The 264443-nt window shown below is 42.1% G+C and overlaps 13 protein-coding genes across 38 annotated transcripts; 7 read left to right on the top strand and 6 right to left on the bottom strand.

Annotated features, from left to right (window-relative positions):
* Positions 1 to 2138: 2138 nt before the first annotated feature.
* On the top strand, positions 2139 to 9647 carry LOC130905757 (lipocalin-like). Its single transcript, XM_057819406.1, has 7 exons — positions 2139 to 2306; positions 6687 to 6826; positions 6916 to 6992; positions 7065 to 7175; positions 7247 to 7348; positions 9428 to 9456; positions 9519 to 9647. The coding sequence occupies exons 1-6, from the start codon at positions 2211 to 2213 to the stop codon at positions 9454 to 9456; spliced, it is 555 nt and encodes a 184-aa protein (XP_057675389.1). The 5' UTR covers positions 2139 to 2210; the 3' UTR covers positions 9519 to 9647.
* Positions 9648 to 9792: 145 nt separating this feature from the next.
* LOC130905758 (protein AMBP-like) lies at positions 9793 to 13472 on the top strand. The gene is made up of 5 exons (XM_057819407.1): positions 9793 to 11273; positions 11344 to 11486; positions 12320 to 12396; positions 12462 to 12581; positions 12830 to 13472. The coding sequence occupies exons 1-5, from the start codon at positions 11181 to 11183 to the stop codon at positions 12949 to 12951; spliced, it is 555 nt and encodes a 184-aa protein (XP_057675390.1). The 5' UTR covers positions 9793 to 11180; the 3' UTR covers positions 12952 to 13472.
* A 398-nt stretch (positions 13473 to 13870) lies between these two features.
* LOC130905756 (protein AMBP-like) lies at positions 13871 to 18632 on the top strand. Its single transcript, XM_057819405.1, has 10 exons — positions 13871 to 14037; positions 15164 to 15306; positions 15480 to 15550; positions 17282 to 17398; positions 17466 to 17567; positions 17740 to 17789; positions 17851 to 17941; positions 18001 to 18168; positions 18249 to 18416; positions 18494 to 18632. The coding sequence occupies exons 1-10, from the start codon at positions 13933 to 13935 to the stop codon at positions 18517 to 18519; spliced, it is 1041 nt and encodes a 346-aa protein (XP_057675388.1). The 5' UTR covers positions 13871 to 13932; the 3' UTR covers positions 18520 to 18632.
* A 28272-nt stretch (positions 18633 to 46904) lies between these two features.
* Positions 46905 to 51809, bottom strand: nrarpa (NOTCH regulated ankyrin repeat protein a). 3 transcript variants are annotated; one of them, XM_057819070.1, is made up of 3 exons: positions 50143 to 51809; positions 49799 to 49976; positions 46905 to 49713 (listed from the first exon to the last, which is right to left on the bottom strand). In XM_057819070.1, exon 3 carries the CDS (start codon positions 49653 to 49655, stop codon positions 49317 to 49319), a length of 339 nt encoding a protein of 112 aa, XP_057675053.1. In that variant the 5' UTR covers positions 49656 to 49713; positions 49799 to 49976; positions 50143 to 51809; the 3' UTR covers positions 46905 to 49316. The 3 variants fall into 3 exon arrangements, with proteins under 3 accessions (XP_057675053.1, XP_057675051.1, XP_057675052.1); XM_057819068.1 differs by having other exon boundaries at positions 46905 to 49976; XM_057819069.1 differs by having other exon boundaries at positions 46905 to 49972.
* A 6010-nt stretch (positions 51810 to 57819) lies between these two features.
* Positions 57820 to 104468, bottom strand: exd3 (exonuclease 3'-5' domain containing 3). 5 transcript variants are annotated; one of them, XM_057818961.1, is made up of 22 exons: positions 104340 to 104468; positions 104082 to 104227; positions 100583 to 100642; positions 97302 to 97366; positions 96141 to 96302; positions 95777 to 95962; positions 95103 to 95156; positions 94501 to 94643; positions 94320 to 94426; positions 94156 to 94229; positions 91072 to 91110; positions 90816 to 90982; positions 90314 to 90461; positions 90036 to 90237; positions 89837 to 89946; positions 89154 to 89337; positions 88923 to 89080; positions 88076 to 88282; positions 87160 to 87213; positions 86946 to 87077; positions 58588 to 58654; positions 57820 to 58484 (listed from the first exon to the last, which is right to left on the bottom strand). In XM_057818961.1, the coding sequence occupies exons 3-22, from the start codon at positions 100608 to 100610 to the stop codon at positions 58183 to 58185; spliced, it is 2589 nt and encodes an 862-aa protein (XP_057674944.1). In that variant the 5' UTR covers positions 100611 to 100642; positions 104082 to 104227; positions 104340 to 104468; the 3' UTR covers positions 57820 to 58182. The 5 variants fall into 5 exon arrangements, 4 of the variants coding, with proteins under 4 accessions (XP_057674944.1, XP_057674945.1, XP_057674946.1 ...); XM_057818962.1 differs by having other exon boundaries at positions 104082 to 104123; positions 104340 to 104393; XR_009061101.1 differs by lacking the exon at positions 104340 to 104468 and adding an exon at positions 84249 to 84331 and having other exon boundaries at positions 58424 to 58484; positions 104082 to 104333.
* A 696-nt stretch (positions 104469 to 105164) lies between these two features.
* cdc37l1 (cell division cycle 37-like 1) lies at positions 105165 to 123932 on the top strand. 2 transcript variants are annotated; one of them, XR_009061049.1, is made up of 8 exons: positions 105165 to 105489; positions 109096 to 109398; positions 110349 to 110436; positions 110899 to 111014; positions 111423 to 111545; positions 111802 to 111936; positions 118186 to 122161; positions 123275 to 123926. XR_009061049.1 is itself a non-coding variant. In XM_057818219.1 (7 exons), the coding sequence occupies exons 1-7, from the start codon at positions 105412 to 105414 to the stop codon at positions 118300 to 118302; spliced, it is 960 nt and encodes a 319-aa protein (XP_057674202.1). In that variant the 5' UTR covers positions 105165 to 105411; the 3' UTR covers positions 118303 to 123932. The 2 variants fall into 2 exon arrangements, 1 of the variants encoding a protein (XP_057674202.1); XM_057818219.1 differs by having other exon boundaries at positions 118186 to 123932.
* ak3 (adenylate kinase 3) lies at positions 120819 to 127818 on the bottom strand. Its single transcript, XM_057818220.1, has 5 exons — positions 127539 to 127818; positions 125715 to 125834; positions 124287 to 124459; positions 124012 to 124130; positions 120819 to 121763 (listed from the first exon to the last, which is right to left on the bottom strand). Exons 1-5 carry the CDS (start codon positions 127684 to 127686, stop codon positions 121652 to 121654), a joined length of 672 nt encoding a protein of 223 aa, XP_057674203.1. The 5' UTR covers positions 127687 to 127818; the 3' UTR covers positions 120819 to 121651.
* A 269-nt stretch (positions 127819 to 128087) lies between these two features.
* On the top strand, positions 128088 to 169404 carry LOC130905135 (RNA 3'-terminal phosphate cyclase-like protein). Of its 10 annotated transcripts, none has more exons than XM_057818208.1 (19): positions 149456 to 149862; positions 154353 to 154470; positions 154615 to 155340; positions 158949 to 158990; positions 159135 to 159206; positions 159346 to 159382; positions 159959 to 160010; positions 160403 to 160571; positions 161318 to 162022; positions 162192 to 162286; positions 162368 to 162572; positions 165738 to 165802; positions 165881 to 165944; positions 166458 to 166594; positions 166766 to 166837; positions 167100 to 167193; positions 167268 to 167302; positions 167365 to 167549; positions 167851 to 169404. In XM_057818208.1, exons 1-19 carry the CDS (start codon positions 149846 to 149848, stop codon positions 167970 to 167972), a joined length of 3012 nt encoding a protein of 1003 aa, XP_057674191.1. In that variant the 5' UTR covers positions 149456 to 149845; the 3' UTR covers positions 167973 to 169404. The 10 variants fall into 10 exon arrangements, 6 of the variants coding, with proteins under 6 accessions (XP_057674196.1, XP_057674194.1, XP_057674193.1 ...); XM_057818209.1 differs by having other exon boundaries at positions 149457 to 149862; positions 160433 to 160571; XR_009061044.1 differs by lacking the exons at positions 166458 to 166594; positions 166766 to 166837; positions 167100 to 167193; ... (1 more) ...; positions 167365 to 167549; positions 167851 to 169404 and adding an exon at positions 162679 to 162707 and having other exon boundaries at positions 149453 to 149862; positions 165881 to 165923.
* Positions 141936 to 147860, bottom strand: anxa3b (annexin A3b). 5 transcript variants are annotated; one of them, XM_057818217.1, is made up of 14 exons: positions 147694 to 147859; positions 147510 to 147553; positions 147384 to 147431; positions 146045 to 146132; positions 145889 to 145983; positions 145712 to 145825; positions 145367 to 145457; positions 145203 to 145309; positions 145073 to 145129; positions 143369 to 143462; positions 142749 to 142844; positions 142572 to 142630; positions 142249 to 142371; positions 141936 to 142180 (listed from the first exon to the last, which is right to left on the bottom strand). In XM_057818217.1, the coding sequence occupies exons 2-14, from the start codon at positions 147519 to 147521 to the stop codon at positions 142124 to 142126; spliced, it is 1041 nt and encodes a 346-aa protein (XP_057674200.1). In that variant the 5' UTR covers positions 147522 to 147553; positions 147694 to 147859; the 3' UTR covers positions 141936 to 142123. The 5 variants fall into 5 exon arrangements, 4 of the variants coding, with proteins under 4 accessions (XP_057674200.1, XP_057674201.1, XP_057674198.1 ...); XM_057818218.1 differs by having other exon boundaries at positions 145203 to 145282; positions 147694 to 147858; XR_009061048.1 differs by having other exon boundaries at positions 142249 to 142364; positions 145712 to 145983; positions 147694 to 147860.
* A 66-nt stretch (positions 169405 to 169470) lies between the features above and the next one.
* On the bottom strand, positions 169471 to 182126 carry LOC130905353 (macrophage mannose receptor 1; the record flags this gene model as incomplete). Its single annotated transcript, XM_057818666.1, is given in 41 exon segments — positions 169471 to 169714; positions 169790 to 169935; positions 170046 to 170105; positions 170181 to 170363; positions 170830 to 171078; positions 171148 to 171218; positions 171220 to 171329; positions 171424 to 171659; positions 171764 to 171863; positions 171932 to 172086; positions 172165 to 172302; positions 172408 to 172527; positions 172597 to 172697; positions 172781 to 172851; positions 172932 to 173101; positions 173190 to 173414; positions 173493 to 173670; positions 173776 to 173981; positions 174064 to 174181; positions 174183 to 174219; positions 174693 to 174808; positions 174900 to 175013; positions 175113 to 175267; positions 175354 to 175527; positions 175624 to 175667; positions 175729 to 175862; positions 175931 to 175997; positions 176074 to 176122; positions 176202 to 176346; positions 176420 to 176577; positions 176667 to 176801; positions 177043 to 177189; positions 177267 to 177512; positions 177577 to 177687; positions 177749 to 177868; positions 180492 to 180659; positions 180743 to 180787; positions 180871 to 181015; positions 181635 to 181717; positions 181827 to 181985; positions 182069 to 182126. Coding segments are annotated over 41 exon segments (5292 nt in total), but the record flags the coding sequence as incomplete, so codon positions are not given.
* Positions 182127 to 186291: 4165 nt separating this feature from the next.
* On the top strand, positions 186292 to 196038 carry sdad1 (SDA1 domain containing 1). Its single transcript, XM_057819796.1, has 22 exons — positions 186292 to 186507; positions 186600 to 186704; positions 186768 to 186866; positions 187703 to 187813; positions 187892 to 187963; positions 188042 to 188142; positions 188341 to 188398; positions 188478 to 188552; positions 188666 to 188767; positions 188832 to 188901; positions 188960 to 189063; positions 189135 to 189192; positions 192217 to 192275; positions 192988 to 193064; positions 193136 to 193233; positions 193302 to 193378; positions 194001 to 194118; positions 194509 to 194600; positions 195030 to 195214; positions 195365 to 195449; positions 195532 to 195693; positions 195784 to 196038. The coding sequence occupies exons 1-22, from the start codon at positions 186418 to 186420 to the stop codon at positions 195829 to 195831; spliced, it is 2046 nt and encodes a 681-aa protein (XP_057675779.1). The 5' UTR covers positions 186292 to 186417; the 3' UTR covers positions 195832 to 196038.
* Positions 196039 to 205401: 9363 nt separating this feature from the next.
* Positions 205402 to 218716, top strand: klhl8 (kelch-like family member 8). 6 transcript variants are annotated; one of them, XM_057818768.1, is made up of 13 exons: positions 205448 to 205532; positions 205639 to 205770; positions 208526 to 208764; positions 208899 to 208960; positions 209034 to 209199; positions 214028 to 214348; positions 214450 to 214636; positions 214691 to 214834; positions 214939 to 215050; positions 215224 to 215392; positions 215470 to 215629; positions 216155 to 216356; positions 216416 to 218707. In XM_057818768.1, exons 2-13 carry the CDS (start codon positions 205695 to 205697, stop codon positions 216537 to 216539), a joined length of 1962 nt encoding a protein of 653 aa, XP_057674751.1. In that variant the 5' UTR covers positions 205448 to 205532; positions 205639 to 205694; the 3' UTR covers positions 216540 to 218707. The 6 variants fall into 6 exon arrangements, with proteins under 6 accessions (XP_057674752.1, XP_057674751.1, XP_057674750.1 ...); XM_057818767.1 differs by having other exon boundaries at positions 214450 to 214834; positions 216416 to 218715; XM_057818769.1 differs by lacking the exon at positions 205639 to 205770 and having other exon boundaries at positions 205402 to 205532; positions 214450 to 214834; positions 216416 to 218712.
* A 15467-nt stretch (positions 218717 to 234183) lies between these two features.
* LOC130905405 (leucine-rich repeat-containing protein 43-like) lies at positions 234184 to 254985 on the bottom strand. The gene is made up of 12 exons (XM_057818773.1): positions 254674 to 254985; positions 249602 to 249817; positions 249373 to 249483; positions 247978 to 248117; positions 244414 to 244652; positions 242116 to 242279; positions 241919 to 242054; positions 241320 to 241459; positions 240951 to 241022; positions 240368 to 240559; positions 240171 to 240270; positions 234184 to 236653 (listed from the first exon to the last, which is right to left on the bottom strand). The coding sequence occupies exons 1-12, from the start codon at positions 254758 to 254760 to the stop codon at positions 236511 to 236513; spliced, it is 1740 nt and encodes a 579-aa protein (XP_057674756.1). The 5' UTR covers positions 254761 to 254985; the 3' UTR covers positions 234184 to 236510.
* Positions 254986 to 264443: the final 9458 nt, after the last annotated feature.

Here is a 264443-nt window from a genome sequence, read left to right as displayed (position 1 = left end):
CGTTAAAGTCCATCGGCAAATGCACACCAGTCGCAGTGCGGCCGCATGTTAAACGCGTCCCAGAAGCGGCTCAACACGACGCACGCGAAAAGAACGGCAGAGTTTATTATTTGACGCGAGACGCCACCTTCCTGCGTCAATACTACTACCGTTAGCTAGAATGAGGCAGACCGGAAGTCACTCGTGTAAAAATACAGTGGCTCCGGTCGATTTTCAAACTAATATGCAATCGTAACCCACTTTTTGAGTCCATCAGATCTCTTGAGTGGTAGATTTAATTGGTTGACTTGTCTTTGTTGATTTACTGCTGTCTTCTCTGCTATAATAATAACCAACACAGTCACGTGTTCAATACAAAATGCTCATACCACAACAAAACAAGTAGGAAGTAATATTCACATAGGAACTAAAGTTATAACATAAAATATACAATATAAATGAATACTACATCACATTTGTAAAATATGAACACATAATATAATAAATAATAGCCTGCTTACACAATTAAATTTATTAATTTCTGTGTGGCGCTTTAACTTGAGAGAAAATCCGCCAATAAAGCTTTTGAAAACCGTTCATAAGACGAAGAAAAAAAAATTCATTGAGGCATTTCATTTGTAAAATACATGTTCAAATCTTTGTCACTGGGATTGCTTTTCTCTTTAGCACAGGACTTCTTTTTTCTTCTTTCTTTCAGAAAGAAAGCTGACCAATACTGAAAGGCAAATTGTTGTTGCTACTTTTTGAGCAGAATTCTACCTTTGTATAGGCTAATGTTCCTGTAGTTGAAAGCACAAAGGTGTGTAATAAACAACTAGCACATTTATATTTTGCATTTTGTTTTCTTACTGTACCGAAAATGAACCGAACCGTGACTTCAAAACCGAGATTTTTGTGTACCGTTGCACTCCTATGTATACTATATTTTGAGTGAATTTGTTTTTTCACAAAATAACATTTGAATTGGGAGCTTCCGCGGTGCCTCCTTGAGAAATGCTAGCCAACACTTGGCTTCCTGTTCCTAGAGACTAATAACAAACATTAGTCAGTGTGAAAGTGTTCTTTACTACAACATAACTTTCCACCTCAAATGATCAATGCTCATTCATAGCAAAGTAAACATGCATTCACCCCCCACCCCAACAAAGAAAGACAAAATCCACAGTGACTTGTGTCCCACAGACTTGTATTTTCACTCTGTCCTTATGTGGTGTCAGATACGTTCAATAAGTAAATCCCAATTTATTATTATGACTTTAAATGACTTAAATATACAGTATATATATATTTGTTTCTCTATTTTTATTGTCCAACTATTGGCTGCATGGAAACTTCTGAGTTCCGGCTTGAAACTCAGAACTGAGGTGAATGTGACAACCACCTGATTTCATTGGTAAATGTATTTTTATACTTTCATGAAAATCAGCAATCTGTACACTTTTGTACACAGTATTATGTTTACAGTTTGACAAACTATTGTAGTCTACTAACCTCTGTGGTAGAGAAGTGGTCCTACAATCTTACATTCACAGAAAAAAAAACCCTAGCCGTCATGAAAACGTGCCCAGATGCCAAAAGATGGTGGCAATTGAACAACAAAACATCAAGTACTGTTTTTGTTGCTTTTGTTTTCTTCTTAATAGTGAATTTGAGATCAAACGATGCACTAGATAAATGAATTTGTGAATAAACGAACCGATTATTTATTCATAGATATGAAAACTTCTTTCAATAACTAAATGTATGATTAAATACAAACTAGTTCATTGATACGACACCTTTTACAGGACTCTAGATCATGTCGTGTCAATGTTTGATTGCTGGGAAGTGTTTGGCCCCTTGGGTTGTACTTTTTGTCTATTCCTGTCGTAAACTTTTGAACCCCGAGAAGGAGGAGTTAATAGCACGACCCGGAGTCTGGTGAAGAAACCAAGACGCTTGTGAGGTCCCCACATGAACCTCAGCTGATTCTCCAAACCACAAAGCCACGATTTATTGATTCAGCACTCAATTTATCAAAGCCAGACGCTAGTGTTGGCTCCTCCAACACTTGGCCTCTGTTCCCGGCTCTTTGCTGCTGCTCGGTCCCGATTGGCTGACCGGACGGTGGGCGGAGCGCACAAAATAAAGCAAATATTGCTGCGACCGGGGATCGCACTCACTTGCTTAACTCTCTCTCCAGCCTTATTTTCAGCCCCCTCCACGCCACTATGAGGAACGCCGTGGTGGCTGTTGCCATGGTGATGTTGTGCACATCTGTGGCGCACACTGACGTGAGGCCGCAGAGGGATTTCAACTTGCAGAGGGTATGTTCTGTTTTCTTCCAATCGATGGCCCGTTTACATGGTCCCTTTTTTTAATATACTGTACTTGTATTCAATTTGTTGCAAAGTTTCTTGAAACCAAACTGTTTTGAATTATTGCTAGAACAAAAAATACACTTACAGTACAATGACTGCTAAATCAAGAGACTGGATAGAATGGACAAAAGCTCAAGAGAGCATGTTTGTTTGTTTTTTTAATCCGATTTAAAGTACAAAGAATAATTCTTTTTTTTTTTTTTTTCGATATGAGTCCAGTGATACCGTAAGTACCATTCTCTTTAGACAAATATTGAAGAAAACTATTTTTGGTTGCCTTAATTTGAACCTCTTTTCTTCAATGAAAGTTTCAAATTTGTATTTTTTTTATAGACTGCTTGCTAAACAAGAATGGGATACCGTATAATAATATGACAACTCCAAATAATTATAGAAATCCAAGAGCCTGCAAAGTAATGGAGAGCTATCGAGTGATTGTAGTTGTGTTGTTAGGGTGTGTGATTAATAGTTAAGAACTCAAACAGGTTGAAAATCATTTCCCAGGTCTGACCTACGCTGTCTTTGAGGTCATGAAATTTCACGGGGTGCTGGTGTCTTTCCCAGCCAACTACGAGTAGTAGTTAGCTTAGTAGAATAGGAGTTTGTAGTAGCACTAGTAGTATTGGTTTACACGTAGAAAAGATGTAGTGGTGAACTACATGTGAAGGTTCACCCTAAACTGGTTGCCAGGCAATCGCAGGTCACAGTGAGACAAACAAACTCATTTTCACACTCGCCATCACATTTACGGAGAATTTGGAGTGCCCAATCTGACTACCACGCGTGCTGTGGAACGCGGAAGACACCCTGGAACGGCACCTGGAGAAAACGCACCCAGGCAGGCACAGGGAGAACATACAAAGTCCACGCCTGGGGGGCACCGGGTATGTCGTCCTGGGCCTCAGGGTCCCCAGAATGACCTTTCATTTATTTTACTTTACTTTACATTCACATATTTCTTTTTTATTTAAATCATTTTCTGATTAATATTATGTTATGTACTAAATATTTTAAATATATTGTTTTTCATTTTTTGCACAACGCCTCCACGCCCTCTGTCTTTGCAAAGAAGGGTTTGACCCCGCTCTGGCGCACTCAAGGCTACACGACGTACGTGCCCTGAAGCGAAGCGGGAAATTAAATCTGTCATTGTTATAATCTCTAAACATGGCGAGTCGTCATAAATCGGGTGCGCATAAAAGAAAAAGAGATGAAGAGAAAAAAAAATGAAGTTTTGAAAAGGTGGACAAGAAGCCAGAGAATTAGGGCTAGAAGCGGCCGTGGACGGAGATGTCGGTAAGTGAAGAACAGCCGCTAACACTGAACGTTTACATTCGATCAAGCCCAATTGGAGTCTGTCACCGGCCGCTTGTAGCCTATTGAGATGCGGTACGACAAGACATGCTGCTCGCGTTGAGCCGAGGAGAGACAAGGTGATGGGGGATCAGGGATATATGTTAGTCTGTGGGGAGCAGGTGCGCGAGGCCGAACAGACACGGGTCCGGCGGCCGAAAATCTAGGCCAATCACTGTTTGAGGGCTTGATAACACCAGGGATGTGGAGGGGGCAGGCGCAGGGTGTTTAGTTATACTCGGGCCCCTGCAAGTCTATTGACAGCCCTGGTACCGCTACACCATCAGTGTATACGTAATGATATATTTTTCTTCGATACAGCTTATTTAGCATGTGGATAATGTAGTTTGGAGATGTTTGTCGAGCGTGCGGCTAATTTTAGGTGGTTTGCTGATGTTGACTAAAATCCTACTAATACCTTCATAGCAACTTTTGAGAACACACAAATAGTAAAAATCCAGTGATTCTTCAAAGTTATCCACATATAACCAGAGGTGGGTTGTAACGGTTACATTTTCTTGAGTAACGTTTTGAAAAAAATGACCTCTCATAAGAGTAGTTTTACTAAGCTGTACTTTTTACTTTTACTTGAGTTGATTTATAAAGAACCAATACTACTCTTACTATGCTACTTTGGGCTACACTAGTCATGACATTTTTTCTCAATACGTAATAGATTTTTTGCCAACACTGGCTCTACCAGTTTCACCAATGAGATGTCACAACTACAATCACATGACTCCATTATACCAATCAGACTCATCCTTGCCCTTCTATGATCACGCCGGCCCGTTCAATCATGTGGCATCTTTAAAGCACCGTAAAAATGAAGTATTTGACACAGGGCGCCGCTGTCAACGGGACTCGAGAGCACGGAGTTTAATATCACTTTTTATTTAGAACCAATTGACCGTGGAAAACCAGAGATATGATCCTTAATAGAAAATATATTTTTTCCAGCAGTCATGATGCTTTATTTCAGTAGATTTTTTTCTCTCGCCAGAATTCCATGATTTTTGTATTTCTTCGCCTTAATGTGGTTATGTAATATGTTATAGTACAGTGTTATAATACCAGTTCACATAGATAACTTTGTGCCGAGCAAAAGCAAATACTGTTGTTTGAAAAATAAAACATCCGCAGTTACTCACAATGTTATTCATTACTTGAGGATTATTTTCACCAATAACTTTTTTACTTGTACTCAAGTACATTTTTTGGATGACTACTTTTATTTAGTAATATTATTTTGAAGGAACACTACTCTTACTTGAATGATATTTTTGGCTACTCTACCCACCTTTGCAAATAACCTTTCTTTCAGGGGTATGAAAAAGTATCTGAACCTTTTGGAATTTCTCACATTTCGGCACAAAATCACCATTAAATATGATCTGATCTTTGTCAAAATCACACAGATGAAAAACAGTGCTTTGACTAAAACCACCCAAAGATTTATAGGTTTTCATATTTTAATGAGGATAGCATGCAAACAACTGACAGAAGGGGGAAGAATAAGTAAGTGCACCCTCTGCCTAAGGAGACTTAATGAGCAATTGAGACTAATTTTTACCAAACTTTTTAAGTCAGGTTTATGCCCAATTACTGATGAGTGGTTTAAAGCTGCCCTGCCCGCTGTAAAGCGCACACCTGGTAAGAACTGTCTTGAGAAGCATTGTCTCATTTGCATCAGGGCTCGGTCAAAAGAGCTGTCTGAAGACCTGCGATCAAGGATCGCTGATTTGCATAAAGCTGGGAAAGGATACAAAACCATCTCTAAAACTCTGGATGTTCATCAATTGACAGTCAGAGAATTTGCCTAGAAATGGAGAGAGTTTGGCACTGATGCTTCTCTCCCAAGAAGTGGCCGTCCACCAAAGATGACGCCAAGAGTTCAGCGCAGAATACTCAGAGAGATTTAAAAAAAAAAAAAAAAAAAAGAACCTTAGAGTGTCTGCTAAGGACTTACATAAATCACTGGCACAGTCCAATATTTCTGTGCACATATCAACTATTTGGCCAAGAATGGTGTTCATGGGTGGGCTCCACGGAGGAAGCCACAGCTTTCTAAAAAAAAAAAAATATTGTTGCTCGTTTAATGTTTGCAAAAGGGCACTTGGACACTACCACAGAAGTGTTGGCAAAATATTTTGTGGACTGATGAAAACATAGTTGAATTGTTTGGGAGTAACACACAACGTGATTTGTGGAGGAAAAATGGAACAGCTCACCAACATCAACACCTAATCCCCCTGGTGAAGCATGGTGGAGAGAGCATCATGATTTGGGGTTGTTTTGCTGCCTCGGGGCCTGGACAACTTGCAATCATTAATGGAAGAATGAATTCAAAAGTTTTGCAAGAAAACCTGAGGCTTTGTCAGACAGCTGAAGCTAAAAAGAGCATGGATTCTGCAACAAGACAATGATCCAAAATATAGAAGTAAATCAATTTCAGAATGGTTTAGGAAGAACAAAATACACGTTCTGGAGTGGCCAACTTCCAGACTTGAACCCCATTGAGATGCTATGGCATGACCTAAAGACAGCGATTCATCCCAGGAATCTGACTGAACTACAGCAGTTTTGTTGAGAAGAATGGGCCAAGATTAGTCCCGATCGATGTGCCAGACTGATCTGCAGCTACAGGAAGCATCTGGTGGAAGTTATTGCTGCCAAAGGGGAGTCCACAAAATATTAAATGTGATGGTTCACTTATTTTTTCCCCCTTCTGTCATTGTTTGCATACTATCCTCATTCATTAAAATATAAAAACCTATAAATGTTTGGGTAGTTTTAGTTCATGTTTTTTCATCTGTGTGATTTTGACAAAGATCCAATCACATTTGATGGTGATTTTTTGCCGAAATGTGAGAAATTCCAAAAGGTTCAGATACTTTTTCATACCACTGTATACACTTTAGCCACTTATCTGCGCACTTTTCCAAGTAGCAAAATGACTCAATGTTTGCTTAGTTTGCAGGTAGGTGGTACCGTGTGGGTCTGGCATATGACTCGGCGAGCTTTGTCCCATACAGAGACAAATTGAAGGCCTCCCTGGGTGTTGTCACCGCGCAGGCAAATGGCAACGTTAACCTTACGATGTGGGATGCCACGTGAGTGTGTCAAATGTACCGTCCGTCTCTGTAATTCAAACTTAAAGACGGCCAACGATGGACGTGTGATGTTGTGACATGTTTATTAGGCCCGCAGGATGTCGCAGTAAAACATACTATTACGAAAAGACAAATATTCCGGGACAGTTCACCTACTTCAGCACACGTAAGTCACCCGATGCGTTATTTCTATTGCAAGACATTTGTCATGTAATATTGCTCTTTTGATGACTCTTAGGTCACAACATGGTGAAGGACATCACCGTTGTGGATACAAACTACAGTGAATATGCCCTTGTGCTCAAACACAAAATCTTTCATAGAGAGTACACCCAGGTGGCCCTTTATGGTGAAACAAACCCTCACATGGTCAACATATTTTGTCGCCACGCATTGGAGTAACATTGCATCTTCTGTTAGGTCGCACTCAGAGGCTGAGAGCGGATATCATTCAGAAGTTTAAAGCCTTTGCTTCAATGAGAGGATTTCCAAGAGAAGCCATTCTCACCCCACCGCCAGCAGGTACCAAATACCAGGCTAAGCTCCTTTAAAGCCTTTGTCAATATTAGGAGTGTTTATATAGCACCATGATTCACAGGTCACCGTTCCCGATACTATTGCGATTATTGCGTTATTTGTATATCACTTTAGAAAAAAAAAACACATCAAAATGGACATAAAAGTACATTTGTATCCATTTATTCCTGAAAAGTAAACACGCTTTTGTTTGATGTTTGAGAAACATATGGCTTTCATGAAAACATTGTCCTTTTTTTTTTTGTGCAAACCAGCTTTAGTCCAAACCTGTTTAACGCAGCATTCGAAATACTCCATGCCTCCGATTTTACAGTAAAAGCCAAAATGAGTTCAGATGTCAGACTTATCAAGCTGCTTCGGGGCATCGCCGCCATGTTGAAACTTTTGCTCCGTGGCCCTAAAGCCCACGAGACTACAGTGTAAAGAAGCCACCTTGCGAGATGTTGTTGTTACTTTAGCACAGCTGTCCCCAAACTACGGCCCGCCTCCACAATTGGTCCGGCCCCCTGAACAATACCAGACAGCATTTTGAATTTTTTTTATTTTTTCCTCAATAGTGTTCGTTATTTCCTGGCCTTTTTCTGTGAACTCAGAGAGGGTTATTTGGTTATTATCTATTTACTTAATGGTGTTATTATTATTTATTGTTATTATATTATTATCTTTATTTTATTTACTTTTGTTCCGTGAAGAATCCAGAAAGGGTTATTTGATTGTGGCTTTCTGGAAAAACAATATTTTTTTTACATTTAGACACTCCTGCAATCGTCACACTTTTTCTGTTACAAACTGACCCCGGCCCCTCATCAGAGAAGGGAAAAGTTATGTGGCCCTCTCAGGAAAAAGTTTGGGGACCCCTGCTTTAGCAGATTGCGAGGCAAGGCTGCTGCGCCCTGTCTCCTAGTGGACGAGAGTAGAAGTGTGGCCACTGTCTGGTTTATTTCCACCAAAAACACACGTTTAAGGATCAATACAGACGGATTTTGAATCGATACGGGATTTGTGTGACGTAATATTGCCTTTTTTTTTTTTTTTTTTAAAACCCCCCAGTCAATATATAAGCAATAGTAACTTCTTCATTATGTACACGTAATGTTACTTTTGCCCTTTCTATGGCTTTTTACAAAACAACAGGGTGCTTCACATGGCTGAAGAAAACAAATTTACCGGACAATTAAAAATATTTGCATGAGACTGAGGGATACATTTAAAACTATATATTTCTTAACATGAATTCAAATATCCTATTCTAATGTGAATTCTCATTAGTTCACATTCTTTTCGTGATTATTATTTCATGTGGTGGATGAGTGGTTAGCACATCCGCCTCACAGTTCTGAGATCAAGGGGTTAATTTGCCTGCTCTAGTTTCCTGTGAAGATTTGTGTATGTTCTGTTTATGCGTGCGTGGGTGGGTTTTGTACTTTGATTGCCTACCACATCCCAAAAACATGCACGGTCGCCTGATCCAACGCTCCAAAATTGTCACGGGGGGGGTAAGAGCTAATGATTGCTTGCCTCATTGCGATTGGCTGGCAACCACATCAGGACGTATTCCACCCCCTGCCCGTGGTTAGCCGCGATAGGTTCCAGTAACCCTTGTGAGGATAGGCAGTACAAAAGATGAACGATTTCGTGCTGAAATGCGTATACCCGAAAGAGGCGGGGGGAAAAAAAGTAAAATCCGGAAATAGTCAAAAGGTTACCCTAAAAATGTTTTGTTCCCACCAGAACGGAGCGTTTGTTTTCATTTTGTTGCTCACGCTTCTGAATTTTGCCATGCATTTCGGAGGAAGAGACAAAGTATTGGAGAAAAAAAATCTAACTAGTAATATTTGGAGGAAAAATAAACACATCACATTATTGTGACAATCCTATTTTTGTTTTGTCTTTTAAGGAAGAGACTTAATGGTTAAGAAAAAAAACTATTCGCTGGTGGGACATACTCTCGACAACGGAAATACCAAAATCAATATTTATACTACCATAACGTACTAATAGACATTAAAGATGGATCAAGTAAACATTCATCATTGCATTTTTTCCTCCCTCTCTGACCTACAGAAAACTGCCCTCCATCATCATCTGGATAGGTAAGTTGAATAACTAACTAACTAACTAAATACATTACTGGTATATCTAACATGTCTTGCAGGTCCCTTGTCACTTCGCCAATGCATTCAGTCCTTGCTGCCATCAGTTATTGTAAATGTCTGTCTCCAACTACAATGATGAGAAAATAACAAATTCAAAAAATAATAAAACATTTAGCACAATGCTCTAAGTTGTTTATCTCGGTTGTTTTTCCTTTCTCTATATTGCAGCATTATTCCTCTTACATTGTCATTTTTTCAGTCATCAGTGCAATAACATTACCTTATTACTTGCGACTTTATTTTCATACATTTTCTTTTTTTTTTTAGCTATGCTCCAATGTCTTGGTATACTCTGACTATTTTGTGGTGAAATGGATGTACGTGTCATTATTTATATCTCCTTTTTTGCATTTAATTGCAAAATCCCCCAAAAATTGAAATAACAACAGTAACCTCCAAACTTATAATTGACTTTCCAGTAGCTGTTGGTCTTGGACTGATGAAGATCTCAAGATCCACTTACAAAACAGCTCTGTAAATAAAAATGTGTTGATTGATACTTTTGTTTTTTCATTGAAGAGACTGTATATCCTCTGGCTTGTTATGATGTTATCTTCTGTATCTCTGCTGGACAAGTGGCGTGCTGTCAAATTTGAAACCAAACGTCTCGACAAATACCCTGCCTGTACCGTATTTTGAACAACAACGAATGTAAATTGTAATATTTCAATTATTTCAGGAAAACTGCGGTAGAATTTTACTTACAGTATAATAGTGTTACTTTAAACCCTTGATGCCTGAATTTACATTTAACAAAGATAGCCAAAGCATTGGAAGAATGCATAAGTACAATACAAAATACTAATTATGAATGAGAAATTACTTTAAATATTTTGTTTTCTTTTTTTAAAAATCATAAAAATATTGAAAATAATAAATATTAATCTAATTAATCTATCATCAATAATAATAATTTGATGTACATATGTATTCCCCAATGCTTTTAAAAAATATTTTTGTACCATTTGATGCAGCTACTTTTTATTAAACTGTTTAAACAAAAAAACGATTTTCTTGTTGTTGTTTTATTCAACTTTTATATGCAGTGTATTTTAGATTTTTATGTGTTTTTTTTCCTCCTCCATTGAAATGGAGTGTTAATGTTCAGTGTATGATGTTGTGGCTACAACCAATATTCTTTCGTTTATTTTCTGAGGCGCTTATCCTCGCGATTGTCACGGGGTTGCCGGAGCCTATCCCGGCTAACTATGGGCAGTAGGCGGGGTACACCCTGAATCGGTCGCAAGCCATTTGCGGGGCACCAGGAGACACACTCGTACCTCGGGACAATTTTTGCGATGTGGGAGGAAAGTGGAGAAAAAACCCATGCAGGCACACAAACTCCACACAGGAAGGCCGGAGCCTGGGATTGAAACCCTTGAACAACAAATATACCTTTTAGAAATAAAACATTGCCTTGTGCTATTGGTGAACATTCCAATCAACTAGTGTTAAGACTTGAGGGTCATGTAAAAGGTTAATGATGCACAGGACTATTATTGTTTTTTGTAGTTGAGAAGTCCAGTTCCTTCACTGATCAATAATTTTACCCAGCACTGCGCAAGACACGCATGCACACAGAACTTTGCACTACGACCTACAAAATAAGTTCAGCTGGGTTATGAGAGTTGATTTACATTAACACCCAAACACAGAGTAAGATGCCACAAATGAGGAGTTTGGCGTTTTTGCTGCTCTTTGACTGGATCGGAGCAAGTGTAATCATCCCGCAAGAGAACTTTGATTTGGACCGGGTGAGCGTATCTCAACTTCCATTTCTATTGCATTCAAAAAAACACTTCATGATCATGCGCTTCCTTGCAGTTCATGGGTAGGTGGTATGAGGTGGCGGTTGTTTCCGATTGTCCCCATTATATGCAAAACAAGAGGCAAAACCCCGTCATTGTTACTCTGGATCTGAAACTCCGTGAGCAGGGTAACATCAACGTGCTAGTCGCAGCTCCCAGGTGGGATCCCAAAACCACACACACACTAGAGCGGCAAATGCACTCACTCGCCATACTAGCAAGTAAAAAATATCTGTGTTTTAAAAAAGTGGGGGGGGGATGAGTTTTGCTACTACAATAGTACTGATGCAACGTCTTTGCTGAAGAGCAAGCTAAAACGTATTTAGAATAATCACCATTAAAAGTTATTTTTAAATGGACATATTGTACATGTTCTTTGATTGTATAGATATTTTTTAAACACAAAATCATATTTCAGGATGAGCAAATTGCTTATTTTGACCAAATAAGGAGAAAGTACATACTGTATTGTTTGTCTGCTCTCCAAATGTAGGGGGAAAAAATTGTAAAAAGTTGCCCTCCCCGAAAAAAAATCTTTTATCGTGAAAGAACAAGTATACAATATATTGATAACACTGGGGACAATTTGAAATAATAAAAACATGTCGATTTTGATTTTTATGACGATTTTTAAAAAGCTGCAGTTTTTTTGTTTCAAATTTTTTCACACAATATTAGTTAGACTATACTCACATTATTTGTATCCAAAGAACAAACAAAACATAATCAAATGATTAGAAATTAAGATTGGAGTTTATCATAATTCATTGTCAATTTTTGGAGGGGAAAAAAAAACAAACTGTTTGAGTACAGTATTTTTCTTAAAGTTAAAAAACCTGACATGATAGATAAACACCTACTTCACTTTTAGATTGTGCACCCAAAAATGAGTTATAAACAACTGTCGGACATCAAAAATTGTGTCACGCCTTGTAAACGTTGTTTGTACTCCTAATAGTTTTGCTGCTTCTCATGGATTCTTTTGCATCTAGGAATGGCTCATGTAAACACACGGCCACTCACTTTACTTTAACAGATGTCGGGGGACAATTTTTTTGCCATGTTGCAAGTAAGTGCCATCATTTCAACGGCACCCGCTACATGCAGTAAACCAACTGTGTTACCTCCCCCAAGGACACAATGTGGATGTGGATGCCTATGTTGTCCATACCAATTATGACCACTATGCAATGATGGGGCTACTGAGTATGGAGGTGTCGTCACAGAATAAAAGCACCATCTTCAAACTTTTCAGTGAGTTACAACAGGAAAATATCATTTTATCAGGAACTATTCAATTTGAAAAATGACTATTAATGATTGGATTGACTTTTGAATGCCTTATAAATATGAAAGAACACATTGCTTTTGCTTCCTAATTATTAGTGTGCATATATATATATATATATATTTACTTTTGTTTATGTAATTTATATACTCCAGAAAACCTAGTACTGTAGTCTATTATTGCTGAATAATGATTGTTTTTGTGTCCTTGTTAGATCGCTCTTCGGATGGGAGACACGCTGCACTGGATGACTTCAAGAGGCTGGTCAGAAAACATGAAATGAGGGATGATAACATTATTTTTAATGGCAAGAGAGATTCTAATACATGTTCATGAAACTTGAAGCAAAAGCCAATTCTGTTGTGTGTGAGGAGCCTGTGAAGCTCACTAAAATGTCTTTTTTTTTTTTTTTTTTTTTTTATGTTTTGACTATGAGACAAAATTAAGATGGGGAGCGGATATACATTGTCCAGGTTATTCCTAAATTGTTGTTTGAATAATCAGTTAAAAAAGACTTAGCTTTTTGAGTGAATCTTAATCTAATCTAAAAATGGGATAAAAAGCTATTATTTACCACATAACTGCCCATGTACCCTCTTTAAAATGTTTTTGTTTAAACCTTCGGGATGATTTCATTTGATGTTATGTATCATGTAATTTGTGATTTTGTGACCTTACCTTGTGTTGAATTGTCCTATACAAAAAACAGTTTTGCCTTGCCCAATTTCCAGCATTGCGGCATGTGATTGTCAGGTGTTTGTTTGCTTAATAGTGTCCATTTACATTGTTTATTCAACATTAAAAATAATCATGTTCAATGTTGCATCTTCAGATTCCAATATGGGTGCTGCGATTGCAAACTACATCCACAGTAGCCTATACTAGTTGTAGTCGAGCTGTCCTTTGGTGGAATATAATATCAAGCAAATATTGTGTAAACAGTAGATACATTTACCAAAAAACAAAAAAAAGCAAGCATACAGAGACAAGCCCAATAAAAGTGCATCGTATTAAAAGGCCCACCTTCAAATATAGCCAATTTCTAGAGAGACACAAAAAGAAAAAAGGTCACAGCGACACATTTGGCTAATTCCAAAAATACAAGTTATTCATTAATCCCTAAAATAATCACGTATTGATTTGTCACGAAATTTGGAAGTCCATAGGTCGATGAGTAGCAGAACTTTGCTCTTTCACTTGTTTGTCTTCCCGTCTAGTCCAAGGCTCATCTAGAACACGGGTCAATGACCCGGTGGTCTATATGTTGCCATTTCCGAGCATCGGCCGTCATAGAGACGAGCTCTTCAAAAGGGTGAGATGATGCGGAAAGCTGTGTTTCTAACTCCTCTGCTAGTCCTGGCATGGGCGCTCGCACTCCCCGAACCTCTTTACCCTACGCAGGAGAACTTTGACCTGACAAGGGTGAGTGCATGGTAAATCGTTCTTAAGGATAATTCCTATTGATTCCAGGTGACCTATTCAATCCACTTCTTGGTTTTACGATTGTCGATTCTCTTTCAGTTGCACCTATCCTCATTACGGTAGGTTAGCTAGAGCCTAAAGAGGTGGAATCCATCCTGGACTGGTCTACAGACTCGACAGAGCAAATGGAGACACGCTCACGTTCCCGCCCATGGCCGAATCCTTTTTAGCGTCATTCCAAAAGGACCGAGGGCCAATTATGGCCTACACTGTGAATATACAGTATTTTGTCCACGAGAAATAAGTAATAGCGTGCGTTTTCTGTTGTAGTCTTTAGCCACCACTCTCCTCCGACTTTTATACTTCCCTTTAACAAAATTTGCCGAACGCAAGATGTAAAATAGGATCTTGACTAGTAGGAGGAAGCGGATCGGTTCACTAATGCAAATGACAAACTTTTGTCTTGTGTGGTAAGCCAACATGACGATAATGAATTACAAGTTATCTAACATGCGTCATGGTAAATATGTAGAAAACTGAGCTAGAATTAACATCCTTTTTTGTCGTGGTTGGCCTGATGGCAGCATATAGACATATTGTTCTATCCAAAACAACAGTTCTTTTGGCTTAAAATAGAGCGGTTTATTTTAAAGACGGGTGCAAAAGCAGAAACTGCTTTTTCAGCCTTGTCTGTGTTTTCCGCCATATAATGAATACATACAGAATTTTATTTCTAATCTGATTTGAATATGGAAGTTTGCTTGTTGAGAGTTGTTTTATACGATTTTTATTTTCATGAATTACTATACTGATAAAATATTTGAATTTCACTGTCTTTCTAGAATTTTTCCCGATGATTTTTTTTTTTTTTTTTATGAATGCAAATGCATTTGTAAACACTTTGAGATTTGAGGCGCTGCTAATAGTCAAAATGGACACCTAACGATTGCATGAACGTTGTCTTGAAATAGCGCCAATCACAGAGCCCGACACGCACGCAGGCAAATGATTTGATACTTGTCTTATCCATGAAAATGAAACACATGGCTGCCGATTGATGAATAAATCCAAATCTGATTTTGAAAACAATATCTGTCAGTAAATGTCAAATGTATTTTCATGGCAGTTTTTGGGGACTTGGCATGACATCGCCGTGGCGAAGACATGTCAGCATTTGGAACACCACAAAAAAGACTCGGCAATCGGCAAACTGGTGCTGCAGAGAGGAGCTAGTGCGGATAAACTGGAGATGACCAGAACTGTACTCAAGTCAGTGCTATGTGGATATATCACACACATGAACACAGACGGACAGACATCGTTCTTCCCGGGAAATAGAGCAAATATTCTGACAAATGCCACCCCCTTCTGAATACATTGTGTATGTCATGCCATATGCGTCTTTGCTGTATTGAGTATATTTTTTGCATGTGTGTTTACAGAAATGGAACCTGCAAAGAGAAAAGTGGAGACTATAGTCTGACAAAAACACCGGGAAATTTCCGTCTTGCAAGTACTGTATGTTTCTTTTGTCAATGAGCACCTCAGAACTTGACTGGGGTAACTCCATTTTACATGAGCGTAAACATGCCCTTCGTAACAATTAGCCGAATAGAATTATATTCAATATTACTTGGACATTTACCCCCAAGCAATGGCTGTCCTATCATAAATCATTTCCTGTGCAAGACCATTCTTAGGCGAACGAATATAATATTGTCATACCCGTGATGTGACGTGTTTATTGCACAACGAGGGTACTGTCGAACGTTTAACAGTTCAACGCTTCTGTCTTCATGACACACATGTTCTACGAACGATCATGATTTTTTTGACAAATTGACATTTTTAAAAAATCCAGCATAAGGTCAGTGTTGTTAATAACGGCGTTAGAATATAACGGCGTTACTAACGGCGTTATTTTTTTCAGTAATGAGTAATCTAATTAATTACTTTTCTTATCTTGGCAACGCCGTTACCGTTACTGAGGCGGGAAAGGCGTGCGTTACTATGCGTTACTAAGTTGGTTGAATAAAAAAAAGTCTGAGAGAAACGGACTCACGGAGACGAGAGAGCAGAGCAGGAGTGGGGAAGACGCCGCGATGCTAGGTGGCTCCAATAATACCTGACTGTAGCCATTGCCGACAAACTACGCCCACATGACATGGTAGATGTCATATTATAGAACTAGATGCAATTGACAGACACAGCTGCATTGGCAACATGTTTTAAGGACAACATGCGTTAGTAAACAGCCACCATCTTAAAGCAGTAGAACTCTCAGGAAGGTTCTGATGTTGAGATCCTTCATAGCGAATCTAAGTAACTTTTTTTTTTTTTTTTAATCTAAAATGCTCCTAAATCGGCAAAATCTGAACTTAAATCTATCTTTAAATGATGAAACAGTTTTAAAACTTACACATGTTTAAAGTAGACAGAAGGGAACTAACGAAATAACGGGAGCAATTTTAACAACTTTAACGGTTGATTCACAACTTGAAATGACTTCCACACATAGCAAAGGTTACTATCTAGTTATCGCAATACCCTTGTGTCTAGTTAAGTGGAGGGTAAAGAATTGAGCTAGGGCCAATTGTCCCCCAAACCCTTTAAACTTCACATTGCGTGACCTGTTTTTTTTTTTTTGTTTTTTTTTTGAGAAAAAAAAATTACCACTAGTTACTTTTCCAAGTAACTAATTACTCTTACATTCAGGTAACTGAGTTACTAACGCAATTACTTTTTGGGAGAAGTCATTTGTAACTGTAATTAATTACTTTTTTGAAAGTAAAATTAACAACACTGCATAACGTTTACATTTGCTGTGGTGCGACTGCATCATATACCAAATCTGCCCATTGCCTACAATGGCATAAACTGGATCCCGGTCAGGATCCAGAAAATGAATAAACTACAATTAAAGGTTGCTGTTAAAAGTATAACGATGATAACGCGTACTGTACTCGTTCGTACTAACTTGCAAATGAATTGACAGTCGACCGAAAACACCACTTCGTTTTTCAGTCAGTGTCTGAAGCTCGTTAGGAAGCCCGTTTTCAAGAGCGAGCAAAAGCGTGAGCGATTGCAAAGACGAACCACAAAAAGGAAAGGGCCGAGTGGCCCCGTTCCACCAAAACTGGAACTAAACCTAGAATTAGAACGCTTCGCAAATAATTCAGTTATCGGTATGACCTTAACAGCACGGCTTGTGACATTGGTGTGAATGGATTTATTTTCCATGCAGAGTGGGGGACTGAAGTGGACGCCTACGTGGTGCATACAAACTACGATGAATATGCTCTCATGATAATGATCAAGCATCTATCGCCGGACCAGAGCTCCATCTCAGTAAAGCTCTACAGTGGGTGGACACATTGCATTGTTTGACTGATCATCAGTCAGGCTCTTAAAATATCCCCCTCGCACAGGTCGAACCATGGACGTGAGGGACACGGTGCTGGATGATTTCAAAAGACTGGTCGGAGAGCAAGGGATGAGCGATGACAACATCATCATTAAACAGAACAAAGGTCTTTACCGTGACGAATTGAAGCTTCACAATCAGATGTATTCATCTTCTTCAATATTTTCAATAGCCACTACAGGACAGTCAAGTAGTGTTTATTTACAGTATATCTGCCTCTCTTCCTAAAATCATGCTAGGTACTAATTTGTTTTTTTTGCTCTTACATATTGTTACAGGGGATTGTGTTCCTGGAGAACTGGTGGACGAGATGACAACAGAGCCTGAGGTACTTGACATCAACTGACCCATGGTGATCTTACTAAGGGCTATGTGCTTCTGTGACACAGAGGATGAAGAGGGATGTAGTACCAGTTATGCCACTGGAAGAATTGGAAATGGACGGTTCTGGCGATGACGCGCTCATGTTTAACGGATCAGGTATGTGCTGGGGCGGGGGGCATTCAAAAGGGCATTTGTGTCATTTTCTGTCTTCTCAGAGGCTTGCAGTTTAGGAGCAGAGCCGGGGCCATGTTTTGGCATATTCCCACGCTTCTTCTACAACTCCAGCGCCATGAGCTGTCAGAGATTCAATTACGGAGGCTGCATGGGCAACAAGAACAACTTCAAGACTGAGAGGGAGTGCCTGCAGAGGTGTCGCACAGAGGGTGCGTGCCAGTCTTCTTATGAAATGCAGTGCGATCATCATTCAACGGTCTAACACCAAACATTTCCTCCCTCCGTGCAGCGGTGTGTCGTCTCCCCTTGACGGCCCTGCCGTGCACCGGGGAGCCCGTCAACTGGTCCTTTGACTCTACCCTGGGCGAGTGCGTCGCCTACAAAGCAGACTTCTGCCAGACCAACGGCAACAAGTTCTACAGCAAGTCCGAATGCGACGAGTACTGCGGCGTCAAAGGTGCGTCGGGCCCAGTGTAAAAGTCAACGCGCAACACAAAAACATTGAATGCACTTTTGTTTTTTGCTTTTCAACAGCTGTAGAAATCCTAAAAGAAGACTGAGGAAACATTCCGAGCTCACCAGGCATAATTCCAATATCTAACTGGATATCCTTTCACAAAAACATTTGTTATAGATCCAAAAATTTAAATCAATAAACCGTAACATTAAATCAGTAGTGTTTCCTTTTATTGGAAGGAGGGAATTTTTTCCTATGATTTGCCACACAATAATGTGCCGTGTCAAATAAATGCCATTAAATAACAGTACAATTGTATGGTACAGTATTTAAATACGTCATAGTCTTTACATTAATTAAAGCCCGTCCCGGCAGTATGTCAACACTTCTTGGACTACTTTTGCTGTTGTCAGAGTTGGACAAACAGCTAAATTAGAAGGAGCTATTTTGCCTTTTTTTGACATTGTGTGTTTTCCGAAGGTTTTGTATTACAATTTAAATTACCATGATTTTTGACGTTGCGTTTGAATTTTATTTGTGACAACTGTATTTTTTTTATTTTGGGGGGGGGGGGGGGGGGTGAGTCAAAGCAGTTGTGTTTTTCTGTTTGGAAATCATTTTTCACAGTAGGCCTACTCAGAATTTGAAAAAAGAGTGACCAAAAGGGGGCAGCATTTAGCTGCTCACAGATTAGGGTTTGATGTCGTATACATCAGTGTTTTCCAGCCTAACCAAGCTATTTCTTTACCCGGTGGCTACATTAGTTGTCTTGGCGAAATCGAAATTGAACACGCTCAAAAATGAGCGAGCGAGAGAAATGATTGCTAATTGAAGAATGGGTAAGAGACCACAATAAGTCAATTTCCCCAATAATATTTTGGTCATTCCTGTCTTTCTCAAAAGATATATTTGCTTTTCTCAATGATGTTAAAACTCTTTGCTGCTGTTGTCTCTGGCCTTAAATGTATTGGTGAGGGTAACAAATAAATGCATATTCTTACATTTTGTAAGAGATAAAACTTGAAGCCTTCTTGGCCCATTATTTGAACCTTGTGACCCGAAGTGTTACATCTAGGTCAGAATTACACTTACTGATGCTTCCACAAGACCACCGCAAATGTAAATATTATATTTTGGGAGAGATGGGGTTAGGAAAGATTCTACGTATGGTCCCTTAACAAAGGTTCAATGCTATTCTTAGCTCATTTGACTTGTTATGGCCATTTGTTTTTGAGTGTTTTTCTAAAAATGAGCCCAAAGCTGGAAAAAAATCTCTCTGAAGGAGCCAGGCTTCCTGCTCTTAGTTCCCAGAGTTCCCGGCTTGTGCTAGTAGAATGCTGGGAATATCCGGAGAGGAAGGGGAAGTGACATCACAAGGCTGACCTTCCGCACCGGCCCGTATCACCTGCCCCTGCGGCTTTGGCACATACAGAGGAGCAGAGAGAGTGACGGCTTATTGTGTGCGAGTTCCCACGGAGAGTGACGGGAAGTGATAGCTCAGATTGGTCGCACGGAAACTTTCCAATAGCTTGGAGTTGGCTAACCACAACACACTGGGCTTGACATTATATTACATTGCCTTTCTGCTGTGTTTTGTCCATTGAATACACCCGTCGCTATATGTTTTCTGAGAAATTTATTGTGCAGAGGACTTTGTCATGGATCACTTTAATGCCAGTTAGATACACGTAACATGCTCGAGGGGTTAAAAAATTGCCAATCTTTTCAGACGGAAGTCATCATTTATAACAGGAAATTAATATTCTTAAAGAGAAAAAAATGTGCTGGAAAGGAAATCAAGACCAAAGGTCTTGGTCCGGTGTCGTACATCTGCATGGAGGTGGATTATTTGGATGGGATGCGCCATTATAGTAGTTTTTGTAGTCCATTTCAAAGGCTAATCAATGTGGCTTCTATCATTCCCTTTCAATGTACATTTGTGTTCTGTCTTAATGCACTTTCTGTCATCATGTTCATCTTAGCCTCTAGTGATTTGTGATAATGACGCCGGACGTATGTGGTGAATGTCTGATTTGTGAAGTAATTTACAAAACACAGATGTCCTCTGAGAATCCTCTGTAGTGTCATACAAATCTTCATTTTAGCGTTTGTAATTGCACCACTTTTTGAGTTACTTTTCCTGTCCCTATTAGTGCAGCTCCTTATAGCTGTCATCGATAAGGGAGGCTACAGTGCTAATGTTTATTTGTCAGTCGTAGTAGTTTTTCAGCGGAAAATACTTCGCCCCATATCGGACCGTATGGAAATTGAACATGAAAGCGTCCCGCATCCAATGTCTGTTTTTGTTTTGACATTTTTTGTGCTTTACACATAATCGTAACACCAGACCACCATGCAGAACGAGTGGAATGCTCATATAGCGCAGGGAGAAAAGCAATCATTCTAAGGCTTATCCTCAACCCATTTTGATTTTTTTAGGACTGTTGTCAAGCCCGGCCCTTCCCCAAAAGCCGTGTTCAATGCAAGCTAGGCGCTAATAACGCACAGCTGCACCACTACCGTAGAGTCTCTCTCGCTCTTTGATGACGTGACTGCTGCGTGAATTCCGATTTGGGAGACTTGACTGTACAGACCGCCGCGACATTGTGGAAAAATGTGGCCTTGATCGGATTTGAACCACATACGAAAGTGACCCAGATCGGATTTGAAATGGTCCAGTTCTATGCGACTCGTCACGTTCAGACCGTCAAGTTAACGCCTCACTCGAGTCGCAAAAACACGAAAAGTTAATGCCTCACTCGAGTCGGAAAAACACGAAAAAATGGGATTCGTGCATTAAGACCTGTAGTATGAATGTAGCCAAATTGTCATGGCCTCAGTCCCTGCTGCAGCATTGCCTTCAATTATCCCCACCTACTCACAGCCCAGCCAATAGCACTGCTTCACTCAGCAATCGACCGATGTATTTAAAGCCTTGTTTCTCAGTTCCACTCTGTCAGACTGTCTGCAAAGCCTGCCTTTTAGCTTCCCAAATCTGACTCTCGATCCTGAACCTGCCTGACTTCGCCCTGCTCTCCTACCCCGGTAACTCGTGTGCCTCCCCAACCCTTCAATAAAAGGAAAGAACGCATTTGTGGTCCTCCTATGTCTGGCCCGTGACACAAATTCCTTGTGTTTTGAATACACTTGTAAAATTGAAGAAGACAGATGCCTTACTAAAGATTGCTTTGGCATCACAAGGTACTGTGATGACTTACTACACCGAGTGTTAAACACGGGCCCACCCTTTGGCACGTCAGAATTGCAGTCATGACTACGCATAGTGGATAGAGATTTGCAAAATACACAAATACAAATAAATACATAAATGAAGACGATTCGATTCATCGATTTTCAACCGAGACCGACTTTTCTGGTTAAAATGATGTTTAAAACGTACGTGCAGTTGCAAACCTGCCTTATTTTGCTTCATCTAAGGCACTGTAATTTCCCCTGCATTTCCGCTCCCCCCATGAGGGCGCGCCGCTACTTTTGCCCGGCCAACTTTGGACACAAATTGCATAACGCCATGAGTAAGTGTATTATCTCATGATGTACTTAAAGTATTGTTGAAGGATTTCAGTGAATTGTCAAAAAAAAACCAAAAAAAACATGCAGCCTTGAAACATTCAACACTTCCTCATCTACTTCGTCTGCACACTTTCATGGACGACGCAACGACAGACATTAATATACCACCACGTCTGGCGGCAGTGTATATTGCACTATACCACCAGTATGAAAGTATAGACTAATCTGAGCAAAACGACTGGCGCCACTGCTGAGGTGCGCTATCCACGGTACACTTCCAACAGCAGCTCATGTTACTGTTAATATTGTCTGACGCTGGGCTGCTATGGGTATGCAAACACCCCAGTAATGGCGGTCAACCACTAGAGGACGACGTCCACAAAGCTTTACTTGCTTTAGTATATGCTTGTGTGTGTGTCTGTCTGTCCGTCCCTCTGTCTCGTTTTCCTGTCAGGATTGCTACTACTAGATTACAGTAACTGAAAGCACAGCTTATTGTTTGTTTGTTTGTTTGTTTGTTGTAACACAATAACATATTTGGCAAAATGCATAGGTCTACATTTGAAAATTGAATGTATATGCCAATTAATGTCTTTTGTAAAGATGAGGTGCTCATAAATCTAAGGGATGTTTGTTGCCTTCACTGGGGTGCATATTTGTGTATGTTTAGACAACGACCTTGCATATTGTTATTATCAAGTGACAGTTTATTCATTTATGTATATAAGACCAGAGAGAAATGTGACAGCACATTACCCTGAGCCTGGCTGTCTACCTACTTCACCTGACTGACTGCCTAGCTAGCTGGTTGGCAAACTGACTAGTATCTTTTCTCTGATTTTTTTTTCCAGATGGTACGTACACATTGTTCTTGCATCGTCGCTTTACCTAAGAACAAAGCTGCAGTCAGTTGTATCAATAAAACGCTCTTAATCTCAAGGGATCGTATTAACCAGTGTTGTTATTAATGACGTTACTAATGGTGTTTTTTTTCATTAGTGAGTAATCTAATTAATTACTTTTCTCATCTTTGTAACGCTGTTATCGTTAGAGGATGTCAAGGCGTGCGTTACTACGTTGGTTGAATGACGCGAGAAAAGTGAGAGACACAGACTTGTGGAGAAAGAAGAGCGGCAGTGGGGAGGAGAGAGGGGAGTTGTGGCACTGTTGCAAACACGATGCCAGGAGGCTGAAATCATACCTGACTGTAGCTGAGAGCCTACAAACTACGCCCACATGATGCTACGATAGATATCACATGTATAGAGAACTAGATGCGAAATGATATACTCGCCGGCGTTAGTAAACAGCCGCCATCTGACAGCAGTAGACTTCTCAGGAAGGCTCTGTTGTAGAGAACCTTCCTAGCGAACCTGTCACACTTGATCGGAATGGAGTGGAATCACGTGCAGAATTCAGTCTTTATTGAACACAAATAATTAAGAAGCAGTAACAAACTGAGGGCGCTCCAGAAGGAGGAAATAACGAGCTATGAAATCAAATGGTCCAAACCGGAAACAAGAGAGCCAGGCAAAATGCTCTGGAGTAGGACTTGGCACTAGGCATAAAAGAACAAACTGTGGAATACTATGAATAACCTAACGTAGAATATCTTGGACTATGAATACGGGCTGTAGCGACGACGAAGGACGAAGACACTTTGGCACCAGACTAGGGAGTGACAAACAATTTAAGCACATGAGGAATGGGGCACAGGTGGGAACAATAGGTAATCATAATCAGAGACAGGTGAGACAACAGGAAGGGTGAGTGGTGGAAACAGGAGGGTGAGGCTTCAAAATAAAGCAGGAAGAGACAATATACCGAGACATGACAACCCTCACCCAGGGGTGGTGACAGAACCTTAGTAACTTTTTATCCAAAGTACTCCTAAATCTGCAAAATCTTGGCTTGAGTCTATCTTTAAATGATGAAACACTTTTAAAACTTTCACATGTAGACAGAATGGAACTAATGCAATAAGAGGAGCAATTTTAACAACTGTAACGGTAGATTCACAAGAGTTAATGACTTCCAAACATAGCAAAGGTTACTGTCTAGTTATCGCAATATCCGCAATACCCCTGTGTCTAGTTAAGTTTAGGGTAAAGAATTGGAATAGGGCCAATTGTCCCAAAAACCCTCACATAGTGTGCCCTTTTTTTGGGGGGGTGGCGGGGAATACAAAATTAGTACCAGTTACTTGGCCAAGTAACTAATTACTCTTACATTCAGGTAACTGAGTTACTAACTCAATTACTTTTTGGGAAAAATAATTTCTAACTGTAATTAATTACTTTTTTAAAGTAAGATTAACAACCGAGTTAAATTCACTGGCACTTTCAGTTCTAATCAAGAAAAAAAAAAGTTGAAATAGATGACATTCAGAATACTTTATTTGTCATTATTTTTACTTTACCAAGAAATCGTAATCGATGTGGGAAAATTAGGTTTGAGAGAAAATAATCGGGATTTTCCTCTTAGGCAACATCGAATGTGTATCTATGTTTGCAATTGGTAGCGCGTATGATCTATCGCAGCTGACTTTAGGCATTAACCCGGACTTGACGCCAGCTCATTGACACTCACATTCACACCTATGGAAAGTTGTCAATGAACCCAACATGAACAATTTTGTTAACAGAGTAATAACCACACTAACTGTAAGCACTGTATGTTGAATAAGTAAGCCATTTATTAAGCCTCAGGGTAGGTAGCCTTTTGTAAAGTGGTCTTGTTCCGCATCAATTCAAACACAGATGGGCACCAACACATGTCCGGGGGGGTCGCCGAGTCAGGGGAGGTCGGTCGCGGAGCGTATTTAAAGCGGCACAAGGGAAGAGGAAGGCCATGCTGCCGGGCTGGAGCGGTTGCATGATGACGATGTTAATGATGATGATAGCAAAGGGCTAAAGGAGGAAGGCTTGTGTTTGTTGGGCATGTCATTATACAGGATAACAAAGGAGGAAGAAATCCACTGCTCAGCTGCTGCTTTCTATTCTTATGTCCCTCAGCATACGCACAATACGCTCACCCGCATAACTTCAAGTTTGTTCCACACACGCATATACATGCATGTGCACAACCACACCGCTAACAGTAACGATAACAAGTTTTTCATATTTGGCTAAAAACCTAAGCATTAAAAGTATTGTACTGGAATTGAATCTAAAACCACAATTTTGTCGCAATTACGAAAATTTAACTTATACCCCTTACCTTCCATAATAAAACAAAATTACTCAGTTAAACCTGCAATCAACTTAATACAAGGATTTTATTTCCCTATGTGAATTTATTTTAGAGCTTGACCAAATAGTGAAATCAAATTTCTGTGATAAGTAAGCGTGAAACCGTATCACAGAACATAAAATCTAAATGCTCAAACTTGTTATCTCAATATGAAACAGAGTCTGCCGTGATGAAAGCCTTTTCTTGATTTTATAGTGTGTAATTTAATGATGTCTCAGCCAACAAGTGTCCATGAAAGCAGGGAGTGCTTTTAATTAGTGCTTTTCTTGCAAAGTTGCACCGCTTGTGCTGCTTTGAGGAGAGGAGCTGACAAATAGAAGCAGCTAATGAATGAAGCTCCTTTCTTCCCTTTGTGGCCGCATCGTGTACGTATGCGCCTCACGTTCTTGCCAAACATGCTGAGCTCTGCGCTTCCCTGCCCGTTTACAAGCATCTGCAACCTGTGTAACGTGTTAAGTTAAAATATGCTTCTCTAAGGGTATGTACAATATTACGCATAGTCTTGTTTGTTTTGGGCCACAACCTGCAGGTTGCTCAGACTACTGCAATATCTAAAATAACAGTAGGGTTTAACTTATCAGGCGCAGGCACGGGACGGGGATGCACTCACAGGGTGTATAAGCACGAAAAGATACAAGAGGCAGACACAATGGTGGTGCCAGCACATTCCTTTCCCCAGGTAGCAGAGAGGATCAATGGCCTAACAGGCCTCACGCCGACGTCCAACTATCACTGACCACCCTTCCACCTCGCCCAACAAGCCTGAGGGAAGTGTTGCTAGACTGACATCTTGTGTCACGTGGAGCTGGTGAACTGCTGGAGCCCAGGACTAAACCAGGCTCAGGCACACTGAAAAGATGACGTGTATTGATTTGTTGTTGTATTGATTTGGGCACTAGGACGACTCAAGTGTGCAAGAATGAACTGTCTTTGCACACTGACTTAAACACGGTTTCGTCACTCAGATGAATGTTTGCTATTGCGTCGGACATCGACATTGGCTACTTTAGTCTGTTTAACAATATGCAACGCCAATTCAGGAATAAAACTTTACAATTAAAGATTATATTTGTTCAGTAGGAATAAAAGGTAACAGACACAAACACACATTTCAACTCATCTGCTCCCACTGACAGCGCTAGACTTCCATGGCATTTAAATTTGGGGGAGTGGCAGGGAATGATCATGTTTCAGTGTCATTGGCGTCCGACTCATTGTAACTGGGATTGCTCCCAGTCTAGGGTACCATTCCAATACGTTGGGTTCAATTGTGGTTACCCTACATTAGTTTGATAGGGAAAGGACTCATGATCAGTCATAAACCTTCACAACTACGTATGTATTCGGCAACTTTTTGTTGGATGTACAGTAACTAGAGAAGAAATCTTTTGGACTGACTGTCTACCAGCATATTGTGATTCCGATGGGCATATCCTCAAAGACAAAACCTTGCTACATAAGGTTCTGCCAAATTAAGAAAGAAAAAAAAAAGGCAGAGTGAAGGTTGTGCCTGAACGAAAGTAAGTGTAATTGCCCTTTTGGGTTTTGAGATCCTCAAAATAAATCTATTTCTATATCTCTAGTAGGGCTGTCAAACGATGAACATTTTTAATCGAGTTACTCACAGCTTAAAAATTAATTCATCGCAATTCAAAATATGTATAAAATATGCCATATTTTTCTGTAAATTATTGTTGGAATGGAAAGATAAGACACAAGACGGATATATACATACAACATACCGTACATAAGTACTGTATTTGTTTATTATAACAATAAATCCACAAATGGCATTATTAACATTCTTTCTGTTAAAGTGATCAGGGATAGAAAGACTTGTAGTTCTTAAATGTTATAGTTACAAGTTATAGTAATTTTATATTAAACCCCCTCTTCAGTGTTAATATAATAATAAGAAGAATAAAAATAACAATAATAAGAATAGAGTGACCAGTCTGAGTAAGTTGCCAGTTCATGCCAGTTCACTTTGCATTGTTGTTTAACTGTGTGAGAATAGGGCCTCATTACTACAGACTGAAGTGCTTTTCTTTTTGTGAACTTTTTTTTTTTTTTTTTTTTTTGAGAGAGATAGAAATATTATTTTTATTGTGCTTTTACTAAATGATACTTATGTTTGTTGTGAAGGAGTTGCCGAAGCTTATGCCAATAAACGGCGCGGTCCAAAGAACGCCTGTGTCCACTTGCCTTTATAACATATCTATCTCTGTACATATCTTACCCAAAATACAACAAGAGACACATAATTGCCACTAAAAGAAAGAAAACTTACAGAAATATGCTTGGAGTACAAATAGCACAAATGTCTCACAACTACTAATTCTCTCACTAGTTGTAGGAATAATATTATTATGGAATGGCGCTGCCCCAAGCGGCCGGTGGCATTCTCTTCACTCTTAATGTCCATAAACGGTGTCATTGTAATCTGTTTGAGGCAATGCGTGAGCTGGTCATTCAGTGCATGCGTTAATTGCATCAAATATTTTAACGTGATTAATTCAAATTAATTAACGCCCGTTAACGCGATCATTTTGACAGCCCTAATCTCTAGTATATCTTTGTATTTGTTATTATCCATTTTACTTATGCAGCTTTGCTAAAATTACAATCCATTCACATATGACATTGAGAATGAAGTGGTATAGCTTCGTGCACAAATTACTAATCATGCAGTACAAAAAAGGTTGAGGACAACCGCTGTAAAAAAAACGGTACGCTATCAGCGGATCACTTGGTCTTGAGCGGTAAATCTTAAAAGTCACTTTCATTAGTCATTTCTAAATACATGAAATATGTTTGAAGATTATGACTAGCCACATGTTCACCATCACCACATGTTTCAGCACTTAACTCTTTTTCACTTCCTCAGCCAGCAGGATTTTTAAGAGGGCCATAAAAAGGGTGTCCACTAACGTCAAGAAAAACCTGCATTTCTGGCATGTCACTCTCACTATTGCAGAACTAAGCAGTGTCATTGGGTCTTTGGCGCAAATTGCAACTTCTTCATTTATAATACCTTTATCATGGAGCTATGCCTGAAAGTTACAACCACTTTTCCCCTAATGTGTTACTTTTATGATATTATTATTCTATGTCACATTATTTGAGTTGTGTGTAATAACGCGCAGCAAAACAGACCTTTGGCCACACCACCTCACATTGCAGCGTAAGAGAAGGGGGGGTTGCAGTGAGCACCGCCGGGAGGCAAAGGGTCCAGTGGTTGCATCAGGGTTGGCTACAAATCTGGCAATAGCCCGCTGAATTTCATAGCGACCAAACAGACTGCCTCTACCAGCCAGCGAAGCTCTGTTTTGCATCTTTTTTTTTCAATATTTGGTGATATTTTTATCCATTTAAATTTGGTATTTCTTGTTAACAACACTATTGTCTGTGGTCACATGTTTTTCAACAATTTACTGGATCTTTTCAGTCCAATCAGTGAGGTACACTGTAAAAAAAATTCAGTGTAAAATAACTGTAAAGAACTGGCAGCGGGGTTACCATTTCTAGATTTATTGTACAGTCTTTATCATGTAAAATTGCTTTACAGTAGTAGTCTGTAATCCAGAAAAACTTTCTAGAATTCACAGTAAAGAGCTGGCAACTGAAGAGCTGCAGTATCCTGTTTTTTAAACAATATCCATTAGGCAAATGATTTTACGGCAGTAGTCTATGAATGCAAATAATTCCATCTAGTCCAGGGGGAAAAAAATGCTGATGTCAGGTGTGAGACAGGAGAACCAAATGCACATCGTGAACACAGGGTTTTAGTTGTGTTAGCAAGCAGTGAAAAGTGACAGGAACTGAAGAGATGGCATAGTCAGGTCGAGCAGGTGTAGTCGGGTCCAGCACGAAAGACTGAGGAGGCGGAACGGGCCGGAGAGCTGGCGTAGTGGTGTCAAGCGGGACACATTGAGCTGACCGGAGCAGAAGCGGTGATCGCCGGTCAAAGACGGCCGACGAGAAGGAGTGCGCTGAATTGTTGACAAACTGAAAGTGACTGTTCGGAGGCCGTGCCTTAAATGCACCGCTGGTAAAAAGTTGCAGGTGGCGGTAATTAAGAGCGATTGGCAGCAGGCTGCTGAGTGTGATGGAATACTCCTACAATTAGTGGAGAAGGGCCAGTTTAGATCAGAGTGGGGATACATAACACATAGAGTATGAGTAGAACAGAGGCTACGTCAATCAAGGTAATAATACACACAGCCCATAGGCCAACGAAACATTCTGTTTGTGTCAAACAGTGTTGGGAGTAACGCCGTTATAAATAACGCCGTTAAGTAATGGCGTTATTTTTTCAGTAACGGGGTAATCTAACTAACTACTTTTTCCGCCGTTACCGTTACTGACGGTCAAAAGCGGTGCGTTACTTACTCTGAATAAATTGAAGAAACAACCAGCCGTGTCGAGTCAAGACTCTGCTCTGTTGATTTGTCATCCAAGACTTGGGGTGCGTTCAGGTTCCAGAATAGCGCACGTACTTCTGACTCCAAGCTGTTTGTCCCTGCTCATTCAATTAGACAATGCTTTCCAAAGTTTGGTAACGTTTCTGTGTTTGCTACACCTGATGCTAGCCATGAAGTCTGATTTTTAAAATTTTTTTTAACAATGTCATCAGACAGACAAAAACATAAAATTATGTGCAAATGCCTGCATCTTCAAATCATGAAAATAATAACAGCCTATATCTTACCAATGTTGTAATCTTGATGGGTCTTGTATCCATTCCATGTCAGGTAGTCAGGCACATTTTTTGCATCCTGATTAGCGTCTGGCTAATACATGTTAGGTCCAACATAAAATTCCAAGCTCCTCTTCTTCCTCCAACTCTTCAAAAACTTGGATCTCCTCCCTTACGCTCGATCTATCGCTTATATTAGGGTGACCACATTTTGATTTCCAAAAAAGAGGACACTCGGCCCAGCCTCGAGATACTTGAATTTTACTCGCAGTTGACTCAAAGATGCCTATATCACTTTAATACTGTATATTTAATGTGTGCCTCCTCAGTCTGGACAGAAAAATTGAGTTTTATTTTAAAAAATATGTCATATAGTATATATTATATACTATATGGAAATAGTTTTTTTACTTAACCGGCTTTATTCTTATTAAAAAAAAAAAGACAAAAAATATATATATATTATGCAGACCCATAGAAATATAGTACAGTCAATACAGACACACAGTAGGCTTGTGCCACATAATTTTTTTTAATAAATTACTATCAGGACAATTGTTGTTGAGAAATTGTTATTCCCACTCAATTTTTATTCCCATTCAATGTTCTAGATTACACGCAAACAATAACCAAAATAAACCGACAAACTATTCAACCAGCATGTTTCCAAACGCAGCAGTTCAAAACTACGTTTCCCATAATGCCTAGCGCGGCTTAGCTCACTGATAGCTACCCTATTAGCGAGGAAAAATCAAACTTTGCTATCCAAGTTTACAATCATCGGTAGCACAACGATTTGACATCAAACGGGATTTTACAGATCACGCCAGTACAAAGCTCCGGCAGAAGTCAACAGTTGCCATTACATACGTATTTATCGTAAAAGAACTCTTAACAACTGGGCAGGCTACTGGGCTACTGGGCAACTGGGCTACTTAAAATATAATGCTGACATTAAACCAAATACACGAACGCAGAACAATTAATACAAGACTAATGCAACATACTGCATCTCTTTGTACCCATATATTGTATAATATATAACAGAAGACACATGAGCCACATTTACAGAAGATAAACTTACAGAAAGGTGTACGGAGCACGATAAACGTCTCTTAAAACTACTTCTTATTGTAGTCTGTAACTGCCTCTTCTCTGCCAAGCCGTTAACCCAGTAGATGGCGGTAATGCCCCATAATACAAGGGGTAAACTGCACTCCTTCTCCCGCCCCTACTAGTAGGAGCCACGACAACGCAGTCAAGCGCTGTCCCCCAGCGGCCGGAGATATTCTCTTCAAATTGGTCCCGTGAAAAATCATAAAAACCGGACATTTTCATGAATTTATAAAACCCACCCGGCCGGATGACGAGGACACGACGTGAAAGGTGGACATGTCCGGGCAAAAGAGGACGTTTGGTCACCCTAGTTTATATCGCTGTTTGAAAGGCTTTGTATCGCGTTCCCGGTGTGATGTATCACTTCCGGGTTCGTCCCCTTTCAGGCTCGAACTTCGGAAACGTGATTATTTTGTCAAATATACAATATATAAATTATTTTGACATGCTTTATTTGTTGGACAATGTTTAATTACTTTACTTGTGACCCTATTTGGCATGTGAAGAAACTACTTCACATTACTGCTTTAAGAGGTGGAGATATAGACACTATTTCAAGTTTGTCGAAATTAAAGGAAAGAACCTGCATGTAATGTGTAATTTATGTCCCGGGGCAAAGCTTTTGTCGACATCTGTGGTAAGCAATTCAAATCTGCTGAAGCACCTAACAAGTTCTAAGTTTCATTTTAGGGGTAATAAAATGGTCATTTTAGACTTACAGCGCTACAATAACACTCCATCTTGTCTGTGCTCCTATTCTGTTATCTCTTATTCAGCGGTGTGGTCAAGTTTTATGCGGTGGGCTCACCCAGTGTCAGGATTGGTTAGGTTAGGTTAGGGTTAACTAACCCTAACCTAATGCAGAGTTTACCAACGGTATTTCTTTCACAACAACAAAAAAATCACTCCACTGGGGAAGGCCAAAACATTATAATAAACACAAAGTAGCAACCAAACTCAAAAATGCTTACAAATGATTCAGGATCAGATTCCCTTCTATGGCTGTGGACAAAAAGCTGGCTCGGGTGATGACACTCTGGGCCAAAACAAAGGGGAGACTGACTATATACAGTACGTATGCACACAGAAGCTAAAGGGAAACAGGCGAGAGATCAATTGGGGATTAAGGAGGACACGAGGAAGGGCAAGCGCGGATAACTGTCAAAATCAAGCAGGAAATGACGCCATGAGCCAACAAACCTCACCACCAGGCCTGTGATGATAATTACATTATCTTGCGATAATAAAAACTCATATTATACATTTTATACATCGACCTTTTGCCAGATATATACAGTATTAAATAGTCAACTTTGACGTTTCAAAGGGTGGGACCAATTTAGCGTTCATTGGCACTGGCACTTTTTTTGATTGTAACCATTGACAACGCTATCATCGTTAGTCCTCTAATTCGTGTGCTGGAGATGTCCGGCATCTAGCGTTGTGTATTTTTTAGGCACAGCACAAAGTTATCAAAGACATCCTCGTAGACAGAAGAGTGGCTGTCATCACCGCCCTGGGTCTGTCTCCCTTGCATACGTTCTGTCCTTCAGAAGGAACTAAACCAGAAATCACTGACATTTTCCATTTGGTAGACTTGGGTATCACTTTGCTGACAACACTGCTCTTATTTCATCTGGCTTGTGAATGGAATCGTGTTGCTAATCCGACATTATTTCAAGTGTGAAATGTTGCATGTTTATTTTCCCTCCATCAGAATTGCACAGTCTAATTTTCCTTTCACCACAACACATCAACGCTTTACGCCATCACATTCAGCAGGAGCGCCTTCATCCCCCCCAAACGCCGCATCCTTCGTGTGTGTGTGTGTGTGTGGGATGGGAGGGGGCTGCTGGTGCCGGGACAATGGGCTGTAAGGGGGCTGACTGAATAGCACCATTGAGTGTGCTCAGCCAAACAGAAAAGCATCTTCCATCTCACTTCAAACCCCACAGTTTCACTCTGAATAAGTAGACCTTTATTCTCCGTAATTACGCCCTGACACACATGCTCGTGCACTCACCCACGTACACACACACACATGCACATATTTACAGTATTTTTACATGAGCCCAGATATGATGTACAGTTCCGATTTTGTGGGAACAGCCCATTTCCAGGCTGCGGGCGGCCAAGCCTCCTCCATGCTTCAGACATCTCTATATCTGTAATGAAAAAAACATTCAAAAGCCAATTTTGACCGCTTTTATAAACATGCTGTCAAAATGAGAAATTTCTCATCAGTTTGCAACATTGTTAACAAGTTTATGTAACAACATGGGTGAATTTTCAACATGAATATTTTTGTTTGTGTTTGATCTTTTATGAATTTGAAGGATTATTCATTTGTTTTTGTCTATTGTGGATATATTATCATGGGTTGTGTATATACACATACTGTATATATTTTAGAGTTTAATGACAAACCAGTATCATATATATGTATGTTATTTCTTGAGACATCTTTTTATAAAATTGCCTTTTATTTTATTCTTTGTTTTACTTATTAGTGCCCATATACTGCCGTCTATAATTTGTCGCATAGTTCTTGCATGTCAAGTATGCCGTCAATTGTATCTTTGGCTCCGCCTGTCTGGGGTCGCCTTAACGAGTCCATTGAATGAGCTGCTTAGCACTCCTTTTCATTTTTATCCCAACTCGGGGCAGGAAGTACACACACCGGAAACCTCTGTATGAAAGACGATGAGCCACTCAACTACCAGTGCATACGATTCCGTCAAATAGCAGTACAAAATGATCTATGTCATCAAAACACACTCTTGTTAGGCTTTTGACTTTCTTTGTAATATAGCGCTAACAAAACGATTTTCAAATAAACCCAAAAACAAATTCATTTTCTTTTTTTATTTGAAAACCTAAAAATTCTACCCATCTTTCATTGATTTATAATAGGGTGACCAAACGTCCTATTTTGCCCGGACAAGTCCTCTTATTAGGTGCCCTTTGGAGCGTCCGGTCGGGTTTCATAAATTCAAGAAAATGTCCGATTTTTATGATTTCTCACGGGACCAATTCCTCAGGCCGCTAGGGGGCAGCGCCTGCCTGCGTTGACATGGCACCTACTAATAGGGCCGGGAGAAGGAGTAGACCTTCTTCTTCTGTTTTTGTTGTCCGATTTTTATGATTTCTCACGGGACCAATTTGAAGAGAATTCCTATGGCCGCTAGGGGGCAGCACCTGCCTGCGTTGACGTGGCACCTACTAGTAGGGGCGGGAGAAGGAGTAGATCTTCTTCTTCTTTTTTTGTTGGCAGTTTAGCCTTTGTTTCATGGGGAATTACCACCATCTACTGACGGTTTGGCCAGAGATCACACTACAGTATTGAGTTCAATAAGGAGTTCTAAAAGACGTGGCTCCATACACCTTTCTGTAAGTTTATCTCCTGTTAATGTCAATCACTTGTCTTCTGTTGTATATAGGATTATATGTGTACACAGAGATGCAGTATATTCTGTGAGTCTTGTCATTTTTCGGCGTTAGTTTATTTGGTTGAATGCTCGTATTATATTCTAAATAGCTGTGTTTCTTATGAGTTTTTTAACGATAAATACGTATATAATGGCAACTGTCGGAGATTTGTACTGGTGTAATCTGTAAAATCCACATCTTTGCGCTGCCGATGATTGTAAACTTTTTTAGCAAAGTCTGATTTTGCCTTAGCTCCCGTACTCACTAATAGGGTAGCAATCAGTGAGCTCAGCCGCGCTAGGCATTATGGGCAATGTAGTTTCGAACTGCTGTGTTTGGAAACATGCTGGTCGAATAGCTTGTCAGTTTATTTCAGTTATTGTTTGTGTACAATCTAAAACATTGAATGAGAATAAAAATTGAGTGGGAACAACAATTTGTCAACGACAATTGTTGTGATAGTAATTTTAAAAAATGTTGAGTTGGCACATAGCCTACTGTGTGTGTGTGTGTGTGTGTATTGACTGGACTACTTCCATGGGTCTGCGTTATATTATTTTTTTTAATCATTATTCTTTTTTTTCTTTTTTTTTAGGAAGAATAAAGCCAGTTGAGTAAAAAAAAAAAGCGGGTGATATAGGCATCTTTGAGTGATCCTCGAGTAAAATTCAAGTATCTCGAGGCCGGGCCGAGTGTCCTCTTTTTTGGAAATCAAAATATGGCCACCCTAATTTATAATATTGAATAGTCCTTCTTTTAGTTTGATCATAATGAAGATTTACATGTGACTTATTATTAAATGTCCGGATGGAGGGAAGGTTTTATTATGGTGACAGTTTGCGGCAAACTTGAGGAGGCTGTAGTCATCTGATGAATGCGAACAATCAAATACAAAGCTGCGCCAATGTCAGCAACAGATGTGCCCCAATGTGTTAACAACCTAATTCACGGTAAGCCCCTTTGGACAAGGGGTATTATAGTAAGCGGGTTGCCAGACGACGGGGGAGAAGGATGCGGCACTGTCCACAAGTTTGTCAACATCACATTGAGCCATTTAAAGCCGTTAGCCTACATCCAGCTCCGTTGTGCGAACCGGCACGCAGAATCGACGTCGCTGTTAAATCCATACGTGTCATTGTTGCAGCGTACCTCCTGGCATTTTCCACTGGACGCGACTCTTTGACTTTGTGCTTGTTGTAAATGTTGACAACCACTGAAATACATGATTCAAAGAAGATACATGATGTAGTACAAAGCTCAGTCATAATGAACAAAACATCATGTTAAACATAATATGATCCTGATAGTTCATAGACAGTTTAAAAGTCATTCTCACACTTGCACACCATCTACCACCCCAAGTTCAACTTTGGAGAGCTTCGTTCTCAGATGAAGAAATAACCAGAATTATGACGACAACAAAAATGATGCTAAAAGGCCATTTTAATAGCACTTTGTACAAAAGGCACGCATACACATACACTGTCCAGCTGGGTGGGGTCACGACACAGAGCTCTCTATCCAGGCGTGTACTTGGAGGTCACACTAAAATGGCCTTTCACATGATACCCTATATTGTCTCCTGTGAGTGTGTCCATCTACCTGCGGTACCACTGTATGACTATCAATCTATACCGGAACCCCATCCCAGGCCTCCATGCCTGTTTGAGGCAGCCTATGTATGTGCTGGAATGGCATGACATGCAGAGACAAAGGGAACTAGCAGCAGGAGGTGTCCATGTATGTGTGCATGTCAGGGTCGGGGGCGAGGCGAGAGGGGTTGAAGTTCCATATGGGCAACCCCCACCCCACCCTAACAAACAGGCAGATGTCAAATAGGACATGGCTCCCCTGATGGGGCACAGGGTCACACTACACAGGCTAAATAACAGAAGAGGAGAGAGAGGGGATGTCTTCCTGCCAACAACCCCTGCTCTAACTGCCCCCCACCACCGTCCCTTAAAGCACAGTAAAAGAGATGTACAAACAGATGACACAACGCAGCATACCAATACACACCGAAACCATCCAAGTTAAGCTTCACTGATTTAGTTACATTTTAGTTCATGGAATCTGCTTACTGTCGAAATATAAACCGTTGCTTTTTCCTGTCCATTTGAACCCTGTGACTTTAATAAAGAAGTAGCTTTTTTTGTTTTTGTTTTGTAAAAAATGTTTTCATTTCACTTGGCGATCATAATGACATTGCCACTCAAGGCACTCAATTCCCCGTGTGTATCCGCACGCATTCGGTGGACATTCTCCAGCATGCCCTCGCAATACATTTTCTAATGCAAACCGCTCCCCTAGCTAGTGGTAGCGTTCCAAGCCGAGGTGGGTACGTGCCAACTTGTTGTCAAAAGATCGTCAGTGCTAAGACAGAGGAATAATTTAAAGTGAATCAATGGATGCTTTATCAAAACTCTGGGGATTTTATAGGGCTCCATTTGATGTTAGGATGTGCTGCTCCAGAAGAATGATGTTAGGAGTCTCGGGCCTCCTTCTCCCTGCTCCTTTTTTTGGCCCTACCTCTCGTGTCGTCTTTTTGGAGTCCTCACCTCGTTGGAGCACTCACCAACAACATTACAAGTAATAGTCCACATTTCACCAGATTGTCTATTAATCATACGTGGCACACACCTTGGCTAGGCTATACCCTTTGGCACTTTACTGACCCGTTCGTGCTGATTATCCTCCACCCAGCTCCATCCACCGAGTACTTCCTTTAGAACCCGCACCTTTATTTTCTTCCACATTTTTGTCATGAAATCCACTGACCAGTTTTTTTTCGTTTTGACTCCATTTGTTCAGCACGACAACAAATGACGCATAACCCCGGGAGGATGATAAAGGACGGATATCCACCGTTTGCTACGACGAAAGAACGCTACGCTGAGGCCGAATTGACTTTTTCAAGCAGAAGACCTTATTGCCGATGACGGCGCTGTCTGAAACTTGATGCCATTACACAAAAGTTAAAGGCTCCAGGTATAGCTAATAATAATAATTATTGAAGCGAATAATAGTGGTCGTAGCTAAAACTCAAACGCAAATTTATTTGTGTAGCATAACTTTTCTGAAGGCAATTCAAAGTGCTTTACATCACATGAAAAGCAGCATTCAAAACAAAAACAGCCAAATAAGAAAGAAAAGGATATATAAAAGTGGTGAGACACAAACAAAAACAATTCAAATAGAAAATAGAAATACAAATAAGTGGATAAAAAAGCACATGTAATATATATTGCGTATTTGAACAGTAAGGGCATTTAGGAATATTATGTAGTAAATAATGACGTTTTTAGCCCTTGTATAGTGGTTTGAAATACATACGTATTGCCGATATACAGTATAACTGTCAAATAGAAAGTATGTGAAACGCCACTTGCCAAAGCCAAGTGTGGAGACATCCATCCGTCACCACGCAGTACACACCACAACACTGTGGCCAGGTTCATACCGCAGGTCTCAATGCGCAAATCCGATCTTTTCGTGTTTTAACGACTCGAGTGAGGCATTAACTTGATGGTCTGACCGGGACAGGCCTAATAAAAATGGACCATTTCAAATCCGATCTAGGTCACTTTCACATGTGGTTAAAATCCCATCTGGGCCATTTTTTTCTCCAGAATGTGGCGGCGGTCTAAACAGTCAAGTCTCCCATATCTGAATTCATGCAGCAATTACGTCAGCAAAAAACGAGAGGCACTGAGGACGGCGGCGATGGAGCCGTACATTCGCGTTTGCGCCTAGCTTGAACTCGGCTCTTTGAGAAGAGGTGGGCTTGACAACAGTCATTAAAAAAAAATTGGGTAGGGTAGGGTGGGCGTGAGGGGGGGCGAGCCTGCTCGGTTTTCTTTCTGTGCGCCAAATGAGGAGTACTGTATTTAAATATTACTTACATGGCCAATAGTCAGGGCAAACCGACCGTACGTGTGTGCGTTCTCTCAATCCATACAAACTTTGAATATAAGACTAAATGGGGATTATTTATGTCTGTTATTTGGGTCCTCATTTTGGAAATCAAAATAGGTTCACCCTAGAAAGACTTAGAGCCAGCACGTGTAGTCATTTGTTTTGATGCACGCGCGGGTCTGTTTCAATATCTTCGGTTTGAATACCTGCACGTCTCCAAAATGTTGCTCTATACAGTGAGATGCAGGTGTGTGTAGGTATGGGGCGCAGTCGGAAACAAAGCGAGGGCATACTTGTGAATGGCTACGCCCGCGGGGCAGGAGTAGGGTTACTTTACATACTGCACTTACAGCTGCCTTTACCACCAGGGTATAAAACGGATTTGAATGAGAAAGAGGGGGAACAGAGGAGGCCAGGGAGGGGGGTGAATGTCGTGGGGGGGCTCCCTTTTGTGTAACAGGAGGTCTGCTGCTGTTCTGCCATGGCTGTGGAGATGGAGGGAGTGGGGTCACTCTCTCTACCCCCCAGCTCCCCCTTTTACTATAGGCTGGCTATTCTGTGTGTCCCCCCCCCGCACGCCTCCCCCTCACAACATTGCACTCCCTCCTCATCCTCCCTCCAGCCGGGGCCTTCTTCCCTATTAGCATAGCAGCTGCCTGATGCAAGCTTGCAGGGTGGGGACCGGCCAGGTTGGTGTGTGCATATGTGTGAGAGTGGGTGGGGGCTCGGGGAGGGGGGGATCCCAGTCAATGGCGCTCCGTCTGGCCGGTGAATAGCAGCTAAAGCAGGCCCCCGCGAGCGAGACAATGGCGCTTCCAGGGAGGGGAACGGGGTCGGGGTGCACCGGGAGAGGAGATGGGGTGCGGGGAGGTGTAAGAATGAGGCCGTGAATGGAGCGCCTTGTCACCAGCGCAGTGGAGAGGAGCGCAGAATGAAGTGCGAGAATGAAAGAGGAGTTCAAAAAGGAGCGAAGGGGCGAGGGAGAGACTGTCCTGACCACCTGTCTCTCTCTCTCTCTCTCTATGTCTTTTACTTCCCGTATTACACCCGAGCAGATTTTGGCTGGGCCACTGGTTGGGTGGTCAGGGGACCACAGACATGTTTTTATTTTGTGCACTATCAGCACTTTCGTAGTGATGCCGTGGGCACCATCGTTACTGTGCAAGCTATAACAACAGGATATAACTGTCACACTTAGACAAGATGTAGTGAATCAGATGCAGTGCTCCAGCAGGAGGAAATAACGGGCTATGAAACAAAAATAAGACAAATGAGAAACAAGAGAGCCAGGCAAAATGCACTGGAGTTTACGACTACAACAAAGGGCTATGAATGAGGCACAAAATAATAAAGAGCTATGGCAGAATACTATGAACAACTTAGAATATCTTTGGCTATGGACTGGCTACGAAGGGTGAAGACACGTTGGCACCAGCCTAGGGAGTGACAAACAATTTAAGCACATGAGGAATGGGGCACAGGTGGGAACAATAGCTAATCATAATCAGAGACAGGTGAGACAGCAGGAAGGGTGAGTGGGGGAAACAGGAGGGTGAGGCTTCAAAATAAAGCAGGAAGAGACAACAATATTCCAAGACACGACAACCCACACCCAGGCGTGACAATAACACGACAAAATAAAACGATCACATGACGTGAATCCAAATGTGTACAGGTGTATGAGATCAAATCACTCATCTGGGCAACTGACAGAAAAAAAAAATCGCAAGACTACACTAATTCATACATTCACATACTGCACTGTAACTATGTAACATATTCATTCATTAATGTTTTCACCTTTTTAGAGCACTCCTTTCACTCATTGGCTTCCATTGACAGTCCTAGATGAGCAACGAGTTAAATACTATTGGGTTGGGGGGGTCAACTTAAGACTGTTTTGGGGCTATAACCAGAGTGTGTTTTTGTTTCTATTCATTGTATTTTTTTTATCTAAATCTTATAAATCTATCATTATTATTTATTATTTTCATATGAAAATAACTAGGGATGTCCCGATCACATATTTTTGTACACGAGTCTGAGTCACCTGATTTTGAGAATCCGAGTCCCGATCCCAAGATCCCCAAAAATGTGTTGTTTGAAAAAAAAAAAGTTTTAAACTTGTTACTGTCCCACCGTGCCGCCTTCATCATGTAAATTATTTTTAAACCAGAAAAACATAGAAAAATGTTTGTCTTTATTAAATGCTTCATTGAGTGAGTTCACTCAAATCCACTCATGCTGCTCATAACAGCCTCTCACTTACACCTTGAGTTGCCACCGCACACTACGGCTAGTGTTTAACAAACTAAACGATGACTGACACATTCGGTGCCTTTAAAAGTAGCGCTCCTAAGCTTCTCTGGTAAGATCAATGCTTCAATGCTTGTCAATCATCGTTAACTTTAACAAGCAAACTCCAGCTGCCTGCTGACCAAGAAAAACAGTAGAAGGGAAAGTGAGAGGCTGTACAAGCATGAAGAAAAAAAACAGAAATACTTTTTTTTCTTTTTTTTTTAATTAAAAAACAGATTGCGCGATCGGGCCGATTTTCGATCACGTGATCGGATCGGGAAATCCCTACAAATTATACTTGAAAATACAATCATGATCAGTCACTAAAACAATATAGACTCCAATCACGTGATGTCACAACTCCGCCCCCCTGACTGGTGCCGCCATATTGTCCGTCAGCTCATCGTGTTTACATATTACCGCTACGTACATTCCTCCTATTACTGCGTGTTTTTCTGCTTGTCTAAGGAATCACCGCCTAGTAAATGAACCCAAAAACCTTCCTGACAATTGTTAACATTGATTAATCAAAATGGTGAAGGCATGTGTGGCGGTTGGTTGCAGTAACAGAGAAGATAAACGGTCATTTTAGTAGTTGCTGTGTGCCCATTGTTAAAAGGGCAAATCTCGAAAGCAGCACGGTTTGTTTTATCTCGGTACATGATGCGTTGGTGTCGACAGCCGTTAGACAGCGGCGAAAACATCAATATGATACCAACAGGATCGCAGACATCATCAGACGGAGACTACGAAGCTCGTCGCCACGGTCGCGCAGCAAGAAGATGAGCGCAACAACAGGTGTTGTGCCGAAAAATAGCCGCCCTGCATGAAATGTCCCCCCTGACGGGAGCGCCCACACGGAAACGACTTTCTTGCACTGTGAATATGTATTATTTTACTCTGCTTGAACTAATAAATGTCATACCTGTGTGATTGTCATCGGGATATGGTCGTGAAAACCTGTAGACTAATACGTTTCTGTTCAAAGATGGTTATGTGGCCCAGTCCACGATTTGTTACTAAAATACAATACTAACATTCTGTGTAATTTAATTATTTAAAACTGATCTTACAGTCGTAAATCCATTACTGTAATGCGTCCATGAAAACATTTGATGTTTTCACTTCAATAAAGCGTTACAAATAAGCGCTCCCGTCAGCGAGGACATTTCACGCGGGGCAGCTATTTTTCGGCACACACCGGTCAGTTGTCGATCAAGTTTCATTTTACAATCGTGACAACGGTGACGCTCAGCCGACCAAATGTCGGTTTATATTCGGGCCGGTGCCGATTTTGGGTACCCGACTCCTCATCGTGACTTAAACTGGAGTAGGATTGGAAATTTTGTGGTCTCAGGACGAGCTCTGACGCACGGGACGGGACCGGACGGGAGGAAACATCGGTTTGGGCATCAAATATGGATCTGGCGACTGGATCGACCGAAGCGTTTCCAAATAACGGCTTCTATGCAAGTCATCCGATGAGTTTACAGCGTCTGAAAGCACCGGGGCTTCCATAATTTGCGAGTGAATCCACTTTTAGAAACTACGATCAATGACAACAATAAGGACACACAATGACGGACAATATGGCGGCACAATACAGCGATCACGTGATTGTGTGACGTTAGCGATTGGGGTCTATACAGTAATTATGATCGAGACCTGGAGTCCATATACGTGGACATGACATTTTGGCGGCGTTCATACTGCAGGGGTATCTGATTCCAATCGAATTCGTCCTCAAATCAGATGGCTGACTGTTCACACGATTTTTAGCAAGTGTCCAAATTGCCACACACCTGACAGGTTGCTGTGGCAACAAAGGCGTCATCCCATATAGATTGACAACACGGACATTCAAAACCCATCTGAGCTGTTCAGACTGAGAAGCATTTTGTTCATATCTGGTATGAAACTACCTCCTGTATGTGCTCTTGCAAAAATCCGATTCTGATGCTTTTTGACTGTTCAGATTGCAAAAGAGCCATCCAGTAATCTGAATGGGCGAAAAATCCGATTTTGACTGCAAGTCCGAACAAGGCCTTTGGGTTATGTAGGCCACACTTGTTTGTTAAATGTTAATGTTTTGGACTAAAGTACACAATTTTTCTTTTTTTTTTTTTAGGAAAGGTCAAATGTGCTTGGATACACACAGAACTGAGGCGAGGTACTGCCATTACTCTTGATGGCTCTTCTATTATTATTATAATAATACATTTTGTTTATAGAGCGCTTTTACCCATGCTCGAAGACACTTCATTAGATTGCTTATTGAAGAAACACTACAGAGAAAACAATACGCCCTTCCCCGTACTGGTAGAGGCTTTTATGACACAATGTCACAAAATAATATTTATCACAATGTATATGTAATAAGGGATGCATTTACGTATAGTCCTTTTGCTATATTCTGCGGGCTATTCCAACTGCTGCTTGATCTCATGTTTATAAACAATCATTTCATGTGCAGTAAATTGTCACTCATCGCCACCTTTGCTAATGTACAGTTAACGATGTCAATGTTTCTCAAAAAACATATTGTCGAATTTTGGTTTTATTTGAATATCTTTTTCTGAAAATGTTACCGTGTGTGAACTTCCATCCCAACAGTTGTTTTGGGGGAGGGGGTTGATTGATGTATGTATGTCATGTATCTCAATACCATTTGAATACCACGCGGCGGTCGATTGGCCACCATGTTAACTGTCCGTGACATTGAGGAAGCGATGCGGACCGTCGTACGATTGAACTTTACGAGGGTTTCGACGTGTGCCGTTGGAAAATGAGGAATTGACCGATGTCATACTTATCACGTGAGGCGCTCTCAGCACGGCTTTGAATATTTTATGAGGGGCCCCGACAATGACACTGAAGATGATCAAACACTTGTTTGCAGCTGCCGTTCCGTGGCAGCATCCGTTTTCCTGTGGCAGACCGTTAGGGCTAGCATAAAAAAAACGCCATCCATCCATTTATTCCCGACGGTCCATTCTCTTCATGGGTGGCGCCACCGTTTTCAGTAATGAGGAGACTTTGTGAATTGAAGCAGTGCGTCATAAAATGATGTCAATTATATTATTGAGACTGTTTCTTTTATCATCAAAGTTCAAATATTCATCACAAGGCCAGCCAAATTCAACTACAAAATAGATAAACACGCCACGTGCAATCTAGACATTATAATACTTTTAATAACAAGCCCCTCATTATTATTATTTTTTTTTAAAAAACATTTATTACATCTTAAGTTTTGTAATAAATATTGCTTCTGAACTGCTGCAGGTGGTGCACATGGCATAGTTGTATGCCGTTGAGTATTTGTACAGTGCTGATGGCTCATTTCATTGTTTGATCGTACTAGAAGAGGATAAAGTTGGATTAGGCGCAGGTACCAAATGCTTGGTATTTTGAACTCCATTTATCTGACAGCCAAAGTACAAGAAACTGTTTATTTACTTTCAGCTGCTTCTACTCTTCTTCTGTCCGGCTGCTGCAGGAGAAGCAATGAGCGGCAGCCGTGGGAAGCCGGCCAAGTCGCTGTGAGAACAATAGGAGCCCTGCTCAACAAAAACATCCTGAGAAAGAGAGGAGGGCAGAAGTACCTGCAGCAGAGACATGCAGGAGTGATGCATTACTCATGTTTAAGGTTCAACTGCAGGTCAAGCAGCTTGAAAAAATGCAAAGGATGTCTTGTGCTGTCCCGAATACTTTTACAACCATTTAATGTACTGTGGGGGATTAAACACATGTAAGAAATAATTCTTTTTATACTCTGGGTTAAATGTTTTGGGTGGCACTACGTGCGCTGTTAAGTCATTAGCGGTGTTGGATCGATGACATGATCGGAAGAGACCCATTTCCACTTTTGTCCTTGTGAAACCCCTCCTCCATCTCCACCGACATGTCACACCCAGTGGAGTCACCTGAGACGGGCTCCGGCACCCCCGGCAGGATAAGCGGTATTGATAATGGAAGGATGGAAAGCAATCAGGGTTGAATGAACTGACCAATACAATGATTTAGAGGGCACCCTGTTCCTGTATTTATGAAAGAAACACATCAAACTACACCTCAAAATTCAGAGCTGGCTGCCGATGTCAGATGCGCGAGACTAGCACTCTACTTTGTGCTGAAAACTAGATCACCTCTTTGCCTCTATTCTATTCTAGCCTATCAAAACGGGGCCTCGAGGTCTGCTGGACCCTCAACGAGTAGTTTATGATTTCTAATTTTATGTCCCTTTTGTATGATCAAATCAAGGATTATTTGCCGTTCTTTTTCCAAGTGCAGCAAGCCAACAAAGAAGCGGAAGTGATATGGTACACATTTATCTTTACTGATTTCAAGCAGATTTCACTAGTATCCATATATGAGGGTTTTTTTCCCCCCGCATTTTTGACAACTCAAAAGCAGATACCTTTCATTTATACTCTTCATTTTGTTAAAAAAAAAAACGAATTGTCGCTATCAACCATCTTTGTTGTCTGCATTCGCTCGGAACTCTTTGAGGTCGCAACTGAGACCATCCGAGTGCGACTTACCACCAAATTCAGCAAAAGTGTTCGGGTTGCTTTTTCTATTGTGTCAATGATGGACGATTTATATGAATACAAATGTCATTATTTAAAGAACGGTACATACAAAATGAGTAATGATGTCAAAAGCAAGCATGCAAAACAAAAGAACAAACCATAAAACATCAAAAGAGTTGAGTATGACACAGGGTTAAAAGCCAGGGAACAAAACTGATTTAAAAAAAAAAACAACAACTAGTTTTAGAGATGGACAGTGATGGGCCCTGATATTTGATGTCTGAGTGCCAGGTGTGAGCACACATTTGCTGTTTTTTTTAACTTGGCTTTAATTGTTGATAATCATCTCTGTGTGTGATATCATCAATCGCTTTCTAGACGCATTTTTGAACTGGCACTTTTAAGCCACGCATTACTACGACTCTCGAGAACAACGGTCACACTTTTAAACAGGCATTTTACCGGCGTGCATTTCGACTCTTCTGCCAATTGTATTTCGAAAATAACCAAACGTCAGTGTCAAGCGCAGGCCCCCCGAGCAGATTGTGCACCCCTAGCAGACAGTGCGCCAACGCCGCCACTGATCTTGGGGACTTATAAAGTCAAATATGAAAAAAATGGGGGACAAAGAAAAATGAAGCAACAGATTTAGAGAAGCAAGATAGTTCCGACCCACTGTCTTACCTCAGAGAATTGTTTGATGTTGTCGGCCGAAAGAATGATTCTTGATGTCAAATGTGATATGTCTCGTGCCGGTGAAAAACCACAAGCTTGTGACATTTAAAGCTCACGGATCGGAAAGACAAATACAAGGAAGGAAAGGCAACAGACCTTCCATGCACATAGGGAACCATCTAATCTGTGAGTTCAAGTCATAGAAACGGGAATTTATACTGTACTTGAAGTGTCGTGTTGAAAATGTCAATAAGATAATACGTGAAAGCAATCATCTCATAATCACCAAAGATTGAAAGGCTCGGCTGAGTGACGGAGAGCACAAGGGGATGATGTATGTGTGCGGGTAACATAAAACCTGCTCTCCCAAAACGCACACGAGGGAGGGGAAGGGAAGCGGAGTCTACCCACAATGCAACAGGCCCTTTTATGCCAGTAGTGAAAGGATGAGGCCAGATGAATGACAAAGGGAGAGAATGGCAGTACAGGCTGGACCCCGGCTTGGTTGGGAAGAAGCGCCCAAGGAGTGCGTGTGTGTTTCTATGAAGGGTTCTTCAACTTTCTATGGGAAATGCAGACTGTCAATGTACTACAGATCCGCCCATACCGATTATTAGCAGTCGGAGGGGATGATAACCCATTTTTGGAGCTGACATTTATTTGCAGTAAAAATGGAATTGTGCAGAACTTGATTGAAATGCCTGAAGCGTGCATTTGGAATCACACAAAGGGAAATTAATAGCTCATAGGAGGTGGCGTACTTCAGTGGTAATCGTTCCCCAACCCAGAGGTTGCGGGTTCCATTCTCAGCCCTGATGATCTCGTCCTTGAGCAAGATACCGTAAACCCCACGTTGCTCCTGCATGGTGCTGCGTCACCAGTAGGTAGATGAGGATATAGTGTGAGGGGATTCAAAATTTGCATTACCATTCAACCAATCAGAGGACGTGTTGAATACGAGTGCAGGAGAGAGAGGTGCTGTTGCATCTGAGCCGAAATAAACCCGTTTTAAATGGATTTTTTCCTTGGATTAAAAAAAAGGCCAACATAAGTCAAATTTCCAAATAGAGGACCGGTAGACATCGGTCTATCCCCAGAATGTACTTTTGCACACGCAGGACAATAGAAAGATGCATACACTGAAAGTTGGGAGTTTAATGATGTCTTTACTGGCTTGTACACAAATGTACAAAAATAATAAAGCACTCATCTCCATATGACATCATGTCATCATCACAGTGTTACAAACATTCAAAATAAAATTCTGAAAGAGGAAAATCAGATCTTTCCTCCTGCATGAAATGAAGCCGAAAAAAAAAAAAAAATGGAAACGCATCTTGTTCCCCCAAAAAAAAGACAAAAATAAGCACTTTTTTTTCTTCACAAAAAAAGAACAACACTCATATCATTTACACCACTCTGGTGGTTGGCTCATGACGTCATAAATATTATGACTCTGGTAAGCCTAACAACCACACAAACGTGCAATTTTTAATCATGTTACAATGATCTTACCATTATTCCCCTTTCATTAAAAAACAGGAAGACAGCACTTCAGAAATGAAGTGCCCCAAGTTTTCTCATCATCAGGACAATACACATATATGTATAAATACATATATATCACACACTAACACGCACACACCAACATCTTTGTGAGAAAAACACATTTCCACAAAGTAATGCACACATTTATCACCTGGAGCATATATTTATACAATAGTATTTTTGCGGTGTTTGATTTTTTTTTTTTCTTTCCAGAAAAAAATTCTTAAATGTTGGCACATAAAAAGCCAACTTCAACAACAGTCATCAGTGCAATATTGAAAAAAAAAAAAAAAGAAACATCAAGTTTAAGACAAGCGATGCATATTTAATGTGTTTCCTGATACCAATCCAATCGCTTAAGTATACTGGTGTTTGTTTTTCTGCGTGTGCGTGAGTTTGGCCTCCTGAGAAGCTCACACTTGCAAAGAACACACACTCTTCCCGTGAATCTGCTGTGAAGCCTTTGAAAAGAAAACCTAACTATGACCAAAAAAGAAGCAGCTTTGATTCAAATGTTTGGGTGCCATGACTTTTTCATTCTTTTTTCAATGCAGCAGGCAACTTAAAAAAAAAAAAAAAAAAAAAAATCTTTGAGAGTCCCGCAACTGCCACATAGTGTGATGTTATGGGTACGTGGATTTTTTGTTCAAAAAGTCAGTAGTAGTAGTAACTATTCCATCCAAAGCCTCGAAGCTCTCAAGGCTCCGCATATTTGTGCAATTCAAACTCCCTGCATTTAGAAGCCATTCTACTTGTTGTCTTGACTGAAAATAGACACCCCCCCCCCTCCCCAAAAAATAGCAGAAAGGCACACTGATGCTTAGCTTGTCTGAACTGGTTTGGTTGCAGTAAGAAATAAAACAGTCCCAAATGAGGATGCGGGATCTTTTCGGGGGGAGCAGAAGGGCGCAAAAACACATGGCATAAGCACAACATGAGAATACTTTAATAGTCGAGGTAGCTGACAAAAGGAAACCAATCCTGATGGGAAGAATGGGAGCAGAGGTGGGAGGGGGTGGGGGTGCAGATACCTCCACATGGGACAGTTTGTTTTTAATTGAAGCAGCTTTTAATCACCCTCTTACATTAAAGATCCTCTTTTTTTTTCTTTTTGAATGAATATGTACCTTCATAAATACTACAAAAATAACAGCCCGCTTTCACAGTGAGGATGTTAACAAAATACTGAAATGAGTTCATAAAGTGATTCCAATTCTTTTTTTTTTTTAGACAAAGCAGCTGTTTTTTCTTTAAAGTAACAACACAATGACCATTGGTAAACTGGCTGGAAAAAGTCAGACGCCAGTGTGGATTATGGCGAGTTTTGTATCTCTTTTCAAACAATGACAGAAACAAAGTAAAGCTATGGTGTACAGTACTTCACAACCACGAGGAAACCATTTGTTGCTAAATCATGATGGTTAAATGAGAAAAATAATGTTGCCCGTCTTCTTTTCCCTTTCAAAATTTCCAGCATCAAGTGCCCTAATTCACTTTAAATAAGTTCAAATGCTTGTTTCCGAGGACTACGATGAGCATGATTGAAAACGGGGAGGGGTGAATCAACAATGAGTGGAACGCACCTTTTATAGTGGACACATTCAAGAGGAAAGCTTTTAAGAAAGGGGTGGGCAAGCTACGGCTTGCGGACCCCATTCGCGAAGATTTGAAGAACATCCACTAATGATCCTCCTGTCAGGAATTGAGTGTGTGGCTGGGAGGACTGAAGAAATTGTCCCCCACCCCTGCTTTATAGTACCAACAACCAAATGCGTGTTATTGAACGATTCTACTCATGTTTGGAGTGGCCATTTCGCGTTGCTCATTTTGACCTGACACGCACAGCAGAGTGAGAGAGCGAGAGAGAGGGAGAGAGGAGGGATGCCGGGAGAGAGCGAGCGATCACCGGGCCCCAGAGGAGTACTTGGCCTTGGTGATGAGGTATAGCACAATGTCCTGGTGCCCCCCGAAGGCGGCGATGTGCAAGGCGCTCCAACCCTCGCGGTTGGCGAGTCGGATATCCGCGCCGAACTTGACCAGCAGCTTGACGAGCTCCAGGTTGCCGTCGATGACGGACTGGTGTAAGGCCGTCTGGCCCTCGGGTCCGAACGAGTTGACGTTGAACTCGCAGTTCGTCATGTTCTGCAGCAGCGAGTGCAGCTCCTTGGTGTTGCCCTTCTTCACCGCTTCCTGGAACACCCTCTGCGGGGCCGAGCATGTGGACACGTCCGCCTGGCTCATGGCTGCGTCGCGTCGAAAGACGAGGGAGGGAGGGCAGGGGGCCGCCCGGTAATCCGCTCTTTAAAAAAAAAAAAAAAAAAAAGAGCTCTCGCGCTTGGCCACACTTCCTTATAGATCCCCAAAAAAAGGAGCCTAACACACACAGATCCTCAAGGTAGATGATCCCGTGTGCTGAATGGACTGGGCGGGGGCGGTCTGTACAGTTTCCTAGCAGCGGCAGATGATGCGATAGAGAGACACCTCGCTGGGCTGGGCTCGGCTCACGCTCCCTCTTTGCTTCTCCCACGTCCGCGTCCGCGTCCGCTGCTCACGCGAGTCTGCCTGGAAAAGCGGGACACCAACACACAAGCGCACAAAGTCCAAACGAGATCAGACACTGGCCCGCATTCCACAACATCCAAAGGCGTGCGTGCGTGCGTGCGTGCGTGCGTGCATGCCTGCGTGTTTTGACGCGCCGACGTTCCCTCGAGAGTTCTTTTGGGCTTACCTGTGTGACGAAAGCGTGTCCGGAACGCCGGGAAAAAAAAAAAAAAACAACAACACAAAAACAAACAAACAAACAAAACGGGGGGGACAGAATTCCGCCAGCGTACGGTCTTCTCTGCTGCGTCCTCCTTGAGCTCTGGCTGGCTGGTGGCTCCGCTCTGGGGGAATCTTTTACACGTCCTTTATTTGCATGACAATACGAGGGAGGGGCGTTGGGCAAATGTGGAGGAATGGGCGGAAACCCGGCGAGGTTATAGGCCGACACCGGCGAGAAGAAGGAGGAAGGCGTGGTTTGACTCTGTCCGAGGGGGGCCCCCTCCAATTCTTACTTGCAGTACTATGCGGCAACTAGATAGCCATCTGTCTGTGTCATGATTTCCCCCCCTCAAAAATTCATTAAACTACGTCATATTGGCTTCTTCCATTTTGATAACAATCTTCAAGGTGACTTTGATTCAATATTTAATAACTCCCATATCAATAAAGGTGAGAAAACGAACCGAATGAAAAAACCCAGGTCATTTGTTAAAAATATTCATCCGAAAACGTTCACTCGTTCCAGGCAGACAAGGAATTGATCAACTAAACCTTTTTTTTTTTACCATGAAGTTTCGAGTCATAAAAGGTACAAATGGGTCCAATCCAGCATGGTGTGATCGACATGATATGAGTGAGGCAAATGGCAACCCGCCGTCCTCTCATTTAGAACAAATGCCGCGCAGGAGGCTTCTTAAATCATAAAGTGCGGATATATTGCACTTGTTTTCAAATGACTAGACTGCGTGGGACTTGACATAACAAAAGGGCCCGCTCTACTTCCTCTCTCTCTCTCTCTCCTTTTTCTGTGAGTGAAAAGAGGTGACGCTGTGCTGTGCTGCGCGCGGATTGACACGCCGCTCTGCCACCCCCACCACCGTGGGAACCGGCTGTTTTGTGTTTGTCTGCCTGCCTGCCTGCCTGCCTAGTGTGAGAGGTGCATGGTGAGAGAATATTGCTGAAGTGTAACAAACGTATGGATGGAGGAAATGAGTGCAAACCGCACAAGGTGTATGTGGGTGGGGCGTGTACTCCGTTTGGCTTGTGTTTCCCACACTAACAATTGTACATTTGTGGCTGCAGGTTTGAACCCTCTTTTGCCTGTTTCGGGGAAGAAAAAAATATATCGTTTAACTCTATATAGAGCAAGTGCTTTTCTTTGGTCATTTCAAACTTTATAAAGGCCTTATAAAAACCTGGTGTCTACATCACATTTTGGATCATGTACGAGCATGCCACAATATCAAGATTTGGAATAACTTGAGTGCAAATGGCCCAAAATGTGATGTTTACTTTTGTGTACGCCAGCTCTCAATTACGGTATTATTTTTTTTAAATTACATTGGCAATGGAACATTTTTGAACCGATTCTATACACCCGCGGTTTTGAACTATTTTTGGTCACCGGTTTGAAATCTGACCTTTGTTTTTTGCCCCCATGTGTGCTTTAGTTTTCATGCAATCAGCATTTTCCCCATTCATATATGAGAGCTAGAAATATCTTTTCATGTCGCTAATCCTCACGAGGGTCACTGAGTGCCGGAGCCCATCCTAGCAAACGTTGGGCACACTGTGAATTGGTTGCCAGTCAATAACAACTGACAACACACTCCTACCTTTTGGAGTGTTCAATCAGCCTATAACATTTTTTCAGTTAACATACACATTTAAAATAAAGAGAATAATTGCAGTTTTATATTTTTTAAAATATAAAATAAACAAACTATTAAGAGAATAGTTAAGTTTTTTTATGTTTTGAAATATAACATGTAAAAAAATTAATTTAAAAAAAATCAATAAGAATTTTTTTTTTTTATTAACTCATTGCCTGCCACTCTCAACAATAGACATTCAAGTCATTTAAACTGGGAGGACTGATTGTGAATGCTCATGACGGCGCTAGATGCCCGGTCCGTTTAGACGGGGAAAGCTTGCAGCAATCTTTCACCGCGACCCTCTCCCAGTCAAAATGGATTGGACATCTAGCGCCATCGTTGGCTGTCAATAAAGAGTTAAACAACTCATGAGTCAATTCAAGTAGGCTGTTTGTTTACTATTGCAAGGCAGTCTTGAGGGCACCATGAAAATAAAAGACAAAAATCATCTAACAGGATTGAAGGAGTATGTTTTTCAAGATATGTAAGTGGTACCTTGCTAGCAATCACTTAAGTAGGATTTAGACTACAAAACAAAACCAAAACCTGCCCCTTCACTTTGGAACTCACTCCCATCCGCACCGGTTCTGATCTTCCTACATTACAAAAATGCTTAAAAACTCACCTTTTAAAACTGGCTATTAATTTATAATTCTTTTCTCTATTGATTTGTACTGCGCACGTTGTGTGAGCCTTTTCTGTTTAAGCGTCTTTGTGCATCGGTAAAGGTGCTCTACAAATAAAATATTACTCAAATGTATTAAAACAAAAATCCCACAAGAGAAATAAAGTACTCTACTGTCATGGCCATAGGCGTAAACAAAAAAAATCTGATTTTTTTGGGGGGGGGGGGGGCAGTATCAGTACCTGACTGCTTTACTGGTTGGAACCTCCTTAAATTGAGCTGTAGGTCTCTCTTCTTTGAGAAATTGGATTTGAAAAGACAGCTTTCATGTGGCTTGTTCTGACCATAATCAAAGATTATCACTCAAAAATGTGTAGTCAAGCTGCAGTCTCAGTTGATGGCTAGGTCTAGTACAACTAGGCTTGCAGTACTGTGAAAAGACGGTAAGTGAGCTCGCAAAACCAAGCTCATTTTGTGACGCTCAAAACAGCAAAATGTTGTAAACAGAGTATAGGAACAGAACGTTTTCCGTTTTCGAGACCAATACATAATGCGCAAAAATTGTTGCTGTAGTCTGACAACCAATTTGTGATGGATCTAAAAGTAAATAATAAGTAGATACTGTATATTTATTTGGGACTAAAAATTGTATACTGTTTGAAATCGTCATTATTTTAACAGAATTAATTCTATGACTTTTGATTGGAAAGGAGTCTTTCTTTATATCTGGCAATTCTTTGACATTCACGCAGTAGCTGGCATGGAATTTTGTTTTGCAATGTATAATGACAAATTCTATTCACTCTCCTGGGAAGAATCTCTACACGACGCCGGAAGTATGTCTGTGGCCAATTGATGGGGAAGAAGTCTGTCCATCATGACTAAGCCAAGCGTGTCTTTGAGGCGAGGCCAACGTGCTAAAATTAGCTTTCCGATCCGCTCGAGTGCCAAACCTAAATGTGATTCATCGATGCTTTTTTTTGAAGGCGCCGCCGCAGGTGTCGGTGAATTTCCTTGTTGTTTGCTCCCACAGCTGCCAATGTTCTAAAACAAAGCGATGTGGTGAGAATTGGACTCAGATCTTCTGATGTCGTGTTTAAAAACAGATGCGTATTGCTTTCTGCTGCCGTCGCTGACCTGCGAGAATGCGCGATGTACTTCAAAAGTGGATTTTTTTTTCAGTGGGATTTGGATCTAGATGTGTTCTGTGCGTGTTTTTCTCCTTCTCCCTTTGGCTCGGTGAACGGAGGAGAACTTGCGGAAAATCGGGAACATCTGTCCGCCATCACAACTTTGGCTTCAGTGTGCCCGGACACTTGGAATACATTTTGGAGACCGCGGCGGCCAAATGTTTCAGTTTCTCTTCCATTTAATTCTTAGAAACAATTCTCCGGGAAGCCGGCAAAACCAGATAAACAATACTTACTCTTGGAAGAAACAAGAGAATGACTGGATTCAAACAGTGATCATCACATTATTGGGAATACTAAACCGCACGTGATGGAATCCACTTTTAGAATGATAGCACAAGTCAGTTGAAGTTCTATGATTGGAGCACAAGCTTTATACTATCACATTGTGTCGATAAACAAGGCCCGCTTTTTCCAGCGTGCAAACAAAGAGCCCGGAGTCGAGGTGACGCGTCGTAAACGCAAAGGCCGGACGGAGCGGGGCGACTCGCTGCGCGAGGCCGATGCTAGGCGCCGCCGAGACACGCGGGGCAAGACTGGGAGTGGGGGGTTCCGGGAGTGGGGGTAGAGGGTGTGCGTACTGCCCAAAATGAGGAGACTTGTCGAGGAAAACGCATGTAAAAGTGTCATGTAAAAATGTCACTTTAATAAATAATTTTTTTTTTTTTTTTAAAAACAATGGCACCAGGGACATTCCTGCTGAAAAGCTTGTGTGTGTGTGTGTGTGTGTGCGTGCGTGCGTGTGTAGAGAGAGAGAGAGAGAGCGAGAGACAGAGAGAGAGCAAAGTGACGTGTTACCGCGGAGGGAGGGCCTTCTGTATCCAATTCATTCCGGACACCACGTGTCCTCAGAGCGTGGGAAAGAGGCGAGCTTTTCTTCCCAGCAAAGAAAGAGCAAGGATCAAATAACACTGCGCTGCAGTAGAGACGCTGCACTGCAGACAGGCAGGCAGGAGTTCACCATAAAGGCAGAGCTTCTGCCCAAAGAGAGCGGAGAGCTAGGAGGCTAAATGAGAAAGCTTCGTTTCATAGGCAGGAGGAGCTGAGCTGAGCTGAGCTGAACAGAGAGAAAAATGGAGCTGCAACCACATGAACAAGGCACCTACAGTACAGTACAGTACAGTACAGTGAGGTGTCATTTTCCAGACTGGTTGGAAGGTGTCGACTCATGCGTCTTCGTCATGACAGATTTGTTTGGTTATTTTGACACATTGTGAAGTGAAAGATTGCAGGTGTCATATTTATTTTGAAAAATGACTTTGGACACTAGCATTCAAAATGTGGAATTTCAACACCTGATCAAACGGATCTTTAGCACCGTTGGCACACACTTGGGAGTCACATCACGCTTCGCTGTAAATTGTGCTTGTAGATACACATGGAACATAGACGGAACGTAGATAAACATGGATACTAGTTCAGTGTCCAGATCTCTCTAATGAATATCAGAAGTGAGTTCAAAGATTTTGGGTTAAAATAAGTTTAAAGTCATGCAAAATACCCCAAATTCAAATGCGCCGAGTAAATAAAACTCCCATTTCATTGGTCCAACTCTCAATCAAGTCCAAAGTTCCCACATGAAATGGCCCAAATACAAGAACCACAACAATTGCCTCCGTTTAAATAAATGCATTAGACGCAATGAGAATTTCTATCTAGACCCTAGCAGGGTCTATATAAATAAGCACATGTTGTTTATTTAGTGTTCGACAAAACCAAACATACAACTAGAAAGCAATATCCCATGCGAGAGATCTATGTCTTATGTGCTGATTTATGTCAATGGCTACTTGATTTCTGAAGCTGCTTCCATTTTAACTACTTATTTACGTCTGCAAATAATGAGAATTTTTGAAAAAGCCTAATAAACGGGCATTTTTGTTGTTGTTTTTTCCCATGAAGTCATTATGACTGATACTGGTTACGTTCGTAACGTTGTTAAAAGGGCGGGATGTAGATCATTTTATTTCAATGTCTTCAGGTCAAAATGTCCCAGGGCAATTTTTTTCTCGCGTCCTGAAAGAAGTTCAACAACATTGGCTCAAGTTTTAAACAAATATCCCCCCACCACTCCAACATATACTTATTCAATTGGATCTCAATAAAGTATCAAGCACATTCCAAAATCATTGTCCCAAACGGCCCGAAGTCCTAAATCATCTTAACCTAATGTTCAGTATCAAGGACGAGGAAAGAAAAAAAAAATCAGTCTTTGAGTGTCATGTTACCCACAGCTAATAGATAAAGTCTTGAGGTTTGATGGTCCATGATCCTTCAAAAGATACACTGCTTTACAAAGTCCACTCCAGACGGAGAACCGTTTTGTGCATGGTATAACATTATTTTGACTGACAAAGCCTCAATTAGGTGACGTTCCTGAATTGTTACTCCCACACGCCAAATGAGGAAATTGGTTTTGGCTGAAACGGTCATGGGCCCTTGACCGCCTGCCGTTTTGAGAGCAAGAAGCACGGAATGTCTTGTACTATTATGCGAACACAGCCGCTACCAAACGCTTCTTTCTTATGAACAAAATGTTTGTCGGAATCGGATTGACCAAGTTATGCCAAGTCTTGCACAAAAATACAAAGTGACTGGTAGTGCAGTGACACACAGTTGAAGTAGGAAGTGTACATACTGTACAGAGGAAAAACACATTTCAACCTTTCATTTTTTGTCTCACTGTCCAAAGTCAAATCAGATTCAAACTTCTACGCTTTCAGGTCAGACAGGAATCCCGAAAGGATTTCATTTTGTGAAATGCTACAATCGTGAGAGAGATTAGAGAATTGTTTTCTTTGAGGTCAAACATATACATACACAAAGGCTAGCTTCATACCGCAGGTCTGAATGCACCGATCGGATTTTTTCCTGCTTTTCCACTCGAGCCGGGCATTAACATGACGAGTCGCATAGAAGTGGACCGTTTCGAATCCGATCCGGGTCACTTTCGTATGTGGTTTAAGTCTCTCAAATCGGAATTCACGCAGCAATTACGTCCGCAAAGAGTGAGAGAGAGTGGCAGCCGGGACGGCAGCCTCGTTGCCGTGCGTTAGCGCCTAGCTTGAACTACGCAGTAGGCAGGCTTGATCACAGTGATCAAAAAATAAAAATGAAGAAAAGGCTAAGCCTGATAACGCGCCGGGTTTTTTTTCTGTGTGCCAAATATTATAAGCAATATTTCAGGATTGCCAACGTGGCCGAGTCGGGGCAAACTGACGCACACACATAAGGCTTCTGTACTGTATGTGTGTGCGTTCTATCAGTCCATATAAACTTTGAATATAAGACAAAACGAGGATTATTAACGTCTGTGTTATTTGTGTCTGCTTTTTGGAAATCAAAATGGGATCACCTGGAACGACGTACAGCCAGAATGCGTTGTCATTTGTTTCGATGCTTCTGCGCGTGCGGGTCCGTTTGCTCGGCGCGTGTCGGACTGCGAGTTAATACGTATGCGTAATACTTGAACTGGCTCAATGGACGAAGGCAGTCCGAACGGGCGCGGCCAAAAAACATATAACACCAAAAAAAAATCGGAATTGTGCGGTGTGAACCTAGCCAAAAAGTAGGATATCTTGAAAGAACACGCTGAGCTCCAGATGTTGAGGATTTGGAAGCCACCGATGGGTTCACTGACAACAGGTGAGTTCGTTGACGGCACAACTAGGGATGTAGTATTTAAGGCCACACCTTTTTTTCCTTTTTTGAAAACATGGGAAAATAAAAGGAAATCTGCCATTTGTTGAGCTCCGCAAGCCTGGTTCATCCTTGGCAGCAATTTTCAGATATTTGAAGGTGGAACATTCATTTGTTCAAAGAATTATACCCAAGTATAAACATGGTTTTATATATAAAATATGGTTATACATCACTTTTTTTTTTTTTTTTTTTTTTTAAATTAAACCCATCAACAAAGTACAGTGGACATTTGCCAAACGTTACACGCTGTTGCGTTTTTATGAGCGTGAGAAATGCATGTGGAGCGCTTCAAACACAAAGTCCATTAAGGATTTGGGAAAAGAGGAAAACACTGTACAGAGGAAAGTGAAGGAATTCTCAACGCATGTGCTGGGTTACTCTTTCTTTCAAGCTTTTCATACATCAACTGTGCAGCTTTCCCATTTATAAAACACAACAACCGAGGACATATTCCAAACACTGCAGATTCGTTAGAAGAAAAACATTTTTATGAACAAATATTAAATGTACAGGTAAACGATTCTCAACATATACTTTAAGACCCCATATTAAAAGAAACTATGGCCAACTTCTTCTGAAATAATTTAAAAGACAAAAACAGACGGAATAAAAAGTTAAACCCAGATGTTATTTCCAATTCGATGCCGTTTTTACATTTAAATGATGTCACAGCAGATACGACGATGAACAAGTGAAATCATTCCGTCTTCAAGCTTGAACGAATAAAGTGTTTACTTTTCAGAAGTACGCTAAAAAAAAGTTGTTGTTTTTTAATAAGGTCCATCTTTTTTTCTTTTGTGGCTTTACACTATTTGAACAATCCGGGTCCTCCTTTAAGTTGATTCTGTGCCTTCTTCTGTAATACGAAAGATCTCTTGAAACATGGAAAGAACGCGGCCAAAGTGAGAGCCCTCCCAGAACACCTTTCCACATCGCGTACAGACAAAATAGTGCGCTACCCTGGGCACCAGGGTCAACGGTATGGTGTGAAGCTGTACGGGTGCCCCCCCGGGAAAGCTGAGAGTCACGGGGTCCAGATCGGCTAGAGAGGCCCAGTGACACTGAGGACCATACCTGGGAAGTTGGAGCGCCTCAAGTGGTTCCTCCTCAGTCGCTGTCGTCGCTTGCAGAAATCCTACAAAAGAGAAAAAAGAACCAATGGGGGGGGGAATGAGTTTACAGGACACCAATCAACATTAGGCTAGTGACGTATGTCACATTTTTGGCATTTGACTAACCTTTCTGTTTAAGCATCCTGATAATGTCATGCCTGGATAGTGCCAGATATTGATCACTGTTACATGCCTGCGACAAAACAAATGGAAATACTATGAATAAGCTTGAACTACCCATAAAGGGAATATGATGTAGAAAATTTCTTTGTACACACTTCATTTGGTTCTGTTGACTCATTTTGTCAACCTACTGGACTTCCATTAGAAAGAAAAATGTGACAAAATACACCAAAAGTAACTAAAAACCTTTGAGTTTTTTTATATACTAGTATATACAGAAGACAAACACATGCCAAAGCACGTTTGCACTTCCTTTAGAGCATTTTGGCTTCTTTCAAGACCCCTGTGACAACATAGGCATCGACCGCCTGCCCCCCAAAAAGGAGTTGACATTTCTTTCAAAAAAAAAAAAAAAAGAATTTTACAATTTCTTAAATAATCAAAAGTAGAAGAGACTTCTTTGGTTTCCAGTTTCTAACCAAAAAGCAAAAAAACCTTCTACCATACATAATGGCTACAGCTGCTGCGGCATTGTGCGGTATTCTATTGAAACCATTTCAGTCAATTAGCATTTTTAAAGGGCATTTGATACTAGCAATTGAACATCATTTTGGGATGCTGTTGTGTTGAAGCGTGCAAACAGTAAATCCTAGTGAGACTTTCTTCCTACAAAACACTGAATTCATGCCGCTCAATTTGCTTGGATTTCCCAAATGTGTGTTTCGACACAGTTTATTCATGATTTTACAAAGGTGCGACACCTTTTTCTCACCAGGTCAGTACCTGACTATAAGCCGCTTCCGCCAGCCACCAAATTTGACACCAAAACACCATTTGTTCATCAATAAGCCGCACCGGACTACAAACCGCAGCTGTCCTCACCGTATCATGGGATATTGACATCAAAAGATATTAACCTGTAACACTTCATTTGACAGCGGCGTCATAGGAACGCCTTTTGATGCTGCTGTCAAATAAAGTGTTACCGATGAACCCAAATAAATCAGCAAATAATCTGCACTGGACTATAAACCGCAGGATTCAAAACAAGGGGGAAAAAGTTGTGGCGTATAGTCCGAAAATTACGCTACATAAACTTTGCTTAGCAATACAAAAAAAAAAAAAAAAAAAAGAATTTGACCTGGCGCAACTTTACTTTTTATAAGTGAAATGGCAACCATCTTGTACCGGTAGCAGATGTTTTTCCCACTTTGCTTGGGTGAGAACACAGAATAGATCGATGGGTGCGTGTGCGTGTGTGTTCAGGACGGCATTTACGCCTCGGAAACATTCACACGTCCGTGCTGTCCCGTCCCCGATGGTGGAGGACACTCACCCTCCCCGGCAGAAGATTAGTGACCTCTTGTTTGTGGGGCCCAAGACATTGGAACAAAGCTACACGCACACACACAGACGGACGTGCATGTCTGTGAGGCATCCTGACTGCATGTGAGTGCTAAAAGCCTTGTAAACACACCTGAGCTCCACCCAGCAAACAACATTCCACTTAAGATCAGGGCTGTAAAGCAAAGCCCATTCAAGTAAAAGTATTATCCGTGGCTTTTAATGACTCAGGCCTGCTGCAAACCGATCGACGTGACGGGAATACACTGGAAAAACGGAGAGGGGGGGTGGGGGTGGGGGTGCTCACATCAACACACCCAGCAATCCACTTGCACGAATAACTAAATGGACGGGTTTTGGGAAATACTGTTTTGATACACAAGAAACACTGCACGGTCCCGTTTACAAGGGAAAAATTGATTGCCTTGACCACTGCAACTGTTAAGGGTGAAAAGCAGCACTTTCATGACGATACGATATCTATTCTTTGGTCTACAGTACGATAACTACCGATATTAGCATTATGATAACTACCGTGATTGGAATGGATCAGATTCAATGGCCTTTAATATGATATTATGTACAGTCATTCAACACAATCTGATACATTTGATCCAAACCACTAAGAAATACAATTATGATGTTTTTGACCATTTGTAGCCGAATCATTTCATACATTTGAATTTGAATCAAAGCACATTTCATTTATTTGTGCTTAAGTAATTGATATATCGATCCAGATATGTAATAGTGCAGTGTATCGTCACATCACTAGCAGTCGTAATAGTTCAGATTCAAATCTTCCATATCGGGAACAGAGAATCTCTGCTCGTTTCTGTCATAGGTGTAAATGAAACAGTAGTATACTGTATATGTTTACAGTATATCTATATGTGTGTGAATGTAAAAATACACATACGTGCTACGGCTTACTGGTGACTACCTAGATCTAGCTTGGTACCAACAAAGGTCATTTTGTCAGGAAGCTCTTTATGGTGCACGAAAGGTCCATGGATGAGGGCTTGAGTTGAGCTTGGATCATGATCCTCGCGGTGGCAGTCAACACCATAAACGGCATCGTCTTTGACTTTTATAATACAAATGTGCTGCAAAAATGCTACGAACAATAGAACAAACGTTTATTATGACCATTTGTGGGTTGCGGAACAGATGAAACGCTTTCACGGCTTCCCCGCTCCCGGGAGTTGTGTTTGTCTCTGTGGTGACTGAGGTCAAGAATGGCTAGACAGGGAAGGTGTCAGCTCCCATCTTGGCTGTGGGAATGAGGCTCATCCCTCCCTCCCGTTATTCCGTATTCACGTAAAAACACACACACCGGAAAAATTCCATAGGTACAGACAAAACATTGCCGGTGCACGCCGTTACGAACGGCCGTGCGCGTGGCTCACACGTACAAGTAAAGCAGCAGTCCGGAAAAACAGAGGGCTATTTGCTTAGCTCAAAAGTTTCCCAGACCAGAGCGGAGCAAGCCAGAACTTGCACTGAACTTTCAAGGCTAAGCCACGCACACACGCAACCTGCATGAAAATTGTTCTGTGATTCATCAAAACACAGCAACAAGTGCTGTCAAAGTGGAGGAGATGCACATACCGGGGTGATTAGTGATATGAACAGATTGGTGGAATGCTTTCAATGTATTCATGGTTCAGCTGTAAATATAAATGTAAAAGGAGTTTAGCCGAAGTGGGTGGTTTCTGTTTAAATGAATACAGATGGAAATACTTCCATCTCGCCGCCTGAGACCGGATTGGTTGCTGTTTTTTTTTTTTTTTTTTTGGCTCGCCAAAGCACATGAAGCCTGGACCTTCAAAAGCAATATATTGAACTACTTGACATTTTGTTATGCGTTTCATAAAAAGCAGGAGTAATGCCACAAGTGCACCGGCGACTTGGCTACACAAATACCGTTTAGCGTTTCCTCAGCATATGCTTTTCTTGGGCAAGCTGCCTAAGTATATTGACAGCTGCTACAAAATAAGGCTATATCGTATCAAGGAAGCCGCATGACTCAAAACCTCCGAATACACGGAACGGACATTAGGGCAGGCTACGTGCTCCCTGGAATACCGAGACAGAGAACAGAGGTTAAAATCTGGTGAGCGAAACGATAAAAAAACATGCTCGTTGCCAACATTGAACTCAAAAATAAGTACCCACTTTTATTATTAGTGTCACGGATGCCAGTGCATCCTGGGAGGGTTGAACAGTAAGCATTGCTAGCAGTATTAGCATATGTATTTATCATGATATATATTTTTTTCAATTTTGTCAAACAGTTTACCACGCGGCGACACGATCACACGCGGTTAGCGCGTCCGCCTCACGGTTCTGAAATCAAAGGTTCAATCCGGCCTTCCTGTGTGAAGTTGGGTGCGTTTTCTCTGGGTACTCCCTGCCACATCCCAAAAACACGCACGGTAGACTGCTTTGACCACTTCAAATTGTCTCTATACAGTAAGTATGAGTTTGTACGTGCTTGGTTGTTTGTCTCCTTTTACCCTGCGAATGGTGGGCAACTACCCAATTCAGAATGGCCTACTGCCCATTGATAGGCTCCGGCACCCCCGCGACCCAGCAGAGGATAAGTGGAATGAAATATAAATGAATGAATAAATAATTGTCCACCTCTTAGCCAATTTCTCAACCCAGTGAAAACATTGTATCATTATGTTTTTGTTGTACTGATACAAACCGGACGTAAACGGCACCCACAAATTTGCGGTCTGCTATTATTATTGTGATGTAGCCTGGTACACCAGACTCACCGCTGTTCCAGCAATAGAGTCTGGCGACCAATGAGCGGATCAAATTTCCAAACAGACAGTGGAGTGGACCAATCAGCGACGGGCTGACGTCACGTTGGTAAAACGACAACTCCCGCGGCGCGAGCGGAGAACGGAGAAGTTTATTTAACATGGCTAACGCGAGACAGACTGCTGTCAGTGGCTTGTGTCGATGTTTTTTCGGTAATTAAAAAACGATTTTACCGTGGATTGGAACATATTCGCGGCTCCCCGTTCGCCATCCGTGTTGTTGCGGAGACTACCGTACTTCCGCCACGGAAGAGTGACGTTGCTCGCTAAGAATACGTCACGCAAATAATGGAATCTGATTGGACGGATGATTTTGTACCGGCTCGAGAGGCCGTTAAGGAGGTGGGTCCCACACTATTTAACACTCACAGTGTTTGAAAAATACAGGGAGAACGGTTTGGCCGTGCCAGGCAACCGCCATGACTGAATGGAAGTTAAGCAGTACCAGTGACTATAGATAATGCTGCAAATATTGTTCATTCAGTACGTAACACAGATGGACTCAGACCACAAATAGGATGTGGTAAACATTCCTGCTAAGAGAGTAATAGCAATCAACAGTGTGCCCTGCCTCACTTTATACACAGTAAAGATTGTTCTCAGCAATTTCATACAAAATTTCTTCAGATCAGTAAGAAGTAAGCACATAAATATTATGCATTATAATACATGTTTATGTGATGGGATTGTTATTTTTGCTTGTTAGCAAAATAAAAAAAAAATAAATAAATAAAAAACCTTGTATGTATAGAGCATTAAATGTATTGAATCAAATTGAAAATCGTGTCCCTCGTGTTGAATATCGTAGCGAACCGTGACTTAACTGTATCGTTGCATCCCTAGTTGTGAGTAGGGATGGGAATTGATAGGATTTTTACGATTCCGATTCCATTACCGATATTGCTTAATGATTCGATTCTTTATCGATTCTAAATTTGGGGGGAAAGAAGAGCAAACATTTTGATTGGCATCGAGTTTGTTTAATCAGAAGTCACAACCTTACAAACTCACAACGAGGTCAAAAGAGGCCCAAAGCCTCAATGTTAACTGTGGCAATAAGTGGCAAATACACAAGAATGTATAACATTTTACTGAAACTTTTTTCTAATAGAAATAAAAAATATTGGTATATATTGGCATACAGGTTGTTGTTCTGCCTTTGGCAATATGTGTTAAACACAGGGGTCCCTGAACTTTTTCCTGTGAGGGCCACATCACTTTTCCCTTCTCTGATGAGGGGCCGGGGTCAGTTTGTAACAGAAAAAATGTGACGATTGCAGGAGTGCCTAAATGTAAAAAAAATATTGTTTTTCAGAAAGCCACAATCAAATAACCCTTTCTGGATTCTTCATGGAACAAAAGGAAATAAAATAAAGATAATCATATAATATAAACACTATTAATTCAATAGATAATAACCAAATAACCCTGTCTGAGTTCTTCACAGAAAAGGCCAGGAAATAAATAACACTATTGAGAAAAAAAAAATTCAAAATGCTCTCTGGTATTGACCCCACTCATATGACGTCACAACCACGCCTCCGCGCCATATTGTCCATCAGCTCGTCGTGTTTACGCATTACCGCTACGTAAATTCCTCCTATTATGGCGTGTTTTTCTGCTCGTTAACATTAATGATCAAAATGGTGAAGGCGTGTGTGGCGGTTGGACTTGAAGTTCTACCGTACTCCGAGAGACCCGAAGAGGAGAGCGAGATGGACTGCTGCAATTCGACGAGAAAACTGGGCACCAAACAATCACCACAGATTATGTAGTAGTCATTTTGTATCTGGTAAGATGCATTTAATATATATTTAGAGGGTTTTGGGCTGACAACCACAATTAAGATCATTGCGAGGCTAATCGCCGGCAACATACAGTTTCAAATTCAAGATGCTTATTTCTTCCACCATCGTTATTTTTTGAATAATATTTAGCTGGTAACAAGTGAAAGAAGCTGGCCTCGTCTACGGATCACCAGTTAAACAGGGGTGTCCAAACTTTTTGCAAAGGGGGCCAGATTTGGTGTGGTAAAAATGTGGAGGGCTACCTTGGCTGATTTACCTAGAACAATATATTTAAACACATTTTAGCAAGCCCTTCTGTGTGTCACATTTGCTTTATCATTATTTTTTTAAATTCATAATTTCAACAATCTCGCCTTTGTGGCATTCTCTTTCGACACTCGGGCTCTTGCGAAATACTGCTGCTGTGAAATGAAACTAGCTTCAAGTTGCTATAATTTCTCGCTGCGTATCTTCCCTGTAATGTTGTCGTACATGTCAGCATGTCTTGTTCGGTAATATCGCGTCACATCGAACTCATTGAAAACAGCGACTGTCTCTTTGCAAAGGAGGCAGACACAGTTGTTGCGTACTTTATTGAAGAAATAGTCCAATATCCACCTATCCTTGAAGCGTCGGCCATCGCAGTCAACTTTTTTTTGGATTGATTGTCGCCATTTTAGAAAATTGGAAGTAAAGGGTCACACGGGGTAATGTTGCTTAGAGTGCAGCTCTTAAAGTTTTGTGAGAATAGGCTGAGTTTCTGTGGACAAGATAGTTGTAGATATCAGGGTAGCAGATGTCAGGCAGAGACGGCGAAGACAGCGGGTCGAAAAATATGGATTTAGGCATCAAATATGGATCTGGCAAATGGATCGACCGAAGCTTTTCCACATAACGCCTTTTATGCAATACATCCAATGAGTTTACAGCGTCTGAAAGCACCGGGGCTTCCATGAATTGCACGATAAATTGAGACCATTGAGAATACGGACACACAATGACTGACAATATGGCGGCACAATACAGCGACACGTCATGGTGTGACGTTGGTGAGTGGGGTCTATTGTTCAGGGGGCCGGACCAGATGTGGAGGCGTGCCGTATTCGGCCCGCGGGCCGTAGTCTGGGTACCCCTGGGCTTAAGTGTATTATTTACCATTATTTTGAAGTGCATGCCTTTTAGTTTTTATGGCGCTTTCACGCTCAAGTGGGGGCGCCCTTGCGCTTCCTCACGCAAAGAAGAATGCGCACACGTGAAGAAGAGCGCGCTTACACGCGAAGAGGAATTGCCGCATCCAAGCGAGTGAGCGAGTTAGTGAGAGAGGGAAACACTGCTACGAGCCCACGTTCTTTGTTTTTGTTCATGTTTGTAAAATATCTACAGAGGCAACACCTGTATGTATCATGTTTTGTGTTGTTGCTGTGTGTTTCCACTTGCGATTGGACACTTAAATTCAGTTGTGTAGTGGTTTGAACGATGTGCTAATGCTAGCGAACGCATGCTAACCGTTTATTATTACTGTATTAGCAGCTAATCATTGCTGATTTACGTTGATGCAAACCTGTTTCTTATTGGAGACGAAATTGATTTGCTTCATTTCTGTTTTTAGCTTCACTCTTCAAATGATGGTTGAATAAAGTCAGCAAATTACACCAACGTCTTCTGCATCGTCATTTGGGAGTTTAGCTATGTAGCTGTACAGCCAGGACTGAGCCTTAGCCTCTCTGTAAGGACAGTGCAGTCGTATTCCCTCCCGATACAGGTATCTCGACCTTACAATGACTGCAAGTCGCTTTGTTGTAATTTTTCCTCGTGAAGTGAAGACACACTTTCGAGCGTTTGAACCTACGTGCTGTCATTGTTATGTTTATGGCTGCAATGCTCATGCTAAACCATCCTAACCTTTCATTTTCACCCTCTTTCCTGGTGAAGTGTAGCCAAACATTGGAGCGAGTGGTTCTTGGCGCCATGCTAGTTTGATGTGTCTGGACAACAAGACACGTCACGTCACGTCACGACGCAATACTTGCCTTTAGGAATCCTTAAAGGGATCGTTCAGGCTTTTTCATTGTGATGTCGAGGCCTCGAAACACTAGGAACCGGTTCGGAATTGGAATCGGATTTCGATTCCCATCCCGAGTTGTGAGCATTACTTTGAAGTTGAAACATTTCCATTCCATATTGACAATAGACAGAAAAATTCCTCTTTTTGGATGTTGGCAAAAGTGAGTTGCACAGGACCAAGTAGAAAATCAATGCCAGTCAGTTGACTAAATCGAACCCTTCTAAAACGACACAAGGTATGCTCAACTTTAGCTGCATCGATGCATGTTTCACTTTTTACCACAATGCTTAACGTCATTTCACTAAGCAAACATAAAAATGACAGACATGACAAGATCAAAAGGACAGCAGAACTCTAATTTAACTTTTCTAATTTTGGACAGTTGCGACACGTCGTATCCTTCTTTTGTCCCTTTAGTGTTTTCAAGAGAAGCTCACTACGTGTGGCCGTGCCAGAGAAAGAATGCTCCTTGCTGTGACAACAAAGGCCATCTAAAGTGTGATACTGTGTTTCAAAGGATGGGAGGTGGTGAAGGGAAAAAAAAAGGAGAGAAAGGGGGATTTGGGGGGGGGCAACGCGCTTCCACCCCCGGCCGGCCCCGACTCCGTAGGGTAGGCAGCTCCCATGGGAAAATAGCTACACCAATCTAAAAAGGCGGCACTTTTGTAGGTCACGTGGTCTGGGCAGCCAATTGCGAGCCTGTGATTTGATTCAAACTGTGGTGAGTCAGGTAAGGGGCAGCGTGGGAAACGGGATAGAAGACGCGCTAGCGGGGAACAAGACGTGCGCCGTCCTTTCCCTTTCAAAGTCTTGTTCTTATTGTGACAACGTTGGAGTCTGGGGAAAGGCTAGGAATACTGCACTATGCTTTCCAGCAGTGCTGCGGAATAAAACATGTATACAACATTCAAGAAAAGTACAGTCCTTCACAGAGAGAGAGAGAGAAAAAAAAAAAAATCACAGACACACATCGTTTCTATCATTGTCCCAAGTCAACTGAATTCATTCTTGATCTTTTTTCCCCCGTCGTTCTTTTCAGTAGTACATGGAAATGATGTGGAAAATGCTCATTTTTTGAATAAGCCATAGTGTTTCATTTTTGAAGCTATTCCTATGTCATGCATAGTGGGTTACAAAAGAGTTATTCAAGAGAGGCAGCAGTTTTTCCCATACATTGGAATTACTGGCACCAGAATATTTCACACCATCCTTGGGAATGTAAATATTGTGCGCTTCCTATATTTAGTATTTCAGAACCCTCAGCCCTGGAAAAAGCCGAGATCATTTTAGCATTTAACGTGAATAAATCATTCAGCACCTGCTTCATATAACGCGTTTACCAAGAGTTTTAAAATATCGTACGGGTTCCTTGGAGAGGGCCTCCACCCGGGGTGGCCAAATCGATCCTCGACGGCCGTACTGGGTCCTTGTCTTTGTTCCAAATAAACCGGCACAGACACTTTAACCAATGAGCTTTCTGCTGAAACAAGAAGCACCCGAGTGATTGCGCTCGCAAGACATTTCCTTTTGATGGGTTGAAACAGAAAGATCTCCTTTGTGGAATAGATTGCGGGCCGTGCCTGGACTACACGCTACTGTAAATGATGAACTTTGGAGGCCTTATTTCTATTTGCGTTCACGCCATCAGGATTCTTCACGTGACATTGGACTGCAGTTAGCATAAAAGAGGATATCCACTTTCCCACCAGGATAAGCCCTCCTGACTGGCTAAGGAAGAAATCAATAAATAGATAAAAGACGACGGCAAGGAAATGTCTTGAATAAAAGGCAACGGAACAAGCTTGTGAGCCAAAGCAGTCAATGGTAAATGGACACTGGCATGTGTTTGATCTACCTCTGTACTTACTTTTAAATCTGATCTAACACTTTTCTAAATCTAACACTTTTGTATCCAAAACAAATGAGCGGGGAAAAGAAAAAAAAATCCTTTAAATATAAACACAAGTAACCACATTAAAGAAGAACATATTTTTGTGTGTGGCACTTTAAGCGTGAGGAGAAATAACCAAAGACAACTGATCCCCAAACACAGAATAAGTAGTATCAATATTCAAATGAATATACTGACAAACGTCAACCTTCTTTATACGGTTAACATATAACCCTAACCATTATCACTATCAATCAATACGCGTACAGACAAGGTAACTGACAAATACGCATCATGTAAAAAAAAAAAAAAACTTGAACAGCACATTCTGGATCAAGTACCCTCAAAGGACTCCAACGCCTGTGACTCAGCCATGCGGATTTGTCTGCGTGCGCAATCAACAAAAACGGAACCCGACGAAAAAGCGGCAGGGCACCTACAGTACATGACAGGGATTCAAATCATTTTCCTTGCAATTTGGGAGCTTTTCTACTGGCCGTCTGCCAATGTTTGGCCTCCAAAATGTAGTGGCGGTATGAACGTGGATATCAAAACCAAAATACATAGTGAATGAAACATTTCTCAATTACTGTGCACCTGCCACGTAGCTGGCTGGCTAGCTAGCAGTTAGCAGCTAGCACCACTTTGTTTGCCTCGCATACACAAATTCTCATCTCAACTTGAGAAGTGCCACTACGGCCGGAGGAGCAGGGGGTGCAAATATTAGCGCAACGGCCCAGAGGATCTCGATGGAGTAGTACTTTCTCTGAAAACATTGGATGATCTTCCGATTTCAGGGATGCTCAATATGACTTTTTAATACCACTGGAAAATTGTAAGTGTTGTTAGGATTGCAAGCTGCCGACTTTGCTCATTATTATTAATACGCACATGGAACTAGATGAAATGATCATCATGACTGGAAGACCCTTTTTAAAGTCAGGTCACATCTTTTGACCACTCACAAGTTTCCTTTTAAGAGCAATTTCAAGACCACGTGTTGAAATGACCCACATCCGATCTGGACAAGATTAGGTTTTTGCTGTCGACATTGCCAAGAAAAGTCATAAACGAGAAGACAAAAAAATATTCAAAAAGCGACCTCGGACAGATTTTTACTGCAGTGGGAAGATAGAGCCAACAACGTGTTTCAGAAAAATGGTGGAGCTTCAAAGTTGTTTGAACTGGGGAAAAAAATGCTCTGTGGTTTGGAAATGGCCATAATCAACAGCAGACTTACACTGGAACCAAACATGTCTATAAAGTAGTCAACAGAAATATATTCTTTTTATTGGCTCCCACAGGGCAAAGGAAACTGACACATTGGCTTCATATTCATTTCTTGTATTTTGCTTCAAAACACTTTTTCCCCACCAAATAATGCTTTCTTTCATTTTAATGAACATTGTCCCCGTTCAGTCAATTTTACTCCTCTGATTCCTTTAAGATGGCCCTTTTTTTTTTTTCCCCCGAAAAGGGGAAACTTAGGGTTTTTAAAAACTAAGTATAATGCCATAATTCTAAAGGATTACCGTCTCCAAAAATTGTGGTGATCGACAATCTTGCACAGTTGTCTAAATTCTGAAAGTGGTAATAATGCACGACATTTGCTCAGTAACTTTGAAATACATAAGAAAAAAACCCTGGGCTAAATTGCTGTTGTCAGAAAAGGTTAACACAACACTTTTGACTTTTACTCCTCACATTAAAATCTACTTCTGATCCTTTACACCAACCTCTATTTTACTTGATAATTTTCTTCTTCTCAATTTATTACAGTTTGCAAGATCAATACTTGGTCAGCTGAACCGTAACCGGTTGCTCCACTTTCCCACACAGTGCTGATTGTAAAATCTTGGAAAATCAACTATTCTACTAAAACTGAGGGAAGTACTGCGGTCACAATTCCCAAAGGAGATCTGGCCAGTGTCTCAGAAGCCCAAGTCTGACGTAATTAGCAGCTCTGTTAACTAACCACTACCACCTGAAGGCACCCTGAACTTGGACGACAGCAGAGCTTGTCTGGACTTGACATCACACACACACACACACGCGCACGCACACCCTCCCACACACAAACACACACACACCCTTCCTCTGACTCGGTTCACTCAAACTGAGCTCATTGAATGCGCTGCGCAGATGTAAGAACAAATATAATGATCTTCACCAGCACCCAATGATTTCATAAAAGTCACTCAGCAATTACAGGGAGTTGGTACAAAAAGCCTGACTATAAACAGTATAACCTAATGACTTTAAAGTTGGTGTGTATTTCAGAGCCAATGTCATTGATTCATTTACATATCTCTAATACAGTATGTCATTTATGTGTATTCAAAACACATTCGGGAACACTATCAGTTGTTGGGCTTGCTCCGATACCAGGCTGTGTGGTACTTTGTAGTTGTTAAATATACAAAAACTACATTTTGATATATTCATTTCATTGTAAAATCATTTCTACCGTGGCTTGTTAAGACGCTCCTTTATGAAAGAGGGGAAAAAAAGACAAATACAAACTTGGTGAGTGCACAGTACACAGTACTATTATCCCACATTAGTATGTTAGCATAGCGCATGTGCTAATCACGTTGACTACCAGACTGCACATGTGACATGGCCTACTTTTTCCCCGTTTTATTTCTAACTTAGCTAACATCTTTACAGATGCTAATGTCAATGTCAGTGTTCATAAGAATGTTCAATTCCGACTGGTATTACAATTTGACATGTACTCTTCTCCACCATTCGTTGAAAATTGGATTGCTAAATGAGCAGATGTGTTCTCCATTTTCTTTTTCTTGTGGTAGGAGCGACAGGCGCTGCTTCTTTTACGGCAGTGTTGGTAACTGACTGCGGGCATCACGGGGAGCAACCGGTATTTGTAAACTTAAAAAATATTACCCGGCATCGATGCATTAGGTCTTAGAACTCAGCGATAACATTACCTGGATTTTAGTGCCGTATCGGGGAGCCCTTCCAATACTATTTGCTAGTGCAAATCGACATTGTAGATTGTCCTTTAGTTAGCATCCACTTGTTTAGCTCGAGTCATTTTCAACAGTTTTCTAATGAGACTTCCTTGTCGTCCTACTTCCTCCTTGGACCCTTTTATTTAAACTCAAGGCGGTATAGAAGATAACAATTCTGCCCATCACAGAAATAGCACTACTGCTTTCCCTCATCTTGGCATTGTCAGTTAATTCTGTTTTCTCCCCACTCAACCTTCAACCCCGACCTCTCCCTCTCTCTCTCTCAGTCCAACCTACGTTGTCTCTTTTGCTCAATGTCTTTCTTGGAGCTTCATCTACCCCCTTCTAGGGTTCCCCTCAATCTCCCTCACCACTTCTCTCTGGTCGTCTCTCACCTCTAACCTCCTTCTTTCTCTGAGCACTCTTTCTTCTCTCTTCAGATGCCAGATAGCCGAGGCGACTAGCAGCTCAGGGGAAAAACAACGCACTGAAAAGGCCCGTTGACAATGCCGCCCGTTCGCTCAGCAATGTGTTTTGAGGAGGGATGAAAATGTATAAAAAACGGATTACGCAAGCGAGCGCCTTCTACCGAGGGGTCGCTTTTGGCACAATAGGTAAAAATGAAAAACAACTTGATTAAACATAAGGGAGGCTGGCACGACAATGTGTTGCAGATGACACGCAACACTTGGCGCACTGGTGTTTTACAAGTGGGGTAAACTCATTCCCATGCCAACATAAGGTTGTTGACGGCGCTCTGCTCGCTGCTTTTTAGGGATCTTGTTAATGCCCTTTTCAATCTCACTCATTTAAAGATACACAATAGAAACACGAAAATCAGATTGTTTGTTGTTTAGCTCGCTATAGCAAAGGTTAAAAAGTTCCATTTAAACTGCGATTTGCCCAGGCATCCCACATTGCCAGTTTTACTGAAGAGAAAAGCTTTTCGTGTGTGTGTGTTTGGCAATAAAGAAAAATGCCAGCCTCCATTAAACTGTTCACTAACTTCTGCCCTTTGAGGAGAAACGGAATACACAAATTACAGCAATCGTACTGCGATAAAAATCCAACTACAATATGTAACGTGAGCCACCGCTCCCCCTGACATACGGCAACAGCTCTGAAACGGTCAAGTCACCTCACCCACGGTCACAGTAGTCAGCAACATGAAATCAATTGTGCAAATATACCCTAAACGCATAAACAAGCTTCATCTTGAGCAGATTCCTTTTACTCATGGTTTATCACTTTGGCCAGAGAGTTCGCCCTGTACTGCGCCTCACTTTTGACTTTTTCCTCATCTGTTCCTGATACAGAGGCACCCAGGGAATGTTATTGTAATGTAGCGTGACTCATCCGAGACTTTAAATATTGACAATAGCGGTGGCTACGAGGAGGGTCGCTCGTTCGCGAGGAGACGGAAGGTCACCGTTCCAGCGGTCCGGCTTTTGAAAGGACATTTTGGAGACACGTGACAGTTGCCCACTACTGGAACTATTTGGAATTCAGAAAGAATGCAAGGGCCAGTTTGGGACTGCGGCCTTAGCCCAAACTATGCAATGTTAGAAGCCATTTTATTTGGGTTAATTCAACATAACTTGAGAGACAAAACTGATAGGCAACGCTTTCAAGGTAGGCTACGATCCCTTCCCCCCACATAATATTTGTCTCAAATACGTTCAAATATGTTATCTAGCTGCAAGCAAAGGTGCAACGGTTTTGGAGAGGCGAGATAAAAGGGAAGGGAGCTCGGGGTTAAGTGGCAATAACGATGCAGGATAAAACATCAGCGGATTTGTGTGTGGTCACATTGAAGCGTTACGAAGTGCCATGTTCACATCAACAATGGACGCTAGGGTGGCGGGGGAGGGGATAATGATATTAAGCAAGAGGCAGAGATGAGGTTAAAAGACTGCATATGTCGGTAAAGAAGGGTGGCCTTTAGACTCTAGGGATGAGAGAACTGAGCTGGGGTAGCCAAAGGAGGGCTAAGGCCAACTACGTACGGCTTGAGAGGTTGTGGGCAAAATCAGAGCGAGTGGAGCAAATCACCTTGTTTGTGAATGCCGAGGTCAAAATGAAGAGAGTGGCTGATGGAGCGAGTACGTCTTTAATTCTTCTCTCTCCCAGTGAATTCCCTAGGGCCAGGGGCAGTCCCCTTTCAGTCTCCAGTGACACAGTAATTAGAAGTGTGGGAACTGAATCCAACCCATTTTTCTGAGGCCCACAACGCAGGCTTGCTCCCATCCTCTCACTCGTCCTCGGTGCGAAGCAGCCACCTTTCCTCTCAACTTCCTGTGCCACCACACCTTCATTCTTTGGCTACGTCTACACTAGGACAGATAATGGCCTTAAACGGTCAATTTTTTTATGCTATACGGCATGTCATCCACACTAATGTACCTCTTTTGTTAGAGAGGAAGCTCATTTCTTAAACGGCGGATACCCGGTCCGGTGTAGCCGCCGGCCACCCGTGTAAAAATCGAAGCCGACGGAACTGACGTTATGGAGCGCGGCATCACTTTTTTGTGTGTGTGTGGGTGTGGCGTTACGCCGTCATAAACAACGTAGCGGGATGGTACGGACGCGGCTTTCCTGCTCCTTTTTTACAACTAAAAGAGCTGGTCAATTTTACACTCGAATATTTCCAGAGAAACCTCGAAACAATGCCGAAAAACGATAAACTTCCAGTACAATGAAGTCACGCGCTGCTGCTTTTCGCGCAAGAGTAGTCTGCGCAAATGCAGGCGTCCCTTGCGGGAGCGGGGCGTTTATAAACGCACCTTAAACGTAGTGCGGGCCGGTAGAAAATATATTCCAAATTACAAGGCAAAAAAAAAAAAAAAAAAAAAAAAGATCCGTCCTAGTGTAGATGTTGCCTTAGGCTTAAAGAGATCCACGGACATAAAAACTTGTAGTCCTTAAAAGAAAAATGTCCCTATGAGTTTGAAGAAATTGATATTCAAACCCCTTTTGATGTTTTCGTTTTTACAAAATTTGTAAAACTAGTTGAACTTGTAGGTCGCCATTGTTGTTGACGTCGCGGGCGTTGACGTCAACGGCTTGCGCGGCCGGGCTTTCAGAGTACGACTGCAGCGACATAAACACGTCATCTGTTCGGCCCTTTCAATTTGAACCCAGAAGAACATTCATGACTGTCGATATTTCACAAAACGAGCGGCAAAAGCAAAATGAACAGGAAAGACGGGTCCAGACGAGAGTAGGACAAAACCGGTAGCGTTCATGTGGCGAGTTCGTCTCGTGACAATGACGGCAAACCCTCTCCCGCGACGTCACGAGAGTGCCAAGAACTCCGGTTTTTGTTTGCAGATCTTCACAGTAAACTATTGTGTGATGAAACTTTTCTCAGACATTTATCTTTGTAGCCTCTCATCACAAAAGAGGAGAAAAGGGCCTTCCAAGAATAATGTTAACACCTCCAGTTCTACAGCCTCATCTAGGCAAGGGTTGAAGAGAAAAAAAAATATTGAGAAAACAGAAGAAACGCTGAGAAGAGATTACAGATTGAAGGATCGTTCTAACAGGAAAGGCCACAATAGATGCTGAGCAGGTAAGAATTCAGTGGTCACAAAAATTCTTCAAAAACACACGCAAAAAATACCCCCCTCTTTTTCGCTTGCCACCTAGAGCTCTCTTGGTTGACAGTTCCCACATCTAGGCTCATTTGCCCTGCTTTATGCAGTCTGAATGCTGTCCTACTTGCAGCAATCTCTTTATTAATGATTGTGGATTGTTTGTCACAAAACTTCATTCCAATTTGGTGAAATGCATAAATGAACCCATATGGAGTATCAAAAATAGCTGGCTCTTTGAAAAATTTCTATCTGTACAAACTCCCAAAAAAAAAAAATTTAAAAATGATGTTGGATAGGTAAGGATTCTGCTTGACATAAATGTAGTTTTGTTCAACTGTAAGCATTATAGTATACTCAATACAAATACAGATGAAATGAGTTGCATTAATAAAGTTAACGCGTCTATTAATGTTTTACTTAAATGTTCTCAAATGTCATGAAGTTGAATATTTGATTGCCAATACATTATTTTTGTTTCTTACAGAGAATCGTCTTTCTTTCGGGCAAATTCCACACTCTGAAACTGTCAATGATTATGATGATGACAATGACAATAAATTCATTCATTCATTCAATTCACATGATAGAATTGAATATAAACAGTCAGTTAAACGCTACAGTTTAGTTCAGCCCCCCCTCAAAAAATCTTCAAAAATGAGACCAACAGTATGAATACGGTTAACATTTAAGGTCAAAATGAATTTTAACCTAGATGCTGTGTCGTCTATGTGTGATGTGATTGATGCCAATTTCATGGCATCAACCCAACCCAAAGCACCACACCAACTAGTCAATGCAGGAATCCTCATGGGCCACCTGTGATCTTCATGGGAGCTACAGATCACACACGCTCACACATACACAAACAGACTTACCCTCCTTTCACCCCCACTACAAACCCCCCTCCCCCACAGCCAGAGTCCCCGATCCCTTGGAACAGAACAACGCTGTCTCTACCGCTCTCCATCAAGCCCAGCGCCACCGCCCCAACCCCCCCTGTTCGCTATCTGCGCGGCGATAACCATGGGAACGGCGGCACTGTGGGAACGGGCCACCGGTTGACCAAAATAGTCCGCAGGAAAAGAGACAGAAAAGCTCGTCCGTGGGATCATTCGGCCAACAGGTACTCGGGCATTGAGCTCACCTCCGGTTTCCACTGAATGCTTGAGCCCTCGTTTTAGCGGCAGGAAGACAGGTTTGGCATCTCGTAGACACATGTTACTGTTATTAAGCATCTTGGTACGCTTGACCGCAAAGGCCCCGACCTGAAGAACACATGGGTGGAATTGGTGCACCCGCAAGCACGTTGACCCGAAAACCACACGCACACAAACACTTATGGCTAAGTCTGAAAGTTGACATAAGTTCAGAGTCGACACGACTGGAATAGTTGGCAGATGCAATGCGAAACTTCTTTTTGTGGAGATCAAGTCATATTGGTGTTTATTTGTGTTTGGTCCATAGGCAATGCTACCGGTCTCCTGAGAGCGTGCACAAAAATACTGACACACTTTGATGACGCAAGATAAGATGCCGGAATGAAGTTCCGATGAGAAACGGAGACGTTAGCTTTCCTTAGTCTGAAAAGGGAGGAGGAAATGGGAGAAGATGCAAATGCTTATCATCCTCATGTTTTTTTTTAACTGCAGCAGATCTTATTTTCCATTCCATTTACAGTCTATGCTTTTTTATTCCAAGAAATCTACTCTTGTAAAGGTCTGTAACTTATGTACGAGTAGAACCCAGATCACTCCGGTAATTCTCTATTACTTTTGGCATGAATGCATTTTGCTTAATCCAACCGAAGCATGTCACACCCTCCTAAATGTAATTTTGCATCACGTTCCATCTTTCCTAATGTGCTCTCATTGATTAATTTATATCGTGTTTTTTTTTTTTCTTTTTCTTAAACCAGCATACTTATCCCCTCCATCTATCTCACAAAGCCCCCCGCCCTTCTTCTGCTGGTCTAGGCCTTTCCCAGGCCAAGCGAGCCTGACCTCCCTGGACTTCTACCTCTTAGATCCCTGGGGGTGAGGGGTATCCGCCTGTGGCTATTCCCACCCTCCAAGCGCATTCACATTAATCTGACCATGTGTAACAGAGGAGGAAACGAGAAGGAAACTAAGAAACGGGTGCCCATGAGGGACATACAAACATCTCTGCAAACCTTTTAACCCTGGCCCAAATAATCAGACAAATAATGTTAAATGAGCTGCAAGAATGGAAACTTTTTTTTTTTTTAGAAAGACGCATGAAAAAAAGTCTATTTGCAATAGAAGGTATCATATGCTATGAACACATGATTGGTATCACAAGCATGTCAAACCCCATGAGAAGATTGCTTTTCATCCATAAAAAATATTTTGGGCACTCTGAGGAAGCCCAAGCTTGTTCTGATCTCTGCTACATGTGATTCTAAAAGGAAATGAAATAGAATACACGGCTGGCCAAAAGTATTGGCAACCCTGCAATTCTGTCAGATGATGCTCAGTTTCTCCCAGAAAATGATTGCACTTACAAATGCATTGGTAGTAATATCTTCATTGATTTTGCTTGCAATGAAAAAAGACAAAAGAGAATGGGAAACAAAAAAATCATTTGTTATTGTACTTCATAATGCCAGAGGCCAGTGCCAGAGGCAGCAAAGCAACCTTAAAACATCAGGGAACCTCCGCCACGTTTGACTGTGGTGACCGTGTTCTTTTCTTTGAAGGCCTTGGTTTTTTCCCCCCCTGTAAACTCTATGTTGATGCCTTTTGCCAAAAAGCTCTACTTTTGTCTCATCCGACCAGAGAACATTCTTCCAAAACCTTTTTGGCTTTCTCAGGTAAGTTTTGGCAAACCCCGGCCTGAATTTTGTATGTCTCTGGGTCAGAAGTGGGGTCTTCCTGGCTATAGAGTCCCTTTTCATTCAGACACTGACAGATAGTACGGGTTGACACTGTTGTACCCTCGGACAGCGGGACAGCATGAACTTTAGATGTTAGTCGAGGTTCTTTATCCACCATCTACATAGTTTTTGTCGGAATCTCTCGTCAAATTTTCTTTTCAGTCCACATCTAGGGAGGTTAGCCACAGTGCCGTGGGCTTATTGATGACACTGGAACATTCAGGTCTTTGGAGATGGACTTGTAGCCCTGAGATTGCCCATGTTTCCTTACAATTTTGCTTCTCACTTCCTCAGAGAGTTCTTTGGTCTTCTTTCTTTTCTCCATGCTCAATGTGGTGCACACAAGGACACGGGACAGAGGTTGAGTCAACTTTAATCCATTTTAACTGGCTGCACGTGTGATAGGTGCTGTTAATTACACAAATTAGAGAAGCATCACATGATTATTTTAAAGGGTGCCAGTACTTTTGTCCGGCCCATTTTTGGAGTTTTGTGTAAAACGATAATGATTTAATTTTTGTTTTCATTCTCTTTTGTGTTTTTCCATCGCGAGCAAAACAAATGAAGATATTCCGACCAAAGCATTTGTAATTGCAATCATTTTCTGAGAGAAATTGAGCATTATCTGACAGAATTGCAGGGGGGGGGGGGCAATACTTCTGGCCAGTAGTGTAGGTATGATAGCATTTTATGTAACCTCAGTGACAATAGACATTTTGAAAGCATATGAAAATGGACAAAAACTATATTAAAAGAAAAAGAAAAAAAAAGAAAAGCTGTGATTGAAGTACAAGAAAATAAGAGGCTTGGAATCCATCAATCTAGAGTACTGGCTCCAGGCCAGCCTGTAAAGTTGTTTGCGTCCACCAAAATTGATGTACCGTATCCCTCAAACTCTCAAACGTATAATCAGGGTATTCGCTCCTAGAAGTCACATCAACAAGAACACAACAAAAATGATTTTCATTTTGTCGAGTCAAAGCATGAGAACACAAGACATGAAACACAAAATTGCATGGAAAGGAGACACGCTAAGGTATGAAAGGAAGCCAGTATGCTCCAGAGTCAAGATAATAACAAGCAAGTTCCCTGCTGAGACGGGCAGGGCATCATGCTATGCTATGCTATGCTATGCAGCACAGACTGAAAGATCTGCCTGCAAAAGAGCTTTGCTATGCTGTGCTGTGCTGCGCTACCACTTGAGTGTGGGAGAATGCTCTATGCTTCACTGAGCTGCAAAGACTCAAGATCACATTTCACTATCGCAAGGGAAACCATTAAACCGTGACCACAGACACGGCAGCAGTAACTGAGGAGGGAAATACTCGGCCTCTTAAAAGTTTTTTCCAATTGCATTTCATTGAGAAAATTGGTTGACATTGCAACTTTTTTTTGTTTTTTTTTTAAACCGCAGATTTTTCAAAACGCCATGCTGAATACTGTAGTGCAAATGTGAAATAAGAATGGAATGTAGAGCCTTTTTATAGCCCATTTGAGGGAACCCCTTATCCTCAATGGGTTCCTGGGTGTGCTGAAGCCTATCCCAGCGGACTATCAGCTGGAGGCGGGGTACGCCTTAAACGGTGCCAGCTAATCGCAGGGCATATATACTGTAGATAGTAAGTATCCATGCATCCAATTTCTCCCACTTATCCAAGGTCGGATTATTCCCAATTTATAAATTAGAGTGTTCAACCAGACCATGCGTGTTTTACAAATATGGCAGGAAACCGGAGTACCCGGGGGAAAAAAAAAACCCTATGCTGGCTCAGAGCCCGGATTTGAAACCCACGACCTCTGAAATATGAAGCCGACGTCAGCCATCTTGAGGATGCTCCGTTCGTGTAAATTGGATCAGCGGTAACCGCTGTCAGTTGCAAAGGTAAGTGCGCCATTCATTTTTGCCAATTCAGGTGTTCATTACCAACTACTTGCAAATAGCTGCTAATTCTGATGATATGAGATTATACCGGTGTTCCTACAGCCTAAGCAAGTTCTATTCAAAACATTTGAAATGAAATTTAAGACCAACGTAAATTGAAAAGAAAGAACAGCACCGCGGGACCAGTGGTTGCTAAACATCCCACTTGATGAATGGCGTGACATACATTGAGGTGAGGCCACGTTAAAAATGCCTGAAAAAGCAGTGTTTTCATTTCATTTGATTAATTTTTCCCCCTCTCACCACCACAAAATAAAAATGTCTTACAAACACCTCCAAAGTGAAGATTTTTGCATAATTTCATTGTTTTGACTGCACCGTTGTTTTGTTACACAATGAGATCGGTGCCATATCACTTTCAAAAATCCCAGACGCTGGGTTGAATTTTAAAAGTAAGCGTATAGAACATGAGAAACCATGTTTGTGCTTCAAGCTGGCACCGTAGAGGAGTAATTGTTCATTTGTGGCGTGAAAAATCGGTGTATTTGTATGGCGTAAGGTCGCTGTCTAAAAGATATGCACAACTAGTATTTGTATTATGCTGTGAATACTTGAGTCTGAGAATTTTTCTCAAGTTATAATGTGAGTTTCATTTTTTTTAAAAATAGGACTCGAATCGAAGTTGTTCGTATTGGATTTGTATAAATGTGACAACCAATCTAAAAACTTGTCTTGTGAACACCACTGTCGGTGTGGCGACAAATTCGGGTCTGTTGATTTGCGTGCGTAAAAAGCGCGGTCAAAAACACATGCGCGTGACGAGCCACTCGTATTTGTATGGTATGGTAAAGTCTTGTGAAGACAACTATCATTTGTACGACGACGAATCCATTCCTGACGTCACGCAGGTCAAAGGAATACGGAGTCCCCAGCCAGCCAGCACCGGGCAAAGATGGCAATCAACGGCGGTCACAACCGTAGACAAAAAAACAATATACAACTCATTACTTATCGTACGATTTCCATTTTTAGTCATCGCCACTATCCTTTTTGGGGAGAGGCTCGCAGTTTGATGACTTTTCCTGTGACCCGACTCGCTATTTTTTTGGACTTTGGAAAGATGACAATTTTTGACGAGATGGCAAAATCTCTAAATCGGAAACCGGTGTTATATTGAGAAGAACAGTGCCGGCACGATCATTTCGACAATCTCATCAGCTGTCCACGAAACCCATTTTGACGAGATTGTCGCCGTGGGAAAATAGATACTGGATCCGCATCTTGTGCGCTATTGTTGCCATGACTTTATTATTATGCAGTAGAGAAATCTCCCTCCGGCAGCAGTCGGGCCTCGCGGCTACTGTGCTCTGCAAAAGATGAGAAACTTCCTCTTTACGTTCAAGCGTCAGTAAGTGGTTCCCTCTCTCCGAGCGGCGGGGAAAAGAAAGTAGACCCTCGCGAGAGCCTCTCGGCTTCCCCCGCGAACCGACGGCGCAGTTGCATGGACACACGAGCACGGTGCGGTTTCTCCTCAGGAGGGGAACATAAACAGGGCCGTCTGCCCGCCTGCGAGTGAGCGAGCACACAGCTAGTTCTCATGACATCACCGCCGGTCAGGAATGCATAGCTCTGCCCTGTTGAAACCACTCTAGCAGCCAGGAACTCACTCACACGTGGACAAAAGCACAAGTCAAATGATTATACGGCACCACCAATTTTTTTTCTTCTTCAGGGAAGTGTATTAAGTACACAATGCGCAAGTAAATGGCATTCGAGTCATTTTCTACCTACTTGAATTCCTTTTCCAACATTTTTTCCCTTATCAACTAGCCTCATCGTACGTAACCACTTCCATGCGTGTTGTCGCGAGACCACCCACCCGAACACACAATCTCATCAAGATTGCAAACCTGAGCTCAAATACCTTAAATGTGTTTGTGATTGTTACAGCTAGCTTTTATCATAATAAAAAGCACCATCTCACCCAGTTGGCTACATTTCTCATGGACATTATTGAACTATCTAATAATGTCGAAAAACATAAGTAAAAGCCAGTATTTCCAAAAAGTGGCAACCCTTTGTGCGGACAGACGGTAATGACCATTGTGCCGTGCGCCCGCCCGCCCGTCTGTCCGTCTTCAAGTCTATCAGTGTTTATGCGCATGGGTATAACTGACCTCACAAAATGGCTGGATTGGTGAGCTGTCATTTTTATAGAATTAAATCATTATTTTTCTTTTGTCAGAGGTCTAGGAAATTTGGGATGATCTTGAATGTTTTGGGCAACCGTCATTTCTACTAGGTGGTGCCTGTCCTTTTTTATCTGCCTACTCACCCAAGTTTTGACCGTGAGTTCATGTTTGCCAAGTAAAGTGTCATCAGGCTCGAGTCTCTGTGGTTGCGTAGGACTGATGGCAAGCAACGCGAAAACCAATACAACAAACCGCATCTGTCGGTAGAGATCATCTTATTTTGGTGAGAGGCACAATTAGCTGCTACGTTAAAGGTACTTTTTGTTTATCAGTCAGTGTGTGTGGAAAAACAAGGGAAATGATGCATGACTTCCTTGAATTGAGGGGAAAAGGCTTTTTTAGGCTCTCAACTCTCTACCTTGCTTTCCGACTCCCTTTAGCCTTCTTGCCTCATCACACCGGGATCCCATGATGCCCTAGGCCAGTGGTTATTTCCCCCTTCTTGCATCCATAGCTTCAGCTCACCTTCTTTTTCCACTCTCTCTCTCTCTCCTTCACTGCCTCCCTTTCTGATTCTCTCAGGCTCGGTGACGGGAAGCAGCTTGGCTCCCAGACAATGGAACACATCAAAACCCACCACCAGCCTCACCAACTCGACGCACGCACGCACGCACGCACGCACGCATACATACGTATACACAAACAGAGCAAGACAAACAGGACATTCCAGCCGCCGGCTGCACCGGATTCCTCGCCTCGGCTAAACTGAAACGGAGAGTGAGAATCTGAGTGTGGGAGCGGAGAAGCGAGGCAGGGGCCGGGAGACCGGGGTCGGATGGGGAGGAAGAAAGGTCATTTCGGGCAGCCTAAAGGAAGAGTATATTGAACGATCAAAAGATATGGTCTCATTTTGTAGCACGGACCACGAGAGGCTTCTACGTCAGTAGGCATCGACGAATCCAAACACAATACATCGGATCGTCTGAGAAAGCGTTCCTCGATGAATGAAGAACGATTACGAACAGCGTTGCACGTCATCAGACTGTGCAAAACTAAGTGCAGGATTTCAAAACAATAAAAAAATCACGATGAGGATCTTAACCACAAGTTTTTTCAAGAAAGTTTACATCATTTACTATGACGTACATTGCAATGACAAAGTATTTGCATCTTTCTCAAAAATTACTTTTTGCATAGTTAATATCTTTAACATGATCAAATAAATGTAATGTAATAGTCTTTATCAATAGTACAGCGCAAAGAATACAGCAACGATTTCATTACCAGTACAGTAACTATTTTTTTATTCAAAAAAAAAAAACACAAGAACAACAACAAAACTTTTAGTCCATAAATATGTAACAGTCAAATGGAAAAACAGATTGACAGAAAGGATAAAGGAGTAATTCAATAAGATGATTTACACTCATGAATTTCTATACACTGTATTTGTCAGACATTGAAAATTGCGGTTTGATTTTTACCAAAACTAATACTTCAATATGATGATGACAGAACATTGCTTTATTAATAAGAAAAGCTACTTATTCTATTCATGATCCTGTTTCGTGCACTGGATGAATTGTTACATGAAGTCAGTAGTGTCTGAGCAGGACGTGAACAATACATATTAGTGGGCCAATTATGTTGGCTCTAGTCAAACACAGATGTCATCTAACTAGGAAATTTCAGATGTAGAAAATCACCACTAGTCTAGTGCATGTGCGCACTTTCTCAAGCCCTAAGAGAGCATGTGTAACAGGAGACGCCAAGTGCTCACCACACACAGTGGGAAATATTTGGGATGGTTTCCTCGGAATGTTTTGGCGTGCCTATGGAATGCCCTCCCCTCCCCCCACCCTTTTTGAAGCGTCTTTTTTCTTTCTATCGCTCGCTGTTATCTCTTGAAGGCAAGGGCAGTGGGACACTGGTAAAATGTATGAATGTTCCCTCGCATAGTGCAAAGACCATCGAATACAAGTTGTTTTTTTGGGTCGTTTTTCAAATCGGAGTTCCGACATTAATGACGCCTTCATGGATATTCACATTTCCACGATGACTTGAGCACTAACCAACATTATGATGTCAGAGGAGGTCATGAAAAATGACATACCGTACTGTAAATGACGTGAAAAAAAAAAAAGAGTCATAGTCTTTCTGAACATTACATGTTACAACAATATGAATGGCTGAAGATGTCCTGACCTGAATCCTATTGAGATGCTGTGGAATGACCTTAATAGGTTGATTCATGCTCCAGAAGCCTCCAATGTGGCAGAATCAGCATTCTGAAAAGATTTAGCGGGACAAAATTCTTCCCCAGAGCTATAAGAGATGCTTTGTAAACACTTCACTGCAGTTGTTTCTGCTACGGGTGGCCCAACCAACCGGTTATGTTTAGGAGGCAATCGCTTTTCACAAAGGGCTACGTAGGCTTGGATTTTTCCCCCCGTCCGTTAACATCCTTGTGTTGTTTTTGACGAATACTGTATGTCAATTTGTTGGATAATGCATTTAAGCGCGAAACACATTTAAAACAAACAATTAAAAATCAGGAAGGGACAAATCAACCAAAATGTATCTATACAGCGTTTCTCAACGTTTTTGTAACACTCAAACCAGAATTCTTACAAGCACTAAGTAAGGTGTTTGAGAACTGATCTTCCACTCAAAGACATTGTTTGAAATTACAATTGCGTGAATAGATTTGTGATGGCTTGGTAAAAAAAAAAAAAAAGAACAGCCAATTCACATGTGTAGTCATACAACTAGACAATGTGAAGCATCTTAAAAGCCTTCACACGTTTTAATGGTTGTCAGCTCACAGCTTTTTGTAGATTAAAGGAAGGGCAACTCGCACTCGTCTGCCTCACTCTCATCCAGCATCCTCTTCCTTGAGAGGCATCTTCTTTATATACCCTAACATTGATTGGAGGCTATGATTACAGTAGTTAAGCTTCTATCTTCAAAATAAAAGAAATCCCTTTATTCTGATTGACTTTCACTGGTTCTGTGTTGCTTTTCCCGCCCCCCTCTCTGTCAACACCTCTGTTCTCACTTGTAACCCCTAGCTCCCCTTTTCCTCTCGCTAACCTCAGCATAGGTCTGACACCTCCCTCTCGTAGTGCGGCAGTTCCTGTTGCTCTTGTTTTCACTTCCCCAGCGGTCTGGCGCGTGGGAACCGACGTCGCCGCTGCAGTCTATGGCTGACTCAATTCCTGTGCGGGTGTGTAAAAGCTACTGAGGTGTTTGCATGTGTGTGTGTGTGTGCGCGCGCCAAAAAGCGTTGGTGTTTTTAGGTTTTTTGTGTGTTGTGCGTTAAGCATCTTACGCTACATACATTTGATGGGGAAGCGTCTATCTCACTGGCAATCTGTGCAGCATGGAACATCTGAAGGGGAAGTTTCTTTGTGTGTTGCAGGAAGGCATCGTGCACATGTGTCACGTTGGTATTAAGGATAGGATATAACTCAATAATGGGAGCGTCGTGAATTTTAAAGCCCTGCCAACTCCGCCGCCCTGGGCCCAAACACACTGTGAACATTTAAAAAGTAAGGACAACGTATTAAACTATGCCGTACGTAATCTGATGTTGAAGGAAATTATATGATGTATGACTGAAAATAATAACTCATGGTTACAAGTTGTCAAGCCATTGATAGTAAGAATTTTATTTCCGTAGACAATAATTTATTGTCAGCAGAAATATGCAAGTGACTTTTTTGGATCATTGAGCAGTATAATGAAGGTCATTATGACGGCAGTGTTTTACATTTCAGGACGATAACCTCCAGTTTGGTTGTTCAAAATGTTTCAAAAAATATAATACTTGATCTCTGATAATGAGAATTGAGTTGAAAACTGCACACTAATTGGTGAATTTCCTTCAATAGCACTAGACAAAAGCATATCGATTGCAATGCAATAGGAATCCAGTCCAGTATTTCATTGTGTCAATTTTTTGGGTGCCCTGTTATAACCCTTCATGAACACCGTTTTTTTGTCGTAAAATACTGTAGTGTGATGTTTTGATGGAGCCTCACGTTTTGTCATTCGTTGTTAGAATACAGTGATCCCTCCCTACTTTGCGCTTCAAGCTTTGCGCCCTTAGTCCATCGCGGATTATCCCCCCCCACACACACACAATTTAGAAAAAAAACCAAAACAAAAAAAAACAGATGAGCTGTCCCGAGCCGATCGCGCAGTCTCACCCTCCCTCCCTCTCCCTGTTCGTTGTTGGTCAGGCGGCGAGTGCACCGGAGTTCTCATTCAAGTTAACAATGATTGACAGTCATTGATGCTGCCAGAGAACCGAGCTTCAAAGCGCCGCATGCGTCAACCGTCGTTGAACTTGTTAAACAGTTGCTGTGGCCTTGATCGCAGGTCTTAAGACAGCTCTTTTGACCAAGCTGTGATGAGCATCAGGCAATGCTTCTCCTTCTTAGCAGGTGAGTGTTTTATAGTGGGCAGGGCAGCTTTAAATCAGTGATTGGGCACACACCAGACTTAAAAAGGGTTTTTTTCTTTAAGTCTCCTTAGGCAGAGGGTTCACTTCTTATTTTTCCCCCTTGTGTCATTGGTTGCATACTATCCTCATTAAAATATGAAAACCTATAAATGTTTGGGTGGTTTTAGTAAAGGCATTGTTTTTTCATTTGTGTGATTTTGACAAACCGAAGACTGTTTTCAAATCAGTTATCCACAAAAATATCATGTCATACATCACCTCCAAAGTCCCACTCCTTCAATCATTTATCGTAAGTTTGTGTTTCACTGTGCAGCATGCCATGATTGGCAAACATTCAGGCAAGAATGAGTTACAGTAAAAAAAAAAAAAATGAATCACCCCCTTAAACTCTGAAACAAGCTCAGGTTAAACATTAAAAGGAAGACTCTTCCTACCTGGCAGCGGCTAAATACATCACAAGTAGTTGGCCGGACATTGAAGTGTTTGAGCACTCGAATAGCTTGGTCTCGGGCTTTTTCCGAGCAGTCCAGGGACAGACAGCGGCCTTCGCCCACCTGAGACCTCAACTGTGGATGTACAAAGCGCCACCTCAATGAGTCCAAGTAAAAATAGTCAGCATTGAAATAGAAATTACAAATGGTTTCTTACAGTCTGGTACGGTTGTCCACATGTGAGTATAATACGATACTCATCTTGTGCTAACTGGACAAATGAACACAAAATTGAACAATTAGAAGCAGTTTTGTTTTTTTAAAACAAGTTGGTTGTGTTTCCTTAAGCAATGAAAAGTCCACCAGCTGCTATATCTATTATGCAGCAAAACAAGATCTTGGATGTGCTGCTGCTGCTGCAAAAAGCAGTTTGCGTCAAAGTAGACACATTGAACTTTAACTTCTTTGTCATCCCAAAATGTTATCTATCACTCTCAATGCACTCCACAGTTCAAATACAGGTGGAAAATGTTTTTAAGTGAGTTATGTTCACATCTGTTTTTTTTTTCTTTCTGGGAAACAAAAAGAATAACAAAAGTGTGTAAAGACTTTTTTTATTTCCATCAAACACAGATACTAGGGATGTCCAAACCCTAAACCCAAACAAATTTCTATCCTTTCCACCACTTTCAATCTCCCCGTTTGACGGTCAAATACTTCCACACAGCAGACTACTCATGCGTTCACCTTCTACCACTGGGGCGATTTACAGTACTTCCGGGAGTGTCGCAAAGTATTAGACATTGATTATTGTTGTTTCTTTTGTATTTCTAGATAATCTTGTTACTTTTTATCTTCATTGTCAAAGTGTTAAATAATGGCATGAGTAATACGTGGAGAACTTTTGGTAGACTCCGAGCATGTGGGTGTGGAATAAAGTGACCACAGCTTTTATCTGATGGTCATGCTATGTTCAAGTGCACAATAACCCACTTGGCAACACTGTTAGTCTATTCGACTTTTTGTGAGTACTCTGCCCCCCCCCCCATCCTTTCTAGTTCCAACTAAGCCTAATAATTGAGGAAATATTGAATATTTCACTGTAGAAATAGCTCCATTTTGGACACGCGTACCTTTGCGGCTATTCTGTGGTCGTCAGTATTCTCCAAAATCACCACATCGACTCCTAAACAGCGCAAGTACCTCCCGAGGCCTTGCAGCATGTTGTCACACACGACCCGCAACTGCTGGGGGGCCAGAGGGGGGTCTTCGGGGCTATCCTTGCCACCGCGCAGGAGGCCGGAGCGAGGGGGACCGACCCATTGAGCCCCCTGACATTCCTAAATGGACAGAGACAATAATGCCATACTTAAGTGATCCCCGCAGGGGGATTTTCTTTTCACTCGCAGAAGAAAGCTGGGAGGTCAAAGCACCGGGTGAGCTATACAACCGCCACCGCTAGAGTGTCTCGGTCAAACACGCATTGTTCTCACCCGCAGGTTTGATACGACAACGCCGATCTTTCCATTTTGTGTCACTCAGAGAGGTAACCATTTCTCAGGAGTGAGACTCAGGGGGGAAAAAAAACAAATTAACTACAGGCTTTTATTGAATTCATGCCATTATGATCGCATAACAAAAAACCCCCCGACTTTCTCCTTTGAAATGATTTTGGGGATGACTGAATCTAATAATAATAATGCACATCTTTCGTCTACTGGTAAAAAGACCACAAACATAAATGGTCATTTGAAAATACGAGTGTAATCTACACACAAAGAATTTGTGCACCGACAAAAAGTTCCAAATTGCACTTTTTTCCCCATCTCTTCATCATAATGAATGAAGTCATAATTATACAATTATTGACTTTTACTCTTTGTGTAACAAATTCCTAATTTGAGTGACAATAAAAACATGACTTGATTTAAAAACAAAAATGATGTGTGCAAGTTCAAAAAAAAAGATGAATAACCTAACCTCTTTCATTTTCTTGTTATTTTTTTCCTTCTGCTTCGAAACGCCATTCTTCTCATCTTGTCTTATCGAGATGGCGCGTAGATCACTCGGAAGGCCGAAGTCGGTCGGGTTAACAGAGAGGGCAGAATATACATCCAATAAACAGTAAGCATCGGTCGCTGAAATACAGCGAGCAGATACTCAGGGAACACGGCGGACAGTATGCCGCTGATCAAGTGTGACTCCACTCACCTGCATATCTGATTTGGCTAACGCGCAGAGGCCGCTTCTCCCAGTTGGACATTTGCTCCGTCTTGTCCAGGGCCTTTCCCAGGACCTGTTGCACTAACAGACTAAGGCCTTTCTCCGACGAGTCCTCTCCGACCAGCACCTCTCTCGGGCCGCGCCGGGAACTCTTCACCTTGCTACACTGGATCTAAACGAGGCATTGTTACAATACAATGTCTAACAGACAGGTACATTTTTTCTAGTAATCGTAGCTAATATAGCTGTTTGCTAAATAGACTCCATTTTAGAGTAGATGGCACTTTTTTTCCTTTTTTTTTTTAACATACCAATTTGCACCTCATAATCTGCTATATCTATGCAGCTCCAAGGTGAATATAAAAAAAATAAATCACATTTAAACTCCCGTAAAATACCTTACTATATTACTATTATTCTACAATTACACAGAGTGGATGTGGAGGTCAAGATGTAACAGTTTGGGTTTACGTGATGGCACTTGTAATAAACGGATGGCAGAAATTGCAGCAATCGCCCGTTGGACTTTTTGGAATTGCAGAAGGATTTGGCATTTTTAGCTATTCCACTCATAAAAAGGGCCTGATCCTATCATTTTAATTGCAGACGTGTAAACTCGCTTGCTTCACAAAATTTCATTTCAAATGTAGGATATCATGTTTGAACATTACCTTTCGGTGTACATTAAGAAGATCCAGCATCCCTTCTATTTTCAATGGCTCCTCCACTAATTGGGGCCAGGTGCACATGAGACACTTGAGATCTCCAGCCATGCCGTAACCTGAAAACAAAACCTAGTGTTAGAAATAGATGCTTGCAGAGAGCTGTTTCAAGCGAAACCTTTTCTAACGCGCCTAAGCCTGCCCTTACCCACTTTAAGGACATTTTGTCGAGAGAATAAACTTCGAATGAACGTAATTGTCTCTGGATGTTGACAAAATCCATTTGCGCACAGGTCTATTAGGAAAACGGCGTCAAAAGTAGCCAGCTGTATCAGGGCAAGTTTCTGCGCCGTGGAGACACAGCCAAATGTGGGTTGCCACTCCATATCAACTCCTACTACAACACCTTCCTAGAAGAGAAAAGTTGACGATTGGAATGATTGTACTGTACCGTGCGTTATTACAGTATATTCATTCTGTCTTCACCTTGAGGAGAATGTCACGACAACTTTGAAGTGCTTCCGGGGTGTCCACATGCTGAACATTCTCTTTGGCGAGAGGTACCTGGTAGAATTTCTCACCGTCAGGCCCGGATGGCATCCACTCCTCATTGCCTGTCAAATTGCTCGGGTATCTGAGGAGACGTGACAAAAGTGGCAGGCTCTTATGAGCGTGAGTGAGCTGCACATCAAAATGGCAGTTTCTTTCACCCAAATGAGTCACTTCATTGCTGTAACAAAGTTTGTCATCTCGACCCACCGTGTCATTCAGATCAAAGACATTTGATTGTGAGAAAATGCTCACGTGGCCGTGAGCCAAACTATTCCCCTTCCGTATGTGCTCGCCGCAATTTGCATAACAGACAAAGTGATACCTCCCCAAAAGAAGATTTCCCATTGAGATGAATCATATTTGTTCCAAACCTTAACTCCAGCATTGAGTCAGTTCCACCGGGTAAGAAGCCAGCGCAGCTTTCGTGGAGACTTACTGTAACTCGGGTGATAAACTCCGCTGGGCATTCCAGACTCCATAAGGCAGTCTGTGCCGGGGAAGGCTGTATCTCCGTGACCATTGAGCTGCTTTTTCAAGTCCGCCGTAGTTCAGCAACATCTCCACCAACAGAATTTGGAGCTCAAGGTCATCCGCCAGTACGGTCTGGTGGAAGTTATAGCAGACGCAAAAGCCTCGTTTGAAAAGAGTTCAGATAGACTTTCCTGATAAACTTCATTCAAAATAGCAATTACCTGAACGTGATCACTCCAATTCTCCTCTGTCATGCTTTTCTAAAAAGACAACAAGCTGTTTTGATTGCCTAGTTGCAGAAATCAAATGGGCTAGTCACATAGTCCAGGGTTTCCCCTACACATTGAATATTGCGCCACACCGCCACACCAAAATAAAAGCAGCCGCCACGCTGTGCAAAAGAGATGTTTAATTTAGTTTATTTTATTTATTTTTTTTAAGGCCGTTTCAAACTCGCGGCAGCCTAGTGTGAAGGTTCAGCGGCAACGTATTCATTGTGTATTCAGGTTCCCCCCAGGATTGATACATCTAAATTCAAGACTTTTAAGACCTTTTTTAATGCCATTTCAACTGAAAATGAATACTTTTCTCGCACCCATTTAGATAATATTGAATCATATTAAAAAAATAAAGCACTGAACATCAAATTTAACCTCAATTACTAAGTGTGTTTGACAAAAGAATGCACATTTATTGAAGATACAATTAAAACACATTTAAATATAAGGTCTTTCAGAATTTTTTTTTCTCCCCAGGATAAAATGGATTTTACACTATTATTGTAAAGCAACTTCAGAAATTACATTTGCAATACAACAGGTTTCCCTTTTAAGAGGACCTAGTCAAGGTGGTAGGTAGGTGATTGTCAAAATGGCCACCTTAACTGTAAAGTGCTTGCAATTGGCAGTGAAAGTTTAAAAAACAGCCACTAAATGGCAGTGGTTTACCATTAATTACCAGAAAATAAAGCTACACATGACCATTTCCATTGGTAATCGTTTTTTTCTAATCACATTACAAGAAGTATACAAAACACATGTTAATCCTTTGTTACCTATTGAAGACATTTCTTTTAATCAGATAGAGAAAATCCATACTCTTATTTCATCAAGAAAAACATTTAAATATACCAGGAGGTGTTTTACTATCACCTACATCATAATTTGCCTATCACCATGCCATGTTATTCAGATCAACGTTACCCCGCACTCGTTCCAATAATAGACAGTGTCAACCGTGTTGTGTATCTTCGAGTGATGGTGAATCTAGGACTCCGGTTTATCCATGCTAAGGCTAGTGCACCTGCCAATGCCCCATTGAACATGGCTAACTCTTGAGTTAAAACTGCGAAATTCACAATCATTCGAAAGGCAAACCGTGCAGAAATACATTATTGCATCTAACACATTTTCATTGGAGAAGTCGGCAACTTACTTTGAAATGTTAAGCAGGTCCACCGCCTTCGCATGACCCATAAACTGCGACCCAAAGTATCTGGATGCGACTTGGTCGCCGATCCAATACCTCACATGCTGGTCCAACTCTTTGGACTTGGTTGTCTTGTTGAGGCTTTCGTCGAACATAACAACTAAGGCATCTGAGCAGTTCCTTGCGTTAGCACACAGTACTGTGCGATTGCCTGCTGTTGTGATGTTGATGCTAACGATGCTGACGGCACGCACGCACGAGGTGTAGTGCGTCGTAAAAATTCTACGCGTCATCTTCGTTATGGATTAAAAAAAAAAAAAAAAAAACCTTCGTCACGGATATAATTTAGGTTGCACTGAGATGTTCTTGAAAATTAAAACCACGGTGGAAAAATTCCAGACTTACGACAGCTAATTTAATACTTTTAATACCTTTAATAATGGAAAACTAAATTCAATGCTTTTTTAATACTTTTAATAACCCGCAGGTACCTTGGTATTGTAATGTCCCTAACTATACAAGGCCCCCTTAAGAGACGATCGGACCAGGAGCTGTGACGTAGAGGGAAGCGAGGAGGAGATTGCGGTCGCATGTCACGGGAGCCCGCTGTTATTTTGTTGTTCAGGGCTACATTTCTCACCAATATGAACCTAATCAATTGATAGGCTAAAATGATCCATGCAAAAAAAATCTGTATTGACTTGTACCAACTTTCACATTGCAAATTTATAAAGTTTTAATCTGATGATTTTTCTTAAATCTATTCGAATAATTTTTTCCATCTTATTTTGAGTACTAATACATTAATGGGTCAGATTATTTAATTTACTTTAGGTAAATATTACCATTTGTTCTTATTAAACCCATGCATCTAAAGGTTGGCCATTTTTCACCAAAATCAAGGGGGAAAATGATTTCAAATGATGTTTTAAACAATATCACTTCTTGAATTATGAACATTCCCTAAGATTAAAATGAAATATACTCACTTTTTGCTTTAAATAAGAGCGTCAAGATTATTTTCAGAAAGCTATTATTCTTATTTCAAGAAATCGGAGTAAAATTTACTTGAAGCACTGGCTGATCATTTCACTTATTTCTATTAGATTTACACTGAAAACAAGGGAAATGAATTAGTCATCAGCCAATCAAACGTGCGTTTGAGGGGGGAAAAAGTGTCATTTTAAGTCTGAACATAATGAAAGTAATTCACTCAATAATGGTAGGGTCAATTCTATCCTTACAAAATATGTGAAGACAATCGAAATAACCTCTATAACTGAACTCATTATATAATGCAAATAAGGCTGGCTGAAAGTTGGTGGGGACAATTTGAGCATCCTGAAAAGTTCCTGGTGTTATGTTCCTAACGTCTCTATGCAAACCTACGCCATTGGCCCATTAACAGAAGGACTAGTATTGCTGTGTTAATGTAGTACATATTAAGGCCAAATAAAAGGAAAAAGAAGGACTACGAGCTGTAATCAGCTACGCATTTGACGTACATGTACCGGAGCTGAGAGCTATGACATTAGCCTGGCTCATGAAATATTTCAAATAGATCTTTGTTATGGTTCTTCTTGGGAAACAAAATGTAAAGAAAAAAAAAAACAAACATTTTTCATATGACATGACACAATTTTGCCGTGGCACGACTTGGTGAGGCGGTCCGACTCCGATGCAGCCCACCACCGCGGCTTCAAAAAATCCTAGGGGAAACCCTGTAGTCAAATGCGTTCTTTATTTTACCAGCTACATTGAACTAAAAAGGTCAATGAATCTCGTCTCAAAAAACTGAAAAGAAATAAAAATACTGTACTTCAGAAAAAAAGAGCTTTCAAATGTTTTGATGCAAAACAGATGTAACGATTTCTTACCTCTACAAATCTCTTGAACATGAGGAACCGAAGTGTATCCCGTCTCCTCTTGCGTAAGGCGTTGGGACACAACCCTGCGTGGGCGAGAGCAGTCAGCTTTGGTGAGTAGCGTGTGACCGGCTGCCCGCCTGAGTGAAAATTGCACACGCACGACGGCCACGCACGTTGGTCAACGTGGAATTTCTCCGCAAGCCGAAATACATGTTTGGTCAGCATTTTGGGCTGGATATGAGCGAGACTTTGTCTGGACATGGGAAGGTGAGGAAAGCGCCTAAGGAAATGAAAGGAAAGGAAATGATAGGGAACCTTTTGTCTGCCATTTGTCTTTTCAATTCCACACCGTACTTGCTCATCATGTCTTTCACCGAGAAGTCGGGGTGGCACCACGAGTCCAGTAGAGAGACCAGTTGCTGTTGTAGATGAACGTGTCCCTTGACAAAGCTCTCAGCTAGGGACAACTTATCCTGAAAGATGAGCGGCACGCATACCTGCAGATGAGATGATTTTTACAAAACTCTGTTTTTGAGGAGGCTACTTCGTAGACATTTGCCGATCAATGTGAGAAATGAGAAACCTTTCGTTACTTGCTTATTTTGAAAATATCGCTGGAACGGTTTTCAATCATTTTTACATGTTCACTACACCAACACAAGTTTCTCCCAAAATCTGGCTTGAATGTCAGAATGAAGAGCCTTAAAGCTAAAGGAGGCAACATTCGCAAAGCGGCAACAGTCTTCTTGTGACCGAGCGTCAATTGTTTTAACTCTTTGTGCAAGTGGGGCCGCTTTTGCTTTGAGCATGGTTTGAAACGTCTTGTAATTACACGTGTGTCACGTTAGGGCCATTATGGAAAGAAAATGAAAATAGCAGTCATAGAAAAAAAAATCGGATTTGTGCGTTAAGATCTGCGGTCTGAATCTCATTGAGAAGTGAGATGTGTCACTCACCTCCTCCACATTGAGTTCATTCTGCAAATTCAGCCTCATACCGAGCACTGCCGCCTGGAAGAGAAAGTCATGCGTTGTCAATCACACTTATTTCTGATTTGGTGACGGTTAAGAAATGATTAGGGACGCCCTGATCCCATCACGTGATTGGGCCATTTTTCTTTTTAAGTATGTCTTCCTGCTTCACGCTCGTACAACAACACAGCCTCCCTCAAACTGTCCAGAGCAGCTTGCCTTTGGTACTTCAACTTCACGATGATTGACAGGTTTGTAGCTTTGATCTTGCCAGAGAAGCTTGCTAGCTCTACGATCAAAGCCACAAATGTGACAATCATCTTTAAGCTTGCAGCCCAGTCATAAATGTGTAAGCGAGAAGCTGTTCTCAGCAGCGTGAGTGGATTCGCTCAATGAAGCATTTGATAAAGACAAGCATTGGGTTTTTTTGTTTCAAAATAATTCCCATTGTGAAGTAGGCATGGTGGGACAGTGACATGTTGGCAACAATTGTTCAAATGGGGGGGGGGGGGGGGGGGGGGAGACAACTTTTTTTCCCTCTCCACTCAGGACTCGGTTATCGGCAGATTCTCCAAAAAACGGGCGACTCGGACTCTAGTGCAAAAATATACAATCGGGACATCCCTGGAAATGAACAAGTATCAACATGCAGCACTTACCTCCTTGTGGTATTTGAGGGCCAGCAACTTCATGATGTGCAGTCGCAGGGTAGCTGGGTCCAGGGAGGTCAGTTGGTAGATATTTATGATACCTTCCACAAAGTTAGTCTGAGTGTCGCTAAGAAGGGAAAGCGCACGATGCTTGAGGGCCGTCGCTTGCTGCTCTGGAAGTGAAGTCAACGAAACCTGTGACAATGACGGCCAAGAAACAGTTTATCTCTCAGTCATCGAGATATGTGATGGATTTTTTTTCCTTTTCAAATTAACCTCGTCTTATTGGATCCTTCAAAATGTTCTTATAAAATACGTACTATGTGTAAGGTCAATTCAAAGACATAAGAATTCTAACTGGACTCTCATCGACCTGCGGGTGTTCCCGAAGCCATCTCTGGAATTCCTTGAATACCAGTGCCACCAGTGTGTGGCCCCTGGCCTTCTGTTTTGTCGGAGAGCCTTCTAAGATCGTTAGGAAGGCGTCGAGGGGTTCGTTCAGCTCTGAAAATCCCTCCTGCGCTTCCAAATGGAACTAGGAGGAAAAAAACATGATGGAAGGAAGTGGGAGATGATCTGAATCACTTTTAAAATAATAACATTTTCAAACTTTTATCATACCTATAAGTAAGAACGGCAAAGTTATAGCTTGAAAACAAAAACCAAGCAACAATGTAAGCTAAGACTAGAATTGGCAGGTTGAACCATCATGGCAGTAAACTTTTTTTTTTTTTTTTTTTTTGGGGGGGGGGGGGGGGGGGGGGGGTCCTTCTTGACCTTTTCTCCCTGTGGTTCCAAAATACAGTGTAACGCTGTCAAAACTAGACTTCAATTATTTAAAAAAAAAGTGCTATACACATTGATGTGCTTGGATTCACAGTGCAACAGTAGTCATCATTGATAAAAGAACGACATAATATATAAACGTCAGTCAGGCACATGCAGTAATTGCTGAGTCACGGTAAAAGTTTTCAAATGAACTACTACTACAACAACAAAGTTTTCCATGTCACTTTAAAGATTACCTAGACACTTGATTAAGGTTCAATGATGGATGCATTCATATTGCATGACATCCTATGGGGAATATGCACTCGACTCCAGATTCCACTGTACTTTCTAGCAATCGACCACGCTGACGGATTTGGACATGACTTGCAAACTGTCTATAGAAACCCACGGAACAGGCATAAACAGGGTCCCTACTTATTAATGCAAACTTTGGCAGGAGAAAATAATATCTGCGTGAGAATGTCTGGTGCTGCCTCCTAATTTGCCCAACAGATGTCATTCACTCACACAGATCTCAAGTTCATTCAGTGCAAATTCCTTCCTTCCTTCCTACTGACAGCCACTCTGGTTTCCTCATTAACACACACACACACACACACACACGGGTGAGTTTCATTGAAGTTCTTCCTCACTCTATTGACAGTTCCTTCCTCTTCAATTGCTACAACACGATTGCCATTCCCCGCCCTTGTTACTTATATAGAGTAGATTATCTTGTGTGGAAGAACTCTCAGTCCCTCACCGTCTGCAGATCGTTTCTGCGCCAGTGTTCGAAAAGCCGGTCTCTCAGCACGGCCGGGTCAAGACCTGCAGGGATAACGCACATGAGTCGGGGTTTCACTCTCACCTTTGACCTCCTTCAACCTGTCAAGGAGTAAAAACAAAGGGATATTCCTGCTCTTTGGAGACACCCTTTGGAAACCACAATTACCGTCCATCTCTTTGAGACTTAATTTGAGAAAGCTGTGTCTTGAATAGAAAAATCATCACAGCAGACAGCTAAAGGATTCAAACAACCGCCGTGCTGCTATTTTTCTTTGGCCTTTTCTCTAGTTTTCCACAACGACACCAGGGATTTCTCCGATCGGTACAATATGGCTGAATGTTAATAACGTCGACAATTTTGAACCAAATACTTGTCATTGAAAGCAATATACACGGTGTGTAAACGGCACGCCCGCACAATGACATTGTAAACCCTTCCCTCTGCCCTCTCCATTTGAATTGGACTAAAATGCACAATTTGACTTTATTTTTGCTTTCTTCTATTTAAAATTTTGACTGTTGATTTTTTGTGATGAAAGTCTGAACACATGTAGGCGTCTCAGAAAATGAATATTTACCTTTACATTATTTTTTCAATTTGCGATATTCACTATTTCAACAAGGTTGAAGTTAAAGGTATTCCAAAAAATATGACCTTTTTCAAACTTCTCACTACTGCCAAGATTCAGCTGTAATGCGATAGCCGGGATTTTTCGTTCAAAAGAGGCAGCGCGAAGAAGCCGCGACATTACATATTGTTTCTGCAACAGGCAAAGCACGAGCAGCGTTATTGGGAGGGAGAAGAAAAGCCGCCAAATACCAAATGAATGTCGAGCAATTGGAGAAAAAGCACAATTGGAAACTTCTCGTGTCCCAGTTTTGTCTCCTTTTGTGTCTTCGCCATCATACCTGCTTACTCTACCTCCCTTCCTCCTTCCCTTTTCCTGTCCTACGCAGCTCCATGCTGTCTCTCCATTTTGGCTCGGATTTCCCCCGGAAAGAAAGGGCTATACGCGAGTCGTGGTGTAAAAAATAAAAGTTTTCCTGATGTGCGGCCTGGGAACGTAGAACCTCGAAAGCCTCCTTCTCTCCTCTTCGTTCTCACATCGATTGTAATTGCGTACCTTTTGAAACTGCTCAAATTGTTCATAAACTAATGGAACTTTTTTTGATCTGCTGCTTTTGTTTGCTATCCCTTGTCAGAAAAAGTGTTTCCGCTGACATGTAATCAATTGTGCAAAATAAAGCACACAAGATTAGAAATCAAAGGAAATCGACTCTCAAACTACTCAAATTGATGGTTTCCCTTCAGTATAGTTGTTATTTTATTCATTTATTTTTCAAAATCTAAGAAAGGGGAGTAGAATGCTTTACTAAAAGCCATTTGTGGTTGTGGTTTTCCCCTCAGACGACCGTTATGCTTATATAAATGAAAAACAAAGGGAAAAACTGACCTTAAATGGTTGCATTTACCCTGAAAATTTGAGCCGATGAAAGTTCATTTTTCATCCACTTTTGTACGTAACCTTAAATTTGTGAATTAGTACTACACAATATTTATTGTTCCTACAACAACAACAAAAAAAACACATCTACTCCGGCCTTCGACTGATTTGCCACCGCGAGCGAGCAGAGATCCTTTGTTTCGACGTCGCCGGTTCAGACAGTGGACAGCAAACAGTCCACAGCACGGTCAAAATATGAAGTAGTGTGGTGCAGTTATCATAAAAAATATTCTGCATTTTTCATATATGGTTCCTCTGTGGTTTCCGGACCACAGGCTGGATGGACGTCCTCGTTGCCCCCCGTCTCATCTGGCTAGCTGGACCTCTTACAAACTGTAACTCTGTCTGCTAATTCCCATTAGCAGCACTGGTGCATCCTGTCTATCTGTCCTGGGAGTGGATCTCTCCTGACTGCGGTACTCCCCAAGGTTTCTCATTTCTCCCAAAGAGTTTTGGAGTTTTTCCTTGTCGACATTGAGGGTCAAAGGATGGGGGATGCCCAGGACTTGACCTTTATTTATTTATTTCCTTCATCTGCTGTTTCTGACTGTGTATCATATTGCCTCTGCAAAGCCCTTTGAGACAACCTTGTTGTGATATAGGGCTATACAAATAAAATTGAATTGAATTTCTTTTGTTTCAGAATGACAAAAGGACATACGTGATTTGCAAGCTGTATCTGGTCAAACCTCAACTATGTCAGACACTCAATACATGGTCTTGACCAAAATGACTCATAATGCAATTAAAATGACACTTGTAAAATTCAACGCACGCGCTGCTCTGTCTGCTCGCTGCCAAAATAAAGGCACCCGCCACACAAAGATCAAGTGTTTCAATGGGACGTTTGGTGTCACTACAGCCACCAGAACAGCTTCAGTGTGACTTGGCAGAGATGTTGAGTCCCACTGGAAAGATGCCACGACATTCCTGAACAAGCACTTTTGTATTTGTCCGACGTGCCAGATAAACCTTTCAACAGGTGCCATTGTGAAGCATGGAGGAGCACTTGCTGAATCGGAATTGTTATAAAGCAGTGTTTGCATATGAATGACTCCACTAGTTTTTCAGCCTCAAGAGCTCAATTTTAAGCCTATGTATATCGTACCTAATTACTTCAGGCTCTGCAATGATAAGCAACGTAAAAAATGAGACTTCAACCTAGAGCAGGGGTGGGCAAACCGGTCCTCGAGGGCCGCAGTGGGTCCTGGTCTTTGTTCCGACTGACCCAGCACGGATAGTATAACCAATGAGGTTTCAGCAGAAATGAGAAGCACCTGACTGCAATCGACTGATTGCACTTGTAAAACAGCAGATTGGTGAAAATGTGTCGTCTTAATGGGTTGCAACAAAAGCCCGCACCCACTGCGGCCCTTTGTGGAATAGTTTGCCCACCCCTGACCTAGAGCCTGATATTGTATATACACTTTTATTTAAAAATCTTTTTTTTTTTCTTTTTTCATTATTACTATATCGGCGAAATTGAGAGTATTTTTTATTATCACGTGAACTCATTTCTGATTAGAAAAGAAAAAGAATGGGGCAATTGTGTTTCGGGGTCGTCGGGTTATGACATATTTCCATGCTCTGGTGCAGACGTGGGGGAAAAAAATCTGGATAACTAATCCTACCTTCATGCGGAATTAAAGTCATTCGTAAATATTTGTTAGCACTTCGAGCCTTAAATATAAAGGAAATCCAGCAAGTAAGCCATACTTGCTGACTGATTGTTGAATTGTAATGTGATACAAACCCTTTGAATCGGGATTGGAATAGCTCATTTCTGTCCACTGGTTGGTGAATTTCTGTCAATCTGTAAAGAAGATCAAACAAAATGCACTCACTGTCAAGATGAAAATTGTTGATACAAACACACAACACCGATATTTCTAAAATGGGTTCAACTTCACTTTGTATGTTAGTGTTTTGATTCAGAAAACCCACATCGACATTTTCAGGATCTGGTTACAATAGAAAGAGATTGAACTGTGCACGTGAGGCAGACTTGTCCAGGGCTCCAGACAGTAGCCCTCAATTCAGGCTGCAAAACTAGAAATCCACTTGCAAAGTAAATGTTCACATGCCATCCTATTGATCCATTTACTACTGCAAATGCAAATTTACTCTTTGCAAATAATAGCCAGAGGTGGGTAGAGTAGCCAAAAATTTGACTCAAGTAAGAGTAACGTTACTTTAAAATAATACTACTCGAGTAAAAGTAGTCATCCAAAAAATGTACTCAATTACAAGTAAAAAAGAATACTCAAGTCATGGGTATCATTTTAGGTAACTGCTTATTTTTGTTTGATTTTTTGGAGACAATAGTATTTTTTTCTCTTTCAGCACAAACTGAACCGTTGTTATAATGATACTGGACAATAACCCATTACATAACCACATGAAGCCAAAGAAATAAAAATATATCATTAAATTAAAGAGAGGGGGGAAAAAAAGAGTAATGAAGCATTCTGAGTGCCCTGCCCTCTAGTAGTTCGTAGTTTGAATTGTACATACTGTAGGTCAGGGGTCAGCAACCTTTTTGGTGTGGCGTGCCACTTTCAAATTTTCTTGTCAATCAGTGTGCCACACCAAGATTAATGACGCACATCCGAATTTTTATATCCAACAGAGCTGTAATTTTACTCCAAAGAAAACAACACGAACATACGTTGAAATCTTACAACTACCATTCTTCTTTAACAAATAACTAAAAAATAAAAGTATATTGTAGAAAATATCAAAACTTGAGCATCATCTTATGTAAACATATCACACACACACAACCCAGCAAGAAAAGGGGAACAAGCGTGAATCTCAGTGCAGGTCTCTCACAGTACAGAGCGGGCTGTTTTAACCTTCAAAGTCAGGCGACTACTTTGTCTTTTTCACTAACAGTGAATTCTATGCACAATTTTAGATTTTATATAACAAATACAAAAGATGACTACCTTAATGTGATCCCTGGCCCTGTTTTCCATGACTTTCATGTTTCGTCTCGTAGTTGCGTTTGACACTTGTTATGCGACACACACACAACGCTCCCGAGGCATAATGCACAGAGCAAGCGGAAGTAACCAGCCAACCAGTTGTTACCGGCACCCCCAAGGGGCCGCTGTCCCCTACAGTATGACCAGCTTACTAGTTAAGCGTAAGAAAAAGAGAGGCAGGGAGCAAGGTGTTGAGAGAGAGTTGTGCGAAGAGCGCCATGACACGTGGCTGTGTCCCATGCTGGTTTTAGTTTTGTTAATAAAAGTCTCCAGCAAAATACCATCCAACGTGTCACTGTGTTTTTATACACATCACCACCTCTCTGAAGTAATAAGCACCGGGCGAATCGACGACAACAAGCCACGTTAATCGCCTGTCCACTACACCCTACGGTGCAGAGTTGCAATTACCAAAAAGTGCAATTGGTAACACATTGTACTTCCGCCAGCTCTCTGATTGGTCGGCTTCGTGACATGTTAGTAGCGTGGGTTGAATTAAACGCGCAGAGAAAAAAAATCCGACAAGCGCAGGAGTCGAGAAATTGGGGAAGAGCTGGAGGTGCGCTCAAAATCAATTATTGCTCGCATATAACGCCACAGGCAGAGTGGGTGAGAGGGGCGGTCCCGTAAAGCCCCTAAATAACAGGGCGCGTAACTGAAAATGCCTTAATTTCCGGTAAAAAGGCACATTGTAAATGGGCTCGCTTCCGCTATCCAAACAGCTAAACATGAAAAGGTTCACACTCCGGATGTTTTCAGTAATCCTTTATGTGTCTCTTTTCTTTTTTATGAAACTAAAACAATGAAAAAAGACATGCAATCAGCAACAATGCTGCAAATAACAAAAATGCCATCCATATATGCAAACACAATTAGCCTGTATTCAGTAGTTCTTAATTAGAAATATCAAACACATTTCCCCTCAAACATGCAACCTAAAGACAATATAAAGAGTGTAATTCTCAATTTGACAACAAAATACTCACAGACGTTGCTCTAAAGAACACAAATGCCACTCAAGTTGTGAGAGTGGAGCTGCCATGTAACACACTGAATCCCATTTGAAGAACTTCCTATGTGCATTTTTCTTCTACTGTTTTAGAACCAATAAATAAAACAGCCACAAGATGGGGCGCCTGAGCAAGTGATAAAGATACAACCGACAATGAAGATAACACGCATTTTTTTTTTGTTTTTTTTTTTTGCCATGCCCTCGCGTGTCACTGGTTAACCCTTCGCGTGCCAGTGCTGACACGCGTGTCATAGGTTGCCGACCCCTGCTGTAGGTCCTTCATTGTTACTATTATGAAATTAAAAGGATCATATCTCCGGTTTTCCGCGGTCAATCGGTGCCAAATAAAAACTGGGAAAGAGTTTTAAATCCGCGCTTTCGATTCACGTTAAGGGCAGCGCTCTATGTCAAATGCTTCACTTGTTACGGTGCTTTAAAGACGCGTGATTAAACAGGCTTGCGTCTGATTGGTGTAATGGAGTCATGCGATTATTGTTGCGACGTCTCATTGGTGAAATGAGTTGCGCTACGCTTGGCAAAAGCATCGCTAGCGAAAAAATAATCAATCCAATATGTAAGGAAAAATGTAATGACTCTTGTGTAGCCCAAAGTAGTGGAGTAAGAATAGCGTTTTTTCTTCACAAATCTACTCAAGTAAAAGTAAAAAGTATGGCTTAGTAAAACTACTCATAGAAGTACATTTTTCTCAAAACAAAATACTCAAGTAAATGTAACGGAGTACATGTAGCACGTTACTACCCACCTCTGATAACAGCCAATCACATTTGGGTATAAACATACTTACAATAGATCATTATGTCGCCATAATCATTGGATTATAAAACTGATGTCCTCCCCCTCCCCTTCAAAAAGAGATATTAACTTAAGCGCTTATGATTTCAAACTATTCATTTGACCCTAGTTTACAACGAATCTGCCACATGCAAAATGGCGGCCTACACACGCACTAATATCGCACTATGGGCCAACCCGCAATTGAAATTAATCCTCTATCGCCACCTGCTGCAATCCATTGAAACAAAAGAACCGTTTCCCAAAAAAATGTTTCAACGAACTACCATGTCAGTACACAAACCGAGATTTGAAACACAAAATTATTGGCTCAACTGAAAGTGTTCTAAAAGCAATGCTGAGTCAAGGGGTTATGGCCAGTGCATACAAGTCACGAGTGTTTATATCAAGCAAGATTTTTATTTATTTTTATTTTGTTGACTTAAGAACGTAAAACTCACCACGTGGATTTGTCGCGGCTGGTTTGAGCTTCTTCCACTTATCTTGCAGTAGGTAACACAGTAAACACAATTAAAATATCCCTCACAATTTCTTCGGGGACATGATCTTGAAAATGATGCCGCTTTTTTCTTAATACAACTCTGACCTGAATAATATGTATGTACCAAAAACACAGAATAGTTTAATAGTTTAGCAGAAACGAGCGGCATTCGTTTTTAAATGGAAAAGAAGTAACGCCTCACTCGGCGCGGTTTTACCTGCGATTTCAAAACAGGACATGTTTGGATCCGCGTTCCAAAGCCTACTTCCTGCTTTGTCATATTAGTTCAAAGGTCACTCTCGCCTGATTGGGTTTTTAGTGACGCTCGAAATACGATCGTTATTATTCAACTTTTTTCCTTCCACTACAAACAGCATCAGAGTTTATCATTTTTGTTTATCATTGAAATTGGTAATTGATAATGCCACGTTTTTCGACGGTTGTCCCGTTTAAGAATTTAGAATGATTTACTGTGTACGAGTCTTTAACACCGAATCGTGTGATAGCCCATGTGAGACAAAACCCCGTACGGTGGTTTACGCGCAATTTTCTCACCTAGTTTGACCCATTTACAAATTAGACTCACGGTACACCAAATAATTTTGGATTCACATTTGCTTCAAGCAAATCATTTGCTGATTTTAAAATTGTTTGAGGAAAAATAGGCTGCATAACAAATAGATTGCAGAAATAGAAATACAGCTATTTCTTTTGCCGAAAATTTTAGTCACTTGTGTGGAAAAGCTCACTACTGGGAAAAAGGAAAGGCTCCTAACAAAGGCAATATGTGGCCATGATTTAATGCAATTAAATGGCATAGGGGTATATTCTTTAGTTTTATTTACAGTTATTCTTATTGATTTAATGACATTATGCATTTGTTTGTATCGACGTATTTTCCTTTATTCATCAGTTTAAAAAATACTTTTATCCCTCTCTTATCGACCCCCCGCCCATCCCAAAAATGAATAATAATAATACATAAATATAAATAAAGACTAAAACTTGCCACTGTCCCACGTGGTCGTTACACACACACGCACACACACAGTTGCAGTAGCAGTAGCATTGCCACTGCCACAGTGCCACTTAGTTTATGTTGTAGTCCTCGCCGATGTCGTTTACTGCAGCCACTGCGTTATCCAATTTCCACAGAAAACTACGTCGTGGGGATGTAGCGCCTCACGTTGCCCATGAGATTAAACTCCTCACGAGTTAATCAATTGTAATCCCACATTTTGATACCATTCTGCTCCTTAGCTAGCAAGCTAGCTGCTACATTAGCAGCGATGGAGTGGCGGAGCAGCAACGACGGGCAGTCCGACAGTGAGTCCCCCGAAACGGACGCATGCTGCCCCCACCAGCAGGTAGGTAGCTCTCGCTCGCTAGCAACAACCAGCTCGACCATTTCCAATCTAGGCAAACTGTTTTTATGCTTCATTGACTCATCGAAAGCCTTCGACCGGATCAATCACAGCAAACTTTTTCTTATGTTGGCACAAAGAGGGGTGCCCAAATACATAATCCGTATTCTGGCCTTCTGGTATGCTAATCAACTTGTTCGCATAAAATGGGGTGGCTCGGTCTCTGCTTGCTTTAAAGTAGGTAATGCTGTGAGACTGGGAGGAATTCTCTCTCCATATTTGTTCACTGTTTTCATGGATGATTTATCCAGCCGACTCGGGAGGTGTTGTAGGAGGCACTGTCATTAACCATTTTATGTACGCAGATGATGTGGTGGTGCTCTCCCCATGCAGTGCTGGCTTGCAGGAGTTACTCTCGATATGTTCCGAATTTGGCGATCATTTTGACCTCAAATATAACTCGGAGAAAAGTAATATCATGATTGTCCGTTCTAAAGAAGATAGGGCGGCTATATTCCCTCTGCTCTTTCTTGGCAAAATAGCTATGAATATTTGCAATGAAGCTAAATACCTCGGCCACTTCATATCTGAAGACTTGTCGGATGACAGGGATATTCATTGTCAATGTTGTAAACTTTATGCACAGGCAAATATGCTTAAAAGAACATTTTTAATGTGCTCCCCCCACGTTAAGACCTCGCTGTTTAAGGCATACTGCACACTGTTTTGCACTGCTCACCTGTGGTCAAGGTACACAGCTAAATCCATGCAGAGGCTAAATGTAGCCCACAATGATGCCCTGAGGCTGTTACTGCGTGTGCCTAGATGGTACAGTGCCAGTCAATTATTTGTTAGCTCTGGATTACCCACCTTTTAAGGCGCTTTTAAGAAAATTGATGTACAGCTTCATGTGTCAGCTAAATGAGTCTGGAAATAATATTATAATGAATTTAACAGACCCTACAATGGGCTTTAGATTTAGTTCGAGCCTGTGGCGCCATTGGCACAAAAGCCTGTTTGTTGTGCACTGATAGCCAGTGCTTCCTTGTTGTTCTGTTTTGTTTTCTTTTTTCCTTTCCAGTCACTTTATTATTATGTCTCCGTATGTACGGTATTCTTTTCCTCTTTGTTGGTGTGTGTGTGCTATGGACCCACAGTGAGATTCCGGAATAAAGATCATATATAAGCTAATCGTTCATTTTGCCTGATATCTGACTCGGTCAAAACAAAATTTAAAGTGGGCAGCATGACACTTAGCCACATGCTCCTGTTTTTGTTTAGCGTTTGCTACCTGCGTTCTACAGTGGCATATACCAACAATAACAATTAAGTGATTGCGCGTGTATCGACCCCCCCATGTAGGATCATTACGAACAGTTGCCTGTGACTTCTATGGTCCATATTGCACTTGAAAGCCTCTTTAATTCCCTCAGGTGCTGCCGAATGTTCCCACACTGACATCAGACTGTTAAAACAGATTATTTATTCGGTAAAGCACGGAAGGAGGCGGTCATTCATGCCTAAAAGCTTTAATGGCTCAAAATACTTTGTGGTGAGTCACAGCAAAGGTGTCAAATTCAAAGCTCTTCCACATCTATTCATATGGCTTAGCAAAGCTTGCCACGACTTTTCCTTGGATGGTTTTGAAGCATCCACATGTTTTCATCAGGCACGTGCATTTATGTATTCTGTTGGGGTGCCGAAGGGGGAAAAGTGTGTATTACATCTAGGGCTGCAGCTATCGAATATTTTAGTAATCGAGTAATCGACTGAAAATTCTATCGATTAATCGAGTAATCGGATAAAACAAATATATTTTTAGGTGAAGAGCAATTATAGATATACATGAGAAAACAAGACATTTTATCATTTTCAGTCAATCAATGTCTTTATTTTTGATGTATATTGTTGAAAACAGCCAACAATTGCATCTCAGATGTAACTAGAATTTTAAAAAATGACTAATTCACTGCTTTCACTCAAAAAACCTTTAGATCTTATTTTTAAAAAGTATATATATATATATATTATATATATATATATATATATAAACACACCTAAAAATGCCTTTACGCTTGATAACACACATCACTTAAAAGTTAGGATTTTTTCCTACGTTTTTCAATTAAATTTCTATTTGTGTCAAGTCATTTTTAAGTTCTAGTTAAGTTTTAAGTTAGTCTAAACTGTAAGTCCTGATAGGATTTTGAGTTTTTGCACTGTTCAAAATAAATGTATGATACAGGCTGTATTGGAGCACATCAGGGACTAGTGCTACTTGGTGTTTTATCCAGCAATGATTACTGAGCTAAAATTGATAGTTAGCATTATTGAGTTTTTATTTGACACGCTCATCACTCCACAACGCTATGTTATGTTATAGCCTGTATGTAAGACACGTTAGCCACGCATCGAAAGCGGTCTTAATTAATTGAAACCTAGCCCTCCGCAGTGCTAACGTAAGGTGAGCTAGTAGTGACAGTAACGTTAATCTTATACAGTATATTAGCGTTTAGCGCTCTTTATTAGCGCTTAGCGCTCTACTGCTTTAAGATGGCGGCTGTTTGCTAACGCTGCCCAGACGCGGCCTAGTCTGTCATTGCGCATCTAGTTCAACATACATGTGATCTCTATGAGACTCACTGGACGCCACCTGCAACTAACGTAGCATGAGCGGGCTAGTATTTAGCAACGTCGGCGTCGTTTGTAGCGGTTGTCGGCTGCAGTAAGTTTTTTTTTTTGCTTCTTCCTCTACGCACGTGACATCAGCGCGTTGTCCCGCATTAAAAGTAGTCCGAGCAAAACGTGATGCTTAGAGCTGTCAAAATAAACGATTACTCGAGGTGAATAAAATTACTCGGATCAGTTTTTAAACTCGAGTTACTCGAGTTGCTCGAGTATTCGTTTCAGCTCTAATTACATCCTTTCAGAGGCAGGTGGAGTAGCCGAGAAGTGATGGTTTTGGAGTTCCGAAGCGATAAGCCGTGTGCCTAACATTTTGGACTATACTATATAGTAGGCTTGTCCGATAATGACTTTTTCACCGAGAAACAATATCCCGATATTGTCCGACTCCGATATCAAAGCGATACTGATATATGCGGTAGTGGACTTAACATATTATGGCTAATTGTATTGTGATGCCCCACTGTATACTTTAATCATGATAATGTTCACATGGCAAATCCCAAGCATCTTAGTTTGGAAACATCTAATGCTATGGTCAGTACGTATTCATATATATATATATATATATATATATATATATAGTCAATACGTATAAGTGCCGCACTAAGCTGTGACCAGTCCTTGTACAAAGCCAGAAGGCTTCTACATTCACTTTGAAGGCAACATGCATAATGGCCCAAAAACAATTTTGATATTATCCAATATCATTTTAAAATGCTTTTATTGGCTAACATTATCGACTACGCAATAATATTGGACAACTCTAATTAAATACAGTAATGTAAACCGACACTCGAATTTAAAGGGATGTACGGAACAGTGTTTTTTTTTTTGTCTTGTGCGGTCGGGAGCATGTCGTTATGCATGTTGAATACACAGTTCGATACTGGTCAATAACCATATACTGGTTGCCGTCCTCAGAAATTGTTACCTCAGCTCTGCGGTTGTGCCGAGGCATCCTCGCACCAGAACCGGCAGCCGGGTTGCTCGATGACCTCCGCGGTGTCCGGCTGGATGCTGGCCGAAGCCCAGGACCGCCTTTGCGCTTTAAGGTTCCACTGTTCCGAATCCCTGGAGCAGGAACACGCCCGGACTCGTACGAGTCCCAATGAGCTGACGCATAGCGAAGAGGAGTGGCGCCGCAAGGAGAGCATGCTGGGAGGTCAGGAACCCAGTCGAGGGCCCGTGCTGGGTGCGGAAGGAAGTTGGGATGTTTTTGATAAAGTGAGTGTAAAAGAAGAATGGATTTTCAGAGCTAGTAGTCCTTTAGCTGTGCCATAAATAGTGGAAATCCTCAAGTCATTAGCACCTGCCTCATGAAATTTGTAATGGGGCTCATTCACATACCGTCTTCCGGGTTTGCCGATAGGAGTGTGAAACGATTCCGTTTATATGGACCACCGTGAAAAAACGAAAGGTCTACAGTAATGAAGATGAATGTTATTTACAATGCAATATGTTGTCTATTTCCAATATAACTGTAATAAACATTTCTAGATTAGGTGGGAATAGAAGCGAAGTCATGCTAGCAACCTACCTGTTTGTAAAGCCTCACTTTGTTATATATTCCTTTTAATATAAATGTATGAGCAATCATCATGCATCTAATCCAATGGCAAATAAATATTGGCTCTTAATGTGAGAAAGGTTCAAAGCCACCGACAGAAATGTGTGCGGTCACACATTTCAGCTAAAATGATAACAGGAAATCCTTTGGTACGGTTACTTTGGATGATTCCATCACTATTCAATAATTCTACTATTCTATTGTTCTAAAATAATAATAACAACAACAAACATCATTCTAAATAAAAGTTAACAAATATAAGGCTGTGACCCATACAGGCAAACATCACTAGCATTGGTTTATAGCATAAATTCCCAGGCAAATTTAAGATCATTTCTAAATGGTAAAGCATAAAAGACAGATAACATTATTGGAAATAATTATTCACGTTAACTTTGGAATTTAAATGACTTGTTGGATTACACACAATCCCCATTGAAGAAATACTGAGCTAGATACTGCTAGCTAACCTGGAAGTTGGGTGACATCACTATGAATAGGACTTATTGGCTATACGTGCCTCAGTATGACATTTACTCAACTGTCAGATGTTTCATTATTTTTCATGTCATTTTGGTTGCTTGTCAACATTTTGTCTCTCCACCAGAGTATCATCAATGTCCAAAATGAAAGAGGAGAAGCAGAACAAGGCAAAGCAACTCTGCACAACTCAGAGCAAGACCTCAGACATTTTGGTAAGTGACATTCAAAATGAGGAACTTAAGTGACCTTGTGTTATTGCTTTTTTGCTGCTATGTACTGATGTTTTGATTTTTCACTTGGGAACATTCAATGCACTCAATAAGTCAAAGGTTTTAATAGCCATCAAAAAGACTCCAGAGAGCTTCACAGACAGATAGCAGCTCACAGAAGTAAACAGGAAAGGTGAATGGGAGCGGCATCTTTTCAAACTGATAATGACACGGTACATTTGGAAATGCTAAATTGAATTGATGCATGTAGTCAACACCTGGATCATTGACCTTGAAATTTTCGCATAGCAGTTTCCCTTACAAATGTGGACCATTTTTCAAATGGAGAGTCAGACAAATACTGTATCGGCACATAAACATGTGCCGTACTTATACAATCTTACCCCCCAAAAATGTCAGAGATTCTAGAAACAAAAAACTGTGTATATTTCGGGGTATTTCCAGGAATGTTGCGGCGATGGGACGACAGTCAGCGATTCCTTGCAGAAAAGCCTGAGTTTATCTGCGAAGAGACGGCCAACTTTCTCTTTTTCTGGTGCCTCACACTGCAGCAAGAAGGGGTAATGTGTTTCATCGATCAGCTCCATACATGCTTTTGGTCTGAGTTTCCCCAAAATTCTTACGGCAGAACACCATAGTATTCTCAGCGGTTGACTATTTTCAATTGCAAAAACCAGTTAGCTGAATTTGGGTTTTTTTCTTTTCCCCACATTGGTCAGAATAATTAGACTTCAACGGTTCTGTTACAGACTGGAGCTGTGTTTTTTGAAATCCACAAAATTAGGAATGAAAAATATAATGATGTTAAAAACTTTTTTTTTTTTTTTTAAAAGGGAAGGTCCAGTGTAAATGATTGCTTTTTTTCTCTGCTAATATTGGAATGACAATATGATGAAAGAGTTTCCAGAAGAAATCCAGCACCGTTTTGTGGGAGCCACAGTGACATCCCCTTATTTTGTTTCCTTTAGAAGGAAGCACTAATGGAGCAGGTTGCTCACCAAGCTGTAGTCTTGCAGTTCATACTGGAGATGGCGTCAAACTCTCGACAGGACCCCAGAGGCTGCTTCAGGCAATTCTTCCTAAAAGCCAAAGTAAGAAAATGTCCACTTAGGGGTATTTATCCATCATCTTAACACGCTATCAGCCTAAAAAATGTTGTTGATAATTCATATTTCTTAAGTAAAAATAGTCCTCTCATCTAAACAGAGAGTTAAGTTAATTTGATCCCACTTTGTGGTTTTTTTTGTACACATATAGTCAAGTTCTGGACGCATGAGACTAGCTGGGCCTTATTGGACGACTAGCATAGCTCATTCCAATTGCGTGTTTCTTTCTGTTACGATGAAGGAAGGACAAGACGTCTACTTGGAAGTCTTCCACACTGAGCTCGAGGCCTTCAAATGCCGAGTGAGAGAACACGCCCCCAATAACACGACCCGTCCGCCCAACAACGGCACAAACTACAGACCCGGCTCCAAAGAAGTGAGTGATTTTGTTGTATCCGTCGTGCAAGTTTGACCTTGTTTTTGTCAGTACTCTCATAAAAAGAGCGCTTCGTTAGACATGGTTTTTGAGATATTCATTGCCTCTCCGTCGCGTACCAACTCTCTCGATAACAGAGGGGCGTCCCAACATCTAGCGCAAACGAATGGCATCCCTTCGGGTCCATTTTGCAGTAAATCCCCAAGCGCCCCAATTCCCAGTACTGCAAAATGGAGCCGGGAATTGTTTGCGCTACGGACGGCACGGCCCTCTATTATAGAGTGAGTCGGTACGCTCTGTCAGCTTGCGAGTGACGTCATCCCTCAAAATGAATATCTCTAAAACGATAGCGGCACAAAGGAATCCTTATTTACAGCACGAATGTAGTATTACCAGTCCATTTTGCAATAAATGGGGAGCTCCGTGACATCATCACTCAAAATGAATATTTAAAAACAAAAAAACGATAGCGGCACAAACGAAAATCTTTACGGCACAAATGAAGCATAAACGATTGACACCCTTTTTTGCCATTTTGAATCAAAATTGGGGACTGGTTGACCTCAGATGGACCTATGAAAGAATTTGAAATATTTTCAAAGTGATAGCAGCACAAACGAAGACATTTTATTGAATCTAAATTTGCCTGTGGTGTGTCTACCATGAAAATGACATTGGTAAACACTGTAAATCCAGTTTTCACACTGTCACAATACATTGTTGTTGGAGTTGGATCCATTCAAGTCAAGTCCCATTTATTGACGGTATTACTCACGACAAATGTTTGACGGACAGACTAGACATCCCCAAAAGAGCAAGGAAAAACCCCAACAGGGAAGACTGGGAAACAAAAGGAGCAGTTCGGCGCTCTGTGTTACCAAGTTGGTAACATTTAAGCTTTAGAACTAGAAACTGATATGACCGGATATCCGGTTTTCCAGGTGAGAGATACAGATGTATCGATAGTAAAGTTACCATTCAACAGTAATTAGCCAGTAAATATTCAATGAACCGATAGTAGAGATAGAGTTCGGCTATCGCGAGCACAAGAATCGGCTTCTAATGCCTAGTTCAATGCATTGCTTAATATGATAATAATTTAGCTTTTACTTCACATGCTGCTGACACAAGTGCGCATCATTCACCACACAGCACACACTTAGATCGAGACCGCACGCATGATATAATATGGACAAGCACTACTCACAGTCGTGGTTGCCTCAACTTCCCGTGCATTTCGGCAGAACCGCTACTAGTCGCCGTCATTACCCGATCGTCACGGGCGTGTCATAACAACGCGAGAGCTGACGAAACCGCTGTAACGCACGCTCCGTAGCATTTTCTTCACAGCCCAAAACGAAATTAGCAGTGGCAACGAAGCAACATGCTAAAACAATGGACAGTGTGATGACCGACGCCAGCGACGTGCAGCGATTGATTTTCAACGCACCCAGGATAACAAAAGTCGGACTTTGAAGTGATGAAGGCAGCCAGATCTGTTTGCATGGGACAGAGCTTGTGTCAAGTGTGGAGCGGTACAGAGATTGTGAGTTTTTAACCCTGAAAAATAACCCACTACGATGGTGGAAAGGGCGGCATATTTTTTCCACGAAACGCAGTCTACCTAAACATGAACATGTGGATTAGTTGATCTTCCTCAAGAAAAATCTGCCCTTCAAAAAAGATATTGACAGTGATGAGGAATAAGAAATGAGGAAGCACAGGCATAAGTGAATGACTTTGCTGTGTATTAAGTTAAAGTAATGATTATTGACCTGTCTGTCTAAAATGCCATGTTTTTATTCCCCCAATTATACCAGTCGTAAAGCATAATTTATTATTTATTTCTGATAACACTAGCAGGTTTCATTCTTTTTTTTTTTCTAGAGCTGCTGCATATAATGAATATTTTTTGTTTGTAATATGTTTACGTTGAAAGTTTGCACTTAAATGACTTACCTCTTGTGTTAAAAACACCAGGAAATACAGTAATTGAATTACGGCACTTTATTGTTGTCTGTCACTGGAGTTTTATTTTATAATCAATCCCATCCAACAAAATGACGGTCATATAGTAAGCCTTTTTCATAAAAAAATACAACATAACATTGGTATGACATTGTGTTGTTTAATTTTGCTATATTAGAAACGTGTTTAAAATACTGTACAAACACACAAAACAAATATTTACTATTGTATCGTTTTCACTCTATCGAACCGTATTGTTCTTACACTGTATCGAATCGCTCGGCCGTAAAATTGTATCGTTTTTTTAATCCAATCGTAACCTGTGTATCTAGATACATATCGAATCGGCTTCATGCCAGAGATTCCCAACCCTAGTGACATTGTTGTTATATTTAGTGACTTTTACGAGCCCCTACGAACTAGTTTGAAAAAATAAGGAGAATAGAATTTGTAGGCGAGGTCTTGGTTGTCTTTTGTTATTGATCGTGGAAAGCGCCACATTCTTTGGAATTAGTTTACAAACATATGTTGATGTCATGGTTTGCATCATCGGCTGTGACTTCAGCCAAATGTTGAATGTGCGTGTTGAGCTGAAAAGGTTTGGGGAAACGTGATGCAGAAATACTCTACCGTCATTGAAGACTGAAGCATAAGATGGCGCCAATGCATCACGTTGGAGATGAGGTTATTCGGTTGTGAGCAACCCTGTATTTCTAATGAGTTTGACTATTTTGAGTTGGTAGACGTGTTTGCCGTTGTGCTAATGATCAATAGAATAATGATTACCATCTTTTTCATTTTTGAAGATATGCCAAACATATGTATTGTAAATTTGACACACCAGAGAGAAGAGTATTGAATGAGCGAGAAAAAGGTCAAGTATAAAGTATGATGAAAAATAGAACCTGCCTTTCACTTGCCAAAACAAACTTGAAGCTGTCAATGTCAGTCTCTCTTTGGCTTAGTGCCTTCCCTAAGTTCCCTGTTCCTCCTGCGCATTGCTCGGCTCACCGGAACACGCGTGACAATTTTTTCCCCCCTGTCGTGGTTCAAAAAGGAGTAGAACTTCTAAAAGCTGCTACGTATGTAAACCCTATCTGTGTATCAAAGACAGCGCTAGGAAGGTTTCTGTCAAACTGCAATACAAAAGTGCAAAAGTGTCCTCTTTCTTTCCCTTCCGTTGGCCCCTTGTGGCTTGGAAGAAAACTTGGCTGCCAAGGAATGCAACCCGGCCTGTTGGAAACCGAGCTGGCCTTGCTTCCTCGCCTCTCTCTGTTTTCACATCTACTCGGTCGGAGTGTCTGTCCAAATCTGTTCGGTTGGCATGGCACGTGAACCGAAAAGAGGCAGACGGCAGTTACATAAAGATTTTGCCATAATCCTCTAACGAGGCAACTGCTGCTAAATCCCCTAGTCATGGCCTTAACTCTTCCATGTTTCTAATATCATGTTCATCTGCGCGATACACTGTGAAGGTGTTTGCAGGCGACACACAGAAAAATTCCAACAAAAGCCGACATACAAAAAAAGTTGTTTGTTTTCATACTCTCAATGTGACTAAATTGTATCTAATGGTTTGTCAAATTCAACCAAAGAAGTCAACAGTAATACTCATTTTAACACAACCTATAGTATTACATAGACAGTATTTTACCGCTATAAGGCGCAGTAGTAGTAGTAGTAGTAGTAGTGGTTGGGTTATGCATCCACTAGCTGGAACTGTGCCAAAGGGAATGTCATGCCACGATTAAACGATATAAATCCTTCTATAAGGCGCATTGGATTGTAATAAGCAATGTCAGCGTTTGGGAAAATTGAAGGCTTTTAGGTGTGCCTGATACTGCGGAAAATACTTCTTAGCTTGTAAAACCCCAACTTTTGTCTTGTAAAATGACATCTCTCCTGTTATATTTTTTCAATTTTGATATTTTGTTAAGCTTTGTTTCCATGAAATTTGGACGTTACTCTCCTGAAATGCAAATTTTTGTTCAAGTATCAAGAATTTTTCTTTGTTTTTTTTTTTATTTTTTAAATAATGTCCCTACTCATCCGTTTTTTTTTCTTCATTGTGTAATTGTATATGTATATCAGGGGTCGCGTTGCCCGGAAATTTTCCGTCGTTGACCGGTTTTTTAAAACGGTGACGGAAAAAAACTGAAGTCCGTCAGTCTTTTTGACAGGTTGCAATTCACACCGCAGACCACAGGGTGGCGAGTTAGCATATTAATTAGCTATTGTCTCTCTTAATGCATGACGTCGTTGGCTATTCTGTCAGAATATTGTAGCCTCACCGGGGTCTGGCGGCGGCCCCGTGATTGACACATCAACGCGAGGTTCTTATTGGTGCACCCGGTGTGCCAGCGCGTCATCTAATTGATGGACAAGATTGCCGCCTGTGTATAGACCCCAATCACATGACGTCACAACTCCGCCCCCCTGACCGGAGCCGCCATATTGTGTGTCAGCCCGTCATGTTCATACATTACCGCTACGTACATGCCTCCTATTACGGCGTGTTTTTCTGCTCGTTAATATTAATAATCAAAATGGTGAAGGCGTGTGTGGCGGTTGGTTGCTGTAACAGAGAAGATAGACGGAGAGACTTGAAGTTCTACCGTATTCTGAGAGACGCGAAGATGAGAGCGAGATGGACTGCTGTAATTCGACAAGAAATCTGGGCACCAAACGATCACCACAGACTATGTAGTAGTCTTTTTATATCTGGTAAGATGCATTTAATATATATTTAGAAGATTTTGGGCTGACAACCACAATTAAGATCATTGTGTGTCGTTGGTGATTGGGGTCTATATCGTTGTCTCTTTTTCTTTGGGGGCGGAGTTGTTGGCGGTAAGCAGAGTAAAAAGGGAGAAAAATACCACGACTTCCGTGTCTAATTTTTCGCCGCCAAGCAAGCGTTACAATATTGATTAAAAATGAATGAAAACTAAATACTATTGAATATGTCATCATTATCATTTTAAAAATTTAAGTGACGGGTAAAAATAGACTATGACCGGATTTTTATGACCCTGTCAGTCAAAATGACAGACAACGAAAATGTCTAGCGCAACCTCTGATGTGTGTAGATATATATATATATATATATATACAGTGCTGCTCGAAAGTTTGTGAACCCCACAGCGATGGTCAGATTTTTTGTAAAAAAAAACTAAAATAACCTTATTAAATGTTAAGTTATACCCAAATCCACAATACTGACATTCCAAATAATGGACTGAAACAAAAGAAATAGTTATATTGTCATTCTTTATTTAACAAAAGTGGTTGATTTAAGAAAAACTCAGATATCATGTGTGCAAAAGTATGTGAACCCCTTCAGTTAATAGGATATTGCGCCTCCTTTTGCAGAGATTACCTCAACCAAACGGTTTCTGTAGTGACTAATCAGCCTCTCACATCTACTTTGGGGGATTTTTGCCCATTCTTCCTTGCAGAACGCAGTCAGTTGAGAGAGGTTTGATGGGCGTCTGGCATGAACTGCTCGCTTCAGGTCCCGCCACAGCATTTCAATGGGATTTAGGTCAGGACTTTGACTGGGCCAGTCCAGAACAGGAATCTTCTTCTTTTTCAGCCATTCCTTGGTTGTATTGCTGGAATGCTTTGGATCATTATCATGTTGCATGATCCACCTTCTGCCAAGCTTTAACTTCAAAACAGATGGCGTCAGGTTATGTTCTAGGATTTGACAATATTCCTCAGAATTCATGATTCCCTGGACTATGTGGAGTTGTCCAGGTCCTGAGGATGAAAAGCAAGCCCAGATCTTGACATTCCCACCTCCATGCTTCACTGTTGGGAGAAGGTTCTTTTGGTGGTATGCAGTGTTGACTTTTCGCCAGACATGGCGGTTTTGGTTGTGACCAAACAGTTGAATTTTGCACCTACATCAGTTGATGAAAACTCTTTTTAATTTAGTCTCGACAACACAACTGTTAAAAAAACAAAAAAAAAACTACTGAATTGATTGATTAGGAAATCAGGTTGAAATAATAGAAAATTCCAAAATGTTGAGGGGGTTCACAAACTTTTGAGCAGCACTGTATATATATATATCCATATAGTTGGGTTTATTTTTACAAATGCAATTTTACTCTGATAATTCTGACTAGTGGAATGATGTTGAGGTTTTTTTGCCCATTGAACCTTTTTTCTCTATCTAATTTTAATTTGTTCTTACAATTCTGCTGCTATTTATTGATTGAACACGTAGTCTTCAAACCGACCAAGGAGCACTAAAGCGTTCTACTTTTTAATCAGGTGACAGAGTACACCTCCAAGCGCTGTTTAGAAGATGGACTGTTGATAAGCACGGGGCGGTGGACAAAGGACGAGGCTACGGAAAGTGATGATACACGCATGATGGAAACCTCTTAGGAAACCCGGCTGCCTTTCTTCACCTTCTGCCCATTTTGAAGCCCTTCGTAATGACAGCGAAACACAACGGGCATAGAGATGACCGCTATTAGCTCTAGTTCACATCTCCGATGCCGCAATTGGTCATCGGAACAGACAAAAAGAAAAAAGGTGAGTTCTGTGCTACAAGGGTTCCCTATAAATTAGAGATCATTCGGCACATGTGGATAGTAATCATTCTTTCAGAAGTCAACTGAAGATGGTACAGAGCTAAAATATCATTTTGAATAAAAACCTGTTAAGGTTTTTGGTAGGACTGATCAAAAACATTTTTGAATCCAGCCCAAAAAAAATCCACAGTGAAGAGGTGAGGGGAAATTTGTAGTCACACCGGAATGTAATTGGGGAGAGTTTCATTGAAGTCGGAGACCAAAAGCAAATATATGGCGGAAAACACAGACAAGGCTGAAAAAGCAGTTTCTGCTCTTTCACCCCTATTTAAAAGAAACTGCTGTACTTTAAGCCAAAAGACCTGTTGTGTTTGATAGAATAATATGTCTATTATCTGCCATAGCAGATTCATGGCGCATGAAGCCCCCGAACTTTTTCATTTGTCCATTTTACCCTGGACACCCCATTTACAGACGTTGCGCAGCTGCTTTTGTTTCAACCCAGCCATAAAAAGAAGGTAAGTAATTTATTATTCGAAATTTCTGTCATTTTTAGCTCAGAACCATTAATTGACGCTTAATATTTAGTTTAAAAAAAAAAAAAAAAAAAATGTTAAACTTTAAAAAACTTGCATATTTTAAACTTTTAAACAAATGACATCAAAATGAAAAAAAAAAAATGGTGTCTGTAAATAAGTCACAGATATCTACCTCATAACTGTCACTTAATTGTATTTTTCTTAGCTATTGTCGCATTTTCCCAAATATTTTAGATGATAAACAATCGATCAAAACAAAGAAAATTTTGAGAGGAAAAAAATTTTTTTTGATCGGAAATAGGTAAGTACGCGGTAATATCTCGTTAAAATCGTGGCATCTTTAATTATGCTCTCGCGTGCTCTTGCCTCCAGTTAGGGTTTTGCTGTTTAAAAAAAAAAAAAAAATTTTTTTTTAAATGCTCTCCTGTTCAAAATGTTTCTTCCCTCAGAAAATTTAGATTTGAAGCTTTCCAATGATGTATCACACATGCATATAGGACAATTTGGCCAAATTAGGGGTCTCAGAGCGGAACTTCAAGTCACCTGAGTGTTTTCCGTCATATACATTATCGAAATAACAGAATAAAGAACAACTAAATGGGCATCTTTACAAGGTTGTTTTGTTTTTCAACCCTAAGCCATATTAAAAATGATTCAGTTCACTATAGCCTAAACAACATTACTTGTTTAACCTTCTCTCAATCACTACCAAATCCATTTCATCTTCAGTATCACTTCTGAACAATGCCGCCAACTCTAGAGCAACCTTCTCTAGGCTGTCAGTGTGTTGGGTTGGTGAATTTCGTTTTTAATGTGTGTTTAGGCTTTTTTTCCGTTTTCCAGGGACCTCCGAGCCTCACTTGTTTTACTACCGAACACATTTTTCTCGTCTAAGTATGGTCAGAAAAAGGCACCGTGACACCCAAGCCATGCATATTTTTCCTGTGTTCGTGTAGGGTCACAGTTCACGTTTACAGTAGTGACACCAGCCAGCCCTACTTATTTTACAACCAGACTTCTTTTTCCCGATGGCGGACTTTGTATGCCAGTCACTAGCCCCGCCAAACTCTGGAAAAAGTACGATTTATAGTCCCAAAAATATGGTCATTGCATACTGTAAATCGTTACTGGCACCTGCTGAAACCTATAATGGATCATTCAACTTATTTGATCAATGCTAGTACTATTTTAGCCAACCCAATAAGAAGTATTCCAGATGGCATCTTTAATACCCATACACTTATGTTAGAAAGACTTTAACATCGGCGATAGACTCTCATAGGGTCTATCAATGTGTATGTACGTGGCCACAAAATGTGGCTTTTTTGTGTTTGAACATTATTTTCTCAATATCAGAGGTCTAAGAAAGTCATGGTTTGCATACTTTGACCAACTGCCTTTCACATGAAGGTCTTGTCTTTCCCTTGAATTGGTCATCCTTTACATATGAACAAAATGAATGATTTGAATATCAACATCTCCAGTTGACTTTTGACATGATTATGGAAAAGTGCAGGAATGTAAAGGGCTCAAGTCTCTTCGAGTCGACGTATGCAGAAAGGAGCTTTGCATCCGAATGTGTACTGCACTTTATATTTATTTTTAGTTGCGTTCCTAATCATGCGCAATTCTGAACACTGTTTTTTTCCTACAAGCAGGCTTATGATAAGCTTATTATTTGAACCGTCTGAAGGTTATTTGTATTGGAATGACTTTGTTTGCTCAGGCTTCCAGCTATCTATTTTCCAGATAATAAATTCTATAGAATCATTTCAGTGTGTTTATTTTGAAGTGTAGATGGTGCATTAAATGATATTCCATGACGAAAAGCCCTGTTGTGTTTATTTTCATCACTGTACTCTGGGAAAATTCCCTCCGTTTTCTGCAATAATAAGTTCACGTGCGAGTTGCCGACAGGCAGCAAACACCCCGGACTAGTCTTTAGCCAATTTTACAACTCCAAAAGACAATCGTTCAACTCTCAGCGATGGCTCGGCCTCCGATATATAAATATGAAAGTGTGAATTTCTTTCTCTTTGAGGTTGACCAATCTTTGTCACAGGGTGTTCGGCACAGATGAACGTATTGGCGAAACTAAGCAACTATTGAGTTGACGCGTGGTCGGTTACATTTATGCTAGATCTTGCACACTCATAGGTCAACCAAGTTATTAGCATCAACGTTTATTTTGTATTCAAACTTAAAACACAATTTTGTTCATGCCCGTGATTACGCGAGGAACATCTCCATTTCAAGGCAGCTCTTAATACAATGACGGCACCAGACAAAGGTCCTGTATTGTGCTTCTCCAAACAATTGACACTTAAACTGTATAAAATACAATTATTATACATATAATATTCTGGAGCTCACAAATTGTCAACATCCAAGTTCTACATTCAAAGGCACTGGAGTGAATTATTATGGAAGAGCATTGCACGTTCCCTTTTAATAGTGGTTTACGTCATGAGAAACGCTTCTCATGCCAAACTATACAACTTTTTTTTTTCTTTCTTAGATTTAAGAACATTTTTTACTTGACGGTCGGCTAAATAAGACTCGTTTGTGCAAACTCTAACTGTCTAAGGCACAATGTGGAATGACAACAGCAAAATTCAGTGGTCTGTGTATTCATAAATACAGTTGTACATTCAGCTGCCGCTATAAAAGTTTCTGATTCAGCACAAAGAGCTTTTTGTGGAGGAAGGCTTCAACGTGGGGCCAAATCTTGTTGGTTTCTGTCCCAGAAAATGTCTCCAGTACACCTTTACTCCTGCAAAAGAAATAGCTTTAACAATCATAATAGGGGTATGTCACTTATTTTGTTACATTGTATACAGTGTAGATGGGCATTTCTGTGTGAGGGCCACTTTTAAATTCTGAAACAGAAAGGTCTTATTTTAAATATTTGAACTGTGCATGTCAAATATTTGGATTTTAGTATAGCACATTTTTGGAGCTGTGGTCGCCATTGAAGTCATATAGTTGAATTCAAAAGGGACAGCATTTTAATGATCCAAGCGTCTGTGTTTTTAAGGACGCCACACCATACCACACCAGAGAACTTGGTGAAAACCCAGCAAACACAAAAGCAATAAAGTCATCGATAATAGCAGTATAAAAACTGCAATCCCAGGAATACAGGAAATAATTGTGTCGTTCGAATTAATGGTGAGTATAACATGTTTTTTTCCTCCCCATTTTAATACCTTTATTCAAAATCTTCACCTTAAAACAATGCACCTCTATCTAAATTCTAATTAGCAATGGTTTTATGATGATGATGATGGCCAGTTTTACCCAGGAATGGATTATGCCTACTACCAATATTATAATAATAATAATTTTGAAAGGGCTAAAAAGTAACATAATACTCCAGAAATATGATGGCATTGCCAAAAGAAAAGTATATGGCAGAAAACACAGACAAGGCTGAAAAAGCAGTTTCTGCTCTTGCACCCCTTTTAAAAATAACTGGTGTATTTTAAGCCAAAAGAACTGTTGTGTTTGATAGAACAATCGGTCTATATGCTGCCATAGAAGATTCATGGCACATTAAGTCCCCGAACCATTTTTAATTCGTCCGTTTTACCCTGGAAACCCTCATAAAAAGAAGGTAAGTAAATATATTATTCACAATGTCATTTTTAGCTTAGAATGATGAGTTCAAATCATGGAGAGAAAAAAAAAGTAAATATTTGACAAAGAAAATCTTGACCACTCCTTGATGTCTGCGATTTCTGCATCGCGACCCTTGTTATATTACTGTGTTTCACCCATAAAATCCCCAAAAAGTCCATCTGTGGCCATTCGCAGCTGTGTCTTGACACTCGGTGAGACATGCTACGTGGAGTTTGTGGATCAAAACAAGGTAAGTACGCGATAATATCTCGTTAAAATCTTGGTGTCTTTAATTATACTCGCTCATGCTCTCACCTTGAGTTAGGATTTAGGGGTTACATTTTTTTTTTTTTTTAAATGCCCTCCTGTTCCAAATTTTTCTTCCCATGGAAAATAGAGATTTGAAGCTATCCAATGATGTATCACACATGCATATAGGACAATTTCGAAATTTGGCCAAATTGGGGATCTCAGAGCGGAACTTCAAGTCACCTGAGTGTTTTCCGCCATATACATACTGTACATGTTTTATACTCCACAGCACTCCCGGATAAAGTACTGTAATCAATACTGTAACATGTTTGTAACTTTTGTTGAAAAATGTCCAAATTCGCCACTCTATATCGGCACATTGTCTAAATCCGGTGACTCGTCCTCTCTCAGGTGCAAAAAGATGGGATCGGGACATCCCTAATAAGAGCATGTTGGGATTTCTACTACAAATAATATGATCATGATTGTTCACCCATAACAAACTCATCCTTAATGGCCCTCGCTCGATGTCTGTGCACTCATTTGCATCAAGCTAAAAGTGAAAATTTCACTTGCGTTTTATTGTATGACTGAGAGCAGTGATTTCATGCACCATAAATGACAATTCCTATATCTGAACGGAAAAATACAGTCCATTTTTGGGTCTTGATAAAAGGTCAACTATGTTTCTGATGGCCTTGAGGAATGAGGAAAACACTTGTGAGGAATGTCCACCAAGGAGCAAAAATGTTAGCGCTGTTGAAAATAGTAGGCAATACATCTGGCCATTTGGACTCATTTATTTCTCTGTGCGGTGTCGCAAAGTGACACTCGTAATGTTGTAGCTGGTCTGACGTGCAACACCTTCAAAATAAAAAAAACCTCACCACATCTACTAATGAGCTTGACTTCATCTGTTATTTCTCTGTCTACAGTTTCTAATACAGTTCTTCACAGCAGTTGTGTTTGAATAAACTGAACTCATGGTTTCAATACTTGTGATTTGAAAACAAGATCTTTTTTAAACAGCTTTCAGTTCTTCTCATTTGAATTCGGTTTTACTTCCTGCCTTACAATGAATGCGGGCGGGCGGGCGGGCGGGCGGGCCTTTATTAGATGATTCAAATACAGACAATCTATGGGCATACCTGTAATATTCTAAGACTGGCTCCGTTTGGGTTTGGTAGGCCTTCAGTCTCCTCGTTACTGTATCTGGCGTGTCATCGTCCCTCTGGACCAAAAGTTCCCCGGTGACATCGTCACGACCCTGAATAAAATGCGACAATTTACAGTTGAAGGGCTAGGCGTCGCTTGTTAGCAACAAGTTATTTCAATGTGGATTAGCTGTGGTCTTCAATTGTGACCCAATTAAAACAATTTCCAAAACAAAACTACCGGTAGAAATAATAAGAGATGAAATTACAGGCACTTTAGGAGGGTTGAAATCAACGTTGTACACTCTTCCACTGGGAAGATGAGTCCAGCGAGATGACAGTCTCTCTTTAATGGTGTGGAAAGGTACATTGAGGTTGATGACTGTGTGCACGCTGTAGACTTCATCCAGAAAGTCCGCTTGGGGGACTGTTCGAGGGAAACCTGAGGTCAGATGAATCAAACAAAAAAACAAAATCAGATATTTGACAAGATGATGAGTGAATTCTTTCATGACTCAAACGGCTAACAAAAAAGGATTTTCTCCCAGTTGGTTGGCACTTGGCAGGCAACATCCGTGTTCATTGACCTCGGAGGAAACGGTTACGGGTTCCATTTCCAAGGCTACTTCCTGCCAGGTTCAGACATTACGTAGAAGAAAGAGGCAGTTATCTCCAATTTGCCTTTTTATCCTGGTCAAGTGGTCAATTTGTTCCAACTTCCTATTGGCAGGCACAGTCCCAGTTGATGGTGGATGACAAAATACTGTAGCAGCATGGTACCATTTCATGTTACTCCTACAAACCTGTTTGGTCACATGATGTTCCGCATATGGTTGAACATTTGTCATATCAAGGCTGCTTCCCGGTTCAGGTGCCAGAGGTACAAAACATAAATAATAGAAAACAGCTCACTACCATTTTCTTTCTAGGTCAGAGGAACAAGTCGTCTATAGCATTTTTATCCAGAATGGCTAAAAAACATAGAAGCCCTCAAAATGTGGTATATCTTATTTCTTATCAAGCAGATTCCTAGATCATGGAGGTACGTCACTTTTTGTTGTTGTTAATTCGACGAGACAAAGAGTTTCATCCGGACACAAAAAAGTGCTGAATTTGACCCCTCCCCCCTTATTGGCTGGTAGGCAACTTCCTATTTCACTGATATTTGTGCAAGACAGGAATAGACGTACAGACCTCAAATCCCTTGCTTTCTGCATTCCTTCACTTTATTGAATAGGCTTTTCCAAACCAAGAACTCATAAACATATACAAGTAAATACGCCACATTTGGCCAAATGCTACATCTCATCTAGTCCCTGGCCGGTTAGGAAAAGTGACCCAAAAATTGAACAACTAATATTGAAGAAACAAAGAACAACAGAGCAAACATCAAAACGTCAAATCAGTGCTGTCTTTGAAAGTGCTCCAATCTAAATCAGTGCTGTCTTTGAAAGTGCTCCAATCTCTTATTTGAGCTGGAATCTCTTTCTAGACCTCAGTGCCTTTCTTTCACTGAAAACACCTGATGACCTTCATCAATCAAGGCAAAAGGTCCAAGTGTTCCATGCTCGGTCTTTTCAAATTTGCACCAGAATTCACCAGAATATGTACCAAAAAAAAAAGTCCAAAGAGCCTTGCATTCGTGTGGTATTGGGAAAAGTGTGTAGGTTTCGTAGCAATACATTGGATGTTCTTACCGTCGAGCAGCCAGCTGCGCCGCTCTATCGCCCGCAGGTCCGTGAGGATGAGACGAGACATGACGTCATCGGGCACCAACTGACCTCTATCGATACTCGACTTCAGCAGCAGGCCCAACTCTGACACAAAGAAAGAATGAAGAAGAAAAACTATGATGCAAAACAGTAGCTGCTATTTACCAGGGGTAGGAAATAATATGGAAATACTTTGTAGCCCAAAATGGTCCCAACAAGAATCGGTATGTCCTTTTAAAAAAGGTGTCACACTACAGGTTACCTTCTGTTGATTCGGAGTCATTCTTCCTTTTCAGTGGGAGTAAATGTCCCAAAAGGAACTCATTGCCACTGACGGCCACAGACCTCCAATCCAATTCATTTTGAATGGATGAATGTCAGGCAGCAATGTTAATCATTTAGGCAGTGCGCCGCTCCCTCAATTGTTTCAAGTTAATACGTCATTGAATAACTGAAGACAGGCAAGGCAAAAGAAAATGTATTTGTAGCTTGCAGCACAATTCAACAGAAGGTAAAAAGCATCCATTGAGTGAGAATATACTATCATGTAAAATACAGTATAGTGTATACTGGATGCCAGGCAGTAAACACATTTTTTCTGTCTAGTCTCAACACAGTGGAGTTGTTTATCCCCAAGACATTTTGGGGAGATCAAAAGGATAAGAAATTCCTAAAGGAACTTTGCACACTGTTAATGAAAAACAATCCATTTTTACACTCGATAGCACATGCTTGGCAACATTGTTGAACCGGGGCAATGTTTCCCAAACTTTATTAAGCCAAAGCACATATTTCACATCGGGGGGCTCACAGAAGACCACTTCAAAATGTCATGACACATTTGTTACCTTCTTCCATTGAGCAAAAGAGCACTTTTTCATTTTGCCTGTTACTCTTTGTCATTTCAAATGAGTGGCATTGGATCATTTGCAACGGCATAACTAATGATCTCTTTTGGCAAACAATGGCTCCCTCTGTATTACAGAATAATACTCTGGCTCTCTCCCTCCCCCATTCTAAAATCATGCAGGTTAAATTGGATATTCCAAATTGTCACTAGGCATGTTTGTAGAGATGCTGTATTGATCAGCAATGGAACGCCTCCCTCCTCTTCCCCCAAGGTCATCAGCAGCACCTGCAGTTCATTGGTGACCTTACTAATGAAAATGGATGGAAGGACCTTTTTTATTTGAACTTTTGCTCACAATCCCATTTGGGATTTGAAAGTCTGCTCCCCCTTATACATTATGTGTAGCGTTTGCATAGGTTTCATCCAGGTACTGTGGTTTTAACAAAATACACATGGACCAGAGAAATACCTGGTTTTATTCATGAATAGGGGGCAATAATGTGACTTAAGGAATTTTAAAGGGCGGTAACAGTCTGAAGCCGAAGCAAAATAGCATCGGGGCAAGGAATTGACTATACTGAATGCCGCACAGCAGAAGGTTTTAGTTATGTAGAGAAAGCAACGGATATGTCACAAATGACATTTCTGCTCAATCATCAAGTCTACTGTCTTTCTTATCTTTACAACTCTTTTAATCATTCCGTCAAAGAGGCCTTATTTCAAAGTTCAGTCAAGCGATGTTGGGCCAAGTGTTTCTAGTGCAAACACGTAACTATTCCCAGTGAGCTGAAGCAGCAAACCAGTTTGATTACTTCACAGTGTAGGTTCCAGATAAGCAGATAAGGAGTGGTGGCAGTCTTATCACCGCAGTCCACCCTATTTTGTGAGCACAAACGACGGGTGGGTGTGCATGTTTTTGTTTGTTTTTTCATCTACAAGCGTGCATCAAGTAACCTTACCAGTTTTAGCGTTGATGTTGGATCTCAGAATATCACCGCTGGAGATGTGTTTGAGTCCAAAACTTTTGCTTATCCGGCCAGACACTGTCCCTTTTCCGGAGCCGGGTGGTCCCATAATGACTGCACGGAAAATCCCCCGAACAACCATATCGACTATGCCGTTTTGAGTTTGGAGGATTGGAAAGTCCTCCTGGATGCTCGGTGAAGCGAAGAGTGGCCCTGCCTGCCTGCCTGCCTGCCTGCCTGCCTGATGATGGCAAGGAAAGTGGATGACGTCACGAAAGTGGGCGCGGATTGGAGGCTGGCTGCCTGGCTAGCTGGCTGGACGAGCTTCCTTTGGGGTACATTCATATGCAAAAAAAAACAAGGATATAATCGATTCATAGGTGGATACATGTTTGCACATTATTGGCTTACGACACGTCATTTAGAAATATTTAGGTGATTAAGTGTGTAAAAGGGACCAATAGTTTGTTTATGTATTTATTTATTTAAGCACAAGTACAGTCAATTTTAATCAAAGGACGTCGCGCCATATTAAATGATTATACTGTATTAGCTGCGTTGGTGGTCGGACAGCATTTTTGTCGTTGTGGTTATATAACGCTCCCTGCCGGCCGGAAGCTGAATCTTATACGGTAGCATAGTTTTTCCCCTCCCGCGTTTCCGTAGGCTCCTGCCCTGCCCTCGTTCCGCGTCTTCCTGGAAAAACACACGTGGATTTCAACAGACCACTACCAGCCTAGCCCAGAGTCCCAGACTAGAGTGAAGAAGCGACCGAAGCACAATAACAACATCATGGCAAGCCAAGGACTTGCTTACGACGGTTGCAACTTCTTCAGGCAGCGCCTCGTTCTGTCCACATTGAGCGGGAAAAGGCTTAAAATCCGGAATATTAGGTCCAAAGACGACAACCCGGGGATTCGAGGTGAGTGAGTTGTGCAGCCAAAATTCATGTGGCGGGCGTCGCAGTTAGCTTCCATGCTAACGGCTTAGCTGCTACGCAGTTGAGAGTTTGATGACGACGAACGAGGAGAAGATAGAAGTCGAGATCAACATGGATATTTTTTAGTACATAATATTTTTTTTTTGTCTTTGTTTTAATATAGCTTTAATTAGAAATTGTATTTGAAATGTTTTTTATTACTCTTCGTTACGCCACTGTTCCATGCTCGTGTCTTGTTATGGTATGCGAAAACTTCAGTCACGCCTTTGTGGAATGTTTTACCAACTCGAAAGGACCTGGATTTTGGTGTTTTATTAAATCAAGTCACTTGTTATGTGTGATCAACAGATTTTGAAGCCAGTTTCATCAGACTGCTGGACAAAGTTACTAATGGCTCCAGAATAGAAATCAATCAAACAGGTGAATGTTTTTTTTTTTGTTTTTTTTTAAAAATTATTATTATGACTATTTATTTTGACATATATGCTTTCTAGCCTCAAAATATTTTGTCATAGTAGGTTTAGCTCACCTCTAAAAAAATGACATAAGAATGCGATAGACTTGCTTGCTGTGCAGCACTATACTATACCAAGCCATGTGGTTTTGCATTTTATTTTAGAATTTACAAAGTCAGGTGAAACACGCTTCTGGTCACATGATCTTGCTGAAGAATCCCCCCCCCCCCCTCCCTGCAATTCAAACGTTTACTGGACAATCTTTTCAAATAGTTTTTCATAAGGATTTTCACTGCTTTTTTTTCCCCTCAGCTTTTCTTTCTTAAAGTTTTCATACGTCTGTCCCTTCAAGGCACCGTGCTCTTCTACCAGCCCGGCTTACTAAACGGGGGATCCGTAGAACATGACTGTTGTCTACAGCGCTCCATAGGCTACTACCTAGAGGCCCTGCTCATGTTGGCTCCCTTCATGAAGAACTCTCTAAAGGCCACTCTGCGCGGTGTCACCAATGATCCCGTGGACCCGACAGTGAGATAACACACTTGACTATCATTGATGAAATCTTCTCTCTCCTTGATCAGTTGTGACACACCAAAATGACCATAAATCTTGATGTAGTGACTTTGGGGCATTTAGTTACTCAATTACTTTTGCAGTAAGGCAAGAAACTTTTCTGTTGTTTTTAAATAAACTTTCATTTGTTCTTAAGGTGCGAGGGCTGTGACCGAATTACTGCTAGCCGTCCCAATTCAAATGGATTGGATCTCTATTGTTATGAATGTCAGCAGATGTGCCGGTGTACTTAATCAATTAAGTTTACACTTCATCCTAATCATAATTTAAAAAAAATAAAAAAATAAAAAAAAAACTAAATAAAAAAACGGACCGTTTTTGTGCTACCACTGAACCAAGTTCAAAGTTTCTCTTTATTTGTTTATGTTGAAGACAATGCAATTATCTTCATAAGAAACAAAAGGGAAGTGTCACAGTTTATGTTAAGTCATCTTTTGCTGTAAGGCATTTTCTCACTCAAATGACTGGCAATATCTACAAAAAAAAGGGTTTTATTTAAAATGAGCTGCGCTAATCATTTGAGCACCAAACAATATTTTCTTAAGGGTCTGAATGAAATCCAAATATTTTTTTTCCCTGAAGGGGGGAAAGGGGGTTTAATTGGCTGGCTAGGTTGGCTCTGTTGCTATGATGAGAATAGAAGCAAGCGTGCTTTTTAATGTCCAAAAGCAAGCAAGGAAGGAAGGAGTTAGTGGGAGACAGATGTTGTTATGGCAACAGAGAAGTGCATCTACAGGGTATGCCGGTCGGTGCGTCTTTAATAGCATGTGTTTTCTGTAGGTGGATCGGCTTAAGTCCACAGCTCTTCCTCTGATGAAGAAATTTGGCATTGACGGAGAAGGCTTTGACCTAAAGGTGAATTGTGTAAAACCACATGACATCTTTAAGTATAAAACATGAAACCAAGGCTGACTTTTTTTTTTTTTTTTTTTTTTTAACACCTCCATCCACGTCCTCAGGTGATAAAGAGGGGAATGGCTCCCGGTGGAGGAGGTGAGGTCCTTTTCACGTGTCCCGTCCGCAAGACCGTCAGGCCTGTGCAGCTCACAGACCCCGGAAAGATAAAGAGAATCCGAGGCGTTGCGTATCCTTTAAATCGTCAAACTCTGCAATAGTTCAGTATACACTGGCGTATGCTTAAATTACAGGTTGATCATGGTTTTTGTTTGTTCGTATTTTGAGATAAAACACGCCTATATATATTATGTGTTGTGCTGAAATGCGTCCACGTGAATCAAAGGACAGTTCAAGCCAAATTCACTAAACATGATAAATTGTGTACATTGAAAAAGTGCACGTATATAAAGCGACTAAACGTTGTATTCCAAAGGCAAGTTTAATTTGTTTATATCCAGGAACTCTTGTTTTAATCCTTTATAGGGTAAGGGACTATTTTTGATCATTTGAAAATATTATAACACCGTTAACATGACATACATTGATGTCACAATGTGGACGCCAGGTCTCAATTATAGTTGTCTTTTTTAAAATTTTTACCTGTTGAATTATTAGAATACCAAATTTTATAAAAATGAAATTAAAATGGGGGGGGGGGGGGGATACCGTGGTTATGGCCCCCCAGTACCACTAAATTGGATTTTTGTGCGTGTTTAGTTTCTGCCATTGACCTGAATAAACATCCGATTCTCAACTGGCTCATCTGTCAGGGTCATTGACGTCTAGAGCTGTCCCGACTAGTCGACATAGTCGACGTCATCGATGACGTAAATCCGTCGACGAGCACAACATCCCGTCGACGGTTAATGAAGGGTTAAAAAAAATATATGCGCAGAAAGTTCAGAATGTCGGATGCTCTGTATGCAAGCGGGGAAAGCGGCACAAAGCTAAAAAAGCGCACCAGAGTGTCCAAAACATTGAATTATTTCAAAGAAATAAAGGAGGGTACACTCTTGTGTCCTGTCTCTTCACTGCCAAGCTTGGCTGCACGTCGGCCGTGAATAAACACCTCAAGCGCCGTCACCGTTTGTAAAAAAAAAATTTTTGCATTTTTTGTACACCAGAGGGTGCTGTCGCTTTACTAAATAATAATGTTTCATTGACAATGGGCCTATAAGTACTATTAGTATTGCTAACTGAAAGGTTTATTTCATGTTATTGTTTATTTTATGGTATAGAAAATTATATAACGTTAAAAGGTCATAAATATATACAGTATATACAGCGATTGCACTCAAGGAAGAGATTGTCAATGATATGGTAATAAATTAAGGTAAAGGCAATTCATATAGGCAATTCATTGATATATAAATAAGGTTTAAAAGGAAAAAGGTGAAAAGTTTTCGTTAATTTCTAATTGTGTTGTTTTATTTGTGTGCACCGTAGCTCTTACAGTGTGATTACATAAGGATGGAATAAAAGTTGTAAACCATCAGTTTAAGAGACCATCTTTTCAATCGGGATGCTACACTAGTTAATTCTATCAGCATTTGAAGTCATTGTTTATTTGTGATTTATTATTGTTATTTATGTGTTTATTTGTACTTTAGTAAATAATTTAAGTGTTCCAATATGTTTTTTGTGAATTGATAAGCGTCAACAAAAATTTCATTGCTAAATTAGTAAACAAAAACAAAAACAAAAAACATTTTTTTAAAAATTATTAGATTAGTCGACTCATCGTAAAAATAGTCGGCTGACTAATCGGGAGAAAATTAGTCGTTTGGGACAGCCCTATTGACGTCCAACGCATTTTGACTGGGAGGGCTGCCCACGGTCATCCTCTCCCAGTTGAAATGTACTGGTCATCGGTGGCAGCCAACTTTTTGAATGAAAATGGGGTCTTTTCCTGAAAAATGCAACAGTGAGTTCAACATCCCTGAGGTACCAGGAGAATCTGAAACTATTCATTGTAGATGACCGTATGCACATTGGAAGTGAGCAAAGTTGTTTGTGTTGCTTATCCTTTTTGGTGAGGCGCATCATTGGCTGCGCATCCACTATGAATACATGGGCTGTCATAGAGCACTAAACCTTTGGAGTAAAAGCGTATTATCTGCCTTTGATACAATGTCGAATTCAGCTACCGATCTTGGTAAAAATGAGCTTTCTGAAGGTAAAATATCGTGAATAAACGAACGTGCCGTCTGCCTAAACGGACAAAAGTGTCACAATGATCCCTGAGCGTCTCAACGCAGATATTCAGTGAGGGTTTCCCCTCAGATGGGCAACAGGATTGTAGAGTCAACTCGAGGTATCCTGAACCACTTCATTCCAGACATCTACATTCACACAGACCATATGAAGGGTGCCAACTCCGGAAAGTAAGTAACACCTTACGTTTATTAGCGCGGTCCGTGCTCTGTTTACAACTGGCGCGAGTTCTGTATGGCACAAATAGGCAGTGACCAGGGAACCTGGTTTGCTTTCCATAGATCAAAGTATGATACTGCACCAACTGGCCAGCGGGGTGGGCGCACTTGTAAGAACAGCACAATTAATTGCATTAAAAAATATATTTTTTTTTTAAAAAAAAATCTCTGTTCTAAGATGACTTTTTTTAGTATAATATTTTTCCTCAAATACTGTTTTTTTTTTTTAAAAAGTGCTGAAATAGACATCCTTTGATAAAATTGGGAAGATTATGCAAGTCTCTTGAGTTACAAGCATGGTCACAGAATGATTTCAACTTGTCTAAGCATCAATACAGTGGCACCCACGTCTTTCCAAATGTTCACAACGCTGTAATTCACCTACTACACCACTAGGTAGTGCTACAACACACTCAGTCTTGGCAACCTGTAAATTGTGGAGCTTGACTAAAATCCTCAAGTCAAATATTTCTCAGTCATTCAAAAGCTTTGACCTTTCATCATTCTTGATATTGAAGAGCCTGGATGCAGGGTGTCGAGCTCATTTTTCCTCGAGTGCATCATCATCATATACCTTGCCCTCAAAGAGTTACTTCTGCCAGCATAACCCAAGTTAAATTGCACTCATCCTTTATATGGACTAACTGGACTTTTATCACGCGCATTTTTAAAAGTTAAATGTTTCCTTGTTGCTTTGTCCGAACAGAAATCCCTTCAATTTGCCAGTTAATGAACCCCACATTAGCCCATTAAGCAAACTATCCACATAAATACAGGTAACCAACAAGTTATGCCATTAAAAGATGCTCACTCTAAATCTGTAAATCAGCATGGATAGAGGTTGTCATCAGTGACGCGTGATGTTTGTCTGAACTTGTAGCACTAATGTCGAAGAAAAGTCATTCAAAGAAGATTAAGAACAAAATAAGCAAGAAATGTGAATATTGTCCAAATTTGCACAAAAGAGCCGAACGTCGTTAACTCTTGTTAGACTAGTTGTTACCGTCGGAGTCTACTTTTGATTCAGTTGGTTGACACGTCCGCTGTAAAGTTATAGAACGTCATGTTTGTATTACGCAAACAAAATTGGGAGTCGTTGAAACCGCGGCGCCGGTTATTGCAGGTCGCCGGGTTTTGGTCTGACGCTGGTGGCGGAGACCCTGGAAGGCTGTTTCCTATGTGCCGAAATGTCGTCGACGCCGCAGGGTCGAGGAGAGCCCGTTCTGCCCGAGGAACTCGGCCGCGACTGCGCTAAGCTGCTGCTGGAGGAAGTGTACCGGGTAAGTGTCCAATTCAGTTTTGCTAACATGGATTTCAAAATGACCGATGCTACCAAAGATGAGCCGAAGCGTCTTTTGTGCCGCTTTTAATGATATGAAAATGTAGGTGTTATGCAAACTCAAAATCAACTTGACATTAATATTAACATTTTTCCTTTCGAATAATCAAACCTTTTGGTCAACTTGACATTAATATTAACATTTTTCCTTTCGAATAATCAAACCTTTTGGTCATTGGTCATCTAGATTCAAAATACTGAAATTTGGCACTTCCATATCATTGTATTCAGTTTTGCATCCCAACTTTTTTGGAATTCGGATTATACAGTATACCCTCTAAACAATACCAAATCATTTTCAAATCAACTGATATATTGTGGAACAACAGTTACACCAATTGCTAAACAAATGAAGCGTTAAAGTGACGTGCCAAGAATAGGAAAAATGTCACGTTTGCATTTACACGGTTCCGTCTCCATTTGAACGATGTGGCAATTCCACGTGAAAACCATGTAGTGCTCGTGCTAGGCCCTAGAGGGCAGTGCAGTTTTGCAAGGCGACAGCCCATGACGGACTTCCTCGACAACGACTTCCTCAACCCGGAAGACCAAACGCCCACCTGCCCGCCCACTCGAAGCAACGGCGTCTCCCGTGAATGTTTTATTTTGCAATTGTAGTCCGTTTTTCCTGTGTATTACTTTTTTTTTTCTCGTGTTTCTTGTACGTTTGCTGTCCTTTACAAATTGAAATGATTGTATGACATTGCTTGTCAATAGACATAAAAACTAGCAGCAATGGTGTCCAAAATCGCAGAAAATATTTTCCCCCAAAAATATTCAGTCAATGCAAGCCGCCGATCTGCCGTGTTTGCTGTTTTAAATGTTTACGAGCGGCGACGGCGCACGCATGAAGTGACGTGCGCGAGCGACGACGTCATCGGAGCGAGAGCGTTCCGCGCGTACGGTTGCGGAGCCGCCATCCAATCGTTCCGCTTCGGAGGCCGGAATCAAAAGCCTTGCGTTTTTGCCGTGTCGAGGCGAGGTCGTTCCGCAACACGATCGTCGCGTAAACTAGGGGCGGGACCCTCTCGGTACCTCACGATGCGATACAAAGCTCAAGTGAAGCTCTGGTGATACAACGATTATCGAAACGTAGGTCAGGAAATCATTCTAGGATATTGCACAATACAAATAATAAACAGAAAAACGAGCTATCTTCATCATCCTGCTGTATGACGTCCAATCCATTTGAACTGGGAGGGTGGCAGCGAATGAACCCCTCCCTCCTCAAACGGCCCCCTCCCACTTTTATGGCCGTCAGTGGAAGCCAATGCCAGGCAACAAGGTCATTTTGGGATATTTCAGTCAATTCCTGTGGATTTGGGGCATTTTATACTTCACTTCCTGTTGATTTTGGGTTACAGAACAGGAAGTGACCCGGGAATGAGTAGACAGTGACTCAAACTCAACAGAAAGTGACCAGCCCCAAAAATCAGAGTGACTGTGAATGAATGATCATTCATTCGACCTTCCCAGTCTTAATGGATTGGGCGTCGAGTGCCGTCAATGGCAGCCATAGAGTTAACGGAGATACTATTATGGTGGAACATTTTGTTAGCAACTTGTTGGTTAGAGTTAGGTGTTTTTTTTTTTTTTTTTTTTTTAAACATGACACCTTTTTAAAACGCTATCTCCATTCTTGTCATGAGTGTATCGACAACCTTTTGGGATGCAAAATATCACGATATATCACCATTTCGATATTTTGTCCCACCCAACCCTAATGTAAACTGCCCATAAGGAACACTTTTTATTTCTAAACGCTCTTGCCCCAGACACACACTTCTGGCACACAACTTGTTTTTTGTGCCTGTCTGCAGATAGTACCGTATTCTTTTGCTGAAGATTCACAGTCAGGGCATGAGTAAGCAACGATCACACTCCCTTCCTGACATTCCCGAGTAATGACCATCAATATCAACCTGAAATGCCGCTATGAATTTGTTTATATACACAACACACATGTGGAAGGCATTTACAGAACTTGTGTACACTTAGCTGGGATACATTCAAAATGGATGCTGCTCTCTTCAATGACTGTTTTTGTACTAATTGCGTCACCGAGGACATTCAATTGCGCAACACAAGCTTAAGTTTCACATTAGAAACCCACTTTGTGTATTAGAAAAGTCCCTGAAAATACAATGTGGGCCAATACGTCTGCAGTTTTTTCCTTTTCCTAGTTTTCTGGTGCATCATGCAAATTAGCAAAACATAGACGACAACACAAATTTAACACCACTAAGCATGCTTTTTTTTTTTTTTTTTTTTTAAGTCCGGTACTGATTTTGAATATCTGCAGTCAAAGAAGACACTGAACATTTAGCTCTTGCTCATGATCATGGGTGGTGTACTTAATTAGCCTTTGACAGGTATGGAGTATTAACCCTCAAACCAGATGCCTGACTCGGACTGCACAATTAAAGCCCGACAAAGACGTGGACAATCGTTGACTGTCGTGGCCGACATTTTTGGGGTGGCGCGACGCCTCGTGTAGTGGGACTTTCTCTGATGCCTCACGCCCGCGTGGCAGGAAGTTCGGCAACCTCTGAATTTTTTGCTTGTCGTGCCGCAAACTGTGACACGCCCTACTTCTTCCTCCTATTTGTTGATGATTATTGACTTCGACTTCGAGTGCTTTCTCTTGCGCACGCGCTCTCTAGTTTTTCACCAGCAGCGCGGGACACCTGCACGTTGCCTGCGGACCACAGTTGTGTTCCTTCACCCCGCGCAGACAAAATAAAAAGGAATGGCTTTTTCCGTCTCGTTCATAGCGAACGTATCGATACGAGCGCAGACGACCGTCGTTATGAACGGAGCGCCTCCGTGGCCATTACCGACGAACGGCTTTCGTCCTGCCTACCGACGACGTCGGACGCGAGAGCGCGCTTTTCGCGGCAGGACGCGACGATCGGGCGCGCTCCGGTCTTCTCGCGTGACAAGCCGTCCGTTCAAAGACACGCCGCGATATCGCGACACAATGTCGCGTTCTTTGATACTGTGATCGCCTGGGGAAGCATCGATTCAGTTCGATTGCACACTCTACATCTCAATTCTGATTTGGTAAATGTCTTGAGAGACACGTTATACCACAGACTCAACGCAACGAGCTTCCATAATTTTTGCACTACAAAGCGCACCTGTCTACTAGTATAGGCCGCCGAACGAACACAGCATTTGTTAATAGATAACTATAAGCCGCAGCGATCCTCACCGTATTATGGGATATTTACACCAAAAGATATTCACCGGTAGCACTCTATTTGACAGCGGCATCATACGACTTTCGAGAACAAATGAACCACTGTGAAGCTTTGAACCGATTGGCTGCAAAGCTTCATTGCTTCAAGAAGCTTCATTTGGCCATCACCGCTCCCTAGGGGGAGACTGTCGACACGGTTCTTGTCCAACATGCCTCCAAGCATGCATCGCAGCGCTACAGATGTAAATAACAATCAAAATTCAAGTTCTTTGCTAATTATTTCTTCAGTTACTGTTCCAGTTGTTTCATTAATTGCTACTTATGGTATTTGATGTAACTTTGACAGAGGCGCCATAAGAGTGTCATTAGACAATCAAAATTATGACATGACATTGTCGTGAGCATTAATGAATGCTTATGACGGATGTCATTTTTGTGTCATCCGGCAAATGATCTCACTTTCGAATGGATGTAAAAGATCCGAGCTGGACATAAATGGTCTCAGTGGCATCATTAGCCAGAACACACTTCATGACACCTGTCATAAGCATTCAGTAATGCCTGTCGCGATAGCGTCATGTCAAAATTCTTATGACGCCGCCGTCAAATAAATGGTTACCAATTAATCCAAATAAATCAACAACTAAGCCGCAGGATTCATAATGAAGGAAAAAAGTAGCGTCTTATAGTCCAAAAATGAAGATAATTTCCCCATCTGTAGCGGGGCTGAGTTGAATCTTGATAACGTGCACGTAAAGACAGGTTTAACATTTATGATTTACGGTTGATTCCACTGTGGAATGTCCTCTTTTAACACAGGATCATCGCTCAGGATAAACTTTGAGACATTGACAGTCGGGCATTTAATTACTGGGACTCCCAGTTATTAAATGATCAAGTTCAGCATAGACTGTTCGTCTTAGTTTCTTTCTCGGAAAGACAAACGCTACGTACGTGCTGAGGCCGAATATTAACTGAAGTTTGCGCAGAGCAGGCTGCAGCTGCTCTGTTTCAAATGCCTTTTTTTTTTTTGACACATCAGGCATTTTTGTTTTTGCTCTGTCGCAGTAACGAAGCTTACCATCACTCTAAATAAACAGAAAGCAATCATGTCTCACAGGGAGGAAAAAACAATTCATGTGAACATGTGTGCTGAGCATGAGTGTGCCTTGGCTTCTTATTGGAGCCATGTGAATCTAGTTAGCTGGTCAGGGTATTGCTGATTAACTCTGAAAGAGCAACGCTGTTGGATGCTTCCTCTTCATTTGCAGCAGCACACAGCTTGGGGCTGATGAAGTCTCAGGACTGTAAATTTTGGCTTGTCATTTTTTTAGGCTTGGACCTCTGCTGGCTAAGGTCCGATGAGGAGTGTTCATTTGAATAACCTGACTGCAGTTGCGGAGTCGTTCAAAGTAGAGTTGAAGAAAACTCCAACAAGGATAGGGATTTGCCTGCTGGTGTTGTGATGGGTTTTTTTTGTTTGTTTTTTTCTTCTTCCTTAAAAAAATAACAAACCTGTGCGCTGCATGTTTGCTCTCTGGTTAATCAGTACAGTCAGCTTGTAGTAAAGCAACCATTTCATTTTTGATGCAACATCAACAGAGGACGAGCTGATGTAAGTGCTCCGCTCCGCTCGACAAATGTCATTGGTTTGAAGCTCGCTTGAAATATGGTATACCAGGTTGTTGCGGGGAAGATTTTTTTTTTTTTAAATACAGAATATTCCTAATTTTTGCAACCACTGTCTTTATAAGAGCAAATAGTCAAGCCTCCTACTTTCATAAAAATTTATTACTGAAATAATAAAGCTTTTTTGTCCCGAAAGGAAGTTGGCCTTCCCTTATAAGGATTGTAGGGACTTTTCCAAATGGCTTTGTGATGTCAGGAGTCTCAACTGCTAACTTTTTTTTTTTTTTTTAAACGAAACAGAAGTTCTTACTACTACTACTACTACTACTTTAAACGAGAAGTGCAAGGGTGATTAGTTATAACAAGCTTTAAGTTCAACCAGTATTTGTGGAAATCAACACTTAAAGGTAAGACCGTAAATGTATTTGCTATTCGTTTGCTTTTAGCAACAATTGGAAAAAGAAAAGTTTGGTTTCATTTGATTTTGAAAAGGAAGATTCTGAGAACTGCTTTTATAGGGCATGAAAGGAGCGTTCAAATGGATTCCAAAAGTCATCACATGCTGTTAAATTTCTGGAAAGCATATTCTTGCATTGTCTGCTTTTTTTTTTTCCAGATCAGCCAAAGCCATTTTGACTGATAATGGTACTGAGTATTCAGGACTCACAATATGTTGCGGAATTTACAAAGTGAAAGAATCTCTTAAACAGAAAGCGTGCATGTGGGCTCACCAACATCTAAAGTAGTGTGACCTGTAAGGCAATGGCATTTTCCCCCGTACCATGACCGCTACCTTTCCGTGGAAGGCATTTCAAAATGTTGCAAACTGTTACTGTTGATGCTTTCAGGAATTAGGTCTGAAAAAACAAGTATTGTACTTGAGGACTGCATTTCTTCTTACATATAGCTCTATTTACTTCCTAACTAGAACCAAATTGATGTTTGATTTTCTGACTTGGATGTTTTGGTTCAAAAACAAGGTCGATAAGACACGCTGCGTCAGACTTGCCCCTCAGTAACGGGTCCAAACCGCCGTGACGTATATTTGGGAATTGACAAACACGGCGGTCCCTCTTTCTTTGCAGGGAGGCTGTGTGGATTCGTCCAATCAGAGCCTGGCACTGCTCCTGATGACCCTTGGCCAACAGGATGTTTCAAAACTTTTACTCGGACCCCTCTCGCCATACACGTAAGCCATTCCGACACGCGCACGTTGAAGGCTAGAAGCGGGCACCTGGATTAATCATACACACTCGGATGGATGCGTCAGACCTTCTGTTATTATTCAACCTTAAAAAAAAAAAGCGATTATTCCAAAGTTCTCTCCATGCTCTCAACAATTGTGAACAAAAGTGGCATCCTACTGTAAGTATTTGTCAATATATATATATCTGGGCTCCCGAGTAAATTGGTATGCGTGTAGTTTTTCGGCGCAGGGAAGAATTTCATCTTTTCGCGCTTGCGTGACTGCATATTTTCAAACACAGTCATAGGTCGCCTGTTTGGGTTTTTGTCCCCCCCGCCCCCCGCTGAATTCCGAGTGGCCACAGAGTAGGTTGCGGGTCGTTGTGTTCATGCAGATGCAAACCAAAACATTTTGCAGTTCAAAGAATAGATGAGAAAGTCCATCACCTGGCTATTTGGCCCCACCCGGGTTGGAAACCACAGAGTTAACGGGAGGTCACTGCCTTTGAAAAGAACCCTCAAGCCTTATGTTATACCTTCCAAAACATATGTACAACCAAATGGTTAGCTATAACAAGTTAGTCGCAACAGTGCTACCAGTGCATGGAATTGGGTAGAGCTCAGTATAAGCACTGTATCATGAGGTGTTTTTTTTTTTTTTTTGTTGATGTTTCATAGGGAGAAGTTATTTGATATAAATGACCCTCAATTGTCATCAACTCTCCTGAAAATGTTCCACAATGTAACCCTAATTTTGTTGAACAATGTCTTCTATATTTTCAACGAATGAGAGAACACGCCAAGGTACGGGGTAGTTCGTCACTTGGTGTCCTACCCCGAGAAGAAAAACGGAAAGTGTCGATTGCTAGTAGCTTCCCCTGTACTGCTAAGGAAGCGTTACCGTGCAGTGGAAAAGTTTCATGAACTGTCCATTTTCAGTTATCATGGTACCGGTGCTGTGTTTCCCTCAAGTACAGTACTATGATAACTGAAGATTGGCAGTGCCATCGCTATACACGCCGCTTCGCCCGGATGCCTGATTTGAATCTTCATTTTTCACAGGAATATGAGGATGAAGTGCACGATTTGATCTGTGTGCCCTTTTTCTTTTTTCCCTTTTTGTAAAATCAAATCTAGGGGTGGTCACTACTACAATAACTGCGTTGTTGTTGATGTCAGTACAGCGCGGCAGGCATGACACATTTTTCATATCATTGAAATCTGAATATGCGGTTAACGTTGCCTTTCCAGCATACCGGCCGACTTTGTCCGAGAGATGTTGTACACCTTGCCGGGAGTGCTCCAAATTGAAAAGCATGCAAGTTAAATGTTCATAATTTGTGACCGTGACCAATTCTGGGTCTACTCGATCACCTGGCAAATTCCGTAATTGTCACGCGAACGAGGAAGAGAAAAAATGGGTGACGTGACCGTCGTCCAGTCGATCACATTTTAGCAAATAAAGTTGGACTTATGAGGAAGGACGGCATCTCATTCTTTTGTGATGATTATGATGTTGCCTTACTGACTCTGTTCAATGTACAATATTCATTTTCTAGCTAATCAATGATGTGTTTTCTCTCAACAGGATGGAGTTCCTCAGACACATTAGAGATTTTTTCCAGATGATGTTCAAAATGGAAGTTCGCAAGCCCATAGAGGATGAACGGAAAGGGGGGGATAAAGTCCTCATGACGTGTGTCGGAGTAGGTTACAGCAACTTGAACAAAACTCTGAAATAAAAGTGCACATACTGCAAATGTCTTTAATTTGACTGTCCTGAACAAAAAGACAGAGATGATCAATGAAATTCATTTCAATAATTGCGCTTTGAAAAGCACGTGCGTTCCTTTTCCACGACTCCGCCTATGGGAAAAGCCCCTTTTCAAATTCCAGCAGTTTGTCTGTCGTTGCAGGAATTTGGGAGTTAGTCTTGACCACAAAGATGTTTCAGGGCGTCACCGTAGCTGCCTGATACTTCAGACTGCCAAAGAAAGTTGAAAATGAGTCAAGGAAATGCGGCCGAATGTGTTTTGTACGTGCAATATTTACCTCCAGCATGGAGTAGAGTGAATATCCGAACAGCTTCTTGAACTCCGCCCTAATGTCCAGCAAGTCCATTTCGGAGCGACTTACCAGTATCCGGGTCAGTGTGGACTCTGTGGTTCCTAAACCCTTAAAAGACATTTTAGAATGGAAGCCAAAGCAAATAGGTTCTCTTTCATCAGCCATTGTTGCATTTCAATTTCAACCGACGTTGCACATTCCCCCAACAAGCGATAGGCTTCAAATTCCTATCTGATGACAATGTGATCGTCTACTGTGGCTTAACCTAACCAAATGTTTTGGGCTTTTGTGAATTGGACGAAGCTCACCTTCATGCTCTTGAAAAGCCTTTCTGCGAGGTACGCCGGGACGTTCTTAACACATTTGACTGAATGAGGGGAGGGGGGAAAAAAATCCTTTTCAAGTTTCTTGTAAACTAAACTGGGAAAATGAAACGTCCTACTTGTGTTCCAAAGGCTAATAAAATGCGTCGGTGCCATACTCACCAACAGCCACCAGAAGCTCTTCCAGGTTTCCGGACATTTCGCTCTCGATGCTCTCCTGCAGGGTCCTCTTGCTTATGCTCTTGTACTCCACCAGAGCTGTTCAAACAACATGGATGTTCTGTTCTTTTGCTGACAGTGTGCCATGAGAGATCTCCAGATGCGCAGTGGTGCTATTATTACTACTGCAAGTAATCTCTTTAAAGGGGAATGAACTAATCAAACAATACAGGCTCAAAGGTTAAAGGAAATTGTGAAAGTTATGCTACATTCTCCGTTTAACCTTCTAAACTATTGTTGGCGCACTGGAATTTGATGCCCTAATCTCAGTCATCTTTTGCACGGTGGACCTACTGTAAGTAATAGTTCTCGCGCAACTGCACCCTAAACTGGAAGTTACTTGTAAGTGCCAGAGAAATTTTGTGTACTGTACTAAGTATCCAGTATCTAAAGGCTTTTCATGCATTTTAAAAATGTGTCATCATTGAAAGTCATCATTTGACTTTTCAGTTAGTCACCTGCCAACGCCACCGTACGCTCTATTGACTAGTTGTCGGAAAAAATACCATTTGAAGAAAATTTTAACATTGGCCATTGTGTGTCCCTTACAAAAGACGACTTACTCTGTCTGAGCTGAGGAACACTCCTGTGGCACAGGATGTCGATGAACCTTCCCTCGTCAGTTCCCCATTTCTTCTCTCCCGCTTCATACAAAGCCTAAGGGAGCAATGGGAACATGGCCTGAGTTTTGGGGTTTATACATGCAGTTAACAAATACTAGACCTTCTCAAAAAATAAGCCTATTGTAAAAAAGGTCATTATTTTCTGTAGCGTACCGACAGACAGATTTTCATATATTTTGCATTCATTACACACAACTGAAGTCGTTCAGGCCTCTTATTGTTTTAATATTGATGAGTTAGGGATTTTTGCTTTTTCTTGACTTTTTTTGCCAATCTCAAAAAATGAGCATATTTGGTCCGACCAACACAAAAAAGTATTTTCAATACAAAACAAGTCAACCTTCAATGAATTATATCAGCAATGCACTCATTACTTGGTCGGGAATCCTTATGCCGCAATGAGTGCTTCAATGCGGCGTGGCGTGGAGGCGATCGGCCCGTGGCACCGCTGAGGTGTTACGGAGGCCCAGGATGCTTCGATAGCTGCCTTAAGCTCATCCACAGTGTTAGGTCTGGTGTGTCTCAACTTCCTCTTCACAGTATCCCACAGCTTCTCTATGGGGTTCAGGTCAGGAGAGTTGGCAGGCCAATTCAGCACAGTAAAGCCATGGTGAGTAAACCATTCATTTACCAGTGGTTTTGGCACTGAGCAGGTGCTGAAAAAGGATATCTTCATCTCCATAAAGCTTTTCAGCAGATGGAAGCATGAAGTGCTCCAGAATCTCCAGATAGCTAGCTGCATTGATAGTAGACCAACACCAGCAGCTGACATGGCACCCCAGACCATCACTGACTGTGGGTACTTGACACTGGACTTCATTTCCTTCTCCCCAGTCTTCCTCCAAACTCTGGCACCTTGATTTCCGAATGACATACAAAATTTGCTTTCATCTGAAAAAAGTACTTTGGACCACTGAGCAACAGTCCAGTGCTTCTGCTGCCGGCACCTGTAGTCCATTTCCTGTGCACGGTGGCTCGGGATGGTTCTACTCCAGACTCTGTCCACTGTTTCTGCAGGTCCCCCAAGGTCTGGAATCGGCCCTTCTCCACAATCTTTCTCAGGGTGCGGTCACCTCTTCTGGTTGTGCAGCGTTTCCTGCCACACTTTTTCCCTTCCCACTGAGGTGCCTTGATACAGCACTCTGGGAGCAGCTTTTTCGCTCAGAAATTTCTTTCTGTGTCTTAGCCTCTTGCTTGCGGGTGTCAACGATGCCCTTCTGGACAGCAGCCAGGTCAGGTCGGCAGTCTTGATTGCGGTTTTGAGTCATGAACCAGGCTGGGATTTTTTAAAAGCCTCTGGAATCTTTCGCAGCCGTTGATTCAGATGATTAGGTTAGTAGCTTCTTTAGAGTACCATTTCATGATATGTTATTTTTTTGAGATAGGGATTTTTGGTTTTTCTTGACTTTTTTTTTTTTTGTGCCAAAATCATCAATATTAAAATAATAAAAGGCTTGAACTACTTCAATGGTGTGTAATGAATCTAAAATACATGAAAGTCTAATGTTTATCAGTACATTACAGAAAATAATGAACTTTATCACAATATGCAATTTTTTTTAGAAGGACCAGTATATAGCCTCATGTGAGCTCATGCTGCTAGTTCTGGCGGAAACCGCTTGTTATGGGTGTCGAGTCCAGTACTTTGGCATCCGCTTTGGCTTTGGCCGCGTCAACATAGGGGCTCTCGTCTCTCTTCCCCTATTAGGATGAACATAGTATCAGCACTATTCACCTAAAATCTGACTTTATAGTTGGAATCGATCAATCTCGCCTCTGCCAAGATGAGCAGCGCTTTGCCGTAATCTCCAGAGACCTCCGATTTGAGGTCGTGAATCAGCATTTTTCCCGTTTCTGCGACGCACATTGCACCGTGAACCGCTGTCGGAGAATTTCCAGGGGTCCGAATGAGAATCTCTTAGCTTATCGGACGCTCACCTGTCAGATAAACTTCCGACATGGCTTTGATCTGTCTGTTGGATCTGGAGGCAAAGAGTTCCGTCAGGGTGCTCTCGGTGGTCCCTGCGCCCTAGTCAAATGACACATCCTCAATGTACACTGTCATTTCAGATTTTAAAGGAGACAATTGCTTGTTCACACATAGCTTGGTTGCTGCCTGCCCACACATCTTGTGGCATCTATGTTGAAATGATTGAGGAGCTTCATTTATACAAATAAGATGCCACAGGTAACTTTGTAAAAACAATACATTTTCCTTATGTCTGAGGGTTCCATCAACCCTTAAAAAAAAAAAAAAAAAAAAAAAAAAGCAATTCACCTCACCTTGATGGCTTTAATGACTTCGTGGCAGTCGTAGACGGCAGGAGGTTTCACTAAGGCCACCAACAAATCCTCAAAATATCCATGAGTGTCACCCTCCAGGTCAGCGATTAATGTCTGATTGGGGACAAAATCGACTTGACCTCGCTCGCCATCTTTGTCACCGTACTTCACACTCACCCTTCCCGTGGCTTTGTGGTAGGCCGTAGCGATGAGCTGCCGCTGAGCGTTACTCCTTTGGGTCAGAACCTCAACGAGCGTCTTTTCTGTTGTGCCTGCAAGAGAGACGACAGATCGGTCTCCCAAAGACGACATATTGGTGAGACGTCATCGTACCGATGCCCTCTATTGCCTTCCTTAGAGCAGCCACATCCTCTTCCACTTTAAAATTGGCCTTGTCCTTCACAGTCCCCCTTGCGTTGGACTAATTGGAATAAACACACGACATCGAACATAAACAAGGTTTAGACTTGTCAGTTTGATCTGGCCCAGCGAGCAAAGAGCAAGACTTGCACTTTTTCCTCCCTAAAATTGCTCGTGTAAAAGGTATACATTCACGTTAGGGCTGAACGATATTGGAAAAAAGTTACAGAGCGACTTTTTGGGGGTTTGCGATTATACTGTATATTGCATTATTAAAACTAGAAGAATTTTCACCAGATGACTTGAATAGCTTTGTTTGGGAAGACTTTGGTTGACTCACCATGATCACATTGTATTCATATAATATAATACAGTTTACTCCAGGCTAAGGGGATTCATCTGTGAATTATGAAGATTGATGAATATAAAAGGGGTCCAGGAGTCCGTGTCTGCTTTTATGAAGCAAAACAAAAGTTAACGTAGTCAAAAAAGAACAAGGCCATCGCACGTTCTGCGATAGGACCATTGCGCAAGCACATATCGCGATGGCTTGCCTGGTACACCAGACTCACCGCTGTTCCAGCTATTGAGTCTGGCCACCATTCAGCGGATACAATTTCCAGGGCGGAGCAAGCCACAGCAAACAGACAGCGGAGCGGACCAATCAGCGACGGGCAGACGTGACGTTAGTAAAACGACGAGGGCAGGACGAGGGACTTGCGCGCGGAAGTAAACATACGAGGAGAGCGGAGTTTATTCAACATGGCTAGCGCCAGACAGACTGTTGTCAATGACTCGCGTCGATGTGTTTTTGGTCATTTAAAACTGATTTGACCGTGGATTGGAACATATTCTCGGCTCTCCCGTTCACCATCTGTGTTGTCGTGGAGACGACTTCCGACGCGCAAGAGTGACGTTGCTCGTTAAGAACACGTCACGCAAATAAACAAATCTGATTTGTCGATTGATTTTGTACCTGCTCGAGAGGCCGTTAATGGGCTGGTTCCCAGACTTTTCTCTCAGTGTTTGAAAAATACAGGGAGAACAGTCTGGCCGTGCCAGGCAATGTGATGGCAATCTTCAAACGATATATTGTGCAGGCCTAATTCACGTCATTGAATAGTCATTTATTATGAAGCATAAATGTATCCAATTGAACACCTTTACATATACTATATAGTTATATATTTACATATAGCATAACAGGTTTTATGTTAATATCATTTATTTCAAATCTACCTCATCCAGAAATGACCAGGCCAGTTTATATTTTATTTCATAGCACGATCTAAATCAATTGAATTGAGCTTACTGTCACATTCAGTGAGGATGGAGAGTCCAACAGCAAATCCAAATCGTCCTGCAGTGATGAGAAAAGAAGAAAGCGTGATTCCACTCATTTTATCCGACAGCCTGGCCCTTGTCCCAAGCTACTCACCCACACGGACATGTTTACGCTGGTATATTTCAAGTTTTGCGCTACTGCGGAGGAGAACAGGAGACAGGAGATCAACTTTTTCAACCGAATCAACTTCCGTAAACTTTTCTCATTCCAATGGAATATTCCATGTTAGCGCCAGCGTGGGTTTGTTAGTCCGTAGAGTATGAACGGTGTAGCCTACCTGTTTTAAACTTGAGCAGTTAGAGAAAAGGCGCCAATTTGTGTTAAATGAACAACAGAAGACAGTTCTTGTCTCCCGCAAATAGGATGAGGGGCTCGATACTATCGATGGTGAAATTCCAGAATGTCTCACACGCACTTTTCGCGGATGTGGAAAAGGACCACGCCCATCATAGGGGAGTTGTTGAGTCATCCTTTTTTTCCCCCCGATGGCAACTGTTCAACATTCTTTTAAATCAACATTAACGGTTTTCTAGTTGTAAAACCCTGTCCAATTCTGTGGAAAAAGAGTCAAATGTCCAAAATAAAAGCGAGGAAATTGCCTAATCTCTGTTGCATCAATTCCAGTTGTTTTGAACGCTAATGAGGTGACATTTATAGCTGGAAATGATATGATTTAAATCAACGATTTATTGGAAAATACATTTCTGGATTATCCACGTGGATTTCGGAAGAGTTTCGGTATTCTTCGTCAGGAGCATTGTATCGGTTTTGTACCAACTTGCGACATCTAGAGGTTAAATGAGAAACAACAGTCGTGTCATTTACCTTTTCATCGATTTTTTGATTTTTTTTTTTACATACAAAAATGTTCTTTTAATCATATTGCAACTAAGTAACATTGATCATCCACACCTGTATGTGTATGAACTATTAAAAACTAATTGCTAGATTTACATAGACGGGTATTTACAGTGAAAGGTTTTTTGGAGGGTAGGGCCAGGGGTGTCATGGGTGCGATGACGTCACTGACACGAAACGCGCTCCACACCAGTTACTGCTTTCGGTCACATTGCAACACGTAAAATAATAACTTTTAAAGTTTCATCATGATTCTTTAAAAAATACAGCAGTAGAAAACATTTGCGGTCGTACCTATAATGCAACTTATTTTTGTGATACCTTTCAACTTTTACTCTTGTTTATCTTTGTCCAAAAAGGCCTGTTACTTTTTCCTAACCTCACCATATGTCCAAAGATTTCAGGGGTTTGAATTCAATTCAATTTGGGTTCTTATTGGGCAGAACAATTGATGGGATGTGAACCAGAAAGTGATTCAGAGAAGCACGATATCCCCCATTAATGTTTTTTTTTTTTTTTTTTAAAGAAAAATCGTTGGATGTTGCTGTGTCTACTTTTTAATGGATTAGAATTCGCCTATTTTGCATAAGGTTTATTAATTCATGACATTAGAAAAGCTTTTACAACATATATATTTTTAATAACATTAATGTTTGAGCATGGCCAACTCTCCCCCCCCACCCCCCACCTTAACCCTTTCATGCACAAATAATATCTTCCTTAAGTGTCTTTAGGACCCTGTAGGGAATCGGGATGATCAGAAATCCTCATCTGGCGACTTTTGTGATCTGTGTCCCCGAAAGCGGCCAGGATAAGGAAGCACCAAAATACATCAGGTGCCTCAGACCCACAAGAAACGTAAGGAAGGCCACGGATAAGCAGAACTACTGATAAGCGTGGCTTCCTCCGACACGCCACTAGGGAATGTGACCTAGGAGCACCAACGTTGCCCTTATACACCACGCATTCCCAGGAGTAGTGTTCCCTATTGAACCAGCCAGTGCTCCTCTGGGATGGGTTAAAAGACGAAAGAGAATTCCTGGACCGGTGAAGGAGGTTCGCACGCACGGGCAGACGCACACGTGAAAAATATCAACCTGGCGGGCCCAAAACATACTCGGATGTACCATGTCACTTTAACAGGGGCCAAAAGAGCGGTTCCCTGGCAAGGTACGTGACTAAAGTGAAACAAATCAAACTAATTTTACTAGGTCATTTTCTCAATAGTTCATTTTGTTTGTCTTTAAATCAAAAACACGGAATTGTTGTGGATGATTCAGATCGACCTCGTGTGTGTTAAACAAGCGTACCCTTTAAGTAGAAAAGTCCACTGGACAGCGAATGGACGAGCCAAACATTGGTTGAGAAAAAGAGGCAGGGACCAGAGAGAGAACTTGTGTTAAAGGTGGCGTGACAGACCGCTGACACAAGATGACGTGACAATGTGGCCCGAGAGGACGAGCTACTCAGCGGCGAATGTCAGGTTCACGCTGCGGCCAAATTGGGTTGTTTAACAAACTGGAGAGAGAGTGGAGCGGAGCGGAGCGAAGCGAAGCGAAGCGGCGCGCGCCATGGCATCTCAGCCGAGGTAGGCGCACTCTGAGGCGGCTAGCCTGCTAGCAGCCTGCCGGGGAGGAAGGGGACTGCTACTTTCTCGTCTGGCAATCAGCACGTTTCTCGCTCGGTGCTAATTAGTTTGCTGTCACGACAAGCTTTTCACTTGGGCTTATGGCAAATACAATTTTAAAAAAGCAAACACGGAATGACGCCTTTATTTTACGCAGCTGGGCTGCCGCAATTGTACCAAATAAGTAACGTTTAGATTTATTTATTTTTTTCCAGCTGTTTAAAGTCTCTGTTAAACGTCACATTTTAATGCCAATCATTTTATTATAATGACCATATATCTTTTTTTAAATACAGTGTACTCAACTTATAGCTGCACCAGTCGCGAAGTTTGCGCCGGGGGTGTTTTTAAATCGTATTTGTGCCCTTTTGAAGTCCTCAATTTTTTCCCCAATGAATTGAAGACTCCGCAACATAAACTCCCAACTAATATGTTTAAGCAGTCATGAGGGGGAAATTATGCGACCAGCCCTCTTCTTACGAGATGCTTGGTACAGTCTGTCCGGCGAAGCAATGAAAGCTGAGCTGAGTGTCCGGTTCATATTTCTGCTTGCATGCAGCACGGGAATGATATTCTGCATCTTTGTTTAGTGTATGTGTGTATGTATATAATTCCCCCCCCCCCCCCCTCCATTTTATTTTAAGCATTTAAAACCTAGCCTACTGGGGGAAAAAAGTGTGTTAAAAAAAAAAAAAAGTTTTACGTCATACGGTAATCACTGCACAATCCAAAGTATATTTTTGTTTTGAATCAAATCAATTCACTTTTTAATAAGGGCAAAACTTGTTAATTTAAAGCAAAATGTAACAATTTACACATTTTGACCAACAGTGCGAATATCTAATGGCAGATTTGACAAATATTCATCAAAGGACTCCATTACCTTGAATAAACATATACAGAAGAAGAAAAGAGTCATACAACTATTCATGAGAAGAGAAAAATTCCAAACAATCTTTTTGACTTTTGCTGTACACACATTTTTATTGCTGTGATCTTATTTTGCCTACACTGAGAAAGGGATATCTGAGGTTCATCAAAGATACTTTAAACTGCACTGCTCGTTGACAGAGAACAAAATCATATTAGCTGACCGCTCAAACATCCACCATCCTCACTTGGTCCTGCTGCCATCAGGGTGTAGGTACAGTCTCTACCTTCTGCCCTCTAAATGGCCGATGGCAGCTCCACACCGTAATTTTGAGTATGTATAATTGCGCCATTGTTTAATTTCCTTTTTTTTTTTTTTTTTTAAAGAAATGGTTTATTTATATTTTTATATATTATTTGTGAATGGTCACGCCAAGTTAAACTTGTTGGCAAGAAAACTAACAAGAAGGTTGAATTCGCAAAGTTACTTAGCTGTGAGTGACTTTTTTTTTTTTTTCCTGTTTTTGTATTTTTGTGCCTATTTTTGGGGGTGGGCTAAAAACTGAAGAGTAAGAAGAGAGAAGATTGGGCGGATAGAGGTGGGATAGGGTTAGGCGAGTGCCCAAGCAATATTAGTGATGTGAATCGGGGAACCCTGTATAAGACAAATCACCTGTGAGTAGTAATGAGTGGAAGTCCCTCATCTGATCCTGGCACCGACAATTTGATGTACCTCAATGTGTTTGGTCGCACCTAGTCATGCGTGTATCCACTCTAGTGTGTTAGTCATGCAATAAATGAACCCGTTGCGCGGTAGGCTCTGCGCCGCCTTTGGAGGAGGGCGGGGGCCCGGCCTCCCGCAGTCCTAGTGGCCAGTATTGTCAGGACCCCGGGCGGTCCCCCAGCCCATCCGAGTAGCCACCAACTAGGCTTCAGGAAGAGAAGGATGAATAACAACGGGGAACTTCTTCCCTGCCATCTGTCCCTGCACCGATCTCAATCACCCCACACTCTTATTATACGATGCATTCAAATCAAGGCGGTACAGAAAATTTCTTTTGTAGTTCTACAGTTGTTTATTCTGTTTTTCGGATAGTTTTATTCAGCGTTATGAGTTCCATGACTAGATTTAGCCTTCAGTTTGCACAAATATTTTATTTTTTTCAATTTCAAGTCGTTTTTTATGCTATCGTTCAAATACCATATTGGCCCGAATATAAGGCGGTGTTTTTTTTTGCATTGAAATAAGACTGAAAAAGAGGGGGTCGTCTTATATTCGCGGTCTAGACATTATACCCATTCACGACGCTAGATGGCGCCAGATATCATTGAAGCGATGTTCTTTCATGACAGTTCCCAGCTTCTCTCAAGTTTAACCAGTTTGCAATTTTTTATTGTAATGTTTTTCCTTATTCAGATTTGTTTGAAGACTACAGTAACAGTTAGACTTCACTTTGATGGTTAATGCAGTTATTGCAATGTTGTGGTTTTATCACAATAGATTGGTTTATTTACATTTCAAAAACCAGAAGCCATTCATTTACGAATGTGATTGCACTTAAGTTTACATATTTAAATGAGGCAAAATAACATGCTTTTTCTCTCAAATATATTGTCTTAATCATTTGTTTCGGATGTACTGTAATTATTTTCTGTATAAAAATGAATTTGGTGTTCAAAAAGTCTTTTTTTCAAACTTGAGTCTTGAAAAAGAGGGGGTCGTCTTATCATCAGGGCCGTCTTAGCTTCGGGCCAATACGGTACATATAAAATTCTCTCATTCTTGTGGCATTTAACAAAATAAGAAAATGTTGGTATTCCTGACTGACCTAAAACAGGAGAGATGGTCTGATTTGTGAGTGAAATATCTTTTTACACAGTGTATGGAAACTTCTGGCGTCAACATTAATACTGTAATTTCTGGACTGCTGGGCGCCCCTGATTACAAGCCTCACCCAGTACATTTTTAAAGGAAAAACCATTTTGTACATACATAAGCCTCTCCTGTCTATAAGCCGTGTGTGCCCACGTAGTAACATGAGATCATTTACAAATAAATACACAGTTTTCTAGATTTTAATAACATACCTTAACTTTTCTTTCCAAACAGCGCCAGCAACACGGCACTTACATAGCAGCAACAGCGGAGCACAGCACTAACCGGGCTGGTTATTAGAAACGTGAACGTTTTTGTTAGCCTGCCTTATCTTCTTCTTGTGCACTGAAACCATGAAAGTCTTCACCCTCAGCGTCGGATATGAATAGGCTTAGATAGACTTTGCCACGCACCTTCTGTCTTTCTTTCGTTGTCGCTTTCAATGTCTCTCATAATGAGGCACATTCACTCCTGAGCTTGTGCCTTCCTCTTGGTCACCCAGAAGACCGGATTTTCGAAGCCCGGTGGTGACGGTGGATCCCCCCCCACACACACACACACACTGGTTTATGCTGTCAGGATCCACTGACAGACTTGTGCATAAGTATGCGCATGCGGCCGGTTTTGGTAAAGGATCTCTCGCCGCTGGCCATCCAAGCCTTCCGTTCAACTCGGAGTGCCACTTTAAATGCACCATTCACACTAATGTCAAGTTGCAAGTTGTTGTTTTTTTTAATGGAGACAAGACCACAATAATATTAAGGCACTTTTAATATTAATACAACCACTGTTAACTTTGACAAATGTACAGGCATTAGAACTCTAGAATTGCCACAAGCCCTTTCCCTCATGTATCTATTTGAGTTAGCTATGGAAAATGGATAATTGAGCTGGGGCTTTAGGTTTTTTGGATTCCACGAGGCTCGGATGCTCTGGACGATGTTGTCTTTGGCCATAATCCGTACGCGACCACGGGCCTCCTTATACGCTAAAGTCCTTACTGTAGTTTTTTCAATTCAACAGTCAGTACTCCATTTCCTCACTCACCGATCCCATCCGGATTGGAGTGCCTTGACTGTAGGTAAATTTGTTCCGTTGCCATGATTGTAACTCAAAACGTTCAAGGAGATGGGTGAAGAAAAAAAAAAATCCTGAAAATGACTCCCAAAACGTGGGAAGGGGGCTGAGGACTGACACTGACATAAAGGAGCGTCTCAGGACGACCGTAAAACCTTCAACTTTAATCCCATTCTTCAGTAGTATCCTTAAGAGCAGCCTGCTGTTTGATTTTGGAAGATTGTGACTTGACTGCAGGATCCCCTGGGGCTCTCTCCATCCTCGTCTTGGCTTTCTAGCAAAACCGTGCTGCCGTTTCCATGGAAGTCAGTCCTTTGGGGTGGAAGAGCAACTACACTCCACTCAAGAAAGGGAATCCCAAAACGTAGACATATGGTCACAGTCCCCTAAGATGACATCTACAATTGTATAGTTAATTTCAGTAAACAACATCTGCACAAGGTGTGGATCTTGTAGTTGCCTCCTGGGGAACCGGTCCCTCTGGGGGATGGCTTTTAAGAAATGATTCCAGACATCAGTGATACTTTCTGGGGTCCCCTCCTTAGACGGACGCAGCCATGTTCTACTCTCAATGTGTCGTTACTGTCCTCGTACGCTAATGTCTGTATCTCTTGGCGATGTTCCGCAGCATATACGATGAAAGGAATCGTCTTCGCCTCCGAGCCTGGGAACAGAGGAACCAAGAAACCAGCCAAGCCAAAGAACTCTGGGCTGAGAACGTGCCGCTTTTTGGGCACCCGTACAAAGTACGTGCTACTTTTTTTTTACGGCATGTGGCAAGGGTAAAACTATTTCTGTATATTAACGACTTATCTGCGAGACCTGTCGCCGGCGTACGAACGTTTTCACACGGTGACAAAATGAAATATTTCCCCTTCTGGTCTTTTTAGATAAACAAAGGCGACGAGCTTTCACACAGGATCCAGAGAATGCTGGGAAGCTTCGAAGACGCGGACAATCCTGCGACATCCCCCGCAAACTTCACCCAGTCCGACCGAGGACGGCCAAACTCGGATAGGTCCGACAAACCTCCCGTCCTAGACTCAGACGGTCAGATATCGAGCCGAAACTTCTCGTGTAGTAGTTACGTCTTCCAGGCGACGAGGGAAAAAAAGCCTTCATCTCCAAATCACCGCGGCAGCGTCAAGTCTTCACTAGATCAACATAAGCAGGTAGAAACTTTGTCGGACTGGGTGGAAAATGCTAGAAGTCCTCAGGAAAGGGTCACGCGGTCTCCGGATGGCTGGCCGATAGTTTTCCCAAATCCTAGCGAGCCGGTCGGTGCTACAGACCGCTTTGAGCCACGCCGAGAGTCCGCGTCGACTTCCGCCACGGCCGACATTTCTGCGATTAACCCCAAGCATTCGCCAGCGGACCCTTCTCCATATCAGGCCGGCAAAAGCGGCCATTCCCTGCTCTCGCAGAGCTTCCCTCCGTTGTCCTCGTCCAAGCCGCCCAGCGTAGTCGCGATGCAAAAGCCCACAGCTTACGTGAGACCTATGGACGGTCAGGACCTGCTGCTCGGTGGCTCGCCAAATTTGAAACCTTCGACTGAGCCACATGTACCTCTGCAGGAGATCCTCAAGCCTGAGCGCGCAAAGACCAAAATGCTGGAGGTGAGAGTTTAAATACTTTACGAAGGCACCCATGTATGATGTGTCAGGGTTGCAAACGACACACAAAGCTTTAGTATGTCGTTGCGGTCTGCTTACTTTTACTCTTCTAGTAGTGTTTGAAATGTTGATACCTGTATTTATAGTATGATAGACTGCATTATTTCCAGTTTTTATTGGAGCCCAGACCGACCGCCTGTGTGTGGGCTGATTTTTTTTTTTCTTGTTGTTGAGGACACTAGCTAAAATTGCTGCTACTCTGTCATTGGTCAACAGTTTGGAATGAAATTTGCCAGTTATAATCTAGGAATGAATCCGCATCAATATTGTGAGCCCGATTTTCTGATGAATGAATTTAGGCACCCTGTTCGACGTAACGTTGGATTTTTTCAAGCTGTGGTGGTGGGCTGCATCGGAGTCGGACAGCCTCACCGTGTCGTGCCACGGCGAAATTGCGTCGTCATATGACAAATGATTTTTTTTCCCCCTGTCCATATTTTTCCCCAAGAAAAAACCATAACAAAGATCTATTCGAAATATTTCATTAGCCAGGCTAATGTCGGAGCCCTCAGCTGCGGTACATGTACGTTAAATGCTTAGCTGATTACAGCTACATTACCCTACGTAATAATACGACTTTTTTTCTCGTAGCGATAGTACGACTTACATGTCGTAGTCCTACAAGCCCTAACCTGAATAGTTGAGAAAAAAAAAAAATTTTTTTTGTTTGTGAACTTTTTCCACATCAACGCACGTCAAGGTACAACTTAGTAGCTTAGCAAGGAGAGGTACGAGTGTCATTTTTCGAGTGTCCCAGAGGTTGCAGAACTTGGTGGGGGCGGGCATTCGTCAAGGTTTCGTCCGCCGTGATTGTGTAGATCTGTTCGCCGAAACGGCCTGATATCACAGATATAAGTACGCCTGCCCCTCTGCTATTGGATGCGTTGTTGGCGGTAGCGCGGTGGCGCTCTGAAAAAGAGCAAGGCTCTATTTTGGGTTCCGCCTCTCGACGCAAATTGCCGTTCCGTCCGAGACGGCCGTCCGCCGCTCACTTTCGCCAAAAAGTCCGATCCAAAATACTGTAATGCCCCGGATGGTGGGAAGAAAGAGAGGAGTCTGTATCGGCTTACCCACTTTATTGTGGCAACAATAATAAGAAAATAATAAAAAAACAATAATAAAATAACAGCGGGCTGCCGCGACATGCCATCTCTCGCCCGTCCGTTCTCCCATTCTTTCTACTCCCTTCCCTCTACGTCACAGCTCTCCAGTCCGATCGTCTCTTAAGAGGGCAGCGCTAAGTTATGGACATTACAATACACAATGAATAAGTTGGCGCCGAACCCTTCACGCTAGGCTGTCGCTAGTTTGAAACGGCCTTTAAAAAAAAAAAGATCTCATTTGCAAGGCGTGGTCCACACCAAAATAAAAGCCGTACCAAATCTGGTATATGTTTGGGAAACCCTGGATCATGAAACCAAGAGTGTAGCTTGAATGTGCTCCTTGGCAAGGATAATACGTTAAGCATGGGTGTCCAAACCTGTCCGCAAGGGCCGCTGTGGGTCCTGGTTTTTGTTCCTACCAATCGACCGCAGACAGTTTAACCAATGAAGTTTGTGCTAAAACAAGCAGCACCAGACTGCAATCAACTGGTTACACTTCTAAGACACCAGATTGGTGAAAAGATGTCATCTTGTTTTGTAGGAATGAAATCCAGCACCCACTGCGGCCCTATGTGCAATAGTTTGGACACCACTGACGTTAAGGGTGCTCTTTTTTATGTACGGCAAGAAGAGGTGCTGTTTAGCCCTGTCGCTATAATTGCATTTATCGCCAGATAAATAAAAATGAAGGTGGTAATTTTTCCGCTGCGACTTATCGCCTCGCGTGCACGTGTGTGCGCGCGTTGGGCAGACGTGCTGTTAAAACTTGGGCTTCCTTGTTACCAACTACGCAAAATGCATCTTCGTTAAGGGTCCGTCAGAAAATGGCGCAGGAACCAATCCGTTCCCATTATATCCTATTGTTGGACGTATACCGGCCGCGTCAGTGCTCCGGATTGACCTCGGACCATCTCCGGCGGGCTCCGGCACGCCGGATGGATTAGGCTATTTTATATTTTTGCCGGAGACGCATCCGTCAAAATGGGGGGAGCCAGGAATGGAATCAACAGCCCAGTTGCTTATTCACGGTTTAACCAGCGAACATGGAAGAAGAACGCTTCATCATGGAGGTGGAAAGTCACAAAGTGATTAATGATGCAGCAGATCATCGTTATAAGGACAACATTAAAAAGGAAGCTGGATGGTGTCCTGTTTTTCTGGCAATGATATCGAACACACGCTATGCTGACAACTTTGTTTTTTATTAACACACGGCGCTAACAACACTTCCGCAACCTGTGGCTCTCGGCAGGCTGTGCCGCGTCAGATGAACAAAACAACATCACCGTTTCGTGCGCTTCAGGGTGCCTCGGAAAACATCCAATCAGAATATGGCACATGGAACGCCATAGCAGAAGTTTTCATTTGCCTAAATGCTTAAGTTACTACGTACTTTTTTTTTTTTTTCCTTGAAAAATACATTGTATTTCTTCTGTGTTTCTTTGTGATTTTGGTATTGTCTTTTACTTAAGAGGTATGGTCTATTGTTGTGATTTCTTAAAAAGTATTTTTGAATTTAATAAACATTTATCGCATTTAAATGGGTGTACTTGATCTATTAATATATACTGTATTCTCACTGTTATTGTAAATTGGTTTAAAAAAGGGGGGGTGCAATAATATTGCATATCGCAATAATTTATGAGATAAATTATCGCACACTAAAATTTGTTATCGCGACAGGCCTAGTGCTGTTGAGCATGGGATCAGCTATGGGAAATAAAAGCCATTACCCCCCCCCCCCCCCCGTGTGCGCTTGACTAATTAATGTTATTAGTCTTCTTTATACTGTTAGAGAGAACCGGTAATGTCACTGGTTTCAACAAAGTAGTACAATCAGAGACTAATGCTCACACTCTCAGCAATGAAAACTCAATTAAGCTGCCGCTTTGACGAGTGCACACAAAAATACGTAGCTGGTTATGTTCTGCGGAACAACAAGTGAGCTTTGGCTGGAGCGCAGGGACAACAGGGAAAGAGGACCAATGCAGAACGAGGCGCCTCACACTGTTCATCTGGCACGATGAGGGCCGAGTCTTTACACATGGTGCTTGTGCGTCCTCACAAATTCTCTCGGTGTTGTCAGACATAGAGCTTGTGTGTAAGAGGACTTGTCAGGAAATGTCATCCTCCTCCAAACTGTTGTCAAAATGTAAGATACAATATTCACATGATGTCAACTTGAAATGAGTCTGTTTTTATAACTTAAAGCTGGAATATTTGCCTTTCGAATTTCAATTCTTGCCCTTTTCAGTAGCAAGGTACCTTGCAAACAATGTTTTGTGTGAAAGGTGTCCCATTAGGGGAAACTGGAAATATGACGCATGTTTGTATGCCAACAAAATGACTGTAGGTATGCAGTAATGCACAAACATAAAATTGTCCTGTGTTGTAGTTTTTGTTCTCGATATTGATCAAATAAGGCTTTCCTTTTTTCTCCATCTCTAGACGAAAGCAAATGAAGGTGTCTGTGTGCAAGCCATTTTAAAGGTATGATTTTTTATTTTTTTTTTAGCTCTTTATTACAGAAAGGTATTCTTTAAACATGCTGGCGATTCTTTTCACCATTTTGTACAAAGGGCTTAGTAATACATGTAGAAAATAAATGTTTTTTTTTTTATTATATGACTTTAGGAGATGACTCACTCTTGGCCTCCTCTCCTGACAGCCATACATATCCCCAACTCTGATGGTTGCCTAACTAAGGTAGTTCAGCCCCGCTCTCAGTAATTTCAAAAATGTTCATCTTTAAACATGAGTTGAATTCCACAACACTCTATTATGTGTAGTTATAAGCTTTTAATTGTAATTATTTGATAAAGCTTGTGTGTGTGTTCCCTTGCAGGAAGTTGGGCAAGTCTCTTCATGTCCAGGAGGACAAAGTGAGTCAATAATGTTTAGTAGAATAACAAACATAGTTCATGTTTCATTGCATTGTTGACTATGCAAACTAGGAACTGCCATCTGTAACAGACACGCAAGAAAATTGCTTCTGTAAGAGACTATACAAGAAAATAAATTGCTAGTGATTAATAATATATAGTGAGATATTTTCTTTGAGTGTTCTCATACAAGAAAAGAAATTGCTATATAGTGAGATATTTTCTTTGACTATCAAATACCCTTTGAAACATAAATTTGGACTATCGTTATCACCATTGGCATTCTGATTGATTTAAAATAACATCTAAAAGAAAAAGAAATTTGGAACATTTATTACATATAAAATACTCTATTTCCCCCTTAATCATACGTGGATTTTCATCTTCCAGTAATATAACACTTGAGCCAAACAATTTCAAATGCTTGTGCAACTCATGTGAAATGTCATAGTGGGGTGCTACATTGTGGGTGAATGATTTCAAACCATCTCATGTTACCGTATCATGAAACAAATGGGCTTCTCATATTCATTTATCATACGTGAATGTAATAGAATTTTTTGGTTTCTTTTACAGAAAGCCACCAACACTCTCCCGGCCACCTTGACACGCAAAGCTCCTCGCTATCGTGAGTCCCGAATAACTCCTGCCACAAATATGCCCAAAGATGGCCATGACCGAGCGAGCGATATTAAGCTAATGTGAACCCACGGAATAATCCTTTATTTATAAAAGAAGTTATGCCGCGATGAAAGGAAACTGCTCATCATTAGTGGAATGTTAAAATCAACCTGCATACTGTAAATTCTATGTTCATCTCTTATTGGTTTATTAGCTGGAGTCTATTTGTAACCAGTCGGTCGAACAAAAATGTATACACGGGCGTAAAGACATTCTACAATTTTGGCTGGCAAAGCAAAGCGGACTGACCTTGACGCCAGTTACTACTTAACTACTAGCCTGAGTTTTGCCGCTATTTTGTGGGCGTTGTCTTTGCAAGGTCACAGTAATTTGTTTCAGTTGTTATGGTCACATTGCGCTTTGCTGTAGTTCGCACAAAGAGGCTCATTCCAGTGGCGCGGAGTCCGCCAGCTCCGGCGACTCCGACGGCAGCTGGAGATCCGAGTCGGACGGCGAGAGCGTCGTCAATGAGCCTGGCGGACCGCCGGCCGCCGGCAGTAAAACAGAGGTATTTTTTCTGTAAAACAGTCCAAACTTACAGCGAGATGTCGACTTGAACAAGTGCTACCGGGGGAAAAAAATGGCTTTACAGAAATCTGATGAATGGTATTCTAATGTGACACTTGATTGATCGTCATTTTCATTTTTAGATATTCAAATCATAAATTGGAAAAATATCATTTTATCAAATGCACAGTGTTTCAAAAAAAAGTTCATTATCATAGGACTTAGTATATTGTCGTTTCTTTATGAATGCACAGCTCAAATGAGCGGAGTACGAAAATTCATGAATGCAATATTTTCTAGATATGCAAATCCTGTACTGTAATTGTGAAAAACTTCTAATTCTATATGTATTAAAATATTTCAAAATTCATTGAATATACAACATTCAAATAAAAGAAATGCAGGCTATTAAAAGAAATTAAAATTGTCAAACTTCCATTAAAAAGCATACTGTATTCATGCATTGCCAGCTACAATACTTATTTTATATATCATTATTATCATAATGTAAAATTAAAATATTTACAGGATGATAAACATGTGGATTGCAGTAAAACATAAATATGATGTAGAATTGAAATGGAAAAAAATGCAGTTTTGCAAAACTATAATAAAAGATATGATGTAGAACTTTGCCAAAGATTCATGTATCTACAAGGCAGTTGAGGGAAAACTCTATCGGCCGCTACGTGAGGAAATGCTGTTTTCCATTCTCCCTAATCCCGCTCTCTCTCTCTCTCTCACTAGTGTGAAGCTGTGGCATCGCGTAGCGACTGGCAGTTGGGCAACTGGATCCCGTCCGGTCAAAAGAACCAAAGCCGAGGAGTTGGCGACGTCTTCTGCGAGAACTCCGGCCGCCAACGGCAGCCCGGCTTTAAAGCCCTTCCCGCAGAGGCCGGCCGGCCAACGGAGCGTGGCGGAAACCCTCCGAAAGTGCGACCGCGCGGCCGGAGTTCTCACTGGCGCTCTCCGAACGGCGCCGGCGGGCTTATGTTGTCGGAGGATGGTGTCGAATGTGCGGAAGATTTAGCGGGTAAAGTTGCCCCTTTCTCAGACAGACCCAAAGTTAAAATGAAAACGGGACGGCCAAAGAACGCTAAGAAGAGCGAGAGGACTTTCGAGAGGGCGGACGCGCAAAAGACTGAATCTGGGCCCGAGGTGGCCCGACGCGAGGCCAAGCGTCAGTCTCGTCCTATTCCCACCGACACTCCACCAGTTGTAATTGGCGGTAGCAAAGCCGACGAGGGAGCCAAAACCATTCCGAAAGCGCCGAGCCGACGCGAGATGTCGGGGGATGTCCTAAAATCGTTTAGGGACGTCCGCGCCGTGCTCGCTAGGTGCCTACTGGTAAAAATAGACCTCGGTCTGCTCTCAAGAATTCCTCAGGTGACACCTGAGCGCGCAGGGACCCGAAAGCACCCCAAAGCCAGCGACGCCGCCCTACCTCAAATTGTGAGCTCTACCAAACTCATTAGCTCATAAGCTAGCAGCTGCAGAGCTTTATGTGTAAAACTTCAGAATGAACTTTTGAACACGTGTATTGACATGTTTAAAAATGATGTGAAAATAGTTTTTCGCAACTAGTGAAAATGCCGTTAAACTTGTAATTGGCGACTTCCAGGTGAAGACGGATGACAAGGCTCTGCCCAGAAAGAAGCGGAAAGTGGAGAAAAAACCCATGACTTCATCTGATAAGGACTCTTCAGTTCAAGTGGAGTAGGTTCCGCGGAAGGCCAAATTTCCCATGCTTTTGTCCGTGTTGAAACCGTTCCGTTCTTTGACCTTGTCATCCTTCAGGAATGGCACCGCCCGATCAGAAGATCAGCAGCACGACAAGGCCAAGAAAAAACGGCTTGACTTGCAGAAAACCCCAAACAACACGGGTAAAGACCCAAAGGCGCGCAAAGGATCTCGTGCGGCGGAGCCCCGCAAGGATACGCTCAAGAGAAAGGGCTCCTCCGAGCACGAGAGCCGCCGTGCAAAGCGCGCGAACACAGAGAAGGTAACATCCTATCAGAGTAGCGGTGCTGAAACTGTCACTTTGGGGTTCCGTTCACCCAAAATTTGCCTTGTATTAATGAGATGACTTTTTTTTTTTTTTTTTAAAGGGAATATAGATATAGCGGAAAACACTCAGGTGATTTGAAGTTCGGCTCTGAGACCCCCAATTTGGCCAAACTCAAAATTGTCCTAGATGCATGTGTGATACATCATTGGAAAGCTTCAAATCTTAATTTTCTGGGGAAAGAAAAAAATTGAACAGTAGGGATTTTTTTTTTTTAAACAGCAAAACCTTATCTGGAGGTGAGAGCACCCAAGATTAGAATTACAGACGCCATGACTTTAATGAGATATTATCGCGTACTTGCCTTGTTTCGATCCAAAAACTCCATGTAGCATGTATCACCGAGTGTCAAGACACAGCTGTGAATGGCCACAGTTGGATTTTTTTTTTTTTTTTTAGATTTTATGGGTGAAACATGGTCCTATAACAAGGGTCGCGATGCAGAAATCGCAGACATCAAGGAGAGGTTGAGATTTTCTTTTTCATATATTATGAGGTAGATATCCGTGACATTTTTACAGACACCATTTTTTATCATTGTGACGTCATTTGTTTAAAAGTTTCAAATATGCGAGTGAATAATTTTTTGAAGTCTTTTTTTTTTTTTTTTTTTTTTACTAAATATTAGACGTCAATTCATGTTTGGAAGCTAAAAATGACAGACATTTCAAACAATAAATGCGATTACTTACCTTCTTTTTATGGCTAGGTTGAAACAAAAGCGCTTGCGCAACGTCTGTAAAGAGGGGTTTCCGGGGTAAAACGAACAAATTAAAAATAGTTCAGGGGCTTCATGTCCCATGAATCTGCTATGGCAGCCTATAGATACATACAGTGCCTTGCAAAAGTATTCGGCCCCCTTGAATCTTGCAACCTTTCGCCACATTTCAGGCTTCAAACATAAAGATATGAAATTTAATTTTTTTGTCAAGAATCAACAACAAGTGGGACACAATCGTGAAGTGGAACAACATTTATTGGATAATTTCAACTTTTTTAACAAATAAAAAACTGAAAAGTGGGGCGTGCAATATTATTCGGCCCCTTTACTTTCAGTGCAGCAAACTCACTCCAGAAGTTCAATGAGGATCTCTGAATGATCCAATGTTGTCCTAAATGACCGATGATGATAAATAAAATCCACCTGTGTGTAATCAAGTCTCCGTATAAATGCACCTGCTCTGTGATAGTCTCAGGGTTCTGTTTAAAGTGCAGAGAGCATTATGAAAACCAAGGAACACACCAGGCAGGTCCGAGATACTGTTGTGGAGAAGTTTAAAGCCGGATTTGGATACAAAAAGATTTCCCAAGCTTTAAACATCTCAAGGAGCACTGTGCAAGCCATCTTATTGAAATGGAAGGAGCATCAGACCACTGCAAATCTACCAAGACCCGGCCGTCCTTCCAAACTTTCTTCTCAAACAAGGAGAAAACTCATCAGAGATGCAGCCAAGAGGCCCATGATCACTCTGGATGAACTGCAGAGATCTACAGCTGAGGTGGGAGAGTCTGTCCATAGGACAACAATCAGTCGTACACTGCACAAATCTGGCCTTTATGGAAGAGTGGCAAGAAGAAAGCCATTTCTCAAAGATATCCATAAAAAGTCTGGTTTAAAGTTTGCCACAAGCCACCTGGGAGACACACCAAACATGTGGAAGAAGGTGCTCTGGTCAGATGAAACCAAAATTGAACTTTTTGGCCACAATGCAAAACGATATGTTTGGCGTAAAAGCAACACAGCTCATCACCCTGAACACACCATCCCCACTGTCAAACATGGTGGTGGCAGCATCATGGTTTGGGCCTGCTTTTCTTCAGCAGGGACAGGGAAGATGGTTAAAATTGACGGGAAGATGGATGCAGCCAAATACAGGAACATTTTGGAAGAAAACCTGTTGGTATCTGCACAAGACCTGAGACTGGGACGGAGATTTATCTTCCAACAGGACAATGATTCAAAACATAAAGCCAAATCTACAATGGAATGGTTCAAAAATAAACGTATCCAGGTGTTAGAATGGCCAAGTCAAAGTCCAGACCTGAATCCAATGGAGAATCTGTGGAAAGAGCTGAAGACTGCTGTTCACAAACACTCTCCATCCAACCTCACTGAGCTCGAGCTGTTTTGCAAGGAAGAATGGGCAAGAATGTCAGTCTCTCGATGTGCAAAACTGATAGAAACATACCCCAAGCGACTTGCAGCTGTAACTGGAGCAAAAGGTGGCGCTACAAAGTATTAACGCAAGGGGGCCGAATAATATTGCACGCCCCACTTTTCAGTTTTTTATTTGTTAAAAAAGTTTCAATTATCCAATAAATTTTGTTCCACTTCACGATTGTGTTCCACTTGTTGTTGATTCTTGACAAAAAATTGCAATTTTATATCTTTATGTTTGAAGCCTGAAATGTGGCGAAAGGTTGCAAGGTTCAAGGGGGCCGAATACTTTTGCAAGGCACTGTATATTGTTCGATCAAACACAACAGTTGTTTTGGCTTAAAATCCAGCAGTTTCTTTTAAAGAGGAGTGCAAGAGCAGAAACGGCTTTTTCAGTCTTGTCTGTGTTTTCTGCCATATACAAGTGCACCGATCGAACATTGATCCAGTTACTCTTCCCTACTACAGCTTTTTGTGCCAATTATAAGTGAGCACATACCGTAGTAGATTTGACATCACTGTATTTTATAGAATGTCATTTTTGGAACATAACTTACTATAAGCCTCAGCCACCAAGTTTTACAAGACCGGATGGAGGGCTCCAGCACTCACTAACTCACCCTGTTGTTGTTCTTTTTGGTGAGGATACCAAATAAAATTGTTACTCGTCCGTTGTTCGTGTGCAGATCAGATTGAAATTTGGAAGGTATTTTCTGGGTATGTATACGCACTCAGAGCCAGATTTGTAATAAAAATTTTTTTTTTAAAAACCTTCCGCCCTCAGGGCTGATTCATTCATAAACTGCTGACTTATTGTTGCCAGTAGGTTCCGAGGTTGCCAGTACTTGCGCACTTTGAGTGTGTTTATCGTGCGTCTGGGCAAATGAGACTTTTAGGGGGAGAGCCGGCCTTCATTTTGAATCTTCATTTTGGGATGTCGGCAGTTGCCGTCTGTCCGGCCCTCTAGGGAAATCAAGACCTCCAGAGCCTTGCTCAAATCTGAAGAGCGGTAAGATGAGCGTAAATACAAAATGTCTTTTTGTCACTGTCGGTGCAGTTTAGTAATCCGGTGACTTCCTACCTACAGGCGGTATCCAGTGAAGCACTACATCAAAGAGGCCAAACGACTGAAACACAAAGCAGATGCAGAGGTTTGACTCGAAACAGTATCAATGCTAGTAGAATTGTAAACAGCCATACCGCTTCTTCCAGAGGCTGCATTTATTTTGGCTTCATTTATGAAAGGGGAAAAAGTGAATAAGTTTGGCATTGTTTTTGCAAATGATACCTTCATCTATGGCTCTGCAGAAGAAAGTGCTTTATATGGGGTTAAAAAGAGGTCGAATCCGGACAGGACACCCTTGGCTTTTTGGGTTAGATTTCGGAATGAAAAATGGAATGACATCGCAATGTGGATTGTCATGAGGTCCAATGTCATTTTTGAAAAGGATTTGTGAAGAAGAGCCCGACGGCAGCACATTATTTCATAATTGTCATAGTTAGAAGAGGAATTTTGAGGCGATTTAGCTGACTTGAATGAACGAGCGAGTGAGCGCACAGCTTTATCTAGCGCCGTGGATCTATATCCGGCCGAAGTCACTGAACTGACCTACCGACATCACCGGAGTGGATGAGCGCAAGCTAATGTATGCCTTTTGTTTTAGTCTGATAAACGCAGCAAAGCCTTCAACTACCTGGACGCCGTGATGTTTTTTGTGGAAAGCGGCATCGTCATGGAGAAGGACCCGCAGATTTCCACGTCTTCCTACACCATGTTTGCCGAAACGGTGGAGCTCCTCAAGTGAGAGTTCCATTCGCTTCACTTTGCAATGTAGTCCATCCCTGTTAAGTTTATTCACTGCCATAGATTTGAACTGGAAGGGCCGCCACTGCTAGTTACTAGACTGAATGATCATATGGCGGGAGTTGACTGTATTTTTTTGATCCAAGGTAAAACTGGCGCTCTTTACAGGTTTGTGCTGAAGCTTGTAAACTCCACAGACATGACCGCTCCGCCCCAACAGAAGGACTTTGTAGCATTATGGTAACCGTCTCCCACCAAAGAGCCTGGTTTCCACCGAGCAGCACCATTGTTACACCGACTAGGTACTATTTCTAGCCGTATCGCTCGGACGGCCGCGTCCCAAAATACATACGCTAACCATCGTTTACAGTTTCTCACCTCGGCCGAACGCTGCCGAGAAGCAAATAACCACTACGTTGCTCGGTGAAAACTTTGCTTTAAGGAATGCACGTTCAATCGGCTTTTGGGAGTTTTTGTCCTGATAATGGTTGTACAATGGCAGCCTGAAGTGCCTGTCTCTCCTGCAAATGGCCATGTTTCGCCACAAGCGCAACACTGCCTTGAAATACTCCAAGACTCTGAGCGAGCACTTCGACGTCAGTATTTGCCATCTCGCTGTGATTCGGGTAACCGTTGGTCAGCCTAAAAACGTGTTCCAATTCTCTTGCAGAATCCCGCACTTGAGTCTTCTGTCCATAATATTAAGTAAGGCGGCATCACGTCACACACCGTCGCACGCGACCTTCTTTTCACGGCTTTTTCGTTAGAGGGCCGCACACACCGTCCCTTATCCCCGGCGTCCCGTCCCCGGCCTGCGGCGGCAACGGCGGCGCCGTGACCGTTCCTGTCGCCGTGGAGCAGATGACCGTCTCCTATGTCAACATCACGACATTATTCTTGAATGCTCAAGAAATGTGGGAACAGGCAGAGCAGATGGCAAGAAAAGGCAGCGGTAAGATGGTCTAAAATGTTTTTGTTCTTCCATGCATATTTGCCTTGTTCCCTTCCAGTCAAAATTGGCTATATTTTGATGTATTTAGTGATTTGAGCGAATCCCGTTGTGGAAAAATGAAATGACCTTAATTCTGACGAAGGAACAGATTACTTAAGAAGAATGATTTTCCGTGCCACAATGACAAAACTGGATGATAGGCAATTGCATAGTCAAACATTGCCAAGAATACGGTTCTCAATTATTTGATGTTGCGAAAGCAATCTCACGGCTTTGTTTTTTGTTTGATTTTTTTGGGAAGGTCTTGTGGCAGAGCTGGATGCTGCAGTGGGCCCTTTGAGCCTGACTTGTAGCGTGAGCTCCATGGTGCGTTACACTCAACAGGGCATGGCGTGGCTACGACTGGACAACAACGAGGCTTGACGTCCGTCCGTCCGTCCTCTCGGGTTCCGCGAAGCCCGAGATCTGACCCACTTATGTGGTTAATGCACTGAATATGAACTCTAGAAAAAGTGGCTTCCATCTGTTCTCCACATTACTGTTGGAAAAAAAATTGCACTGAATAGAAAAGCTGGGCGGAATGTCCCGACATCAGGCCAAGGCATACAATTGCTTTTTTAAATGGGGACGTATATGAACATTTGTTTTTACTGGTACTTTTCACCTGTTCCCCCATCAGTTGTTCAGAGCTTTTTGTGGAAAGCTATAAAGCTATGCATGATAGAAAAGATACCATCTCTCGGAATCCATCGGCAGTCCTAAACTGCGAACAATATTTGATAGCCCCATCCATCCCATGCTGCGCTGGTAGAAGCTTGACAGAGGCTGCAGGTGGCATGACACCTCTGATACAGTGTGTGTGTGTGTGTGTGAAGTCTGCCCATATTTGGGTCAGTTTGAGCTCTTCAAACCATGCCACAAATTGCAAAAATGAAACCATACGCACCCAGAAAATATGTTCATAATTACAGGAAGGTGCAAAAGAATCACTTTTGTCCTGCACAGAATTTAGGCCTGTTCAAGAGAAGCTTAGTTCCGCCTTCACTTGAACAAAGTTTTATTGACATCAATAACGGAACACTACTTACTCTTTGACATCATCTCGGGGCATTTCAGAAAGAGCACAAAAACAGTGAGAAGATTTTCATTGAATCCGCCAACAGAAAAGGTTCATTGCCGCTCACTCAGAAGAAACTCTAGTTGAGTTCATGGCATCATTGGAAAGAAAACGCCCAAGGTAAAGTAAGTGCCTTTATTCTCTCAGCTTTTTCCCTGGACACAAGGACAATTTTCCTTGGACGGTTGCCAAATATGTTTGTGAGCACACTTTAAATTTTTTTTTTTTTTTTTTTTAAGATGCACTTTCCCTTTCATTTTGTATAAGGACACTTCCGTAGCAGATTTGAGTTTCTTTATGTACACTTGCCTTAAAATGCGGCAAGTTGAAAAATTGGCCAGATTAAATGACAAGTCCCCTTTTCGCTCTCACGTTTGGGTTGACGTGGGAGCACTACAAAGAAGTACGTATGTGTCGCACAGCACCGAGTGCTGACTAACAAAGAGTTTGAACGACAAAAGCGAGAAACGCCACTTTGTTTCCGTCACTATTCAGTTGGTGTGTGATCTTTAAAAAAATGAGATGAAATGTCCTCAATATAGCCTAAAGGGGAGTTATGTTACCTACTATCCATCAGTTTAGTTTGTTGTCCAAGCTGCAATTGGGATTTTTCCTCGCTGGTCTGATGATCATTTCGATGCTGAAGATGTATGTTGGCATGTTTGTTCATTTTGAGGAATGAGTCAAGATTTTCTGTTGCAGTGTTCAGAGAAAAATAAACACTGGGAATGTTTAACTCTTATTTATTTTTGCACAACACAAATCAAAATGGTTCCATACAATACACAACAGTGGTACCTTGATTTCATGAGTTGTTTTATGTCTGTTTACGCTGTGAAACTTTGAATGTGCTGCCATCTAACATATCTGATGTTGGCGCGCATCTTAAATTTGGTTCTTAACACAACTTCAGAAGGTGGTCCACTTGTCAGTCGAGCTACCACTGTATTTCTATATGACGGTGCAGAGTCATTCTAGAAAGTAGGAAATGGCTATCGCAGCATTACGTATCCAATTTGGCTCCAAAGTTTGGGTTGATGAATGCAGGCTGGGACACAAGATTGAACTGTTAACATTTTTTCATCAACCAAACCTCTCCAATGATCTAAAAGAGATAACTCACCACATCAATGTTACCGTTCCTGCGTGTAAAGAAGTTGAGCCTCAAGTTACTCAACCGGTAGTCTCGAACGCCGAACAGGTAGAAAAGCAGTCCGGCAATCAGGCTGACGACGACCGCGGTGACGGCGCCCGCAATCACGCCTCCGTCTGGGAAATTTTAATCATTGTGAAACGTCCATATGATTCTACTTAATCCGTCAATTCAGTTTTTGACAGCCCCCCCCCCCCCCCTTTTTTTTTTTTTTTTTTTAACTCACTGTTGACCTTCAGCCCATCAGTGGGGGAAACTGGGTTTCCGCCATCATCTGTTGAGTAGTCTGATTAAAAAGAAAGACCAGTTTGTCTCTGAACAGGAAGAACTTAAGGTTCTCTCGAGCTTTGGGAATGCTCACATTGTCTGTGCCGACACACAAAGCCTCTCTTCTGCAGGCAGTCGTTGTCATTCCAGCGTCCCTCCGGGTACATCTCAACGCAGTTCTCCTCGGCCGCTTGGCCTGGGTGAAAAGCTGCGTTGGGCTCACCGGTAGCCCAGTTGAGGAAGCCCAGAGATGTCTCATCTGTCCAGCTCCAACCAACTAGGAGAACACTGACAATAACAAAAAAAGGATTCTGAGTGATTTTGAACTGGTAGGTGAGGATCCAAAAGAGGGTCGCGGAAGGACTGTTAAAATTTCCTAAGGGTCCCCGGTTGAGGACGCCAACTTCCTGATACTATCTAAGGATACGGCGGTTATTCCAAGATATTTTGTGCACATGCATTTGTCATTTTGATCGTCAGTTTTTGAATAAGGTGCTTTGAAAGGCACCTTAAGATGCAAGTATCGTATGATTAGCCTACTTACAGTGGGGAGAACAAGTATTTGATACACTGCCCACAGTGTATCAAATACTTGTTCTCCCCACTGTATGTTAAAAAAAAAAAATCTTTGAGTAAGTATCTGTACACCCAATTGGGTAAACGGTAAGTGTACTTTTGCCACTTCTGAAAATAAGTTCACGTTTGAGCTAGTCGAGAACCAAACGGTAGCTCTGTTAACTCACAGTTGCGGTCTTTGGTGAGGCCAATCCAGAGATGATGATATTTGCTGTGGTTGAAACGATTGATGAACTCTATCTCAGCTCTGCTGCGGAAGGACGCTAGCTCAGCCTTTGCTTCTTGGCAGAAATGTCGGGAGTCTGGCCAGGAAAAGCCCTTCTGCTCGTTGTACACCAAATAACAATAGCGACCGTACGGAATCCAGAAAGGGAAGCATTTTCCATCACCGGGGGCAGGAGTTGCCGGCGGTTTCTCTGGGGAAAAATACTCATCTTTCAGTGAGACTCCGGATATGTAGGGGAGAAAAAAAAAAGTGTCGATACCGAAGGAGATCTTGCAAATGTAAGGTTTGGTATGGTTGCACTCTGTGTCATTCCAAGTGCCGTGAAACCGGTGAGCCACGCATGCTAACGCAGCCTTCGTCCTTCAGGTTATCGGGTTCTCCGGGGCCCCACTGAGTGAAGAATACTGGCCAGCCATCTGACCAGGCGAAGGAGCCGTCATCCTGCAGAACAAGGACTCGTGAGGCCGGCGGTGTACGAATACATTTGGTCGTTGAAACGTGTGGTATTTGTAGTTAACTACGAGTTACCCGACACCTTAATCCATAGTCCGATCCAGACTTCCGCTCCTCTCTGTAGGACCGCCCCAGCGACAAAGGCCTGGTCGTAGCTCGTGTCGATGCTAACCAGGTTGCCACTCTGTTGCTCGCAAGCCCTCTGAGCTTCATCCCATGTCGCCGGCTCCGCCACTAGCTTGTAGCAGTTGAGGTACCAGGATACGTAGCCGGCCGGACAGGGGTTGCTTGTCGGCGGAGGTGGAGGGATATCGCTTGCTGAGGTGGAATCCGGAAAACAGTTGAATTCTCCTTACTGTCCGGCAAAATCCATTCAAACGGACAGTCGCGCTTAAGGAGCCTGTCCTGAAATTGCCACTGACATTTCTTCCTGAAGCAAACGAAACCGTGCTCCTTATGACCAGCGTCATCATTCCACTTGCCGCTCACGAGTACACTGTGAGTCATGGCTACGCAATGTTCCTGGTGTCAAAGAAACAAGATTTTGTGAGTACATTAGCGATGACAAATTCACAACGGTGGACCCTCACTGTTCCTCCCGCATTGTTGGGCTCTTTGCCATTCCAGTTGGTGTAAAGAACTGGGCTGACACCATCGCTCCAGGCATACTGATTCTCCGTCACAATATCGGACAAGCCGATCCACGTCGGAAGCTCCGCGTCTTTCAGATAACTGGACACAAAGTCTGCCAACAGTCGGGAAAACATTTGAGCACCGTGCCACCATACTGTAAAATTTTTACATGCAATGTTCCCCTGCTGACCGTTTTCATACTGGTTGTCGATAACGGCTAGCTCGCCTCCGTGGCCTTTGCACCAACTCCTGGCGTAAGTCCAATTAGATTTCATCTCATTTTTCTTTCCCTTGAATAAGAAACATTTATCTTTGAAGTGCATCCATCCTAAGTAGAGGAGGGAAGATCAAAGAATATTTCACCTTATTGGGAAAAGCCCAACCGAAACAAGCAGACAAATGTAATGTACAGAAGTGAAGCAGAGTGCATTACCAGCTGGGCAGTTGCCTTCCCAGGGCTGCGTGGGCGGTGGAGGAGTTTGGTCAGTTCCGGGGTGCTTTTTACAGACGTAGCCAGCTGTGGCCAGACCACAGTTCACATCGTTCCATCCACCTTGAGCACGCAGGCAACGCAGAAACATACGTGCTATGTAGAACACATCTGCAACTCTAGCTTCCATACCTTGATGTCTGTTCATCTGAACACACTGTTCCTCTCCGTTGGCATTGTTGGGCTCGCCCGGACTCCAGTGAGTGTACGTGACTGGGGAAAGGTCCTGCCATCTGCGTCAATAAATGTTGAAGAAAGTCAAACTGTTGGACCCATTAAATAACACGATTTAAGTCGACGTGGCGAGAAGACACACGCGTATTGTCCATTTGTGATCCCAAACATCCTCAGTCCGATCCAAGCAGCAAAAACCTGACCTGTTCCCACCTGAAGAAGGGTCACAACATACAGAAGATCATCCGTTCCACCGTTAAGACAAAAATGTACAATAAAGGGAAGAGTCCTACCGTGGTGTTGACGTAAGCCTGTTCGTCCTTGTCGAGGATTGAGACCGGCTTGGCCTTTTCGGCCCAACAGCGGCGCATAGCTGTGTGGAAGTCAACGATGTCCGTGTCATTGTAGTAGTAGCACACGTTGTTGCTCTTTCTCCAACCTGGGTTGCTGCCACAGTCAGGAGCTGCGCAGGAAAACGTAGAGGAAGCTACGTGTCTGACCAAGAATAAAGTGACCGAAAGCCAGGTCGAACCACAGCGGGCTTTGTTTACCCGGTACTGGCGGCGGGGGCACCGGAGGCAGGACGGGGTTTTGTCCTTTGGCAATCATACATATCCAGTCCTGGTGGGCGTCGCAGTTGAGATCGTTCCACCAGGAGTAAGTTCCATTGGTGCCGCTAACCATCTCCACGCAATTCTCACGGCCCTCGTGGTTGTTTGGCTCGCCGGGACCCCAGTCAGTGTGTGAGAGTGCTGAGCCGTCACTCCAGGAATAGCCTACCGGTGAGAAGCGTGACCACGAAGTCTGCCTATGGCTCATTGTGTTCTGGGCCTACCACCTTGTACATACTGTACCTCCTTCTGTGGGGTTGTTCCTGAGGCCAATCCACTTGCTGTTTCCTTTGCTGTGTTCAGACAGAAAATCCTCCTCATCCTGACTGTGAATGCTGACCAAATTGGCACCTCTTGCCACACAGTCTTCGTGTGCAGCCCCCCAGCTCTTCTTCCGGGACCACTCCAAATTATGGAAGAGCTGCAAGACATCCACTATCAACCAACCGCCCAAGCAGAAGGCCGATGATCGGTGTGCACCCGATGATTATTTATTTAACATTTTGTGTAGATATCGCAGCCATACCCTGTAACAGTTCCTGAAATGGGGCCTAGAAGTCCAACCGTCAGCGCACCCTTGTGCAGGAGGCGGGGTCGGGGCCTCGTTGGGAGGAGTTATGTCCGGCCGGGGTTTCTCGCAGATAAAGGCAAACTTCTCTGAGCATTGTTTGTCATCCCAGAAGCCGCCAACCTGACCCGTCGTCATGGCCACGCAAGTGCCAACCCCGTTATCTAGTGACATTTTGCCGTGTTCAGTGTAACAACTAAGGGTATGTTACTTTGTAAATGCTTTTTAGGTAGGTCACTTCTGTACCTGGCTGGTTTCTGTTCCAATGAGTGAAGGTGAGCAGATAGCCATTGTCCCACATATACTGCACTCCTCCGCCGGAACCGCCTTTAGCGTGCAGACCTATCCACCAAAAACCATTTTTTTCCCGACAGCACCACCGTGAAATGTGCTTGCTGGAATCTGCAATGAAACACTGTTTGAAGAAAGTCCGTCTATACACAGTAATTGAGGTCGTGTGGACATATGTTATTGCGATCACCAGACAATATAGTTTGACTCATTGATCAATTATTTGATTGCACCCTTCCACTTATTCAAGGTCGTGTTGCAGGGTGTAAGGCAAAGAAGCACAGACTTCCTTCTCCCTGGCTATTAGCACTTCATCCGATTTGAGGAGAATCCCGAGGCGTTCCCGGGACAACTGAGAGACGTAGGCTCGCCATTGAGCCCTGGGTTGATCTTGGGACCTCCTCCTGGCGGAACATTCCCAGTACCTGTTTGTACGTATTTATTTCTATATTTGAAAGTAGTAAGGATACTTGCTTTTTGAGGTACCTGAATAGTGAGGCCACGTTCCGCGATTTGTCAATAGAAAATTGAAAGTAAGAAGAAAAGAAATAAGAAGCTGGTATGTTTGTTGCTGTGCCACTTACATGTCTCCAATGTGCAGCAAAAAGCCATCTCGCTCCTTACAAAAAGCCTTGGCGTCTGACCAGCTTCGGAGCCCCTCCTCCATCCAGTAGCAACCGTAGCCGTAGGCCTCCCAGCCCTGACGCGTGACATCCAAGTGTTGGCACAACTTTCTTACAGTGTAATTGTCAGTGAAAAAGAGGAGAGGATACAGTATGCGCCTGCGCTACCTGTGGGCATCCGTACACGGTGGGCTTCATTGACGGAAGCTCATAATGTGCTTTGGGCATTTTACACATGAAGCTATTGAGTTCTGTGCAGGACACGTCGTTCCATCTGCCAGTCTAAAACAAAATCCTTTCCCATTATTTCAAGAGAATTTTCAGGAGTTCCTAATATTGGGGCTGGCGAGCTCATCTTTTATTTGTCATTTGGGAATGCACCTGGTGTATCATCTCTACACAATCCTCACTGAAACCTTCGTGGTTGTTTGGTTCCCCCGGAGCCCAGTATGTGAAGGTCACCATATGGTTATCTGACCATATAAACATGCCAGGAACTACAAGGTCATTCATTCCTGTCCACATGTCACTAGTGGCTGCAGAGAGTGGGCGGAATTTTGAATTGGTATATTCCATTTTTTTAGTAGTTCTGACTGTTACGATGAGAGTTTTTGCTGCGCACCAAGATAGAGGTAACTTTCTAGCCAGCTCTGCTCCGTCAAGGAGCGGATGGACACGAGTTTGGCACCGAGACTCCTACAAGCGTCTTGATCATCGGCCCATGTCTTTTTGTCTTCGAAAGGTTTGTAGCAGAACTCCCCGAACTGGTACCGATCGGGTGCCGAACATCTCAGCTCTGAAGATGAGATCCCACGTGAGTGGAGAAATTCCTAAACGGTTGCTGTAGTAGCATCAAAATAACTCGCTCTACATTCTGAAGCAGTACACTTACCGCCATCGGCAAAAGCGTAAGACACAGCGTAGTCACCGTCGTATCTGCAGATATTCTAGTGAAATTAGCTCGGTGTTTCAAATAGACTTTGCGGTCATAAGTCACTGTCTTGAAATAATCCCATTTCTAGTGGAGCCGGCATAGAAGCTCTGTCCCGCAGCTTTGAGTAAAGTACAATCTCCTCCGACTTCACTCAGGATGACACCAGCGTGGATAGCTGCTGCACAGATGGTCGAGTCCTGTCCCAAGAGAACCGGAAAGTCTCGGACGAAGTCGAGCTTAATTGGCCGACGAGGCGAGCGCGTACCGCTCGATAGAGAAATGTTCCGTAAACGGTGTAGCTGAATTTGGCGCAACCTGCCGGACAGTGGACCCTGGACAAAACACGGGTCATATATCAGACTGGAGGATGGGGGTGTTACCAAAGGACACATATCGAATTTGACTCGCGTCATTTGATCATTTTTGAAGTCGGCCTTGCTTGCGCAGGTGATTGCATCTGATTGCATACAGGGCGCATGTAGTTAAAGCGTGTCTTTATTCTCACAGCATCCACAGTGACGGAGTGTCTCGCTTACAGTCAGGCGAGCATCCTAAGACGTCAAAGCGAAGGCCCACTTGACCACTATACTCCAGTGGCAGGATGCGAATGTACTGAGCAGACACAGGCGTGCCTAGCAGTTGAGTCTGAGGGGTGTTTCTGTCAGTTGATCCAGTCAGAAACTGGATGGGGAAAAATTGTGCATTTCATAAATGTTGGCTGGAGGTCGGCTTAATTGATTGATTCCCCACTTACCTGCCCGTCTGCCGTGTAGTCAGTCCAGGCCCTCCCATCAATACTATGCTGCATCTTAAATTTGGTGACCCAGTGGTCACTGTTTGGACAGCCCTGGACCGCAATTCCTGTCACCTTCCTTTGCTGACCAAGGTTTACTTGAATCCAGCTGCCGGCGGCTGAAAGACGGTGGAATTAGAAAGGAGCTTGGCCAAGGCACAAAAAGCTCACCACTCGAAAACCTGATAGTTGTCAATTTTTTGCATACGATTTCCTAATGGCCGCCAGCAGGAGTTTCCGTTCAGACGAGCTCTGCTAGGAGTCGAGCTGCTCATGGAGGAGGATGCCGAAAGCTGAGCGTCCGTGATGTTCCCGTCCTCGACGCCCAGCCCGTGGAGACATACTGAGAATACAGTGAAAAGTTATTGGGTAAGGTTACCTCTGTCATTCCAAATTCATAAATGTTCAGCTTTCTTAGCAAATATAGGTGATGCGGAAAATGGATCGTTGCTCAAAGCACTTAACGTCTGACCAGCCACTCCTAGCAAGTGCACTAACCTGCACTCTTTATGAGTATTACTAAATCCCTTCTCATGGATTGTATGATAATTGGACGAAAGCATCTATAAAGCTAGGAATCCCACCTTTCTGTTCACAGCTGTAGACGATCTCCAGTTATTTGGAGACTGCGGGGCAGGGGTCCACCTCGGTGTGGGCATACACAAAGCAGAAGGGACGGTTATCGCATATTTTCCTGAAGTACGGGAGGACATCTTCCACCGTGCAGCTCTCTGCAAGTCATTCCCATGAAAATCAGTTTCAAAAAGGAAGTCCTTTGATAACAAATTTCTCGCCAAATCATTAAGACTTGTGCATTATTGAGTCTTACCGTCTGATCCTCCCATATGTGAACAGACATCACCGCTCTTTCGTCCATAGAAAGCTGACTGGATATTGAGTACGCTTTCTTGTGGACAGCGAAGGACTGCAGACGATTCCTGGCACGCAATCGCCGTCATGAATCCTGTGATAGCGTTATTTTGTCTTTTGTCATTTTCAGGCACGGCGAATGTTGATATAGCATCATCAGGTAGTGGGGGTTCCGGTGTACTTCCTACAAGAGACCCAAATATGTTATGTTTATATTCTGCGACAAAAATTGGAACGTTGCGTCTTACCTCGTCGCTTGCAAATGTACCCTCTTTTGTTCTCGCAGTTTTCATCATTCCAATAACGGTTGTTAATGATGACGGAAAGACAGTCTTCTCCAAAGTAGTCATCTGGGTTACCTCTAAGGAGACGATAACCTTTCAGTGTAACCTAAAGAATTCACCGAGTTTTTAGACGGACCTGCACTCCAGCGTATGTATCGAAATGGGGATCCGTCAATCCACTCCCAGCCGCCTTCGGTGATGGAGTCGTGGCCGCCCACCCACAGGGAGACGCCCGTCGGGCTTGCCTGGATCACACCTACGGAGGAAACTTATTTCACTGAATGCAGCTATTTTAAATACTGCTATGTTTGTTGGAGCCTATTCCATCTAAATTTGGGCGCATGGGTAGGTGCACTCTGGAATGGTCATGTGCTAGTAACTTTGGCAGTCTTAACTCATTTGCTCCCAAAAATGTATAAATACGTTCTATTTTTAAATGCTGCATTGTCCCAAAAACGTATTTATACGTCTTTTGCGGGTTTTTTTGTTTTTCTTTTACAAGAAGCATCTATAGCTTCTGATCTATCTGAGAAACAAAGAACAAAGCTCCAAACCCATGTTAAAGCAATAAAACTGGCCACTGGAGGGCAGTAGCGCATCTTGTAAGACCCGCAACCCGATTCAACAGCTATGAACTGCCGGGAAGCACGGTCAGAACGCTGGCGGCGGACGACCGAACAAAACAACCGAGAGGACGCCTGAGGTGACCACCAGCGCAGTGGGGCTCGCTGAGCAGACCCCGCACAGAGAACAATGAGGGAAAAGTTTACACGGCTGACGCGGCGACAACAGCGTCATCTCTCGGTAGTCATGTGTAAATAAATTGTTACTTTGCTATCAAAATCTCTATTTGTCTTGTTCTTTATGATATTTTGTAAAAGGAAAACATTATTCAGATGTTTGGGATGTACCGAGCTATTTTCTAATGCTGATTTCTAAAGAATGGAAAAAGCTATGAACTTACTTTTTTCCCTGCTGAAAGAAGAGAATCGAATCTTTCTTTTGGTGGCTTCCATGTTTATATAGCAATAGAACAGAATTTTTTGTGGGCCTTGCAAAATCAGTCAAAATCCAGTAAAACTGCCGGGAGCGAAGGGCCTTGCTCTGGCTGGGAGTGAATGAGTTAAAATCAGGGGTGAAAGTGGCTAGAACTTCTTGCCGGAACTCCCAGACGTGAAGGTCGCCACGGAGCCAGGAATTTTATTTATTTATTTTTTCTTTTATTTATTTGGGGTGGGGGGGGTAGGGGGGGTCAAACCTCTTAAACTACTGAAATGCAAAGAAAATTGTTTTAGCACAGTTATTTCTATGACACATACAAAAACTGATTTTCATTCAAAATTGTATTTTTTTTTTTCAATGATTTGCAAAAATAAAAGTTAACAAAGACAGCAATAACCCCAACCTCCATCTCCTAATTTGTATTTTCCCTCATTTCCTCACATACTAATGGCCAAATCTCCATTTTAACTACTTAAGAACATAGGATGTATATGATGCATCTTTTAATAATAATAAAGATATGTGACATACATTCAGGAAAAAAGGTACAAATGACTTATATTATGCAGAGTGAAATGGAATCTATTTTGAAAATCACGCAAACATTGACTTTTTTTTAATCATAAGAAAATGAATAAGTAGCCTAACATAAATGAACAAACATAAATCCAAAGTGTACATTGACAGCTAAGATGTTCTGAACCTCCCCATCAGAGCAAATAAAACTAAATATGATAAATAAGCCTCCTCAACTCTTTCGTTGCTCTTAAAGATCCATTTTATGTTGTATTGCCCTTTTTTTGTCGCATCAATTTAACCTTTTTTTTTTTGTGCGGTTTTAGAAAACATGCCCATTCGAACCAATCAGAGCAACCAAGCACTTTATTATGTTTGTTGTTAATACGTGTGTATGTAAATCTGATGTTGGTAGATTGTTTTCTTCTTGGAGATGAAATGCATGTGTGGCAGCTTAGCCTTTTTTTTTTTTTTTTTTTACATAGCGTTTTGACAGTTGCTGTCATATTTTCGGAATCAAAGCACCGTGTACCGGAACAGCATTCCGGCCCTGAATCTTACAGCGGAACTGCGTTCCTGACCGTTCTGGCCCACTTTCACCCCTGTTAAAATCAAGTGCTTATTTACACTCATGGTTCATGATAGGTATACATTCCAACATTGGAAGTCAAGTAACACGATACGCTGTTTACTTGTACTTAATCTAACATGCATGATTTTAAAATGTGAGAGGATCCCAGAGTAGCCAGCAAACATCCACTCAAGCTCTGGGACAACATTCCAATATGCAGAAGGCCAGAGTTTCGATTAAAAGGAAGAACTGCCAATTTTAAGGGTAAATAGTTTCATTGTTTTCATACTGGTTTATAAAACTATTCCTGCCAGGATTAGTGATAACATAGCTAAACATAGGATGTCGTCTCACAGGTCATTTATCCTAATATTGGGTTTCCCACTGCACATTACTAACATTGCTTGTGCACTCAATTTACGCTCTACACATGGTGTCCCCTTAATAAAGAGTTGTCGTACTGAGGTAGCGTCACTACTTACATGATTTACATATCAGTAGGTTTTTGTATCGCCATTCCCTCTGTTTGTTCTTTTGCTCCCTTGTCCGGCAGCATTCTCTTAATAAACCACCCAATTTAAGCAAAGTGGGTTACTCCAAAATTCCATGTGGCACATTAGAACTTTCATCATTTAGAGGATGGTCAGGTTTGGTTTACCATTCTCTGTGTCTAAGTAGCTGAACGGCACAGATTTTTTGAAGGTAGTTTCAAGTCAATAAATCGTTAGGAAATTGTGCCGTTACGTAAAACTCTGATATAGTTCACGAAATCATTGTACGGTTGTCGCACCGTGTACGAAGGCTTGTTCATAGGGGTCGGTGATGCTGGCCAAGTCTCCTCCCTGGTTGAGGCAGTCTGCTCGCGCCTCAGCCCAGGTCCTCGGGGACAGATAGTTGAACTGGTAGCAGAAGTCGTTGAAGGGGTCTGCCGCCCACGAGCCACATTTTTCACTCCAGCCTGCAATCAAAACACCTCTTCACAAACAGCTCTGACGTGTTCAGAGAGAGGAGCGTTCTGTCACGGCAGCGCGTGGCCTCGACCTGGGCCTGATGTCGGCGGCTGGGGTGGAGGCCCGTGACCCTTTGCTGTAGGGATACAATGGGTAAAGAATCAAAGACGCCTCGCACGCATCAAAAGACACGGGGAGAGAGAAGAGCTTTTTAATGACCTTTCTTGCAGATGAATTGGTTTGTGACTGCGCAGGTGTCATCATTAAGCTTTCCCGATTGGGAGTGCATCGGGCCTCGCAGGTACACACAGTCCTCTTTGTTCTCCCAGTTGTCCGGCTGGTTCGGAGCCCACGGGACGAGGTCCTATGCGTCGCATTTGGAATTTTGCATTTGACATTTGTTTGCCCAGAGATGGGCATGCCACTTCGTTTCCTTGTCTAATCAGTATATTTTATTTCTTGCCTCGTTTGCAAAAATAGACTCGGTGATTTCACAGTCTTTTCTCACTATGCAGCTGTTACCGTAATATTACCCAATAGGGTTATATTCCCATTAAAACTTTAAAAATATATATAGTTTAATAAAATGATGACCAGTTTTCTTATATTGATTAAAAGAAAAAAATGAATATTTGTACGTCTTAATATAGTACCTTTGCACTCTTAAACTAATGCACATAATGAAAATGTCGTCTCCCCCATGAAATCTTATTATTTTAGTACTGTTGTGGCCTAATTGTATCCGTTCTTTTTATTATCACACTAATATTTGATGAAAATATCAGGATTTATTGTTGTATTTGAAGTTATTTCCGACCTATGACATTACATCTTAGAGACTGGTCTCAAAAGCTTTACATATATCAAAGGACCTTTCTCACCCTGCCAATCAACTTTTTCAGCTGCTGCCCTCAGGGAAATCCAGTACATCAATGACACTAAAGGCGTTCTTATTTGGATTGGGAATTTCTTGTTGAACTTACTGTAGCTGTTCCATCAGTGTACACAAACTGGTTTTCAATCTTGATGTCATTGAGTCCCACCCACGCTTGTCCTGGCATGTGAGCTTGAGCAAGGAAAAGAATAGAAGCCAAACGTGAGATGTGGGATGCCATTAAGGGGAATAACCCAGTGAGTGACAGGACAGGACAGGACAGGACAGCCTTGGTGCTTACCATTGAAGAAGCTGAGTTCTTCCTGTGAATGAAAGCTGACAAGGTGACCTTGTTGTGTGACACAGTAAGTCTCTGCATCTTGCCATGTTTCTACCAGGTCCCCCTCAAAACGATAGCAAAAATCACCGTATAGCAAATATCCGGGTTCGCAGTGGGAAGCTATAAACCCGAAGAACTAGGGATTATTGATGGAAAACACTGACGATAATGAGAGCGTAGAAGAGCCCCAATGGATGACGTACTCGGCGCAGGAGTAGGTTTGGGGTTTTTTCCTCCTGTCATCTCACAAATGTAACCGAGTCAACCCTAACCTAAGTTACTTGGTAGATGGAAGCTTCAAAGAATACCGTCTGTTTTTAAGGGTGGCAAATCGTTCTATCGGTCTGTTGTGACTTGGATGATGAAGCTCATCTTTTTCAACTGACATGACAGCAAGACTGTGGAGTCCTTTCTGACCTAGCGCAGTGCACGAAAGGACCTTTCACATGAGCAGCTGCTTACAGGCACTGTTAGGGCAACTCCTGCAGGTCAATAAAGGTGGTGGAGTGACTATTATTAGTAGAGGTGTGCAAAATTTCCGATTCTTAGATTATTCGCGATTCGGCCGTGGAAGATTCGAGAACGATTCACAAACATCCAAATTCCGATTATTGAAATATGCCAAGTAAAGCGGAAGTGCACAACACTCAGCGCGCCGCGCGGTCTTCGGGACGGAACGGAGCGAGAGTAGCTAAACATCATGCTTCCCATTACCCGGCCCCTCGGGTAATGCCAATGCTCAACTCACGGCTCTAGCTCAACTCATGCAACGAGATTAAAAAAAACAACAACAACAACAACATACCTGACTGCTGCCGAAAAGCTGCTGCAAAGTACATTCATATGTTACCGTGGATATCATTTATACAGGACTAGATGCAATATAGATTTGGTAGTGTTAGCAGCACATCTACAAAAAGCTAGATGCGGACGTTATAAACGGCCGCCATCTTAAAGCAGTACACTTCCCTGCAAGGCTGTTGTAGCGAACCTTCCAAGCAAACCTAATTAACTTTTTATCTAAAATACTCCTAAATCGGTAAAATATTGACTTGAATCTATCTTTAAAATAGTTTTAAAACTTTCACATGTCGAAAGTAGACAAAAGGGAAATTATGGAATAACGGGAGCAATTTAAACAAATTTAACGGTTGATTCACAACATTAAATTGATTGAATGTAGTTTAAAGCTGCTGATACAGAATGGGGACTGGAGTTTTTTACTTAATGTTATTTTTGTATATTTGTTTACTGCTGTATGTTAACTTGATACTGAAATAGTAGTGTGGTTTAGCCTGAGAGTATTTTTGAACAATTTTGGAACTAATGTACAAAACATTACAAAAAAAAAAGAGAGAAAAAAAAAGGAGGGGGGTGCATCAATAATCGTTTTATAATCAAATCGGAGCCTCTGAATCGTAATCGTAATCGAATCGTTAGGGTTAGGGATTCCCAGCTCTAATTATTAGTGTACAATAATGACTATCCACTGATGTTAATCGTATGTAAATGAGCTCAGCTCCTGCACTTATCTACGTGTAAAGTGAGAAACACAGCTGATGCTCCAGAAGGAAGTCACCAAAAGATAGTGGTAAAAAGACTTAACTCAATAAACCGCCAGGACTTTCACAATGCATTGCAGACTAACTAGCTAACAGCAGCTAAGTAGCTGCATTGCTTTAGAGCTGGGATGTAACATTTGACTGCAAAACAATAAAGATAAGACGTGCGCAGAGATTGTCTGTCCATCATCAGTCCTGGTGCATCTATAGCCTGTCCGTCCTGGGAGTGGAGCTCTCCTGACTGTGGTTCTCCCCAAGGTTTCTCTTTTCCTACTGGGTTTTTGGAGTTTTTCCTTGCCACCATGGAGGCCCACCTAAGGATGGGGGATGCCCAAGACATGAACTCATCTCATTCATCTGCAGTATCTGACTGTGTATCAAATTGACTCTGTAAAGCCCTCTGAGACAACCTTGTTGTGATATAGGGCTAAACAAACAAACAAACAAAAAAAAGAATTGAATTGAACTGAAGGGGCTCTCAACTTTTCTCTATGAAGTGAGGGGAAACTGACAGATTTATGATCATTTTCATGACCGGTTATATGATTATTGATTTAAAGTAATGTTCTGACAACTTCATAGTGAATTTGTCAGCATTTGTGGTATATATACTGGACTGTCTCAGGAAATTAGAATATTGTGTATTCTAATTTTATGAGACAGTCCTGTATGTTGGTGCTATCGTCAACTGGATGTACAGTATATATATATATATATATATATATATATATATATATATATATATATATATATATATATATATATATATATATATATATATATATATATATATATATATATATATATATATATATATATATATATATATATATATATATATATATATACAGGACTGTCTCATAAAATTAGAATACACAATATTCTAATTTCCTGAGACAGTCCAGTATATATATATATATATATATATATATATATTTTTTTTTTTTAAATAAAACAACACCAAATTATTTAGGGGGACTTAAGAAGATTTTAGGGGGGCTGAAGCCCAACGACGCCACTGCTGACACTACTTCTAATATTTCTGTAATATAACATAATCCTAATCCATATAATAACACCATAATCCTTGCGTATAATTTTCAAAAGCGAGGGTAAACGCCGATATTAACCGAAAAATACAAAAAATATATTTTTTTCTCACTTTTTCTTTAGATGGCGGCATGACGGTGTATTCTATTCCACATCAAATCAAAAATGAAGTATAATGTGTGTAGAGATATTTGTCACACACACTCAAATATTTTGAGCAAAGTTTGCGCAAAACGACATCAAATGAAAGCGGTTATGAAATCAATGATAATAAAAACTTCACCATGGTCCTTAAACGACCAAAAACATATATCAAACAATTTGACGTCAATACCGTTGATAAAATCATATGGGCAGCTAGTTTATATTAAAAAATAATATGTATCAATATTTTTTATAAGGTATTGATTTCAATATTAAATGCGTTGCGTTAGTGTACTACATATCTTAGGGTGACCATATTTTGATTTCCAAAAAAGAGGACACTCGGCCCGGCCTCGAGATACTTGAATTTTACTCGCAGTTCACTCAAAGATGCCTATATCACTTTAATATAATCCATGTAGTATATATGGCATTATATACTATATGGAAATAGGTTTTTTACTTAAAAGGCTTTATTCTTACAAGCAAAAAAAAAAAAAAAAAACCAAAAAATTAATGACAGAAAAAAATATGCAGACCCGTGGAGATATAGTACAGTCAATACAGTAGGCTTATGCCACATAATTTTTTAAAATAAATTACTATCACAATAATTGTCGTTGAGAAATTGTTATTCCCACTCAATTTTCATTCTCATTTAATGTTCTAGGTTGCACGCAAACAATAACCAAAATAAACTGACAAACTATTCAACCAGCGTGTTTCCAAACGCAGCAGTTCAAAACTACGTTTCCCATAATGCCTAGTACGGCTTAGCTCACTGATAGCTAGCCTATTAGCGGGTAACGGGAGATGAGGCAAAATCAAACTTTGCTATATAAGTTTACAATCATCGGTAGCGGAACAATTTGACATCAAACGGAATTTTACAGATCACGCCAATACAAAGCTCCGACAAAAGTCAACAGTTGCCATTATATACGTATTTATCGTAAAAAAAAACTCTTAACAAATGGGCAGGCGCTCCTACTTAAATAAGACTAACATTAAACCAAATAGACGAACGCAGAACAATTAATACAAGACTAATACAACATACTGCATCTCTTTGTACCCATATATTGTATAATATATAACAAGACATATGAGCGATATTAACAGAAGATAAACTTACAGAAAGGTGTACGCAGCACTATAAACGTCTCTTAAAACTACTTCTTATTGTAGTCTGTAACTGCCTCTTCTCTGCCAAGCCGTTAACCCAGTAGATGGCGGTAATGCCCCATAATACAAGGGGTAAACTGCACTCCTTCTCCCGCCCCTACTAGTAGGAGCCACGACAACGCAGTCGAGCGCTGTATCCCAGCGGCCGGAGATATTCTCTTCAAATTGGTCCCGTGAAAAATCATAAAAACCGGACATTTTCATGAATTTATAAAGCCCACCCGGCCGGATGACGAGGACACGACGTGAAAGGTGGACATGTCCGGGCAAAAGAGGACGTTTGTATCTCAAATAAACACGACTGCATGTTTAATTGACCTCAGCCACACGCTTTAAGTAGATTTCAACTTCTTTGAATGGTTCATTCTCACTTTTTTTACCGTCAAGAAATGAGAGTCAGTCGTAAAAACACGACTTTGACATCAACATCTTATTTCTATTGTGCTGGTACAGTTTCCTTCTGCAACGGATGTGTCGTCACTCACGCCCCTCCCACTCGCCCTCATATGACAAGACAGTAATGGCGGCCCGCGCACTCACCACGCTTACTTCGTGAACTCTTTTTGATTGGGCATTTTTCCACCGATCGTCGATCATTTGAAACTTTGGCCATGTCGGGAAGACAAAGTAACAAACTGCCGAACAATTTGCCACAGTTACAGAATCTAATCAAGAGGGATCCGCAGTCTTACGTTGACGAAGTGAGTGTTCAGCGATGCTAAAAGATGCGAGCGTGCCGTCCTCAGTGTGGTCAACATCTGTCTCAATTGTTTTCACGTTGTGGATGTTGTAGTTTTTGCAGCAGTACAGACACTACCAGTCCAATGTGCAGATCTTTAAACTGCAGCCCGACAAGCCCAACAAGGAGCTCGCAGAACTTGTCATGTTCCTTGCTCAGGTCAGGTAACCGCATAGTTCATCGCAATGAGGATTGTCTTTAAAATGTTGACTCGTCAATCAGGTGGGCCACTGTTATCAGCAGTACTTGTCTACTTTCCCTCAAGAGTTGACTGAGCTGTTACTGAGTCACCACACTGTGGTGGAGGCAGATGTGCGAATGGTAAGCGTGTTTTGATGGCATTCCCTGTTTCAGGTTTGCCTTTACAGAAAAAGCTTATTAACACTGTTAAGAGTTGACATGACCAAAAACCGTGTGCTCAGAACTAAAACCAAGAAAACTGGAGTTCAATTGTTCAGTTGTTTATTATGCATATTCACGATACGACAGTACTTTTGTTGGAATATTTGAGTGTAGTGTAAAGCGCTTTGAGCTCCTTGAAAGGTGGAAAAGCGCTATATAAGTATAACACCATAACACCATAGCGATGCTAGTAGGGGCCTTAGCGACGCTACGTGACTTGTCACAAGGAATAATATCCCATTTCAAACTTAATCGTTGACATGAAACAATCTCCGCCAATGGACTGGTGTTATGAGGATACTCGCTTGTCTTTGCCGCTGACAAAAGTGAATTAGCTGATGAGTATTTCATCTCATATGCTAGGTACTGAATCAAACAATAGTGGTGGTTTGAATGCTTTCCACCTTTAATTAGGGGACTTTTATCACACACAGATGAGCAACAGAGACATTCAACTATTTACAGATTCTCACTGCTCAAATAATGTCATTGCAAACTACGATATTGTGTTACACTGGAGGGCAACTCTTCCAGTATATTGAAAGTGACACTGATGGCACGCCACTCTAAATATTGACTTTTCTATATACGGGAAAAAAAACTTCAAAAACACCAAAAGCTGCAATGTAGAACAAAACATGTATAGTGAGGCAACACTATATATGTATATATATATATATATATATATAATTTTTTCTTTCTTTTAAACAATGACAAATACGAGTAAAAGAATTGTTCTTTGGTGTTGCGTTTAGACATTCTGCAAAGCTTTGATCCTCCTGCGAAACAAGGACTTGATCCAACCCACCGGCTTGCTGGAGCTCTTCTTTGAACTGCTGCGATGTCACGACAAGCTGCTCCGCAAGGTTCGGAAAGAAACCCGGAGCGCAGAGTGGCATTCGGACAAAGGGAAATCATTTCGACTATGCCTTTTGTCTTTCCAGACTTTATACACACACATTGTGGCCGATATCAAAAACATCAACGCCAAACATAAAAATAACAAAGTGAATTCGGTAAGGGAACGCATTCACTTGTACTATCTATTTACCGCTCCGCCCAAGTCAATGTATTTTATTCTTCTTTTGTGTCAGTCGTTGCAGAACTTCATGTACACCATGCTGAGAGATCGCAACCCCATCGCAGCCAAGATATCTTTAGATGTGATGGTGGAGCTGTACAAGAGGAACATTTGGTGTGTTGTTTTATGGATTTCTCGGGTGTATTACTAGTTTTCCTTGAGTCACTCCACTTCTTTGTGATACCGGGCACTTCTTTGTGATAGCGGGTCTAATCGTAAGCAAAAATCCAAGACAGAAGAGCCGCAAGGTGTCAATGAATTGAACTCATTTCACGTCACTCTATTGCAATGAATGAACCTAATGTAATGCAGGAATGACGCCAAAACGGTCAATGTCATCACCACGGCGTGCTTCTCCAACGTGACAAAGGTATGTTTTTCCATCCTGGGATGTTATTTCTCATTCACTTGTGGAAAAGTGAAGCTCGTCCCTCTTTGTTGCTGGATAGATCCTGGTTGCCGGACTCAAGTTTTTCTTAGGCACAGATGAAGAAGAGAAGCAGGGCAGCGACTCAGAATCCGAGGCGAGTACTGTTCATAGCAATAGAGAGGGAGCGCTAAAGTTCAAATAGATCATAGTTTAAAATGAACCTCCATTTCTGACACTACCTACCTTTTATCGTGTCGAACCTTTCAGGCAGAGGGACCGACAGCACGTGACCTGATGGTAAGATTCAACACGGGGAAGAAAACGTCCAAAAACAAGAAGAAGCTGGAAAAAGCAATGAAAGTCCTCAAGGTCATCTCCATTTGGTCTTCAACTCCAATCTGCCGTGTTGCTCATACGTCTGTTTTGTGCGTAGAAACACAAGAAGAAGACGAAAGCTGAGGTGTTCAACTTTTCAGCCATTCACCTCATTCACGATCCACAAGGTAGGCTCGCTCGACGCGCCCGCTGTCGACGCCCGTCGTGACGAGTTGTCTTCATCAGACTTCTCGGAGAAACTTCTGAAACAACTGGAAAGCTCCAAAGAGCGCTTTGAGGTCAAAATCATGATGATGGAGCTCATTTCCAGACTGGTCGGGATCCACCAGGTATATACGGACGCCATTCCGTAAATGGCCTCCTTCAAAATTCATACAAACAATTGTTGTTCATCTTTCAGCTCTTCCTCTTCAATTATTATCCGTTCATCCAAAGATTCCTTCAGCCACATCAAAGAGGTTTGCAGCACTGTATCATATTCATACAGTATTTTGGGGGTATTGGAAAACTATGGCGGTAGATTTGTGTCTTTATTATTCAATGAAAAAAAAAAAGTTGCTTCAATCAAAATATATATTTTCAATTGAAGAAAAACTCACTTTAATCAAAACAAAATGTGTTTGAATGCAAAAATTAAAACAAAAAAAAAGTATTTGAAAACTATTTTTCTTTGAACTTTTTTTTATTTAAGTCAAGTTTTTTTTTTTGATTGAAACAACTTTTTTGATTGAAGTAATGTCATTTTGCGTTTGGACCACATTTTGGCTAGGACATTTGTGTCTTTATTTTTCAATCAAAAAATAAGTGGCTTCAAAAAAAAATACAAAAAAAAAAATTGGTTAGCTTACCCCGTTACTGAAAACATAACGGCGTTATGTAATTGCGTTATTTATAATGGCGTTAATCCCAACACTGTTCTTGCTTCATGCTTTTATGCCATTGGCGTAGTCACCTGCCACTCAAACATGTCAGAAGTAGCGTTGAAGTTGAATCTTTGTGTCAAAATGATTCAATCGAAAAAAGTGCCCTGAAAACTTTTTCCACTTAAAAAAAAAAAAAGTCCGTTCAAAACTTTTTCCACTTCAAAAAAAAAGTTTAAAACTATTTGCTTTTCAAAAAAAGTGACACTTCAAAAAAAAAAAAATAAAATAAAAAAAAAAATATATATATATATATATATATATATATTTCAAATTAAAAAAATAATTTCCCCCCCCCAAAAAAAAAATTTGCAAATGATTTTTTTTTGGGGATTAAAAATAGTTTTTTGATTGAAGCAAATTTTATTGGGATTGAATAATTTAGACACAAATGTCCTACCCATAATATGGCTCAAACACAAAAAAAGATTGCTTCAATCAAAGAAGACAGTTTCAATGAAAAATGAAGTGTTCAAATGCGAATTTCTGAGTCTCAAATGTTTTTTCACATTCAAAACCTTTTCTTGTACAATTGAATTTAAAAAATTTTTTTGTTTGAAGTGATTTTCTTATGAAAATATATTTTTTTGTTTGAAGCAACGTATTTTTTGATTGAATAATAAAGACACGAATGTCCTAGCCAAAATGAGTTCCAAATGCAAAATTACATCAAATCAAAAAAGTTGTTTCAATCAAAAAAAAAACTTGACTTATATAAAAAAAAAAAAAAAAAATTTCAATCAAAGAAAAATAGTTTTCAAATACATTATTTTTGCATTCAAACACATTTTTTTTGGATTGAAGTGACTTTTTCTTTGATTGAAAATATATATTTTAAATAAAGCAAATTTTTATTTGATTGAAGCAACTTTTTTTTGATTGAATAATAAAGACACAAATGACCTGTAGAAAACCAGCATGACATGTATTTAACTGTTGCCAAGTCAAACTTTTGATTTCATTCCATGGCAGAGGCAGCCTGGAAAATTGAAGTCTCTACTTCCACTAACAAAAATCCATCTTGCGACATTATTCTTTTTGTATTGTTCATAAGATCTGTTTACACAACAAACGGTAACGTGGGGGGTACATAAAAAAACTTCCCCAGATCTCTATATTTATGTATAGTTTCATTCAAGCACGACCACTTTCTGGTAAGTTGGTAAGTAATTTTCCACAAGACTGAACCACTGATGGTTCTTCGATAGCGTGGGAACATCCTTCACGTGCTGGAGGTTGTACTGATTTTGCTCCTAGTCCTTTGTGAGGGCCGCGTTGTACTTTTTGATTAGAGCAGTACCACTCAAATAGAGCGGCGGGCTGCCCCAGGGGGGCACAGAATGATGCCGGGGGTGGCCCATGTGATCTCGGGGAACATACTTTTTTGCCATACCAGAATAAAGTTTAATTGCACATCCACTCAGTGGGTGGGCATGGAGGGTCTTAAGGATAGGGGATACCCAGGACTTGAACTGTATCTATTCATCTTTGTTGCTTCATTTCTAATTGTGTATCATATTGCCTCTGTAAAGCCCTTTGAGACTTCTGTTGTGATTGAGGGCTATACAAATAAAATTGAATTGAATTGGGTGGCAGTGGCACTCTCATTTTCAGAGTGTACGCAGTATTTTTGAACAAAACAAGAGCACACAGCAAAGAGCACTGGAGATATGAAGCCCTAAGATGAGGAAATATGACCAAGCGTATGTAGTGTTTGGCTATTAAAAAGGACACAATGTTATGCAGAGGTGTACTCATAATGATAATTTATAGGCAAATGATATTATTCACAGTGGCGGCAGAGAGTGGGGGGGGGGGGGGGGGGCAAATGTTTACATCTTCCTGGGGGGCGTAACAGAAAATAATTGAGAAGCACTGGATTAGAGCGATCCCCCTTTCAGCTGTGTCGTTGACGACGAGGTGGGATTTGGTCCTTCTCTTCCGGTCGCGGAAGGTGTCGTCACGTTTGCCGAGTCCTTCTCGGGGAGTCGGCTTCGCGAGCCCCGTCCCGTTTCGGCGGGTTAAAGACCTTGACGGACCTGCTCGTGAACAACTCTCGAAGGATGGGTGCTTCGGTCTCCCCTTCGCTCAGCTTGACGCCGTGTGGACGTCCACCCTTAGACGGAGGGTCAAGACGTGCCACACATGCCGCCTTTGTTGTGACACTGAGAGACAGAGGCAGTCGTCTAAGAGGGAGAGCGTGAAGGGATGTCCGGAAATAAACCAGAGATGACAGGACAGTGCTGCATGAGCAGCGGAAACAATAAGGAAAAAAAATCTATGAAATCGGGGGACCCAGAAATCTTAACGTAATTTTGCACAGAAAGACCTATAGGACAAAAAAAGCCACGTGGAGAAAAAAAATAGGCAATGTTTTTTTTTTTTTCCCCCCCTTATGGAGCAGACCAGCCTACTGGGCACGCATGCTACATGGGCTGTCTGTGCGCGCGCAGATTTCCTCACACAAAGTAGTAACAAGAGACTTTGGCATTTTGGTTTCAGACCGTTTCCATCTAAACTCGGCCTAAATGATGTCTAACAAGAATGTCTTGCATCTCACAGAGGTTACAAAGATCCTCCTGTGCGCAGCGCAGTCTTCCCACCAGCTTGTTCCACCCGAGGTACGCTCTTAATGTTTTGGTGCCTATCCTCCACGCATAGACTTCATAATGTATTGACGGGGCGCGGGCGTTCTTGTGAATAAATGCTTAAATCCCTGATTTCTTTATAGATATGGACGTGAAATGGACTCGATTCTTGGTTAAAAGCAAAAAACCGTGCAGTTAGCTTTTATTTTACGTAAATATTGCAAACCGATGCTAGTCAGTAAGCAAATTAGCTGCCGCCGTATCACAGACAAAGAGCATTTTCCGTTGAAAATTCTTGTGAATAAAGGGTTAAATCCCTGAATTCTTAACAGATATGGACATATATCGGTCTCGATTCTTGGTTCAAAGCAAAAAAACGGGCAGTTAGCAGTTAATTTACGGCAATATTGCCAAGTGTAATGCCAGTGCTGTGGCGGCTAATTTCTTCCACTGATTTTTTTCACGTTTCAGAATGCATGCCTGGTACGAAAAATATAATCATTGCCTTGACTCCTCAAACAAATTGCTCCTGAGACAATCCTTCCTGTTTGTATGCGGGACAGCTTTCATACTTTAAGAACCTAAATCCGGCGTTAGATCGCCGCATGTGACCGTCTGCCAATAAATGAAGCAACGTGTTGGACGGCCCCCTTGGGGAAGAAGTGACGCAGTGAATGGGGAACGTGTCGTGTCAATACATTATTAAGTCTACGCTCCATGCTAACTTCCCTGACAACACGAGCAGATCATCGAGTCGGTGATCCGCACCATCGCCGACAACTTTGTGACGGACCGAAACTCTGGGGAGGCCATGACTGTGGGGTGAGCGAGCTGTGACATTCAACTAAGAGGGATAAATGTCAGAAAGTTGATCGGTCGACTCATCGTTTCAGGATCAACGCCATCAAAGAGGTAGCGGCCCGTTGTCCGCTCGGCATCACAGAGGACCTATTGCGGGACCTGGCCCAGTACAAAACCCACAAAGACAAGAGTGAGGCATTATGTTTGGGTGGTTGTTTTTGTCATCTTAAATATTGACCGGATGTGTCTCGTTTACAGACGTCATGATGTCGTCCAGAAGTCTAATCCAGCTGTTTAGGAATCTCAACCCGCAAATGCTGCACAAGAAGGACAGGGTGGGCGGGCACAACATTGTGTTTATTAGAATGCGTAGAAGAAAAGGTGAAGTTGCTTCTGTTAAGACATGCCACAAAAACAACCGCATGGGAGAAGAATGTTGTCAAATGATGCACAGCCTGAGCGTTAGGACTGTACTGATGAACTTTCCTACTATTAGATGAAATGAAACCCTTCAACAGGACAAAACGGCGTAAAGAGGGCCTGTGATATGACCTCACTAGATGGAAAAATCATTCACCTTCCTTTCATACCCAGCAACAATATATAACAAAGGCAAGACGACATACTAGTATTAGCGACAGCCTTTACACATACTGTAAGTGGTGACCAGCCTGACTCCGATACTGTCCAGTCTTAAGATGGGCAAAAGTTGACTGCCCTCTGTTTGGAGAGTAAATGTCAACATTTTGAGCATATATCGATTCAGAGTTCTATCTATACTTCAGGTTTAAACTAACCATACTTTGTTACAGTGAAATTTCTCAGCCCCCAAAAATAATAGACCCTAATAAACCCTAACCTAACGCAACTACGGTAGTTATTGATTCATGACTAATGACAGCATATCAGCACACCATGTTCGTAGATGCTTCTTCAAATGGAAGTGTTTGTGTGCAGGGAAGGCCCACAGAGGCGTCGTCGGAGGCCAAAATGAAACACTACGGCGAGCTGGGAGCAAAGGACTATATCCCTGGAGCCGAGGTACTGGAAGTAGTGGCGGAAGGCGACAAAGACGGTGAGCAGACCATTAAAGCCAATTCTGCTGTATTAGCCACTGTTTTTTTCTCCGTGCTTTGCAGTTTCTAGAGCTATGTGTCTTTTTTTTTTTTTTAAATCACTCAGCTGGTATAATTAACATTTTCTGAATCGGAATGAATCATTTACATGACTAAATTCAATTTACTTGTGTATTACAACTTTTTGGCTGCATGTTTTGAAATGAAACATTGCTAATCATCTTCATCTGTATCATAACGAGCTCACTTTTCAGCACGGACACCTGTTAACGTGTATCCGCCCGTCCCTTAAATAATGATTAAGTGTTCTTTTTAGAGCAGAATCTATGGGAATGATTTTTAGTCACTTGAAATAGATTTCCCAGGCATTGTAATAAATGTAACCACAGATGGCTGGGAGAGCGCCAGTGTGAGTGACGAGGACGAGGACGGGGAGTGGGTGGATGTTTATCACTCGTCTGATGAAGATACGACGGAAGCGGTGGGTTCAACGGCAGGATACATTAGGGACGTCCCGATTGCATCACCTGATTTTGACATTCTGTCGATGCCGAGTCACGATCCGATACCGGAAAAAAGTGTTGTTCAAAAAAAAAAGTTTAAACTTGTTACTGTCCCGCCGTGCCGCTGTCTTTATGAAATGCCTTATTGAGGGAGACCACTCAAATCCGCTCACGCTGCTGAGAACATTCTCTCATTTACACCATGACTTGCCGTAGCACGCTACCGCGAGTGTGTAACAATCTAAAGTACGATGATTGACACATCTGTGCCTTCAATTAAAAACCCTAACCCGGTTCCGATCCTCTGAAAAATGGTGCGATCGGCCCGACTGACGTGATCGGATCGGGACGTCCCTAGTCAGTACACAATGCAGAATTTTGTTATTTAACGCTTTCTCTCGAGTAAGGCGGAAAAACTGAAGCGTTTACCGGCTGAAGAGCGACAAGCCAAGGCGGCGGTGGTGAGCGGCAGCCGGCTCCTCACGCAGGACGATTTCAGAAAGATCAAACTGGCCCAGATGGCTAAGGAGGTTAATGCCGCACCAGGGAGGAAGAGGAAAGCAGCAGACTGCGATGATGAAGGCAATAGCAGGTCAGAACACGGAAAAGAGCAGTCAAATGTTCAACTCCTGGTTCTTTTCGCCAGACTAGAGTGTGCATTTGTCCATTCATTTGTAACTTTGTTTAAAACCCGTTTTATACTGTGAGTCTCTTGTTCATGTCATTTTCATTTCGTTTCCAGAGGGGAGCTGTTGACCCTAAGGGACATTGAGAAGCTCCATAAGAAACCCAAAGCCGACAAGGAGACACGCCTAGCGACAGCATTGGTTTGAAAAATACAGTGGCACTTTTATGCCCGATTTACTAGCGGAACACAAAGTTTAAACCGCTTTCACATTTGACTGGCAGGCGGGCCGATCGGACCGTAAAGAATTTGTGAGGAAAAAAAACAAGTTAAATCCTCACGCCAGCACCAGCAACAAGGAAAAGAGACGTTCCAAGAACTTCATGATGATGAGACACAGCCAGAACGTCCGAACGAAAGGAAAACGTTCCTTCAGGGAGAAACAGGTAACCGGACCGTGTCAAACATTTGCAAGAGGCGTTTATTTTCCTCTTACTTTTTCTCCCCTTCCCCACACACTTTTTCTTTTAATGCAGATTGCTCTCCGGGATGCCCTCTTAAAAAAGAAGAAACAATACAAGTAGTTCATGGAAAGTGTCACCACAGACGTGACTATCAAATCTTGTATCATATGTACTAATTGTACTAATTCCAATGCCATAACTGCATAACAGTGTTATGAAATAAATCCTATTGGGTAATGAATTGGGTGTTTTAATGGGTAATAATTGTGTTAATTACATTTATATATGTGGCAGAGAGATGTGGTCATGCAGTTGTTTAATTTTAATAGGCAGATTGGTCATCAAAATCACCAAGATTTACGTCTTTTTAAATTTGTCAAAAGTGTGTTGACGGCAAGCTCGTGAGTCATCGATCAAAGTATAATTTGTCGAAAGCGCCTTGACGCCAATTGCCCTCATAAGTAGTCCGTCAAAGCCGAATTTGTTGGAAGTGCATTGACGCTCGTGAGTGGCAAAACTACGCAACACAAGAGATCAAAAGCATATTAACAAAAACAATAAAACAACGTGTGGACGACAATAAACAACACTGGGTCTCCTAGCGACTCACTTCTAAAAGGCACGTATACCAGTGCTTGCAAAACCGTGACAAGTAGCGTGTAAAACTGCAAGCAAAATGATAAATTTGTGCTAATTTTAGCAGGAATAAATGTAAAATTGATTCTGTGGGGTTTATAAAAGAAAATCATGACACTGTCATCGTGTGGGAGTATAGTTCAGTCTCAACATTGGTTGGGATGCTATAACAGCATCTACATCTGAGGCATACTAAACTACCGCAAGACTTGAACCAAAGTACTCATGAAATTCTGATGTGTGATTTCATTTCACAGATTTTTTTTTTCATGCCAGTGTCCCCCTGAAGTGGATCTGTTCTTGGATAGCGCCCCGTTTTTTTGTTTTTTAATAAAGGGACTTGCACTCTGAAGCCACCGCGTTGCATTACCGTAATGCAAACAATGAACCAAATGAGGGACGGCTAGCTTGACTTCGTTGGTCCTTGTAGAGGCTGGCCTGACCGCAGTAGTTTTGCAGGTTAACAAGTTCACACACATGTATCACATGTTATGCTAACTCGTGATACAGGTTGGACTTTCAGCAGCAAAACTAGTGCTGTTTTCCTCACCCCCACAACATTGACGTCTTTTTACAGACTCCTGTCGGCCGGAAAAAAAAGAAAAAAGAAAAAAAACCTTCTAATAGCCCTCCTCCTCGAAAGGGGCGGAGGAGGCGGCATGTTGTCGACATGAATCTGTCGGGGCTACGCGAGTTTGTGTTGTGTGTGGCGGGGGGAGTCGGGTCAAATCATCAGCCAATCAAACGTGTTTGAGGGGGGAAAATGGACCGGCACATTGACCAAGTGAAAAGGGATAAATGTAAGTCTGAACATAATGAAAATGATAAAAATTCACTTAATAATAGTAGGGTCTATTATATCCTTACAACATATGGGAAGACAATCTACTGTACATTTTTCGTATATAACTGATTTCATTATGTAATGCAAGTAAGGTTGCTTAAAAGTTGGTGGGGACAATTTGAGCATCCTGAAAAGTTGGAAGTGTTGTGTCCCTACTATGTAAACCTACGCCCTTGGTCCAGAGGCATAAGCCTAAGCGGTTGGCTGTCACACAGGAAGCCTCAGTTCAAATCCTCTTTGCGACTATTTCGTTTACTTGTATTTTCCTCAATACAAACATGAATTATGGCTGCCTGATTATTAAAAACATCACTGTTGTTATCATTCAGAAAGCCACTCATTTTCCATTTCTTCCTGTAAAAATTAGCACAAATTTATTATTTTGCCCAACACTGGTATGTCTGCCTTTTAAAAGTGGGTCGCTAGGAGACCCAATGCTGTTTATTGTAGTCCACTTGTTATTACCTGGTCTTTCCTTTGGAAAGATCAGTGGCCTATACTACGAAGCCGGTTTTCTGGCTTAGCAGGGTAACTTCGAGAGTAACTTTATCACGTGCGACGTAAGTTCGCGGCTATGCGAGACTACGAAAGGTGGATATGTTGGAACCGAGAAGTGTTGCCATGGCAACACACGCCACACGCCAAACCTGGTCATGTCAGAGTTAGATCTTGCTTAACATCATGATTCCAATTAACCACGCTCTATTTAAACAGCATTCCTCCGCGGACGTGTCCTCCTGACAATGACAGCGTACTTGGACGACCTATACGACATTGGCGCGCGGATTGTGAGGGGCTCTCTCCGGAGGGCACGGGTATTTCGGGACCGCCAGAATCCGCTGGCGTACCCGGAAGATGTTCTCCATGAAAGATATAGATTTTCAGCTGAGGGAATTCTTTACCTGTGCCAACTGATCTAGGCAGACGTCACTAATGTAACCCGCCGAGTCAGGCCCTCACAACCGCGCAGATTGTGTGTGCCTGTCCGTGCGCTCTTTCGCCAGGGACACTATATGTATTCCATCGGTGATGCTGAATATCTGCGTAAGAACACTGTATGCCGTGCGATTCGGAGTGGGGTATGGAAACGCTTCAAATTGATGCATTTATAATAATCATAGAAATATGTAGACTATTTAAACATTGAGAAAACTTGCGTTTTTTTCTGCCAACTCGAGGAGATTAAATGTCAAATCCACTGATAGGACAGACGCACAAATATAAAAGATATAAATGTTTATTGAATATGCATCTTACAGTCTTGTTTAACTGTGAAAAATCGTTACAAAAGACGGGCTTTTATGTACGCAACAACGCATGGCATCCCCGCATTTCCTTCTTCTCCTGAGTCCTCACAAATATGACATAATTTTTTTTTTTTTTTTTTTTGGGGGGGGGGGGGGGGGGGGGGGGGGGGGGGGGGGGGGGGGGGATTGTCGGGCTCGGGCCTGCAAATCAAGTTTATTGATTGGACTCGGCTCGGGTCGGGCTGGATTTTTTAGGTCCAAACTAAAAAAAAAGAACATACGTATTCGTACAGTCAAGGGGACTAAACATACAATCATCCTGTTTCGTGTGGTGATGCGTGACAATTATTTCTTACTGTTAATGTCCCAAATCTTATTTTATTGTCCTGACAGCAGGCTTTATTTCTTTTCATGGACATAAGTAAACTGGCATATTGACGCATTCACAAATCACACGATCTGTAAATTCGCTGTCAACAGACCCGTTGCGCTCTACTCGTCGAAGCGGTGTTGGATTTCGCGGTGAGGGGTGGATTTTAATTCCTCATAATTCCGCAATGATCATCGCGCATTCCTCCTCCGTGAAGTAAGGTGCCCGTGCCGTCGTCACAAGTAGTGTTTGACTCTACCGCCCCCTTTTATGTGAACGCGCAGTAACTGACTGGTTGACACAGGTTCGACTAATCAACCTCATAATCAGCGTCGTAGCACCGATTGACCACAAACTAGACAACCAGGTTTTGTCAACTCCGGTTACCCGATGGTAAACTGGATTACTTCTGGGGAGGTTGAACTCTGTTCGTAGTATAGGCCACAGGTAGTGAGATTCTACGGTCTCCCCCTATATGTTATTCTGTTTTTTTTTTTTGAATGGGAATCCTTCGGCGCGCTGCGCAGCCCGAACCGCTTGACCGATCGGCACCATTCAAGTATCGACACGTCCGGAATTTTCACGCGACGCAGGGACTTTTTCAAAAGTCCCCCCAAAATTTTCCGTATGCCCGTAAACGGCAATTTTCCGAAAAAAAAAAAAAATTTTTTCAAAACGCTACTTGTCCTACAATTTTTGACTAAATCGCATAATTTGGGCATCAAAAATTCCGGGACGGTGGGGGGCATAAAAGTTGTATACAGAATTTGGAAAAAATTTACGGTTCCCCAGAAATTTGACAAAAACTTGCCCATTCATTTTTAATGAGAAAAAAAAAGTTTCAAAATGTATCTAGTCCTACAATTTTTCACCAAATCAAACAATTTGGGCATCAAAAATTCCAGGACAGGGAGGGGAATAAAGGTTATTAATACAATTTGGAAAAAATATACGGTTCCCCGGAAATTTGCCAATTTTCCGAGATGGCGAGGGGCATAAAAATGACAGCGGTAAATTTTTTGATAAAATGTACGGTTTCCCGGCAATTTGCCAAAAACTGGCCCATTCATTTTTAATGGGAAACAAAGAAAAGTTTCAAAATGTATCTAGTCCTTCAATTTTTGATCAAATCACATAATTTGGGCATCAAAAATTCCGTGACGGTGAAGGGCATAAAAGTTGTACACAGAATTTTGATAAAAATTACGGTCCCCCGGAAATTTGCCAAAAACTGTCCCATTCATTTCTAATGAGAACATTTCCCATTCACTTACAATGGGATTTCCAATTGAATTTTTTTACATTGCATTGATGCCATTGAGGCCATGCATGTCGAATCTATTGATGCCAATGTACTTTGATTCAATTGACTTTATGGATGTCGATGCCATTGACGGCCATGGACGTCCAAAATGTTGCCCATTCATTTTCAATGGGGAAAAAACTAGATTTCCCCAAATCAACCGATAATGACCAGATATCAATAGGACCTGTCCCCAAACATTCCTAACTCCATTGACGCTTATAGGGGGTGCTGCCATTGACGTCCATGGACGTCCAAATTTTTTCCCATTCATTTTCAATGGGAATTTTTTTTTTTTCCCACAATCAACAGAAAATGACCAGATATCAATAGGACGTGTCCCCCAAACTTCTCCAATTTCATTGACGCTTATGAAGGGTGCCGCCATTGACGGCCATGGACGTCCAAATTTCCCATTCATTTTCTAATGGCATTTCAGCATGTTTTTATATTTTATTGATGCCAATGTACTTGGATTCCATTGACGCCTATGTAAGTTGATACCATTGACGTCCATGGACGTCCCAAATTTTTTCCATTCATTTTCAATGGGAATTTTTTTTTCCCCCCTCAAATCAACAGAAAATGACTAGATATCATTAGGACGTGTCCCCCAAATGTCCCCGATTGCATTGCCGCTTATGGAGGGTGATCCCATTGACGTCCATGTACGTCCAAACTTCCCATTCATTTCCAATGGCATTTCTTCATGTTTGTTCATTCTATTGATGCCAATGTACTTGGATTCCATTGACGCTTATGTAAGTTGATACCATTGACGTCCAAAATTTTTCCCATTCGTTTTCAATGGGAATTCCCCCCCCCCCCCCCCCAAAATCAACAGAAAATGACCAGATATCAATAGGACGTGTCCCCCAAACTTCTCCAATTTCATTGATGCTTATGAAGGGTGCTGCCATTGACGGCCATGGACGTCCAAATTTCCCATTCATTTTCTAATGGCATTTCAGCATGTTTTTATATTTTATTGATGCCAGTGTACTTGGATTCCATTGACGCTTATGTAAGTTGATACCATTGAAGTCCATGGACGTCCCAAATTTTTTCCATTCATTTTCAATGGGAAATTCCCCCCCAAATCAACAGAAAATGACTAGATATCATTAGGACGTGTCCCCCAAATGTCCCCGATTGCATTGCCGCTTATGGAGGGGGATGCCATTGACGTCCATGGACGTCCAAACTTCCCATTCATTTCCAATGGCATTTCTTCATGTTTGTTCATTCTATTGATGCCAATGTACTTTGATTCCATTGACGCTTATGTAAGTTGATACCATTGACGTCCATGGACGTCCAAAATTTTTCCCATTCATTTTCAATGGGAATTTCCCCCCCCCCCCCAAATCAACAGAAAATGACTAGATATCAATAGGACGTGTCTCCCAAATGTCCCCGATTACATTGCCGCTTATGGAGGGTGATGCGATTGACGTCCATGGACGTCCAAACTTCCCATTCATTTCCAATGGCATTTCTTCATGTTTGTTCATTCTATTGATGCCAATGTACTTTGATTCCATTGACGCTTATGTAAGTTGATACCATTGACGTCCATGGACGTCCAAAATTTTTCCCATTCATTTTCAATGGGAATTCCCCCCCCCCCCCCCAAATCAACAGAAAATGACTAGATATCAATAGGACGTGTCTCCCAAATGTCCCCGATTACATTGCCGCTTATGGAGGGTGATGCGATTGACGTCCATGGACGTCCAAACTCCCCATTCATTTCCAATGGCATTTCTTCATGATTGTTCATTCAATCGATGCCAATGTACTTGTATTCCATTGACGCTTATGTAAGTTGATACAATTGACGTCCATGGACGTCCAAAATTTTTCCCATTCATTTTCAATGGGAACATTTTTTCCCCCCCCAAATCAACAGAAAATGACTAGATATCAATAAGATGTGTCCCCCAAATGTCCCCGATTGCATTGCCGCTTATGGAGGGTGATGCCATTGTCGTCCATGGACGTCCAAACTTCCCATTCATTTCCAGTGGCATTTCTTCATGTTTGTTCATTCTATTGATGCCAATGTACTTGGATTCCATTGATGCTTATGTAAGTTGATACCATTGACGTCCATGGACGTCCAAAATTTTTCCCATTCATTTTCAATGGGAATTTTTTTTTTCCCTAAATCAACAGGAAATGACTAGATATCAATAAGACGTGTCCCCCAAATGTCCCCGATTGCATTGCCGCTTATGGAGGGTGATGCCATTTACGGCCATGGATGTCCAAATTTCCCATTCATTTCTAATGGCATTTAATTTGTTTTATGCCATTGATAGGCATGTTTGTCCATTCTAGTGATAGCCTTGGGCGGGGCTACGATCTGTATAGCCACACAGGAAAGACCAGGTGTAATTTCTCCCGAAATTGCAGTTTCTAGTTGTTTTTTATCTCGTGTTGCGTTGTTGTGATTTGGACATTGAGTCTGTTAAATAAAGATCTACAATCTTTCAATATGCACGCATTTCATAGAATTGTCTCAAGTATAATTCCCTTGCACATCAATATTTGTAATTGTCAGACAGCCATAATTCACAGTGACGTGCGGTCAGGGGAGGCAGGTGAGGCAGAGCCTCACCTGTCATCATGACAAAAAAATAATTATAGCATCAAATTTATATTAATATTTGTCCATTGCTCTTAATGTATGACTCATTTCAAACATTTTTTATAGTCAAAATCGCTGAATTTGCCCATTTCCTGTTCAAATAACGAAATGAAATGAGAGGTGCGGCAGCAACGAGTAAAGCCTCACCTCTGATTGCGCAATCCATAACAAACGGGGTTGATACATGGAATTGGAGCGTGCTGGTTGCCGTACATATGCATGTCGCCATTATAATGTTTTCAGATACGTTTATTGCACCTGATTTTTCACAGTCTGGCTAATGTCTTTAACCCTCAAAGTTTAATGTTTGTTAGCGACATATTTAGTTTTGCTGACGGGAAATAAAACCGCAGTGAAAAGGCACAGGTTGTGGCAGATAGTACTCTGCCGCACTGAAAGGGGGCGTACGTGAAACTGGACTTTCCGTCAAAAGTGGACGCGATTAACAACACCGGAGCTAAAAGGTTTGCTTCAAACTACGGGACAGAAGTTAACTCGCGCTTTTCAAACGGACTGGTACACCCGAAAAGACTGGCTATGTGGCTGTCCTTCGAAAATCGCCTTTGCTGCTTTCCCTGCCTTTTCTTCTCAACTTGTGCCAATGTCTGGACTAACACGAGATATTGTGACATTAACTAACTACCACGAAGCCTTAGCAAACATGAGAGCTCGACCACTCACATTTAAAGCCTGATTGCTTTAAAAACTTTTGGAAGCTCAAGGATCGATTTGACTTAGACGAACAGCGGAAGCTCAACGGTAGCATCCACAAGGCCCAAGGTAAAGGAAAACCTAAAGAGTATGAAAGACCTCAGTAATGCAACCTGCATCCTAGCTAAACAGGAGTTAACATTTGGTGGTAACGATGAGCGTGTAAGCTCTTCTAAACGTGGCATATATGTAGAACGATTACATGGTTTTGCTGAGAAAGATGAAAGGTTAGCTAGACATTTGGACACATCCACTGTGTTTTCTGGCTTGTCAAATAGAACACAGAACGATCTAATTGAAGCAATCCTCTCCATTGAGGCGGAGAGATTTTTTAAAGTAAAGGAAAATAAGGAGGACTTTTACAAAAAGGGGGCGTAGGTTTGCATAGGGACGATAGGGACATAACACTACCAACCTTTCAGGATGCTAAAATTGTCCCCACCAACTTTTAAGCAACCTTACCTTTTTTGCTTGATATAATGTTCAGTTATATAGAGAATTTAGATCTTTCAATAGTTCCATATGTTGTAAGGATAGAATTGACCCTACCATTATTAAGTGAATTATTTTCATTATGTTTATGTTTGCTTATAAAAAACAGACATTTATTCAGGAAGTTTTCAAAATGTTTCTTTAGTATTTTTTGAAAACAAAGGTTTGAATCGAACAGTGTATCATCTGAACCAATGCACGTAAAAGTTATTAGCAGTAGATAAGGATTTATTTTGCACTGATCATTTTGCCTATTAATTAATTAGGTTCATATACATGAGAAATGTGGCCCTTTGCCCCCTTCATCCAATCTGTTTGGTCTTATTAATGTCCCGTCCTCAGCAAAAAGTGTACCTACATGCAGGTTATGCTGTTATATCGTCCCTACGAATGTTGAGACCAAACCTATGCCCTTCCAAAGTAACGGCGGTTTTTGTGGTGAAGGACAGGCGCAAGACCACAAACAGTTTTCATTTCAATCTTATAAAAAAAAGAATTAAAAAAAAAAGCTTAGACTAAGAAAAATACAATAGAATATTTAAAAACTAAATTTTGGACTTGAATAAAATATCCTTTGTTTTTCTTTTCACACCTTTTGTTTAGCAATCTGTAATAAATTGATTAAAGTATCAGAATTTAAAGTTTTAAAAACAACTGAATATTTCACTAAAGGTCAGAATTGAATTCTGTGGTTTTGTACACCACTCTTTACTCTCATTTATGTTGCATGAATTATAGAATTGCGACGGCCAACACATTGAGGGTGTAGAGCAAATGCATGTTATTTTCTTACTTTTACGTATCGATAATATGTACCGTGTGCGCGTGTTTTGTGAAGAATGCTGATGAGATATGAAATAACCAGTAGCCAGTTGAATAAGCTACCCTTTTTGGTTTATATATTTGGAAATCTGACACTAAAGGAGTCAGTGCCTCACCAACCATGAACCTTACCGCACGTCATTGATAATTCATGTTTTTATTGAGGAAAACATAAGTAAACGAAATAGCCGCTAATAGGATTCGAACCACACTTCCTGTGTGACAGCCACCCGCTTACCAGGCTAGACTTCCACGTCACAATTTTTTTCTCTATAAACCTGACGGAATCCACATGCGTTGTTTATCTCTGTGCAATAAAATCTGTTAGGAAAACGCAACTGAAAAAAGAGAGCTGTTGGCCTGACCACTTATTTAGAAAACGGGGCTAACTTCAACGAACGAAGTTTTTTTTAATTTTTTTATTTTATTTCAAACAATAACATACACACATGATACAAACTGTGCAAGACAAACATCAAAACCTACATGAGATAAGAGAAAAAAAAATAAATAACTGAGGCACTTTGTACATAGTGTACTACTCGTGAGTCGTGGCAGAATGCTTCAACGAACGAAGTTGCCAGCCAGGCGCAGTATCTCGTGACGTAACGAAACAGGCCAGCCCGTGTGATTGGCTATTTAAGAGGGAGACGTCTGACTGGCTGCAGACGGGCTCCGTTTAGAAACAAATTGCAATTGTTTCTCCGCTGCGCGAAAGGAGTCCCGAAAAGATCGACACACTCGTGAGTGGAAATTTCAAATTAAAAGCACGTTATAAATGCGCGTAAGATGTGTGTTTCCTGTGATATGTATTTACGAATCGCACAATGCGTGTGTGTTTCGTGTTAGATGTGTGCGTTCATGATGAGACTGATCTAGCCCCATCCAAAACTACCATACCCAAGATGCACCGTGTGAAATCACATCAAATGTGCAAATGCAGGAAAAAAGCCGTCATTTCGACCATTCCTACGATATCATGTAAGAAAAGTCGACTCATATTGTGATTTTGAGCTGGTTATCTGTTACTTCCTGCGCGCACGTGTAGTTGTGGTTGCGACTCTGTTGCTCAATTTTGCCTTTTTTTGTGTCCTCTTCAGTTCCTGTCAGAGCAGATTAGCTGGTGGCGATATTAGCTAAAAAGCTAACGGTCCCTTGTTGCTAACCAATGGTTTAATGGCTCTCCGTCACTGTATTTATGTCGTTTTTTCTGTTTCACATACTTTTGTGTGTACGTATGGTAAAGTCACTGTGGGAATATTTATGCAGTCATTTAACGGACTTTTTATTTTTTGGTAAAAATTACCGTAGTGTTGTTAACGTGCTCCTCCACGTAGTTGGCCTTGAACACACAGAAGTCTTTATCTCGAAGGGTTAGGGGCTTGAAGGCATGCAACATTAAAGAAGACGTTCTGTAAGTGTCCACTGGTAGCAAATATTGGTTTGTCACACGAATATGTCGAATAGCTTCATCAATTTTTTTTTTTAACCACGAAGCATCTCAGTTTGAATCAACGTGACTTGATTACCTATTCATTTGAGGATTTTGTTTTTACCTAACGCCATATTTTTGTGTCGTAATTTCTGGAGAAATCGGGAACCCTTTTTTTGATACTGGCATTTCCTGTGCGTGCTTGAGAAATCGGGAACCCTGTTTTTGATACTGGCATTTCCTGTGCGTGCTTAAACTCTTTCATGCAAATGTTTTTATAACTTGGCATACAGTCATTTAGAAATCATGTAGATGCTCATTGTCGTGACAGCTCTCTGAAAGGGTAAAACTATTAAGGGGGTCTTTAGCTGAGAGAGCGCACTTCATGAAATATCTCTTTTAAACAAGTGAATGAAAGGTTTCTTCATGAAATAACACACTCTTCCAAACCAATATTTCTTTATGGATTAAACAAAGGCAAATTCAGCATTAGTAAGAAGTCTTTAATTGATTTCCCTTGTCAAATCCGTAAAACAGCACAGTAGACTGATAAACTAAAATAGATGATATTGAGGGCAATCGTAGCAAAAATTATTATTTTTGTGCCAACGTTGCGGTTTGCTTTTTCTCAAACGCAGACTGCAGGTGCTTATTTCTTAAAATTCTAAAGGAATTCTTGTCGGCTTCATCTTGAAATCAATTTAGATACTGTGTGGAAAACTGAAAAAGTAGATCTAGGAAGATTCAAATTGAAAATTGAGGTGAGGACTACTCAACTGTTCCCTGTTTTATTTGGGCCGTCACTTCAGATATGATGAGATTGATGATTAAAAAAGAGGTGTCTCTTTCTGTGCCAGATTTCATGTCAAGTTGTTCTGCTGTTAAATAATTCACCAGCAGTTTTTTCCCCCCTCACTTTTAAATTATACAACAGAGTCTGAGGCTGTTTTTAATCTTTAAAATTCAATGGATTCCCAGTTTTCTGCTCGACCCGTAAAGTGTACTCAAATGAAGCTGTGGATGATTTTTAAAAATATCATTACACCTCAGCAGAGAGGTTACAGTCATTGTTGGTACTACTGTGTTTAGCTCCAAATGAAAGACGGTGCCATCGTGTCTTTGAAGTGTGGGTGGAGCTTTGGCACCCCCCCCCCATTTCTGCCAATTCTACATGCTCTTGTCTTCTACTCGGCACTTGAGTCAACTGGTCTTGATACCTGACCTCTACGAGGATTTTTGAGTGTGTAAGCATTACGCAATAGGAAATGCTTTTTATTGGAACTCATTGTCAATGTAGGATGAGTACAAATACAAGAGGGTGGGTAGTAGTAGGAGGTGATCCTGATATTTTCTTGAAAAGAGAGCATGGTCGGGTTGTAACAATACATCGATCTGGATCAAACCATTGAAATGAATACGTACATCGATCAGTTAAGGAGCCATCCAAAACAGAAGACATCAGTCTTGTTTATATGTCCTTTTGTTCAAAAGAACAAACCTGTCCAGTTTGCTTTGTATTTGTTTATGCTGAAATGTGTACATAATACTGTCTTAAAGTGATCCGAGGCCCTTGAATACAATCCAAATCAAATTGTTGCCGGCTTTGTAAAATCCGCAAATGTCATATCGATGTTTAAAGAATCGATAACTTGACAAAATGTGTGATTTACAGCCCTACTAATTCGCTCACAAAACAATGGTAATAATAAAGCAATAAGTTTTCATACATAGTATTGTAAATCTCAATGTATGAAACTGTTTTTTTTTCTTTAAAAAATTTTTTTTTTGTGTGTGTTAATGGTTAAACTTAATTTACGGTCACTACGTACAGTATAAGTTTTTTTTTTTTTTTAATCTGTCTACAATATGACTTAATCTTTACAAAATAATGTTGATACATTTAACTTGCTAATTTTTAATGGTGGTATGCACTGTGGTCCGAAGAATTAAAAAAAGAAAAATACAATACAGTACATCGTGCTAAATCGTGCGTAGGTATAAACGAGTGCAACAAAGTAAATTCACATAATTTCATAGTGTAAGCTAAGTGTTGTTCAGGTGACTCCAAGCCTTCATTTTTCAGTAAATTATGCACTTGGGATATCAATGACTTTTCTGTGAATGGGTGCCAACATCCATAGTGAAGCAACTTTCTTTATTTTTGAAATTTGGTCAAATAACTCAAACAGTCAAGATGTTCAAGCGATGTACAGCTTGATTTAAAAGTGCACCAAGGTCATTTTTCCAGTGACGAGCAAGTTTGAAATACGCTATCCATGGAGTAAGGTAAGCATTTCTGTTCAGGTGTCGTGTCCTGTAAAGAAGCCATGGCTCCTGGGGATGTGGTGTCGGAGCACGGCAAGCAGCCCAAACCCAAGGAGAAGCGCCCCGCCGCCGCCGCCGCCGCTCCCGTCAAGTCGTCCAATGTTGACTGCGAATCGGACGGCTCTTTTGTGTTTGAGGCCCACGAGGCCTGGAAAGACTTCCACAACTCTTTGAGGCATTTCTACGAAGTGGGAGAGCTCTGCGATGTCACGCTCAAGGTTATACGTCCAAGTATTTCACGCTGTGTTTACAGTCAAGGTTTGAGGGCCTTATTCATATTAGTGCTGTGGGGAAAATGCCAGGGTGACTGAACGACTGTAGTGATGTCCTCTCATAATGTCCTTTGTTGCAGGTCGGCAGCAAGTTGATACCATGTCACAAACTTGTGTTGGCCTGTGTTATCCCCTACTTCAGGTGTGTGCAGTTTTCCACTACTGTAGTAGTTGGGTATTGAAACGATTATTTAAGCAGTCCGTTTTTCCCTCAGGGCCATGTTTCTTTCCGAAATGACGGAGGCCAAACAGAAAGTGATCGAGATCAAGGACTTTGATGGAGATGCCATTCAGGATCTGGTCCACTTTGCCTACTCCTCAAAGCTCACACTCACTGTAGACAATGTCCAGCCTCTGCTTTATGCTGCCTGCATCCTGCAGGTGCGTCAACACTGGTGCAGTTGAGACAAATCTCGTATCTTAAATTAAGAAGAAAAAAAAAAAATGATGCATTGATCTTGCAATGTCATTAAGATGCTTCAGTCCACCTCATTAAAAAAAAAAAAAAAAAAAAAAAAAAAAAAAAATTCTTGTTACTATAGCACTACATACAGTACTATACGAAAAGCAAGTGAGAAAGAAGATTATTTTGTAATTGAAAAGGACAGACAAAACCATGCACATCCCAGTGGAAAGAACCAGATTTTTTCCCCCCCTAATGTGTAATAGTGGAGTAAATTGTAAAGAAAAGCGAACATTTCCCGGAACTAGGCAAAATAGCCGTTGTCAGACATTTTGACTATTTCAGCCAATCTAATCCGACTATCGCAGATTGTCCCACTTACTCTTCAAACATTGGCTACCCGCTGTAGTATGCGCGTAGACAAAGAAGAAAGACGGCAATTATTATGAACAGGTACAGAAAGCACGTGCCCATTTTCTCTTTTGTCCGTTTCGAGTGTTTATGTGCAGCACGCGCGTGGCGGGACTGACATCACATTCATCACTTAGCGGCTGGTCTTGTAAGGGTTTGTTTTAAATATTGTTCTCTATTATTGCAGGTCTCAGAAATATGCAATTTGAATACTGCAACTGTTTTTCTAGGAGTGGGAACCTTTTGGTACCTCACGATACGAGATTCGGCGGTACAACAATTATCGATATATTAGTCAGAAAGTCATTCTATAATATTATACAAAATGACTAATAAACAGAAAAACCATCCATCTTCGTTATTCTGCTGCAAGTTTATCGCTAAGAGACGTCCGTCCAATCCATTTGAACAGGGAGGATGGCAACGAATGAACCTATCACTTCAAATGGGCCCCTCCCCCAGCATATCGATAACCTTTTGAGATACAAAGTATCACGATATATCACCATTGCGATATTTTGTCACAAGTTATTCATACTAGGTATTGTTTATGTGCCGCAAACAATTGCTTTGGTAATCAACTAATAGGATCAAATTTAAAGGCCAACTCTTCATGAATAATAATTGGTCTCCACTTGAGATATAAATGCCATGCGCATTATAAATACCGTATAGCACTTGAAGCAATTGAGCCTTAAGCAATATTTCTACACTGTTCAGAAATGATGATGTAAATTGAATTTGAGTACCGTTATGAGGGATGTTCCAATTTTTGCACCTGATTGTGAAAATCTACCGATACAGAGTCCTGACTCGATACCGAAAGTTTATTTTATTATTATTTTTTGAACCATAATAGAAATAAATTAAAAAAAAAAACTCATAATGTGAATTATTTTGAAATCTGAATAATCCTTGTCTTTATTCAATGCTATTTTTGAGTGACTCCAATCACCCTACTGAGAACAGACTCGCGCAACGATTTGCCACAGCACACTTATGATCGGGTCGCAACAATAATTGACTGTAGGCATGTGCCGGTATGAGATACTGATGTCATGATAACCTACAGCAAAAATATCACGGTACTGCAATTACAGCTCTAAAATGTTTTATTTTGATATTTCTGGCCCCCCCGCCCCCCCACCCAAAAACCTTTTTCCCATTGAGCAATATATTTTTTTGATTTTTCAAAACAACATTAGCAAATTGGAATATAAGTACAATGTTAAGTTAAATAAATAAAAATTTCTAAATGAAATTAAATTGGCCTGCCAATTAGCCACATTATCTGTCGCGTTAACAAGGTTACGTTGCAGTGTGTTTTACCACTGCTAGACCAGTGACGTGCGGTGAGGTTCATGGTTGGTGAGGCACCGACTCCTTTAGTGTCAGATTTCCAAATATATAAACTAAAAAGGGTAGCTTATTCAATTGGCTACTGGTTATTTCATATCTCATCAGAATTCTTCACAAAACACGCACACACGGTACATATTATCGATACGTAAAAGTAAGAAAATAACATGCATTTGCTCTACACCCTCAATGTGTTGGCCGTCGCAATTCTATAATTCATGCAACATAAATGAGAGTAAAGAGTGGTGTACAAAACCACAGAATTCAATTCTGACCTTTAGTGAAATACTCAGTTGTTTTTAAAACTTTTAATTCTGATACCTTAATCAATTTATTACAGACTGCTAAACAAAAAGTGTGAAAAGAAAAACAAAGAATATTTTATTTAAGTCCAAAATTTAGTTTTTAAATATTCTGTTGTATTTTTCTCAGTCTAAGCTCTTTAAAAAGAATTTTTTTTTTTTTTTATAAGATTGAAATGAAAACTGTTTGTGGTCTTGCGCCTGTCCTTCACCACAAAAACCGCCGTTACTTTGGAAGGGCATAGGTTTGGTCTCAACATTCGTAGGGACGATATAACAGCATAACCTGCATGTAGGTACACTTTTTGCTGAGGACGGGACATTAATAAGACCAAACAGATTGGATGAAGGGGGCAAAGGGCCACATTTCTCATGTATATGAACCTAATTAATTAATAGGCAAAATGATCAGTGCAAAATAAATCCTTATCTACTGCTAATAACTTTTACGTGCATTGGTTCAGATGATACACTGTTCGATTCAAACCTTTGTTTTCAAAAAATACTAAAGAAACATTTTGAAAACTTCCTGAATAAATGTCTGTTTTTTATAAGCAAACATAAACATAATGAAAATAATTCACTTAATAATGGTAGGGTCAATTCTATCCTTACAACATATGGAACTATTGAAAGATCTAAATTCTCTATATAACTGAACATTATATCAAGCAAAAAAGGTAAGGTTGCTTAAAAGTTGGTGGGGACAATTTTAGCATCCTGAAAGGTTGGTAGTGTTATGTCCCTACCGTCCCTATGCAAACCTACGCCCCCTTTTTGTAAAAGTCCTCCTTATTTTCCTTTACTTTAAAAAATCTCTCCGCCTCAATGGAGAGGATTGCTTCAATTAGATCGTTCTGTGTTCTATTTGACAAGCCAGAAAACACAGTGGATGTGTCCAAATGTCTAGCCAACCTTTCATCTTTCTCAGAAAAAAACATGTAATCGTTCTACATATATGCCACGTTTAGAAGAGCTTACACGCTCATCGTTACCACGAAATGTTAACTCCTGTTTAGCTAGGATGCAGGTTGCATTAATGAGGTCTTTCAAACTCTTTTGGTTTTCCTTTACCTTGGGCCTTGTGGATGCTACCGTTGAGCTTCCGCTGTTCGTCAAAGCCAAATCGATCCTTGAGCTTTCAAAAGTATTTAAAGCAATCAGGCTTTGAATGTGAGTGGTCGAGCTCTCATGTTTGCTGAGGCTTCGTGGTAGTTTTTTAATGTCACAATATCTCGTGTTAGTCCATACATTGGCACAAGTTGAGAAGAAAAGGCAGGGAAAGCAGCAAAGGCGATTTTTCAAAGGACAGCCACATAGCCAGTCTTTTCGGGTGTACCAGTCCGTTTGAAAAGCGTGGGTTATCTTCTGTCCCGTAGTTTGAAGCAAACCTTTTAGCTCCGGTGTTGTGTTAATCGCGTCCACTTTTGACGGAAAGTCCAGTTTCACGTACGCCCCCTTTCAGTGCGGCAGAGTACAATCTGCCGCAACCTGTGCCTTTTCACTGTGTTTTTATTTCCCATCAGCAAAACTAAATATGTCTCTAACAAACATTAAACTTTAAGGGTTAAAGACATTAGCCAGACTGTGGAAAATCAGGTCAAATAAACGTATCTGGAAACATTATAATGGCGACATGCAGATGTACGGCAACCAGCACGCTCCAATTCCATGTATCAACCCAGTTTGTTATGGATTGCGCATTCAGAGGTGATGCTTTACTCGTTGCTGCCGCACTTCTCGTTTCATTTCATTATTTGAACAGGAAATAGGCAAATTCGGTCATTTTGACTATAAAAAAATGTTTGAAATGAGTCATACATAAAGAGCAATGGACAAATATAAATTTGATGCTATAATTATCTTTTTTGTCATGATGACAGGTGAGGCTCTGCCTCCCCTGACCGCACGTCACTGTGCTAGACACACGCCGAAGTTAACTCTCGTAGCTAGTGGGAAAGGTTCATGATGGCGTTTACTGACCTTTAATTTTGTATGATTGCAAAATCATATCGGAGATATTGCCTTCTCTGGTAGCCACCCCCCACAAACATGTTTTTCATGTCGCTTGGCCCACCTAAGCCGCAGCTGTCCTGAACTTTCCTGTACCCGAAGTATTCCCATACCAGCGACTTTTTTTTCTTCAATTGGGTAAAAAGTTGAGGTGTCCTCCGGCCAACATCGAGCACAGCTGACTCACTGACACTGAGCAACAACTTGAGCGGGAGGGGTGAGCCCTGCAATTTTGGGACATACAGTAAAAAAATAGCTAATACCGCAGAAAATTGGAGTGGTTTTGAAACCTTGACATTTTCATACCACGGTATACCTTTAAACCGGTAACCGGCTCATGCCTAATTGACACCTTTGCGCCTTTGATCGTAGGGCTACCGAGCTTCTCTGGCAAGATCAGTTTCAAACCTTTGTTAACTAGAACTACAGAGCGCAAGCTGGGCCGGACAGTTTGGCAGGCGCTGTACGTGCATCAAACGGGAAAAACGCGTATAAATATATATATTTTTTTTATTAAAAACCTGATTTTTTTCACCCGATTCCGATCCTCTGAAAAATGATCGGGACACCCCAAACTGTTCCTATCTGTGAATACAAAAATGGATTATTCAAAGGCATTTTTGACATATGAAGTAGAATGCAAACAAGAGAAATATCGGGCGCAGTTGTGTGGAATCGCCGCCGCGGTAAAAACAAAGTGCCTGACGGACGGATGTCGCAGGTGGAGTTGGTGGCACGGGCGTGTTGCGAGTACATGAAGGCCCACTTCCACCCGACCAACTGCCTGGCGGTGCGCACCTTTGCCGAGAGCCACAATCGCGTGGACCTAATGGACATGGCCGACCGCTACGCCTGCGAGCACTTCGGCGAGGTGGTGGAGTGCGAGGACTTTACGTGCGTCTCGCCCCAGCACCTGCGGACGCTGCTTTCCTCCGGCGAACTCAACATCCGCTCGGAGACGCAGGTGTACAAGGCGGCCGTCAAGTGGCTCAAAGCCAACCCGCAACACCAGCACACCTGGCTGGACCACATTTTTTCTCAGGTGCGCGTGAGGTCTATATATTTAGCTTTACAAATTGCTAAACATTTGTCTTACGTTAACGAAGCTCATTTTGGTCCATCGCCTCCGTATTTGTTCTGCAGGTGCGCCTGCCGCTGCTCCCCGTTGACTTTCTGACCGGCACGGTGGCCAAAGAGGAGATGATTAAAGGCAACCTGAGCTGCCGGGACTTGATGGACGAGGCCCGGAACTACCACCTGCACCTCAGTGACAAGGCCGTGCCGGATTTTGAGTATTCGCTCCGCACCGTTCCCCGAAAACACACCGCAGGTTGGTTTCTCGGCGTTTCCGTGTGGATTTTTGATAACGCCGATGTTTCCGAAGGGGTTCTGTTTTGCGTGGGCGGTCGCGGCGGTTCCGGCGACCCGTTTCGCAGTATCGAGTGCTACTCCGTTAGTAAGAACGGCTGGTTTCTGGGGCCCGAGATGAACAGCAGACGGCGACACGTCGGCGTCATTTCTGTAGGAGGTAAAAGTTCAAAACGCGAGCGATGGCGAGGGTCAGACATTGCCAACTGTAAAAGGGCAACATACTGTTGCAGCACAATAATACTCCATTTTTCTCGGACGCAGGAAAGGTTTACGCCGTCGGCGGACACGACGGCAACGAGCATCTGGGCAATATGGAGGTGTTTGACCCCTTCACTAACAAGTGGATGATGAAAGCCTCCATGAATACCAAGAGGTACTTGGCTGCCATCCAGTCAGAAGAGTGAGGCAAAGCGGTAGAATTTTACCATCTCGGTCACGCGCTGCCCTCCGGCGGCGGTCTCCATCCGTATAATACAAGTTTCACATTTGGAAAGAAAATCCAAATGAACAGACCGTTTATTCAGCGTTGCGCCTGCGTTTGCGCAGGAGGGGAATCGCCCTAGCCGCGCTGGGCGGTCCCATCTACGCCATCGGCGGTCTGGACGACAACTTGTGTTTCAACGATGTGGAGCGCTACGACATCGAGAGCGACTGCTGGAGCGCCGTGGCCTCCATGAACACCCCCAGAGGCGGCGTGGGCTCCGTAGCGTTGGGTGTAAGGCGTCCAAATACGGATACGCCTATTCCCCGCCCAATTTCCTACCGATCGCTACTTTGTCTTCCCGCTACTAGAGTTTTGTATACGCGGTGGGCGGCAACGACGGCATGGCGTCCCTATCAAGCGTGGAGCGCTTCGACCCGCACCTCAACAAGTGGACCGAGGTGAACGAGATGGGCCAGCGGCGTGCCGGGAACGGGGTCAGCAAGCTGAACGGCTGCCTCTACGTCGTCGGTAAATGGCCACTTTTTCACATTTCTGTATTGGATAACCACTTAGAAGATCAAGTCAAGCTTGTTGACTGCAATTATTGCAGAGAAAATTGTGTTTTAGAATTAGTTATACCAAATCTAGCGAGTGAAAGAATACTCCCTTTTTTCACCAGGAGAGAAAAAAAAAATACTTTATTTGACCTTTTTAGCAATAATCAACTGTAGAAAAAGATTGGATTTTTTCCCCCTCAAATGCTGTTATTTCTGCCCATAACCCCTCAAAGTGGGCAATTGTCATATTTTATTTGGAGCGCCTCTGCCATCTACTGGTGGTTATCTGTTCGCAAGTGTCCTTTCGGACTACTGTATTGCCATTTAACCAAGCTTTGGGTATGGTCAATTTAAAGTCTTGATGAACCAATTTGGGGATCTGGGAGAAAAATCCATGCAGAGATGCGATAACAGCCCAGATTTGAACAATGACACTTTTCCACCACAATTCATACGGTATATATTATTTTCAAACACCGCGGTTTGCTCATACTAGGTGGATTTGACGACAACTCGCCGCTAAGCTCCGTGGAGCGCTTCGACCCCAGAACAAACCGCTGGGAATATGTGTCGGAGCTTACCACCCCGCGTGGCGGCGTGGGCGTCGCCACGGTGATGAGCCGTGTGTTCGCAGTGGGTGGGCACAACGGTAACATTTACCTGAACACGGTGGAGGCCTTCGAGCCACGCATGAACAGGTTAGTTGCGCCGGGCGAGGGTTCCTTGGACGCGGCGCTTAACGTCCGTCTTTCTCCAGGTGGGAGCTGGTGGGCTCCGTGTCGCACTGCCGAGCCGGAGCGGGCGTGGCCGTCTGCTCGTCGCACGTGAGTCAGATCAGAGACGTCGGGCAGGGATCCAGCAACGTAGTTAACTGTATGTGACGGAAGACTGAAAATGTGTACTTCACCTCATTGCTTGCTCTCCATTGTGTTCGCTTTGTGCCATGTACACCACATGATAGCATTAGATGAGATTGTCCGTTTACTAAGTAACTAGTTCTCATATTGCTAGAGTTTCACTCCAAATTTTTTGGGTGATAAACTAACAAAAAAATAGCATTATTTTACAGGCACAGGTTTCATCTGTGACTTTGGAACGCCATAGCCCCCCCCCCCCCCCCCCCTTTCTCCGGAGTCTGCATTAATGTGGATTCATTAGAACAAATTAAAAAAAGATTTAGAACTTTGTTCAACTCAGGATGAAATGGTGCACATGTTGGGTAGCAATTCATTTTTTAGATATTTAACGGGATGACCGTACAGCTTTATCTAGAGTCCAGAACCATTCAACCATTGTGAATTGCCAGTCTTCACAAGGGTGTCGCTTAGCAAAAAGTTCATTCAAAAGTTCAAGGATGTAACATGTCACACGAACAATATTTATTCATAATCAATCGTTTGCATCCTATTTTTTCATAAATGTAATATTTTCTTGTGAATCTACTTTTGTCAAAGGGAACCTAGTAGACCAGTTTCAATCAGCTTCACGTGCTAAATGCAGAATAACTTCAATTATGTCAATCGTGATCATGCTTGAACAATCATGGCTGACAGTTAAGTTTGTTGGGGAAAAAAATGCAGATGTGATTTAAAAAAAAATTTTTTTTTTAAATAGACAACTAGAGTTTTGCAATGTTGTACAGAAATTCATTGAGCAGTGTCAGGGAATGCTTGTGGCAAGACGATAGCTGGACTGTCAGAAGCTAAATCGCTTTCTTGCAGATGGCACCTATATACATATATTTTTTAATATATTCTGGACACCTTTTGTAATGTACACATATAACTATATTTGCTGTTATTCTTCTAATCATTGGTTGTGCTAGAATTTTCCAAGGTGAATAGAATTGTATATTTGTTGTCACTTCGTGCAGCGTTTCAGGCTACATATGTTTTAGTTCTGTCTTGGGTAAAGCTGCACAATTTACAAGGGACTGATAAAACACACACAAAAGCAGTTGCACCTGAAGTTCTTGGTTTTTCTTTCCAGTGTGCGTTTTTTTTAATGTTCAATAAATTTAATGAAATGATGGAATTTTGTCTGTCATACTTTGTCCCGCCAATTGTCTGATATACTAGTCGTTCTCAAAAAATTAGCATATTGTGATAAAATTCATTATTTTCTGTAATGTACTGATAAAAACTCCTCCTTGAGTTATCACCTTATCGTGGTGGAGGGGTTTGCGTGTCCCAATGATCCTAGGAGCTATGTTGTCTGGGGGCTTTAAGCCCCTGGCAGGGTCACCCATGGCAAACAGGTCCTAGGTGAGGGGCCAGACAAAGAATGGCTCACAAGACCCCTTATGATGGAGAAAATTACAGGATCCAAGTTTCCCTTGCCCGGACGCGGGTTACCGGGGGGCCCCCCCCTGGAGCCAGGCCTGGGGGTGGGGCTCGAAGGCGAGCGTCTGGTGGCCGGGCCTTTTCCCATGGGGTCCGGCCGGGCACAGCTCGAAAAGGCAACGTGGGTCCGCCTTCCCATGGGCTCACCACCTGTGGGAAGGGCCAAAGGGGTCGGGTGCGTAGCAATTTGGGCGGCAGCCAAAGGCGGGGGCCTTGGCGGTCCGACCCCCGGCTACAGAATCTTACTCTTGGGACATGGAATGTCACCTCTCTGGCGGGGAAGGAGCCCGAGCTGGTGTGTGAGGCAGAGAAGTTCCAACTAGATATAGTTGGACTCTCCTCCACACACAGTTTGGGTTCTGATACCAGTCCTCTTGAGAGGGGTTGGACCCTCTTCCACTCTGGAGTTGCCCACGGTGAGAGGCGCCGAGCAGGTGTGGGCATACTTATTGCCCCCAGGCTTGGTGCCTGTATGCTGGGGTTTACCCCAGTAGACGAGAGGGTAGCCTCCCTCCGTCTTCGGGTGGGGGGACGGGTCCTGACTGTTGTTTCTGCTTATGCACCAAACAGCAGTTCAGAGTACCCACCCTTTTTGTAGTCCTTGGAGGGTGTGCTGGAGAGTGCCCCCTCTGGGGACTCCCTCGTTCTGCTGGGGGACTTAAACGCTCATGTGGGCAATGACAGTGAGACCTGGAGGGGCGTGATTGGGAGGAACGGCCCCCCGATCAGAACCAGAGCGGTTCTGTGCTCGTCACGGATTGTCCATAACGAACACCATGTTCAAACATAAGGGTGTCCATATGTGCACTTGGCACCAGGACACCCTAGGCCGCAGTTCGATGATCGACTTTGTGATTGTGTCATCGGACTTGCGGCCGCATGTTTTGGACACTCGGGTGAAGAGAGGGGCGGAGCTGTCAACTGATCACCACCTGGTGGTGTGTTGGCTCCGATGGTGGGGGAAGATGCTGGTCAGACCTGGCAGGCCCAAACGTATTGTGAGGGTCTGCTGGGAACGTCTGGCAGAATCCCCTGTCAGAAAGGGCTTCAACACCACCTCCGGCAGAACTTTCCCTTGTCCTGGGGGAGGTGGGGGACATTGAGTCCGAGTGGACCATGTTCCGCACCTCCATTGTTGAGGCGGCCGATCGGAGCTGTGGCCGTAAGGTGGTTGGTGCCTGTCGTGGCGGCAATCCCCGAACCCGCTGGTGGACACCAGTGGTAAGGGATGCCGTCAAGCTGAAGAAGGAGGCCTATCGGGCCTTTTTGGCCTGTGGGACTCCGGAGGCAGCTGACAGGTACCGGCTGGCCAAGCGGACTGCGGCTTCGGCGGTCGCCGAGGCAAAAACTCGGACATGGGAGGAGTTCGGCGAGGCCATGGAAAACTACTTCCGGACGGCTTCGAGGAAATTCTGGTCCACCATCCGGCGTCTGAGGAGAGGAAAGCAGTGCACCATTAACACTGTGTATAGTGAAGATGGTGTACTGCTGACCTCGACTCGGGACGTCGTGAGTTGGTGGGGAGAATACTTCGAAGCCCTCCTCAATTCAACCGACACGCCTTCCTTTGAGGAAGCAGAGTCTGGGGACTCTGAGGTGGGCTCTTCAATCTCTGGGGTTGAAGTCACTGAGGCGGTTGGTAAGCTCCTCGGTGGCAAGGCCCCGGGGGTAGATGAGATCCGCCCGGAGTTCCTAAAGGCTCTGGATGTTGTAGGGCTGTCATGGCTGACACGCCTCTACAACATCGCGTGGACATCGGGGACAGTGCCTCTGGATTGGCAGACCGGGGTGGTGGTCCCCCTTTTTAAAAAGGGGGACCGGAGGGTGTGTTCCAATTATAGAGGGATCACACTCCTCAGCCTCCCCCGGTAAAGTGCTGGAGAGGAGGGTCCGTCGGGAAGTCGAATCTCGGATTCAGGAGGTGCAGTGTGGTTTTCGTCCCGGCCATGGAACAGTGGACCAGCTCTACACCCTCGGCAGGGTCCTCGAGGGTGCATGGGAGTTCGCCCAACCAGTTTACATGTGTTTCGTGGATTTGGAGAAGGCGTTCGACCGTGTGCCTAGGGGAGTCCTGTGGAGGGTGCTCCGGGAGTACGGGGTACCGAGCCCCTTGGTAAGGGCTGTACGGTCCCTGTACGACCGGTGTCAGAGTCTGGTCCGCATTGCCGGCAGTAAGTCGAATTCGTTCCCAGTGAGACTCCGCCAAGGCTGCCCTTTTGTCACCGATTCTGTTCATAATTTTTATGGACAGAATTTCTAGGCGCAGCCGAAGCGTTGAGGGTGTCCGGTTTGGTGGCCTCAGCATTGCATCTCTGCTTTTTGCTGACGATGTGGTGTTGTTGGCTTCATCAAGCCATGGCCTCCAACTCTCACTGGGGCGGTTTGCAGCTGAGTGTGAAGCGGTTGGGATGAAGATCAGCACCTCCAAATCCGAGACCATGGTCCTCAGCCGGAAAAGGGTGGCATGCCCTCTCCGGGTCGGGGATGAGATCCTGCCCCAAGTGGAGGAGTTCAAGTATCTTGGGGTCTTGTTCACGTGTGAGGGTAGGAGGGAGCAGGAGATTGATAGGCGGATCGGAGCAGCGTCTTCAGTGATGCGGACTCTGCACCGGTCTGTTGTGGTGAAGAAGGAGCTGAGCCAAAAGGCGAAGCTCTCGATTCACCGGTCGATCTACGTTCCTACCCTCACCTATGGTCACGAGCTGTGGGTCGTGACCGAAAGAACAAGATCACAGATACAAGCGGCCGAAATGAGTTTCCTCCGCAGGGTGTCCGGGCTCTCCCTTAGAGATCAGGTGAGAAGCTCGGTCATCCGGGAAGGGCTTGGTGTCGAGCCGCTACTCCTCCGCGTTGAGAGGAGCCAGTTGAGGTGGCTCGGGCATCTGGTTCGGATGCCTCCTGGATGCCTCCCTGGAGAGGTGTTCCGGGCATGTCCCACCAGCGGGAGGCCCCGGGGTCGACCCAAGACACGCTGGAGAGACTATGTCGCTCGGCTGGCCTGGGAACGCCTTGGAATCCCGCCGGAGGAGCTGGCTGAAGTGGCTGGGGAGAGGGAAGTCTGGGCTTCCCTACTGAAGCTGCTTCCCCCGCGACCCGACCCCGGAATAAGCGGAAGATAATGGATGGATGGATGGATGGTACTGATAAACATTAGACTTTCATATATTTTAGATTCATTACACACAACTGAGGTAGTTCAAGCCTTTTATTGTTTTAATATTGATGATTTTGGCAAAAAACTCCAGAAAAGCAAAAATCTCCATTTCAAAAAATGAGCATATCATGAAAAGGTTATCTAAAGAAGCGACTAACCTAATCATCTGAATCAACGAATGAACTCAAAACCCCTGCGAAAGATTCCTCAGGCTTTTAAAACTCCCAGCCTGGTTCATTACTCAAAACCGCAAACATGGTAAGACTGCTGTCCAGAAGGCCATCATTGACACCCTCAAGCAAGAGACTAAGACACAGAAAGAAATTTCTGAGCGAATAGGCTGTTCCCTGAGTGCTGTACTCTGCACAACCAGAAGAGGTGACCGCACCCTGAGAAAGATTGTGGAGAAGGGCCGATTCCAGACCTTGGGGGACCTGCAGAAACGTGGAAATGGGGTACAGGTGCCGCGTTCCCCAGGTCAAGCCACTTTTGAACCTGAAACGGCGGCAGAAGCGCCTGACCTGGGCTACAGAGAAGCAGCACTGGACTGTTGCTCAGTGGTCCAAAGTACTTTTTTTCAGATGAAAGCCAAATTTTCATGTCACGTGCACCAATAGGAGACGAGGATTGTTGCCACGGTTTCAAAAACGCACAACATGACGTCAACCGTGTCCAGGTCCGACACAGGCGACTATGAACAAAAAATAAGGAAACCCCATTCCAAATTTAGTCAAAAGGCATCGAAATGATGCTATACGCATCTCTGTCCAAGGGCAAAAACGGGCAGGAATTTAGACCAAAACGGTGGGACACTGCGTCAGACAATAGCTTTCTCTCCAGGCTCCGTCAAAGGATCTTCCTGAAAAGAATAAACATTGTGTTTTTTTAACGACATTGAATACAGGTAAGCCACACACACGCCTTTTTTTTGTGTGTGTGTGTGTTAATAATAATGGGGGTTGGGGGCTTCTGGTCAGATCACATCTGAAGTTAAGACTTACAATGTAAATTCTGGGCTGTAACTGTATTATTATGTTTGATTGGGGTCTTTTGTTTTTTGAGATGGTACAGCATATTTAAAAAAAAAAAAAGTCATTGACAAAAAACAAATTTTTAGTTTGTATTACTATAGTTCCAAAAAAACCTATTTGATAATTTTATTCCGAAAAATTGGGCGGAATAGACAATCATTTTGATGCAGATATGACATGCATAAAACTGTTCCCACGTGGTTTATGTGTGTGTGTGTGTGTGTTTTGTTTTTTTTAGAACTGAAACACTTCACTGACAGCTACAATTTAATCCGTAAAAGATTCTAGTTGACCAGGAAGTGCTGCGAATGGACAAGGTACAAAAGACATTCGTGGACATAATGCAGAATCAAGAGGGTCTTGACGCTTCAGATGACAGGTAACTAAAAAACGTGTCCCTCTCATGGTTCTTGTAAACACATTTAAAAAAAGATAAATACAAGGTTAATTGTTATTAACTTATTCTCACAAAAATAGGGTTTAACTGATTTTATTATGGATTAAATCCTCCATTTGTTTGTCAACATTTGTAATACTGATGTCCTATTAACAACCAAACGTCAAACAAACGGTTTTGAAGCTTGATAATATTTATTCAACTTGTTCAGATGAACAGGAAAAATGCGACAAAATTGTTTTCTATTTGATCATTGAACAGAAGCAGAAGGTACGTACGGTCATAGACGCTTTTAGCCTTTACACATACAAGGCAAGGCAAATTTATTTATATAGCACAATTCAACACAAGGCAATTCAAAGTGCTGTACATCACATGAAGATCATAAAAATCCCATTTAAATCAATACAACGTAAAAACCAAGACAAAAGATCGCATTTAATCACAAATAGAATAAAAATAAATAAATAAAAATTAAACAAAAATATAACAAAAACTACTACTACTAATAATAATTGAATTAACAGCAATGGAGATAAGTACAAGAGGAATAGAAAGCAGGTAGATTGAAAGATATAGCCAGTTATGGATATGCAGTGCTAAACAAAAGCGTTTTTAGCCCTGATTTAAAAGAGCTAACAGTTTGAGCATACTTCAGGCGTTCAGGTAACTTGTTCCAGAGGTGAGGAGCATAATAACTAAATGCTGCCTCACCCTGCTTGGTTCTTGTTCTTGGAATATGCAGAAGACCTGCTCCAGACGACCTTAGGGGTCTAGATGTCTCATAGGAATCTAACAAGTCAAGCATGTATTTTGGTCCAAGGCCATTAAGTGTTTTGTAGACGAGCAGTAGTATTTTATAGTCTATCCTTTGACTCACTGGAAGCCAGTGTAGCGATTTCAAAACCGGTGTAATGTGGTCCAGCTTCCTTGTATTTGTGAGGACTGGCTGCAGCATTCTGTACTAGCTGCAGCTTCCTGACTGATTTTTTTATCAAGACCCGTAAATATACCGTTGCAATAGTCCAATCTGCTGAAAATGAATGCATGCATAAGTTTTTCCATGTCTTGTTGAGTCAGAAGCCCCTTAATTCTGGTTATATTTTTTAGGTGGTAATAAGCGGATTTAGTGACGGACTTTAGATGGCTATCAAATTTTAGGTCTGAGTCAATAATTACGCCAAGGTTTCTGACTTGATTTGTAGCTGTAAGTGACATTGTGCTAAGTTGCCTGCTTATCTTTGACCTTTCCTTTTTTGGCCCCAAAATGATCACCTCTGTCTTCTCCACGTTTAACTGGAGAAAATTCTGGCACATCCATTCATTGATTTGATAAATGCATTTACTCAGGGAGACTAAGGGACTATAATCATGTGGGGACACAGAAATGTACAGTTGTGTGTCATCTGCATAGGCGTGATAGGAGATGTCATACTGTTCAATCATGTGAGCTAACGGAAGCATATAGATGTTAAATAAGAGTGGTCCAAGAATTGACCCTTGAGGGACTCCACATGTGAATTTGGTTCGTTCTGACTGATAGTTTCCGATTGACACAAAGAAATCCCTATACAAAACAGAATGATAATGCGAAAAAGTGAAAATACAAACACATAACATCTGACAGAAATTGTTTGGAGTACGTCTTGTAGTAAGATGTGTTATATCATCCGTGGCATTATGTTTCCTATTCTGAGCCTCGGAATGATATACTGTACATACAATCAAGCTTATCAAACGCGATTACTCCCCGACTCGTCCAAAGATAATGACACATTTGTCATTAAGTCGTGGAAATAAAGCAAAACGTAGTTTACGGCTGGCTCATCTCCAAATCGACTCTCGCTGGCGCAGAAGCGCACTAATATGGGGAGAGATTTGTCTCAAAAATATTCTCACAAATACCTCCGCGAGTCACACAAATCTTTTGTAGATGCACAAATATATCCAAGATTTTCACATGTATTTTTGAGATCCACAAATATATCCGTGAGTTTCACATGTTTTTTAATGTTGTGCGCGCACTCATCATGAATTATTGTTTGCAAACATTCGAATTGTATTTGTGAATCAGCGGCTGCGTCCATTAGTTTTTGAGACAAACATAACAAACGGTCAAATTTTCACACACAAGCGCATTAGCGATTTACACATGTATTTTTTAAATTCACAAACAAATCCGCGATTCTCACAAATAAGTCATTTTCACATGTGTTTTTCAGATCCACGAATACGTCAGTGTTTTCCACATGTGTTTTTTAAATCCACAAATACTTCCGCAAATTTCACATGTGTTTTTTAACGATGTGCGTGCAATTATCATGACTTGACATTTTTTAAGTATTCAGTTTTGCTTGTGAATTGTTGGAGCTGTGTTTTTTAACAGCGAACACGCGCATTTCTTTTGGACACAAACGTCACTCGATGTTTGACCAAGATTTTCTTTTTTTTTCTTTTTTTTTTTTTTTTTTTTTTTTGTCTCACACACAACAAGCCGAGAATTTCACATGTCTCAAAACACCTCCGCCTTCAGCCAATAGGTGGCATTATTGAGCGCATAGACTATAAAGGTATGATTCCCAAACTTCAAGAACTATAAAGCCGGTCTGTGTACGTTTTGGCCGTTTGTTTTTCCTTCTAATTTTGGAACAAAAAAAAAAAAGGAAAACGAGCCTTAATCCATTTTTACAATGTCAGTTTATTGAACTGAAGTCGAAAAACAAAATACGCCCAATATCTATTTTCCTCTGAGTTTGCTTTTACGATGAGCCTTGACCCGGAAAATGATGTTCTTCAACAATGCATTGTCTTCTGGTTCATGGCTCATCCGATTCTTTACAAAAACAAATCTTTTTTCTTGGACAATTAGATGCAGAAGAAAATCTATTTTGTGTCACAAGACACACAACTTTTTAATTGCAACGGACACCTTATGTCTTAAGCTGAGTTTTTGGATTATTTTCCTTTCCCGGCAGAACACCGGTTAGACCTCAGCTATATGCAATTGTTTATGATGCGATTCCTTCAGGATTCATTATGCTGTGCAGAAATGTAAACATGCCATTTCAAACTTTATCTCCTCCAAATATACTAAATTTAGGTGTGGGGAAATTATGTTTACGACATAAAGATTTGAATGGGATCTCTATTGCAGAATGAGATTAGATACACACCATATGTTAAGTCTTTTTGGAATCAATTTGTTGGACATATCATTTGGTCTAAGGTATGGACTATCCCGAATATGTTTCTGTTGACCAGTAAGGTCAAAGAAGTGGCTTTCAAAATGATCCATAGATACTATCCTGCAAACCACTATATGAAAAAAAATCAAGCGGGACATTGATACAAACTTTTTATTCTGTGGAAATCATCCAGAGACAGTTAAGCACCTTTTTTGGACTTGCTCTTTTTCCAAGAAAAATGTGGACTTCAAACTCAAATGGGAAAATGTCTTTTTTTGTTTCTATAAGAATCTCAAAAATGAGTGTTTCTATTATTAATCTTCTCATTTTGAAATCGAAATTTTACCTCCAAAAATGTAAATTTAGCAAGATGTTACCTTTTTCTCATTTTCATAATGAGACTGTCTGCTACATAAATCTGTTTTTCAAAAAAATCAAATAATCTAAAACTGGACAAAACAATATTTGTGAAAAACTTGATTGCAGCATTATTCATTGTTTTTTTCTCTCTCTCTGTGATGTGCAATGTTTGAAATGTTTTTCCCCCTTAGCATATTTGTGTGTTGTTTTGTTTTTGGGTTGTATTGTAGATTCTTCATGTTTTTTTTGTTTTGTTAATAAAAAAATATTGGACGTATTTTGTTTTTCGACTTCAGCAAAAAAAAAAAACAGTTATTGGAGAAGTAGATTAAGGCTCGTTTCCGTTATTGAATTAGCAGTTTTTAAGTGGAAAACGGGAGATGATTCATTTCTCATTTTTTTGTTAACACACATAAAAACGAAAAATGAATGGCCAATGGACCTGTTTATCTGTGGCCCAGTGTAATGTCACACGCGAGGTGTCAGTATGTGATCTCTCTCTGTTGATGGGTACTTTTGACCTTTCTATGCGCTCAATACTGCTGTCTCCAATACTGGAGACGGAGGTTTTTTGAGACACGTGAAATTCTCGGCTTGTTGTGTGTGAGACAAAAAAAAGAAAAAGAAAAAAAAAATCTTGGTCAAACATCGAAAGACGTTTGCGTCAAAAAGAAATGCGCGTGTTCGCTGTTAAAAAAACACAGCTCCAACAATTCACAAGCAAAATTGAATACTTAAAAAATGTCAAGTCATGATAATTGCACGCACATCGTTAAAAAACGTGAAATTTGCGGAAGTATTTGTGGATTTAAAAAACATGCAGAAAACACTGACGTATTTGTGGATCTGAAAAACATGTGAAAATGACTAATGTATTTGTGAGAATCGTGGATGTATTTGTGAATTTAAAAAATACATGTGTAAATCGCGAATGCGCTTGTGTGTGAAAATTTGACCGTTTCTTATTATGTTTGTCTCAAAAATAAATGCACGCGGCCGCTGATTCACAAATACAATTCGAATGATTATGTTGTGCATGCACAACATAAAAAAAGACATGTGAAACTCACGGATAGATTTGTGGATCTCGAAAATACATGTGAAAATCTTGGATATATTTGTGCATCTACAAAAGATTTGTGTGAATCGCGAGTGTCTTTGTGAGAATATTTTTGAGACCAATCTCTCCCCGTACACTTATACCTAACATACCTTATAGGGGTTGCTGATACGTGAGCTTCCTGCTCCCCCGCCGGCCGACCTCACGTGTAACAATTGTGCCACCGCAGAATAGAATCACGGAATACGGAGGTAGTTCTTTCTCCACGATGCTTTCCAATAGGAAGAAATGCAGCGTGCAACGTTTATGAGGGCAATAAAACCTGTTTGGACTCGCGCTATTGATGAAGTCAAAAAAAAGGGGCGAAAGCTCCATTTCTGCACTTTGGAACGAGGCGGGTGACGTCATCACCAAGTTACGAAGCTTGTAAAATGGCGTGTGCGTCCAAACCGCTGTAAATATATACGGTGTTGCAATATCATTAGACATCAGGAGTTTGTTGCGTGTGGCCATTAACTCATTCACTACCACTGACTGTTTATTTCACCCAGGAAGGCACGTTTCACTACCATTGACAGCGATAGAGGTCCGATCCAATTAGGTGGCACGATCGCTGACGATCAAATCGGATAGGACAGGACGTCTATCGCCGTCAACGGCGGCCAATGAGTTAACACCTAAAAATCAATACATTGTAAAACGCCGACCTTTTTTAACCCCACCCGGATCCTCTGTTTAACCAATGGAAGTACATTACAAGGCGGCCCTCGCATCCTTTGACTTCTTCAGGGAGGAATGAACATTTAGGGCGCTTGTCTTTTCGGGACCGCTCCTCGTCCTCACGAGTATTTGAACATTAGCGATTTGCCCGAGTTGCGGGACTGGAGGAACGTCGGCGGAAGCAACTACGTCACCGCCACCCGCAATCAGTACTGCGGCAGCGCAATGGCAGGTTGGATCCTCTCGGTATTATAGCAAAACGACGCGAGCGATCCCTGCGAGCTGTACTTTGAACTTTTTGTACAGATCGCATCAATATTAAGCGGCGAGTAGCGCGGCCGTCCGCTTACCTGTCCGTACAGCACGTGGTGGACTGCGCGCAGGCCGGTTCTTGCCACGGCGGGGATAACGTCAACGTTTGGGAGTACGCCGTCGCCCACGGCATCCCGGACGAGACGTGCAATAACTACCGGGCCAAAGACCGAGGTGAGGGTTCCTCAGCGACCGGACGGAAGCGACTTGCCCGTCTCGCGCCGTCCTTCCCTCTGCACAATGTAAGCCCTTCACGAGCGCGGCACCTGCACCACCTTCAGCGTGTGCGACGTGTTGAAGAACTACACCCTGTGGAAAGTAGCCGATTACGGAGCGGCGAGCAGAAGGGAGAAGATGATGGCAGAAATCTATGCCAGAGGACCCATAAGGTTTGTCCGAGAATACCGAATTGGCAGCACAAACATCCGAGGGAACAGGTTCATCCCAAATAAATGGAATATTGTACAGTGCTGGCCAAAAGTATAGACCCTACTCACCTACGTCACAAAATGACGTGTCGCTGTATCCGGCCGCCATATTGTCCGTCATTTTTAAGCCCTATTCTCAATGGTTTCAATTAGTCGTGCAATTTATAGAGCAATACATGGAAGCCCCGGTGTTATCTGACGCTGTAAGCTCATTGGATGCGTTGCATAAAAGGCGTTATGTGGAAAAGCTTCAGTTTATCCATTCGCCAGATCCATATTTGATGCCTAAATCGATGTTTTTTGACCCGCTGTCTTCGCCGTCTCTGCCTGACATCTGCTACCCTGATATTTACAACTATCTTGTCCACACAAAATCAGCCTACTCTCACGAAAGTTTGAAAAACTTTAAGAGCCTGGAGGCTTATAAATACTTCGTTGCCGGTTGGGTGAAACAGGTCCTCGTCCACGAAAATTCGGCGGGAATCTATCTTGTGCTCGGGAAGGTGAGTTACGAAATTTTGAATTCAAAATCTTTTGTTCTTGCTAACATCCACTGTCAAGTCTAATGTATTTCATGTCATTTGTCAATGGAGCTAGGGCTTTTAATGTTCATATGGTTTAGCCATAGCACTCTCACTACATACATATATAATATGTAATAAATATGAAGTGCGATAGCACTACTCCAGATTGTCCCTAGTTGAATTTATTTTTTGGCTTTTGACCTCGTCGTCTCCCGCTTATCCGAATCCGGGTCGCAGGGGCAGCAGCCTCAGCAAAGACGCCCAGACAGCCCTCTCCCCAGCCACTTCCACCAGCTCATCTGGGAGAATCCCAAGGCGTTCCCAGGCCAGCCGAGAGATATAATCCCTCCAGCGCGTCCTGGGTCGGCCCCGGGGTCTCCTCCCAGTTGGACATGCCTGAAACACCTCCCGAGGGAGGCGTCCAGGGGGCATCCTAACCAGATGTCCAAACCACCTCAACTGGCTCCTCTGGACATGAAGGAGCAGAGAGAGGCTCTACTCCGAGTCCCTCCCGGATGACCGAGCTCCTCACCCTATCTCGAAGGCTGAGCCCGGCCACTCTCCGAAGGAAACTCATTTCAGCCGCTTGTATCCGCGATCTTGTTCTTTCGGTCATTACCCAAAGTTCATGGCCATAGGTGAGGGTAGGAACGTAGATTGACCGGTAAATCGAGAGCTTCGCCTTCCGGCCCAGCTCCCTCTTCACCACGACAGACTGGTTAAGCGCCTGCAACACTGCTGACGCTGCCCCAATTCGCCTGTCAATCTCACGTTCCGACCTACTCTCACTCGTGAACAAGATCCCGAGATACTTAAACTCCTCCACCTGGAGCAGGAAATCATCCCCGACCTGGAGCGAGCAATCCACCCTTTTCCGGCTGAGAATCATGGCCTCAGACTTGGAGGTGCTGATTCTCATCCCAGCCGCTTGACACTCGGCTGCGAACTGTTCCAGCGAGAGCTGCAGGTCGCTGTTTGATGGAGCCAGAAGGACCACATCATCCGCAAAAAACAGAGATGAGATCCTCCCACCACCTAACTCGACCCCCTCCACCACCCGGCTGCGCCTAGAAATTCTGTCCATGAAAGTTACGAACAGAACCGGTGACAAAGGGCAGCCCTGGCGGAGTCCAACCCGCACCGGGAACAGGTCCGACTTATTGCCGGCCACACGGACCAGACTCATACTCCTGTGGTAGAGGGACTGGATGGCCCCTAGCAGAGGGCCATCCACCCCATACTCCCGGAGTACCCCCCACAGGGTGCCCCTGGGGACACGGTCATAAGCCTTCTCCAAATCCACAAAACACATGTGGACTGAATTGGCGAACTCCCATGCCCCCTCAAGCACACTCGCGAGGGTAAAGAGCTGGTCCGTGGTTCCACGGCCAGGACAAAAACCACATTGTTCCTCCTCGATCTGAGGTTCAACTATCGACCTGACCCTCCTTTCCAGTACCCTGGCGTAGACTTTCCCGGGGAGGCTGAGGAGTGTGATCCCCCGATAGTTGGAACACACCCTCTGGTCGCCTTTCTTAAAGATAGGGACCACCACCCCGGTTTGCCATTCCAAAGGCACTGCCCCCGATGACCACGCAATGTTACACAGGCGCGTCAACCAAGACAGCCCTGCAAAACAGCCAAAGCCTTGAGATACCCAGGGCGGACTTCATCAATCCCTGGAGCTCCACCGCCGTGTAGTGATTTCACTACCTCAGCGACTTCTGCCCCAGTGATTGACCCGGCCAACCCCAGGTCCCTCGGCTCTGTTTCCTCCATGGAATGCATGTTAGTGGGATTAAGGAGGTCCTCAAAGTATTCCTTCCACCGCCCGACTATGTCCTCAGTTGAAGTTAGTAGCTCCCCACCCCCACTGTATACAGTGTGGGCAAGATGCCGCCTTCCCCCCCTGAGGCGTCGGACGGTTTGCCAGAACCTTTTTGGAGCAGATTGATCGTCTTCCTCCATAGCCTCACCGAACTCTTCCCACGTCTGAGTTTTTGCCTCGGCGACTGCCAAAGCTGCACTCCGCTTGGCCCGCCGGTACCAGTCAGCTGTCTCAGGAGACCCACAGGCCAACCATGCTCGGTATGCCTCCTTCTTCAGCTTAATGGCCCCCCTCACCTCCGGTGTCCACCATCTGGTTCAAGGGTCACCACCACGACTGGTCCCAGCTACCTTGCGGCCACAGCTCTCAGCAGCCGCCTCGACAATGGCAGAGCGGAACAGAGCCCATTCAGACTCAATGTCCTCCACTGCCCCCGAAACGCGGTCGAAGCTCTGCCGGAGGTGCGAGTTGAAAATCTGTCTGACAGGTTCCTCCGCCAAGCGTTCCCAGCAGACCCTCACTATTCGTTTAGGCCTACCAGGTCTGCGTGGCTTCTTCCCCTGCCATCTGATCCAACTCACTACCAGCTTGTGGTCAGTTGACAGCTCTGCTCCTCTCTTTACCCGAGTGTCCAGAACATAAGGCCGCAGGTCTGATACGACTACAAACTCGATCATCGACCAGCGGCCTAAGGTGTCCTGGCGCCAAGTGATGAACATCCTTATGTTCGAACATGGTATTCGTTATGGCCAAACTGTAGGTAGCACAGAAGTCCAATAACTGAACACCACTCGGGTTCAGATCAGGCAGGCCGTTCCTCCCAACCACTCCTCTCCAGGTCACACTGTCATTGCCCACGTGGGCGTTGAAGTCCCCCAGTAGGACAATGGAGTCCCCTCTCGGGGCACTTTCCAGTACAACTTCCAAGAGACTCCAAAAAGGGCGGGTAATCTGCACTACAGTGAATATGCACTGAATATAGTGAGAACCCGTTCTTGCTTGATTGAAAAAACACAAAAGAGAATGGGGGGGAAAAAATGAAATCATTACCATTTTACACAAAACTCCAAAAATGGGCCAGACAAAAGTATTGGCACCTTTTGAAAAATCATGTGATGGTTCTCTAATTTGTGTCATTCACAGTACCTGTTACTTACCTGTCACCTTGCCACAGGTGGTGGCAATAACTAAATCACACTTACAGCCAGATAAGATAGATTAAAGTTGACTCAACCTCTGTCCTGTGTCCTTGTACCACACTGAGCATGGAGAAAAGAAAGACCAAAGAACTGTCTGAGGACTTAATAAGCAAAATTGTGAGGAAGCATGGGCGATCTTTAGGCTACAAGTCCATCTCCAAAGACTTGAATATGTCTGCCGTGCGCAGTGTCATCAATAAGTGTAAAGGCCATGGCACTGGCTAACTTCCCTGGATGTGAGCAGAAAAGAAAAATTGAAGCGAGATTTCAACGAAAGATTGTGCGGTTGGTGGATAAAGGACCTTGACTAACATCCATTGGCCCCCCCACAGTCAAAATGGATGGGACGCCTAGCGCCATCCATGGCAACCAATGACTTAAACCAATGCCCTGTAAGGGTGAAAAAAAATGCTTATCCAACAACCAGCTTGAATCATAGCCACATTACTAGTTATGAATCAAATCTGTCAAGATTTCACCAGGTATGAGTGGAGAAAATGACCATTATCTAATTCTGTATACACACGACACGATCCCCACAATGAGTTGTCCACACATGGCGGTTTGGCAGGTGCGGGAGGCGTTGCAGCAGAGCATCCGGAGGCCAGAGTGCGCCCAGCCGGAGACCGAGGTGACGCACGCCACCTACAACCCGTACTAACCTGAGAAGCAGGAGTGGCGGTGGCTCTACATCGCCGGCCGGCACGACCAGACCCCAGTGTCCGTGCCCTACCTCTACGTCCGCAAGCTCAAGGACGGCAAGGAGGTGGGTCACCCCCGTCTGGCGTCGGCGATAACCATTGGCCCTCGCCTTCTTGCGTGGTTGGAGCTGAAGTTTTCGGCACCTTCCAAAACTTGCAACGAACAATATTTTGTCATACTGCGTTCCGATTCCTATTTGGGACTAGTGTCGAGTCGGTCGCGAACGTTTGGTTCTTTTTGAACAGATTGTATGGAGAACCGAGACCGGACTAAACACCTTCTGCCCTAATTAGTTCTTAAGGGAGCCGGGACTCGCGTGGGAGGGCGCTGAGCAAGCGGCAGCGTCCAACATCACGTACGACCGATAAGACGCCAGCCTCATCGCAGGCCGGGGAGGGAACAGAAACCGAATTGGAGCGTCCGTCACTCACTTCCACGTGTGGTTAATAAGCAGCCAACGTGCAGGCGGGGGGCAAGACCGAGTTACGTCACCTCCCGTTCACTCACTCGCCTGGACTGAGATTGCCGCACACGTAACTTGACTTTTCCAGTCACGCAGTGAAGGAGTCAAAAACTGAAAAGAAGTCCTATATTCTTTCATTTGGAGCCTATCATATGCTACTCAAAAGCACATCGCAAACATAGTGAGCCGACCTTCACGACGCGGAGGATTGCACGACACGGACGCCCGACTCTTCGCCGCGCAGCGCTTACCGCGGCAGCATGGACGCCGAGCAGCCGTATCGCGAGATGTCGGGCCTCCTCGGCCGAGACCGTGATGATAGTACGTCATTTTTGCCTCATAAATTATTGACGATATGCGATAGCACCAGTTTTTTTTTTTTTTTTAAGCAATTGAACCATGAATATAGTAACAATACATCCTAATAACTCACCTATTCAAATGCAATAAATTGTTATTGTTAAAGACAGACTATATTAAAAATATGAATATAAAAAAAAAAAAATCCATCATGACTCACTTTAATGCTAGTTAAGTGCAGAATATGAAATGGGTGAGAAACCCAATGTCATTTTTGTTGTCTTCCAGTTAGAGCCCTTTCAAAGTGTTCATTTGATCCAAAATGACAGTCATCTTGTCCTGCAAAGTGTGCAAGTTGACAAATGTGAAGCCAAATTATTATCATTGCTAGTCAGATTTCTCATGATGGGTGTCATTTACATCAATTCTTAGTGTAGAATCTGAAGTATGTGAGATTGCCTCCAGAAATCTGACCAGGATGTGCTTTTATTTTGAAATGTTCACCGGAAGTACGTTTGCTAAGCCACAAACGTTACACTCAGTAAAAAAAAAAAAAAAAGTACACTTCGCTATTCGTCATGCATGTGGCATCAGTAATTGTTTTTTTCTTAGGTTTGCATCGTTTGCAGATGCTGTAATCCAGCGATTTTTTGTTTTGTTTGAAGTGTCACCGTTTTAACCGCAATTTTGCGTTGCGGAGAAGACTGCCAATGTTTTATATCAGGCTAAATTGGTTCATTGGTTAATACATTGTTTTTTTTCCATTAGCTTCAGTGTGGCAATGCAAACGTTTTACAATGTTCAATATTGATGTGTTTCCTTAGTTTGTATGTCTGAACGTCAGGGGTGAAAGTGGCTAGATTTTCTTGCCGGAACTCTGACTCAATTTAAAAAAAAAAAAAAAAAAAATGATGGGGGGTGTCAAACCTACTAAAACCACCGAAATGCAAAAAATCGAGGCTTCAATCCCGGGCTCTGGCTCTCCTGTGTGGAGTTTGCATGTTCACCCTGTGCCTGTGTGGGTTTTCTCCAGGTACTCCAGCCCCCCCCATCACAAAAACATGCATGGTAGGCTGATCGAATGCTCTAAATTGTCCCTAAGGATGACTGTGTGGGCAAATGGTTGTTCGTCTCCTTGTGCCCTGCGATTGGCTGGCAACTGATTCCGTGTGTACCCCGCATATTGCCCATAGTTAGCTGGGATTGGCTCCAGCGCCCCCGTGACCGTCGTGAGGATAAGCGGCTCAGAAAATGAATGATGATGATGATGTTATACTTGTATAGCGCTTTTCCATGAATGAATGAAAGGTTTAACACGTGCATTAGACTACTGCATTACACTGGAACAAAGAATAAATGAGAAACTGATTTCCATTCAAAATTGTATTTTTTTCCTTATTTACAAAATTCCATCTAAAACCCTTATTTTTATTTTCCCCTCATTTCTTGAAATCTAAAAGCAAAACCTCAATTTTAACTATTGAATACAGTGGATGCACTTTAAAATGGAAGATAATGTAAACATTGACTTTTTAAAATAAGAGATATACATTAACGAAAAAATAAGTACAAAAAACATACGTTATGCACAGTGAAATGGAATATATTTTGAAGACAAAGCAGACTCAAAGTGCACATTAACATGGAAGATTAAAATAAAATAAACCTCATCAATTCTTTCCTTACTCTTAAAGATCTGATCAATTTTCCGTTGCGTAATGCATTGCTCCTTTAATTCAATAAGCTTGTTTTTTTCCTCTATTTGTTGTTCCAAAAAACGGAGAGGGCTGTGGCTGGAAACCTCCCCTCTCAGGCTCATCTTAGTCCCCTGTTTTGCACCCAACTCTCTTGGGGAGAAAGAACATGGATTTGAACCAATCAGGGATAACTATCCTTGCTCATCACATGTCAGTATGTCAGCCAATTGAACGGACAGGACAGCAGAGTCCTTTTATAATATATTTATTTATTTTTTGCTACCTGAGACGCGACTTGTCAGAGGCAGAGAGGGAGAGACGCTAGGAAGAACTTTCTCAAAGAAATAAATGAATAATAAATATCGATGGAAATGGATGACACTACACAAGCTCTTTATCAGGCTTGATGTTAACACTTAGTGTTAGTAGATAATGTTAGTAGATTCTTACTGGAGATGCGTGTATGGCAGGTTTTTTTCTTTTAACAGTGTTTGGACAGTTGCCGTCATATTTGCGGGATCAAAGCGGCGTTTCCGCCTAATAAACTCAGAGCCGTTCCGGCTCGTTCCGGTCCACTTTCACCACTGCTGAACTTTAATTCTACGGCGTGTTGATGGCCAATAAACATCTGTGAAAGCTATATGGAGTCTCATATACAATCAACACGCACGCGTCGCAACCGTGAAAATGACCACCCTCATTTTTATTTACCGTGTGATAATTTGACTTATTGCATAACCCAACCTAACCCTCGCGACAGGCTTACATGTAGGGCTTTTTTTTTTTCTAATTTAAAAGTGACTTGAGAGTTAAATTGTTGTTTGCGCAGCTTGTCACACCGATGGTTGAAATGTGTGATGCACAATGTCTATGAGTTTTAAGTGTCATTGGCACAGACAACTGGAGGAGTTGACGTTCTTAACCTTGTGTGAAAAGTGCATCAAAGATTTATACATGTAAAAATCCAAAAATGATTCTAGATGAAGAATGATGTGACAATTGAGGATGAGCCATGTCATTTGTCTTATGTCTAGAAAGGCTTTTCTGTCCAACTTTAAAGGTGTGCATGCGGGCGGAACACTTGAACGCACTTGGGCTCTTTCTACCGAGGCCTTTCTATACAAATAAAGGAAATAAAGGGTGTCTCGGCTCAAGAATTGGCGGGCGTGAGTGGCGCCACCTCTGAAGCGTGCCGCCACTTTTTCAGCTCCACGCTCAACTCGACTGTAGCCGTTTCCGTTTGGGTGGGCGTGTCTCCGTCGCGCTCCTCGCTGCCTCTTCCTTTGCGCGACCCTGTGACAAAAAAAAAAAAAGTCAGAGCGCGTCACCGTCCCCGGAAAGAACACGAGGTACCCAATGTAGCCGAAAGTCAAGAAGTAGACACACAAGTTACTTTCTAAACCGCCACATTTTGTCAAAAGTAGCCAAAATTTGACTGACCTGCCCCACCTTTTAATTTTCCTCTTAGTCGGTGGACGATAATACTAATAATAGTCTTAATCATATTTGACTCATCTCAAAATGTGTCTTTGTCTAGTTTTATTGGACGTTTACTAAAAATGTTTTCATCTGTAATATTAGATTTTACTCCAACAATTTGAAAGGAAAATTGACACATATTGTAGTGTCTACAAGGATAATGCCAATAGAGCTGGGAATCTTTGGGCACCTAACGATTCGATTACGATTACGATTCAGAGGCTCCGATTCGATTATAAAACGATTATTGATGCACCCCCCTCCTTTTTTTTCCTCTATTTTTTTTAATGTTTTGTACATTAGTTCCATAATTGTTCAAAAATACTCTCAGGCTAAACCACACTACTATACAGCCTACCCACGTACCACGTGTTCGCTGTAGGGTTCCGCCCACTTGTCCGTCAAAACGACTCTGTATTAGCATTGTTTTCAATTGATGGCGCAATTTAAAATGCATTTCATGGAAGACCCGGTGCTTTCTGATGCCGCAAACTCACTGGATCTGTTGCATAAAAGGCGTTATGAGGAAAAGCTTCGTTCTATACAGTCGCCAGATCCATATTTGATGCCCAAATCGATGTTTTTTGACCCACTGTCTTCGTCCTGTCTGCCTGACATCTGCTACGCTGATATTTACAATGATCTTGTCCACACAAAATCAGCCTATTCTCACGAAAAACTTCAAGAGCTTGGACACTTATAAATACTTCGTTGCTGGTTGGGTGAAACAGGTCCTCGTTTGGCAGGAATCTATCTTGTGCTTGGAAAGGTGAGTTACGAAATTTTCAATTCGAATTCTTTTGTTATTGCTAACATCCACTGTCAAGCCTAATGTATTTCATGTCGTTTGTCAATGGAGTTAAGGCTTTTAATGTTTATATGGTTTAGCGATAGCACTCACTACATACATACGTGTATGTTGTCGGCGATTAGCCTAGCAATGATCTTAATTGTGGTTATTTGTCAGCCCCGTAGACGAGGCCAGTTTCTTTTACTTGGTACCAGCTAAATATTATTCAAAAAATAATGATGGTGGAAGAAAGGGAAGTCACAAACATCTTGAATTTGAAACTATGTCGTACTACGTCGTATGTTGTCGGCGATTAGCCTAGCAATGATCTTAATTGTGGTTATTTGTCAGCCCCGTAGACGAGGCCAGTTTCCTTCACTTGGTACCAGCTAAAAATTATTCAAAAAATAACGATGGTGGAAGAAAGGGAAGTCACAAACATCTTGAATTTGAAACTATGTCGTACTACGTCGTATGTTGTCGGCGATTAGCCTAGCAATGATCTTAATTGTGGTTGTCAGGCCAAAACCCTCTAAATATATATTAAATGCATCTTACCGGATATAAAATGACTACTACATAGTCTGTGGTGATTTTTTGGTGTCCAGTTTTCACGTCGAATTGCAGCCGTCCATTTCGCTCTTCTCTTTGGATCGCTCGGAATACGGTAAAACTTCAAGTCTCTCCTTCCATCTTCTCTGTTAGTGCAACCAACAGCCACACACGCCTTCACCATTTTGATTATTAATGTTAAGGAGCAGAAAAACACGCCGTAAATAGGAGAAATGTACGTAGCCGTAATAGGTTAACACTATGTTTTGACGGACAAGTGGGCGGAACCCTACAGCGAACACGTGGTACGTGGGTAGGCTCTATATCAGTATCAAGTTAACATATAGTAGTAAACAAATATACAAAAATAACATTAAATAAAAAACTCCAGTCCCCATTCTGTATCAGTAGCTTTAAACTACATTCAATTAATTTAATGTTGTGAATCAACCGTTAAATTTGTTAAAATTGCTCCCGTTATTCCATAATTTCCCTTTTGTCTACTTTCGACATGTGAAAGTTTTAAAACTATTGTAAAGTTAGATTCAAGTCAATATTTTACCGATTTAGGAGTATTTTAGATAAAAAGTTGATTAGGTTTGCTTGGAAGGTTCGCTACAACAGCCCTGCAGGGAAGTGTACTGCTTTAAGATGGCGGCCGTTTATAATGCCCGCATCTAGCTTTTTGTAGATGTGCTGCAAACACTACCAAATCTATAATGCATCTAGTCCTATATAAATGATATCCACCGTACCATTATATGGATGTACTTTTCTAGCAGCTTTTCGGCAGCAGTCAGGTATGTTGTTGTGTTTTTTTTTATCTCGTTGCATGAGTTGAGCTAGAGCCGTGAGTTGAGCATTGGCATTACCCAAGGGGCCGGGTAATGGGAAGCATGATGTTTAGCTACTCTCGCTCCGTTCCGTCCCGAAGACCGTGCGGCGCGCTGAGTGTTGTGTACTTCCGCTTTACTTCGCATATTTTAATAATCGGAATATGGATGTTTGTGAATCGTTCTCGAATCTTCCACGGCCGAATCGCGAATAATCTAAGAATCGGAAATTTTGCACAACTCTAAATGCCAACTTGGTGATCATACACACTCGGCAGGAAAAAGCGTAGATTATTTTCAATTAATTATACCCACCTGGGTGCCACGAACTGTATGTAAAAATACTGTATGTTGTCCGAGAGTTTGGAGTACGGTAGAATTAGCCTAATGCGAACGTGAATGCTATGCCAATGCTACAAGTTATATTTAGTGTGAGATGATCACTCAGCAAAGACTTTTAAAGGCTAAAGAAACATTGCATATTCCCTCAGGTCAAGAAACAAATTTTGCTGTGTGCGCAAGCCTGCATGGAAACGAAACACTGGTGAGTCGGGAGGGGGCGGGGTGCGCTGCACGTCACAAGTAACACGACGACACACTGCTACGTGCAGGCTAACTACACATAAAAATTTTATTGTTTTGAATGTACTTAAAAATGAAAGCGGTTGGCTGTGGAATTTTTTTTTTCTACACAAACGTGCAAGTGTTGACGCAATTATTTCCCCCCGACATATTAGGGCAGAATCCTCATTTTTGAAAAACCCTGCTACGGCCCAAGAGTCTGGAAATGGCCCAAATGAATTTAGCAAATGTAGGTACCCTTGCAGGTGTGTCTTTTCTTCAATTCTGACTAATATGTCAAATCTAATCCTTCCAACAGAGATGGGCAGAGTATACCAAAACTTGATGACTCCAGAGTCGTGTTACTTCAAAATAATATTATGAAAGTTCAAGTAGCCATCCAAAATATGTACTCAAGTAAAGAGTGTAAGGTGAAAAGAATACTGCCGAATCGAATAGCGCTTGACTGCAATCGACTGATTGGTGTCCTGTTCATTTCTTGGGAGGGGGAAACCCAAACCCACTCTGTCCTTGATCGAATTGGATTGTGAAAATGTTCTGTATGGAGCTAATATTTTGGGCAGTGTAGAATCACCTTTGGCCGTTGACGGTTTCCTGTTTCCGGCACGCGCTCCTCCCGGTCCCGCTCCCTTCTTCTTGGACTCGTCCTTGGATTTGTTGTCAGCGATGACATTCTTCAAAGAGCGAGAAGATTTAAATGCGCTCTTCTCCAATTTTACTCAAACATAAAAAACATCTGCCGTCGCGGCCCCTGAATGTAAGCAGACTCACTTCACTGCTCCTTGACCCGTCTTCCCCCGGAGGATCTTTGCGCAGGGAGCCAAAGTCGCACAGGATGTCCACTTTTTCGTGTCCGTCGAGAAGGCCTCGCAGCGACACGTGAGCGGACGCCATCACTGTGGCCGTCGGCGGCTCCGCCACCAGCTCCACCGCAGCTTTCTTTCGCTTGTCTTTGGCTTTGGCCTGCGCAACGTTCCGTGCTCACTACATCGCATGCGAACGTTAACATCTGGACTGAGAATATGGTAATAGTCCATTTGAGGTTCTCTGTAACGCAAGTGCTGTTCTTTATCGTTGTTCTATGCAGTTCCCTAGACACTTATGCTGATAATGTCATCATTTTCGCTGACTATAGACTCGCCGTCAGAACCTCTTTGTGCGGCTTTTCAGACTATAGTCAGCTCCAAATCATTGGAACAACAAGTTCAATTCCTCAGTTTGAGACATTCTGTTTCGTGATGATGATGTCACGTCACAATTGTGACTGTCAATACATCCAAAAGCCACTCTACTAGCAACCTACGCAAGGTGTGATAAGCAATCGTTGCAGGACAGGAGTGGAAAAGTAGCCTACTTGTTTCCCTTTCTTGTCCACAGTGCCTTGACCGACGACATCATCTGAGGCCTCCGCGGGCCACGACAGGGTCTGAAAATCGCAAGAGAACTCACTATATGTATATCACTAGAGATGAATGAGTGAGAAACCGTTTCTGCTGTTGCTGTTAAAAATTCATCCGTCCAAACTGATCCTGTCTCATGTCATTATCATTAGATAATAGCTTAGTTCTTTTATATGTAAGTGTTTGGGAGTTTCCCCCCAGTATTTAGTCATAGCTGTGTAACATGGACAAGTTTGTAAAACATTTATGAAAAGCAGAGTTGTTAAGACCCCCCCCCCCCCAAATAAACATATAAAATCCCCAAACAGATTGAATATTCTGACCTTTTCCTGCTCGATAAAAAGACGTAATCCCCGGTGAAGGAATTTCTTGAAGCTGCTCAGGTCTCTGACGACGAACGTGAGCGTGTCACCAAAGTCGACACAATCAGACCACGACTGAGATGACGTTCTGTGTCTCGACTCTACGACTCGGACAACACAAGAGACATCGATGACTTTTGGCTGGCAAAGATATCGTCCCAGTCCATATAAATGTACTCCAGTGATTCAGTGACACTCAAGGTGATTTTTCTTGGTAAAGCTAACAGCAGATGGTCCAGATGGCTTTGACCTCTTTCCTGCTCCCTATCTTTGCTGGTCCGTGACTAATAAAGGTCTTACAAAACTTGTGCGCTGTTTTTCCAATTACTGAATTGGGTCCAACCACAGATGTTATAGTACACTGACTACCTATTCAGAAGAATTATCAATGCCTCTCCCGGAGATTTCAATCGGCAAGCCCTGAATAATACATTATTTAGAGCCCCCCCACATGATATCCGATAGCCATGATTCAGATATCGGAAGTGAAAAAAAAAAGGATCTATACATCCTTAGTGTCATTAGATGTCATAAATGTGTTATCTTATGTGCGTTACAACCGATGGACGAGGAGAGGTCTTTGCTGCCTTCTGCCACGATGGACACCAGTGTCTCTTTGTCACTCTTCTTGCTGGGTGTCTGGGTTTGTTCGGCCGCCAGGTCCTGACCCCTCACGGTAGCTCCAGCCGCCACTTCCTGCAGACAGCTCATTTCAGGTCTGCGAATGATCCAGGAAGTGGAGCGGCGCTCGCCTTACCCGGTAGGCGGTGGTATGGTGACTGAAGAACATGTAGGAGACAAAGTAGCTGTAGCTGACCACCGGGAACTCCGGAGCATCGGGGACCGCGTCCAGCGACGGGTCCGGGACCCCCTGCATCCGGCCCACGCGGACTGTCGTCGACGCCCAGTCGACCAGAAGGTCTGATGCAGAAATGAGAAAAAAGTCACTTCAAATTTAACATTTTCGGCATCGCAGACCTATGGCATTCTAGCTGGTAATTTGTCGACGTCATTTGGAAGAATCCCGACGTTTCTCCCGTAAACTGGATTGTCTTGATGGGCACTTCTTGTGTCAAGCTCCTCCCACAACAGTTCAGTTGTGCTGAGATAGATCAGGTGACTTTGCAGATAGAATACCAGTTGCCCGCTTCTGCCCTCAATATTTATTTTCGTAGCAGTCATCCCCTACGAGAGTCGGGGGTGCTGGAGCCTATCCCAGCTAGCTCGGCAGGAGGCGGGTTACGCCCTGAATTGGTCGCCTGTCAATGGCGGCGCTTATAGAGACGCACGACCTTTTACACCTATGGAGAATTTGCAGTGTCCACTCAACATATACGCTGATCAAAAAATATAAAGGGAACAATTAAGTAAGAGGTTGTAGATTTGGAATAAATCTATCGAGTGTCTTCTTTCCAAAGTTGAATGTGCTGACAACAAAATGACACAAAACAAATCATCAATGAAAATCAAAGGTATCAACCCATGGAGGTCCGGATTTGGAGTTATGCTCACAATGAAAGTGGAACAACATACTACAGGCGGATCCAACTTTGATGTAATGCCTTTTAAACACGTCAAAATGAGGCTCAGCAGTGTGTGCGTGTCGCCTCCGTGGGAATTTATGGCCTCCCTACAACGCCTCGGCATGCTTCCGATGAAGCGGCGGATGTTCTCCTGGGGGGGGATCCCCTCCCAAATCTTGACCAGTGCATCACTGAGCTCCTGGAGAGTCTGAGGAGCAACCTGGCAGCCTGGAGGAGTCTCGGGTAGAGCTGGACAGGGCAGCAGGCTCGGTATCCGCTCCTTTGTTCAATGTGGAACAGGGTGAGTACTGCCAGAGCCCTACAAAGTGACCTCAAGCAGGCCACAGGTGTCAATGTTTCTGACCAAACGAGCAGAGACGGGCTCCGTGAGGATGGCCCGACGTCCTGTAGTGGGCCCCGTGCTCAATGCCCAGCAGCATTGACCTCCAGTGGCATTTGCCATAGGCCACCAGAATTAGCAGCAACTACGCCGCTGACCCTGTGCTCTTCACAGATGAGCGCAGTTTCAGCGTCAGCACAAGCGATAGATGTGAAAAGGATCCGGAGATGTCGTGGAGAGCGTTGTGCTGCCTGTGACATTGTTCAGCGTGGCCGTTTTGGTGGTGGGTCAGTGATGGTCAAGGGAGGCATATCCCTTGAAGGACGCACATACCTCTACAGGTTATATAATGGCACCCTGACTGCTATTAAGTATCGGGATGAAATCCTTGGACCCATTGTCATAAGCCACGCTGGTCCAGTGGGACCTGGGTCCTTCCTGGTTCACGACAATGCCCAACCTCATGCGGCTAGAATATGCAGGCAGTTCCTGGACAAAGAAGAAATTCATAACATTGACTGGCCCCTACGTTCACCTGACCTAAATCCAATAGAACACCTCTGGGACTTTATGTTTAGGTCCATCCGGTGCCACCAGGTTGCTCCTCAGACTGTCCAGGAGCTCAGTGATGCCCTAGTCCAGATCTAGGACGAGATCCCCTTTGGATGGCACCCTTTGTTGTCTCATTAGGAGCATGCCCAGGCGTTGTAGGGAGCTCTTACGGCACACTACTAAGCCTCATTTTGACTTGTTTAAAGTACATTACATCACAATCGGATCAGCCTGTAGTGTGTTTTTCTACGTTGATTTGGAGTATAGCTCCAGGGGTTAGGGTTAGGGTCCAGATCCAGACTGCAATAGGTTGAGACATTTGATTTTCATTGATTACAATGTTGTCAGAACATTCAACCATGAAGCGAACAAAGTATTGAATAAAAATATTTCATTCATTCTGATCTAAAACGTGTTACCTTAGTGTTCCCTTCATTTTTTTTGGAGCAGTGTATGTTTTTGGGATGTGCGAGGAGACCGGTATACCACACCGGCACGGGGAGAGCAAAAGATCTCCACACAGGAAGGCTGGTACGCTTAAACTCGGAGCTGTGAGGCAGACGGACGTGCTAAACACTGTGTCGCCGCGCCGGCTGCCTCTATATAATTCATTCTAATGAATGATTGATGATAATCTCACGTCTCATCCTGGCCATCCCGCGATATCGATGTCGCTCCTCGGGGGCGATCCACGCCGCGTCCAGGTAGCAAAGACGAGGCAGAGCGTCGACGGCAAAGCCAGGGTACGAGGGTGCCAAAGTGAACGGGTTGCCCTCCAACACCAGAGTTCGTAGGCAGGGAAGTGTACCGAGGGCCTTCAGCAGAGGTCTCTGCTCCCCAAAGTCACACTCGCTCAGGTCCAGACACACCAGCTCGGGCCTCGCACACATACAAAAAACAGTTTTGTTTTGTTTTCTCACAAGAACTAGCTACGTCACTGACATGCAATAAACTATTATACCTTGATCAGAAAAGTAGTACTAGTAGCTGCTAATACGTCATATAGTGTTCATAAAATAAAAGACTAAAAGTAATACCCAAGCACAGTTTGGTCATATTTAACTTGTCATTTAAGACACTTGACACTTTTTACAGCCGGTTTTGGATTGAACTAACTAGTTAGTTGAAGATCCATTTAGACACAAAAGCCCTTTTCATACACATATCCAGGGAAATTCCTGTGTAAGGTGACGCGGGATTTACCCCGTCATTGCTTTCACGCACAAAAGATGTCCTGAGAATGAAGCGGGTTGGAGCTTTCACATTGACCCGTGTTGCCCACTGGCGCTCTCTGTGCAGGGAGGGCTGATACAGATTTTTTAACCCGGATATTATGTCATTTTTGGTTGGCATCGGCTGTCACAATGTTGGTCAAATCGTGTTTTGTTCCAGAGGGAGCGTTCCCAATGTCATAAGTGCAGCCAATTTAAGCTCATCAAAAATGTATTTAAGCTAGAGGTAAGATTATTTAAAAAATCCAGTCCGGCCCGGTCTGCGGGTATTAAAGCCCGATTAATTAACTTGATTTGCAGGCGTGAGCCCGAAAAAGAAAACCCGAAATTTGGTTTTATTTGTAAGTCCGAGCCCGGCAAAAAAACCCAAAATTTTATATTTTATTGTAGGCTTGTAGTCCCTCGTCGCTTTACTAACGTCACGTCCGCCCGTCGCTGATTGGTCCACTCCGCTGTCGGTTTGTTGTGGCTTGCTCCGCCCTGGAAATTTTATCTGCTGAATGGTGGCCAGACCCAATAACTGGAACAGCAGTGAGTCTGGCGTACCAGGCTGCCAAAAGTTCACCTCAATACTTTGTTACGTACCCTTTGTTGGCAATAACGGAGGCCAAACGTTTTCTGTAACTCTTCGCAAGCTTTTCACACACTGTTGCTGGTATTTTGGCCCATTGCTCCATGCAGATCTCCTCTAGAGCATTGATGTTTTGGGGCTGTCGTTGGGCAACACGGACTTTCAACTCCCTCCACAGATTTTCTATGGGGTTGAGATCTGGAGACTGGCTAGGACCTTGAAATGCTTCTTACGAAGCCACTCCTTTGTTGCCCTGGCTGTGTGTTTGGGATCATTGTCATGCTGAAAGACCCAGCCACGTCTCATCTTCAATGCCCTTGCTGACGGAAGGAAATGTTCACTCAAAATCTCTCGATACATGGCCCCATTCATTCTTTCCTTTACACAGATCAGTCGTCCTGGTCCCTTTGCAGAAAAACAGCCCCAAAGCACGATGTGTTTCCTCCTCCATGCTTCACAGTGGGTATGGTGTTGTTCGGATGCAAATCAGTATTCTTTCTCCTCCACACGAGAACCTGTGTTTCTACCAAAAAGTTCTATTTTGCTTTCATCTGACCATAACACATTCTCCCAGTCCTCTTCTGGATCATCCAAATGCTCTGTAGCGTAGCGAACCGCAGACGGGCCTGGACGTGTACTGGCTTCAGCAGGGGGACACGTATGGCAGTGCAGGAAATGAGTCCCTGGCGGCGCTTTGTGTTACTGATAGTAGCCTTTGTTACTGTGGTCCCAGCTCTCTGTAGGTCATTCACTAGGTTCCCCCCCCGTGTGGTTCTGGGATTTTTGCTCATGGTTCTTGTAATCGTTTTGACGCCAAGGGGCGAGATCCTGCATGGAGCCCCAGATGGAGGGAGATTATCAGTGGTCTCGTTTGTTTTCCATTTTCTAATAACTGCTCCCAAATTTGATTTCTTTACACCAAGCGTTTTACCTATTGCAGATTCAGTCTTCCCAGTCCGGTGCAGGTCTACAATTTTGTCTCTGGTGTCCTTCGACAGCTCTTTAGTCTTGGCCATAGTGGAGTTTGGAGTGTGACTGACTGAGGTTGTGGACAGGTGTCTTTTATACCGATAATGAATTAGAACAGGTGCCATTAATACAGGAACGAGTGGAGCCTCGTTAGAAGAAGTTAGACCTCTTTGACAGCCAGAAATCTTGCTTGTTTGTAAGTGACCAAATACTTATTTTTCACTCTAATTTGGAAATAAATTCTTTAAAAATCAAACAATATGATTTTCTGTTTTTTTTCCACATTCTGTCTCTCATGGTTGAGGTTTACCCATGTTGACAATTTCAGGCCTCTTTAATCTTTTCAAGTAGGAGAACTTGCACAATTGGTGGTTGACTAAATACTTATTTGCCCCACTGTATTTATTTGAAAAAGTTAGTGAGAGAGAACCCCGGCCGGCCCGACCCGAACTTGAACTAATTGAAATTTTAATTTCGTTACGTTTTCAATTAAATTGATCTATTTCCGGTTCGCTATATTTATAATTGCGATGTTTCTTTACTGCTTTTCGTCTTACTGGGAAGAGGGAGGAAGTGACGATCGGCCGCCATGATATTTAAGTCATCAGCCATCGTGCTGTGACCCGGGAATTTAACGCCTGCTTTCACGTACATCGCTTCCCGGGAAAGTCCCGGACATGATACTAGGACGCTACCCGTGAAATGTCCACGTAATCTCCGTGTCAGTCGACACGGGAAATTGTTTGCACACACAACTGCTGCATGGTTAAGTCCTGCGATATTCCCGGTGTTTTGGAGTATGTGGAAGGGGCTAAAGTAGCACATCTTCTGCAAAGTGGTGGTCCTTCCCCTAAGCTCAACATACTGCAGTTTATTGGGACCGAGAGGCCACCACATCTTATTTAAAAGTGAGTATTCCAGCAAAAAACAGATCTCCAATTTGGCATGTTTGCAAATCTAGTGTATGAGCCATGGTGTCTATAGTGTTAATTCTGTCTACTGTCTTCTTGTTTATGAGCCTGCTTATCTTCCTTTGCTTTTTGTTTGACTGTCTAATTTGGGTTCCTAATCGGTGTGCATGGTTTGAGGTGATCTGCCTTAGACACATTTCAGCTGTTTTGCTTGCTTGAAATTGGCCTGTGGGAAGGACCCACCAAAGACACAGGGCGAGGGGTTAGCTGACTCAAGAGCGCTGGTTTACGTCCAAAGGCCATCTGTTTATTTTTGTTTATCTGGGTTAGAGAACCGCAGGTAGTAAAATTTGAATTCAATTTGGAAGGGTTAGGGTTAAACCCGAACCCATTTGATACTTTTGGTCGATTTGGATTGATTCAACGAATCAAGAAACCCCAAGCCTTCTAGTCTACGCTATTTTTTGCAAAATAGTCCCCACATCTAGGATGGCAAATATGAAGGAGACACCGGGCGCAACCATTGTCTTCCTGTGAGGTGGGCAACGTCTCGGCGGGATCCCAGGTAGTTGGCGGCCAGGCCCAGGTACTGAAGACGAGGGGGGGGTGAGATGGCCAGGCGGCCCAAAGCACACAGTTGGTTGGCGCGCAGTTCCAACACCTTTAACACACGATAAAAATAGCATGTTAGTGCTTCATGCATCTAACTGTCTAGTCGAGTCAGACAAAAAACCTCCGCTTTGCCCTACAATTTAGGTACATTGGTCACGTCTACGCCATGAAGGCATCCTTGTAAAATTCAACAAATCGCCGTGAGCATGTACACCCGTGGCAAAAGGTACAAAGACAGTTTCTTATCCTACTGAATGATGAAGTGTCTCAAAACGTTCTCTGCAAGTGTAGAATAGAGCCCACTGCTGCCCGCTCAATGCCAAGTGAGAGTGAGGGTTAAATTGGGCCGGAGCCGAGTTCCACCAGCCACCCCTAAGCCGAGCTTCGCCTCCTTAGTCAAATAATTCAATCCAAACCGGCAGCGGCACCCGCAGACCGTATATGAAGGTACCGCCACCGTGGACTAGATTTCATTTTTCTGCATGGCTCTCCCATCTGTAGGAGCTGACACGCTCAACATAATCGGAACGCAGCATCATCACCCTCTGCTTGCTTGCGCCACCTTCTTTAATACGCAGCATCTATAGCAGGGGCGCCCAAACCAGTCCTCAAGGGCCGCTGTGGGTCCTGGTTTTTGTCCCTACCGATCGAGTGCAGACCTTTCAACCAATGAGGTTTCTGCTAAAACAAGCAGCACCTGATTACAATCAACTGATTACACTTGTAATACACCAGAATGTGCCAAAGGTGTCATCCTGTCTTGTTGAAAAGAAATCCAACACTCACGGCGACCCGATGTGGAATAGTTTGGGGACCCCTGATCTACAGAGTCGCTCATAGCTCCAGTGTTCATTTGATCCGTCCATGGTTCAGATGTGCCGGCGCGGGACTCGGCGTTTAAATCAAAGGAAATGAGTAACGGTAAATGGTGTTACACTCGTATAGCACCTTTCCACCATGAAGGCCCTCAAAGCGCTTTACACTGTGTCTTCACATACCTACTGGTGACGCAGCACCAGGAGCTACTGGGGTTCAGTGTCTTGCTCAAGGATACTTAGACGAGTTCATCAGGAGGGGAGAATCAAACCCACAACTTCTGGCTTGGTTGTGGAACAACTACCAGCCCCCAAATTGAAAATGTAAATTGACTGAGATGAAGTTCTGTAATATTCAACAAGTTGTCGGGCTAATATGCAGAATTGGAATTTGAAAATGGCTAAATGCTTTGTAATGCGCAACATGAACGGTTATCACCGAGTGCATCCGTTGACCGAGCCAGAGAGACATCACGCCATCGGACTCACCTTGAGCGTCCTGGGGAGGTTCTCGGCAGAGATCTCGCAGATGCGGTTGGCGCTGAGAACGAGTTCCTGCAGGTTGCAGAACTTCAGCAGGTATTTGTCGATCACAGAGACCTGAACGAGCACGAGTTATTCAAACTAATTGGTGGTGAGTGACTTGGGTGTTTCAGACAGTAGAAAATAATTGTGACCAGTGAAGCACTAATATTTTGCACACACACCCTGAACTCACATCCTTGTCAACAATGCGTAGCTTTCTGAAGTAGCTGCACACAAAGTCCGTGTCCAGTCGCTCGGGCTCCACCACGGCCACGCGCTGCAGGGCGGCCGCTTGGGGGCTCCACGGCTCATCGTGGTGCCACGGCGAGTGCGGGCAACTGAGCAGATCCAGTAATGTGTCCGTGTCCTCCGTCAGCGTCTCCGTGTCCGAGCTGATGCCGCCCTTCCGCTGTTCGGTGGTGGCAAATAGATGATCAACTTGCTCTTTCTTCATTTAAGATTAAAATAGTTCAGGGTTTGAGGTTTTATCCAGTTACAATATATTATTTCCCCAACTCGTTTTTTTTTTACATGGATCGATGAGAAATGTGTGTTTCCCCCAAATATCTTTAATTATACTGTCCTTTTCATAAATTCATTGACATCATTTCCAGTCTCGCATTAACATGATTTTATTTTTTTGTGCATGGAGGCAAAAATGAAGCATACCAAGAATTTAACACTATCCTTTGTGTATAACATGGAGTCAACATAATGTATAAACATTCCTCTCACCTTGTGTCAATATGTACAGTAGGCAGAACAAGTATTTGATACACTGTCAATGGGCTCCCTTTGGCAGTGTATCAAATACTTGTTCTCCCCACTGTACGAATGATGAATAATTTCTGTAATATTCAACAAGTCATCAGGCTAATACGCATAACTGGAATTTGAAAATTGAAACTGATATTGAACATCGAGCCTTAGAAGACTTAGAACCGTGGAAATGAATGGAGTTGCGCCAAAAACAAACACACATAAAGATACACTAGATGAAGAAAGTTTAAAGTAGAGCATCCACAGCACGCCGGATTCCGAAGTCAACTTGGTGTCGTACCGAAGCGGCCTCGATGTTATTAGCCGGCAAATTGAAGACCTCCACAACGCAATAAAGAAGGAGTTGAGAACACACAGAGACAAAATCACAGCTCGAATGAGGAGCACGCTGGCCGAATTCAAGGAGGATATAAAGCAAAACTTTGCGATAAATACTAGGGGTGCAACGGTTCAATTAGCCCATGGTTCGGTTTGAACTTCGGTTTTGGGATCACGGTTTCGTTTCGGTTTGCGTTTTGCATTTTTTAAAAATAAAAACTGCCTTTATTTTGCTTCTGTGAAAGTGAAATAAACACTTAAAATGTAAACATTTTCGACTGTTAAAATGCCTCTTAGCTCTTTGGGTAGTGTAGTGACTAACTACTGAAATACACACACAGTGGATAAAAAAATTACTTGTCAAAGTAACTGGTGTTACCTTACATGTTTTTTTTTCACCATTTAAAAAACAAAACAAAACAAAACAAAAACATAGTAACCCTTGGTATGTTTGGAGGTCATTTAATGTTGTGAATCAACCGTTAAAGTAGATAAAATTGCTCCCGTTTTTGCATTAGTTCCCTTCTGTCTACTTTCGACATGTGAAAATTTTAAAACTGTTTCATCCTTTAAAGATAGACTAAAGTCAAGATTTTGCCGATTTAGGAGTATTTTAGATAAAAAGTTACTTAGATTCGCTAGGAAGGTTCACTACAACAGAGCCTTTCTGAGAAGTTCACTGCTCTAAAATGGCGGCTGTTTACTAACGCTACCGAGTCTGTCATTTTGACTGTAGTTCTATATGCATGAGATATGTAGTCGTAGATTGTAGGCTGTCGGCTACAGTCAGGAAATATTGGAGCCACCTAGCCTAGCATCGCGTTTGCTACAGCATCACAACAAACACTCTTCCCTCTCCGTGTCTCTGACTTTTCTGGCGCCATTCAACCAACGTATCAACGCACATTGTCTCGTTGCCGAAAAGGGTGACAAAATCCGAATTGAGGAAAAAAAATGTAATGCACGAAAAACGTACACATTTCAAATCAGTGCTCACTTGTACAAATTACACCAAGATCATACAACTTGACAGGTATGAATTCTAGTGGACCGTCACAGTTAGGTAGTAGCACTCTGTAGCACGGGACGTCCAACTATCAGTGGTCAGGGCGAAACTATGTGCTTTAGCGAAATCATCTTCGATGGCTTTGCGTGCCATTTCATAAATGTCTGGGATTATGTTGTTGGATAAATATGTCCACGAGGGAACAATGTAACACGGGGGAAGTGTTGCAAATAAATTATCGAAGCCCGCCGTGTGTTTTCACTGATGTCCTCTTCGGGGTAGTCTTGCTCTGAGAAAGTGATATCTGTGGGTGATGCCGGCGTCATGTTATAAGTGTTGCCATTAGCATAGGGAACAAGCGCTGAGCAATGCTTGAAAATGGTTTTATTTTATTTCTTCAATATTTTCGCTCCCTCCGCATTGTAGTCCATGGGAAAACCGAAATGTTGCCACACCGCAGATTTGAAAGAGGCCGGTGCTTCCTCAACATTCGGTCTCTCCACACCTCCGCTCGCCATAGCGTTGTTTTCTTTCTTGTTTCACTTTCACTTCGCTCGTAAGCGAGAGAGGGCGTTTCTCTGCTTCTATTACACAGCTGCTTGACAGCGATCGGACATTTACTTGCGGGGCGGGAATTTCTTCACAGCTGTGCTTCACGTCACACACAGGCACACAGAGCTAGACCAATTCATTCCACAAGCGTTCGGAATAGATTAATTGCAAAACCGAAAAGGCGCGGTTCATAAAGGCGTATTGAACCGTACAGGGCGAACCGTACGGTTCGGCTTTGAACCACAAACCGTTGCACTGCTAATAAATACCTACCACAGACAGACATCTCAGAAGAAAATGAAGAAAAACTGCAGAGCCAGCCGCCAGGTTAATAGCACTGCAAAAACTCACGCATGATCAGCAAAAGCTGAAGAATTAAATAGACAATTTAGGGGCCGTTAACATGACCGCGCTCCGAGAATACGACACGTTTCATGTTTGCATTGACAAAGTTCCATCTCCATTTCAACGATGTCACAATTCCATGTGAAAACCATGTAGCTATTCATGCCGGGACCTAGGAGGCAGTGCAGTTTTAAAAGGAATGATGCACTTCCTTGACCAAAACCTTCTCCGCCTGGAAGACATCACACCCGCTCACTCGAAGTGATGGCGTCCACGCGTTTTTTTTCTCTTGCTTCGAAAGGCACAAAACCTAACCCTATTTGAAATAAAAATCTTATAGGAACCGCAAATTAAAGCCGACGTGTTTGCTGTTTTGAATCTTTACTAGCAGCGACTGCGCTCGCCCCAAGTGACGTGTGCGATTGCTGACGTCCTCTGAGCGAGAGCGTTCCGCTCTGGAGGCCGGAATCGAAAGTTTGCGTCTTCGTCTTCCGTTTTCGCCATCAGGCGACGCCATAACGCAACACAGCAGTTGCGTCTTGGTGCCGCAGCGTCACCACGTAAACGGCCCATTACAATCGAGATCTCTGCAGAAAAAAACTTACAGCTTTATGGCATACCGAGAGAACTATTATATCAGCTGATAATTTCTGTAAAATAGCTCAAGAGTGCATCTCATGAATCCCTACAATCAGTGACACAACTACACGTTGAACAGCTAATTCGCTGCACATGGGTGCGAGATGACAGAGGGCCGCTGTCACAAGGAATCCCCAGTCCAAATTACTCCCACTCCTTTTTTTTGTTTTTTTTTTACCTACGATGTCAGTCAAGGGACAAACACACTCATTGGCTTGATCCCTAATTAATTTAAAACACGCCTTTGACACCTTGTGGCGTATTAAAATCACTACCTTAAATAATCAAAGTGTGACACGTTTTTTCTTTTTTTTCAGAAGACTGACACATGGAATTCCGGCAGCGTGGCCATGTGACGTCACCGCACTGCAACGTCAACAACAATGGCGAACTACTATTTAGAATAATTTTACAAATTTTATCGAAACGAAACCATAAAGAGGGCTTTTAATTTCAAATTATTATAACTCGTTGTAAAATGTATCTTTTAAGAACTACATGTCCTTCTATCCGTGTTTCCTTTTAAAACTACAGATGTAGACTACAGTTAAGTCAGGAACTGTAATGAAATATATATATTTTGGATGGAACTAGTCATCCATTTTGTCTTCATTGTTACCTACAACATGCCTAAGTTATCTGATTAATCGATTATTAATATAATCGTTATTTGCCGCCACATCACTAACATATAAAAAAAAGCTGCAAAGATGCCACCAAAAAAAAAAAAAATGTGTGCGTGTGTCTGCTGGATTAGGGCCGGTTGGGACGTGGGGGTGGCTGCACCATTTTTCATTTGGCAGACCCTATCAAGAATGGGTAGTTGCGCCCCTGCTTAGAATGGAAGGACAAGAAATTGGACGGGATCAAGAGACAAGAGGAAGAGGAGCGAGGTTGCATGGCAGAAGTATTGGGAGTGAAGGGAAATAACTTTTTTTTTTTAAACATTTAAAAAGAATGCAGAGGAGGAAGAGGACATTCCTGATGAGATCAGAGAAACACTATAAATTGCTGAGGCTGCTACAAGTATGTTGGCAGGGAGAATAATTACAATCACATTTCTTCTTTCGTTGTCTTTTTCATTTCATTTCTGTAAGGCGAATACTTCAAATATTAAAGATGTCAATTATATCTTGTCCAGTCTATTGCAATCCGTCTAAGCCCGCCCTCAAATATGCATGCTAAGGTGTAATTGACAAATCATTGCCATCCAAATTTAAGCCATCTTTAGCATTTCTTCAGACGTAATATGGACGAAGAGACAACAAAGGATTTTGACTCTCTTGTTCAAGACACAAGGACTCTCATTCTGATATTACCGACGTGTTGATTGAAACAGGACTTTGAATGATGGACTAGTTACCTAGTAACTCTGCCTGGATTTTGCAGGTAACCCATGCCGTTTTGCTACTTGTAGTCATTGTTTTAAGAAATGCACAAACTGTTTCGTAAATGGCGAGGATGGTTGAAGAAATGTACTGAGAAAAGCTGTAATATTAATCCTATTTATTCAACTAAATCTCAATTTTTGTGTGAAAGTCAATGTTTCTTTTGGGCACATTGTCCTCCTTATCATATTGGACTTGTGTCGGAACTCAGTTTTCCTCCTTTGATGACTCACTCACCCAGCTGCCTGTTCCACAGGGAAACTGGTCGAGACACAGACGCCGAATGTGCTTGTCCAAAACCACCGACAACGCCATTGAGCTCATCCCGGCCTTGCCGTTGTCATTCCATCACCAAATGTGTCGTTTCGGTGCGTCTCGTACAACAGTGGCAAGCTCCTTCCTTAGTCTTTTGGATTTGTGGATGACTGTTGCCTGGCAACAGTGTGTTCGCTCTTTGTGACCGGGCCGGCCGTAACAATGTCACTCAAAGAAATTGAACTCATTGTATTGGTCAGCACGTCATCACCGTCCGTTATCAGAGGAACCCGTTTTTGCTATATCCTAGCTAGCACAGCACTGGTCTGCGTATAGCAAAGGTAGCAGAGGCTGTATTTGCGCAGTTACATTGAAGTTTAAATGTGTACGTGCCTGTTCTTTTTTTTTTAATGAGTTCAGTGGTACCTCTACATACGATCGCTTCAACACACGTAAAATTTGACCCGCCATTTGTTTCTACATCCGACGACATGCTCGAAATACGATGCTTTACGTCAGCGTTGCAATGAATTGTTATCTCGCAGCACGCCAGCACAGCGGGTTTTCTTTTGAAAAAAATCAACATGGGTCCCAAGATGGTTGGTACAAGTGGGGGGAAAAGGAAAAAGGAGATGCTTACAATTGAAATGAAGTAATAGATGATTGAAAAATAAAGGCAGGATGTACGCATTAGTGAGTTGGCTCGACAACACGTCCGGTATATGTCAACAATCTCTACGGTCATCAAGCAGACGGAAGCTATAAAGATGGAAAAAGCACTCAAGGGGACTATCCTGTCGAAATGTCGTGGCGTTATTTTGGAGGGGAAGGAACGCCTTTTACTAATTTGTATTAAGGATAAAGAGATTACCGGTGATTCAGTCACTGAAGCAATAATATGTCAGAAAGCCTGCGCTATTCATCATGACTTAAAGACCGCCTCTGAGAAGAAAGTTCAAGCCATCCTGCCGTCGAGGAAGAATTCAAGGCTTCTCACGGTTGGTTCGAAAATGTGAGTGAGTGAGTGAGTGAGTGAGTGACAATAAAAATGCTTTTTTACTATTGATTGTCAGTATTGTTATTATTCTGATTTGTATTTATAATTTAATTGTTTCGCTATGTTGAATTGGTATTTATAATTGCACCTGCAGTATTTATGAAGGATTAGTCTAGGTTTTTGGGCTGTGGAACGAATGAATCGGATTACAATATATTCCTATGGGAAAATCCTGCTCGACATATGCCCATTTCAATTTACAAACAAGGTTCTGGAACGAGTTAACTTCGTATGTATAGGTACCACTGTATTTGTATGTTTTCTAGTTTTGGAAGTGCAGTGTGACGCAGCCTCATCAATTGGTGACTCTGTTGCTCAGTGATTTGAACTTGTGTGTTGTGTGAAGGCCGAGTTATACTTCCGCGTCAGACCTGTGCCGTCAAGGAAGACCCGATTTACGACCCTGCGCTGTAGCCTGACGCGGACCTATTGATTTTTCAAACCCTAGCGTCACGTCTACGCATATGATGTGGAGTAAATGGACTGTGATTGGTTCGCTCAGACTGTTGTTTCCGGTTCAGCCCGAAATCACCGCCATTGTAAAACATTTTTTCTACACGCAAAAATGGACCAAGCCGACGGGAGTATCTTCGAAGAGCAAGTCTCGTCAAGACATTATTATGATCGCCAAATGGCAAGGTTGGCGATGAAAAAAAAATTGAAATGGAAGAACCACCGAGACGTGTGTGTTCGGAATCGAGTTGCCACACGAAGCGTTGACCCAGTCGGCCAAAAACTTTTTATCACTTTATGTCGTATTTTTGGTTGGTGCACTTCATCATTTATTGTGTACATATGTTTGCTGTGAGTCTGACTTATTTATGTGTCACACTTCAAGTACTGTATATGAAGAATAAAGCACAGGTTGGTGTCAAAAGAGTTGTTTTGATCTTTAATTTTCAATAAGACAGTTCACACACGATACATCATCACTGATTGAGAATCCCTCTGTGTTTTTTATGATAACGTTAAAATCAAGGCTCCCAACGCAGTTTGGGAAGTTCCATAGACGCCAGAAATTTGCTATGGTTGGTTGTAGGACACGGCGAACAAATCGGGCTGGAGGGCTTTGCAGACCTTGGACGCAGTGCTCGACGCCAGTTTGAAGCTAGCCGCCACAGCTAGCTGTCTCTACCCGAGTTTAGAACTCTCTGTGCGGTATCAAAAGTCGCCCAGACCGCCTCGAAACCGTCTTCTGCATCGCCTGCCCCTCAACATTTGTATGAACAACATTTATTCAATGTTGATGAGCAAAAGATTTACATTCAAGCGTTCCATCTTGCATTGTTTATTTTTTCTCCGTTAAACTAGACTAGCGGAAGTCAACAAGCATGCCCCAAAACCGTACAAACATAACTTCACACCCCTCTAGTGGCTTAGCGGTGAATTACAGAGCAACGCGTTCCCTCACCGCAGAACTATCGAATGCTCATTGACGCCGTGATCACTTCGCCGTCACCGCAACGCAGGAGTATAACTCAGGCTTTAGGTCGCTCATGTCTCTAGGAACTCTTGTAACTCTCCCGGAAACGCGCGCGACAAAAAGTTCAATGTTCCCCCCCGGAACACAACATGACCCACATTAGTTCCATAGGTGAATTCTCTTACGAGGACGTAGTGGTCACTACAACACCGTACTTGCTCACATGCTCCTTGACAGCACGTTATGTTGTCGTATTTAAGATTAACCAACACATCTTGTGCACAACTTCTGAATCTGTACCACATTCAGGTTGTGCATAAAGAATATACAGTGGGACAAATAAGTATTTAGTCAACCGCTAATTGTACAAGTTCTCCCACTTGAAAATATTAGAGAGGCCTGTAATTGTCAACATGGGTAAACCTCAACCATGAGAGACAGAATGTGTAAAAAAAAAAAAAAACATAAAAAAAAAACACAAAAAATCACATTGTTTGATTTTTAAATAATTTATTTTCAAATCATGGTGGAAAATAAGTATTTGGTCAATACCAAAAGTTCATCTCAATACTTTGTTATGTACCCTTTGATGGCAATAACGGAGGCCAAACGTTTTCTGTAACTCTTCACAAGCTTTTCATACACTGTTGCTGGTATTTTGGCCCATTCCTCCATGCAGATCACCTCTAGAGCAGTGATGTTTTGGGGCTATTATTGGGCAACACGGACGGAAGCTTATGCCAGTAAACGGCGCGGTCCGAGCTACGACTCTGAATGCCTGTGTGCACTCTCCTTTCTCTCTCCCACTGAGGATTAAAGAAACCACAGCGTTAGTCAAAGGAAAAAACACACTCATTGCCTTGATGCCTAATCAATGTAAAACTCGCCATTGACATCTTGTGGTGTTTTTAAATCCCTACCTTACATATATTTAAGAGTGACAGGTTTTTTATTTATTTATTTTTTATTTTTTTAAAGAGTGAATTCTGGAAGCGTGGCCCTGTGACGTCAACAACAATGGCGACCTACTAGTTAAACTAATTTCACAAATTGTATAAAAACGAAAACATCAAGAGGGGTTCCAATATGAAATTATAATAACTTCAATTTGTAGTTTTTAGGGCTATCATGTTGTTTGTCGTCCACATTCAATGTCAATTATTGGATTTAATCTCAATTAGTAGACATGTATTACTTAAAGTTTTAGATAATGCAGTAAGCATTTTTGGAGTAATTTTTTGGTTTTTTAGTGTAGCGCAATTTGTGGCCATGTTTGTAGTTCTTTTAATTTCAGCCTGGTGCCCATATTTGTAGTTCTTTTAATTTCAGCCTGGTGGCCATGTTTGTAGTCCTTTTCAAATCAGAATGGTGGCCATGTTTGTAGTTCTTTTCATATCAGCAAGGTGTTGGCCATTTGAACATGTTTGTAGTTTTCTTTAAGTGCATGTTAAGCACATGTTGTGGCCACATTAGGAGTCAATTTATAGTTTTTAAAAGTAGTAGGTATTATGATAACTATGTTTGTAGTGTTTCTAAGTTTTTGTGTGTAGCAGGAGTTGTGGCCATGTTTGTAGTTCTTTTAATTTCAGCGTGGGGGCCACGTTTGTAGTTTATTTTTTTTTTTTTAACTCAGCATGGTGGCCATGTTTGTAGTTCTTTTCATTTCAGCAAAGTGGCCATTTGAACATGTTTGTAGTTTTCTTTAAGTGCATGTTAAGCACATGTTGTGGCCACATTAGGAGTCAATTTATAGTTTTTAAAAGTAGTAGGTATTATGATAACTATGTTTGTAGTGTTTCTAAGTTTTTGTGTGTAGCAGGAGTTGTGGCCATGTTTGTAGTTCTTTTAATTTCAGCGTGGGGGCCACGTTTGTAGTTTTTTTTTTTTTTTTAACTCAGCATGGTGGCCATGTTTGTAGTTCTTTTCATTTCAGCAAAGTGGCCATTTGAACATGTTTGTAGTTGTTTTTAAGTGCATGTTAAGCACATGTTGTGCCCACATTAGGGGTCAATTTGTAGTTTTTAAAAGTAGTAAGTATTGTGACAAATATGTTTGTAGTTTTTTAACTGAAGCACTGTTTAAACTGTAAATTTTTCAATGTAGAAAGTGACGTGCCATGTTTACATGTTTATAGTCTATAATGTATCAGATTTATCAGAGTCATTCAATTTATAGATGTATATTTGAAAATAAACACTCCACTAATTATATTTATTGGCTTTCAGGTTATAAAGCAGGATTAAAAAGACGAGTATAGAGGTAGAAAAAAAAGGAACGGTATTATTTCAAAATACAACTTGTCTTTTCTTGTCAGAGGCAAGTGGAATGCTCTCCTACTGGATTCACCTGAAGCCTGCAATGCAATGGATAAAAAGAATGATGAGGTTAGATCTGTTGAATTATCTGTAACCTGTGTAAAGATGACCAATTTTTAGCCCAGTGCCGGTTTTCCCCACACTGACTAGATGACCAATTTTTAGCCCAGTGCTGGTTTTCCCCACACTGCCTGAATGCACCAAGTCACATGATAAGTCTCACATGATGCAAATTATCCAATTACCCAATCAACAGTCACCTGGGCACCATATAAGCTGCCTTGACTCATCTCCCTTCAGTCGTGTGGGAGAGAAGCCAAGGGCCAACAGCTGCAGGTGAGTCGCAACTGTTTTTGACCTATGTGACCAAATGTATGTTTAAACTTGTGTTTAAAGCCTGGGATGTGCTGCCAGACTTCCTGCTCTTCAAGCCTATCCGGTCAGGTCGGGGTAACCTAGCGGTGTTAACAAACGACCTGTTCTGTGTAGGCGGTAAGTATGCGGCCCCCTTGCGTCCCGCTTATAGGGACAAAGCACGCGGGTGTGGCGGTCCAGGGCATCAGGACCTTAATCGTTGCCCAGTCTTCTATGGGGATCAGCCCCGCTCATGCAACAGCCCATCTTGCACCACATAGGGCAAATCTGAACGGGCAACATTTGGGGTAGGGTTAGGTTTGAGAATATAGATGGATGAGGGTGGCACCAAACGCAATTTATTAAGTGGCATTTTCCAAGAAATATACCAATTGACTATATTACTGTTTTGAACTGGGATGGTTCCCTTTTTTTTTTTGGGGGGGGGGGGGGAGTTGTGATGGGTGAATTATTATTTCTTTTTTAAAATTGAGGTTCCTAATGAGTCTGTTGGATTTGCTATAGCTTACAAAATATAATTAGTAGGAGCGGCTCGTGTAGATGGTAAAAATTTCATCATTTGCAAAAAGGTGGGTGATTGTTGGCTGCTATCTTTCTAGCATAGTCAAAAGTAGTTGGTCGGGTCGCGGGGGCAGCAGTTTTAGCAGGGAAGCCCAGACTTCCCTCTCCCCAGCCAGCTCCTCCGGCGGGATTCCAAGGCGTTCCCAGGCCAGCCGAGCGACATAGTTGATCCAGTGTGTGGAAATTGGCAGGGGATGGAATTTGGATTAGAAATCACTATGTAGGAGACTAAAAAATGCCTTCATTATTTGTAGGTGTGCAATTGTTGGCTGAAGTAGTGAGCAATGCTGGCTAGCTTCCTAGCGTGGTAGAAAGTGGCTGTTTTTGTCATTTGTGAGCCTAAAGGGAATTAAAGTATCAAGCTGGCATTGTAGAAAGTGGCTGTTTTTGCCCATTTGTGAGCATAGTGGGAATTTTGTGCTATGCTGGCTAACTTCCTAGCGTGGTAGAAAGGGGCTGCTTTTGCCCTTGGTGAGCCCAAAGGGAATTTGGTGTCACGCTGGCTAGCTTCCTAGCGTGGTAGAAAGTAGCCGTTTTTGCCATTTGTGAGCCTAAAGTGAATTCAAAGTATCCTGGCTAGCATGGTAGAAAGTGGCCATTTGTGAGCCCTAAAGCACACATGTCAAAAAGTCCGGCCCGGGGGCCAAATGCGGCCCGTGGTCAAATGTCATCCGGCCCCCAGCCTCTGTCATAAAATAAATAACGTCTGGCCCGCACACACTTAATAAATTGGTCAGCAGTACCTGCTACCAGCATATGAAGTAGCTTACACACTAAATGCTGCTCCTCACAAAAACAAGCTGGATAGGGGCCCTCAAGGACCGACGTTGGCTACCCGTTCTACGTAAAGGACATCAGCCAAGTTCGGCCCCCTACATTTTTACCACACCAAATCTGGCCCCCTTCGCAAAAAGTTTGGACACCCTAAACCCTAAAGGGAATTCAGTGTCATGCTGGCTGGTTTCCTAGCGTGGTAGAAAGTGTCAGTTTTTGCCATTTTGGAGCCTAAAGTGAATTCAAAGTATCCTGGCTAGTGCGGTAGAAAGTGGCTGTTTTTGGCCATTTGTAAGCCGAGAGGGAATTAGGTGTCATGCTGGCTGGCTTCCTAGCATGGTAGAAAGGGGCTGCTTTTTCAAATTTATCAGCCTAGGGGGAATTGTGTCATGCTGGGTAGCGTGGTAGAAACTGCCTGCTTTTGCCTTTTTTTTTTTTTTGCCTTTGAGGCTTAAGTATGCAGGCTAGCTTCCTAACACGGTAGAAAGTGGGTGTTGTCCATTTGTGGGCAAACCCGTCCTCAAGGGCCACAGTGGGTCCTGGTCTTTGTTCCCACTGAACTAGCACAGATAGTATAACCCATGAGGTTTCAGTAGAAATGAGAAGCGCCAGATTGCTCTTGTAAAACAGCAGATTGGTGAGAATGTGTCCTCTTAATGGGTTGCAACAAACACCCGCACTCACTGTGGCCCCTTTGTAAAATGGTTTGCCCACCACTGGCCTAAAATTAAGTCTCAGGCTGGCTAGCTTCCTAGCATGGTAGAAAGTGGTGGTTTTGCCTATTTGTGGGCCTGGGGGAATTGACAGTATCATACAGGCTAGCTTTCTAGCATGGCAGAAAGTGGCTGTTTGCCTTTGTTGTATGGAGGACAAAGAGTGAAAATGAAATACCATTAAATATCATTAAAATGCTTCTATTTCAATATTTGTTTTCACTTCACTTCATTTATTTTATTTCACTGTTTTCACTTCACTTCATTTATTTTATTTCACTGTTTTCACTTCACTTCATTTATTTTATTTGACTTCATTTATTTCTTCACTTACTTATTTATTTGGGGTCAGGGTTGATTTAAATAAAAAAATGAATGAAGGAACAAATTGAAATTAGAAGCATTTTGATGACACTTATATGTGCATTTCATTTTTGCACTCCTTATCTGCCATATTGGTCAGCCCAAAGTACCATGCAGGTGAGCTTCCCAACATGGTAGAAAGTGTTTTGTTTTGCCTTTTGGTGAGCCTGGAGGGAATTGTAACACTAGAAGTAAGTCGGATCATCCCCAAAGGTGTCCCATTTTGGGACACCCTGGGATCCGCCCCAAGCCTTTTTTTTTTGGTAAATGAGGCCATTACTTACGCACCACCAGCCGCATCCCATTTCTATTTTTCTTCCCCCACCCCTTGGCCCCTCAAACGAAGCAATAAGGAGTAGAGCTTGAAACGTCAGCCCTACGAATTGGGACACCTCTTTACACTCTCACATACGTCATAAGTCCTTTCGGCCAGTTGTTACGTAACCAAAAAGCGACGATAAAAAGTACACTTGTGCTTTGAGCAAAACTGACAAACAAAACAAACCTTACAAATGAAGAAACGCAATGAACTAACATTACAATTAGTGGTGTCAATTTTATTTTTTTATTACACCCCTAATTAGTGCACTTTTTATCGTGATAAATATTTTAACTATTACTTTTCTGACTGAATGCTGGTCATCAACTGTTAGAATATTATTTGGATGTATCAAACTTCTCAATTAATTTAAGCAAAGCAAACAAAACCACTTGTAACTAACAGAAGGGTCCACAACACATGCACATAGATGCGGAGCACTAGTTCAGTTTAATTTGGTTTCAAATTAAATGTAATTACACCATTGTATGAAACCTGAATGATTGTTTCTGAACCAAGAGTGGTATTTACTAAACTATCTTGCATATTTTTCCAGCAATTTAATGAGAAGTACTTTTCTTTTTACCGCTGTTGCTTGGTTTGCTTAGTTGTAGTATTTGTAAAAATCAATTTCTATCCACAGCAAATGGTAAATTGATCTTTTCAAAAATGTTTTTAACCTGTAGAGGGTATTCAAACAAATACATTCGAATAAATTAGAATGATTAAAATACTATTAAAATATCCTCAGAAGTTTAGCAGTTTAGTGTCAAGTAATAAGTGTCTCAAAGTAGCCTTACTCAGGAAGGTTTTGCCCAACCCCTTCCTGAGCTAATGGCTGAATTTCCAAGTAGTCAAACCAGTCAGGCAGGTTAGTATTTGTTTGAATACCCTCCACATGTTAAAAACATTTTTGAAAAGATATATTAACAATTTGCTGTGGATATACATAGATATTTAGCAATACTACAACTAAGCACACCAAGACACAGTGGTGAAACGAAGAGCACTACACATGAAATTGCTGGAAAAAAATATGCAAGATTAGTAAATACCACTCTTGGTTCAGAAACCATCCAGGTTTCATACAATGGTGTAAATATTACATTGAATCTGAAACCAAACCAAACCAAACCAAACCAAACCAAACCAAACCAAACCAAATTAAATTAAATTTAACTGAACTAGTGCTCAAGATCTATGTGCATGTGTTATGGAGCCTTCCATTAGTTACATGTGTTTTTTGTTTGTTTTGCTAAAATAAATTGAAAGAAGTTAAATACATCCGAATAATATTGTAACAGCTGATGACCAGTATTTACTCTAAATGTGTTTTCTTCAGTCAGAAAAGTAATAGTTAAAAAGATTAATCACTTACTCTAAATGTGTTTTCTTCAGTCAGAAAAGTAATAGTTAAAAAGATTAATCATGATAAGACGTGCACTAATTAGGGGTGTAAGGAATAAAAAATGACACCACTAATTATAATGTTAGTTTATTCATTTGTAATGTTTTGCTAAACGCACAAGTGCACTTTTATCGTCTCTTTTGGTTACGTAACTGGCCGAATGGACTTATGACGTTTGTGAGTGTAAAGAGGTGTCCCAATTTGTAGGGCTGACGTTTCAAGCCCTACTCCTTATTGCTTCGTTTGAAGGGGGGGGGGAAGAAAATGGAAATGGGATGTGGCCGGTGGTGCATAAGTAATGGCCCAATTTACAAAACAAAGGCTCGGCTTGGGCGGACCCCAGGGTGTCCCAAAATGGGACTTTCAATGTTCAGTGTTTCAATGATCTGGGACAGGGTGGCAAAACCTATCTTGTGGTTAGGGTATCTTGTGGTTAGGGTATCT

This window comes from Corythoichthys intestinalis, chromosome 17, assembly GCF_030265065.1.
Source record: "Corythoichthys intestinalis isolate RoL2023-P3 chromosome 17, ASM3026506v1, whole genome shotgun sequence".
Taxonomy (NCBI): Eukaryota; Metazoa; Chordata; class Actinopteri; order Syngnathiformes; family Syngnathidae; genus Corythoichthys; species Corythoichthys intestinalis.
Note: the sequence above shows the minus strand (reverse complement) of the source record. Positions and strands in the feature narration are given on the sequence as shown.

Bases quoted from the DNA above. Each gene is read 5' to 3' on its own strand.
- LOC130905758 (XM_057819407.1), top strand. From the start codon at position 11,181: ATGCCACAAATGAGGAGTTTGGCGTTTTTGCTGCTCTTTGACTGGATC. The intron at 11,274-11,343 runs GTGAGCGTATCT...GCTTCCTTGCAG, and splicing joins AGAACTTTGATTTGGACCGG to TTCATGGGTAGGTGGTATGA. The intron at 12,397-12,461 runs GTAAGTGCCATC...ACCTCCCCCAAG, and splicing joins ATTTTTTTGCCATGTTGCAA to GACACAATGTGGATGTGGAT.
- sdad1 (XM_057819796.1), top strand. From the start codon at position 186,418: ATGTCGGGAAGACAAAGTAACAAACTGCCGAACAATTTGCCACAGTTA. The intron at 188,553-188,665 runs GCGAGTACTGTT...CGAACCTTTCAG, and splicing joins GCAGCGACTCAGAATCCGAG to GCAGAGGGACCGACAGCACG. The intron at 193,379-194,000 runs GTGGGCGGGCAC...GTTTGTGTGCAG, and splicing joins TGCTGCACAAGAAGGACAGG to GGAAGGCCCACAGAGGCGTC.
- nrarpa (XM_057819068.1), bottom strand. From the start codon at position 49,655: ATGAGCCAGGCGGACGTGTCCACATGCTCGGCCCCGCAGAGGGTGTTC.
- klhl8 (XM_057818767.1), top strand. From the start codon at position 205,695: ATGCACCGTGTGAAATCACATCAAATGTGCAAATGCAGGAAAAAAGCC. The intron at 205,771-208,525 runs GTAAGAAAAGTC...ATTTCTGTTCAG, and splicing joins GACCATTCCTACGATATCAT to GTGTCGTGTCCTGTAAAGAA. The intron at 216,357-216,415 runs GTTAGTTGCGCC...GTCTTTCTCCAG, and splicing joins TTCGAGCCACGCATGAACAG to GTGGGAGCTGGTGGGCTCCG.
- anxa3b (XM_057818215.1), bottom strand. The intron at 145,458-145,711 runs GTGAGGTGAATT...TCATTTGACTAG, and splicing joins AAGTCATTAAAGCCATCAAG to GGCGCAGGGACCACCGAGAG. The intron at 143,463-145,072 runs GTACTGGACTCG...TTGCTCCCTTAG, and splicing joins AAGCCAAAGCGGATGCCAAA to GCTTTGTATGAAGCGGGAGA.
- exd3 (XM_057818961.1), bottom strand. From the start codon at position 100,610: ATGAGCTATTCCAATCCCGATTCAAAGG. The intron at 94,644-95,102 runs GTGAGTGACACA...TCTCATCTGCAG, and splicing joins ATGAACTCAATGTGGAGGAG to GTATGCGTGCCGCTCATCTT. The intron at 87,078-87,159 runs GTAAGAAACCAT...GTACATCCACAG, and splicing joins GTGGACAACCGTACCAGACT to TTGAGGTCTCAGGTGGGCGA.
- cdc37l1 (XM_057818219.1), top strand. From the start codon at position 105,412: ATGGAGTGGCGGAGCAGCAACGACGGGCAGTCCGACAGTGAGTCCCCC. The intron at 110,437-110,898 runs GTAAGTGACATT...GGGTATTTCCAG, and splicing joins GCAAGACCTCAGACATTTTG to GAATGTTGCGGCGATGGGAC. The intron at 111,937-118,185 runs GTGAGTGATTTT...CTTTTTAATCAG, and splicing joins ACAGACCCGGCTCCAAAGAA to GTGACAGAGTACACCTCCAA.
- LOC130905405 (XM_057818773.1), bottom strand. From the start codon at position 254,760: ATGAGCTCAATGGCGTTGTCGGTGGTTTTGGACAAGCACATTCGGCGT. The intron at 242,280-244,413 runs GTGAGATTATCA...TTTCTGCATCAG, and splicing joins CGGGATGGCCAGGATGAGAC to ACCTTCTGGTCGACTGGGCG. The intron at 241,023-241,319 runs GTCAGAATATTC...TGCGATTTTCAG, and splicing joins TTTTTATCGAGCAGGAAAAG to ACCCTGTCGTGGCCCGCGGA.
- LOC130905135 (XM_057818208.1), top strand. The intron at 162,287-162,367 runs GTAGGTTCCGCG...GTCATCCTTCAG, and splicing joins GACTCTTCAGTTCAAGTGGA to GAATGGCACCGCCCGATCAG. The intron at 162,573-165,737 runs GTAACATCCTAT...GGATGTCGGCAG, and splicing joins AGCGCGCGAACACAGAGAAG to TTGCCGTCTGTCCGGCCCTC.
- LOC130905757 (XM_057819406.1), top strand. From the start codon at position 2,211: ATGAGGAACGCCGTGGTGGCTGTTGCCATGGTGATGTTGTGCACATCT. The intron at 6,827-6,915 runs GTGAGTGTGTCA...CATGTTTATTAG, and splicing joins CTTACGATGTGGGATGCCAC to GCCCGCAGGATGTCGCAGTA. The intron at 7,349-9,427 runs GTACCAAATACC...TCTGACCTACAG, and splicing joins TCTCACCCCACCGCCAGCAG to AAAACTGCCCTCCATCATCA.
- LOC130905756 (XM_057819405.1), top strand. From the start codon at position 13,933: ATGATGCGGAAAGCTGTGTTTCTAACTCCTCTGCTAGTCCTGGCATGG. The intron at 14,038-15,163 runs GTGAGTGCATGG...TTTTCATGGCAG, and splicing joins AGAACTTTGACCTGACAAGG to TTTTTGGGGACTTGGCATGA. The intron at 18,417-18,493 runs GTGCGTCGGGCC...GCTTTTCAACAG, and splicing joins CGAGTACTGCGGCGTCAAAG to CTGTAGAAATCCTAAAAGAA.
- ak3 (XM_057818220.1), bottom strand. From the start codon at position 127,686: ATGGTTGTTCGGGGGATTTTCCGTGCAGTCATTATGGGACCACCCGGC. The intron at 125,835-127,538 runs GTAAGGTTACTT...TCTTTGTGTCAG, and splicing joins CAACATCAACGCTAAAACTG to AGTTGGGCCTGCTGCTGAAG. The intron at 124,460-125,714 runs GTAAGAACATCC...ATCTGACCTCAG, and splicing joins GCGCAGCTGGCTGCTCGACG to GTTTCCCTCGAACAGTCCCC.